Here is a 249,188-nt window from a genome sequence, read left to right as displayed (position 1 = left end):
CTGTACAACAGGGTTCGCCCTCCAGTTGCTGCTAAACTCCATTATCCTTGACCGCTGGCCATGATGGCTGGGACTGATGGGAGGTGGAGCCCAGCAACAAGTGGCGGGTCACAGGTTCTCTATCCCGCCTTTACACTTTTCTGTGTTTGATTATATAAAGCAAGAACTATCCCACATCTCAGCAATTTTAGCAGGAAAAACATAGGGGAAGAGCAAGACAAAATTATTTCTTTTTTTCAGAGCATTCTAACATACCAACTGTGAGCTCGGTGATTTCCAACTAAGAAGTTATAACAGAAAAAAGCAAACACAGACCAACCACTCTGTATCAATGGTAATTTTATATTAAGTAAAGAGCAGAAAGCTGAACACAATGGAAGGCACATACTAGTATATTAAAGAGTTCTGTGCTAGTTCTCTCTCTCTCTCGGGTGGCAGGACCAAATATCAGTGTGCTGACAATGCAAGACTTCATTCTTCTACTTTTTCATCAAATGCAGGCTTAAGTACTTTAGTGAAGTCCCTTCCAGGTCAAATGTACCAAGATAATTAACTCACCTGTCCTCTGTCTTTTCTAGCTATTCTTAAGTGGCATTATGATGTCAAAAGATTTGCCTTGTAGAAAGTTATTACTGAAGCAGCCTTCCATTTGATTTCATAAGAACTGGGATCTCAAACACCCTTTGCAAACAGCCATGGTGCTCTTACTACTTGATGTCCTCCTCTCTGTATCCCTCTTTAGCCATTACCTGCATGAAAGGTGAAAGTGAGTAGAGAGGGGGCATGCGTTTTACTCTCTCCCTAACTCTTGCCCGCTAGCATTGGTTACTCTTAAGTTTAGCTGCAATTGTTTCCGAGGCTTCTCTACTCATGAAAGCTCCACCCTGTGATTTAGACTCTTGGAAGATCACAGTTCTTAAGTTGCAAGGGGAGCTTCTACAAGTAAAAAAAAAAACCATAAGAATGGACCTGCAGCCCCTTTGTATCACTCCCCTGAACTGAAGAGGGCTTATGAGTTTGGTAAAGACCAGAAAATGAACATTAAATAATAAAGTGCATACCCAAACCAACTTTAATCTCATTTCCTTAAATACAAGTCAGTTGAAGTCATACTACTAAGCTTACTGCTCTTTCTAAATGTCTAGTGTATTTCCAAAAGCCTCGAAATGCCGCACTTAATTTTGTGTCTCTGCTAAGGCCCATGCTGTTTAACTACCATGTGCCTGAAAAGTATTGGGTTTCTCTAGAAAAGGAGTTTGTCCTACAATGAAACGTGTTTGAAGCCTCATTGGATGATGGAATCAACTAACTTATTAGTAGCCCTGTTTACTTTTTTACACCTCATTGGGAAACACCCCCCCCCACAACAAATGATGTAATAAGACATCAGAATTTTGCATGGTTTGTGGCAATACGCTACAGTAGAACAAGAGCAGATCAGCAGTTCCGCTTAACACACCAAAAATTATTTTTGCAGGTATGCTGGCATTTTGTGCAGCAAAACACAAAGTGAATGGCACACCTACCTCTTCAAATGTTTAAGGATACAGGTGTGTATGTGCTTGCTGTGTAAACACCAAGTACACTGTGCACTCATGTTTTCTGCAGAAAGTGTGCAGCTCTCATTGTCTGGGCTGGGCAGAAGTATGCAGGGAGACACAAGAACAGCCACAAGAGGATGTGGTTCTGCATTAATGTGTCAAAGTGGATGTAATGAATAACATTCATTGCTGGCATTCCATTAAGGTAAAAAGGTGTCTTTCTCCCTTCTCTTGGGGATAATGTTCATTAGTCAGAATCATGCAAGCTAAGTAAAGCTGTGAAAGTAAGTTGCATATAACTCTTTTTCCCCACTCACATTATGCAAGGGCTTTGCCCTCTGAGTGAAAATAGATGTGTTGTCGCCATAACCTTTAAATGTGCTCCATAATTCAAGTTCTTTTATACAAGTTAACACATACTGTGATCCAGAGAAGGTCAAGCACCTGAGAAAACTGTTTGCAATTACAAGTTGCATTTTCTGAAGATCTCCTTTAGTGGCTGGTATGATGGACTGAGCAACGGAAAAACAGCCCAAAATATAAATTAGCTAGCCTGGTTTCCCAACACAAATGTCCTCTACACTTCAGAAGTCCCTTGATTATTTCAATACATTATTTACATTTGTAAACATTGGAATATCTTCAAGTTATCTACTTAACCTACCTCACAGGGCTGTTGTGAGGATCAGTAATATTTGTACAATTCTTTAGGGGGGGAAGATTACATATGCAGCAAGTAGCATTATTAAGCATAAAGCAGAAACCCAGTAAATATATGAGAAACCTTAGATTGTTACATACAATGTAATGAGTAATTGAAACATAGTATTTGACAATTCTCTCAATCCCCTCTCTACTGGCTGTGAGGATTTTGTTTTGGAACCCTCTCTCTCTCATACCTGCATTTTAACTATTGAATGTACAATTACATTTTGGGTACTTTATACTCAAACATTCCTCCCACATTATTCCACCTGTTCACCATCCATTAATGAGAAAAGAAATATATTTGAAAAATTATCCAAGTGAAGAGAGAATTTTGGTGAAATTCCCATGAGCAGGGTGCGGCTTTTTGTGACTTACCTTACCTCTGAGGTGGCCAAGCGCAGGGGATGCCATCATGAGGTAACTGCTCCAATGGGACCTTTTCAGATCAGAAAGCGTAGGTAGCCACGGGAGGTCCAGAGTGCTGGAGAATTGTTTACTGGAAAAGAAAAATATATTACCCACAGCCTCCTCATAAATAAAAGATCAGTCAAAAACATGACAGTGACTGAAATTCTAAAGTGCTCTGAGAATGAGGCAGAAAAACAGAAGCCTCTTTCAACAGAGCAAGAAAAACTTTTGAGAACTGGAGGGCAGATTTTTCAGCATAGCACTACTTTGTCAAAACAGAAGCATCAAATTCTTTAAAACTAAATTGTAACCAGACCTTTTGAGATGACATGCATACTAGTATTAACAGGAGCAACAGCATTTTCCTGAAAACAAAAGGCAGCTCCTGAGGTAAAATGGACTTTCAAGAGTCTCAGCTTTCATTAGACTGACTAGTCCAAGTATTAGACTTTCATAACTGACAAGTCCAAGTATAAATGCAAGCAGCTCAATAAGAAACAATAGGAAGGGAAATAAGTCTAAAAATTGCTTTTTTCAGCTCATTTTGTATAAAAGCGTGTCTTCATGATTTCAAGTTTCTCAAGTACACAGAATGCAAATTGGCAACCAATGTATTAAAAAAATTGACACATAGATTACAAGCAAACAAAATAGGTAGGTTAGACTTACCTCATGGTGTATTTATTTCCAATTTATTTGCCTTTGCTGAAACTGACCCACTTTTTATTTCACTCAGACTGAAGTAGATTTGCGCTTGGTAACCATTTTGCCTTGTTTGGTATGAAACACAGAATCACAGAATTGTAGAGTTGGAAGGCACCACGAGGGGACCTCTAGTCCAACCCCTGCAATGCAGGAATCTTTGTTCATCGAACACACGACCCTGAGCTATCCCAGCGACTTCATGTTAAATTGGAATCTACTGTTACTTTTATTACTGACATAAAGTAACCAACACATAACCAGCTACATTGAATTCACCATGCTTTGTACAAAACCAGTCCTTGTAATTCTGACGAAACCTATGCCTTGGATTCAGAAACAGTGAACACAACAGAAGAGTATGGCCTGGATCGGACATGTTCCTGGTTTAATAAACAATGGTTTGTTGGATCTGGAATTTACTGCGTGCCTGCGTTCTCTTGCTTACTGTTGCCCAATCCACCTCCACTTGCATGCCCAGCTTAATACAATAATTCCTGTTTGTTCAAGCCACATTTTGCTGAACCAAGGTGTCTGAGTGCTCTGGTCTGAGTGCTCCCTACAAACCAGGATTGGACACAGTACTTTCCTAATCCAACAAAACATGGCACGAACCAGACCTAGGATTCCTTCAAGGAGGTATCACAATGCAATAATGCATGTTTGGTAGGCGTCTGTCCAGCACATTTAAGTCCTTTCTACATCTCATCTACATGAACAAACTCCTTTACGCAAAGACTTCACTGAATCAATTTAGTAGGACGCTTGTCATAAAACATTCAAACACAATTGAGGATTTTCCATATAATATTTATACTTTCAAAAGTACAATATTAATACAGGTCCATCAGTTAGAAATAACAGCAGTTTGTTAGCTCTACAGGGCTTCTTTAACGTAAAACCAGCTTACAAATGCTGAAAAGCAGCAGTGGTCCAATAGTCACCATTACATATGAATTTGTCATCTCTTCCAGAAAATTAAAAAAAAAAATGTTCCCAAATTCAATTTACTAGTATCATGAATATTAATAAAACATCCCCAAACATGCCACAATCACTATTCACAAATAAAGTTAAAGGAACATACAAAATATTTTTTTCACTTAATACTGTTAAATAACAATAATAAACTACAAGATTTCCTGAACAGAAATGGTAGGACCCCTGAATGTTTTACAGTGAACTTCAGGAAAAAAAATTAAGTTATCTATGACTATTTTCATGATATACCAGCCAAAGATTTACATAACCATTTCAAAATATACCAATAAAGATTTACAGCCTCTTGAAGATGCACTAAACAAATAGGTCCAAAAGGGGAACACAAATGCTTAAAAATACTGTTACTATCACCAGGAGGTATTTATGATACTCACTGAGATGCATAAGCTTAGTAGTAACATGTTGACTAAAAAAAACAGATAACATCTAAGATCTTTAAAACCCTCTAAATTCTCATGCTTTACAAAGTCTGCAATGCAGAGTGATGGACTTCTCTAGTATGGACTTGCATTCTTCCAGTGGATTTCCAGAAATATGTTGACACAGAACAGCCATGAAAGCATGGGGCAGGGGGCTGGGACGCCCGGCTCCCATCGTTTTGTTTTAGTCATTCAATAAACATCAAGAATAATACCAAGCTTCAATTGTAAGCCAATCCTCACTAATAGACATGGAACCTGATAGCATGTAACAAAAGGAACTGTTCCCCCACCCCACCCCCACTTCTTCGGATCAACGTCAGTACTAAGTGCTTTGAAAAAAGGTCTTTTGTAATAAGTTTTGTTACTTTACATCTAATATTAAATAAGAAGTTGAAGGGCCATGAATTTAAGAGCATTCAAAGACAAATTTACCTATTAACAGTCAAGAAAGCTTTGTTTACATTCCAGGAAACATTGCAGTTAAAAAAATGAAAAGATAAGATAAGATATAAAACTGCAGCAATAATTCATGGAGAAACAGATGCATTCACATATTATATAAAGCCACTGCAATTTCTGCAGGCGTTCAATGTTTGTTAACTATACAGACAGTAGTTATTTAGCAGCAATGATTCCGCAATAAATAATGCACTGTGTTTCTCAGTCCTGCACAAAAATTGCAGCTACTGTTACATTAACAGTTGTAACCTACTGGCTCTAATGGCAGAGGAGACCGTAAAATTGACTGTACAAAAATTTGTCACACTGTGACAACAAATATAAAAACATAACCAGCAGGTCTGAAATAAAAAGACTGCACTGTGAGGAGGACAGTGTAGACAAACAAGGTTTCAAGTCCACCAAGGGAAGGAACTGCCTTCAGGCTAGAGGTCCTCGCTAGGTGCAAGGCAGCCTTGGGATTGGAAACTGTGTGGCCGACTTCTAGAAGAGCATGCTTTTGCCTCTGTTCTTCCATGCCCTGAAACATAAAACATGGGTTGTATAAGGAATCTGAGCAAAGTTCATAGCTCCTACCAACCACTGCAGCACATGATGCCAGAATGCTGGTGGATCGCAACAGACGTGCAAAGAAGCGATGCAGTTTCTGTATGGCTTTATCCCCATAGCAACCCTATCACTTCTTTGTGAAATGAACCTGCGCAGGGCACCTCCAAGCTACATAGTTTAGTTCCTTGCTTAGTTCGTAAGCAAAAACTCTGTACTTTCCAAACTGCTAAAAAACACACCACGCGATGAGGAATCTAAATAAGTCCAAGTATTCATTTACAAGGTGTCGATTTTACAGTTTCCTAGCCCTCCAGCTACTGCAGACCTCAAAACAATAAAAACAATTCTTGACGCTTACGTACCCGTCTCTGGATAAGTGGAGTTTCGAAAGCCAGGATCTTTCTGAAGCTGAATCTCTTTCAGAGTGAATATTGACACACCTGAAACAATATAAAGAAGAGGTCTTTTTCTCCACTTAAAGAGCTTCTCTTCTAGAAACATACACTGTGCTCAGAAGCTGCAATAAACCACAATGACTGCCACACGGAGTGAGAAAGAAGCAAATACTGGGGGGGGATGAAAGAGTTTGGGGGGAGTGCTAGAACTACTAATGGTGCTCCTAACATTGAAGAGAAGAAAGGGAATCGAAAAATGAAAGAGAAAGGAATAATAGATATTTTCCCCATTGCTGCCTTCAAATGCGGCAGGACAAGAGCAGGGAGACCTAAGAGCCTAAGCTTTATTGATCCTGATAGATTGCATATGTGAGAGAAAGTTCTATCTAAAGTTTGGGTGAGGTGTAACAACTAAGCCAGACTCTACCAGACTCTACCAGACACAACGTTTTGACTCAGTGCTGCCTTAAGAGATGTTAGTGGTTTAATGAACAACCATCCAAGGAACATTCAGAAACAAGCTGTTACCTCACTCAAATGCCCAACTAACATCACGACAGAGTGGTCTGCTTACTTTCTGGCAGGGCATGTATCCTTGTTCCAAGACTTCTAAAATACGCATGCTTCATAGCTTCTTCTGCTGAAATCCTTTTCTTTGATTCATACTGTTAAAGCAAAAAGATTTTTTCCCCTATCAGATCATAGCTGAGTTTTTTGCGCACATACTTTGAGTAGGGATTTAAATGCAAACACTTTGAGTGGTACTCAGAAACAGACGAATAGCTAGTGCAGTTCTTTCAAGTGTGGTTGGGAAGCTGTGTCCTCTTTAGTTCATTCAATATTTCTGCTGCATTTTTTTACTAAATGAAGTAATCTTCAAGCTTAGCACCAATACAGCTCTAATACTACAATCCTAAACATGTTTCTGCAGAAGCAAGTCCAATGAACATAAATGAGATATTACCAAAGTGTGGATAACCACGGCTACACTATCTCTGTACTATGTCTAGGAAGGGATTTGGCTGGTACACCAGTGGCAAGTCAAAGATGCTTCACATCAGAGAAGCCACCTAAGCTTTAAAGAGGAAAGCCAAATTTGAATTTACCCAAAGCTAAACAAACAAACAGTCATGTAGAGGGAGTGCATCCCTGACTCCCAAGTCAGATGAAACTCCTACACACAGTACTTCCATCATGTTCATTGGTCCTTTTCCAGCCTATTACTGACTCCACACATCAGTTCAACACTGATCAGCTATAATGTGAAGGGAGGCCACTACCACTGCACAAAAGTGTTTCCAACAAGGGGCAAAGAACCCTTGTCAATTAAATAAAAAAAATTGATTTGATTGGCCAGTGTTTTGCCAATGTTTGAACTGATCACACATTCAATTTTGTACTCCTATCACCCACCAAGTAACCCACTGAACTCAATTTTCAGTGTTCATCTGAAAGCTCAGTACAGATGTCTAAAGAGTAAAAAATGAGAAGCAGCTTACTTGAAGAAATCTTACTATCAGTTCAATTCCTTCCGAGTCAAGTCTGGAAAAAAACCAAACAAAGTTTAGCATGTAATAGTTATGCATTCCTAAAACATTGCTTCAAGCAGAATCTAACAACTGAAGTGATGTGTACATGTTTTCAGTGGCGAGAGATCTCTGCAATTTCAATCACTCAAGAAGTGGCGCTAAATAAAAAAAAAAACAAAGATACACAAACAAGGACTATGGGACCCTAATTATGCAACTCTACTAACAATGCTCCTCTGTCAATATGCCCATCCAGTACATTGTTTTTAACTAACGCAGAATGAATGGGCATATGCTAAGTGTTGCTGCCATCAAGGTATGTTGAGCAGCAAAAAATTGAAAAATGCTTTATTATATATAAGGCTAATTTCAGCCTGTGCTTAGACTGCCTCCACACACTTGTGTAAGGCAAATATGATGAGAAAAACCAGGAAACATAAAGCACATTCCATTATATGCTTTGTCTTAAATTCAATAAAGCTTAAGTTCTAGAAACGAGTTCATTCCCACTTTATCAGTGTGTAAGGTCCGTGTGGTGGTTGCTTGCGAGTAATGAGGCAAAAGTCCAGCCTGTCTTTTAACAGGTTTATTGTGCATACTATGTACAGTGCAGAGCTACAATTCCATGTCTGCATCAGTCACTTTCAAAATCCGGGAGTGGCCCCTTCCGGTTGCAACCCCAACATAAGAATTTCGGCACCCCCAGTCTCCGCCTCCCCTCCTTGCGTGTCACCCCTCTGCACAGTTGGGCGGCGGAAATGGTGTGCCTCCCTCCTTGCCCGCCGGGCGAGGGGAGCGCAGGGTCTCTACAGGCATCCCCAGAGCCCCTATGCTCATGGTCCCTGGTCTCCTGCCCTTCCCCACTGGAGACGTCGCTGTTTCCTCCACTGGAGGAGGTGCTGCTAGTCAGGTGGGGCCGAGAGACCTTCCCGGGAGCCTCACGAGAGACCTTCCACCACCTCGCGCTGAACCGGGGACAGTTCCCTGACCACAGTGGATTCATCATAAGGAACAAAAAAGTATTTGTTATGATTTAAGAACATAGCAAAAGCCTGCTGGATCAGGCCAAAGTCCAGCATCCTGTTCTTACAGTGGCCAAACCAGATGCATGTGGGAAGCCCACGCAGGATATGAGGCCTTCTAGGTATTCAGAAGCACTACTGCCTCTAGCTGCGGAAACAGAGTGCAGCCATCATGGTTGTAATCGCCATTGATAGCTTCTCTTCCATGAATTGTCCAATCATCTTTTTTACAAGCCATCTAAGTTGGTGGCCACCACTGCCCTCCTGTTGGAGCAAGTTCCATGGCTTTAACTAGGTGCTGTGTTAAAAACGGAAACTTCCCACATTCGGCTTCAATGAATCTCGTGGAGTTCCAGCATTATGAAACAGGCTGGAAAACCTTTCTCTACCACTTCTCTCACTATGCATCATTTTAATAAACCTTTATCATGTCGCCTTCCTTACTCGCCGTTTCTACTAACACTAAAAGCCACTTTCCAAGGGGAGTCCCTCCACCCTCTGGATCATTTTAGTTGCCCTTTTTCTGAACCTTTTCCAACTCCAAGCTATCCTCTTAAGGCAAGGCAACCAAATCTGTCCCAATATTCAAATGTGGTACATCTGGATTATATAACGGCATAATTATATTGACAGTTTAATTTTCAGTCCTTTCCTAATGATCCTAGTATGGAATTTGCCATATTTCACAGCTGCTGAACACTTGGTCAACATCTTCGCTGAGTACATACTATGACCCCAAGTCTCGTTCCTGGTTGTCACTGCCAGTTCATTAGAAGGAAGATATTTACAAATTTACTGCCTACCTACTATGGCTAATCTAGGTGCCTGCAGTCCATTGGGGAAGAATTAGCTTTAGATTTTAAATTGATATTTTCATGCTATGTACCCGGACAGATTTGTTAACATGTTCCAGTGGTCTCCAAACACAACATAAAATAACTGTAGTACCTTGGAGCATGGTTGATTAAAGGCTGTGGCTTGTATTTGGGAAAGTTGTAGTTCCTAAATTCATCACTGGAAGTAATGCCTGGCCACGTTTCTTGTGATGGAGTTCCTAAGTTGAAAGAGAGAAACAAATTACACCCATACATGGACTAACAAAATGCATCCAATAAAAATAGCATCTATACCCAAGTCCCCCACCCCTGCAACAAAGAAGAGATGGTAAGCAAGCAACTAAATTTTGGTTAAATTCAATAAAATTATAGATTAATTTGCAAAAATTAAAATGCCACTCTTTATGGAACACTTTCAAAAATCCTCTTAGAAAGCATGATAAACCCATAACTGTAAGCTAAGCAAATCTATTTACCTAGAAGTCTGAAAATTAAGTGCAATTCGTCTTCAACCAGTTGACCGGGAAATAGAGGTCTTCCAGATGCCATTTCAAAAAATATGCATCCAACTCCCCTACAGACAGAAAAAAATAAAATGACAGTTCAAAAATACTGATGTTTCCATTATGGATTCCAGTCTAGTTGTACTTGAATGCAAACTTGGCTTTCTTGACCTACCCATATAGTGCTAGTCATGCCAGTAAGAGCAAAACAACAATAATATAAAATAAGGTACTGTGTTATCTTTCTACCAGAAGAACCAATGGCAAAAATTGCACGCATGGAATTTTCTCCACCTGATGGATCGCAATCAGTGTCACTACTGACATTTAGAGTTCCTAAATAGGGAAACCTTTGCAGAGTTGATTTCTTAAGTAATTTGCTACAACTAAACCCAGGATAAAATATATTCTTCTATTTCTTTGCCTCCCTCCCTCCACCTCTGCTGTAAACTAAAGAAGTGCTTTGAAATGTTTATGAACACTTTGCAATATTACTGAGTTTTGTATTCACATGTAGGAGGTATAATTTCACTGAAAGCAAACGTGGGTTAGTAATTGAGAAAGACATACCACATGTCAATTTGCGTTGAATATTCGGAAGATCCAAGGAGAACATCAGGCTGGCCTATACCATAATGTGACAACCTCATTGGAATAGGTCTTCGTAGGGACAGATTTTGCTCTAGCCAAACCTTCAATGAGAAAGTGTCACGTTAGCTTCCTGTAGCTCTTCTGAAGCCTCCTGGCATTTCATATTATATTGCACTGTATAGATATCATCTGTGCTTCTACAGACATTCGTGTGGTTCAGAAGATACTGCTGTACACACTAAGTAGAAGAATCAGAGCAAGGCTGGGGGGACACGTGGCCCTCCAGGGGCTATTAAAAGTCCAAATATCCATCAGCCCCAGTCAGCATGGCAACAGCCAGAGAGGATGGAATTTGTAGGTCAGCAGCATCTGAATGTGAGGTTAGCCAAATTTACACGACTTGCTGAAATACACTTGCTTGGAAGTGCTTTTCTGCTCTGTATCCAAGGACAGGGAACTAATCATAGCTCTTACGAGTGGCTTAATGCTTCCAAAGTGTGGTTTTTGAGGCTCCCAATAATTGTGCAGCCCCCTGTGCTACTGACCGACAGGATAGACGCTCTGGCAAACTTCGAAAACATAGGTGCTATGCAGCCCCCTAGTTTGTCTGACAAAGCAGGAAGAGCTGCTTAACCCAACTGAACTAAAGTTTAGGGGTGCTGGGGGGTTTCCCATCGGCATCTGGTTGGCCAACAGGATGCTGGACTAGATGGGCCAACAGCCTGATCCAGCAATACGTTCTTATGTTCTTAGAGTATGCACACTGTGGACATTCGAGCACATATGCACAATAATTGCATGTGATTATATGAGAGATTTCTAAAGAATGAACATCCCCCCCACCCTCAATGAAGCAAACCATTCACTCCATACCAAAGTCTGCTAGTTTTAATTCTCCTCTTTCATTAATTAGTAGATTTTGTGGTTTCAGATCTCGATGTAGCACTTTTCTCCTGTGACAGTATGCCAAACCACGTAGAATCTGGTATAAAAATAACTATTAAAGGAGAGAGAGAGAGAGAGAAAGGTTAATTCAAAATTAAACTTTCAAAACTGATAAGGAACCACTGCATGGTTGATTATCTGATTATAACTGCCAGTCTCCAAAAGCAACATGTACGCTGAAAACAAAGAGAAATTCTTCTATAACTGCACGCTGTTTTCAGGTACCAGCTACCTTAATTGTTATTAGCAGCTTATCCTTATCACTCAAGTGAATTCTTTTAAAATACCCCTCTCTCATTGCTGCCTCCAATTACCTTCCCTTACACTGCAGTCTTCTATTTCAAATGCAGTGAAAAGGGATTGCAGGTTAACCCAGAGACACGCTAAAGCAAATGAAAGGCAGCTCTGCATTTCAATGTATCTTTAATCACATTTGTCATACTTTCCCCATCAAGAGAACTTCGATTTAGATACCACACTAGCCCCCGTGCCTGTTTCCTTATGTTCCTTCCCCTGTCGCCTAAATTGCCTCTTGAATCAACCCTTTGATATCCTCCATATTTTCTTTTTTCTGTGTGTGTTTCTATGCCTGAGCAGGTGTCTGCTGCTGCTGCTGCTGCTGTTGCTGCCGCAGGTTCTTGGCTAAAGACAAAAGAGTCCTCCATAGAGCTATTTCTTCATACAAGAAATAAGCACACTCAGCTCATTATTATTCATCAGCTGACTGAGAAACCGCGCACCACAATACCTTGGCATATCGCCACACATTTCACTGCTGAATTCTGCCATGGAACAGTTTGGGAAATGGTTTTTGAATAACAGCAAACCAAATGAAAAGGTTGTGGTGCTTTTCTCGTGGCTTTGCAAACCTTCCCCCCCCCCTCTCAAAAATGGTTTGCACAACTGTTATTCTCTTTGGCTCTCTTTTAAGGGTTTCATTACCAAACCACATTGGGCTACCCTCCTTTGCATTAATTCTTCAATGCCGGGAATGAGGAGAGCAAGATGCCCAATCAGAAACTTACATTTGTTTGTCTCCATGAATATTCAGTATCATGTGTTTTCGTGTCCCCAATCTACCACCCACACTGTGGGTATTTTTTGCATCAAGAGACGAAGGTAAAAATCCTGCTCTGAGAAGATGACTGCTGCAGAACAGCAGCTATTAATCATTTGCAGAGCACTCTGAGTACATTCTATTTGTCACTGAATCTTGCCAGGGCAGCATACATGGATTTATTTATTTTTTTATCCTCCCATTCCTCCCCTATGAAAAAGGTAGATTAGGCAGAGGGAACTGCAGGTCTGAGCAGGGCCTTGAACCTGGCTTTCCTACATATGAACTCCATGTTTTAGTCACAGCACCACCTTCATAATAGCCTTGTGGGGTCATCAGTGGGCCCTTAACAATACCCGGAGATGCAAAAGATTGAATCTGGGACCTTCTGCAGACAGAGCAGATGCCCCACCACTATGCTACAGTCCTGCCCCAAACTGAAGAGATAGGGAAGGATGCAAACAGGTGGACATAGTAGCTCTTTAGCAGACAAAGATTCTGAAGATATACACCTACACTCCTCTTTAGCCAGGTCTTTGGTTGACAGACAATGCCCTTTTAAATTGGGTTGTTCTTGTTCTTGTTTTTATTATGTATTCTGTGTTTTACATTGTGGTTATATCCTGTGAGCCACCCTGAAACCTGCAGGTATAGGGTAGCATAAATAATAATAATAATAATAATAATAATAATAATAATAATAATAATGGATTCAGATTTTTTAAAAGTCCCGAATAAGCTGCAAATATATGGCCTGTAGGACTATTTCAGCTCATTGTTAACCTGCATGCGTTAAAAACAATGATTTTATTTCATCTGAAGTACAGTCATGAGTGTCGGATGGGTAGGTTGCCTCTTTCAAATGCTCCTATACAGTCGTACCTTGGAAGTCGAACGGAATCCATTCCGGAAATCCGTTTGACTCCCAAAATGTTCGGAAACCAAAACGTGGCTCCTGCAGCCAATTGAAAGCCATAGAAGCTGCGCTGGGCGTTTGGCTTCTGAAAATTGTTCAAAAACTGGAACACTCACTTCCGGGTTTTGATCGTTTTGGGAGCAGATTTGTTTGGGAGCCAAGGCGTTTGAGATCCAAGGTATGGCTGTATATGCCAAGGCAAGGCTTTAGGCTATCAATCCAAGCCCCTTACAAAATACAGTGGTGCCCCGCTAGACGAATGCCTCGCTAGATGAAAAACTCGCTAGACGAACGGCATTCGTCTAGCGGAAGCTGCCCCGCTAGACGAAAAAGTCTATGGGGCTGCTTCGCAAGACGAAAAATTTCCGTCTTTTTTTTTCGTTTAGCAGAGCGCGGCTGTCACTGCCGCTTCGCTAGACGAAAAACCCGCTAGACGAAAATTTTCGCAGGACGAATTATTTTCGTCTAGCGGGGCACCACTGTATTAGCGGCAGCCTCGGTTTTTAAAAGTTATTTGCTGCTCATTCCACCCTTGGATAAACGAGTGCATCCCCCAAGATTAAAAGGTTCAGTTTTTTCCTCCCTATGGAAATTATTCTGAGATCTAAACCAGATGGGTTAAAAAAATATGGGAGGATTGCTACACCAAATAAAATAAAAAGATCTATGAAAGGAAAGGTCCAGCAATGTTATTCTAATTTGGGCATAAAATCAATTGGAACACTTATAATTCATGTCATTTTGGCACGCTATAGGGTCATCCACATTTACTCCATCAGTCATCAAGTAAACAACCTCCTGCTTGAGAAACACGAAAAGTTTGGTCCACTGAAAGGCAAGCAAATGCATGCAAAACTATGTAACTTGAATACTTGCCAGTTAAGAGGTTGTCTTCAATAAAGCAAAGTGCTTCTATGCAAATTTCACAGTGGTTTACTAATTAAACCTGCTTTCTTAAAGGGAAATTACTCAAATAGGAACCCTCCCTCACACATACACTGAAAAAATATATAAATATTAAGGAATGCCAATTATGAAAAAGAGCAAAATGGTTGGAAAATAGTGACTATGACTTACCTTTACATTGTGCATACTCATGATGTTACCACAATCATCCATATACTGCTTTAAATCTTTGTCCTGTGAAAACAAAAAAAAAGTCGTTGAGTTATCTACAATAGGGATACAAAGTTATGTTTACTTATTGCTTCTCCTTAAAGTGTTTATTTCTTTAGAGCAGAGAGGGGGTGCCTATTCTGGTTAGTGGACCAGATCTTTATTTCCCTACTCCTGGTGGGCCAAATCTGACAGGTATGCAGCTTTCATCCATCACTATGACCTCGGGTGATGCTGTGCCTCAAAGCTTTGACTGCCGTTGCACATTGCCTGAAATCCAGAGAAGTGTGAGGCTCTTAGCAAAAGGCCTTTTTGGTTTTCAGAGTTTAGAATCTAAGCCATACAATCTAAAAGGCTCAGGGAAGATAGCTACAAGCCCGCCAATCTATATCAGGAATATTGTCAGATTAAAACCGGAACCATTACTTGGTAGATTACTCAACTGAAGCTTAGTATGACCAGTTGTGAATGAGAGGTAAATTATAGACAGTGAACAGACACACTTTTGAGGAATTTTGGTCTCCCCTAAAGCAAGAAAAGAAAGAGGAAAACGTTGAAGAAAGCTTTCACCTCTCACAATGCTGCCTTCTATTTATTACAAAATTCATTTAGCATTTTCATTATTTCAATAGTCAAAAACCAAAAGGATTTGGGACACACACACACACAAATACAATATTATGTACTGCATCAGCAAAGAGGCAGATGATTAATCAACTCTTTTTTATCATTTGGCAGCTCAGCTTTAAACTACTCCTAGAAAATGCTTATGTTCAGACTTTGGTGAATCTCTGAAGGTAAAACTTTTGAGGGAAGTTAGCTAAAATACCTCTCTGTGCATCCTTATAATCTGAACCAGACATAGGCAAACTCAGCCCTCCAGATGTTTTGGGACTACAACTCACATCATCCCTGACCATTGGTCCTGTTAGCTAGGTGTCAGGGAACTGCCCTCAGCAGGGCGGGAGTTGTCATTGATGTACCGACAGCCCTGACACCTCCTCAGCAGCGACACCTCGTCAAGCGGGAAAAGCGGGAAGGGCGGTACCTCCTCCAGCAGGGAGGAGCAAGCTGCAGGCAGCCCGATGAGGCAGGGTCTCGAGGATGTTACTGAGAGCCCCAGCACGCCTCGTGAGCTTCGCTCTGAGGGGAGTGTGCCACTTCCATCGACCCAGTTGCGCAGAGGGGTCAAAAGGAGACAGGGGAGAAGGCACCTCAGTATGCCTAAATTCCTATGTTGGGGTCACAGCCGGAAACCGGCACTCCCGGATTCTGCAAGTGACTGAGACGGTCGTGTTTTCTTGTTCTCTGCACTGTAAATAGTCTGCACCAATAAACTGTTTAACAGACAGTTGGGACTCATGCTTGGTCACTCGTGAGCAACCGCCAGCAGATCTGACACTAGGGATGATGGGAGTTGTAGTCCCAAAACATCTGGAGGGCCGAGTTTGCCTATGCCTGATCTGAACTGTATGGACAGATTAAAAGAATTGTGTGTGTTTGCAGCAGACACAAAAAGTTCATGATGGAGCATAGGGGACGGGGTAGAATAAAGTATGTATACCCAAAACTAGTTGAAAGCAAAACTGAGTTGCTCCAGAAAGACACTGATGAGCTAGCACAAACCAATACTTTACAGGACTGATCACTGCAGAAAAGCATGGATGAAAGTCATTAGGTCAAACTCAGAAAAGGCTGGGGGAAGTACTCCTGGTTGCTTGCTACTGAAATATGAACAATTTAAGCACAAAAATGGATCCTGAAACAATCTCAAAGCTGTGTCACTGAATCCTATTAATGATAGTCCCTTTTCCATCCTTTTCTGCCCCAGGTTGCAGACCCTATGAATTACCCTGTCTTGTCAGGCTTATCTTTCGTTGTAACCACAGACACTGAAGGAGCACAGAGACTGTGTTTTAGAAGGTCTCCACCTTGTCCTCATAGCAAATATATGATTAATGCCCAACTTCTCTAATATAGAACAACTGCATTTTCTAGCATGCCAATTAGGCACCCAAACGTGAGAGTGGATTGGCTGTATATTCTTTTTTAACAGTGCCAGCACAATGTAATAAGGTAAGTCATACTATAAATAGCTTAAGGTAGTGCTGAAACGGCACTGTTCCTTGCCCCCCCCCCATGGTGGGGAAGAAGGTAGTTGACACAACAGCTGGAATCCTGAAAACAAAGAGCACAAAACAAGTGGCTTTCAAAAAGGAAACATTTGTGCTATTTTAGGATGTAAACAGATCTCTCTGTTTCTGTAATAGAATATGGGGAAGATGTACATTTGCAGTACATACAAAACTTAGAAGGCAAATGCATTAAGTATAACACACTCAAATTATATAAAAAATTTAAAAAAATTTATCCAGTAGCACCTTAGAGACCAACTAAGTATCTGAAGAAGTGTGCATGCACACAAAAGCTTATACCAAGAACAAACTTATTTGCTCTCTAAGGTGCTACTGGACAATTATTTTATTTTTATATATATTTCAACTGCGTCAGACCAACATGGCTACCTACCTGTATCTACATGCAAATTAAAGAGTTTTGTAGCAAACAACACAACAACTTTACTACAATTCATACAGGAAATTGTGGTAATGGAATGAATGAATTAACGTCGCTGCCTCCCACGATTCACATATACTGAAACAGTATTATTATACTTCTCTAGGGTTAAACAAATTCAAACAAGAAATTTGAGTGGGAAAGAAAACAACTTACCAGGTACTCAAAGACCAGAGTTAATGATTTGTCTGTATGAACAATATCATGTAGTGTAACGATATTTGCATGTTTTAGATCTTTTAACAATGACACTGCAAAAGGAGAACAGAATTAATAGCCAGGACTGGTAAATAAATGGAAAAATTGAAGTGTACAGATATTAGCATGTCAAATGCATAGTGGACTAAAAATAGCTCTGTCTGGAAAGATATATAATTTTTTTACACACCATTATTTTAGTTCATGTGCTACAGATCCAGACAGACATACAATTATGTTCTCCAGGTGAAATCAAAGGACCCAAAGGCCCAGAGTTTCCTCTGAGTGAGTGGGTTAGGCACACTTTTATCTGTAGAGGCTTGAAAAGCAGGAGCTTAGCCCCAGGGAACTACCTTGTGATGATCAAAAGGGGGCATATGGAAGTCATGAGGGAGAGGAGAGGAGAGATAAAATATAGAATGAAAAATGCCACATATTTCAAGTGGGGTAAGGGGACATGGTTTAGATTTGCTGTCACACCAAGATAACAGACTGTTTTACTATGACAGGGTTATGCTCAAGAGGAGTTGTTTCTCATGTCTGACACTTGGGCATGCAAGCAAAAAGACAGCATGCTTCATCATTTATAACTGCTGGGAATGTCACAAGATGCATTTCTGGCAAAGAAATATATGGGCAGGGCGCAGAATTCTCTGTCACATGAATTCAATTTGATCTACTGGCTTGCGGTAAGTCTCCAGGGTTTCAGGCAGGGTTCTTTCCCAGCCATGCCTGGGGACAGCAGGTTTCGAACCTGGGATCTTCTGCATGCAAAGACGGTGTTCTGCCATTCCGCTACGGTTCAGGATTTGATGCATTTCTTCACAACACACAAGTCATACTACTGGAGTTCCAGTTGGTGGAACCATATAAAATGCGAGAAAAGAAAACAAAATCTGCTTACCTTCTCTAATGGCTGTGCACGGTGCCCCCTCTTCGTGTTCTAATCTGATTTCTTTCAAAGCTACCAAGTTTTCTGTCAGCTTACTTCTTCCCTTATATACAGTTGCATAGGTGCCCTGTATAGCAAGGAAAAGGACAAAATATATACACTCACAAAAATTGTTTGAGAGTTCTTCTCCAGCTATAGAAAAAAAGCAAGCCAAACTTTGAATTTTTACTTTAAAAATCACAGAATCATAGTCTTATAGATCTGGAAGTGACCATGGGGGTCATCAGTCCAACCCCCTGCAATGCAGGAATCTCAACTAAATCATAAACGACAGACAGCCATTCTGCTTAAAAACCTCCAAGGAAAGAGAGTCCACCACCTCTTGTGGAAGTCTGTTCCACTGTTGACCAGCTCTTCCTGGTGTTTAGTCAGGAGAAAACAAGCTTGCACTATCCTTCATGTGACAGTCCTTTAGATATTTGAAGATGGCTATTATATCTCCTCTCAGTCTCCTCTTTATCAAACTGAACATACCCAGCTCCCTCAACCATTCCTCATAAGGCTTGGTCTCCAGACCCTTGATCATATCTTGATTCCTCTCCTCTGCACACATTCCAGCTTGTAAATATCCTTCTTAAACTGTGGTGCCCAGAACTGGACATTTCTCCATCTTGTCCATGCAGAGGACCTACCATTTGCTTATTCCTCCTCTTGCTTTGAAGATAATCAAAGAAACCTTTTAAAAATCATTTTTAACCTCCCTTGCAAGCCTGAGTTCATTCTGAGCTTTGGCCCACCTGACCTCTCTGCAACATTTGACTACTCGTGTATACGGTTCCTTCATGATTTCTCCTTTCTTCCATTTATTATACATTCCCTTCTTATATCTCAGCTCATCTGTAAGCTCCTTATGCAGTTTCAAAGGGGTTAAGTTGACACTGTGGTCAACATCTGTGCCAAACAAGCACTTAAAGCATGGTTAGGGCAAGTAGAGATAGTTTTCACTCCGAATAACAGAGGTGGAAAAGAGCCAACCAAGGGCTAACCATGGGATTGGTCAAGCAACTGTGAGCGCAACAAGTGTACCAGATCTCCTTTACATGCTTATTTTTTATTTTTTTGGGGGGATGGATTGAACACATAGGGATGTAACTAATGCTAATGCAACTCAAGAGTAGACTGACTAAAATGAATGGACACAAGTAAATTAGGCACATTAATTTCAATGAGCTTACTCTGAGCAGGAATTTGTTTCATATAACCCAAAAATTTTGTTTCAACCAATTCTTGAAAAAAAATGCAAAGGATGAAAAAATAAAATAGTCCTCATCTATGAATCACTAGGGCCTAAAATAACAGTGTTAAGGTGTAATGGTGCAAATACAAGAGTGCAAATATCATTAGTGTAAGAAGTCTATATTTTGTAATATAATGTACCCTTAGGGCAACTCATGCGATGTATAACCAGGCGAAATCAGACCACATAACATCTCTATATGCTGAAGATGCCCTCACAAATCAGATGACTCAATTGAAACTGTCATGTCTGTCTCAAGCTTTCATGTGTTGTCAAATAGTCATCTCTATATAACCAATGCTGAACATGACAGCTGTTAGGCATAGTTATTACAAAGGAAAACAATCATGCATTTAACAAACAAGGCACAGTTGCTCGTTTTCTAGCCTGCCCTATTGCTTATCCTGAACAGTCAAGGATTTTAAAACATAAATGAAAGGCAGTGGATATAATGTTGGTTATAGACCTGCACAGACTCTGATGGTTTCAGCAAGTCACTATCTATCACTGTCACTCTTGTGAGGAAAAAACCCACAAGATTATAAAACACCTTGCACACTGAAAAAATGTTGATGTAAGTATTAATTTATTGATAACAAGTGCCACATCTCTTGGGGGGCTGTAGGGTGGAATAGGATACATACCTCACCAAGCTTTTCCAATTTTATGTAAGTTTCCATTTTTCCAAATCCGATTTCAGACTGTAATAAAAGAGGGGGGGGAGGCAAAAGGCAAATTCATTTAGAACTACTGTCATAAGTGAGATGCTCATGAAGAACTGTTTACCTACTGGAAAACAAAACTGGGGAAGTAACATTTCCAAGAAGGGTTGGGATAGTCTATACCAGGATAAAAACTAGGGCCTGGATCTGCACTTTCATTAGTGGACTTCCTGCCTGCACCTTCCCACAGCAGCCCACTTATCCTCTTGAAATCTGCTTCTGGAGGTTAGACGATTGCCTGGAACAGCAACAGATGTGGCAAATGGGGAACTGAAGCAGGAAGAAAGAATAAGCAAATATCAGAATTCCCCCTCCCTTGCCACCTTTGCAGAAGCACTGACTCGCTCACTGAATCTAAGCCCTGGCTTTGAATGTCCCAATAAAAACTAGTTTCCCCCCTCCGGGTGTACAAATTGGTCCCAGTTCAAAATATTAAAACACTACCACAGGTGCTCTGGGAAAAGAGAGTACCCGCAGCCCAGTAACAGAGCTTGTGCCAGGTCCTTTGGAACTGGATTTGCTAATTTACTGCAGAAGATATGAATGTATGGCTAGTTATGCAAGAACATGGATGGGGAAATGTACATCAGAAGATGTATCCCATTCAAATTAATATATAGACGCTACCCACACTTTGACCTAATGATTTTTTTTTTTAAAAAAAGAAAACCCAGCAAGAGATATGTGCATGCAAGTCTGCTTATCCTATCGGACCTACTTAGTTGGATTGGGATGAGAGGCTGTGGTTTTTCTTTATTATGCCAGCGGCAGGTTGCAAAATCTTTCATCATGTGGCGTGCCTCCCCACACCCTTTTCTTTTCCCATATAAGACTCCGAGGGCTACTTCTTACACACACTTGGTCCTTGAGAACGGATACCAAGGTACAAAATGCATACACACGGAGACAAATATTCATTTATTTCCCAAATGTTTAGACCGCCGTTCATCACACATAGCAATCACAGGAGGGTTTCCAACATCCATCTAAAAACGTGCACATATGGTTGATAATAAAAACATTTTTTTTGGGGGGGGTCAAACAGTAAAATATTAGAAGTGCAGATTAAAAACCTAAGACCTTGAACTACCACATTAAATTTCCTCTGAAGGCTTGGAAAGTGTAAGTTTTAATGGAATTCCAGAAGCGCAGTTGCCATCCACGCCTCCAGGGGGAGAGAATTATATCGGCATCGTACCACAACAGAGAAGCCCCTGCCTAGTATTACTGACTAGCTTGCTTCACGCCCTGGTAGGACAGGACATGAAATACATATGCGCAAACACACAGGCATACACACACACACTTTTTTAAATGGTCACTTTCCCGCTTAGAATACATGCAAGCAGTGGGCCAAGCCTTTTCCACTCACTTGATTTTAGAAAGACAAGAATCTTTATGTAGGTTGCATGTCTTTCACGATATATGTGAGAGCTATGAGTGTTTTGTACTTCACCCAAGAACAATACACTGCTAAAAAGCACCTCTTCAACTCATTATCTTCAGCAATCCTGAATACTGCTTCTCCTGTGCACTGAAGCTATACATAACAGAGAATGTTGTGTTGCCTCAAAGCTTTAATATTGCTGTCTCTGTTGGGGAATCTATTTATACATACCGTAAGTATAAACAAAGTAGAAATGGGAAGGAACTGTAGTATGCACACAGTACAGTCCTTAAGAAAAACAAAAAAACTACCAGCCTTTAGGGAAGGTTTTACAGAATTTTGTTTTTAAAAAGTGATAGTAAACATTTCTCATTATATGTGCTCCTATCACAAACCAGGCTATGATTCTAATCAACTTCCTAGGGAGCGAACCCCAGTGACAGACATCAAGATCACATTGTATGTGGGTTTCTGCAGTGCTCCATTTACTGCAGCAAAGAAAGAGTAGGATGGAAAAAACATCAACAGATGACCTTTCTGATAAAAAACAAGAGTGTAAATTACTTAGTATATGGAACTAAAAACCACCATCAGAGACTTATTGGGGGGGGGGGGAGAAATAAAACAATCACAAGGTCCTGTTTAAAATCAGGCAAAAAGGGAGCCAGATAAACATGACAACTGAATGCCCCCCACCAACCACACTTCAGTTGGCAAGGATGGTTGAATGGGAAGCTAAACACAGAAACACAAATAGCAACATCAGTTCCTAGGTCGCTGCAAAACAATTCTGAACTAATTAGCTAGAGCAGAATCTTGCAGTGGGATATGAACAATGCAAATGGTGGCAGCAAGGTGGCTGACACTCAGGGAGGGACTGGGCTGCAAAGTACCTGCAAATGAGCTTTATGCAATCCCAGATACAGCATGTCAGTGAAATGAAGTTGCAGTTGTCATGGATGCCCCCTGAATCATAGTAGCAGCTCCTGCCTCTGAGCCCTGACAAAAGGTCCTAAGGAGAAAGACACCAACCTTGGCCTATGGGTAGATGTGGAAATGTTCATGCATGCATACTGCAAGCCCATTGCTCATGTATTTGCTTTTTTACCCTTCATGTTCCCCCAAACAAGGACTACATTTGCAGCATCTGTTACCAGACTTTATTGGCAGGAGGAAGAATAAGCAGGAGAAAAAGCAAGTGTCACTGGGGGCGGGGTGAGGGGTAGCAGAACCAGCCGTGCCATGCAGTGAGGGAATGTGTTGCTGCTACCCTTTGCAAGAAATGCTGTGTCCCCACATCAAATGCCATCAGAATACTAATCAGCTGAGGTAAGGGCTGTCTAGCATAAAGCAAAAGTCAGCAATTATCTGCAAATGGCTGATGAAACCATGCTGACAGACATTCAAAGCTATTTTCCCTACATGACTGGTTACTAATTGTGGGGATTTAAAATTCTACTAAAGTTCGCAGATATCTTTTGCTATTTATTTAAATGGAGCCTACTTTCATTTTTCTCCTAATGACAAAAGCCTACTTTATAATCAACAGGGCTTATCTACTATACGTCTGTTAACAGAACTAATGGTACTCATTTAACTCTCCTACTTAGTTGGGCCCCCAAAATTGTTTTAAATATGTATAACATTTCCTCCTCACCAGCATTGCTTCATAATGTGCATTCACCTACAGTAAAGGGCTGTTTCAACTTCCATTTTAAAAAATAAATCTAAGGGTTTCAATATAAACGTTATCCATGCAAAAGAAAAAAGAAAAAAAGAAACTCCACATAGGTAGACCCCAATGAAAGTAAATAAAAGAAAAACTCTACACAGCCCATTAAATGACCCCAACATGGTCAAAATCTCCAATTTAAACAACACAAGCAACTGCTGCACGAACATTAAGTAGCTAAGATAAAAAAGAATTGAACTATTCAGTTCTGTCCTCCCCACCCCCCCACTACCACCTCAAGGATGTTCTGAGATGAAAGAAACCTCAAATTAACATTGAGGCTTAGAAGACTAGGAATTAAGATTGGGAACTACTACAGTCTTGAGATACCATCCCTGTAAGGTGCACCCTTGCAGTACAAGCAATAGCTCTCAGTACCTTTTTTACATTAAATATTGGAGATACAACTCAATGACTTGAATCTCACATCAGGCTAGCAGAAAAAGTATAGGCAGTGACCCTTTTCTGCAAGTATTCGTAGAAAAGTAACTGTAAGGAAGATATTAGTGCACTGAACCATCTTTTCTAACAGGCCTTGGCATCTTAATAAGCAACTAGCAAACCTTCTATGGGCAAAAAGCACTGTATACTTCGCAACATTCCTCTCTTCCTTCTAGACAAGATTTCTCCCTTATTGACAGCACCAGCATTGGCACCCATATAACTAACTGAGGCATCACTGTTTTCCTAATACTGGCATGTGCTTGCATAACATCTTACACTAATGGAAACTGAGGACTGGAACTCTTGTTCAAGGCCAAAAAAAGGGAGTGGAATTGTGTAATTCGATATATAGCTCATAGGACATATTTGCAGGTCATGCTAAACCACGGGTGTGCAAGAAGGGAGTCACTGGAAACCCTGGAACTGTGCACTCAGTTCTCTTCCTGCACAGTCAAGAAAAACACTTTGCTCAAATTGAACTACACTTTCCATGAATGCCAGGTTTCTGTCCTGACTTATAACAAACTCTAGTTAGCTTTTAACAAACCAGTTTCAGAAACCATGGTTAGAAGTTGCCTTGTTTTGAAACGGACCCTGTTTTGAAACCACAACCCCCCGGTCTAGACAACATGACAATCAGACATTCAGGGCAAAGAAGACTAAGGAATGGTGAAGTTCTTCCAGCCATGCAAGTGAAGGTGGGGGTGGGGGTGGGCGTAGGATATCTGATCATGAGGATCCTTCTACCTTCTTCCCCACTAGTGGATGTGACAAAAAGCCAATGGTTGAATTGGAATATATCTGACCACAGTAATAGATTACTAAAACACAGAAGGGTTAAAAACATTAGATATAGACTCTTGCTCTTAAATGACAGATGAATTAAAGGTGTGCCAATATGATACATTGCTGCAAACACAACATTGCACTTGTCAGTACATGCTAAGCTGATTAAATATTTACTCCACTAAGCTAGGACTTTAACGCAAATGTTTTCATAGGGAGACCATTTAATTGTTACTCTATGTTTTTAAAACAACAACACTTGATTCCCTCTGCTAACAGCAAGGTTTGTGCCATATCTGAAAGACTAAGTTGAACGCTGAGTTTCTTGAAAACAAAAACTGTTGCACATCTCAAAAGAAGAGCACAGCGGACTGAGGCAGAAGGAAGGAGGCAGCATGTGCACTGCCTGCAAACCCAAACACAGCTGCCAGATCTCAGCTTACAAGGAGCAACAAGTTCTTTTAAATGTGGAAGGGGGAGTGCGGGTGCAGAAAAGGCGTCTTGTAAGAGATGGTCCATTTTAAATGCGCACTGTGCTCATTAGAGGGCACAATTTTTCCTACTACAGCTTGAAAAACAGGTTCCTACAAAAAAGGATTGCTTGAGACGGAAGGGAAAATATTCAAGCTATCCATAAAGCACACTGAAATAGATTTATCTGAATGTGCCAAGACAGGTACAGAGCAGCCCTTCTAAAAAACACTTCTTTGCAGCTGGAAGGATCTTAAGAGAGCCCTAGCTTTTTCTTTGGACTTTAAAATTGCTGTAAACAAATTTATTCATTTTCTATTCTTTTTCCGTTTCACCTCCCCCCCCCCCAAAAAAAACCCCAAGGCAGTTCGCAATCCACACAATTAGGAAGTTACCATTTGTTAATCAGTAACTACTGTTAAATACACACTTCTAACATCAACACACACCCAACATCGGGTACAAACTTACTACTCTCCTACCTGCCACCGTATGCAACCTGCCCCTACCTCTACTGTTTAGGATAGTGTCCTCCCTCTGCTGCTGCCAAGAACAGCTAATCTACTCCCATGAAAGCCTTAGCTGTCTGTTCACTTTCCTCTCAGCCAAGGGGGAAAACACTATACCAGAGCAACCCTACTAAAAGGAAGCCCTTCCCCCCCAAATCCGCTCCTCTTGATTATCAATAATATTCCAAAGCCTTTGCCTGCAGTCGCTACAACTTTCTGATCTTCTTGGCTTTTTATGGCTCATTCATGTAATTAAATGTTTTAGTTTGATTACTGCAAGTTATATTTTCAAAGCCTTCATGAAGATCCATACACAATCTTCAAGAAGGCACCATGTCCTTATGTCTTGGATAACTTGTAATGTAAACAAGAGCTACCCTACCTCCGATTAGCAGAAGTAAGTATTTATACATAATATTTTCTCCAAGTTTAAAACAAAGCCAGCATGATTGCTATAAATAAACAAACACTATGAATAAAAACAATTAAGAAACAATGTTCTAGAAACACTTTTTAAAAAAGTATTCTTAAAGTTCTAATCAGCGATTAAGCTCACACTGAAACAATAAGCTTTGCATTTTATCAACTCTTTCAATGCTATGACATTAGTGCTTTCAGCAGAACTTCGTTTTAATACAGTATGGTATAGAAGGCAGACTGCAAGTGCTGTGGTCTTCCCTTGTTTGAGGCATGTTTTTATAAATCACAGAATGCTTATATAACTAGGGCATTTAATAATTTATGATTCCACAGGGACACATAATATGAGAAGTTTCAAGTGCGAGGTGCCGGGGAAGAACTCACAGTTGGGTACCATTGGCAGGAACCCACAGTGCAGACAAAGCTTTGGCATCATCATTCCAAATAAAAATAAGCATGAACAAAACAGCAGGGGAAAGGGATGATGATGATGTGGAGGACAATAATAACAGTGATATTTACAAAACAAATGCCACTACCACCATCAACCAACCCACTTTCTAGCCCAGCATTATGTTCTTTTTAAATAAAAGTCTAAATTCTAAATAACGCTAGTGATAATTATCTAGTAATTACATACTTCTCTGTACATATACCAAAGATATAAGTACATGAAGTGTACACAAAGATATAAATTATTCTGGCAGTTGTTAATGAGCTGACCATGTTTTTGGTGACTACTATGGCAGATGTGCAAGAGGTCACTTAAGTGGTCAGGTATCTGTATCCTAAGTATAGAGAGGAGCAGAAGAAACTACTGGAACTGAGTCCAAAGAAATCAAGCAATGTGAGAGACAGTAGCAGATGTGCCACACTGCTGTGCAGCAGACCACAAACATTGCTAGTCACAATCAAATGCCAAAACATATTTCAGGTGCTACCAGAGTATCTGTCAACTAGAAAAGGTAGCAGCAACTTACCAATGATGCTCTGCGAGATCGTCTGCTCATTGGTTGATCAAACGGTGGACTGTTTATCTGTAGCTTTTCAAGATATCCATCTGGTATCCTGATGTCTGCAGGTAGTGACAAACGCTTGTTCAGGTCCTGAAGAAGTTAACAGCCATTGTTAGAGGGGCACAGGTAATTAAACAAAAACAAAAATAAACACCAATCAAATATAGAGTTGATTCAAAGAACACTTCAATGTTCGATAACTGAAAATAATAATTGTGAAGGAAGCAGCATATATCTAATAGTTATGCCAAGGTTAGGTCAACTTGCTATTGGACAGTGTCTCCAATGGACACGATCTCCAAGAACCAGTAAATCTCAAAACAACTTGTTTCCAAAGAGAAGTGCAGTTGCACTACACATCTCAACTGCTTCAATGAAACAAATCTGTATTTGCATTACTGGACAATAGCATGTGCTTCAGAGTATGACCCCATACTCTGAAGTATTTTAATGTATTTTAATATTTGTTGGATAATACGCCTATCCTTCACTGCCTCTCGCAGTTTGGCCAAACTCGAAGCTACTAACATGAGTTTGGCCAAACTGCGAGAGGCAGTGAAGGATAGGCGTGCTCTGGTCCATGGGGTCACGAAGAGTCGAACACGACTGAACAACAACAATATTTGTTGGAAGCCGCCCAGAGTGGCGGGGTACAATTAATTATTATTATTATTATTATTATTATTATTATTATTATTATTATTATTTCATCAAGCCCAGCTAGACTTACACCCAAGTAACTACATATATGGTTGAAATCTATTGTGTTGTATTATATATATGTAAACACACACACCTAAAATATGGTAACTGTCAACAGGTGCTCAGGGATGAAGGCCGTCTCCATAATACTTAAGAAGAGTTATATTCAAACCTTCTCAGACACTCACAGTTTGATCACATACATTAGCAAGTATTCTTGAGTTTCTTTTCCTCTCAAATGGACCTCACAGACTGAATGATACTGGGCAGAGCCAAAGGTAATCTCTGGAGCCCAAGATTCCTAATTTTTTTATTATCTAAATAAAACAATTGTGACCACTTTTCTGGGTTGAGTCCACTCAGCACCACATTTTTCTGCAATGTAATTTACCAGTCTGGCATGCTCTAGGGTTCTCCCCTCACCCTGCCACTGAAGTTCTCATAAACTCAACTATTACTAAACCTGGAACAAGATAAAGGTCAAATCTGATGCTCTTGACTCCAAGTGGACTTGTACTAAAGTTCTGATTTATATTATCTGCCGTTTTAGGTACAGGAAGTATTTCAATTATATTCCTATATTCAGATTTATAACGTAAGACCACTGTGAACAGCAGGCAGGCGGTTAACCTTTAGATAGCTTCCAACAGCTAGGAAGGTTTATCAGTAATAAGGGTACACTTGCACACCAGTTTTTTCGCAACTTCTTCCAAACTGCAACAGTTTTAAAAATGGATTCTCAGCACTTGATAAGTTTCAAACTCTTGAAGCTTAAATTGGGTTTGGGCCTGACTGCTACTGAACGAGAGGGACTGTCTGAAAGATATAAGGCATAACTCTAACCCAGTTTTTTTCCACCTTTTTTGGGCAAAGGCACACTTGTTTCATGAAAAAAAACACGAGGCACACCACCATTAGAAAATGTTTAAAAAATTAACTCTGTGCCTATATTGACTATATAAATAAAGTAATTCTCTCTCTTTTCCCACGGCACACCAGGCAATATCTCGCGGCACACTAGTGTGCCGCGGAACAGTGGTTGAAAAACACTGCTCTAACCTGGCCTGAAGCTGACAAGTGAAGTTTATAGACATAATCCAATGTTTTCAAAATAGTTCATATTCTGGCTGTCAGACAGAATTCTTGAGAGCCAGGGAATAATAAAGTGTTGAGGAAGCAGCAAAGTAAGTTATAAGGAAAGAAGAGATGTGAAAGAATGGAAGCAGAAAGTAAAAGAGAGAGGACGACTGAAGGCAAAGAAGGGGACAAACTTCCCAGAAAGTGCAACCTAAGCTTTATAATATAGGCGCACTTCACTAGACAGAAAGCACAAAAGATAAATTATTAAACAATTGGCAAAGAGGCTAGAAGCCTAAAATAATTGCTTCAGGTTCCCAAATCTTTCTTATTACAGTAGCTGAGGAGCACATAATAAATCATGAGGACAGGCACTTAATTATTGACTCTAACTATAGTATTGTCCTTGCTACTGCACTGCTATCACAGAGAGCGAGAGAATAAATGGAAGCGATGCCCACATGCCATGGTCATCAGGATCCCGTAACATTACCAATGAGATGAGGGGTGGGGGAGATTGAGCTTCAAAGTTTGTAGATGTCAGCTTGATTGCCCAGACAATCCATTATAGGTCAAATGAAAGTGATTTGCTCTCTTGTGTAAGTATCAGACCCAATCAGCCATCTCACCAGTTTCAACTAGCATCAGGAAGACATCATGTCAGCAACAGCCACAAGCTGCTTGCTAATAAGTTACACTGCTGTTGCTCAGCAAAGAGGATTTAATATGGCTTGTTTGTTCCACGATGCTGTTTGCTCTGCAGTTTAATTTCCTGATAAGCTGACCCTAAAGGCCCCACAGCCTTACAAATAAAAATATACATAATATGCAAATATTTAATTGCGTCTTCAAACATGGCAAGAAACTATGAGTCCATGCAATACACATGGATCCACTTTTCTTACTGTTTTTGTATTATGTACTGTTATACTGCATGAGCTCTCCTCTTCTCTCAGTTTTTTCCCCAAGCTAACTTATCACATTGCATTTTTATAACATGACAGAACTGGAACACTTGCAGTGAACTGGATGCACAAATTAAAGTACTGTACCATAAGAACAGTAACTTCTACAGTCTTTGAAAGATAAGGATTGTAACTTCCACAACTTAGCCTTTTCTCAGGATACTTGCAGACACACAAAATCTTGTACTGTTGAAAGTAATGTTGGCTTACTTTGCTCAAGACTTTAGAGCAAGGTGTAAAATGGCAACTGTATGAGCAGAATAAACCTTCAGATCCCAAACAACTGTGGGTTTTAAGGACTGTAAACATTATTTGTTTGGGTGGAAAGGTAACGTCTAAGGTAAATAAAATAGCAAAAGATCAGGATGCCCAAATAAAGGCATGTAGGCCATGACACTAATCTATGTGTAGGCACCAGACAATTTTCAAACATGAATCATGGTGCACCATTTTGTTGCTTTACTGTATCATGCCATGTCAGGAACACACTCAGCTAATGACAATGAGTAATACTTCCCTCATGAAGGAAGTCAATTTTTCTGCAGCACAAAATGACTTATGAGTGGTTGACATCACAATGTTTATTGCACTTGCTTGTTTAATGTTCTGCTGAAATTTTAAAAAATGAAGGGTTCTACCTAAAATTTAAAAGAGAAGATTAAATCCTACAACCCCTTCAAAGAGTAATAATGATCATACCATTTAAATAGCATGGGGCTCTTCAAACTTCTCTGGTCTTGCAAATGCCAAAAGGAAACAGGGGCTTATGGACCTTTAATGGTTGTGTAGAAGAGGGGTTTTCTGCAACTGTGACTTGCCATGCACAGTGAAACTGCCTCTTCTGGGCAACTGTTAAAGGTACAGGAGCCTCTGGCCTCTTTCGCATCTGAGCACCTTATGTAAAAAGGCTGCATTGAACTTCCCATAAGTGTAAGGTAAAGGTAAAGGGACATCTGACCATTAGATCCAGTCGCGGACGACTCTGGGGTTGCAGCGCTCATCTTGCTTTATTGGCCGAGGGAGCCGGCATACAGCTTCCGGGTCATGCTTCTGGCGAACCAGAGCAGTGCACGGAAACACCGTTTACCTTCCCATAAGTGTGCATCTCTACTATTTTTTCATAGATGATGACAACTGATCTTCCCAAATTGCTTTCATTTACAATTGGGTTCAACTAAGGGGTCCTAAGAATCTTTCAAGCTTAACTTCACAGTAAAAAATTGACACAGTTGTTTTCTGTGTTACTGAACCCCTGGAACACACCACCCATTATTTCTTTGGCACGCAAGACATGTGCAGCCCACTGCTGCATGATAAAGCTCTGTGGTTTGGGACACTTATGTAACATAAACAGGAGAAGAGCACTTGAACAGAGTATATCCCATGCTCCAGCCAGCCAAGGAAGAAGGCAGGAGAGGGGAGAAGCTGACACTTAGCTCTGTTCCCTTCCTCTTTACAGCTTCCATGGATGTCACAGTAGGTTGGGCTGCTGCACTGCTAAATAGGTATGGGGGGAAAGGTCAAGGACCCCATGATGGTTAAGTCCAGTCAAGGGTGACTATGAGGTGAGGCATTCATCTTGCTTCAAGTCGAGGGAGCTGGCGTTTGTCCACAGCCAGCTTTCCGGGTCATGTGGCCAGCATGACTATACTGCTTCTGACAGAACAGGACACCACGACAGAAGCCAGAGAGCATGGAAACGCCGTTTACCTTCCTGCTGCAGCGGTAGCTATTTATCTACTTGCACTGGTGTGCTTTTGAATTGCTAGGTTGACAGAAGCTGGGACAGAGCAACGGGAGCTCACTCCGTCATGGGGCTTCAAACTGCTGACATTCTGATTGGCAAGCCTAAGAGGCTCAGTAGTTTAAACCACAGCGCCACCCGCTCCCTAAGCACTGCTAAATATCCACTGCTTGGCAGTAAAGTGCCTCAGGTTCTATGTGCTCAAGGATCCTTTCCCTCCTTTCAACTTCACTCCATTTCCAAGTGTCTTATGTTCACTACCTCATCCCCAGGCTCACCACACAATCTGAAAACTGCTGATCAAAGGAACACATTGCCTATCAAGTTAATCATGTCATTCACAGACATGGGAGCCATTTTAAACCACACAGCCTTCTCCAGCAATCTATTTTGCATAAATTAAATTTTCTAACACATCTGAAGCAGAACACATCTCAGAAAGGTCAGTAAGCATTAAGAGCTCAACTTCGGAAGGCTCCAAACACACTCATGGAGAAATCATTACCTCATAAATGGACAGAAAGCTAAACATCATCTTTATAAGATCTTCAAATTGTAAGAGAACTTAAAACTGTGAATGAAAACCTAACAGTTTAAAACATACATATTTTAAACTAAGTTGTAATTAGTTTAAAAGCAAAATTAAAAATGTGCTTAGTGGATATGTGAAAAAGATTACACAATTGAAAGATTATGTTCTATATAAGAGAAAAGAAGATCATAGTCTGACTGAAGACCCTTCTTAGACATTATGTTGCTCATGGAATGAAGGGGAGTATGGAGATTAGAACTAAAATTACTGGTTGTTGTTGTGGTGGTGGTTGTTGTTGTTAAATAAATAAATTTGTATACCGCCTTTCAACTATAAATCTCAGGGTGGTTCACAACGTAAAATTACAATATAAAAACTGACAAAATACATAATAAAAACAAAAACAAACCAATAATCCTCCCTCCCACAACACATTTAAAAGGGCAGAGAATGTAAATCAACCAAAGGCCTAGTTGAAGATGAGTTTTTTTGCCTGGTGCCTAAAGGTGTGTAATGAAGGTGCTAGCCAAAGCTCCCTGGGGAGAGTATTCCACAACAGGGGGCCACTACAGAAAAGGCCCGTTCTTGTGTTGCCCCCTTTGGACCTCTCATGGAGGAGGCACACAAAGAGGAATCTTAGAGACCCAGGGTCCGGGTAGGTTCACATGGAGAGAGGAAGTACTGCAGTCCTAAGCCATTTAAGACTTTATAGGTCAAAACCAGCACCTTGAATTAGATCCAGAAAGTGACTGGCAACCAGTGCAGTTGGGCCAGAATCAGTGTAATATGCTCCCAGTGAGCAATCTAGTTAGCATATAGTATATATACTACTGTCTGTGTAGGACAGACAAAACAGGTTTCTCCAACCTGCTGTCCTTCAGATGTTCTTGACTACAACCATGGCTGGGGGCTGATGGGAGTTGTAGTCCAAAAATCTGGAGAGCACCAGGTTGCAGAAAGCTGCTGTAATAACCACAGCAGAATCTTTTAACTGCTATACATGCTACTGGCATCACAATTTAAAGACATTCCAGTTCAATAAGAGGAGCCATCACTCAAGTGGTCTCATCTATTATACAATAAAATAATTTTGAAAAGTAGATATCGTCCAAACCTATCCTTGCAATCTCTAACTTGTTATCAACAGCCTCATTTTTCAGAGAACCCAGAAGTCTTGCCAGCACTGACATCATTGATTGTGCTTGCCAACAGACGTGTAATTAAATCATGTCATTCTAATTTCAATGGCATTAGAAACACATATTTTGAATTTGATGGGGGAGGGAAGAAATGGAAGAACCAACAGTCTGTGAGGAAAATGTTTCCAGAGTTTATCTGATGAACTTAGTTATGAGTATTATGTGCATCATTTTCAAACTTCTAAATGTAAAAGGCTTTCAGTTTGGATACTTAATTTGGAGGGAAATAACTAAAGCGAATGTCGAGGCTGCTTTTGCATTCTTAGTGCACAAACTCAAACAGGTGAAATGGGCAAGTCATCACACAAATCAATAGGAAAAATGTGTCCTGAATTGAATCTAAAAAGCAAAATTATAATTGTCAGGGGTTCTTTTGGGCAACAACTTTGTAAGGTTCTACAATGAAGAAGTTGACTTTAAAGTAGGTTTTGCCCTTGTATGTTAAGAATATCAACTAGTTACATCTCAGTTTTGCTGCAATTTTAATCCAGGTAGGATGGCTGGCATGCATACAAAGCCTTATTAATGAAGGAAATTAAGTATTCTTTCCTCCCTTTACCATCATACAAGATTCCATTTGTTAAACAGGAAGACTGAAAAGCTGAAGAAGTCTAGAACTCTCCCATTGTGTTTAGTTTCTGAAGAGTTATGCAGATTAGTAAGAGGCAAGGGAAGGGAATCTGTGGCCATCACTGTATGGTCAACAGTTAAATCATGTCCTGCTAATTACATGTTGTAGTCCAGCAACATCCTGAAGGCCACAAGTTCCTTGCTCAAGAGTCTGCATACCAGAAAATGAAAGGTGATGAGGGCAAAACAAACTCCTGAAGAAATGAGTTCCAAAATCTGGCCACAATAGGGTGTGGTGCTTTCCCCCCAGCAACATTTGGTGCTCTTCACAACACAAAATCTGGGAATATTTATTTAAAATGCCCTGGTACCAAAATCAGACACCCCTGTCTCCAAGCAGCAAGAGACTCCAGGGCTCACAGTGTTAACACTCCAACTGGGCAGTTCTCAAAGCCATAGCTTTGGAGCCACCCAGACGATGTGGAAAAAGACCTATGGTCTGACCAGTTTGACTCATAGCTTCTAACCTCACAGATATAGATTTGGAATGGGCCCACATATATCATCAATACCACCCCCTCAGACCTATATTATGTTTACATCTTTCATATGTTTTTATTTCACGATGCTTCTGGGCAATTTTGAGCATCTGGAATTTTCAACACCATGTCTCTTTGGGTCAAACTAAATGTGCTTGGGATTCTCCTCTTTCCCCCCACGCTCACTCCAGCAGCAGCAGATGTCTCATTTAGGATTGGAATTACAACACTGGAAGTTGAATTGAGAGGGAATGGTAAAGATGACATAGCTCTGGGCTTAGCCTCCCACTTGCTCTCAGTTTAATTACACTCACCAAGTCACTGGAGGTAAATACGTTTACCAATAGAAAAGTGGCCTTTTGTTGTGCAACAGGGACACTGTGGGTGCCTCCAGACAGATACCTTCAATATTGAACCAACTTCAGTATTTCCTTCCGGAGAGAAATTCCCTTCCATTCTTGGAGACAGCTGTAGCTAAGGAAATCTTTTCCTGCTCAGAGTAGCATTTAGAGTCATGTTGCGACCTCCTTTCCCTGCCAACTTCAGTTCCTCCAAGAGGGGCACCAAAAGGGGCTTAAACTTCCTAGACTTTGTCCAGAAACCCCAAGTAAATTATGAGGATTATGATTGTTTGAGGTGCCCTTTGTCAAGTCCAGGGAACTCAGAGGGACATTGGGATGGCCAGAATGGTTGGACAATTCCAGGATTTATGGTGTCAATGACCATGCTTCCATCTACTCATTTCATGCTTCTTGCAGTACTGCAAGCATAGAAGGAATATAAATACACGTGGGTGGTGCTGTGGGTTAAACCACAGAGCCTAGGGCTTGCTGATCAGAAGGTCGGTGGTTCGAATCCCTGCAACGGGGTGAGCTATCGTTGCTTGGTCCCTGCTCCTGCCAACCTAGCAGTTCGAAAGCATGACAAAGTGCAAGTAGATAAATAGGTACCACTCTGGCAGGAAGGTAAACGGCGTTTCCGCACGCTACTCTGGTTCTCCAGAAGCGGTTTAGTTATGCTGGCCACATGACCCGGAAGCTGTACGCCAGCTCCTTCGGCCAATAAAGCAAGATGAGCACCACAACCCCAGAGTCGTCCATGACTGGACTGGTCAGGGGTCCCTTTACCTTTTTAAATTCAAAGCAGAGGAAAACTTTTCCTTTCAGGAGGACTCTTCCTATGTTCTTATGATGGGGGCATGCTATCCATTTCCCACTGAATTAGGGGGCAAAGGAACAGGAGATCTATGAGTTGCCTCCTCATAGCAAGTTGGCACTGATAAGCCCTGGAAAAACTACCGTATATACCTGTGTATAAGCCGACTTTTTCAGCCCATTTTTTGGGCTGAAAAAGCCGCCCTCGGCTTATACTCGGGTGAAGCGGGCGGCTGCAGAGGGACAAGCGGCAAGAAAGGGATCCTTTCTTGCTGCTTGTCTCCCCTGCCCTGCCGATCCCGCATCTGTGACTGCTCTCTGATCCCTCGTCCTGCGGGGAGGGAAAAGTGGGGAGAAAGCGTTCCTGGCCGCTTTTCTCTCCCCATGCCTTGCGCAGAGCACACACAGCACCGAGGGATTGGAGAACCGCTGCGCTGAGACTCTCTGATCCTGTGCCTGCTCTGCGCAAGGCATTGGGGAGGGAAAAACAGGGAGAAAGTGCTCCTCAATGCTTTTTCCTTTCCAATGCCTTGCACAGAGCAGTCACTGCTCTGTGTGAGGATCGCCTCTTCCTCCTCCTCCCATCCCTTCTCCACGAAGAGGAACAGAGGTAGCGACGGTGGCAGCGGGAGCAGGAGGACGAGCATCGAGCAGGCGCGCGAGCCGGCTCAGTCCCAGAGAGCCTGTTGCTTTTGCCCCCATCCCATCCCAGCTCAGTCCGCCATAGAAACTGCCCACCCTGAAACTATCCACCCCTGAAACCTTCCCAGAATCTGCCCCCTTAATTCCTCCCTGAATATGCCCCCTCCCGAGCCCTCCCTGTAAAGAAACACTTTCTTTCCAAGCCCTCCCTCTTAACCCCTGCCCATCCCAGCTCTGCCCACTGTAGAAACTGCGCTGAGACTCTATGATCCTGTGCCTGCTCTGCGCAACGCATCGGGGAGGGGAAAGCGGGGAGAAAGTGCTCCTCGATGTTTTTTCCCTCTCTGATGCCTTGCACAGAGCAGTCACTGCTCTGTGCGAGGATCGCCTCTTCCTCCTCCTCCCGTCCCTTCTCCCCGAAGAGGAACAGAGGTAGCGACGGGGGCAGCGGGAGCAGGAGGAGGACGAGTATCGAGCAGGCGCGCGAGCCGGCTCAGTCCCAGAGAGCCTGTTGCTTTTGCCCCCATCCCATCCCAGCTCAGTCCGCCATAGAAACTGCCCACCCTGAAACTATCAACCCCTGAAACCTTCCCAGAATCTGCCCCCTTAATTCCTCCCTGAATATGCCCCCTCCCCCTGAGCCCTCCCTGTAAAGAAACACTTTCTTTCCAAGCCTTCCCTCTTAACCCCTTCCCCCATCCCAGCTCTGCCCACCCTAGAAACTACCCACCCTGAAATTTTCCCAGAATATGCCCCCTTGCCCCTGATGCCCTCCCTAAATATGCCCCACCCACCCCTGAAACCTTCCCAGAATCTGCCCCCTTCCCCCTTAATCCATTCCAGAATCTCCCCCCTTAATTCCTGCCTAAATATGCCCCCTCCCCGAGCCCTCCCTGTAAAGAGACCCTTTCTTTCCAAGCCTTCCCTCTTAACCCCTGCCCATCCCAGCTCTGCCCACCCTAGAAACTGCCCCCATCCCAGCTCTGCCCACCCTAGAAACTGCCCACTCTGAAACTTTCCCAGAATATGCCCCCTTGCCCCTGTTGCCCTTCCTAAATATGCCCCACGCACCCCTTAATCCATCCTAGAATCTGCCCCCTCCCCCCAAAACCTTCCCAAAATATTCCCCTTGCCCCCTGAAATGTACCCACAATATGCCCCCTTACCCCCTAAGCCCTCCCTGTAAGAGACCCTTTCTTTCCAAGCCTTTTATTGGTATTTATTTTTATTTTTGAAATTTACCAGTAGCTGCTGCATTTCCCACCCTCGGCTTATGCTTAAGTCAATAAGTTTTCCCAGTTTTTTGTGGTCAAATTAGGTGCCTCGGCTTATATTTGCGTCGGCTTATACTCACGTATATACGGCACATGAATTCAAACAAACTAAAACACTGGAAAAGGAGGGGAAACTTAAGAAGAACAGGAGAAAACTAAAAGTGAAGCTATTAAAAAAAAAGTAGACAGGCCTTAAAAATTAAGTTGACATGCAAAACAATCATTCTGCTTAAGAAGGCAGACTCGGGAACTAAACATGGCCATTCAAGTTGTTTGACCGTTCTTCTCTGGAAGGGTAAATTAAAGTACACTGGCCCTGCCTTCAGACTAGGAGAATTAATCACTGTATACTTTGACATATTCACATACCAACTCTCTAAAGGGTTAGATGATTTATTTACAATAAGTTCTCACAACACTATCAAAGATAATCTGGAAAAAGTGTGAAAAAAGTTAATTGCTACTTCAGTAACTACCAGCTAATTATATTGAACATCAATGAATTGACTATAAACTAACTGACAAGAAAGGAAGTAGTTAAAACCAGGCAAATAAATCCCAAGTCTCTTGTTAACATAATATAGTTTCCCATGGGGGGAGTATTACCTCCATGGAAATCCTTCTGTGTATCCGGTTTCTGAGGCAAACACCTGTAGGGGATTGGACTTCATCAGACGACGTTCCAGAAGCTTGATCGCTTTCACCATCTGATCCCATTTTTAGATTTTCATGTACAATATCTAAATCAAAGAAAACCGGCCATTACTTTACATTACTGTCTCTCAGTTAAGCAGGCACTCTGCCTTTATTGCCAACCAAAGGCACTGGAGGAAATTAATGTAGTGCCCATTTTATCAGCAAGATTGTGCCCACAACATGGTTGTTCTTTCTAAACATAAAACGGCACCATTTTGGTCCAACAAGGCTTATTGACTTGAGTTTCTATTTTTTTTAATTGAAACTTCTTCGATTTGCTTGTCTTTAAATATCAAGGCTACCAATATGCAGTTGAGATAGCAAGAAAAATGAGTTTAGAATGTGTATGGTCAAAACCTTCTGCAAAGTCATACAGCTTCTTATTAAGGATACATTTAAGAGGATACTTTATTTAAAAGCTGCTAAGAAAGAACATTTCAAGCAAGAGTAATATTCAATCATCAAACTACTTCAAGTAATGGCACTGTGTTCTTGAAATAGGTAACAGTGCAAATCAGCTCCTTGCATATGTGTCAGGGAACTGTCCCTGGCTCAGCGCAGGGTGGTGGAAGGGCTCTCAGGATGCTACAGAGAGCCCCGGCCCCACCTGACCAGCAGCACCTCCTCTTCCAGCGGAGGGAGCAGCGAGGTCTTCAGCGGGGAGGGGCAGGCAGCTTTGGGTCTTGAGAGCAGAGGCTCTGGGGATGTTGGAGAGACCCTGCACTCCCCTCACTCAGCAGGTGAGGAGGGAGACATGCCATTTCTGGCGCCCAAGTGCGCAGAGGGGTGAAACGCAAAGAGGGAAAGCGGAGATTTGGGATACTGAAACTCGTATGTTGGGGTCACAGCCAGAAGGGGCCACTCCCAGATTCTGTGAGTGACTGATACAGACATGAACTTGTAGCTCTGCACTGTAAATAGCATGCACAATAAACCTGTTAAAAGACGGTTTGGAGTCTTGTCTGGTTACTCGCGAGCAAACCACCCCCACGGAACTTACAATATGCTACAGTAAATGTCAAATTATGAATGTAACATTTACATGTAATTTTTAGCGTTTTTAAAACATAGTAGGAAATGAGAAAAACATACAAGAGCCACAATTAGTGATGACTAAATTACATCCAGATTTGTATTATTTACCTCAAATGACAACTTTATGAAGGAAAAATAGGAAAATGTCTAGTTGTTGTTGTTGTTTTTAAAGATGTTGGGTAACTGTTAAGAGGGCTTAACACTGCTTTTGCCAATATATTCCAGTGAAGGAAATGTGAACAGACTATTTTTCTTAGGGACACCAAATCTATTATTTTCAAAGTACACACGGAGTACTTTCTTGATGAAACATAAGACTGCAAGATAAAAGGCATATCTAGGCCATTCTGAAGAATTCAGTGGTGTGAATTATCTTGTCATGCTGCATAGTATTTAACAGATTCCTTTTCAAAAATGAAAGAGTGCATACTTCTCTGGATGAAAAATATCATAATAAGGAACAAGTCTACAACCAAACAAAGTGCCCTAGAAGAAATAATCCAGCAACACAATGGGCTGGTTCATATGTAAAATGAAACCATGGTTTACTGCAACACAGAGAAGCCTCAGTGAGTCTAAAAAAGGTGTTGGGCTTTGCGTGCTGCTCTCTCCCTTCTCCTCTCATACAGTCAAGAATTATGCCAAGAAAAATTACAGTTTCAAAGAAACTCAGCTTATGAGCTATGTGCAATCCTGGAATATTGGTTAAAACAAATGTTAACTGCTAACAAGACAACTTCAACCCATGGTTTAAAACGTAAGTTACAAAGTGTTTAAAGTCTAATAGTTTTCTCAAAACTTTAAATAATACTTGCTGCTGCTGTCATAGGAAAGCAGCTGCATAGTCACTCTTCAGGGCAACCTTACCCACAATGCCTCATTCTGGAAGGACCCCATGTTCCCTAGGAAACTTTGTTAAAGCTGGGCATTGCTGGTTGGAAGCCCTGAAGAGACTTGGTACACATACACTATAGGCTCTGCCTCAGGCAGCAGATGCAAAATTGAATCTCAAAATCAAGGTGGGAAGAGTCATTTTGTTGCTGCTATTCTTTAACATATTTGGATTCAGAAAAAATATTGCCTACTGCAATTATTGATCTACTGCAAATCACCCAGAACTTATGCCCACTCGAGATTTAAATATTGTTTGCTTTAAAACAGGATTCCTCTTTTGCACCTAATAGTAACTCAAGATTCTTTGAGATTGAAAGTAAAACTAGTCAGGTGTTCTGCACAGGAGAGCTGGGTGGAGTACACAAATCCAATTCCTTGCTCGGGTTTACTGAAGATTATCTAACCCTCTATGGAAATGCATACATATATTTGATTTTTGACAGAAGCTAATTTCCTTTAGTATGGGGTTACAGGCTGCTTTATGTTCCAGGCAAATCCTGTGCAATCAATGTGTGGGAGAGGAGAAAGACTACACCTGTTCCACCTGTGCATATAAACTGTTGTGTACGTACATAAGTGCAATCAACATAGGCCTAGTTATGCAAAAGCAACATTAGACTATGTGCAAGTGCATCCATTACATATCATATCCAACGCATGTTGACTCAGGTTTAGGTGACAAGGGTGATGCAATCACTTGCTGATACTATAGGCTTTGTGCCATTTTAAACATTTACTTTGTTATTTGATTCCCCACCCCCCGATAAATGCTTCTTTAGCACTATGCACCCATAACAGAAATGGATAGCTAATTAAATAAACCCTGATGCTACAATGCCTAGATTCTAGCACTATACACTAATAAATGCAATAGATTATTTAGAAATAATTATCCAATAATGATCTAATAAAGGAGGTTCTACAATTTCCCATTATGTATTCCAGTACTGTCAACTAAAGAAATATTTATTAGTATTGTAGGGGAAAGGAATCAAATCAAATCCAGGTACAGGGTTTATAAATAGGCCTTTGATACAATAAAACATGTTTGTATGTGTATTGTCACATACATGCTTTAAATAAATTATATGGAAAATGACTGATGAGGAAGGTGAAGGCTTTATTGAAAAATGCCATCTGCAGATTAAGTAGTTAGTTGCAGAATGGTTGATATCAGACAACAAAATGTTTGATCAATCCATTGTTATGAATACGAAAGATTCTTCTGTGAGTAATGACATCCATTTTGGCAATTACAATGCTTAAACTTCCAATTCAGTAGAAGCTAGGTATTAATGACTGCTGCAGTTGCTAAGCTGGAGTAGCTTCTGTTTGCAGAAATTATTTTTATAGCCCTAAATATTCTTGTATCCACTTGAAAATAAAACAAAAAAATGCACTTTGTATTAATTAAAAGTCATGCATGGTAGATGTTATTCCCATTATGCAAAAGAATAAATTTAATACAATCGACTGGGTGAAGTAGTGGCAGATGCAGGAAATTGACTATACCAACTGAAGTCCCCTTCTGCTTATCAGACAAAGCTGTACTCTGTTCATAGGAATGATTTCTATATCTTGAGCTTATTGACATAAAATTACACCTCTGGGAAACCTAATTCACATCTGCAGACACAAAGAACTGGCAAGCCTGCCAGTTAATTTCCGTATAAATGGGAGGGGGCGGGGGAACCTGCACTCATGAATATTTAAGCAATATTCCAAGGATTCAGTAACATAAAAGCATGTAATTGATTCAGACAACAAAATAATTGCAGGAGGAGAGATCACCATAAGACTTAGGAAGGAGACTGTAAAGAATGGATTGGTTATGAATCTTGTGCAAACGTTTTTCACAGCTGTCATCTCTAGCCAATGGGCTGAAGTCTGGCAATATCATCTTCCCACCATCACCAACTTAGAACAGTCAATCCAAATGTTTCATCATGGGGACTCATGATTTACACTCCACCTTTATTTTGATTGCTTCAACCACCAAACATTACTGCTATCTTAAGCTTCAGTTAAGAAGGAAGCCGACAAGAAGATGGCAACAACTGCCGTTTCCATTTAGAATGAATAAGTATACAGAAGGATGTATACTTTGAGATTTCTTGAAGCCTTTTTTTGTGAAGCACCATAACGCTGTGTACATGCTTTGTGACATACTCTGGTCTGGATTAACTGGGCCTTTCTGGAAGGGTGACAGTATTCCTTGAATCATGGGGTTCTTGAATCACAAGAGTGAACACCCAAATGGGGCTTTACAACACCATCCTATTCATGTCTACTCGTAAATAAGTCACATTGAGTTTAATAGGACTTACTCGCACATAAGTATGCATAGCACTGCAATCTTAGCGGCCTTTAAATACACGATTCTATGAACTGCTGGGCTCCTGTCAACTGCTGCCAATAAAGTGGCACTTGAGCTGCTCCACCGGCAATATGGGCAGAAGGCTGCCAATGGTATCCCCAACAGAGTCCAGCGGACAGCAATGAAATGGAGTGAAGGTTACATCAGCCTGGGATTTGCAGGATGCTGAATTGCTCTCATAGCTAGTAGGCATCAGGAGTGATTTGTTCCCAATTGCTGTGCCAGCCTCATGCAGGTGCAGGTGCAGGGATCAAGCCTGATCAGCCCAGCTCCACACCTCCTTTCTGTTGCCACCACTCTGAGCAGCCAGGCTGTGGATGTGGTGGTAGCTCCATGACTCCAGAACCTCGGCGGCGGCAGCCAACAATTTGGATTGTGGTCTGTGTGAGGGATACAGTCTACCTTCCTAAGGTGTTAGCCATTCACATGCAAATGTTTTATAAATTAATACTTACAGTTGTTGTTGTTTGGCACACAACTAACTAGGTGTCCGCCAGTTTTATTTCTATTACTATATTAGAAAAACGATTGCCTTACTGATGCTCTGGAGTGTAGAAGCCATAGAATAACATAATGAATTGATAATATAAGGACACATTACCTAATCTGCTCCCATTCCTTGGCATCGCCATGAAAGAGCCAAGGCTGCCACCGATAACACTGTGTGGTCTTCGTAGCGGAGGCTTTTTGAAGGATCCTGTGTACTGGTGAAGGAATGAGTGCATACTATGGGATGTTGGAGGTCTGCCATTCTTCACAATAGGCTCTGAAATTTGCCAACACCAACCAATTCATCCCACAAGCAGGAAATTCAGGAACATGTTGAGAGAGAGAGAGAGAGAGAGAGAGAGAGAGAGAGAGAGAGAGAGAGAGAGAAGAACAGAGTTACCACACAGTCTGCTTACAGCGGTATTTGAATCAGGTTCAAAATATTTGAAACTGGGAAGGTAGATCATCAACGGTGAAGCACACCACACAAAAGAAAACACACAAGAAAAAATGTTCACTTTCACTCCCTCCTATGTGCAGAAGCTGAGCCAGAGAAACTCCCTAAGCATAGCTGAGAGCCAGAATATTGTATAGCCTAGTAGGCATGCAGCAATCACTGAGCTGGTACAAGAGACAGGCATTCAATTCACCCCGGTATCATCAAGGTGTTGTACAGATTGACACCTCTGGCTCAGCAAAAAGGGTGAGAAAGCAGCTGCTGCAGAGGGTTTAAGAGAGCAGCAATAAGTAGGTGAACAGAAAAAAAAAATCAGATGTCCTTCCTTTCAGGGGTAGTGCAAAGTCATCATGGCACAGAGTCCACAGTGAAAAAGAAATCTGCATGTTTGCTGAATTTGCATAAATTTAAACAGGTTGCACCAGCTTTTCCTGACGAATAATGCTAAAATTCTGTTCCCAGGCAATTCACATTTTTAATGCAGGGTACGTGCAGCCCGGTGTATCATACCTCAGACCAGGGTTCCCCAAACTAAGGACCGGGGGCCGGATGCGGCCCTATCGCCTTCTAAATCCGGCCCGCGGACGGTCTGGGGAATCAGCGTGTTTTTACATGAGTAGAATGTGTCCTTTTATTTAAAATGCATCTCTGGGTTATTTGTGGGGCCTGCCTGGTGTTTTTACATGAGTAGAATGTGTGCTTTTATTTAAAATGCATCTCTGGGTTATTTTGTGGGGCATAGGAATTGGTCCATTTCCCCCCCCCCAAATATAGTCCGCCCCCCCCCCCAAGGTCTGAGGGACAGTGGACCGGCCCCCTGCTGAAAAAGTTTGCTGACCCCTGCCTCAGACAATGTGCCTGGGAAGCTGAGGGAATAACATTCTTTGAAAGTCCTGCCTAATGGACTCATCTGAAAAGGTTCCATCCTTAAGATGGCTCATATACATGCAGAAAGGGTAATATTCCGTTTTGTGAATTTAGAATACACCAACATAAGCGTAGCATAATAAATATATCATCAAGTACCTTTAAAAAAACAACCATAGAGAAAACATGAAGTGGTAAGAAAACTAAATGGCCTCAGATGTTACTGAATTACATAAATTTATTCAATTAATACATCAAAGAACCGACACAGTCTGTTAAAAAGCCTTAAGATATTCATGAAGTACCTTTGATTAAAACTAAACAAATCTGCAAGAAACAGATTGTTCAAAAGTAATCCCACACTGTCAAGTTCTCTTCTTCTATTAGACCAAAACAGTGAGAAGTCCAATCCTATGCGTGGAAAGTTTATGAGTTTTTGTGAATTTTGGATCCACAATGTAATTAAAATAAGTAGCCAAATTTCCTCAAAGAGGAAAAAAGCACTTTTTAAACTGCAAAGTGTTTATTTGCTAAAATGCAAGCATATCTTTGTGTCACTTTGTTGATTACATTTTTACTCTCATGTAGGAACACAAAAGTGTGATCTGTTTACTTTCAGCAATATATACACATACTTGTACTGTAATCACATGTTCTTTTCTACAAGGAGAAAACTGTAACAAATTATTCCTATGAACTGACCTGCTCTCTATTTTGAGTTAAACAGAGGGCAGCTCAATTCATTACAATTCTCTACAGCGGAACAATTATTGTTTAACCTTGTACCCAGGACCCTCACTCACATCCTAGGAATGTGATAATGGCAACTAGGAATGTGAAATGTTTTTTCAGACCGATTCATTTCTCTTTCCTGAGAGACAATCCAAGTACAGTGGTACCTCTGGTTAAGTACTTAATTCGTTCCGGAGGTCCGTTCTTAACCTGAAACTGTTCTTAACCTGAAGCACCACTTTAGCTAATGGCACCTCCCGCTGCACCGCCAGACCACAATTTCTGTTCTTATCCTGAAACAAAGTTCTTGACCTGAAGTGTTATTTCTGGGTTAGCAAAGTTCTTAACCTGAAGCGTATGTAACCTGAGGTACCACTGTAACTTTAAGCTATGTGACTGGATGAAACAGGTACCCCTGCCTCCTATATTACTCTTTTGAATAGCACTACTAAAGCAACAAACCAATGCTGCTAGCTTTCTTTACTGCCCTTGAAGGTATCATATACTTATTAGCACCTCTCTGCCTCCAGAAAGCAGGGCGTCCTGCAAGCTGGGAAGAAGAGTTCGCCAAGGCAAAGCCCAACACTGTCAAAAGCTAGGCCGCAGGAAACCTTCCAAGCTTAAAGGCACAACCTTCAAGCTGACAGAAAATGTCTGAGAGGACTGACTGAGTGGCGAGAGAGCCCAAAGGAGGGGGAGCAAGCTGGAAGAACAAAAGGAGCAGGGTCAAAGGGCAGGAGAGGGAGAGGGACCAAGGGAAAGAGAAAGGAGAAAGGCAACTTAGCATGGGAAGGGGATATGTGGGGCAGCAGGAACTGAGGGCAGCCAACCTCTCTGGCCTTTGTTCTCCGCTTATTACGATTCCTTCTAAGTCTCCACCACTCTCACGTACTTATGCACAGCGCAGACACTGGAGCAGTTCTGCTTGCCTAGCTATATTTTCAGAAGCTGTGGGTAACGCACAGTGAATCGAAAGTTAACACTGTTATTTCATGTTGTGTCTTCTACATAACAACCCTGTAAGACAGGGTGAAACGTGATAAAACACCTACGCTCAACCACTTCCAGACCGTAGTGAAAAGCTTCCGATAGCTAGATGGACGTTAACAGGGGTTTTTACAAAAAGGCACATCCTGTTGCTCGACCACAATCCATTTGTGCTCATTAAATAATCACGTTCATGGCTTTCCTTTGCTTCTCTGAAGCAAAGGTAACTAGCTCATTCAGTAGAATTTTGTCTCTCTCGAGACAGACAGCTGCCAACAACAGAGCGTGAGACTCTTAATCACAGGATCGTGGGTTCATGCCCCACGTTGGGCAAAAGATTCCTGCACTGCATACTAAAAGATCAATTTCTTACAAGTGTGCGATGAGCATTTTGTAGCACTTGTAACAGTGCCAGTTTTGCAGATTAAATAGGCATATATGGGCTAAGGCAATCCCACAAGCATACTGGTATATATTTAACTCCCTTGTTGATATTTGGTGAGCTGCTTCTTATGATGAAATCATTTTACAACTTTCCCACAGATCCCACAAAAACATCTCTAGATTATTAAGATTTACATATTCTGGAACCTAGCCATCAAGGGAATGGTCATTTCTTATTTCTGTGTGTCAAGAGCCTTTCCTTTGCAACTGTTCACCACAGCAGGATATTTTGGTCCTCTAAATGAGGGTGATGTCTACCCACAATTTGCAACTGTTCAGAAAACAGCTAGGATACTAAATCAATTCAAGATGACTTGCAGGAGCCTTAAACAGTGACAGATCTCAGAAGGTGAAATGGACAGGTATTAACACAGCTCTAAGTTTCTTTGTAGATGATGGAAACAGTATAAACAATGACTTCCAGAAAAACAGAAGTGCACTCTCTAAATACAGAACAAAGCAGTTGCTTAGGAACAGAATCAGGAAGCATTTCATATAGCAAGATGCTTGGGAGCCAAGGGACAAAGAAACTCTCTGGTGAGATGTTTAACTGTAGTCATATGGATTTATATCTAGCTGTGTACAATATGTGTGTTGGACTTTGGATCAACAACAAGCTTTATGTTGTGTGCTTTACCATGAAGAAGCCAACAGTGCAACATCTATAAGCAAAGGCTTCAAGCCAAACTGGAAATAGCAAAAACTGGTCCTTACTGGTGCCTTAGCACCAGTGCCCTGGGGAGGTCACTTAGGTGCTGTTAGCAGCGGTTTGACTGCACCCCTGGAGGCGCACTTAATTATCTCTTGAGATAGACAGATGCCAACAGTAAGTTATATCACTAGCATTTATGGAATGTGTCCTCTGCTCCCTTCACCACCTTTTCCCATATGGTCAGTGCAGCTTGAAGCTTCCAAAATGTGTAAATAAACAGTATACTTGAAAAGGCTTAAAAGGCAACATAGTCAATAGGACTGGTGATGTAGAATCTCATTTGCCAGGGTTAAATCTACTCCACTTCCTATCTGACTAAAAAACAACACCAAGAGTACACTGTCCTTCGCCCCTCTTGTTCATGATTTCCTTGCAGTACTTTGGGATGCTCCTCCCCCTTCCTACACACTCTTCCGCCCCACACATAATGTTCTCTTCCTTTCTGCTACTATTTGTTCCTTCTTCCCACAAAGCTTCACTTTCTCTATACATACAGTTACTTAAAAATGAGAGTTAGCAACAGGGTTCTGTTCTCGAAGGCCTGAGGTGACAGTTCTAGCCATGATTTCATGAATGCCTTTTGTACAGCAGCAATAAACATAAGAGTTCAATTTCCTTAGAGGCGGATACACAGCAAGACAAGCACACATGTGGGACAGGATTTGGCTGCGTAATGGCAAGTCAATATTATTCATTCTGAATTGTTGGAAGAGGAAACGCAGCGTGTGAGCAAGGAAGGATATTCTGCTCTGAACACACACACATGTATATTTAATGCTTAGGATATTATGTATATCATAATAATACAGTCTGAGAAGTTAAGCCATGCCTTAAGAAACAGTCCTTCGGATAGTGAACTGTATAATTTGACTCATTCTCAGATCTGAATAAGGCACGCCCACCTTTATGCAACTTCTCCTTTTCTATATAACGCATCACAAATAGCTTTCCCACATGCATAGGAACTGTGATCACTACTCAAATAAATAATTTGCATGAAATTAAGGGAACCATAAACACCGCTGAAGTTTTGTTGACATTCTTTGCTGCAACTTCTACTCATATAGAGGTAAACTATTTCTTACACAGTGGTACCTTGGGTTACAAACACCTCGGGTTACAAACTCTGCTAACCCGGAAGCAGTACCTCGGGTTACAAACTTTGCCCCAGGATGAGAACAGAAATCTCGCCACGGCGGCGTGGTGGCAATTGGAAGCCCCATTAGCAAAAGCGCACCACAGGTTAAGAATGGTTCCGGGTTAAGAACGGACCTCCGGAACGAATTAAGTTCGTAACCCGAGGTACCACTGTACTGAACAACAGCAGAAGAGGCTCCAACAAACCTTTAGCTGAATATTGGCTGTTCTCTTCTTTGCAAATAAATTCCTGTATCCAAATTTAGAGGAGGGAAAGGGCCATGTAGAATTCTGAATGGTCACAGAATAGGGTTTCAGCACCTCCCTCCCCATGAGTAGCTAAAGCAAGATAATTACAGTGCTACCTCTGGTTATGAACTTAATTCGTTCCAGAGGTCTGTTCTTAATCTGAGGTACAACTTTAGCTAATGGAGCCTCCCATTGCCACCGTCGCGCAATTTGTGTTCTCACCCTGAGGTAAAGTTCTTAACCGAGGTACTACTTCCGGGTTAGCAAAGTCTGTAACCCAAAGTGTTTGTAACCCGAGGTACCACTGTATATATTGCTCAGTCTATTAGATTGTCTTCATCATAGCTTCTTCTAAGCTATTGATCAACAGTTACTTGCCAGGATCCCAGGCAGATGTCACTCCAAGCCAGTTAACCAGTTGCACAAAGAACAGGATCTGGGACCTTGTGCATGCAAAGCACCACTGAGAGACAGTCTTCTGCCATATTATGCAAATTAAAGAAATAGAAATCAATTAAGGAAAAATGTATGGATTCCAGTGTGTGTGTGTGTGTGTGTGTGTGTGTGTGTGTGTGTGTGTGTAAAGAATTTGGATTACCTTGGCAGAGAAATTTGAAATACCAAAATCTTCCTAGCAGTAAGACACTAGAATCCCTTCTGATATTGTTGGACTACCAATTCCTGCTGCCCAATTCACATGAACATCAATGAGATGTTGTGCAACCAATCTCATCTGTTATACTGTGAAACACCACTATTGGACAAGCCATGCACACTGTTCAGTGCTTTTAAGAAGCCATGAGTTTGGGATCTCAGCTTATGCTTTCTAAACAACTCATCAGCTGTTATTTTACACAGCTGCAAAAATAAAGCAATATTATAAACACAATACTGAATACCATAATTTACAAGGCAGTAATTGTAGCTAGTTAAGTATGAAATGATACCGCATTTTTGTAGCTTAATGTGTTAATGATACAAGGCTAGACACAAAGGCATTTTTGAAGTATTCCCATCAAATCTGTAGTAACTTGAGCTTAATAAATATATTTAACTTGCAATTACTTCCCGAAAGTAAAGATACACACTTGTTATTCTAAACTAAAATGTTAAAACTAATTTAAATTCATCACTCTTGCTGCAAGTAACTTTTATCATTAAAAGAATACCAGTTTTCATAAATACTTGATAAAATTTAAGCAAAGCAGTTATTTTTACCGTTATCTTTACTGCTGTTTTCTTCAATAGTCATTTGTTCGGCCAGTTCAGAAAGTGACTCATCAATCGTCTGGCTCCCACGCAAAGTTAGGGAAAGTCTCCTCTTGAACTTTTTCATTCTATCTGTAATACGTCTGGCTCAAGGAAGCCTATTAAAATAAGAAAGTTGTTATTTTAAACACTTGTTTCAACCATATGAAAAAATGTGTTTAGTGCTGATTGCTTCTATCAATCTAAACTTTGTAAGGTCATTTTAACAAAAGAGCTAAGTTTTGAAATTGTGAATTTAACACTGCTTAATGTTTATCTCAGTTCTATTCTGGCTTATCTTGGCTTGTGGTGGGTAAGTTGTAACAAAGTAAAATACCCCATTAAAAGACACTACACATTTATTGTAACACACCCAGTCTCCGCTTTTTAAAACCAAGCAAAGTTTTACAGGCTTAGACTGACAAATCTCTAGGAAATGGTAGTTCCACAACTGTGTTGTGAGCAACTAGAATATTCTTCATCTATATGTTCCTACTGTCCAACTTCATATGTAGATGGTGTAATTTTTAAAAAGGTACATCTTATGGGTTATGATGAAATTTAAGGGAGGTCTAACCAATAGAAGCACTTCCTGGGAGATCTGACTGTGTGGAAGCTGGGTTTGGAAGAGAGTTTGTATACACAATTCTGTTGGGACTGGACTAATTGCAAGTGAATTAAAGTTCCTTCACATTAGAAGGAACCATAAGTGGTGAACTTTCAGCTCTCCAAATGTTGTTGAACTATAATTCTCATCACCCCTGATGGGATGGGATGGGACCATGCTTGCAATGGATGATGGGAACTGTAGTTCAGCAAGATCTGGAGAGACAAAGGTTCACCATTGCTGCATTAGATAAACTTCATGCAACAGCCTTCTGCAGCAAAAACAGAACACACCTTTCACAATTTTCCAGGGAGATCCCTCTCCTACACAAGCAGGCTGGATGGGGGATCAAAAGCACAACAAGGGCAATCCTTGATGGGTGTGGTCAGAACAGATTTCCACAAATGTGCTTTCCGGGTCGCTACAAACCAGACCAAATTATTTCCTGGTGACAGTCTGCCCAACCCCAACAAAACACAAGAACCTCCCCCACACTCCCAAGCTATACTATGCTCTCATTCTTTGATTAGTTGAAGGGACAGACTCTGACCAACTCCAGTCCTCTAGCATATACACAGGACTCAAGGGAGAGGACAGCAGAGATTTGTGACAATCCTGCTTGGTTGAATTCAAATGCTTTGAAATCCCAGTACAGGTTTACTGGGCATGAAATATTACTCCCATCTTTATGACAATCTCTCAAGGTGGTAGGAAAGCAAATAAAGCAATTAAAATAACATGGAAAGAGAAAGGGGGGATAATACAGCTTCTTACTGAGAGCAGGCTGGGCCAGCTTCTCCAAACTATTTGCTCACTTTTTGATTTACCTGTTCAAAACTGGACCATGTTTCAAACAGAAGTGCTAGAAATATGAAGGCAAAGCAGATCAGGAACTACAATAAAAGTTATTTTTTAATTTTTTATTTTATAAAATAGTAAAACAGGAAGATTCTTCTGTTTTGTCAAAGTTCTTGTGCTGAAGATGAGCCATCAATTATGGAAAATCTTTGGGACTAAAGTACAATGACGTGGAAACATCTTCCACATCAGAACCAATGGAATGTATGACTTATTCCTTACTTCCTATCAATGCGCAGGAAAGCATTCTAAAACAAAGGGTAAATTAAGTCCAGAGGGATGTTCTGTGTGAGTCTTACTGTGTTGGCGAACAGACTTCAGAAAAGTATCTGATTCATGCGTTGTGGCCAGTTTAAGTATTTTTAAGGATTAGTTTATGAATCCTGCCAACCTCAGACCCAAGTGTTGCATTAGAAGAAAGGCATGGTTGCTACTCCCTTGTTAGCTTCCCATGAAATGGGAAGGCAAAACATATTTACTTTACATACCTAGCACTTTCAACTAAGGGGGAAACCTATTCTATTTTTGAGTTGCAATTGTTTTTGATGTACAGAACATGGGCTGAGTACATATAGTTTTTAGTCCAAAGGACCCATGATGTTTAAGCAGATATAACCACATACAAATTATACTCCTTTCTGCAGAAGTCTGAATGGCAATATAAAAAGACTACTACAGACACCCCCCCAAAAAAAAACGCTGCTAATCTGGCAAAGATACATTTGTTCCACTGGTATGCCAACACAAACTAAAAGAATTAGAATTTGGCAAGAGAAATACTGTATACTGCTTAAGAATAGCTTTGGGAGGAATGGTGGGGATATAAATTTAATAAATAAACAAATGCAGCTCAGAACTGAACTAATGCAGCATTTAATGTCTGAGTTTTTTTCAGGCATATGCTGCTGAAGACTGGAAATTTAAGCAAAAAAAAATAAAAAATCAAATGTAATAATGAAGAACCAGTCCCTGCCAGTAACGTGAAAATGAATGCCCTTCATTATATTAAGACATGGATAGATGTATTTGTTTTCTAGTGGAAACTAATTCCATTTCTAGGCACAATACAATAGTAAATGGTACTGTTGCTGGCTAAAGTGTAAGGTTCACTGCCAAAAAACAAACACAAAACCCAACATAAAAGGTTGTGTGCAATGTAGCGACAAACTGAAGTCACACAGAGGTATACTTGTTCCACTGGTGAAATGTTCTGCACCAGCGGAATTCTGTGCACAAAAAAAGAGAAAAAGCATAAGCTGGTTGTTGCTGACTTTGTGCAACAGCTTGCAGAATCTGTTGGAAAACCAGTTCCTGCTAGCACAACTGCTGTATTCCTCTGTTGTGCAACATTAAAACTCACAATGAACACTGGATATAACCCACTAAATTCCACACTCTAATCTGACTTTGATAGTCTGCTTTTCTGTGAAGTTCTGATTGCATGCTACCAGTGCCTCAACCTGGTGTGGCAATGATTATTAAGCTATCCCCACAATGTAGATGCTCCTCTTTCCCACAATGACTTGGCCAACGTCTAGCTCCAGAAGCTGGAAGACAGCAAAAGAAAGCTCATATGAAAATCCTGCAGTGTTTTTGTACATCTCAACCTGAGCTACTTTCAATAGTCAGCCTTGGAGTCAACAGGCTGCAAAGGATGGGGTCATGCAATTTTTTACATGGAAGTGGTTGCCTTCTTCTGCAGGGCTTTCATTCTCCCTACTTGCAAAGCTGTCAAAAATTAACAAAGCAAGTCATTCTTAGCACAAATAGTTATGGTATCAAATACAAAGAGAGGCAGCTGTAATTTCAGACAAAGCTTCATTTACACGGCATCCACAGCTATTGGCAGCATGTGATAAACGTACTCAATTTTTTAGGGCATGCAGTGATACAATTATGAGGTTAGCTGATGGGCAATTATGCCATCTGCTTTACAGTGGTACCTCGTGTTACGTACTTAATCCGTTCCGGAGGTCCGTTTGTAACCAGAAACCGCTCATAACATGAGCTCCCGCTGCTGCCGCAACGCCGGAGCGCAACATCCCGGGGCAAAGGTCGCAACAAGGGGCATCTACTTCCGGGTTAGCGGAGCATGTAACCCGCAGCATTCGTAAGGTGGGTGGTACATAACATGAGGTACCACTGTATTTGTACTGCATTTGTACCTCTCTTTAGTGGACAGTTTTACAATAATCATCTCCACCACCACGACCATTTTCAGAGCAGTGCATAGCTGCCTCTGAACAGAAAAAGACAGCAGGGTAAACTAAAGAGTGATACAGAGTTCAACTCCATGGGCGTAGCCAGGCCTTTTGTTGGGGGGTGGCAGAACCTCAGTTTACTATGTATTTTTATTGATTTTTATTGATGGGGGGGGGACTGCCCATCCCTGCCTCCCCTGGCTACGCCCATGTTCAACTCTGCTGTCTTTCATTACAGGAGTGATCACACTTTTTGTGGGGAGGGGTAGCACATCTTGCTGGCATGGTGTTCAGCTTTCAAATTTAAAAAAGGAAGAGCCTTAGACAAACAAAAAACAAAAACAACCTCGTAATAATCAGGATGGCCCCTGCTGCCAGACACAGTTCTGTCTAGCTCAAAGCCTTTATATTTCTATACCAAAATAAGCCTGCTTCCACCTGCTTCTCACTCACCTGGCTGATCTCTGACTCTCTAAAGTAACATGGGCGCAACAATTTACACCAATCTAAAAATCAACAAGGATAAATGGGCAGTCCAATACATTTCTGGAGGCATGGATGATACAAAGATTTCTGATACATGTGACAAATCAGACCCCTAACACAACAGTCCTAGGAAGAACAACAAAATTATGGATATTAATGTCTGTCTGTGACAATAAACAGGAGAAGAACTTGTAATTAGTAAATGAAGGCCATGCCATCTGTATAAAGCAACAGAAATGACCAGAGGCAGCAACAGAACACTTGAAAACACATGACCAGTAAAAGCAGACACACACCTCTAATGATGTCACAGTTCCAACAGAGTGTGGAAGTTCTTTCCAGGTAACAAATGCCTTTTAGCAGATGACTAGTGTGCTGCCAGATCTGATGGGATTATGAGAAGAAACTATTGCAACATGGTTCCCACCCCTAAAATCACACACTTGGATTCAAAGGCACCCTTTTTCAAGTGGATGGCGCAAAATGGCCTCTCTGATTTCCTCCTACTCCTTGCATCCACTGCAACTTCCTGAGGCCACAGTATGCTGCTCTCAAGAACCCCTAGATATCAACAGCAGCTTTTTGGGTGGCAGTAGCCTCCTAGACAGAGCCCACCTGCATGTTTTTGTATATAAGCCCTAGTACTTGAAGAGATGTGCATATTCCCACTATAAAGAGGTGGAGAGAGAGAATGTATAAAATGTGAGCTTGATCATCATTTCACTTCTGCTAATACCAAACTTGATAGTCCAGTGAAACATGCTTATTGCCCTCCAAGAGGAAGAGAAAGTGGAGAGTGTATGTCCAGAAAGGGTATGGGGAGGTAAACATATTTGCGAAACATCTGACCTGACAGGACCTCCAACAATTTAAATGCATTCCAAGACCATAATTCTTACGCCACCACAACACCAGGATGCTATAAACTTTCAAGGACTTTGAGCTCTTTGAAGTTAAATGAATTCTGGGTGGGGGTTCTGGAATTAATTAGAAAAGTAATTATGCAATCCTAATTAATCATCCTTCCAGGGACTTTTTAAGCTTCTATAAAGGTGAAAAAATTTCTAAGAGTAAGTAGTACTGCTTAAAAATATTATAGCAGTTGAATTGATTCCAGGCTGTGCAACATGACGCACATGCTCCTTGAATCCAACCTCCCACTCAAAATCTCCTGTACACTGTTGAAAGGTAAAGGTAAAATCCTTGACTTCACAGCTTGAGCTCAAAGCTACTGAATCCTACTTACCTAGCTCTAAACCCCAACAGTCAGACCCATAGTGCAATGGCACTGTAGAACTGCTGAGGTTCAGGCTTAGCTGAGAACTGTTGTTTGAGCTCATTGCTGCAACTGCTGAGCTTTGTCAACTCACTAGCTTTAGCTGAAAGGTGGCCTTGGTGGCAGGGGAGGAAGGGAAGTGGAGAGAACAATGGCACTTCCAGCCTCCCAGCAGACTAGACTCCCTCCCCTCTCCTCTGTTGCTGGGTGATGCAGAATCCGAAAGGGGTCTAGAGTCACTTCCTCTCCCAGTCCATCTCCAATGGTGACTGTTCTTTGGAGGGGGGGCAGGCCTGCGTCCCCAGTGTGGCCAGTTTCACCAATCCCTACGTATGCCTCTGCCTACCATTCAGTGCCAGAAGCTGTGAGATCAGACACCAAGTGCCCTTAATTGCTCCATACTTTGGTTAAATTTGGTATTTGGTCTGCACAAAGGGCAGAACAAAGTGTGACAGATCTAATCAGCAAATCTGTTTGATCATCTATTCTCCCTATGAGACAAATTCTGTCTCTTAAAGGCAGATCCAGAAAATTCAAAGATAAGTTCTCCCTCAATATTCACGGGGAGTCCAAAACTTCTAGTAGCACATATATGCAAAAAGGGGCTTAGCTGCTGTTAAGAGTTACCACCCACTCCCTTTTAAATGAAAAGACTGAACTAACTTCAGGAAAAAGCAGAAACCAGAGAATACATGCTAAAATCTATTGAGAATGGGACTAGTTCATCTAGCTGTCCAACTATCACTACCTATTTACAGCTAGCAGAGGTTTTGTATGCAACTTGATTTCTGTTTATTAATAATAGGAAATTGGTCACTTTCAAACTATCTAAGACAGGCAAGTGTAATAAATAAGGTCGTTGCTCTTACTTTACAACACTTTCCCACTGCACACCTTCTATTAAACCTATGAAAATACTGTGAAATATTTGATTATTAACTCTTTTTGCATTAGGTTGGGATCTTAAGACCTGCCACTATTGGAGGCAGCATGTTTACTTATTGCTCTGAGTATATCATGCCTACTCTGCAAACTTTACATTGGCTAGACACCAAAGGCAGATTGAGTTTTAGGACAGCATAAGGCAGGGGTCAGCAAACTTTTTCAGCAGGGGGCTGGTCCACTGTCCCTCAGACCTTGTGGGGGGCCAGACTATATTTTGAAAAAAAATTATGAACCAATTCCTATGCCCCACAAATAACCCAGAGATGCATTTTTAATAAAAGCACACATTCTACTCATGTAAAAACACGCTGATTCCCAGACCGTCCGCGGGACGGATTTAGAAGGCAATTAGGCCGCATCCGGCCCCCAGGCCTTAGTTTGGGGACCCCTGGCATAAGGGCTCGTTTAAAGTTCTGGCTCCAAGACTTCACAGCTTGGTAAAAAGCTGCAATTTGAAATCTACTTGTATTCACGATAACTTAAATGTAAAGGCAATGAGTTGCAAAACTGATTTGTTGAAAGAGAGCCTACACATTACGGCACATTTTCCTCTGATATCTACTTACTGCTTCCCAGATTCAATGCAAGTCTGAAACAAATCCAACGGAGGCATTTCTTTAAAGATCCACATAAGTGCTTATTATTCTTTACCACTCAGTTTTCAATTAACTTGTTCAGCAGGGGAACCTTTTTATCCTGTTTTGCATTAGTTAACTCTTGCGTACAAATACTACATGACAGTGAACACTGACTTCCACATGTGAATTCTGACAATCCCAACTGGTTTGTGTGAATGTCCAAGTGAATCTATGAAATACTGACAGTGCCCCAACTGCTGTTTGGATATACACAGTTGGCAAATTACATTTAGATCACTGTCAACATTAGCCATCTGGAATTGTCAGGACTCATACTTGAAAACGTCACAGTTCACCAGATTTTGGACATTCACAGCAATGTACACACATATTACAGATTTCTAACGAATAAAAGACACATAGTGCTGCTGTTTCTTTTTAGCTACTTTGGGTTAGAGGACTATCAATAAGGTCTACCCTCTCTACCCCCGCAAAAATACATGTCCTTTGAACACGAACGTGGCAATCATTTCTGGCTTACAAACACTGGGCTTTCCAAATGCAGAAATGCTTTTAAAACCATAGCATTCATATACTGTACATAGATCTGAAAAGCAATCCTAACAGCAAGATTCAGATATACAGTAGTATATCTGCTGCAGCAAAAGCTGCTTATCTGCTCAGCTCATTCCTACCATACTGACTATAATCATTTCTATACTTTCCAGCAGCTACACTGTAGATAAATGTCTTCATTCATATGCAGGTGGCTAACATGAGACAAATGCAGTGAACTTGAACAGAATGAGGGCTTTCTATAGTTGTTAGTCACTGATGTAATCTGACTGTACCATTTACAGAATGTCTTCACTTACCACTTACATCATTCTGCTCAGTGTAAGGCTTTAAAAAATTCATTATCGATATCACAAAGTAAAATAAATATAGATGCATTATTCAAAGCAGCTCCCTTTTTAAAAGCCACCTCTTCTTTGAACTCCGTTAAAAATATAAGGCATCTCAATAGCAAATTCTGATTCTCAAACTTTTATTAGCATATGCACAAGATTCAAGTAGGGTTCAATACAAGAAAATACTCCAAACGTGCATCTAACACTTATCCACACTGGATAAATATTAAAAGGCTACTTTGCGACATCGCAATAGTATATTTTTAAACAACTGGGTTTTGTCCTATGGGACATGGATATTCTTGCAACTATGAAAAACAAATATTCACTATCAATGTTTACAACAGAGATTGCCAAAGTCACCTAAATTGCAAAGTTCAGTTATAAGAAGCAGCTAATGCAAAGGCATTGCCTAGCTACACAAATTGCACAAAAGGTGTAGATTATTAGGCCAAAAATGTTGACTGAAACAAGAGACTTGGATAGACATCTGTAAGAGTAACCTCATAATTCTGTCTACTAATACTCATCATATCAATTTTGTCAGTCCACCCGTTACTAATCAACCATGTTAGAAAGGGGAGGATTGACAAAATGTAAGCAATATGAAAATCAAGATGGTCACATGCTTATCAATCACACTGACTTCCTCTGAAATCACACTTAGAGGGGAAATGTTTGAAGTGTGTTAATCATTTGCAGCTGGATACTATAAGTTTCTCCATTAAATTAGAAGATGGAAGTCAAAACAGCCCTGTTTATTCAAGTCCAGTCTCTTCTTAATGCAAAAGGTGTCAAGCTGAATAATGCTGTGCACTTTGCCAGCTCAACTATATAAACACCTCAAGATTCAACACAACAAAACAAATTACTGATGGTTCAAATAGAAAACACGATCACCTAGGTTGACATTTGTTGGCATATGTGGAGTCACAGGGAACCCTACAAGAAACAAAGCTATTTGTTTATTTACTCAGGAGGAACCAGCACAAGGGAGGGGGGGAATCCACACATTCAAGTAATCCCAAATAACATGCAAGAGCTTTAAATATTTGTTTATTTTATTTCCTTTGTTCCTACAATGAAACTCATGTTGGTACATAAATGAGAGAAAAAGCATGATGAAGAATGACTCCAGAATGAGTGCAATGTAGTACTCAAAATTATTCTTTCCAATAAAGAATCGTGAAAATGCTTTCCTATCAAAACCACACACTATTGTGCTATGTATTCCCATTACAGGTACAGAGTCAAAATTTCTAGTTTTTTTTAGATACAAAGGACTTTCACATGTTTATCACAGCATGTGGTATATTTACTACCCTACAAAGGCACTTTGCAGTGTAAAATATTATGCAGCTCAGGCAAAGGTTTACATGTGCATCACAAGAAAGTACAGATATGAAAATTTCAACCATGCTAAAATTATGGCTCACATCTTCCTTCCTCCACCCCCTCCCCACGTTAGCACCCCTTATCTCAACTTCTCCCCTTAAGATGCACTGTTCCACCCAGGGTTTCTTAAACAGTTTCTATATCTATTATGAACGTATTGGCGAAAATTACGTCATAGTTCTTACAAAAGCTCACCAAGGGTCTAAATCAGTTTTGTTTTTTTATCTTCTTGCATGGCACACATGGATTTGCACAGAAAAGGCCGGCCAACTAAAGTAACTGGCCATGTACAGTTACTTACCTCACTTTCTTCTCTATTTCTTGAACTTCAGTTCAAGTTTGTATATTATACAAGTATCATTGTACTGGAAAACTATACAAAAACAATCAACAACAAAATGTAGCTAAAAATCAAAAGGTTGTTCTATTTTTATACTTCCAGCTTCTGACAGACTGGCTTATCTTAAGGTTTCAGTTCAGCAAGGGCAGAGGAAAATAAAATTTGAATTGTTAGAATGATATCCATCTAAGACATACTCAGAGGAGACTCAACAAAACCAATGGACTAAAGTCTCATTATACATTGAAAAGTTGCAAGCAGCAAAATCTTCTTCTATGCAGAAGTAATTCTACAAACAGAAATATCTACAAAATGTGTCACTATTCACCCTACTTATGAGAGCTTTTTTTAAAAAAAGCTAAATAATTATTTGAACAAACCTAATCCAAGTATTGTATGATCTTTTTTCAGACAAATGGAAAATACTCTATTTCCCTCCATTTACTGACAAACCAGTGTTTCCTTTTTCTAGATGGGGAGCACTTAAAAATTCTCTTAAGTTTGTTCCCTCCCCAGACCTTTTAATGTTTGCCCTGTTGTACTGATGATTTAGGGCAACCCAAAATCCCACCCTTTAAAAGGATGTTTTAACAATGCCAGAGTTTTTAATCCAAAACTTCTGTATATGCTCATCTGACTATCCATCAATTTAATATTTGTCAAACTCCTCCAGTTATTTGGCTCAATCACTATAAATATCGACATATTAGAAACTTGTTGCCTTATGTACCGTCCCGGGCACAGCCAGCCCCAATGAGGACAAGCAGTTGGAAGTTTCGTTCTTTATTGGCAAAACACTTGATTACATCCGCTCCTAAGGTGCAAGGGATATACTGATACACCTCGCGCTTGTTGATTGCCTAGCTAGGAACCTGCTTCTTCAGACTTGTGCTCCGACCCGGACAGTTGGAGCAACAGAGCGACCGTTCCCCTTCCAGTTCACTTAAATCTCTTGTCTGAGACACAAGCAACCGGCGACTTCTCCTATGCGGCGGCTGTAGCTGCTCCTGTCACTTTAAGCCCTTCCCTGTCCTTGGAGGGGATGGAGGAGTTTCTAATGGCCCAACTCTCTCTGATACTATTTATTTCCCCTCTGAGTGTTCTTGCAACTCTTTGCCCCCACTTCTTTCCTCCCGGCTCTGACTGCCCAGACTCTTCCTCTTCCTCCACCCTAGTTCCTGCCTCACAGGTGGCGCAGAACCCCACAAGTCACTGGCCCCTTCCTCTGGATCATTCTCCTGTCCCCCTGCCTCTTCTGCTCACCCCTTGGACTCCTGCCTGCCCTGACATGTACACGGTACTTGATCTCGACAAAATAGATCATTTCTTACAGATAACAAGGTGTATTTTTTAAGCAGCTCTTGCTGACTAATAAAAACCAGAGTGAGTACATGTGCTGTTCTCTGAATGCGCTGTTCTTCCTCACACTAGATTAGACTAAACACAAGATGGCACACTGGCAGAAATATGGTGGTCTTGGGCTAGAATTTGTAAGCACTGTCACCGTAAGCTAGGTATCAATCTGTATGTTTGCAGGGCCTGAGATAAAATTTTCTACCCTATGAAGGAAGTTTCCCTAAACGACATTTAGGGATGAAGCAAATTGCAGAAAAGACAGAAACTGGGTCTTATTTGGAAAGAAGTGGTAGCCAAGGGGAGGGGGGAAAGGACTGTATAAACAGGGTGGAAGAGACTAAAAGTCAAGGAATCTCAGCTAAAATAATGTTCCAGTACATTGGAAAGAGAAATCTTAATGTAAATCAGCCTTTGCCAATCTGGTGGTGAGCAATCATGATAGAAATTGAAGTCCAAAACACTTGGAGGGCACCAGGTTGGCAATGGCTGATGTAAATGAAAATGTTTCCGATTCAACAGCAAGCATCACCTAGAAATACTTGACTACAGCATGATTTTATATCATTAGTCCCTAACACCTAAAAACTATAGAGAATGAAAAGACCTCTTAACCATTATGATATGTAATTAAGACAATCTATTAAAACATATTATTATTATTATTGCAATCCCTATTATGAACAATCAGCATGATAATTTTGCTAGCCCAGTCATGTGGTGTGATGAAAATAAATAAACCAAGACACTTCAGAAACTGATTGGAAACCCAACTAGCACATGAAATAAACAGCTAATAGAACACAGTTTCCTTTTACTGCTAAAAGCTGAAGCACAGAATTAAGGTTACCCTAGTTTCTACAGAAGACTAGAATTGTTCAGATTTTCATTCCTTGCCTTAAAATCATCCTAACCTTATGCCATTGCTTTTAACTGAGGGTTATATTTATTTTCTTGTAAATGAATAGTATTTAAGTTCATGCATGCCTATTAAGCTCAAGACACACCACATCCCCTATTTGCAAGCATTCAAGTTTATAACAACACTGTTTTGAAACAGAAAAATCGCTTTGCTAAATAGTTCACAAATGTTATAGGAGCCTAATCGTATTTACATGCCACCCTTGTTCACTTTCTCACAAAAAGCCTGATACTTCGAAACAACATAAACAGAGGCTTCTTTATTCATCATGTAAAACATTATTTCAAAAGCAAGCAGACAAAGTGCAGCCCTGACTGCAGACGGCATTAATGAGGAGATACTGCTGACGATAGCAGCAAGTTCTTCAGGGGATTGGTTTCCCTCTCAAGTACTGCCAGAAGATTCTGTTAAATGAGCAGTGAAAATACTGAATAAAGTATTTATGATTTACACAACATAAATCATATGCTGATACTCCTGACATGAATTTGTAACAAGCCCAGTGTGCATTAAGCGAGCATGGGAAGCGTGCCATGGAAATCGTTTTACTTCTTGCATGTGCTTCAGCATATGCGAGGGGAAAGTTACACTTCTTTGTGATGCACTATTTTCAGTCAGTCATATAATCCAAACTGTAATTGTCTTCTAATGTAATTCTACCAAAATAAGCTTCTTCTGATTTCCACAAGACATCTTTTGGGTGAAGCTGTTTAATCTTTTCATTCTTTGCAACTGGTTACAGATTCCAAAAAGCTTAGTAAAATTTGTATAGTGTTCTCTGCCCCCCTCCCCCCCAAAACAAATAAAAAATAGAAACTGTCAGAACTACCAGGTATGTGCTCAGCAAAGCAAGTCAATGCACCAATTAACTAGTTAACTCATATTGAAGACCCTACATTTATGCAACTTAATGACTGTTACCTCCCAAAAATCTAGTGGAAGTAAATGACATCTGCACTAAATAAACAAGAAATGCAACCCACTCCATCCAGTTCTTTGCCCCCCGCCCCATGCTTCCTTGTATTTGCTAGCAACAGTAATACCATTAATGAGGGGTGATAGTCAATCATGGCAATTTGCTCAATAATGTTACAGCCTGCTTCATTAAATGTTTCATAATGTGGACTTTGAAATTTTAAATCCACCAATCTTAACTGCATTCTTAAACACCTAATCAGTTCTACAAAGAACAAAGCTCCTAAGAAACTTATGACCCTGGTCTTGCTTCTGAGGACATGAAGTGCACAAATGCTCTCATGCCACTGAAGAGCTGGGATTCAAATGACAGGAGCCCTTTCTTTAAAAATACAGGGGGGGGGGGAATTATAGAAATAAAATAAAGAATAACATGGGGGGTGGCGGGTAAACAGCAATCAGCTTCCTCCAGGTTTTTTAGAGATTCTCTGAGAAAAAGAGATTCTTCATTGGGTGAATTGCCTTGCTTATTTCGGTTCCTGTATCCCCTTTCCCCAAAGTTGTCTACTGAAAGAATGGCTTATGCCTGCAGTCAAGCGTAGGGCAAGAACTTCAGGCTTAATTAGCCCCTGGCTTATTAAACAATCTATGGCCTTTTAAACTTTGAAGGGCTTTTATTTTGTTTGTTACCATGTTATGATTTTTTGTGTTTTTATTCTGTAAACGGCCTTTTATCCTCGAATGAAGAGCGGTATAGAAATTTAATAAACAAACAAACTACTGTATAGAGGCATTGTGCCACAGATTTCCAAGGGAACTTAACAGGGTTATTATAACAGGGTAATTGATCAAAATTCTCTATAAAATGGTGACCAGTGAATAGAGGTCTTGGTATTTACCAGGGGTGGGGAACCTGTAGCCCCCAAATTTTGTTGGACCAAAACTCCCATCAGTCCAACCCAGCATGGCCAGTGGTCAAGAACGATGGGAATTACAATGCACACAGGTTTCCCACCTCTGCTCGACACCAGCTCTTCTAGAAGAATGATCACCCTTATACCTACTGTGAAAACACTATGGTTAGACTGCAGTAATGCACTCCTTGTAGGACTGCCCTTGAAAAGTGTTTGGAAACAACTGGTCCAAAATACAGTGGCCAAACTTCCAAAAGGAATTTGCTGCACAGAGCATGTAACTTCTATATTATATCAACTCCACTGGCGACCAACCAAAGGCCTAAATGGGTTTGGGTAAAAATATATGAAGCACCAGTTGATCTCATGTTTGCCTCTACCTGCAGTATGGTCAACATCTGATGCCCTGCTCCATATTACTTGCCTTTAAAATGAGTCAGGAATATACAACAGACTATGCGTTTTCAGTGTAGCACAGCAATTATGGAATTCTTGCCCAAGGCAGGCCTTCCTGGTTTGGTCACAGCCTTTCAGTAAGTATATACAACCTCCCTCTTTAAAAAAAATTGGGTACTGCTGATGCTATACTGTTTTTGTATGATGATGGTGCATTTCTGCATTTCTTGTTGTATCTATTTCAAAGGTGGCTTAGGAGTCTCTCAGGACCAAAATTATGTAAAATAAATTCTATAGGCTGAACCTTCCTAAAACAGCTATACAAAGTTTGCTAATTTATTTATAAATATTTCTATACTTCTATATCATATTTTTAAAATCAAACCGATTTACAGCAATAAAAACATAAAACCATACAATTGCAAAATGTGGTATTGGGAGGGATGCAAACAGCCATAGCAAAAGAGGTCATACAGAGAGCACAGTGGGACTTAAATTTAAGCATGTATAGGAGAGTAACACCTACTGAACTACATGGCTGAGTAGGGATTTGAACCCTGGTCTCCCAGGTCCTAGTACAGTACAGTGGTACCACTGGTTAAGTACTTAATTCGTTCCGGAGGTCCGTTCTTAACCTGAAGCACCACTTTAGCTAATGGGACCTCCCGCTGCCGCTGCGCCGCCAGAGCACGATTTCTGTTCTTATCCTGAAGCAAAGTTCTTAACCTGAAGCATTATTTCTGGGTTAGCGGAGTTCTTAACCTGAAGCGTATGTAACCTGAAGCATATGTAACCCGAGGTACCACTGTACTAGGTAAAGGTAAAGTAAAGGACGCCTGGACGGTTAAGTCCAGTCAAAGGCAACTATGGGGTGCAGCACTAATCTCGCTTCAGGCCTCTAGCCACTACACTGACTCTCACTGAGGAAACCATGTGTTTCTACGTGCAAAGTTTGAGATTTAAGAAGAGGGGTGAAAATCAGCCAATCTCCCTTTCTGATTTCACCCACAGGAGAGAAGTAATCCATTTAACTGTGTGAAATAGCTCATTCTGTTTGCTTTGGTGTTGTTTAGTCGTGTCTGACTCTTCATGACCCCATGGACCTCTCAGGCACCTGAGGCGGAGTGCCCAGGGGCGGGGCAAACCACCCATAGGAGCAGAGCGCTCAGCGACCATAGGGACAGAATGGGGCACTTGGGATCCCATGCCATCCCTGTGGGCACCGTGGCACGCCCCGTCCCTATAGGGACGAGATGCGGATCCCATAGGGACGAGATGCAGCATGTGTAGGGACATGGCGTGCGGCGCGTGGGGGCAGCAGGGGGGAGGCAGCGGGCGGACGCATGGCTCATGCAGTGACGAGTGCCGCCCGCCATTTTGTCAACCCTCATCAGGGTGGCACCTGGGGCACACCGCACCCGTCGCACGCCCCTGGCGCTTTGGGGCCAAAGTCTAGTCTACACCCTCACCTAAAAAAAAACCTCCCGTGGCTGATGATGCCAGGAAAATGGCTTGAGGCCCGTCAGCAAACACAAACCTCCAATTTCCTATTTAATGGTAGTTTATTTAATCATGTTGCATAGTCCTAATGGTGTTGACCTGTTGTTTTGTAATGGTTCACCTTCATTTAACTGAAAACTCAAATAGATATTCATTTTCCTAACTTCCTTAGGAAAGGGAACAGAGGTTGATGCCAACAGGATGCAGGGGAAAGCATTTTCAAAGAAAGACTACAGCACGTTTTCACATCAATGCAAATGGGATACTTGTGCTTAGACTAAGATACAACACCCTTACATGACCATGAACAGGAGCAGAATGGAGACAGAAGGTACGTTAAAATTATCAATGCATTCTTAGAGAGGGAGAAGCTGAGGAGTGCCAAGATGAGCATAATTCTCATCTTTGGTATTTATCTGGAAGACTAGGAAATTTGCACTGTAACAGAGCATCCAGATTCATATCTTGATCCCTGTTGAACTCTCGAATAAATTCCACATTCCTGCTGACTCACAGCAGGAGGTGACTCTCATTAACTTTACAAACACACACACAAACACACAGTAAAGAGAGATAGAAAGGAGTGCTTGCACAGTTTGCATGGATTAGACTTAGAACCTAACTGTGAGAATAGCCAATCAACGTGACACAACAATGAATAAGCAGTACTGTACAGTGGTACCTCGGGTTACAAACACCTCAGGTTACAAACACTTCAGGTTACAGACTCCGCTAACCTGGAAGTAGTACCTTGGGTTAAGAACTTTACCTCAGGATGAGAACAGAAATCGTGCAGCAGCGGCACAGTGGCAGCGGGAGGCCCCATTAGCTAAAGTGGTACCTCAGGTTAAGAACGGTTTCAGGTTAAGAACAGACCTCCAGAATAAATTAAGTTCATAACCAGAGGTACCACTGTAATGTTAACTATAGATGAGTGCAAAAAGGAACTCCACAAATTTTGTCATTTAGAAAAGGCAGACAATTTGGTATATCCAGGAAGTGTTAGACAAGGGACACCTAAAATCAATTCAGACAGTGCTTTATTCCGTTTTCCCTACCCTGTCTTGCTTGTTAATTTCCACATTTTCTGTGATCTTTCACTTGATATAAAAGCCACTTCTGGAAGTCCAGTGGAATCTAGCAAAAGTATTGCACCAACTTTCATGTTAACTTCTTCCAGGGGAAAAAAATCAATTTGCAATCCTGTTATTTTCTAAAGGGAGTTTTGCATTGTAATTTCATGTGGCAAAATTTGGGTCGGTGTTCCAGCATACAGTTCTTTCTGGCTGCTTAAAATTTAGTGGTATATAGATTTTAAAAAGGCACAGATCCATTAACACAACAAGCGCTACGGTGTAAAAAGAATGTTAGAAATTAGGACAGCAGTGCTAGCATTATAACCAGGAAAACTAACACAGTAATAGCCATGTCTGAATACAGCCTGAGGCTGCTGTAAGCTAACCAGGAAGTTACCACCACTGAATTCATTAGGCTATACCTCGAGTAGACATGGTTCAGACTGCACTGAAACTTCAAGGCCTCGGAATCTACCTCAGAAGGTAGCCACCATGTTGGTTCCATGCAAACTGCAGTTTACAGATCATGAGCCAGACTTAGAAAAATGCTCCTACCCTCTCTGGCACCAATCCCATTCCGTTCTCCTGTCAGAGGTGCATCTGCACCAACACTTTAGTTGGACAGAGTGTTATTCACTTAATGAATGAATTTTCTATATTTTATGATGTTTTAATAATTGTATTGTACACATCCATAGTACATATTTTTATATGTTTATAAAACATATAAAAGTGGGTGGTTTATATATGTTATAAATAAAAACAAACAAACACCAGATTTCATCTTAATAAAATGTTAGAAAATTACACCAACCCTTGGTTATTTGTATATTTATTTGGAGTATTCATAATTACAGATTATGGGAGTTATGGTTGTTGGGTTGTTGTTTTTTTGTTCTTGTTCTTATGTATTTTTTGTATTTTTGTGCTGTGAACTGCCTTGAGATCTTCGGATGAAGGGTGGTATACAAATTTAATAAAATAAGTAAATAAATACTCTGCATACATACTAAAGTTATCAGAATATGTTTATATTTAAAATACAATAAAAAAGATAAAGAAATACTGGCTAGGGCAAAGCTGTATATTTATCTCTCTCTCTCTCTTTCTCTCTCTCTCACTCTCACTCTCTCACTCTTAAGTTGAATCTCCTAGCTTGGAAATAGCTTTCATAGAAGCCAGATGTTACCAGTAAGTCCTTGCCGTTTAGGGCTTCCTCCATGGACTGCTGCTGACCTTACTCACAGCTTCTGGCTTTGGTGGCAGATGCAGGAGGCATTAGGGGAGGCAAAGGTGTTGGAAGTCTCCCTACAGTCCACTGGCATGGCTAGCACCAGTGCAGGTGTAGTAGTGCTGACCTCCTTGAAGGAAAGGCAGCATATAAATGTAATAAATGTGCTCACTTCAGCAACAAACGAACAAACTGCTACTGAGACTGGCAAGAGAAAGACGGGAGCAATTTGTGCCAGAGCGGGAAGGGTGTGTGCATTCCCAAAGCTGGCTCCCAGATTGCAAACCATGGTTTGGAAGGACTTTTTGTTAAGTTACCTCCAGGGCTCCTGTATTCATGGAATAAAACTGCAAAACCCTACACCAGCCTGGACTACAACTTCCTTTGGCTCCAGCCAATATAGTCAATGAACAGGAACAAGCTGTAGTCCAAACCATGTTGCAGACACCAGGTTGGGGAAGCCTGGCCTAGGCAGATTACCCAGACCCTGAGATCACCATCTGATACCCTTATTTGGGTATGTCCTCCGCTAGAGGTCAGGAGGGTGGCAACACGAGAATGGGTGTTTTCTGGAGTGGCTCCCCATTTGTGGAACGCTCTCCCCAAGGAGATTTGGCTGGTGCCTGTGGAGATCACCCAAACTTAGGATTGGCATTGGAGGAGTTAAAAGGAATAACCAGTAAGAACCTTTAGGGGGCGGAGTTATGTGGGCTATATAAACCCCTCCCGGGGAAGGAAGGGGGTCCTTTGATCATGTCTTTTGGTCAGGGTCTTGGTCTTTGTCTGGGGGCTTGTTGTGGGTATTGGGAGGGTGGCAAGGGAAGGAGTAGGAACAAGGGCGGGAGAAAGTGTTGGGCACTGTTGTTAACAAGAACACAACCAAGAAAGAACTATTTATTCAGAAACCACATGCTTATGTACTAAACTTCAAATAAAATAGTTTTGTTCCAATATTCTCCTTGACTGAACTGAGTGACGTAAATACCAGACAGACTGGTTGGTGGCAGCGGTTAATTAACAAAGTGGTGAGCGCAGGTATCAACGGACCATTAAACGTCTAGGGGACCTGTGCAGGTTGAGCGAACCACCACAGTGCCTTCATTAGACACCTTTAGGTGCCAGGCAAAAACGTTCCTCCTTAACCAGGCCTTTGGCTGATGGACATCCAATGCCCTTTTAAATGTATTGTGAAAGGGGGGATTATTGGGTTGTCTTTGTTCTTATTTTTATTATGTAGTTTGTGTTTTTTTTAATACTGTAATCTTATTTTACCACCCTGAGATCTATTGGTATAGGGAGGTGTAGATATTTTAACAACAACAACAACAACAACACCTGAAACTCTTTGGGAGGAATGGCAAGATGCAAATAAATGGATGAAAGTAGCAAGATGTACAACAACCTTAGGAAATTAGCTCGTAAAACAGAAGAACGAAACAGTTCTGAAAAGATGCTTCATCCTCAAAACAGCCTTTATCAAGCTCTATCCTTTCCCAGCCAGTCCCCTTTCACATGTTGTTTGTTTCAATTAACTGAGAGATTTTCTCTGTGTCAATAGGTTGTCCACTTCTAGTCTTGCTAAGCAAAGTGCATGTTGCTAAGAAATGAGGTGGCTTCCAATTTGGAAAATCCATTACACAGCAACATAGCAAAGGAAATAATTTGCAGCAAAACTCAGTGCTTTCTAAAGTGTTAAGCTAGCTATTATTATGTTACAATGGGCCTGATTAACCACTTTATCTCATAATACTTATTATATTAGAGAGTTGTGTGATTCATATCCAAACAAAGAGCATTACATAGGTTCTAAGCGCAAAGCAGAACATATTGTACTGGAAAAATAAATTTGTGGGGGAAACATACAGAAAAAATGTTTGAAAAGTGGATTCGTTCATAAAGGAAATTCAGGGTGTGTCTAGATTAAGAAAACCTGTGCTGCCAGTAAACAAAAATTTAAAGGAAATGACTGAAGCTCTGTAATTTGGTGACTAAAAAAACTGGGCTGGACAAAGCAAATGTAAGAATCACCTCAAAATCTTTCACCGACAAAATTGAAACATATAACCATCATCAAATCTTCTACCTAGAAACAGTTCTTCTGCTTTATAAACAACTACAAGTATGTAATCATAACTATCACAAAACATATTCAGCAGCTATATACAGTGGTACCTCAGTTTACGAACTTAATCCATTAACGGAGTCCAATCTTAAACCAAAACTGTTCTTAAACCGAGGCACACTTTCGCTAATGAGGCCTCCTGCCGGCTGTGCCCTTCCACCGTTTGGCTTCTGTTCTTAGACCGAGGTAAAGTTTGCAAACCGGGACACTACTTCCAGTTTTGCGGAGTTCATAAACCTAATCATTCGTAAACAGGATTGTTCTTAAACGAGGTACCACTGTATATTAAGAAGCAGAGTTATATATTCCAGTTAATTTAAATGAGAAGTGGAAAAGCAAAATTAAGTAATTCCTACAAATTAGCAATCTTAAGGGCAACGCAAACATGTTCTGGTCTAGAACGAACACTAATCATTAATCCGCCATCTCGTTAAAGGTTCAGAAACAATTTATAAACCATGTTGCTGTTGTTTTTAATCCTCCAATAAAATAGTAATTGCATGGATTTTAGGCCCAATTAAGTATAGCTAGGGACGCGGGTGACGCTGTGGGTTAAACCACAGAGGCTAGGAATTGCCGATCAGAAGGTTGACGATTCAAATCCCCGCGACAGGGTGACCTATCGTTGCTTGGTCCCCGCTCCTGCCCACCTAGCAGTTTGAAAGCACGTCAAAGTGCAAGTAGATAAATAGGTACCACTCTGGCGGGAAGGTAAATGGCGTTTCCGTGCACTGCTCTGGTTCACCAGAAGCGGCTTAGTCATGCTGGCCACATGACCTGTAAGCTGTACGCCGCCTCCCTCGGCCAGTAAAACGAGATGAGCGCTGCAACCCCAGAGTTGTCCACGACTGGACCTAATGGTCAGGGGTCCCTTTACCTTTACCATAATTCCCCATGTATAATATACATCTTATGGTTGTGCTGCTTTGATTCCTTTTTATGCTAGGAACTACAGAGCAGGGCTATATTGGTCCCCCAAGTTAGAAATAACAGCGTAGTTTTTCATTTCCCTTATCAGGTTCTAAATGGGTACTATCATATTCCTTACATTTTTACTCTCATATTTGTGTTGCTGTTGGGCAATGAAAAGCAATTAGAGCACAAATACTCCACTGCAAATGAATAATATACTTGGGATGTTGTGCAAACTGCACAATGCTTGAAAGTGTGTCATTCATTCATTCATTCATTCATTGCTTGCTTTGCTTGCATATCCCACCTCCTGGCCCTCCTCATTTAATTCCCACAATAAATATGTGAGATAGGTTAGGCTGAGAGGCGGTAACTGGCCCAGTGAGCTTCATGGCAAAGTGGGGATCCGAACCCTGGTCTCTCAGCTCTTAATCAGGCACTCTAACCACTATACCACACTGGCTCACTAAAGAATCACAAACACTACAATATAAAGTATAAATGGATCATACTGAAGAAAGAATTTCATATTATCTAATCTTTCTAATAAAGACTATAAAACAGTATATTACAGTACTGGACTACTGGACACTCTTCTTAATATTTTAAACATGTTAATTTTTTCTGCTTTGACTTTTAAATGTCTGCTGGGACCTTTTCTATTTTGCCAGATTATTGTATTTTTGTTGTAAACTGCTATGATTCTTTTCTTTTTACGAAATAGCATTTTATAAATATTTTTCTAAATATATAAATAATAAGGTTCTGAAAATACGTATTTAAAATATAAGTTTTCTTCTTTGAGGACAGGCTATAGAGCATGTGCTTTGCATGCACAGAGTCCCAGGGTCAATCCCTAGCATCTCCATGTAGGGAGAAGAATAAAACTACAATATTTTCATTATCCAGACATTGGTCATCCCACCTCCTAAGCTAGATGTATGCTATACTGGATTTATTGAGGCACATAACCTATCTGCAAGGGAAGATGACAAATGTACACAAGAATCCTTTAAGAGGCCAAAGGAAAGTAGAAGACAAAAGTTCACACCAAAAGAGAAAGCTAGGTGGGGGAAGCAGAGAAAATAGGGATCAATTATATGAAACGTTCTGGAGAAGGCAGCCTGCTTTGGAAATTGGAAGGGCCGCTAATGCTGTATCTATCAGCACATGGTACAGATCAGTCGAAATCAAAAGCAGACCCAGGTATTCCATAAAATGAAGTAGCATCTGATAAATATAAAGTATGCTCACATGCACTTTTCATTCTATTTAGCAATGTTTACCTGGCTTATTTCTGAGTCAACATATATAGGATTGCACTGTGAATTAATGACCAAAAATACAATCCACTGTATAATTTTAGAAGTTGAGGTATCTGCTCAGTGAATCCGCAAACTCTGTTAATATTCAAGGCTACCATATTTTGAGTGAAGGGGGGAAAGGCAAACTATTTTCTAAAAATAACACAGCAAATATTTCTTCTGGTTCTCAATGGTTCTTTTATTTTACCCCCTGAGGAATTTAAAATATGAAACGCTTAGGCACGAGCACTGCTTGCTATTTTTCATGGATGCTTCATACTGTATTTCAGTTATAAGCATGCAAAAACACACATGTAACACCAAAGAAATGGTTGTGCAGAAGATTATCATGCAATAACTGTCATGATGAAGTCAGAAATCCAGTACTAGCACACTCAGAAATCAATGGAAATATTTGTGAAAACAAGCAAGAAAGCAATTCAACCAAAGCCATTAACTTTAGCCATCATATTGAAAATGATGTCAGATACTCCAAAGATTCTAATCTGCTTGCTTCTAGAAGACACATATTAAGTCCCTGATCCTCTGTTGTCTGGATCTTTGCCATCAATTTCAATAAAAATGATATTCTCCCTAGCACCCCCTCATACATCATACCCTTTTTCTCATTTCAAGAGAAGAGACAAAGATAGCAATCCAAATGGATTACTAGGAAGTAGGTGTCGCGGGCCCTTCGCCCTGTACAGCCCACCCCCTGACGTTTTACGGTCTATGAGTGCTGCACCAACGACAAACAGTTCCCAGCAGCAGCCCTTCAGACTACTAGCTGGATCCTGCTTACTTCATTCACCACAGACGAGGATATTGTGAACTAAAAAGATGTTTATTGCGTACAAAGCTTGTGGTTGCTGATAAATAAAAGGTTGTTCAATAAGCTTAAAACAGTTGTCCTATACCGGCCTAATACCTCTAGATGTTACCGGCCTAATACCTCTAATAGTAAACTAAATATCAATAACAACGCGTTTCACAATCTCTTTATCCTCTCTGCTAACATCCACCTAAGACTCTAAACTCCCAGCTCTATCTCTTGACTCCCACTTCAACTCCCCGCACTTAACTAACTCACTGCCCACTGGGAGGGGTGTTTTATACCCAGGCTAAGCCCGCCCCTGAGGGTTCTAACTGTCAGAAAAAATTAACCCCTACCTGGCATTGGGCTAGTTCTCCACATACCTCCCTCCTTTTTAGGTTTGTATCAGAGGAGTTACTAGCCAAAGTATCCCTCTGATACAAACAACATTTTTAAACATTAACATAAACAATACATTTTATAACTCTTACCTATATTACCTATCTATAACATAAACAGTTACATCTTCAGTAAAAGTACATATGGTTGTGAACATTATATACATGCAATATTACATAGTACCAGTGACATGCAATATCGTTGTGGTGATGTCTTGTCTTCGGATCAGCCGTGGCTCCCTGGTTTTCGAGACAACGCATCAGCCACAATGTTCAGGGTTCCTTTTACTGATTTGATGGTGAAATCAAAGTCTTGCAAGATTAATGCCCACCTCATTAACTTGCTGTTGGTCTTCATGGATCGTAGCCAGATCAGCGGTGAGTGATCCGTACAAAGTTCAAATGTTCGTCCCCACAGATACGGCTTTAAACGTTGCAGAGCCCAGATGATGGCCAAACACTCTTTCTCGATCGTCGACAGATGTTTCTCCCGAGGCAACAACTTTTTGCTGAGGTAGACGACCGGATGTAGTTCGTCCTCAGCTCCCGGCTGGCATAACACAGCGCCAAGTCCATCATTAGACGCGTCAGTGTAGACCGTAAATGGCTTGCCAAAATCAGGTGTAGCTAGTATTGGTTGGGATATCAGTGCGTTCTTCAGCTTGTCAAAAGCAGTTTGACAGGCTGCTGTCCACGTGATGGGGTCTGTTATTTTTTTCCCTGTCAGACTAGACAAAGGAGCAGCTATTTCACTAAATTTGGGGATGAATTTACGATAATACCCCACCAGTCCCAAGAATGCCCTCACTTTCTTCTTGGTTGTGGGTTTCGGCCAGGTCGCGATGGCTTCTACTTTTGCAGATAAGGGTTTAATCTGCCCATCCCCAATCATATGACCCAAATATTTGATAGAACTGCCCCCAATGTGACATTTTGCCGCCTTGATGGTTAGGCCTGCCTCTTGGATTCTTTGTAGCACTATTTTTAAGTGCCCTTTATGCTCCTCCCAAGTTTTACTAAATATGGCGATATCGTCAAGATACGCAATTGTAAAGTCATATAACCCATTTAAAACTTTATCCATGAGGCGTTGGAAAGTGGCTGGTGCGTTTTTTAGACCGAACGCCATGACTGTAAATTCATATAAACCGATAGGACTTCTGAAAGCGGTCTTTTCCCTATCTTTTGGGTGCATTGGAATCTGATAGTATCCTTTTGTTAAGTCCAAACTAGATATGTATTTACAGCTTCCAATTTTCTCGATTAAATTGTCGAGCCTAGGCATAGGATAGGCATCTGATTTTGTCACATGGTTAAGACGGCGAAAATCCAGACAAAATCTTATAGTTCCATCGGGCTTATCTAATAAAAGAACAGGGGCTGCCCATGCACTGCTCGAAGGAACAATAATGCCTGCTTTTAACATCTCCTGAACTTCCTCGGTTACAGTCTTTATATAATGGCCTGTAATCCTGTACGGAGCCAATGCAATGGGTTTGGCATCGCCCGTATCAATCTGATGCATTACCCCTTTAGCAATACCTGGTTTATTGCTGAACGTGGGTGCATAGTGTGTCAAAATTTGTTTTACATCTTCTTGTTGGGACTGCGTTAGTTGGGGGTCCAACTTAATGTCAGTTATTGGACAGGGTTTCTTCTCCCTTTCCCAACAAGGTATTGGCATGTCTTGGGGATCTTCTTTAATAGCAAATAATGACCACCCTTCCGCTTTATAATAAGGCTTTATCATGTTCACATGCACGACCCGCCTGCCTTCACCGTATTGAATTATATAGTTTACATCATTCATTTTTGAAATGATTTTAAAAGGACCTTCCCAGGTCAGTTGTAACTTATTCCCTTTTACTGGTCTGATTAATAAAATATCCTGTCCTGGCTCAAAAGATCTCACACGTGCCTTTTTGTCATACCAAACTTTCTGTTTGTGCTGAGCAACCTTGCAATGTTCTCCTGCCAGTTCTAGTGATCGTTTGAGAGTGTTTTGCAATTTAAATAGATAATCAACTACATTCTCCGAATCTCCAACCGGCCGTCCTTCCCAATTAAATCTTAATAAATCTAGGGGACCCTTGACTTTTCTCCCAAACAATAATTCAAAGGGACTAAAACCCGTGCTTTCCTGGGGTATGGATCTATAAGCATATAATAAGGCTTGAATATTGTCATCCCAATTGTGAGGATGTTCCGTTACATATGCCCTCAGCATTCTTATCAGGCTTCCATTAAAACGTTCTGCCAAGCCGTTCGTCTGAGGGTGATAAGCGGTACTGGTGATATGTTTTATCCCACACCTCTCCCACAAACGCTGCATCAGTTTAGAGGTAAATGAGGCTCCAAGGTCTGTCACGATCTGTTCTGCAAACCCTAGCCGACACATATAACTTATTAGAGCTGAAGCCACTGTTTCAGTCTCTATGTTTCGTAATGGAATCGCTTCCGGATATCTAGTCGCAAAATCCACAATAGTCAATAAATAATGATGTCCCCTGCGACTGGCTTTTGGCAGTGGTCCAATAATATCTATTGCTAAGCGTTGGAAGGGTTGGGAAATTATAGGCAAGGGGCATAATTGTGCTTTCGTTTTATCTTGCCCATGTCCTTGTAATTGGCAAGTATGGCACGTTCGACAAAATAACTTTATTTGCTTGCCCATCCCAGGCCAAAAGAAATTTTGGGACACCCTTTGCTTGGTTCTGGTGATTCCCAAGTGACCTCCAAAGATACTGCCATGTGCATGTTGTATTATCTTGGTTCTGAATTCAGTAGGTACTATCAGTTGCCTGTGGATCTCATTACCCCCTCTATTAGGCTTTAAAAGAATCTCCCTGTATAGCAACCCATTGTTGACTATAAACCGCTCCGGGCTTTCAGGGGTTAATACTGTATTCACGGCTGTGGCTTGAAAATATTTCTGTAAATCTGTATCTAGTTTCTGCTTGGCTGCAAAACTAGCTGCTTGACTATTTGTAACTGGCATTATACTTGTATCTTGTGTCAGTTCAACAATTGTATCAGGCCTTTCCTCCTGAGGTAACTGTCGCAGTTTTTGTGCCCTAGTTATTACAAATGCACTCTGTACATGGTCAAGTAAATCCCACCCGATTAACATTGGAGCTGGGATTTCTGGTGAAACTGCTACTTGCCATTTTCCAGACCATTGTTTATATGTCAGATTAACTAATGCGACTGGCAAGATTTCTGGCTGTTTTGATATTCCTTTTAAACTGATTGTTTTGCCTTTAATAAAGTCTTCTGGCTTTAACAAATCAGGATGTACAATACTAATCTGAGACCCTGTGTCTTTTAAGCCTTTATATGGTTTACCATTCACCCAAATTTCTTCTCCTGTTTTGTGTAATAGCATGTCATCTTGTTGAATTATATAGCACCTCACAACTTGGGCCACTGGTAACTCATCAGCCTCTGACTGGGCCTCGGTTGTCGTGGCAACCATGTTGGCAGTTGGCTCTGTCTCCACAGTTTGGACACAATATGTCTGCTTCTGAGGGATAGTATTTGCACTCCTAGTTCTGATTTCAGTTCTACAGTCCAGTTGTCTATGGCCTTTTTTCCCACATTGCCAACAGATTAATTCAGGCCTTTTACCCTCACTATATTTATTTACTTTTCCCTCAGTCCCCCCCGTTGTCATAGGCGTGTTATGGGGAACATTTGCATTGGCGGGAAAAATTTTCTTGGCAGTTTCTGTGGTAAACTTTGTGGGCTGTTGCATTCTCTTAAACTTATTTGTTTCCCACTGTTTGTCCTTATATTTTGGGGCATCATAAGCGTGTTCTCGGATTTCATTTATTTCATCTGCCAGATTAGCAGCTTCCAGGATGGTTTTAGGGCGTCTTTCTTTAATTAAATACTTCAAATGACTATTAATCGTGTCATAAAATTGTTCCAATGCGATCACCTCTTTTATTTTTGCCACAGAATCAGCACCCTCCTGTTCTAGCCACTTGTTTAAATAATTTGTTGTTTTAGCTCCTAATTGAGCGAATGTTTCCTCACGCACCTTTTTTATTGTTCTAAACTTTTGTCTCAGTTGTTCTGCAGTAATTCCGAATCTAACATAAACCAACTGTTTAAATGCTTCAAAATCTTTAGATTGATCAGATGGCATTTGAGAATAAATCTCTGTTAATGTTCCACTAATACGCGCTCTCAGTATTTGCATTTTCTCCTCATCTTTTACTTCAAAATCTTCGCAAGCCCTCTCAAAAGAAATGATAAACGCTTCAGGATCGTCTTTATCTTTGAAGTCAGGGAATCTTTTTAAATCCACCCTGCTAGGATTTTGTGTGGAACTATTGTTGTTGTTTCTATTATCTACAGCTGATAATTCAAGTCTTTTCATTTCTAATAAATATTCTCTTTCCTCCCGTTCTCTTTCTCTCTCAATAGCTAAGGTCATTTCTTTCTCTTTCAGTTCTCTCTCTATATTTAAGGTCATTTCTTTCTCTTTTAGTTCTCTCTCTTTTGCCTCAGCTTGGAACTTTAATTCTCTCTCTTTCAGTGCCATTGCCTCCCTTTCTCTCTCTCTCTCAATATTTAATTCTCTCTCTTTTGCTTCAGCTTGTAATTTTAATTCTCTCTCTTTTGCTTCAGCTTGTAATTTTAATTCTCTCTCTTTTGCTTCAGCTTGTAATTTTTTCTCTCTTTCCTCAGCTTGCAATCTCATTTCTAATTCCTTCAGTTTATATTCTTGTTCTAGCTTCCATTTCTCAAATTCCTCTGAGGCTTTAAAACTCGTCCCCTCAGCAGGATTTTTGTTAACTGTTTCAGTACTGGTTTCTTCCATCTGGGAAACCCCATTTTCTTCTTCAGAGCTTTCTACTTGTGAGTCCCTAAGAGCTGTTTTAGTCTTTCTAGGTGGCATTTTCTAGTTATTTGGTGGTATTATTTCTGTACTTAAATCAAGGATGTTTCAGTTAAACTATTTCTTCAGGCTTAGTTTCCACAGCTTAGGTCCAAAGTCACACCTAAAGTTGCCTCAGTGCACTTTGTCCAGCGTACTTTTCCGACCTCTCACTATAAACCTTTCTGCCTGAAATAGTTTCAAACGCAAAGTATCTTTGTAACTCTCTCACAATCTCACAGTCTAAGGCGCTATCACACCACACCCTAGGGCCAGGTAATTCCTCTCTGAATTCCCCTTCTCCCTTTCCAGGTGTATGCGATCCCCTTCCTGACTAGATTGTAGAGTCTCACAGAAGTTTGCTTAAATCCTCTTTAAGCCTCACACTTCACACAATGCGTAACCCTTAAATCCTTCTTGTACCTTGGCACTTCTTGCCAACACTTTAGATCTTGGATCTCAACGTGACCACCACTTTATGACAATCTTTCGTATCCCGACGCTGCCACCACTTTAATGTCGCGGGCCCTTCGCCCTGTACAGCCCACCCCCTGACGTTTTACGGTCTATGAGTGCTGCACCAACGACAAACAGTTCCCAGCAGCAGCCCTTCAGACTACTAGCTGGATCCTGCTTACTTCATTCACCACAGACGAGGATATTGTGAACTAAAAAGATGTTTATTGCGTACAAAGCTTGTGGTTGCTGATAAATAAAAGGTTGTTCAATAAGCTTAAAACAGTTGTCCTATACCGGCCTAATACCTCTAGATGTTACCGGCCTAATACCTCTAATAGTAAACTAAATATCAATAACAACGCGTTTCACAATCTCTTTATCCTCTCTGCTAACATCCACCTAAGACTCTAAACTCCCAGCTCTATCTCTTGACTCCCACTTCAACTCCCCGCACTTAACTAACTCACTGCCCACTGGGAGGGGTGTTTTATACCCAGGCTAAGCCCGCCCCTGAGGGTTCTAACTGTCAGAAAAAATTAACCCCTACCTGGCATTGGGCTAGTTCTCCACAGTAGGCCTCACTGAATAAACATGCTTTGGGTTGTGCTGGAAGATCAGTGAACAATCCACACCCTCATTCCACCTTTTTACTTATATTTATCCTAAACAAGTGCAGAACTTGAACTAGTAGTAGAGTTGTGACAGTTATTCAGTTTTCACATTTGGGGTCAAGCACTGTGCTTGCCTTGCTAGACAGCTTGGAATCTTCAGCCTTTCTTACCGTAATCATTAATCTACTTTTGCAGAAGAAGAGAGAGATTCTTTGGTCATCTAGCCCAAAATCTTTTGCAAGTTTCATACTGCAGCTAAACTGAAATACAGTATGGCAGGGGGCCAGCATGCCGCAGTGAATAGAAGGTGCAGCTTTGACACACAGAAGTCAAGTTCAGATTTCTGTTCAGCCAAGAAGTTCAGGTATTAAGCTTGTTGCACTCAAGTAATTCTGTTATTTAAATGAACTTGGGATTGCCTATAGGGGTGTATACTCAATAGGGTGTTGCAGCTGCCAAGCCAATTGTAGCTTCCTAATTAGCATACCCTTATGTTATACATACTTACCACACCTTTTCAGGTATACCCCTTAAAAAAAAATATTGTTGTGAACAAGTTTATTTTTATCCATATCACTGGGTTGTATCTGTTGCCTTAATAAAATAGGAAGGAAATTCCCATTATCTTCCCATTTTATCATAATATCACCAGTGCAACAGAAATTAAACTTCGAACAGCCCCCTTTAAGACGGCAAACATACCAAGGAACAAAATCAACTCAAAGCTAAGGGTTACAACCCATTTAAAAAGCACTAAACTTTCCATTTTAAGGAACAGCAGATCAATCCATTATACATTCATTACAACAGTGGAATGCAATCTATGCATAATTCCAGATATACACATTCAAATATGTACAAGCGTATGTTCACATTCGCATACACATACTCACACTTTCATTTTAGTTTGAGCGCGCTACACAAATAAGGAGAAAGAATTCTGAATAGAAATATCTGGCTCTAGTTTCTCTCTTACTTTCTCCTTAAGGTCTTTAGAACGCTGGCATACAGCTGGTATAAACAAGACGCCAACTGAGTTTTAAAGAACTTGAACATTCTCTGCTGCTACCCAAACTGTTGCAATAAAAAGAATAAGCAGGCGTTCAAGGCCAGCCAAAGAGCAGAAAGAAGCTAATCCGTTTCTAAAAACCCTACACTGAGATGTTTTCTACATAATCTCAAATGGTGATTCATACCAAGTAGGCTCCACTGTTCTTGTAGAACAGGCTATTTTACTCACACAGAATATGTGACATTACAGATCCTGGAGAGGAAGGGGGGCTTGTTGACTAGAGAGGTCACCGAGGTTCAGGGTCAGTAAGTGTTTCGTATATCCTGTCATTTAAAAAGCGCTCCGGGACAGAAGTGGGAGGAGACAGTGAGAAAGGGGGTAAAGGCGAGGAACCCGTGGAATGTTAAGAGAATGACAGACTGTGCCACTGCTGCAGGAGATCATATATAGAGCAATGGTCAGGAAATAAACACCACGACCATCCTGAGAGTTGGATCTCAGGAAATGCACAGTATCAGGGCATCCATCCCATTTTGTTCACGGGGCCTAAGCTAATGGGGCAAACTATAAAAAAAAACCCAGACCTTTTCCCTCCTCCTTTTCCAGCGGCCTCCCCGCCGCCCGCACCGCCCCCCCCCAAACCCTCACAAAGAAGAGAGCAATGCTTAATCCTTCCGTGTCGTGATAACCCCCTCCTGCCTTTATCTGCACAGCTTTTCACAGCTGACACGGACACCAGAAAGCTGCGCACCAGCAAAAGCTACCCAGACCCCTCCGTGGGAGTCCTTGACAGATAAGATGCGCAGCCCGGAAATGCGGGAGAACCCGGGATCGGGTGTGTATGTGTGAGAGAGAGAGAGAGAGAATCCGAACCCTGAAATCCCACTGGGGGGGATCCGAGTGCACGGGAGGGGAGTCAGGGCGACCCCAAAACATCGCCACCACGTCCCATCCCTCCCACGCAGTCGCAGTCCGGACTTTATCCCTCTCTCCCTGTCCATCCTGGAGGGGGTGGAGGGAAAGAGGCAGAAAGTCACAGATTCCAAGTCCCCCTTCCGCATCTATACGTAGGTGTTTTGGATCTGATGAGAGACAGTCGAGGGATCTTGAAAAAACAGGAGCTTGCTCTTCCCCAACAGGCGGGCTTCCCTCCCCCCCCCCCGCCGAGATTTGTCGACCCCATCGCCCCAAACCCCCACGGCGCCTCCCCACCCCCACCCCCCTGATCTCCCCGCCAGGCCCTTGACCCGTGCGCACCGGAGACAATGAGGAGCGCCCCCGACTCACCAGCAGCAGCAGCAGCGGGTCTCTGCCGCTCCGGGACTTGGGGGTGGCTCTCGCCCTGTCCTAGGCTCCCTCCTTGTGGGCACGCTGCAGCCGCCTCCTTCTCGGTAGCCGAACCCCCCGCCCACCAGTGCCAACGCCGCCGCCGCTGCCGCCGCCCAGGAGCCGCTTCCTGTTCACTGCGCTGCCTGGTGCCGCGGGAGGGCCTCCGCGGGCGCCTTCCCTTCCCGGCGCAGGAGAGTCACGGCATCCCGCCAGCCAACATGGCTGCTCCCCGGGGGTTCGCTCTTCACGGCCGCCGCTGCCGCGCTACTTCCTTTGCTGCGCCGCGGTGCGAGTCCGGATGCTGCTGGGCCGACTCCGCTTTCCAAATGGGGAGCGAGCGCGACGGAGGCAGCAGCAGAAGAGAGCTCTCCCGAGCACGAGCAGCCGCACAGACCGGAGCCAGCGCGACAGCTAGCGGCCGGAGAGGGAGCTGCAAGCGCGGCCTCCCTTAGTGCTCCGCGTCGCCAAGCCTGCCCGACTCCAAGGCGCGCGTGGAGCAGCGGCGGGAGGAGCGGCGAGGGTGCGCCGCTCTCCTCTCGTCTTTCTCCTCGGGGCTGTTAACGCGAACGCGGAGGGAAGGCGCTTCCTCGCTGCCCTCCCCTCTTCGTTGCTAGGGCTGAGGCATTCAGGTTGCGTACCTGCAGCTGTGTTTTTTTTATTCTTAAACCTTATGTGCCAACGGTGCATATTTACCATCAGGCTACTTCTTACCTGTCGGGGGGGGGGGCGGGCGGATAGCTGTTTATCCTTCCTTCTTTCCTATTTTGCTTGCTGAGAAGAATCTGGGGGCTTGTTCTAAATTTTTATTTTTGTATTATGAATATTAAGTGCTCACTGCCCTGATACAAATGTTTTTCTGGATTGGTTTTCTAGTTCAGGAATCGGATGCAGTAGAAATGGGTACTGGTATGTTTTTAATACACACACAAATTCAGAATCTCTCAGCTAAAATTCCTGCATGGCCTGGGTTTTGTAGCAACACAGCTTTGGTGGAAGAACATAGATCCAAGGCTCAGGTTTTCCGCAGTGTAGGATCACTGTCAAAGATCCTGTGCTTTGGGGCATCATCATTGCACAAACACTGGGATCCAAGGCATAGCTAGGCATTGTTTTTACGTAAAGGCACTCAACTGCACTGTCATTCACATCCTTCATGGAATGCACCATGAAAATCAAGTCGCTGGATGGTCGTGATTTCTACAGGAAGTTCCTCCAAAACATCCCATGAGAGTACCAACAACAGCTGCATCACACTGGTGGTGTCACAGTGTGAAAATGGAGCAAGGTAGCTCCACCAGCACCACAATACTATAAAAACTATTAGAATGCTACTCAGATTTTACTTATTTCATATACTTTTATACTGATTTTCTGTGAAACACCATGGCAGTGTACAATAAATTAAAAACAGTAAAAATATTAAAATAAAAACACAGTGCAAAAACATAACAAACAAGATCTTTAAAATGCCAAATTTAAAAAGCTGTGTCTTGACTCCTTTTCCAAAAAGCAAAAAGAGTGGAGACCAATTGTAGCTCAGGAGGAAGCATACTCCACAATTTGAGAACAACATGGGAAAAAGCCCTCTCATGCACACCTATGCTTCTCTGGGTGGGTGGGTATCCTCAAAAGGGCCTCCTGCAGATCTTAATAACTGGATAGGAAAATAATGGATAGGCCACCCCTTAGATAACCGAGTCCTAATCTGTTTAGGACTATAGAGGTTATAAACAATACATTGAATTAAACCTGGAAAACAATTGGCAACCAGTACAGTTTCTTTCGAAAGGACATGGGTACCGCTCTGGTGGGAAGGTAAACGGCGTTTCCGTGCACTGCTCTGGTTCGCCAGAAGTGGCTTTGTCATGCTGGCCACATGACCCGGAAGCTGTACACGGGCTCCCTCGGCCAGTAACGCGAGATAAGCGCCGCAACCCCAGAGTCGGACACAACTGGACCTAATGGTCAGGGTTCCCTTTACCTTTACCTTAGTTTCTTTCAATATCAGAGTACTGTGATCAAATGCCAAGCACCAGTTAGGCAGTGCCTAGTTGTTGCTTCTGGCACCAGTTGAAGTTTCCAGATGTTCTTCAAGGGTAACTTCACATAGAGCATGTTACAATAGTTTAAATGTAAAGTGACCAAGGCATGGATAACTGTTGCCAAATCAGACTGACTCAGGAAAAGTAGCAGCTGTTGCACTAAACATAATTGTGCAAATGCACTCGTTGCCACCACTCAGCTGAGAATTCGGGGACAGCATAGGGTCAAGCAGCACAAATAAACTATGAACCTGCTCTTAAAGGGATAGTGCAGTCTCTTCCAGAACAGGTTGCATTCCAATCTCTGAATATGATTTTCTGGTTACCAACAGCACCTCTGTCTTAAATTTAATAACTGTAATCCAGCCCATTATCAAACCAAGGCAGTGTTCATGGGCGTAGCCAGGATTTTTGTTGGGGGGCAGGACTTTTGTTAGGGGGCAGAGCCAATGTGATTGGTCAGCTGGTTAAGTATTTCTACTGTTTTACTTAATCTGGGTGCAGCTGGGGCCCCTGGCTACGCCAATAGTAGCATTCAATGGTATTGATTGCTTCCTTGGTATTTGATGACAAGAAGCAATAGAAATGAGCATTGTCCGCATGTTGGTAGCATTTTCACATTTTTTGAAGACACAAAACATTGTGTGTGTGGGGGGGGTTGTTACCTGATGGATTGGATTTCTCCAGCTTTTACAACAGGTGAGCGATCTGAGGCACTAGGATAACATTGGCACATAGAGGGATTCCATTTGTATCCAGTTGCCAATTCAGAAGAAAAAATAGAAGCATAGCATCTGTAGCAAGGCTAACCACAGAAGATCACTTGCCTGTGGAGCTGCAACAACATACACTCCTTTGTGAAAACGTCCCAGTAGCATAACTAATTGCACAGACACATATTTATTTGGATGGAACTGCAATTCATGCAGGATTTCTCTGACCTCTAGGAGTTTGTCAATATCTTGAAGGATTAGGACATCAAATAATTGGGGGGGTGGGGGTGGAGAGAGAGACTATCCTGCACTTGTATTGCTTTGCACTTTGACCTGCCTTTCTGGAGCATTTATATTTCTGCTGTCATCTAGCCTCTTTCTCTGTGTTTATTTTGGAGGTTTGAATGAGAAGCATAGTCTCAAACTTCTCAACACATTATTTACTACCATTTCACAAACCTATCTCCCCATCCTCACTTTGTATTCTCAGCAACACTATGGTAATGTCAGGGAGTTCAGATAAACATCTGAAATTAGGAAGTCTCTAATTTGCCAGTTTGTTTCAGTTGTGTGTACAGTATGTATTTTCACATGCATTTCTTCTAGGATATGCATTATTGTGTGCAATTTTTCCTAATATAATGCTTTTAGAACATTTTAATGCTTCAAACAGTACTTCAAACAAATAGTTAATTACTAAAATCATAGATCTATTACAGTAATTTTCAAAACAGAAATTAACTTTTTAATAGCAAAACACTTGGGCTTCCATCTTCTTCTTCTGAAATTAGGCCCTTTCCCTTCATATAGGCAGTTATATACACGTTTTTTGGTTGGAGTATATGGCATCACAAAGTTCATAGAAGTGCTGCTTTTGAAGGAGAGCTGCATTTTTGTTCAGCAAATATTGATTAGGTGGGTTCACATTAACATACAAACCAAATAAAATTATCCTTACTATCTGAAATGCAATTCCTAAAATACCTACATCCCGGTCATTGGCACAAGTTGAACTGAATTGGGAACTTGGAACATTGCCTTGTCTGCAAGACAAATATTGTTTTTTGTTGCTTGTGTGCTCTTTCCTTTTATTTTATTGGCTAAAGTTCAGTGCTCCTAACACAGTGCCTTTCATTAGAATGTATTCTGAAGCATTTACAAGGGATAGTAAATGCCTGCAAGGCAGTGTGTCTCAGACTTTGAAGGGAAAGGATGAGGAACAGTTTTGTGTGTCTCATTGGTGCTCTAGACTTACATAGAGTCTAAGCTCATGTTCTGTTGTAGGTCAGTTTGGAAGTGGGTGGCTTCCAATAAATCTACACTTTCTGCTTAACAGTATTAAACTAGTAATATCCATATGTCAGACTCACACCATTTGTTAATGTCTGGAGTTGGCAATAACATTTAGACACTTTCCCGTCTCTTTCCCAATAGCTTTGTGATTTTATTTCTGCTTTAACTTAGCTAACAAATAGACTTTGACATTCACCAAAAATTGTTAAATGCATTGCCATAAACGCATTGCTGAAATGAAAACATAGTCATTAGATGCATGAGCAAAATAAAATAAACTGTTTTATAACATATTTAGGGTGCTTTCCTGGATATCGCCTTTTACATTTCTTTCTACTGCTTCTACGTATCTGCAGTGTTGAATTATTTTCTCCTGTAGTTACTGTATAGAATTCAATACCAAATTAACGTCATCCATTTCCCTTTGGTTTGCAACTGATGCTCTTGTCTGCTGGGAGGAAAATGTCATGGTTGCCTTGTGCCTCCCCTCCCCCCGGTTTCCAGGACAGAAACTTCCACTCAGACCACTTTACCAGGGTACCCTGAGATATTGCACCTGCTCAAGGGTGGAGGTGATACACCAACTCACCCCGCCCTCAGAAACTAGACTAAGGATTCAGCCCAATGTAGCCCACTTAAATATACCAGCAGTTGATCAGAGTGAAGACTTCCTCACTCTGGTCTGCCACTGGAAGCTCCATGGCCTCTATTGGCCAATACAAATTTAAAATACTGGCTGGATAGGGTTGCCATATTTCAAAAAGTGAAAATCTTGACACAAAAGTTGTTGAGCTTTTATTTTGGCAGCCAAAAAATAGACTTCCAACATGGGTTGCCATATGTCCAGATTTCTGCCTCGACACTGTTTTCGTCTGCCACATTCCGGACATATGGCAGCTCTAACCAAGGCCAAAACCAACAACCAGCTGCAAGGAGGAGGGGGCCACTGCACCAGGCCGCAACTTTCACCCACCCCTGATGCTGGATAAGCAACCCATCAGCCACCTCAGCACAATCTCCCTCACAGGATTGTCACGGTGGAGACCATATATATACACAACACTGAAATCCTTTGAGGAAGTGTGGGATGAAAATGTAATGAAAAAGTAAGTAAACAATGTTAACGTGTTGCTGTGAAACAGGCTGCCAAAGCCTGCCAGAGCATTCATTGCCGAGGAGGCAGGTTTAGTCGTTGTCTGAGGACTATTCCTGCCTCCGGGTCTGGTCCTGACCGGACGGATACTGGATTCAGCAAGGGATACCCACATGACCTGAAGATGCTGCTGTGCAATGCCAGGTCAATGTTGAATAAAACCACTGCCATCCACGACTTGATTGTGGATGGTGGACTTGACCTGGCATGTGTAACAGAGACTTGGTTGGATGAAGCGGATGGGCCTGTCCTTGCCGCTGCTTGTCCACCAGGTTTCTCCACTTAATGGATCCAAATGGTTTCCAGAGAGTGGTAGGGGATACTTTATCCCATGTTGATGGCCTTTCAGCCGATTCCCTGGTGGCCCGCTGGAATGTGGAGCTAACCAGGGCTATTGACTGTTTGGCTCCGAAGCGCCCTCTCCGGTTGCATGGAGCCCGGACAGCCCCGTGGTTTTCCCCGGAGCTGAGGGCGATGAAACAATCGTTGAGACGGCTAGAGCGCCGGTGGCAGAAAACCCATTCTGAATCCGACCGAACACAGGTTAGAGCTCAACGTCGAGCCTACCAAGTGGCGATAGCGACGGCGAAGAAGACTTTCTTCACCGCCTCTATTGCATCTGCGGAAAATAGCAGCAGGAGACTCTTTCAGGTGGTTCGGAATCTATCGGAGCCACCTTCGTCATCGGGGCCTGGTAGGGACCCCAAGATCTCCTGCAATGCGTTTGCAAAGTTTTTTGCAGATAAAATCGCTCAGATTCGGAAAGAGATAGACTCCACCGTGGGAGCAGGGCCAGGGCGGGAGAGTGCCAGAGTCCTGTCTAGTCCAGTTGCGTGGGATCAGTTTCAGTCTGTTACCTCCGAGGATGTGGACAGGCTGCTTGGACGAGTGAAACCAACCACCTGTCTCCTTGATCCTTGCCCATCCTGGCTTATAAAAGCTAGCCGGGAGGGGCTGGGCGATGGGCTGCGCGGGGTGGTGAATGCTTCCCTCTGTGAGGGAGCCTTCCCAGCCCCGCTGAAAGAGGCGGTCATTAAACCGCTTCTTAAAAAAACATCTTTAGACCCGGCCAATATGGCCAACTATCGCCCAGTCTCAAATCTACCATTCTTGGGCAAGGTGATTGAGAGGGTGGTTGCTGAACAACTCCAGGCACGCCTGGAAGAAGCGGACCATTTGGATCCCTTCCAATCGGGATTCAGGCCTCACCATGGGACTGAAACCGCCTTGGTCGCGCTGGTCGATGATCTCCGGCGGGCTAGGGACAAAGGTGAGAGCTGTTTCCTAGTTCTGCTGGATCTCTCAGCGGCCTTTGACACCATCGACCATAACATCCTTCTAGACCGGCTAGAGGGGTTGGGAGCTGGAGGCACTGTTATACAGTGGTTCCGCTCCTTCCTCCTGGGCCGTGTTCAGAAAGTGGTGGTGGGGGATGAGTGTTCAGACCCCTGGGCTCTCACTTGTGGGGTGCCTCAGGGTTCTGTCCTCTCCCCCATGCTTTTTAATATCTATATGAAGCCGCTGGGAGAGATAATCAGGGGGTTTGGGCTGGGTGTTCATCAGTATGCGGATGATACCCAGCTCTACCTCTCTTTCAAATCAGAACCAGTGAAGGCCGTGAAGGTCCTGTGTGAGTGCCTGGAGGCGGTTGGAGGATGGATGGCGGCTAACAGATTGAGGTTGAATCCTGACAAGACAGAAGTACTGTTCTTGGGGGACAGGAGGAGGGCAGGTGTGGAGGATTCCCTGGTCCTGAATGGGGTAACTGTGCCCCTGAAGGACCAGGTGCGCAGCCTGGGAGTCATTTTGGACTCACAGCTGTCCATGGAAGCGCAGGTTAATTCTGTATCCAGGGCAGCTGTCTACCAGCTCCACCTGGTACGCAGGCTGAGACCCTACCTGCCCGCGGACTGTCTCACCAAAGTGGTGCATGCTCTGGTTATCTCCCGCTTGGACTACTGCAATGCGCTCTATGTGGGGCTGCCTTTGAAGGTGACCCGGAAACTGCAATTAATCCAAAATGCGGCAGCTAGACTGGTGACTGGGAGTGGCCGCCGAGACCACATAACACCGGTCCTGAGAGATCTGCATTGGCTCCCAGTACGTTTCCGAGCACAATTCAAAGTGTTGGTGCTGACCTTTAAAGCCCTAAACGGCCTCGGTCCTGTATACCTGAAGGAGCGTCTCCACCCCCATCATTCAGCCCGGACACTGAGATCCAGCGCCGAGGGCCTTCTGTCTGTTCCCTCACTGCGAGAAGCAAAACTACAGGGAACCAGGCAGAGGGCCTTCTCGGTAGTGGCGCCCGCCCTGTGGAACGCCCTCCCATCACAGGTCAGGGAAATAAACAACTACCTGACATTCAGAAAAAACCTGAAGGCAGCCCTTTTTAGGGAAGTTTTTAATGTTTGATATTGTTGTATTTGGTTTCTGTTGGAAGCCGCCCAGAGTGGCTGGGGAAATCCAGCCAGATGGGCGGGGTACAAATAATAAATATTATATTATTATTATTATTCATTGCCAAGGAGAGACCTGGCAGAGCTGAGGTTGCCCAGGGAGTGCAAAACCTATGTCACTGGGTGGCTGTATCCAGTGGTGGAGCTTCATTCTCTGGCACTGGGGGCGGGGAGCAGGTGAGGGCGGGACTGGCATGCGTCCCGGGAACGGGGCACACTGTCCAAAGGGGCGGGGCACGAATACTGGGGGCGTGGTGCGCCACCCGTGGGGGTGCGGCACATGTTCTGGGGCAGGGGGCACAACCTGCAGAGGCGGAGCACCCAGTGCGGGCAGGGTGGCATCCGTGATGGAACCCCACCGGGATCGCGCCAATGGGGACAGTGCGCTTCCATCGCCCCCACCTTCCTCCGCCCTTGGCTGTATCCTGTTCCGACTTGCCGCAAAGTCCCTATGACAGTGGACCAGGTGACAAGTTGAGGCAGGATGTAGCCATGGAGAGATGCTTGTGTGTGAGTGGGGTTCTGATCCTGGAGGAGAGGGCAGGAAGGAAAGGGGAGAGGGAGGAAGAGAGAAATGGAGAGAGGTGGAAGGGGTGAAAGTGGAATGGGGAAGAGAAGGAGCCTAGAGACTGATGGCTAAGGAGCTGAGGTGCTTGACTCTGTGTGTGTGTGTGTGTGTGTGTGTGTGTGTGCGTGTTTACCATACCTTTAAAGCACATTACCCACCACTACCACCAAGAATCCTGGAAACTGTACAGTAATTTGTTACGGGTGATGGAAATTGTAGCTTTGTGGTGGGTAAACTATAGTGTCCAGAGTTCTTTGCACAGGGGTGAGGGTGTGCTTTAAATATATGGTGCATATGCAGTGACCGGAATAGGACAAGGTTGGAGCCCTGGGGTCTAGTGGAGGCAACAGCAAAAGGAGAGTAAGATATAGGACGTTAGACTGTCAGGAGTTACTGTAGCAGCCTTGCAACAAATACTTACTGCCAGAAAGCACTGAAGCCTACTTGTGCTGCTTCTTCATGCTTATTTATGATGAAGAGCTAGCCTCCATCCCTGAGGGTCCTACAGTCCCGTGTTTATTTATGGTTTTGAACATGCATCTCTGCTGTTCACTTCCTGTGATTCAGAACAGTTTTAAAATTACATTGTTGTCTCAATCATAACCACAAGCGTACATTTATAAACCATTTAGGTGGTTTATAAATGCTTTAAAATAAATAAATAATTTTCATTATGGCTTCTATTAATATGCTTTTGGGTCTTCTGAAGAATTTTCAGTTTCCGTATTATACAGACAGAGAATTTGGAACAATATATGGGAAAACACTGAATGCATTATACCAAGTCGAGAAATTAAAGGAAAAAAGTAATAAATACGGACAGGAACCAAAAAAATTGAAGTCTTTATTAACCTATGTCCCAGGACAAACAAACAAACAAACAAACAAACAAACAAACAAACAAGGCCTTGGCACATGATGCCACCACATAGGATTTTTTTTTTGTATAAAAATTTATTAGATTTTCCAATTAAGAAACCAATTAAAACCAATACATTATAATACATGGTTAAACACTCCAGGCTCCCCCCTCTCCACATAGGAATTTTGAATATTTTTCAGCCTTGGCATTGATTTACATTTCAGCTAGTTCTTCTTTCCTCAAATGGTAGTTGTTCAATATGCCTGCTACTATTGCAGGCAAATTCTCTATAGAAACAGCTGTATCTTAGTAACATGCCAAGAATAGACTGAAGGAGGTGTGTGATGGAATGCATCAGTACATACAATAATTTTAAACCCAAGTTTAAATAGCAGATATGAAATACTAGTTGTAGCTTCCATTGATAATATAAATGTAGGCTGCAAATGGTCAGAGACATCCTTCCTGCCTTTCAATTATATCTTATGTATATGGCCCAGCAGCTTTTGTCAACCTGGTGTTCTCCAGCTGTTTAGAATGACAACTCACACCAACTTTTATTTAGATGTGCAGCATAAAACTTTATACCCAAAAACCACTTCAACTTGTCTATTATTTTTCTTCTGCGCTCAGAACAAAAATGTAGTACTTTGTCTGACGGAAGCTCTTTGCTTTTAATAGCTTTGTGATAATGATAGGGAGTAATTCAGTGGGTGCAGATTGACCGATCACTATACCTCTAGAGTTGGAAAAGTTACACCTGTAGAATTTTGTACTTGTCATAGCTGTTAAAGATGCAGAGCCTTTGTCTGAAAATATTGTGCCAGCTCTATTTTGGTTTAACTCAATTAAATTATTTACAGTGGTACCTCGGGTTACATACGCTTCAGGTTACATACACTTCAGGTTACAAACTCCACTAACGCAGAAATAATGCTTCAGGTTAAGAACTTTGCTTCAGGATAAGAACAGAAATCGTGCTCTGGCAGCGCAGTGGCAGCAGGAGGCCTCATTAGCTAAAGTGGTGCTTCAGGTTAAGAACAGTTTCAGGTTAAGAACGGACCTCTGGAATGAATTAAGTACTTAACCAGAGGTACCACTGTATTACACATGCATATTCATGGACGCTGATTATTTTGCAAATCATAAACCAATGTAACTTGGGGGGGGGGGGAACCCACCAAATATTATCTGGCCCAAAAGCAGAACCACACACTCATTTTGTTGTGGCTATCTCCCTTTCAAACACAACATTAATTTTTTAATTAGTGTAAACAACAAGGACTATCATCTCATGACAATTTGGGACAGCATTATTTGGATCTGAATTGCATCTTTACTGTCTTGCATTCATTTCATTCTTCCCTACTTCTGGTTGCATAACTGTACTGTTGGATTATGCAGTAGAAAGGTGAAAAAATGAGGAGGAATATAGGGGGAAAGTCAGTGGAAGCAAGGGGAAGGAGTAGCGACACAGAGTAGTATACAGTGCTGTGCATCAGTGGGAGCAGAAGTCCAAGTAATGGGTACCTGTATTAAGGGAACCATTTCCTATAATATTTTATTTTTGATTTTTCCAATAACAACATTTTTACTCATATATACATATCTTATCCAAATTTACATTGATTGATTTTCAAGGCTTCAGAATCAGAAACTAATGGAGGTGGGAGCTGTTTTCCTCTCTACTACACATCCAGTCCCCTTAAATGTTCATTTGTAGCTAGTACTGTACAATATGTGCCCTTCTGTCTGTTTTTGAAGCTGTTGCCAGCATGTGAAAACACACAGAGTGCCTGGTCCTTCCAATGCTGGTTGCTTATTAAAAGAGCAATGATAGGTTGAACTAATTAGTATACAAACAAAAAAAAGTTTGGTGTACTTTCTATAATGTTCTTAATTTATATCTCTTTTTATGCTCTCTCTCTCTCTTGCTACTATATCAATGTCAGCTTTTTTATGCAATCATTAACTGACTTCTCAATCCTTGCTGACAACCAGGACTATATTCCCAGACACTGACATGCAAGATGGCACCTAGGCATGGACTGTTTGAATTTGCCCCTTTATTCCCACTGCAGAATTGGCTGGATGGTTGCTCTTAGTTTTGGTCCAACAACATCCAGTAAGCCTATGCAGAAGTCTCTAAATGTTAGCTTTAAATAATGCAGGAAAAGAGCATTCAGGAAATGGGCCCCAATGTTAATATTATTTATTGTGGCATACAAAATCCTAGCTGAGTAAAAGATTTAGTTTATTATTAATAGGATAGGTAGGGAAAAAAACTAACCCAGCTATTGTGGTCAAGGGATCTTGATGTAGGAAAGCATCCAGGATGAGTATATATTTAGGAATCCATGATGAGTTTAGAGAATCAGAGTGGGCATGTAAATCTACCAAAACTGCAGAGGGGAAAAAAGCTGTGTTCCAACACTGGGCCTATTGTAGGCATGGATTGACTGTGCCAAGCTGGCTCGGAGCTGGCTATAAGACAGAACTTTCTCCTCTGCCTTTTTCTTTTTTCTTAAACCTTATCAGCCAGGCTACAGCTTCTTCTTTATACAAGGTTTGTCCTGTCCATATGCCCTCAGCTCCAGAGACTGATGAGCCAATTAGAGAAGCTGGTTAGTCCTTGCCTGGCTGTATATAACCCTTTGCTCCCCCAGGGAAAGGTTCCTTTTCTCACAAGCAACCTTTTGGGAACACGGAGAGATTCAGAATTGATATACTGGAGCAGTATAAAGCACTTAGCAACAGAAAGTGTGTGGGATGCGGTGACAGCAGTATGTATGTTGCAACCTAGTGACATTAAGAAAACTGCGTGGAAAATAAAAGATTTAATTTGCTTTTATTGAGTCTGTCCCCTCCCTTCATTTCTCCCCGTTTTTGTCCTTGGAGCTGTGTGATGATATGTTGGACAGCAAAAGACCACTTAGAGTTGACATTTAAAAATCATGTAGGCTACATACACGTCATACGTTTATTTCAGTCCGAACTCACCGGAACGTAACTCCGGCATTTCTCAGGTGGGCACCATTGACATTATAAGAGAACAAGGGAGGCGTTCGTGGTGAATTCCGGCACCTCTTTTTCTAGAAAAATAGCACTGCATTTCCCCTGCCAAGGAATCCTGGGAACTGTAGCTTAGCCCTAACAGAGCTGCAATTTCCAGCACTCTTAACCAACTACAGGTCTCATCATTATTTGCTGGGAGGAATGTACTTCAATGTGCTTTAAAACTATGGTGTGTATACAGCCCTAGGATATGCTGGAAAAGGATATGCTGGCACTTACCTTGTCGAGACTCATAATTCAGAATCGGGACTTTATTTAAGATAGTAGCCTCGGAATCATGTTTAAGTGCTAACACTCAGCTCAGAAACATACAAAGTATCACTTCAGAACAGAATTCATTTGAGTTTGAGCAAGTGTAGAGTACCTTTCCCTCACTGATTAGCAACTACAACCAGCATCTGAGAATAGGGGAAATGCTTTATAAGTCAGAGGGGATAGTTTTTAGGGCAGAGGCAGGGACGGTGTGACCTTCCAGATGTTGTTGGACTCCAACTCCCATCAGCCCCACCCCTCATCGGCAATGGCCAGGTATGATGGGAGTTATAGTTCAGCAACATATGGAGGGCCACAGGTTTCCCACTCCTGGATTTGACAGGCTTTAGAAATTTTTTTTGACGATGAGCAGCAATTTCTGCTCTGTTGGGAGATGATAAACTAGTTCCTGGTATGATGCTTCTGCTTGGTCTTCTGGAAAAGGATCCAGAATGTTCTTCTAAGATCCATATGAGTTAATATGAGAGCCAGTGTGGTGTAGTGGTTAAGAGCAGTAGTCTCGTAATCTGGGGAACCGGGTTCGCGTCCCTGCTCCTCCACATGCAGCTGCTGGGTGACCTTGGGCCAGTCACACTTCTCTGAAATCTCTCAGCCTCACTCACCTCACAAAGTGTTTGTTGTGGGGGAGGAAGGGAAAGGAGAATGTTAGCCGCTTTGAGACTCCTTCGGGTAGTGATAAAGCGGGATATCAAATCCGAACTCTTCTTCTTCTTCTAAAGTGGTACCTCAGGTTAAGAACAGTTTCAGGTTAAGAACGGACCTCCAGAACGAATTAAGTTCTTAACCCAAGGTACCACTGTATATGAAAGGGATGTTAAAGAGCAAGGATGAGCTTCCATCTGTGTCATCATATGTAAGTGGCAGGGAGGGAAAGCAGGCCTTTCTGAAGCTTGCTTTCAGCTCTGTCATATTAGAGGGGCTGATTGAAGAGCAGTGCAGCTCAGCCCACTCCTCCATCCCTAATCTTTCTCTGCAGCCTTATATGTCGTGTTCCACAAGCAATTGGCTGCCTGCTGCTGCCAAAGAGGCTTGTGAGCATTCCTGTGGGAAGCTGCCTGCATATTCATCTACCTTTGTTAGGAGCTGCTGCGTGCCTTCCTACTTATGCCTTTTATAGAATCATATGGTTTCAATATGCATGCTGAGCTACATCCACCAGCTCATAAACGAATAAGTCAAGGATTGATTACGCCAAATACACCTTTAGAGCACAAGGACACCCTACCGGCTCTGCTGATAGCAAAAGACGGTAAAAAGATGATTATCTCCGATAAATCCTTTGCATTATTTAAAAGCTACAGGGTGCATCCTAGGGACGGAACTTTCCATTGACCCCTGGGCAGCTTTTCTATTCTGTTGCAAGAGCATAGGAAGTTTACATCGAAACAGTCCACTCCTCTACCTAACTCCCGACTGTCTACACAAAGTCTGGCAGTGACTCTCAAGGATGTCAGATCTTCAGGATCTCCCAGCCCTACCTAGTGATGCCAGGGATTGAACCTGGTACTTTTTGCAGGCAAAGCAGATGCTCTGCCACTGAGCTATAGTCCTTTCCCCAAAGAACCATGCAATACAACTTACAGAAAGCCGGAACAACTTCACCCTTGCATAGAACCACAAACATTTGATGTGGAGGAAGGTGGATCTACCTAGTGATCCACAATACATGGATGTTGGAATGTGTTCAGCTTTGCAGTTCACAAGTTGTACTTGTGGAAGATTGGCAGCCAAACCTAACCAATGCATATTATTGCTAGTTAGCATGAGAAGGGGCTAGCACCACAGAGCTATATTTATGATAGGCCACAGAAATACAATTGTCCTTTTCTTGTCTGCTTAATAAGGAATCAGGCAACAACCTGGGGTGTAAGCTTAAAAATATAATTTACTTATAATCTTCCATTGGTTCACAGCAACAGGAGCAGGAAAACATATGCAGGCAAAATAATCAGACCACAGAAATACAATTGGTAGAGAGGGCTCTGTGTGATGTCATTTCCCCTGCTCTCATGGAGAGGAAGGAGCATATAGCCAGTGTGGTGTAGTGGTTAAGAGTGGTAGACTCGTAATCTGGTGAACCGGGTTCACGTCTCCGCTCCTCCACATGCAGCTGCTGGGTGACCTTGGGCCAGTCACACTTCTCTGAAGTCTCTCAGCCTCACTCACCTCACAGAGTGTTTGTTGTGGGGAAGGAAGGGAAAATACAATGTTAGCCGCTTTGAGACTCCTTCGGGTAGTGATAAAGCGGGATATCAAATCCAAACTCCTCTTCTTCTTCTTCCTGTTCCTCTTGCTCTGCCTTTGACCAGAGTTGGAAGCAGATGTGCCTTGTGTTTGCTCCAGCTCAGACAGATGCCAGAAGCTGTAAATATAATTATTTTGCCTGCATAGGTTTTCCTGCTCCTGTTGCTGTGAACCAATGGAAGATTATAAGTAAATTATATTTTTAAGCTTACATCCCAGGTTGTTGCCTGATTCCTTATTAAGCAGACAAGAAAAGGACAGGCATCTTATTCCATAGCTGGACTTGCTCAACACAAGGATTTACAGCTTAATTCCTATGCTTTTAATTTTGCAGCTGGGTTTTTGAAACTCTGTTCAACCCACACATGTGTGTGCCTGGAGGGATAAATAGCAATTAACATATCCTCTCCTACCCATTAAAACCCATCCCACAGTACTAGCCTACCTCACATGTTCATACCTTCTTTCTTCTGTGTCCACTTACTGAGCTGCTTGCAAAGCCACGCATGATGGGCTTGTTTGTAGTACACATTTACTCCCCAGCGAACTTCTCCTGTGGCTGAGAAGTATGAGAGCTCTATCAGAAAAGCGACAATAACTTAAGAATGGGAAAAACAATGGGAAAATAATGACTCAGGAGAGCAATTAATGACAAACATTTTATTTCTGTTTTGATTATCTTCAGCTGGAGTTATCATCAACAATTGAGCAATTAATCAATTAACTGAACACATTAACCAATAAATTAGATTTAAAATTAGCTGTGGCTTCTGAAGGCATTACGACTAAGGCTGTGTTCACACTCCTGTTTACTGTGCACTCTGCATTTCCAGTTCTTAAGCCATGCTCACACAGCTTTATCCAAAATACATATGCATCCTGAACTTGTTTCTCAAACCATCTTCACACTGATTTGGAGTCCTTAAGCTGTTCCTAAATTTATCTCAAGCCAGGTGTGGAAACCTTTGCAAAGGGTAAGGACTCCCCTCCCCTGTCAACACCCCCCGTGTGTACACAAACATAAATGAATCTGATGCTAATGAAGCTGTGCTCCTTGAGTATCTTTGCACCAACCACAATCTTTTCTGGACACAGATGTGCTGGGTACAATCATCCATGCTCTGATAACCTTCAGGATGGACTACTGTAATGCCCTTAAAGATCATTCAGAAGTTGCAGTTAGCAGAATGTGGAGGTCAGGGAGCAGCGATCCAATCACATATAACTGCTACTCTCAAAGAGATGCACTGGTTACCAGTTATCTTCTGGGTCTAATTCAAGGTGGTAAACCCACCTTTTTTTGCTGGGCCTTCTGTGGCTAATGAACTAAGTCATGTCAATTGTATTTTAATTATACTTGTGTAATTTATAAGAACAATTTTAATATGTTGGTTTATTGTGTATTATGCTTTTAAATTACCTTACTTTTTTGCAAACTGATTTGACCATTTTGGGGGAAGGGTGATTAATTAAGAAATTAATTATATATACAAATGTCATAGGGAAAAAGACTACAGAAACTATTTTAATCAGAAATATTTTAATTAAAATACAGTACATGCTAATTTCTTGAAACAATTCAAACTGTGTTTTTAGTACAAGTTCCTTCACAGTCAATGCTTTTTGAAAGAAATAACTGGAAAATATTATACTGGCAGCTTTGGCTGACAAGACACATTCTAAGCAGAGGCTCGAGGCCTAATTTCTTCCTTGAATATGCAATTGTTTCTCTGAACTGAATGGATGTCATTTAGTGTATACATCAAGTGAGTAGGTGCATGAACGCTGTGTGAAGTGCATTACAATGACTATTGCACAGATTTGCTCAGTCACTTTTCATAAGCTGCTGTGAAAGATAAATGAAGTTGAAAACTATGCCATAATACATTCTGAAGCTTTGGATTTGTTGTGGTTCCTGTCCCAAAGATATGTTCCTAGCCATCAGGTTCCTGTGCATCAAATTCATTCTCTGGGTTCTTAGGACATGCTTAATGAGATTGATGGTAGGTTAAACTTAATGGATAGGGAACTTGTGCCCCTGCAGGTATTGTTGGACTCCAAGAACCAGGGAGAGCCACAGTGTTGTGGTGATGATGGTGTTGGACTGTGGCCCTTTGGCCATGCAGCTTACTGGGTAACTTATCTCTCAACCTAACTGTACAGGGTTGTTATGAATATAAAATAGAGGGGGAAGGAACATATTTGCCAGCTTCTTGGATATAAATGTACTAAGGAAGGAACTCTCATCAGACTCAGATCAAGGGCAATGGGAACTGAAGTATAATACATCTGAAGGACACCATGCACTACATTTTGAAGCAACAGCGCATGACTGTTGATCAAATCTGTACAACCTACTTCTGCGGTGTTCTATGGTTCTGCTGGAATTTGAACCAATCACATCCACCAAGGAATAATGGATCTGAGCATTAGGTTCCCCTTACTATGCTTAATGATCTGATCATTAATTTTATAAATTTCTGGACTCTTTCTACCAGGGTTACCCAATATGGTATGTAATGAAATAATGTGGGGAGGACATTCAGCAAGGTAAATGAACTGGGGGAAAGCCTTTGTTAATATTTAAAATATTGCCAGTTCAAATCAAAGTACAGTATACAATCACAGACCTGTTAAAAACGAAATAAAACACAGAAATCATACGAATTCTAACATGTATTAAAATTCAGTATAAGACACATATGTTTCAAGTAGGATTCTTATTCATTATTCCTGACTTTGGCTACAATGTATAATAGTAGCAAGTAAGATTGGGGCTGAGTCAGTCCATGCATCTCCACTTTGGGGATCTGGGAATAAGTGATAACTCAGTGTATAACACTGGGTCACTTCGTTGCACAACACATTGCCAAAATCCCATGGTGTGAGCCCTGATTCTATGAGTAACCAGTGAGTGTCCCTTGTGGTTACTGTGGGTTGGCACAATGACATTTTATTTATTGGTTTTCTTATTACACATTTCCATGCTGCTTATTGGTTTTCTTATTACACATTTCCAGAAGCGTTTGCATATGGTTCACAAGCAATATTCCACCCAGAGATTTACGAGTCTAGATTTGCTTTGATTCCGCAGTAGAAAAACACAATGCCTCCGGGGTTTCCCCCACCTATTTCTGCTCCAGTTATGCAGACTGGTCAGGAACATTTTGAGCAGTGAATCTCGCAATTCTACAGCTTTTATTGATCAACAAAGCCAAAGAGAGAGTTTATATATTTATATACCACCCTTCATCTGAAGATGTCAGGGCAGTTCACAAGCTAAAGTACAGGATAGAAGCACAAAATAAATTATTTATTACATTTGCTTCTTATATCACTGTTCTCACTCTCTACTCTCTCTCTGTATCACCGTAATACCAATCTTGGGCAGTTTGTATTGCATTAGATTGTTATAAGATGTACATTTTTTTGTTTCTTCTGCTTGTAAACCGCCTTGAGTATCATAAGATAGAAAGGCGGTATACAAATAAAAAATTATATTATTATTATTAAGTGTCAAAAGGATCCCAGCCCAAACAGGGCCACTAAGGAACGCGAGAGAGGTTATTATCGCACTTTGGGAATTCCGAGGCTTGCAGAAGTGCAAAGTCTTTTTAAAAAGAAAAGCCGGGGCAACTGTACCCCCTCCAAAAAAACACACAAAAAAACAAAACAACTAAACAAAACACAACCCAGTGAGAACTATGCATGTTCAGCATGCTACTGAATGTTTAGCATCTGTCGTAAAGGGGGGGAGGGCGCACGAAAATGGTAGGAGGGGTAGCATGGAGCCTGGCTGGCCCTGTGAACGGAGGTGCTGCTGTTAGGAGTCGAAGGCATACTGAAACATTTTATTGCATGCATATCATATGATATCCCAATGTCCGCATTTGTCTATAAAGGCAACCTATGAAACCGAGCATCATGTCGAGGGCTAAGCGCTCCTTCCGACAGCACAGCACCGTTGATTTTTACACAGAGCGTTTTCCCGCCATGTACGAACCAGGCGACAAAAAACAAAACAAAAGCAAGGTCCCAAAGAACCGGGCCACCCACGCTTCCCTCCCACCACAGACAAGTGCGGCAATGAGGAGGAGGAGGGAGGAGGAAGAAGAAGAGGAGGAGAAGCGAAGGAGCTGGCGGGGAGACAAAAGGAGCGCGAGCCCCTCCTCGCGCAACTCCCGCGCCTCCCCCAGCTCCTCCTCCTCTCCCCCTTCCGCCTGCGCTTGTTGCCCCGTTTCCTAGCAACCGCCCGCGTGCCGCCTCCAGGGGCTGAAAGCGGAGGCCGGGCAGCACGGACGGCCTGCCATGGAGGCCCCCAGGCCCCGAGCCCGCTCCCCGCCTCTGCCTCCCCCGAAGCCCGCCATTTTCTACGGGCCCGTGGAGCCGGGGAACCCGGTGGTGGACAGCTTCGAGAAGGACCTGAGCATTAGCCTGGGCTACTTTCGGCGGCAGCGGGAAGCGAAGGACTCGGGGGCCTCGGGCTCCAGGCAGCAGGAGTTGCACAGGCTGGGGTAAAGCGGAGGCCGGGGACTGGGCTGGCGGGGAAGGGCGCGCCTCTCTTCCCGCTCTCTCTCTCTCTCTCTCTCTCTCTCTCTCTCTCTCTCCTGCGCCCTTCATTCTCCTCCGTGCTTCCTTTTTTGCTCTAAAATATCTCACGATCTGCTTGCACATAACAGTATATAAGTTCTCAGAAGTTGCAGGGGATAGCCTGGACTCTTCTGAGACGTTACGCACTCTGTCCCTCATTGGGCAAATGCCCTCGTGACCGCCATGAAGGTGGCACTGTACTATCCAGGTGCCTCATTTGTTGCTGACACCTGTAGCTTAATTAATTATAACAACAACAACAATTTATTATGTATACCCCGCCCATCTGGCTGGGTTTCCCCAACCACTCTGGGCAGGTCTCAACAGAATATTAAAAACATGATAAAACATTAAACATTAAAAACTTCCCTAAACAGGGCTGTCATCAGATGTCTTCTAAAAGTCAGATAGTTGTTTATTTCCTTGACATCTGATGGGAGGGCGTTCCGCAGGGTGGGCGCCACTACTGATAAGGCCCTCTGCCTTGGTTACCTGTTCACCTCTTTATAAAGACTCTAGATCCAAAGTTGGAGCCATTATCCAACTGCATATCGTTCTTCCCCTTTAGCATTGCACTATCCTTGCACTAAAAAGGACTAGGTGCAGCCATGCCATTTTCTGACACTTACTAGAAAAAATAAGTGCTAGGGAAAAGCAGAAATACAGTCATACCTCGAGTTGCGTACGCTCCGTGTTGCGTACGTTCAACTTACGGACCTCCGTGACCTGGAAGTCCTCCCTGGAGTGTGCGCGATGCGCGGGTGCGCAGAAGCGCAAAAATGTGCGAACTTCCGGGTTTTTTTTTGGGGGGGCAGTGTTCCTGTTAAGCACGCCCGTGTTACGTAGCGCAGTCCGGAACGGATCGCGTGCGTAACATTGGGCACCACTGCAATGCTTTTCTCCCGCTGCAGTTCTTTGATCCTTAGTTGTGCAAGCAAGGTAATAAGCTTTCACCCACCATATGAACCTTGAGGTGCAAAGTGGGAGCACAGGCACAATTGCCAGATTTTTATTTTTATTTAATGCAAGGAGGATAATAGGAAGGAGAAAGCTATTAAGAACATAAGAAGGTCTCTGTTGGATCAGGCAAATGCCTATCTAGTCCAGCATTCTGTTCTCACAGTGGACAACAGACACCTATGGGAAGCCTGCAAGCAGGAAATAAGCTCCAAAGTGCTTTCCTACTTATGATCCCTAGAAACTGGTTTTCACAGGCATACCCAGCTCTACCTCTCTTTTAAATTGGAACCAATGAAGGTGGTGAAGGTCCTGTGTGAGTGTCTGGAGGTGGTTGGAGGATGGATGGCGGCTAACACATTGGGGCTGAGACAGAAGTACTGTTTCTGGGGGACAGAGGGCAGGCGGGTGTGGACTCCCTGGTTCTGAATGGGGTAACTGTGCCCCTGAAGGACCAGGTGCACAGCCTGGGAGTCATTTTGGACTCACAGCTGTCCATGGAGGCGCAGGTCAATTCTGTTTCCAGGGCAGCTGTCTACCAGCTCCGTCTGGTACGCAGTCTGAGACCCTATCTGCCCATGGACTCTTGCCAGAGTGGTGCATGCTCTGGTTATCTCCCACTTGGACTACTGCAATGTGCTCTACGTGGGGCTACCTTTGAAGGTGACTGGAAACTACAACTAATCCAGAATGCTGCAGCTAGACTGCTTTACATTTAACACTGATCCTGAGAGATCTGCATTGGCTCCCAGTACATTTTCGAGCACAATTCAAACTGTTGGTGCTGACCTTTAAAGCCCTAAATGGCCTCGGCCCAGTATAGCTGAAGGAGCGTCTCCACCCCCATTGTTCTGCCCAGACACAGGTCCAGCTCCAAGGGCTTTCTGATGGTTCCCTCACTGTGAGTAGTGAAGTTACAGGGAACCAGGCAGAGGGCCTTCTCAGTACAGTAGTGGCGTCCGCCCTGTGGAACGCCCTCCCATCAGATGTCAAAGAAATAAACAACTATCAGACTTTTAGAAGACATCTGAAGGCAGCCCTGTTTAGGGAAGCTTTTAATATTTGATGAATCATTGTATTTTAATGTTCTGCTGGAAGCCACCCAGAGTGGCTGGGGAAACCCAGCCAGATGGGTGGGGTATAAATAATAAATTATTATATTATTATACTGTCTCAGATATAGGAGGTAATATAATCATGACTGAATAAAGTTTATTGTGAGGACTAAGCATTTACACATATATCTACATAATAATGTTAAAATTTATTACATGTAGCCATAACAATGGCTTCGTCAGATAAAAAGGTACAATATAGACAGATTATGGAGACGAAAAAGGGACCTTATCCTTGTCAACCAAAAATCTTTCCCTGGCTTTCATGTAAACCGCTGCCACATGAGAAATCTGAGGATTGGCATCAGCTAATAAATTTTTTACACAATCTTCAGTGTTACTTATTGAGTTGGGTATAGGTTGCAGAACCCCACCTCTAAAGCTTGAATAAAGAGGACAATAAAAGAATTAATGTGCTAGGTCCTCTTTAGTTCTCATGGAGCAAGGGCACAGGCGGTGTTCTAATGGGGTTCTGGCAAATCTGCCAGCCAGGTATGCTGTAGGTATTGTTTGGAACCGAGCCATAGTAAAAGCTCTCCGAAGAGTGGGGCCAGTGATATCCGTCAGGTAGCTGGCACAGACTTTGACTGCTTTTAATTGAGGGAACCAATAAGAAAACCCAGAATTTTTTTATCTTCATGATGTCTAAGGAGGCATCCCTGTCAAAAATCCATTCTTGAATATCAGGGCTCCAAAATTTAAGAGTATTAAACTCGGGAAGGGTATATCTAGATAAAATATCTAAGAGGTTTTGGCACCAAGCGGAATTATGTTGGAAAAATGCATAGGATTGTAGAGTATCCTGGGCATTTGCAAGATTGATAAATGAGCGCAGAAATCTTAAATGGGCCCTAGCAGACAAAGAGGGTAGACCTACTTCCACTCTTAGGAAAGCTGCTGGGTTCCTTGAGGGAGGCCAAGAATTCTTTTAAGAAAAGAGTTCTGTAGGATTTCGAGCCGATCTAGCAGCTTCATGACTTGTAACTTTTGATTGCCTCATCTTTGAATTTGTCTGATTACCTTTTTAAAGTTGTCTCAGTTGCTGGCCATCACTATATCTTTTGGTAGCAAATTCCATACTGTAACTATGCGCTTTGTGAAAAAGTATGTCCTTTCATGTGTCCTGAATCTTTCAACATTCAGTTTCATTAAATGACTGCTGGCTCTAGTATTTTGGTGGGAGAAAAACTTCTATCCACCTTGTATAGATCAAGTCTAATTTAAACATCTCTTTCATATTCTCTGAATTAAAAAGCCCTAATTTTGTAACTCTCCTCATAGCCCCTGGATCATTTTGGTTGCCCTTTCAATTCTGGGAGTTTAAGGGAATATTTAAAGAGACTATCAAACACAATGGCCCAGTTGCACAATATGGTAAACCATAGATTGAACCTGCTTTGCTCCCTCCATTCAATGTGGAATATAGACACAACCCCAATCCTTGACTTAGCATTATGTCTGAACCAGAGATCATGGTTTATTTTGCTTCAAACAAACCATAGCAGGGGCTTGTGCTTGGCTTGGTGACAATAGTTTGGCTGCGTCATCCCTGTTTCAGGTATAATGTTAAGACAGGGACTGTGATTCCTGGAAGACCTGCTCCCTGCCTTGTGTGCCTTTTCTGACCTGACCTGGAAGGGCAGGGCCCTGACTGACACCAGCTACAAAAACTGAGGCTGCTGACTGTTGGGTTGGGTTAAAACTCATGGGCTGGGGTGTTGTTTGGGGTTTCTTTGGTGTGTGTGTAGGGGGGTTGTTGCTGTTGCTGTTGGTTTTTTTGTATATTTTAGAGCTTGTGATTTATTTATATGGAAATTGTTCAGTTTTGTTGCGTATTGTTTGATGTTTTATTATTTATGACTACCTTTGTTAAGTTGTAGTTATGCATTTTTTCATGTTGTAAGTCGCCTTGAGCAATGGTTTGAACTGTGGAAAGGCAGCATACAAATAACATTATGTATGTACAGGCGAAACTCGAAAAATTAGAATATTGTGGAAAGGTTCATTTCTTTCAGTAATTCAACTTAAAAGGTGAAATTAATATATGAGATAGACTTATGACATGCAAAGCGAGATATGTCAAGCCTTTATTTGTTATAATTGTGATGATTATGGCGTACAGCTGGTGAGAACCCCAACTTAACAATTTCAACTTTGGGGTTTTCATCAGCTGTACGCCATAATCATCACAATTATAACAAACAAAGGCTTGACATATCTCACTTTACATCTCATGAGTCTATCTCATATATTAAACTCCAGTAGCTAATGAAAACAATTGCTTACATAAATGGACTTTTCCACGATATTCAAATTTTTTGAGTTTCACCTGAAATGTATGGTAAGTTTCTCCCTGGCTTGTCAGGTTTTGAGAATGCTGCCAGTGTGTTTCCTGCCTTTATTAAAAAAAACCAAACAAGAATATTGCCATATTTCAGTCCATAACTTTCCGTGATTATTTTTGTTTAGAGCAACTACTTTGTTTAATATTTGGAACAACTACAAGCCTCGATTCCCAGATTGGTATTACAATGAAAAACTTGTGAAAGTTGGTGATGAGCTTGTGGAAATGAAAGTAAGTAATGCCCTATGTGAATTATTTACAGCAATTTCTCTTCTATATCTGCATTTGTATTCTGCCATCTGAGATGCATTTGGTAAAGTGCAATCTGCCCATGATAGCTCATGTCTTTTTAGCAAACTAGATGTGATGCTAAATTTGTCATGTGCAGTTAAAAGAATCTTTTTAAAACATTAAACAGTGGGCATATGTGTATTACCTGGATCAGACCATGGTATTCAGGGAGTCCTGAGAAAAATTTGTAGCCCTCCTCCTGATGTGCCATGGTCTTAATCTAATAGGAACTTTCTGTGCCTACTGTTTAATGTTTATAAAAGCTTGATGCAATTGCAAGTGATGAATTTAGCATCAAGTGTCATTTGTTTTTAAGGTACCACAAGGCTTCTTGTTGCTGAAAGCCATTTGAATACATAATACCAACCCAAGATAGCTGACTGTGCAATCCTATATAAACTAAAAAAAAAAAAAAAGCCCGATTAAGTTGAATGATTCTTCATCTCAGGTAAATTTCAGTCTATTTGTGGCCATTACTGTACATCAAAAGCAGACTGTTAACCCCATAACCAGGCCTTTGTTTGATTTGATTGACATCCTATGCCCTTTTAAAATGTGGGTTTTTTGGGGGGGAGGGGTTATTGGGTAGTTTTTATTTTGATTATTTATTTTGTAGTTTTATATTTTGATTTTGTTCTGTGAACTGCCCTGAGACCTCCAGGTATAGGGTGGTATATAAATTCAAAAATACATACTGTATATTCTGGTGTATAAGACTACTTTTTAATCCAGGAAAATCTTCTCAAAAGTCGGGGGTCGTCTTATACTCCGGGTGGAGAATCTGCGGTCGAGTATATCTCAAACTCTATATTTTAACTGGAAAAGTTGGGGGTCGTCTTATACTCCCAGCTCATGACAAGTTTTAGTGAGAGGCCTTCAATAGTGTTCCCTGTCACTCTTTACTTTCACCTGCATGGGTGGGCAATCTGTTAAAGGTATATGAAACTGGAAAAGGAAATACTGTATGCTAATATTTAACTGAAGGTATAAACACTGCTGTAGAGTCAGAAGAGTAGACTCTCACCTCCCCCCCCCAAAAAAAAAACTGTTGGAAGGATTGTGTGTGTCTGATCACATTACTTGAATTAACCTCACTTGCAGTTAGTCTTATTCCACATGTTGAGGGAGATTTATCAAGAATCTCATGCTGTACAAACTGATGATGGTGATGATTCAATAGCTGGCATTTTTACTTTTGACTTGGCAACAAAACATTAGCTTAGTATATAATTACAATATACTATCGTGTCAATTAACTTCTGTTTTTTGACAGATTAATAAGATTTATACAATGAAATCTATGATCTCTTTTTGCTTCTTAAAGAATGCCATGCCTTTTCCCTAGCTTGTGTGTCTTATTTAATTCAAGCACCTAAATGACACCTGCAGTCTCAGTTGTATAGTTCTTGCTTCCTTTTTTTGAAACAATGCTCTGTGTAGGTTTCCATTTGCTCAGGAAGTGGTTGCATTGTAGAGGTAGATGCAGAGATCTTGGTCTCTAGCTTATAACACATTTTCTTCTGAAATGCAAATAAAATTAAGAATCATTAACATGACTGCTATTCATTTCTTTCTACCAAAGCCTTAAAAACACAGTTACCTTGAAATGTTCAGATATTGAATATTTCTAATTCTCTTTTTTATATATATGCCATGCTTTGATATAAAGGAAATGTTGTTTTCTTGATCGTTATAGCCATACATATTGGATAGAACACAGTCGTTAAGCAGTTGAATAAAGGCAGTTGTTACGCTGGAGGGATTTAACTTTTGCTTAAATTTTACTGAACTAAACTACCTGAAAGTGCTGAACTTTGGTTGTATTGCTATTGTTTTTGTGGGTTGTTTCAATATTGGAAACAAAATAGGGAAACAATAAATGACAACAATATACTTTCATGATATGTTGACCAACAGGACTGATTAGACTTTCTCTCCATCCCTACCATGCTGTCGTCTTATACAGTACTCACTTACCTGGGAGTATGTCCTGTTGAATTTGATGCAACTTACTTCTGAGTAGACATATATAGGAATACATTGTAAATGTATTATAAGAAGCATGGACAACTTGTGACCCTTCAGATGTTATTGGAGTGCAATTACCATCATCCCTGAACATTGTCTGCGTGGGGTTGATAGGAGCTGGGTTCCAAAATCTTAATGGTTTGGCACTTAAAATTTTACAGAAATTAAAAGAATGCAATTTCTGTGTGTAATCAGTTGTGTTTTTTGGGTTTCCAGGAATATAAGCTGGCACTCACACAGTGCTATGGGCGATATCTTCAGGAAATCTGTAGTGTAAATCTAAACAAAATTGGATCAGATGTGCATCAATTTAAGTCTGATTTTTTCCCAAAGGGACTTAGAGATCCAACTGCTGCGCGTACAGTAAGTATATACAATGAAGATTTAAAATAAATGTGATACTATATAATATTTTAATAATTTGGCATTAACAAGGTTTCAATAAATATTCAGTAAGCACCACCCATTCTTCCTCCAGCAGCATGCTGTCTTAAGGCCACTTCTCATATGACAACTAATATCGTGTTTAAAGAGACATTCATACTTTACTGGTTCTTTTTGCTCATTCATAGGAGAATCTTATATAGACTTGCATGTGCGAAAAAGAAATTTCATACATTCTGACTGTGTGCTGTGGGCAAAGTGTACTGAATTGAGACAAATCTTACATTTGCAACTATGTTAATGAAATTAGCAAGCATATACATTGTAGGATTGGCATAACCATCTTTTTAAAAACATCTGACTATTCATATTTTTAGTCCTCTGGGCATTTTATGATTTCATCTAATAAATATGTTAAAAGAGTTTGCCAGTGTTTTTGAAAAACATTTGGGATCTAAGCTCTCCTAGGATATTATTTATTCTTCCTGTTGTAAAAGCAGATACTAAGGGTTTCACTTTGAAGCTTGATAACTGGAAACCAGCTGTTTGCTATAGAATAATGTGATCCTTGAACCCAAGTTTTTTCCTGTCCTAAAATGTAGGTCTAAAGTGCACCAAACATGTTCTCTGATTTCAGGTGGAAGATATTTTGTACTCTCTTGGTAACTAAATATCCTAGTTTAGGAAATTACAACACTGTTTGCCTTTATGGAAAATTGAAGCCCAATCCAGATTGTTTCTGCGTATCACTTCTTTTTATTAGATGAAAGGAACATTTTTAGTATCCTAAAAGTGTCTTAGCATTTTCAGTTTTTAGACTTTTAAAACGGTAGGAAACCTCTGGCCCATGGACCTGATCTAGCTTGCTGAGCCTCCCTATGTGACCCGCAAGGCTACTTGCTCTACCCCTGACATCATAAAGGCAGGGCATTACAGGCACTGACAATTTGCAGTGCCCAAAAAGTCCTGTTGCACCTGATAGCCAGCAAGTTGTCAATCAGCTGATGTCATAATAATGTTGCTCCATTCACCTTTCCAAGTGGGGGGCTGTGAGGGGGATAAAGATCTGGCCTTCCGGGCCAAAAAGGTCCACTAAACCTGTTTCACAACATCTTTTCTGAACACTCTCTAACAACAATGTTTTGTCATTGAGTGAAGGTGATTATTGCTGTTGCAGTTATTATTTAGTGTTATTAAACAACTTTGAAACACATGGTTCTTCTTCGTACAGAATGTGGGTGGCCAACACTCAGTTAAAGTATATTTTAAAAATTGCTACTATGCTTATTGAATATTTTACTGCTCTGTGCTATATAATCTGTTGATTATAACCAACTTTGGAAAGCAGATTGTCAAGATGTTTTAGACTATTATTATTTTCCAGGACTGAGCTCTGCTTTGACCGTAAATAAGTGTCATCTATGGGATTAGCACTTATGGATAGACTCCAGAAGGGACATGCAACTAATTAGAAACAGCAATTTTACCACTTGACAACAGTATTTTAGAACTAGCTATTTGACCAAATACCTTTACTGAGCTGTTTCCAAATGATGCCCACTGCAGTTTTGGATGACTGCTGCAGCAAGGCCCCGTATGCAGGGCAGACTTTATATTTGTGGTCAACCTCAGGTGGAAGACACTACTCATTATCTGTTGGCCTGCTCTTTATATAGACACCCAAGAGATCACTTTCTGAAACGTTTGTTCACAGAAGCAGGCGGTACACTCCAGCTGAAATGGTCTAGTTTCTTTTAAGTGACATTAATAGCTTCATAACACAGAGTGGCCCTATATGCATTGGCTGCAACAAACAAACAGACAAACAAAAACATGAAAAAGTAGTTCAATAACATTGCTATAAAATGTAATGATTTGGAGGTTTAATTTGAAATCAAGCTGAATTTGAGTTTGTTGGTGTCTCTGGTAACCTCTCTCATATATCATGGATATTGACTCACATCATGGATAAATATAATGTGTATTGTTTTACTGGTCTGTTGCTGTGGGTTTGTCATGGCCTTTGGCTAGAAGAATAACTTTATATTGACAGAAATATATATCTTTATCTTATTTGAATCATTTATAGGCTGCCTTTTATTCAAACAATGTTAATGAAATATATAAACAATATAAGAATAAATAAAACATGATACACACAAATCCTCAAACAGTTCCAAGTACAAAAATTAGTATGCATGGCTGCCAAAGGCCTGAGTGAATAAGTAAGTTTTTAACAGGTACTGAAAATGGATCACTGTTGGCGTCTGCTGCATTTCAGAGGCACTAGCTTCAGGCAAGAAGTGGGAATCCCTCACACCAAATGAGTAGCAAATGCATGAAAACAAACAAGCAAGAACCTTATCAGAACAATTGCTGTGCTGGAAGTGGAATGTTGGTTTGACTGTGGAAAAACACTGTCCTAGAGACTGAAGTTCTGAAGATGTTTCATTGAGCCCTTGTTTAAATTTAAGTACTGTGCCATAAAGCCATTGCTTAAATTAAGTGCTATGGTAGAAAGTAGTTAATTAGCTAAAAGGCAGCAATTGGATGAAAAAAGCACAAAGGAAACAAGCTAGTGAAGAAGGGGCCAATGAAGCATGTGGTAGACAGTGGTGGGAATTTCCTACAAGACCTAGGAGTGAATGTGCTGAGTGGCCCAGTTGTGAAAGAGCTGGGGAAATAGTGTCCTCTGGCTGAGTGGCTGAAGGGTGAGTTATGGGGTGGGGTGCTAAATTCATATTTTGATTTGAAAAATTATGCCATTTCAATCTCTGATTATTCATTTTAGTTCCATGTTTTGCAAGTGAGGATTATCTGCATTTACAAATTAGTGTGTGATAATGATGAGGACCTCCTGAATCAGGACTCTGTGAAGACATGTTTCAGACTCTTGTCCATATTGCAACTGATCATGCAGATGACTTTGCCACATGAACGTTTGTGTTGGCTTGTCTACAATGGTACGTCACAAATTTTACTTTCTAAATGCTGTTGGAGAGCTGTCAAGATTAAAAGAGTGTTTTAATTTGAGAGCTCCCTCCCTAATTTAAGATTCATGGGGAATTTCACTTTTGCCATTTCTGTTTACATTTTGGGTTGAATTTTCGCTGTGAAGCAAATTATTTATTATGCGGGCAGTTGAGTGCTGATAGCTTTAATGTGGATGGATAAGTACTGAGAAAGCACTATAGTTTTTTTAAATAAAAAATTATAAGCATGTGTGAAGATTAAACTGTAAAATATATTAGAGGGGGTTGTTTTCATATAAGGGAATTCAGTTCCCGAAGTGTAGGAAATAAATAAATGTTTGAGATTATTAGAGTCATGAAATGGTTGACATGGTTTCATAAGACTCTTCAGTAAGTTTCAAAGAAGTTAGAAACCATTTAATATGAAAATTTTTATGCTAGATAAGCTTTGCCAATATAACCTATAGGTGTTATTTTGTATGTCCATTTACTGTATTCACTCTGCAGGTTTTATACAAACACACACACACACACACACACACACACACACACAGAGCTTACAATTTATATTGAATAAGTTGTATTCAATAAAGACTATAAGCCAAGTTGAGTTGAGAGTAAGGATAGTCCACAAGCTTCAGCATAATATATATAAGCATGCACACACGTGCACATATTGCTGTATATGTTTTTAAAATAATTTACTTGTCCTTGCAGGTACAATCCATATGTATACCATATGTAGGCATTTAATGACCATAGGTCAATCTTCTAAGGTATGGCAAGATAAATTTGGAAGTATTTTTCTCTTTTCCTGTGTCTGTCAAGATACACTAATTTTTCAGATTGTTACTGTTCTGCATGTTTTTGGTAACATTTTAGATTGTGTTTGCCTTGTGATGATTATATATATATGTGTGTGTGTGTGTTTATGCGTTTTAAAGGATTTTCTTAGCTTGAATGAATGAATGAATGAATAAATAAATAAAGTGTAGAAAACTAGCAACCTTAAATCTGATATTGTTCGTTCAGTGGTTTTGGCTTTTGATATTTCGCTAGACATTGTTCATAGAATTTCAGCATTGTTATATATATATATATATATATATATATATATATACACACACACACACACACACACACACACACACACACACACACATATGTGAAATCTGAAGTATGAAAATTACATACTGCTTGATTATAAGGAAGATTTTTCAGTTGTCCTTAAACTGAACTGTAGTGCCACCCAGTGGCTATTTTTTATAATAAGATCATCATGTGACTTTCAAAGTTTTGTTCATCTCAGTTATACACTCCAGAAAAAAATAAGCAAGAAAGGTAGATGTGTGTGTGGTGGGGGGAGTCAGTTTTGCACATAAGTCTGCAAAAGTTATTGCTATTTTTACTAGCTCACCTACTCATAATGTTAATCAGTCATGACAGTTGAACTGAAATAGGGGAAAGAAGTAGTTACCTTTCAAAATTTGTCAACCCCTGCAATATTTTACACTAATCAGTGTTAATATCATTGAGCGATATTCAGGGTTAGTCATATTCAGAACACACCCACTGAAATAAATTGGCTTAAATTACGTTGACTTCAGTGGAGCAACTTTGAATATAACTAACACTGGATGTCACCCATTAATGGCTTAATTTATAATCAGTTTCTCTTTCAATAGGTTCTTGAATATTTATTATGGGCCTGTGTATGTATGGAATCATCAGTTCCCCTTTTAGCTGTACACTATTTGCCATGGAGAGCGACACTGTATGCTGCTGTTTGCCAGTGTTATTATGACTGCTATTCTGGCATAAATGGAGAGGTAGTGATTATCCTTCATATTTTAAATATAATTAAAAATATATTGGATTTGTGTAAAAACAAGCTGCTCTTGGGAGACCAGATGTCAAAGAGAAAAACAACTACCAGACTTTTAGAAGACATCTGAAATCAACCCTGTTTAGGGAAGCTTTTAATGTTTAATAGATTATTGTATTTTAACATTCTGTTGGAAGCTGCCCAGAGGTGGCTGGGGTATAAATAATGAATTATTATTATTATTATTATTATTATTATTATTATTATTATTTTATTTTAAAGTGTGCATAAGGGGCGCTGCCTTTTTGTGTTCCTTGTCTGAACAGAAATACAAATTTAGTCAAAACAGTCCATAAGTATATGATGTTGGGATCATATACTTGATTTGATAGGAGCACAACCTAGTAATTTCCCAAATGACTTATGCTTGGATAAAATAGACAGGTTACCTCTGTAATTTTTAGTTTAGTTTACTTTCCCCCTTTTCTCAACTTTTTGCACTGAAGATATTGTGAGATTTGATTTCAATAAGTGACCAACATACTGGTCCTCTGTATAATTATGACTGCCATACAGGAACATTTTATGTCTGCAGCATAAAACATATTTCTATTGTAGACCAGCTGATACCTTTGACCCTGCAATCCAAGTGCTTCTTCTCTAATCCGTCTATCTGATTTAGCTCTAGCCTACTCCATTCAGTCTTTCTGCCTGTTCTGTCTCCAACATTCTCTCTCCATATTGTGTTTTGCTCTGCCTACTTACTACCGTAGTAATCTGAATCCAGAATTTTGGGCAGCTAAACCTAGAATGGTTATCTGGATCCCAAGCACTGCCGTTGTTGGTTGTTCCTGATCCACATGAAGCTTCCCAGATTTCTTCGCTATCTTATTTGGAATGTGACTCTAGGATGGGGATTGGAATTCTGAATGCTAGCAGTCAGTGGAGTTCTAGCTCAAGCTAGGGGGGACAGTATTGCCATTTCTTCCTATTTCCTACATCTGCCTTTATTAACAGGAAAATAATATTCACTCCAGTTTACATATATATATATATATTATTGTGCTTCAGATATTTGCACGTCGTGGTTTGGTTAAAATAGATGAACTAAAGCAAATGGAAAATATGAGCTCATCAGCAGTAAGCCCAGAAACAAAGAGAAAATTCAAAGAAGCAACTGTGAAGGTATTCATATTTTATAGGGATTTATAGTATTTAAGAAAGTGGAGCATGTAACATAATAATTTATGCTTTTTTTCTTTCCTCTTTGGGGTCAGATGGCAGCAATGATCTTCAAAAGATCAGCATTTGAACCCAGAAGACGACCAAAGGGGCTTTTTCGTCCAAGAGTGAAAAATAATATGAAAGATATACAACATGTATGTATTAGCCATTTCACCCTGTCCTGATCTGGACCCCATGAGGATAACTTAGCCAGGCAGGTGGCAGCTATGGTCAGATTTGAGTTGCAGTACCTTGGATAGCTCCAGGGAGCCAATTTGTACAAATAAGATTCAGAATTCAACTGAGGCCTTTTATATCGCTTGATTGGACCAACCTTCCTGGGCCACCTTCTTCTTGAAGAACAGAGATCCTTAATGTAAATGCAGTGAACTCCCCCCCCCCTTTGCGGGCTTAATTAAACTCACTAGGCTTCTCCGTTTGGCTCACTAGGCATTCACCTGCCTTGCACCTGCTGATCAGCAATGCCCACACAGCCTTTGCAAGACACTTTGAAACCCTTACTATCAGCTGTAGGTGCTTCAAAGGGCAACACGGCCCTCTGCAAGCACCAACAACCGGCTGATTGTCAGTGTATAAAGAGACCTGTGTACATTTGAAGCCCCAACAATCAACTGTTCACTAAACCCTGTCATCTATTCTGCTGACACCACCTCTTCATTGTCATCCCACTACCAGTCTACTGGCTTGGTGCCTTCTTCCCCTGGTGGTTCCCTGTCAGGTGCTCCTCTGCATCCAGCCAGTCTATGACATATGGACACACTTCCCTAAAAAGAAAGAAAGAAATTCTGCTTCATAAAGATTTACTTTTTATAATTTAAATATGACACAAACAAACAAACAAACAAACAAAGCTTTCCTTAATTCCAGCTAAGTCTTAAACTTCACACTGGTTTTTTACATATCCGTGCACAGTCTAAGTTAAAGCTCTCCAGCATGGTTTTATATGGAGCTGTTTACTTAACGACAGCTATTTTAAATATGTGATCCTTGATTATTTTTGTTTCATTTAGCTTCCTTGGCCTCGAACAATCTCAGAACGGCTGATGATGGAGATGTTTGATTGCAATGCATCTATCTTTTTTGGCATCTTGGAAGCTTTGTTTGATAGAAATAGGCGGACACTGATCCCTGGCCCTCCTATTCCTGATGAAATGGAAATTCGTGATGTCATTTCAGAGTTGTTTTTTGCAGGCGTGGATATTCTTGATGGTAAGTGGATAAAATTAACTATAGAGAATAGGCTAATTATAACAAGGAAAACCAAATGTAATTCTTTTACAGTGGTACCTCGGGTTACATACGCTTCAGGTTACATACGCTTCAGGTTACAGGCTCCGCTAACCCAGAAATAATGCTTCAGGTTAAGAACTTTGCTTCAGGATAAGAATAGAAATTGGGCTCTGGCGGCACAGTGGCAGTGGAAGGTCCCATTAGCTAAAGTGGTGTTTCAGGTTAAGAACAGTTTTAGGTTAAGAATGGACCTCCGGAACGAATTAAGTACGTAACCAGAGGTACCACTGTATTACTTTTCAAAAACTGGAAGTAATTATTAAAGTTCTAATTATATCTAAGTATCATTGTCAACATGTGGAAATTCTACTCATTATATCAGAAAGTAAAATGTTTGTTTCTTAAAAATTCAAACTGCTTTAAACTAGTATCGGAGTGGAAGAAAAATAAGACACAGTAATAGTTTTTTCAAAGCTGTGGGAGTATGAACACAAGAAACTGAGCCATATGCGAGGCAGTGGAGTAATCACATGTATATATGTAGGGCTACCAAAATCCACAGTAAGCAAGAACGTGAACCAAGAGATGGATATTTGGATTAGAACTTTACTAAAATCAATCTAATTTTAATTAATCTCCTATTGGAGACTTCAACACGCAAACTTTTCTTTTTCTTGCTTTTTTCGGACTTCAGCTTTCAGCATGATGTTAAACTATGACTGTTTCTCTTGATGTACTTTCTGAGATCCAATAACCCCCAACAGCTGTGATGATGGTGGTGGTTGGTGGGGAGAGATCTAACCTGAAAGCAGGTGGGAAAGAAATAGTATGTTAGATGAAGAAAAGCTAGTGAATTCAGTAGAGCCGGGATAGCCAGTGTGGTGCCCTCTGGATGTTCTTGGACAATTCTTATCAGTGTTAGCCAGTATGGACAGTGGCCAAGGATGATGGGAGTTTTAGTTCAACATCTGGAGGGTACTTCTTTGGCTATCCCTGTAGTAGAGACCACTCTTATATAACTACTGAACCATGTTCAAGGAGGTAATAAGCAATTTGAGCATGCCCTCTTATTACCAAAAGATATTGAGATGTTATGGGATGTTGCTCTTTTAAGAAATTGGATGAGATAGATAGATAGATGTTTATTCGGCATTTGTGCCCATCATACAATACAAAACAGAACAAACAAACGTGAATCAAATAAAACAACAGCACCGTACAAGCCGCAAATAAGATAGCACAACTCATAATGACCAATATTAACATTTCCGTAAAAACATATCTCAGAGAAATTTTAAAGTTAAAATTTAGGCATCAGACTAAAATCAGTGTCTAATTTCGTTTTGGAAAACATATTTATAATTATCAATAATCGGCTAACATCCCATTTCGTCTCTTATACGAAATGACGGCTGTTAGGAATCTAGCAACCTGTAGAGTTATGTAAGGGTTCACATCTTGTAGAACCCAAGCAAGACGTAGGTCAACTGGCTTATCAGCAATGGACTGAATTATCGGATTTAATATACTGGCACGGATTGAACTGTACATAGGGCAATTGAACATTACATGCATTAGCCAGTATGGACAGTGGCCAAGGATGATGGGAGTTTTAGTTCAACATCTGGAGGGTACTTCTTTGGCTATCCCTGTAGTAGAGACCACTCTTATATAACTACTGAACTAGGAGGTAATAAGCAATTTGAGTATGCCCTCTTATTACCAAAAGATATCGAGATGTTATGGGATGTTGCTCTTTTAAGAAAATGTAATAAATACAGTAAATGTATTTCAAAATTACATGATAATTAAAACACCGTGTAGAAATAGTACATGAGGGCTAACAAGATAGTTTTATTGCAGGTGGTGGCGTAGCTGCCCGAAGCAGCATAATCCCTATTTCTATGGTTATAACTGGAACATCAACACTTATGGAACAGATCTTAGCGGGTAAATTAATTGTTTTTATTCTTGTAACACTGACAGAGTAATACTAATGGGCCAGGGAGGCACCAAGTGGCAGATCTTAGACCACATCTAAAGCCCTGGCAGTTCCTGCTGGCCAGGGCTGCAGAAGGTCATTTTTTCGCTGTGTCAGAACCAGGGGCTTTGTGGGGTTCGGGATCCTGTAGACTGCACTCTGAAACACCATCTTTCAGGACTTTCTGTGGCTGCTGCTGGTAACCTCATACTTGTCATGGCAGATCTTGCAACCTCTACTGTGGTGGAGACCCAACACCAGTGGTGCTCCTATTTGCTGGCAAAGGACAGCGGAGAGGGACTTGCGCACCATAGTAACCTAGCCAAACTCAGATATGAATATCCGGGAATTTGGATTGTGTCTTTGATGGGTTGGGGATAGGATGTGTTAAAATGATATTATTTGCCAATGGTAATCTTGACTATTGTAGTATTTTCTACAACAGGCTTTTTTGTTTACCTGCATCCACACCCCTTTGAGGTGGAAAGCCAGTTAACATTACCACTCTGCGGGACACTTAGAGAGGAATACAACATAGTGCTATGGCAATTGTTCTGTCAGTGCAATTTTTTTAGCTCGTCTGATGGAATGATCTCCTCCTTCCCCCTATATTGTTCTGGGGGTTCTCCCACCCCCTCCTGTCAACCCAATTTTGGAGGACAGGGGAGAAACCCCATTGTACTAGTGGGAGCCCTTGCACTGACTTCTACTGGCAGGACTGATTAGTTGAATCCTACCCTTAAATTTCTTACCACATTAGATCATGCGTCCAGTGAGCAGATCAGCATAAGCATTGTCAGCCATCTGGAGTTTGTGCCTGTGACAAGTGCTGCTAGTGTCATGTGATGCACATTATGGGAATAGTCTACTGCATGCTAGAAAAATTCTTAAAATGACAACCAAAAGGCTTGTGGTAACAAAGTGAGCTGAGTGGATCTCATATCAAGGGAAAATTTGCTTCCCTCATGGGCACAGTGGGTTCAAGCTGTTCAGCCACACTCCCTTAGTACTAGGGACACTTTGAAGGCCCCTCAAGTAGCCAGGTTCCCAATCATGTAAGGCTTCAGAGCGCAAAAGCCCAAATCACAAATTTGTGCTAAATGGGCAAAATCTGAGAGGAGCCCATGTGGGGGTGGGTGGAGAAATGGGGGCAGGGCTTCTACAGTTTGAACCCTTGCATTTTCAGTGTGTGTTTTGTGTTGCTTTGTGCTTAAAAAATAGAGAGACAAATGTCTTTTATGTAAGTAATTTGACCCTTAAAGGGCTAGGGAGATTTAAATGAAAACTTTTCTTCACAGCTACCTCTTTGAGTAGAAGTTTGAATCAGACATATCAAGGTCTTCATAGAAAGCTATTGGTTTACTTGCATAAGTAGTTAAATCAGTAAATAAATAAATTTAGTGTTCTCCTTTCTGTTTGTGAGTACTGTGGGAGTCTTACACCTTTTGTGTTACTGTTATAGGGAAGACTGGTATTTCTGCATATGCTGCCTTGAGATTTCTTAAGATGGCTTTCAGCTATGAGGAATGGGATAGCTTTGATCACACTGCTGTAGTGTTTTTTTCCTTTCTTCAGGTAAATTCAGTTTCTCAATGTTAAAAGTAGTTTGTTGTGCTTAGAAACCATAGGCCAAGCAAGATCTCTCATTTCTCTGTATATTTATAGAGTCAAAATGCCCCCAAATGGAAGAAAGCAGAATCAGAACTCAAAATACTTCTAGTAATGCAGCCTCTAATATCTGCAAGAAAACCAAGACATGGCTTGTGTGTGCAAGGAGATGTTATCAGAGAATCAAGTACTTTTCGTAGTCCAGGAAGAAAATCCATCACATTTCAAGGTGTGTCACAGTTAGTAGCTGCTCACTTAATGATTACACCAAGAAGTTGTAATACAGGATAAGGAGAAAGTGAAAGTCATCCTATATATTTTTCTAAATATTGGTAATAAAACATGATTCACTGTACCTCCCAAAATGTGACTAACATTATTAACTGTTAAATATTTGTACTGGTGTACCATTGACTATAATGGGAAGAGAAAGAACTTTAAAACTTAGAGAAATTTGACATTGTCAAATGCTTTCTCGGCGCCTAAAAACATTAAAGCTGCTTGTTTTTCGTTTCTTCTAAATATTCTATTACATCATTTATGTTTCTAATATTATCTTTCATTTAGAATCATAGAGTTGGAAGAGACCACAAGGGCCATCCAATCCAACCCCCTGCCAAGCAGGAAACACCATCAAAGCATTCCTGACAGATGGCTGTCAAGCCTCTGTTTAAGACCTCCAACCACTGTCAAACAGCTCTTACTGCCAGGAAGTTCTTCCTAATGTTTAGGTGGAATCTTCTTTCTAGTAGTTTGAATCCATTGCTCCGTGTCCGCTTCTCTGGAGCAGCAGAAAACAACCTTTCTCTCTCCTTCTTCCTGACAAAAATCTGGCTTGTTCTTGATGGATTTCCTCTTTTAATACAGTTTTCAACCCATTAGCTAATATGTCTGCAAACAGTTTATAATCGTTATTCAACAACAAAATAGGTTGATAGTTCTTAGCCAGCTCTGGATCTCTATCTTCCTTATGAATCAAAGTTATGTATGCACTCTTCCAGGATTCTGGTAGCTCTCCAGTATTCAAAGTTATATTCATAATATCTTTTTAAAGGTTGTATGAGGTAATCTTGTAATTTTTTAATATATATTTTTGAAAGGTCCAGATTTTGCCTTTAAAATTGCTTGTTTTAATTCCATCATTTTGACAGGTCTGTTCAGAAATGACATTTCATCTTTTGGTATCTTAGGTAGTCCTCTGTCTTCTAAACATTTACTCATTTCTTCTAAATTACCTTGTTTGGCTTGATATAGTTCTGTATAAAAACTCACAAATTGATCTCTTATTTCGGATTTTCCACAACTCTACCTCCTACATTTATTCTATTAATGCAGGTTTTTTCTTGTTTCTTCTTTATTTGCCAAGCTAATAGTTTCTCTGGCTTGTTAGCCTGTTCAAATTGTTTCTGTTTTAAATATTTAATTTTCCATTCTATTTCCTGGTTTATTATCATTGAATATTGCGTGTGCAACATCTTGATATCCTGTTTCACTATCTCTTTTTGAGGGAATTTTATTAATTCTTTCTCTTTTTACTTCTTGTAAAATTTCTTGTTTTTTCTGCTCTCTTATCTTTCTTTGGTATGCACTTTGCTGTATAAAAAGCCCCCGCATTACTGCTTTACTTGCATCCCATATCACCTTTAAATCTGTTTTGGTCCTTGCATCTTAAGCAGTTTATTTATTGGTACTACAAATTTGGAGATATTTGTTACTTCCTTTTCCATACAAATGAAAAAACCCGACCAAGATTTTGAGATATCTTTTCAGAGTAGGTAGATGTTTGGGATCTTGGATGAAATATCTTACTCTTTTCCTGTTGATTTTCTTTTTTATACTGCACTTCTCATTATTAAATGACAAAAGCAAATATCTCACTTAAACTTTAAAATTTCCAGATAATTGGCCATGTTCAGAGAGATATTCTGTATATGGGAAATTGCTTCATTTGTATTTCATGTAATTTCCTGCATTTGCTTCAACCGAGAATTCGGATTTAAATATATTTTTACAGAATTGACAGCTTTTAATTTTCTTTTCAAAATAAATTGCAATGGTAGATGGAAGAGTACAAGGAGGAAAGACTAACGATGAAATTTTTACATTGGCAAGAACTCTTTATTCCTGCATCAGTACATCTGAAAAGGTATAGTAACACCGAGGTTAAGAATGAACTACATGAAATTGGTGTGTTAAATTAATTTCTTGTGCAAAATATTTTTTATTTTTTTTATAAAAGACAATGGATGTCAGATTTAAAAAGCTACAACATTATTTTTAGTTTCATAACAACTAAGCAGAAATATAACACAGGAAAAGGCTGTAGTAGAACATTTGCTTTGCAAGCAGTTCAATCCTTGGCATCTCCAGGTAGAGCTGGGAATGTCCCAAGCTTCAAACCCTGGAGAACCTCTGGAAGCCAGCAGATGATGCTGAACTGGATGTACTGATGATGTCACTTGGTATAAGACAGTTTCCTGTGGAACACTTCAAGGAAACTTTCTAAAACAGCAGCAACAACATTATGTTGCAAACAGAAGCACAGGGTCGTTCTGAAATGGGAGCTTGTTAGAAAATAATGGCAGCTACCATATAAAATATAAAAGAATTCCAGTGTGTTCACAATACTGAGCATCTACACGTTTGTGTGCTTGCACATATCTGTAGCATACCAACGAATGCATGTTGGTCCATTCCTTTGCTCTTCAGCTCTTGCTGTCTGCCTCTTTGGTACCACCTACTTTTCCTTCCTTCTTTCTGTTGGGGAATAATGTCCCCTATGGGTGGTTACCTAAAATGTAAAGACATTGCAATCATTGCTTTCCAGGTCAGATGATGAGGTGGTGGCAGGAGCAGAAAGTTCTCAATTTTCTCCCCTTTTAAGCAGTTGGCTATGCGGTGCTTTGTTCACCAAACAGGAGAAGTCTGAGGAGGTGGCAGTGCCCATTTGGCTTGCTGGGAGGGAAGAGAAGGATGAGATACTAGTGTTCAATCCTGCAAATGCATTATTGGATTTTAGAATTATTTTGTGACTTCACACCCTCAAAAACCAGGTAGTTGAAATCTTTGAAAAATACTTTTTCCTCAGGTTCTCCTGCCAGACAGAGAAATGGTGACAGATGCAACCATGTTTTTGTGGCAAAAGTGTAAAATTGCAATTCAGAGGATCCAAAATAGTGGAAGCTATTTCTTAAAGTCTCTTCTTAAATACCAGACAGCCAAGGTAAACCTTTATCATAACTCATATTGATTAAGGTTAATTATGTATCACACATCCAGCTATCTGTGATGCTCACACAAATGCTCCTGTGATGTTGGTAATGACACGTGCTTATGTTCAGTATAAATAGCTATAATCTTTACATGCAGGACAATTTCTATCAGAGAAATGAAAGGTCAGTTTGACTGGCACAGAAACTTGAAAACTAAGAGACGAAAAGGTATAAGATGTGGAGGAGCTTCAACTTAGAGTTTTTGAAGCAACAGGTGGCTTGACAAGCAAAGGTTTGCTAGCAGCTTGGGAAGCAGGGACCCAGGAGAGTGTGACTGTTCCATGCCATTACTGATAGCTGAGTCCATCCCTCCAGGCTGAGGAAAAGTCAGTGGTACTATGGCAGTCTCCTCTAGCTTGACAGTGATACTGCCCTCCATAGGCAGGTGGCTTTAAAGTACATAGATGAGGTCCAGGGCATTGGATCTATGTCTGAAGGGGAAATCAAGGACTCTGCACCTCACAGATGGGACAATTCATTCTAGGAAATGCAGCCTGCCATATCCATGTCACACAGTTGCTCACCACATTTCATTCACATTTTTTAAATAACTTTAAATAAAAAAGTAAAATGGTTTAATATTTTTTCCTCCTTAGTGGGTCCACATACTTTTTGTAATTAATGAAGTGATTCACGCCATTAATCTTGGAGACACTAATACTGTGGCAATGGCGGAAGTTGCATTACGGCTAACATCAGTGATGGAGACTATTGCAGACTTCACAATCAAATGTGGAACCACATCAGGTATAGTCTTTATGAAAACATTGGTTGGTTGTAGCTAGGAACATTCTGTTACTGATGGCCTCAGCAGCGTGGGGATCTGACCTGAGGGAAAAGTTAGATCCAGGCAAGCAGGACAAGGCATAGCAAAGCAGGGCAAGGAGATGCAAGGATTTCAGGGTTCACTGGCACTCCAGACAGCTCCCTACAGAGCTTAGTTTAGAATCTTGAAAGTTGTTTCAGCACTGAAGTTTTTTCAGTCCTCAAGGCTGCATTCTGTTATGGGCAAGCTCCTGGAGGTCACTTACCAGTAGTGGGTGTGGCCAGAGACAAAAGCAGCCAGGGCAACAAATGTTCCATTGTACAGTAGCTTACATTTGAGCCATGCAGAAGCTAGAAGTTCCTATACGTCACAGTCTTTCCATCCTCCTTCCCAACAAGCAAGAGGTAGTATTACAATTAAGGATACATTACAGCCAAGTAAAAGCACTTGTGGTGGACACGGAGCTGGGCTTTGTGGGAGTAGGGTGGCATACTGGCATAGGAAAAACAGATGTAGCCTAAGGCCAGATATATCTGCACTCCGTCTATGAACTTGAGTCTCCCCTGCCCCCAGTTTAGACAATGCACCATTGCCACATAATGTAGTGAGGATTGAGTAACATGTGCAGCAGTCATTCTTTGAAGCCTGAATGCTACCTTTTATTATTTTAGTTTACTTTATTTATATCCTACTTTTAAAACTAATTATCAAAGGGGTTTATAGGAAATAAAACGTGTCAATACTAAAACTACTAAAATATACGTAGAGCACAAAAACACACTTGCGTTAAACCAACAACAGAAGCAATTGTGAAATTGCATCCTGGAACAAAAAGGGTTTTGGTAACCATCTGATGGGAAAGGAAGGAGCTTGTTAGATTTCCTGAAGGAGAACATTCCTTAACACTCATCTGCTAAAGAGACAAAAGAACAGGCTTTCTATGCTAACTTCAGGGATCTTAAGATATTCTGGCCCTCATAGGAGTTCAGATATGTTTTGATCATGCACTACATTTGAAGAACTGTTCCTTTCCTCAAATAAGAGATTTTACCCAAACTGTATAAAATACTTAATGACCTCTAAGCTATTCACAACAATATTAAAAATAGATGGAAAAATGTTTTTCAAGTGAGTATAAGTGAATTTCAGTAAAAAAACTTGTTTATCTAGGCTCTAGAGGGACTGAATTATGCAGGTGATGTTTTTGTTTAAGAAAATGCGGGCAAATTAATGTAGTAATGTTATTTTATACCAGCAGCGATAAAAATGATGTATGGAACTGTTCATGTGAGATGTTGGTCGTGTGGGGCGACTATAGTAGGAGTTAAAACACATATGGGGAACTTGTAAATGTGTAGTACTTTTTTGTAAGAACATAATAAAATGAATTGAATAACAATTGTGATAGCATTGCCTGTAGATAATTAAGTTTTATCGTACAACAAATTTTAAGATAAAAGCTATAGAAAGCAAGTGTCTTAAGTGATCTGTAATGTTATTAGCCTCCCAGATTTTGGTTGTAACACACTGAAATTTTTAAAAAAATTATTTGAAGGATACAAATGGGTAAGAAAGATTTAAGAAGTGGTAGGCATGTTGAAACATAAACATGTATAGGACCGATCAAATTGGAACAATTTTTTAAAAAGTATTTGCTATTCTTTCTTAACTTTGAACTTGCCAGGAGCAAATAACTTTTATAACTATGTTTCTAACAGTGCAGTTCTCGACATGCCTACTCAAAAGTACCCTAGCACAGGCTTCCTCCACCTCGGCCCTCCAGATGTTTTGAGACTACAATTCCCATCTTCCCTGACCACTGGCCCTGCTGGCTAGGGATCATGGGAGTTGTAGGCCAAAAACATCTGGAGGGCCAAGGTTGAGGAAGCCTGCCCTAGCATAAAGTTTTGCCAGAATAACTCTGTTGGTGCTGCACAGTATAAAGTCCTCCGGCATATTTCAAGATGAGCTAGTGCTGGGGACTTGGTTGGGATTCTTAAGCAGATGACTGCACTGTTCATTCTTTAAAATTTTAATTTGAATGAGTTGGTCTGCCAACAGGCCTGGTGCCTGAAGCCAGCTCCCCGTAATAATAATAATAATAATAATAATAATAATAATAATAATAATAATAATACCCCGCCCATCTGGCCGGGTCTCTCCAGCCACTCTGGGCAGCCTCCAACAAATACCAAAATACAATACAAAGTCACAGTTTAAAAACTTCCCTAAACAGGGCTGCCTTTAGGTATTTTCTGAATGTCAGGTAGTTGTTTATTCCCGTGACTTCTGATGGGAGGGTGTTCCACAGGGCGGGCGCCACTACCGAGAAGGCCCTCTGCCTGGTTCCCTCTAGTTTTGCTTCTCGCAGTGAGGGAACCGACAGAAGGCCCTCGGCGCTGGATCTCAGTGTCCGGGCTGAATGATGGGGGTGGAGACGCTCCTTCAGGTATACAGGACCGAGGCCGTTTAGGGCTTTAAAGGTCAACACCAACACTTTGAATTGTGCTCGGAAATGTACTGGGAGCCAATGCAGATCCAGTTGCACCAGTCCAGTTGCACCAGGAAGTGATCTGACCATGGCACTTTTTCCTTGGGGATCCTGCCATCTTCCATTGCCTTCTGAGACAGACGGATGCCAATGAGAATATTTTAGTGGGAAAACTATTGTTTCGAAATACAATATTTTCTGATTTTTCAGTTAAATACCTGATAAATGAAACCACAGAATCATTTAGAAAGCGCTTCTCTAGGACTGTAGTCTATTTAGCATTAGCCTCTGTGAAAAGTGCTGTACAGTACATTAAATTGACATTTAAATTGTATGACAGTTATTTATGTGCAGCTCCTAAGTTCTGGACAAAATATATTTAGCTACTTTGTCAATGCATGATAAATATTTGCCATTGTAGAAACAAGGTAACAAACTAGAGGAGTTCACTGCTGGAGTCTTTAGTTAATATATCTAGTACAGTGTCCTATTCTAACTTGATTTCTCCGCCTCTTTAGTGCCAATAGAAAAAAATGATGCTGCGTTGGTTTTGGAATACTGTTTAGAAGATATGCCTTCATTAATACAGGTATAGCCTCCATTTCTACTAGACTAAGATATGCCACTGTTTAATATTCATAATTTTGAATAGAGGTAACAGGTAAGGAAAACCGATAGGAAAGTGCTTTAAAGAATAAAAAGCTCAGGTTTTCTCCAAGCTAATCTCAGGTGAGTGTGGGGGAGGGCATGAGTTTCCCCATCTTTACAAACTCACAGTTCCTTAATTTCATAGTAACAGCACATCACATACTTGCTGTGTATATAGACCCACATTTAACCAGAACCAAATAATGAGGATAAAATAAGCCAAAACTAGAAATAATGGTTAGCAAGTTGGGAATTGTTTGCATGATTGCTAAGGCAGGAATAACCTTGTGCATGCAATTTGAATAATTTTAGCAACTATCTACTAGCTTTTAGCTGGTGAGCAAATTGTTCATATGGACCCAAAGAGATTTCATTTTGCTTCTCTCCTTTTTATTTCTAGTTCTTAAATTTGTCTTAGAACCAACATCAATAGCTTTCCAATTTTCATTTTTATCAATCTAATGTGTGGACTCCTTTTAGAAATCTCCATCAGAACAGTTGCATTTGGCTTATGAGTACCTGGACAGAGCAATTAATGCAATGAATCGAGCTCGCCTAATTACTCTTTTACCTGATGGTACATCGGTGTTAGATAACTGCTGCAAAAAGGTATGAGCTTCAAGTAAGAAACTGATGTGAACCACAACTCTCAAATTTGCTTGGCCTATTGAGAGCACCCCTTTCCCACTCTTTCTTTCCAGCTTCTCATCCCATTTTCTTTCTGTCACCCCTAAACTGCTTAAGCATCTGATCTATATATATCACATTTTTTTCTTATCCACCAGTTCTCTTAACAATTTCCAGTGGAGCTTTTTTATTCTACTGAAATTATTTCATCCATTACTTTTTTTACTTGTCCGTCTGCAATGCCATGTTACTAATATCTTCCTCTATGTGCCATTCTGGGGAAAATAATGGGAGCTTGGCTGCTAAGAGGAAAGGTTTGCTGCTACTGTTGCCCATGGCAGTGGCAAAATTGACAACACAAACATATATAACACCTCTCTCACGCAGCACACACATGCTTCTGTCTCCCAAGTGCACATCTCTCTCTCTCTCTCTCTCTCTCTCTCTCTCTCTCTCTCTTACACGCACACACATCCATAGGGATTTGTCTGGGTAGGGTTTTCTCCAAAATAACTTTCTAAATAAATGGGTGGGGATTTTTAAATAACTGATCCCCACCTCCATTGTTTCACCTATTCAAATGTCTCTTCAGGAGTTGTGTCAGAGTTGTATACAACCTAGCTTAATTGGGGTAGAATTGAGTTTCTCACTATGACTATCATTCCATCCATGTAAACCTTTCCACTTGCCAGGCAGAACAACCTTCCTCGTCCTCTCCTTGTGTGTACTGTTACAGTCAAACCTCGGTTCCTGAACACCTCTGTTACCGTACGTTTTGGCTCCTGAACGCCAAAAACCCAGAAGTAAATGCTCCAGCTTTTGAACGTTTTTGGACCCGAATGTCCGACGTGGCTTCCACTTGAGTGCAAGAAGCTATTGCAACCAATTGGAAGCCACACTTCGGTTGTCGAATGTTTCGGAAGTTGAAAGTTCTTCCGGAACAGATTACGTTTGGCATCCGAGGTTTGACTGTATATGGGTTCTGACCCTCCAAAGCAGATTTGGGGAAAGGAGAGTAGAGAAGTCCTGTTGAACTAGGGAGAGCCATTGCATTGCAACTTTTGCACACTATGGGAAAAATTAGAAGGCTTTCACATGTATTAACTGCATATGTCTATTAAATGGGTTTGTGCTTTCCTCAAGTAGAGCAAGTGTATATACATAATTTAAAGACATTTCAGACACCCACCACTCAAAATTCCTGAAACAAGCATTTTTTTTGGGGGAAAGGAAAAATAGTTATAGTGGAGATAATAAGTAATTCTTTGATTATTTTCTTGAGCTGCATTGTAGCATGGGAATGTAAAGAATGAACGATACGTAAGATGATGAAAGTTAAGATGAATGAAGTGGTAATGAAATTTATTAGAACAGATCATTAGGGTATTTTTCTCAAATGTCTTTTTTTAAAGCATCTTGTTAATAAAAGGAATAATTGTGTGTGTCTCTGTGTGTAATGTTTATTTCCATGCTCTGTCCCATCTGTTCTTTCTGTATTTGTGATTATTATTGTCCTTTGTGAAGGTTGTTTAATGGAACCCCCAAAAGCATTTTTTAAGAATCATCACCAGTAACACTGAAAAATACCCCCTAAAATGTTTAAAACTGAATTTTGTTTAATTCCTTTCTATCAGAATTGGAACAAATGGTCAGCATGTGACACCAATGAAAAATCCGTTATAGGAAACAATTTTATTATGGATTTACACATTGAACTTATTCAGGCTCAGCATCGAGTAGCTGTTAAACTTCTTGACTTGCCACAAGGTAAGATTAAATAAAACTGACTGATGCCATGTTTTAGTAAAAGATTTTCACGGAGGAAGACCAGTACAGCTTTATGATAATATGATGTAAAATATTGCCCATTTTTTTTGTTTTTTTAATGCTCAGTGATTTCCTGGCTATTTTGATAGATGCGGATGACTGTTGTCCAACATAGTACCTATACTGTATGTAAAATACATATTCAATGTGCAGTGCTTATTGCTAAAAATAAAAGAATTTTCTACCCAGCTAGGTTATCTATTATGTAGCTGGGAACTGGAGATTGATCTGCTGGTTTCCCAAGCCTGTACTGCATGGCTCATTTAGACCATGGCATGACTCAAAAGTGAAAGCTGAGGCTGGTTTTCTCTGGCACAAGGGTTGGAGAAGGTGTTGGTGCCATATGGTGGGACATGATCACCCTTGAAAGGAGATGAAGGCTGCCCAGTAGCGGGGAAAAGGAGCAATTCATGAAGCTGGAGCAATTCACCAATCAACAGATCCATCCTCTTGGGTTGGAAATGTCTGTCAAAAACACTTGGAAGATTAGCTACCACCAAGATAGAATACAGAAGGACCATTAGAAACCTACTGCAGTAGTACTGCCCTTTAAAAAGCTAGGAGGGGCACCAGGGTCACAGGGAAATAAACTGTTCCACTTTGCTTGTTTCTACACCTTACCTTCATCTTCTTGAGTTTTTCTGAGGGACAGTGGATGAAGCTGGGCTATTGAACCAGATTATTTAAATTTGGTTTTGTTTGTTTTTTAAAAAAGCAAAACTACCCTCTCTCTCAGAATTACAATACCATTTCATGAACCCTTGATTTAAATGTTTTAGTGTTAAGTATAAGTGAGAGAAAAATCATTTGAGGATCATTGGGAAGCATCCTAAGCATTCACTTTCAATACAAGGAAGGCATTCATTTTGCATTCTGTCTATCTTGTTCTTCCACGAGTAGCTTTTGAGTTTCGAGTTCTGTTATGCCGCAAGCATCTGGCACCATCATTCTAAACCAGGAATAATCCAAATATTGGGCCTAAATAAACCTTTTCCGTTCATCTCAGATTTGAAATTATTGCTGTGGGTACACAGGTGTTTCCAAAAACAAACTTGCAAACTGTGGGTAATATACATGCATCTTGAAACATCTATATGCAATTGCAGTGGGGTCCACCTGTCCACGCAGGACTCCTGGTGCTTGCACGCAGGTGCAGAAAGTTGATATCCACACCATGTGTTGCAATGCTACACCTGCATCTTTTGAGTAGCAGCTGTATCTGCAGCAACTGTGTGTACCTAGCAGTGTGTGAATCCACCTAGGCTTCATAAAAGGAATGCATTTTTGCATACTTAAGTGTACACTCTACTGTAGTTTTATACAATTTGAAGAGTCGAATGAAAAGTAATCCTAATGCCATGGTGGGATGATAAATACAGGACTCGTATAGAATCTAATGTATTATGTTGTTTTAAGTAAATGACATTTAATATAAACTAATGCTTACTTCTTTGTAGGCATTCAGATTGGTGGTAAAGATATTAAATCAAAGGCCACTGCAAAGAATTTACACCAGTTCAAACATTTAACAGGTAATGTACATTAATATGTACTTGTCAAATTAGATTATGGAAACACTGTACTTTGCCTGATTTACTATTTTACTTTAAACAATTGCTTCATAGAACAAGATGTAACAAATAAAATAAAGAAGAATAAATTGTCGAGAGCTCTCTACTTGATGCAGAAGGCTACACTGATGCCAGGAGGAACAGCCAGTTCTTCCCCAAAACAGCTGCTTGAGGTAATATAAATTACCTTGCAATTAACGGAAGTCCTATTATTATGCATCCTTATATTAGTTTGCTGTTGGCATAATTGTATGTTGAAGAATCTGAGGAAATCGTTGGCAATAAGAATGTTAAAAATTAACAATAGCAGCAAGCCTGGCAGGTCTTTTTCTTTTTTTAAATGTGAGTTTTTAAGAAATCACTTCTCTTCTCAAAATCATATATCTAAGTACAGTTACAGATAGGTAGCCATGTTGGTCTGCCATAGTCAAAACAAAATAAAAAATAAAAAAATTCCTTCCAGTAGCACCTTAGAGACCAACTAAGTTTGTTTTTGGTATGAGCTTTCGTGTGCATGCATGTGTGTATCTGAAGAAGTGTGCATGCACACGAAAGCTCATACCAAGAAAAAACTTATATATCTAAGTGTAATTCTATTTCTATTAAGCATTAACAATGATTCAGATACAGTGGTACTTCAGGTTACAGACGCTTCAGGTTACAGACTCCGCTAACTCAGAAATAACGCTTCAGGATAAGAACAGAACAGAAATTGTGCTCTGGCAGCGCAGCAGCAGCGGGAGGCCCCATTAGCTAAAGTGGTGCTTCAGGTTAAGAACAGTTTCAGGTTAAGAATGGACCTCCAGAACGAATTAAGTTCTTAACCCGAGGTACCACTGTAGTGGGAAATGAAAGATAAAGGCTGGGGGTCGGGAACCTCTTTCAGCCTGGAGGCTGTATTCCCATTAGGGAAACCTTCCAGGGACATGGGTAGAAGAATGTACAGTAGGCTATATTCTAACCACGCAAAAATAAGAGGTTTCACCTTACCAACCCACCAACTCACCCTCCATCAGGCAATCAGTAAGCATTATCACAGGTCAAGGGCACATTCCTACCAGGCATTTCTTCTCTGGAACCCACTTTTGGGTTTATAAACAACAAGACAAATAACAGTTGGAGGTCTATTACATCATGCTGTCTTCAGTTCCAGATAATAAATTTATTTACATATACATGTATAGAAATATTACTTTAGTGAAGGGCGTGGTTAGGTTTTTCATGTACTATACCTGGAACCTATGGGAATCTTAACATTCCTGCTGGAATGGTTGTTCTCTATTGGGCAACCCCCAAGTGGGAACTGTTCCTCCTGTTACTTCAGGCATGAAAGTGTCGTCGCTCCAACAGACCCTCACCATGGAGTGATAGTTCTCACCCCAACTCTGGTAGCTCATTATTATTTCTTTAAATAGAGAACTAAATCAGGGGTTGTAGCTAACAGAAAACTGTCCAATGAATTTGTGATAGATCACTTAGATTTCCTAGGTCCAAGTATAAGGGTTTGTTTAGGCCACTGCTCTTCATTTCAGTTCTGTCTCAGCCCTGATCTTGATGCATTTTCCATTTATGTCTACTTTCTCTTCCCAAAGCTATAGGCACAAACTCAGTAGTACAAATTCATCACAAGGGCGGGAAATGATGATAAAAGAGGAGGGGGCAGGATAAAGTCTGGAAAGAAGGGCAATGGCAGAGACCTCTGTAATGAAATTTCAGTAAACAAGGAACAAACTTTAATAACAAACCAGAAACAGTGATAGATCACCGAATGGGGTACAGAATGTGTCTGCTCCTTGCATAAATGGTGTGAAAAAATGCTTGTCCAGGCACACACTACACACAGTGTTCCTGATTGTTCTTATTCTCTGCCCTATGAATCTGCTGTTCTTTATATTTATTCTTTCTGCTTGCATCTGAAATATATGTAAGCCAAATAACACTTCTGAGCCTTTTTAAATCTTAGGAAGCACTTACTCTAATACAGAAAGCAGAAGCTGAACAAAATGCATTACGTGCTTCTTACCTGCAACCTGCAAGTAGCGTGAAAAACAAAGTTCCACCTCCTCCTATATTGCTGTCCAGATCACATAATTCCATGGCTTTTAAACCAGCACCATTTGCTTCAGATGTTAAGGTAATACCTCTTAGCACACTCACACCCACATATATACACTAAATAACATTTGGCCAGTTTGTTGTGCCATTAATATGGCCAAGGGTTGAATGCATCCAACTCTATGTGCAACTGCTCATGCAACGGGACTTCACCTTCTCCTCCTCATTGCAGTTCCCCATCTGCCATCAAAATCTACCCTGAATGGTTGCTTCAGAGTGATTTGGGGACTGGAGGAGGGAGAAGAACATGAAGTCCCGTTGTGCAAGTACAAGTCTGCTCATGCCGTGTTGGACTCTGACTCATGGATGGTATCCAACACAGTAGTTCTAGTACTACAAGGATTTCATTTGCACAACAGAACTTCTTCCCCCTGTTTTTCACCACGTGCCCTCCTGCTCTGGAGGGTTTTGGGAAACTCCATAACAGATTTAGGAGGAGTGCAGGGAGAGGAAAGTGGGGGCAAAGGTGGAGTTCCATTGCTAGCAGATGTACTTGGACACTGCCTTATGAGTCAATGGGATACACATACTGTTTTCACAGAATTATATTTTGCTTGATTATAAGGAATGCGAGTACCTTTTCCCACTTCTTTTTAAATATAATTTCATGTTCAGTTTTCAGTGTGAGCAAATCTTAAATGTAAAATATTTTATGCACATATTTAAGTATCAACAGAAAGAGAAATAGGTGTTCTGTCTATATATATCCTGCTAAGGCGCAGTTGTTTGTGCACAATGCTTTATGCCAGGGGTCAGCAACTTTTTTCAGCCATGGGCCAGTCCCCTTGTTGGTGGCCGGATTATATTTTGGGGAAAAAATGAACGAATTCCTATGCCCCACAAATAACCCAGAGATGCATTTTAAATAAAAGCACACATTCTACTCATGTAAAAAACACCAGGCAGGCCCCACAAATAACCCAGAGATGCATTTTATATAAAAGGGCACATTCTACTCATGTAAAAACACTGATTCCTGGACCGTCCGTGGGCTGGATAGAGATGGCGATTGGGCCGCATCTGGCCCATGGGCCTTAGGTTGCCTACCCCTGCTTTATGCAAATGCAGAGCATTCATCTCTAGGTGGCACAATATATTAATGCATATCCTTTTTGATAAAGTTTTTTTTAAAGGTTTTTGAAATCGTAGATAAATAGTAAACTAGACAATTCATCACTCTAGAACAACATTTTAGAAAATAAATTCATGATTATATTGTTTGACATTCTACGTTCCATTAAAATACATAAAATATCTAGACAGAAAGTCAATACTGCTCAGTACGTGAACTATAACGTGAAATGAATATTTCATTGAAATTGCTATATTTTGTTTTACAAGTAGCACTATGTTGTTGTATGCCTCACATATTTTAGTTCTATGAGCGTCTATGACTTCAATATTTAAAGAAGCCAATATTTAAGGGTATATTGTGTCAGCACCTGTATGTTGCAGAATTTGTTTCCTAAGGAGGTAACAATATACAGTAATCCACTGCTTTTTAGAAGGGATTTTCACTGGTGGGGAATGAACTCAGAAGGGCACTTTTAACCAGGCAAAAGGGGACTTTAAAGCATTCATAAAATACAAATTATGTAATAAAATACAGTGGCTATATTATTGTTTAAACATTAAATGTAATTTAGGGTGCTTCCAGAAAGGGGCTTAATATTGTTCAAATCTGACAAATGGTGGTTTGCAGCAAGTTTATTTTTTAAAATCTTATTGCAATAATCTAAGAAAGAGCAAATGCAGAGTGGTGGTGGGAAATCAGATCGGTGTTTAGATGTCAGTGATGTCGTGTGAAAACTCAAAATTTGGGTGCATGAGGAACACTTATCCTACAATAAACACCTGTCAGAGGGAACCCCTAAGAAATTTAACATGTACATTTAACAACCAACTTAATTTAAAGTAATTATTCACAGGTAACTGCAGGGGGAAGGAGGAAATGGGAAATTTTCCTTTTGTGAACTTTGCAAAATTAAGTAGCACCATAATTAGAATCCCATAGTGATTTGGAAAGTATTTCCCCAGCAACTTATTGTTTAACTGCCTGGTATTATAGGGCAATCCTAAACATTTTTACTTTAATGTTCTGCTGACGTACATATTACAACTCACATTTTCTTTTTAAAGATTGCATGGTACTGTATTTTTGGACGTATAGCAGAAGGATGTAACCCAAAAGTCCGGTTAAATAATTACAGCCTTAAGAACACAGCAGAAGTGGTAAGGTCTTCTATAATCGTAGTCCTCTGTGAGTTTGTCTGCCTGACTACTGAACTGCATTGCTGGTATAGGCAAGAGTGGTAATGCTGAACGTAGTGGAAGAAGAACATAATAGACTTTATGTGGAAGATGGAACTTGAGCCCACTTTAATTCCCATTCTACTTAGGATTTGCGTAAGGAAATAGCCCAACGTTCCCCAGCTTTCAGTAAGCTTTTGAGTATTTTGTAGCATCAGCAGCTAGTATTCTAATCTACTGAGAAATGAAAATGGAATTCGGCATATTTCATGAGGTGTGGCAAGCACCAGTAATTATGTCGGTTGAGTAATACAAACTGACTACAACTTCATAAAGGTAAAGGTAAAGGGACCCCTGACCATCAGGTCCAGTCGTGTCCGACTCTGGGGTTGCGGCGCTCATCTCGCTCTATAGGCCGAGGGAGCCGGCGTTTGTCCTCAGACAGCTTCCGGGTCATGTGGCCAACATGACTAAGCCGCTTCTGGCGAACCAGGGCAGCGCACGGAAACGCCGTTTACCTTCCCGCTGGAGCGGTCCCTATTTATCTACTTGCATTTTGACGTGCTTTCGAACTGCTAGGTGGGCAGGAGCTGGGACCGAGCAACGGGAGCTCACCCCGTGGCAGGGATTCGAACCGCCGACTTTCTGATCAGCTAGCCCTAGACTCTGTGGTTTAACCCACAGCGCCACCTGGGTCCCTTCATAGATGAGGACTAATTCATTCTTCTTCTTCTTTTAAACAAACCTTTTATTATTAAAACTTGAAAAGGCCAAGAATGAATAAATTTTAATATGATACACCAAACATACTTGGGGGCGGGGACAACGACAGAAACAGTCACTAGAATGGCTTTGTGGTAACCAAGGTAAGTTCAAGGCAGAGAGGGAGGCATAAGGCGGTAAATGAAGAGGAGGAATTTCCGTTTCTTAAGTAAGAAAGGTTGAAGGAAGCAAGGTTTAGACAAAGGTCATATGTCATAGATATTGCCAAATAAGTCACACTTCTCTGGGATAAGTCACACTTCACTTTCAGAGGAGGGCTCTTTTGTGGCAGAACATTACTCCTGGCAGAGATGGCACCTCCAATTTAGGATTCTTCTGTTAGGTACCAGCATATTTACAGGTTAAACACAATGATAGATCTACAGACAGGTATTTCCATCAATGTTAAACTGACAGGGCTCAGTGAGGAACTTGCAAATAGCACTGATGCAAGTAGTGATTAGTGATGGATTTTTAGGTCTCCCTAAAATGTGCTAGGCCATAGTGTTCCTGATTTGAATGGGTTTGTGTTGTATTAAGTATTAATGGCAGGAAATTGGTAACATGTAGGTGTTACAATGTGATGGTTGCTGGTGTGGTTCATAATCTGAATGCTGAGTGCTTTATAGGCACTGGAAATCCTAAGGAACATTTTCCTTCTCTCTAATAGAATTTTAATGGTTCACCTACCGATCAGAAGAACAGGCATATATAACAGGCATCTTCTTTTCATGCTTTGAACTTTGTTCTCTAAAGTTTAAAGCATGATATGCCTGACAGGTGAACTTTTTCTGATTTCTGTTGTAGTATAAAAGACCTGAGAATAGCAATGTGTTCTGAACCCCTGGCCTACCTGGTCCAAAGTCCAAAGGTCAGGAAACGCAGTCCAGCGTCAATCCAAGTAGCCAAGTCTGAAGTCCAGCGATCAGAATGCAGTCCAGAGTCAAACCTGAAGCACAGCCCCATAGAGGCCCAGGAGCATCCAAGCCAAGGTCCACCAACATGGGCAGTTGAACAGACACTTCACCTCCATTTTGCTTCCCTTTTCCTGCATGCTGATTGCAGCATCTGGCCTTGATGAGGCATATTCTGCCTTCTCCAGCTGAGGAATCACACACTTCCAGAGCTAGTGATCCCCACTTGGCCAGCTAGGGAGCTTGGCTGTTTGCCCTTGCCTGCCTCAGTCTCCTAGAGCGCCCCTCCCACCACCCCCTATGCATCAGAGCCCACTGTCTTCATGGAGTCAGGGGCCTCTCTGGCTCTGGTGATGGGTTCTGCTGCTCTGGTTAATGTGCATTGACCACCCTCCCCCTCGCCATCCTCCATCACCCCATGATGAGTACTTCCTTTCCCATCCCTTGCTTGCCTTGTGTGTCCTAGACCTGGCTACACCCCTCCCCATGATCCTCTTCCTCCTCCCCATCATCCTACCAGTTCATGACACAGTGAGGAAGTTGGCAAATATCCCATAGAAAAGCAAATTAAGGGGAGCTGTCACTTAGAAATCATCCAGGTTTTAGTGGCATTTTTAGTCTTGGTAATAGCAAAGCTTTTGGTTACAATGTGTAAATCACACACATCTTTTTACGGGAATTTATGACAAGCTTCTAAATCCCACCCCCCATAACTTCTATGGTACCAAAGTTGCTGCTTTCATTGTTTATACTGGTGTCCATTACCATAGTGCTATTTCTTTTTTGACCCCAATGAAGTTATTCTTTATTTTAAGGTACCATATGATGAAACTTGCATCTTGGAAGTAGAAGACTTAGAGCCCAACCAGAGTTATATATTTGCAGTTGCAGCATATGACTCGGATGGAAATCTTATAAGTGGTAGCATTGGAGAAACAACTAAGCCAATTCTTGCATACCCTCCTCTTTCTGCTGCTGCTGTCCGAGCATACCTGATTCAGGTAGAATATATCATTAATGAACCAATCCATATTTGGTTGTGGGTTTTTTTAACCATCCTTTTCCTTTTCCTTTAGAATATTGCTATCATCTCATCTCTCTCCTTGCTATTTTGGGAATAAAATCAGTAACTATTGATACATAATAGCACACAAAACAAAATTCTTCCCTTGGGCATTAAAAGAAAACTAAGAAATCCTGCAGACACAATCTCCCCATTCTCCTGTGTTCTCAATAATTTCCTACTCAATAATAGTTATAGCTTTGGACGTGTGTAAGTTAAGTTTCTTAAAGCTTATATTGGGGTCTGTTGAGGTTTGCTTTTTTTTTGTCCACACAAGTTGTTCTGGAATAAGTGCTCTTGTGTACAAAAAAAGGAAATTGGGGGACGTTTATTGAGAATGCCCCTGTGAAAACGACATTCGCTGCCAGTCATTGGCTAAGATCACACATTAGATTTGCAGTACTTAGCTGAGATAAGGCAAGATGACTTGAGTAAACAAGAAATAGGCCGCCCAAACTAGAGATGGGTTTTGTGCTTGCTCCCAAAATGAATTGCTGTCTTTGAACTTTAATAGTGATTGCTCATAAACACTCATGTGGTTCTCTGAACATTCAGCAGTGCTAGAAGTATGCAGTTCTGCCCTTGTACAACTGCTGCCCTGGCCCTTTCCTTTCTTCTAAGGACAAAAAGGGCTTTATTTAGAGAAGAGGAGCAGATGAAGGAAGGCTCCAGAGATTTTGGGAGAAGTCTGTCTGATCTCCAATGTAAAAGTTGTGGGGGAATAAGTTTAGGGAAATCTGGTTTTACACTTCTAACTGGAATATCAGAGTTACAGGTAGGAAGCCGTGTTGGTCTGCCATAGTCAAAACAAAATAAAATAAAAAATTCCTTCCAGTAGCACTAAGTTTGTTGGTCTCTAAGGTGCTACTGGAAGGAATTTTTTATTTTATTTTGTTTGGAAAATCAGAGTTCTTTACTGGCATGCAGTTGTCCAAATTCCACAGATAATGAAAACTCTAGGTTTAAGATTCTATGCCCACTTGTATATATGTGTATGTGTAAAAATAAAATTTTGCTTCATAGTTCTTGGATTCCTTTAGAGTCATCCTTGGATTCCTTTGGAGTTCCAGGCTGCACCTGTATTGGAGGGCACTATTATTTTCTTAAAGCAGTTGTGGGGAATGACCATCCCATGCATTAATTTGGCCTGCTAGGCATGCTCATTTTACCCTTGAGACTTTTGGCCAAGTCATGCGTACATACTTTACACTGGGCACCATAAGTGACATCATGTTTGGGGCAAGTAAAGAAGAGGCTTTGTGTCCATGCTGACCATTTGCAAAGCGTTGTGCACAGCAGTTTGCAAGTCTCAATGATTAGCTGGTCATCAGGTCTTGCAAAGTTCAGTTTGTCTGCAAAAATGCATCACCAGACATCTTTGTGACATCAGGTGACTGACAGGCAGGCAGCCTTGCCCACTCATCAAACTTGGCCCATGTGGGTGGGGGAGGTAAGGATCTGGGAACTGGCCAGCTCCAGGGCTGTCACCCCCTTAAAATTATTATATTACATTTTCTCAGCAGAGATTTTTCATTGTGGAGGAAGAAAAAGGATGTTTAAATGAATTTTTGTGTGTGGACCAAACTTTATGCAGAAACCACTATGCATATATTATGTGCATTTTGCTCAGATAAAGTTGTTAAATCATTTTCAGACTGAGTGAGCATTTACTCTAAGATTTCATGCAAACTTTTTGCTTGCCTTTATTTTTTGTTGTTTTTTGGGGGGGAGGTGAGTCTTGTGTGAGCAAACTGGATGAAACCTGCTGCAGGGAAAAACTGCTGAATGTTCCAGTTGCATAAAGAATCCTCAGCCATATGTTTGAGGTTTTAGACCAAGGGTTGGCAAGGCTTACCGGCCATGGGCCAGATCACTCCCGCGGAGATCGTCCATGGGCTGGGATGGTGCAGCGTGACGCCAGAAATTGCTTCTGCGCATGCCCAGACACCGAAAATCATACCTGCACAGAAGCGATTTTTGGCGTCTGGGCATGTGCAGAAGCAATTTCTGGTATCTGCGTGTGTGCAGGTGTAATTTCTGGCACCATTCGGCAAGTCCCCGTGTTGCACCGGTTTAGCGCAGCGTGTGGGGACTCGCCAAGTAGGCGGCTTGGTTCAGGGGCGGCTCATGGGCTGGTAAAACAGTCTTCATGGGCCGCATCCGGCCCATGGGCTGCACGTTGCCGACCCCTGTTTTAGACCATATACCAGTATTTCTGTTCATGAAATGATGTAGTCATCAAAACTTCAGGTCTCCTGAACACAAAGATCTTAAAGGATCCACCTGCCAAGCTTCTACATCCCTTGTAACACATCTTATTCTGATCCTCCTCCTTTTCATTTTCTACATTCAATTGTACAATCCACCCCGATCCCACCCCTGATTCCTACGGACTACAAACCCAACTCGAGTTCTTTGACTCACAACTCTCTGGGATTTGTGGCCTCACTTACTTTGCCACAAGCCCAGTCCTTCCTTTCAGCAGCATCCATACAGCGATGTACTCACTAAGGGATGCAAAATGGTGTGTGCTCTCCCTGTTGCTGTTTTATGCTACCTTGGAAGTCCACCTTCTGTTCTGAAGAACGTTGCTTTCATTTACGTGTAGCCCGAAAATTAATGATAGTTTTTACTAATAAATTTAACAGCTTTAGTACTCCTTAATGTTACTTCAAATATTCTTAGAAGAGGTATATGAAAAAATGTTATAGTGTATAAATATGTTATTGAGCTTTGGTTTTTAGTTTATATCAATACAAAAAAATGCAACTTTGACAACGAAGAAGCAAACTAAAACAAAAATGAGAGGAGAAGACAGGGGGAAGTGTGTGTTACTGCTTATAGGCTTTGCTCATTTTATTATTTCCCCTTAGTCTGCTTTTCAGGTTGAAAACTATGCATTATCTAAGAAGGCATTTCTACCGCTCTGGGACTATTTTATCTTCGAACCTTTTACTCCTGATGTCACAGTTGTTTCTGTAAGCAGCTCACTGGCTGTACCTCAGAACAGGTAATCAGCAAAACTTGTTTTAATGGGCCTATATATATTTTTAAACTAGAGAAGCTGTCTATAAGCTGTTTATCCATCTTCCTGATTCTTGCTGCTAGAAGGTGATGGGATGTGCTTGATACACCCCGCCCCCACTGCTGCCTTCACTTGTTTAAGGCTGCCTACCCCAAACGCATCCCAGGAGTTCACACTCTTCACCCCATGTACCCCCTATGGTTCCCCTGCTGGAGTCAGCCTACTGAACAGTGGTGACCCACTACCTATGGCTCCCCTTTTACCTGCCTTGACCCAGCTAGCTACCTAGCACCCAGTGGGAGCTGGGACCAGGTACATCCACCCAAGGTGGTGATAGGATGTGTGAGGGAGCAGGGCTGGAGAATACTTGGGTGCTAACAAATGGTTTACTAGAACTAGTGGAGCCTTTTAGTGTAAAGTATCACAGCTAGTTTATCTGTTATTTATCTTCATTGCTATGCCATATTAATTCACACATTTTATGTGCTTTGCTTTTTATGTATTTTGTAGATTAATTCCTGAAGCTCTGAATCGGGCATCTCCAAACCTTCTATACTTGTTCATCAGGAGCATTTTTATCATCAATGACATCACAGTGGTTGAAGGAAATCTCTTCTGTGATTCTGTTTGTTTCAACGATCTAAGATACAGTAGACAAGTATGTGTGGTGTCACATTCATGCTGTGTCCTTGAGACTGACTTCGTTCTTTTTATGTTTCAAGTTTTAACACTCGCATCCCTATGCAAATTTAGGGTTGAGCTGAATTTTCACACGTGTCTGCTTTCACATTAATGCCTTTTAAAATAATAGGACTTTCGTTGTAGCAAAAGCTGTTTCTTTACATGTCTCAGTCAATTACTTGCCTCCGCTCTTCTGTCCAGCCCTTGTATTCTAGTCCTGGCATTCCTTGTGTTCCAACTCTGCTCCTGATTTGTGATGTTCTACCAAATCATTTCTTAAGTCTGCTCTTGTTATTTGACCTGTAAGAAATTGATATTTTGGTAATGGTTTGCCCTGCTAGCTCATGGCCATTATATGGGGCAGAGCAGTAGGGAATGGATGGAAAGGTGTGAAATGCAAGGCTTCTTGGCGAATTACCCATAAGAAATCTACTGAACTGTGTTCTTCTCACAACACCTTACAGTTAAGAGACCAGTGTACTAGCAACAAAAGCATTATTGTGGTTTCTAGAGTTATATTATCTACCATTGCTTTAAATAATAGCAGCAGGGCCAGAAGCTAAACTAGTAGCACTGTATTTCCACCAAATAGATGGTAGACATGTTATTAAAACTTTCCATATGACAGTTTGGGTGCACCACTGCTTTCATTTGCAGATATGATAAAAATTGTCTCTAAACAATTACCACATGACAAAAAAATACCCTTTTCTGGATTTTATGAAGAATACCACATTCATAGTTAGGCTCATCAGAAATATCTGAAAATTAGAGATTCTGTACCATTTGCTGTACTTGTGATATTTGAAAAAAAAAAGTCTTTTTATTTTGCCTGTGATCTGAGAGGTAAATGTATAAATGAAAATATTTTTTCTTCCAGGTTGCTAGAATAGCTGAATGTGGGCGAATGCTAGTGGCTCTTGAACTCAGCAACTGGTTAAATGATGTAAATTATGCACTACAGTCGGTTGTTCATTGTTATGGTCTTTTAGCTCCCCTGATCTATCACAAGATTCCTTCAAAACCAGTCATTCAGGTAAAAGGACTTTATAAATATTAGGCTGCATAATGTTCATCTTAACTTGCCCACATTAGTTTTGTTCAGGCATTGATTAAAAACCTATTTGTTCCCACAGGCCTTCAGAACACATTTAAAACTGATGGTATTTATTACCATTTTGCCACTGATAGTGATGTTATCCATGCTTTAAAAACTGGCTTTACTGCCGCTTTGGATTCATTGTGATTGTTAGCTGCTCTGGGAACTCTCTGAAGAGTAAGGACAGGATACAAGAAAAATAATTAAATAATAATAATAATAATAATAATAATAATAATAATAATAATAATAATTTAGTGGTAAATAGCAATTAATAGACATAATAATTCTTGGGAAGCTGGTTGGTAGCTAGCAATGTTAATGCTTCCACATTAACAATTATTAGAAGCCAAGATAGTTAAGAATCAAGAAAGATAAGCAAAGATCACTCCTAACAGGGATTTTTGTCTTAAAATTGAACAAGAGATGAAAATTAAGCTAAGGTGGAGGAACCAGGGCCAATGTGAGCCCTCAACCAAATAAGGCACTGGCTCAGGGGCTTAGAGGAGCCATCACTGGCCTGGGTGGACCATGCTGTCATTCACTGCCCTCCTTAGCAGCCCCTAGATGCTTTTAGGCAGTGGGTGGCAGCGTGGCTTTTGGATGGAAGCTAAGATCAGTTCCCAACTGTGGTGGCCAGCCACTATTTTAACTTACCCAAAATGCAATGTCCTTTCCCATAATTGTATGAAATGTATTGATTCCACAGATCTTTGGGTCAGGGCATTACATCTTGGGTGACTTAACATGGCAAGTGATCACCGTGGATGGGAGCTGAACTTAACTTTCCTTTAAAAGTGCCACCACTCATCCTCTGCCGAAGTGTCTAGGAGCCCAGTGGAGGCTGGTGAGTGGTGTTACTGTAAAAGCAATGGTGGCAACAGAGAGAGCATGCTGCAGCCTTTGCAATATATTCACAGGGCTTTGACAGGCCCTGGGTGTGTATTTGTTGTGGAGGTGGCAACCCATCATCTCACCATGCCAGGTTCTGTCCCACCTGAGTCCAGTGCTGACCCTCGTGGGAATTCATGATGATGCACACCTTTGTGGGAACATTATAAGAGGCATCAAAACTGGCACAGGGCCAACTCAGCATCCCTGGGGGGTTCATTTTGACTCATCAGTCATGCAGCATTCTACTACTGTGTTGTTAAATGGCCATCCCTGTATTTTCAGATTATCGTTAAGTATCTTACTGTTCTTCAAGAGATGCCATTGTCTACTTTGCAAAAAAGATCAACAGCATGCTATGAAAGCCTCCAGCACATGATAGCTTGCTCTTGTTATTTCACAGTAAAGGTATTTATTGCTTCTAGAATTTATTATTTGGTTTATTAACGAAACCATGGCTAACACAAACGTTTGCTAGTGTTATTTGTGAACCAGGCCAATGTCGGTACTTGACAACTCTCTCTAGATTCTTAGATGCTTCTGCAAGATTTGGATATCTCCTTAAACTTAATAAGAATGCACTAGAGAAGGATTAATTCTGTTAGAATGAACAAGGCATTATTAATAGCACCAGAATCATTCACTGTCCTTGATCAACAAGTTGTCAACAAGGCCCTTAATCAACATGATGGCCTGAATTTACTGTAAACAATTTTGGGGTTTCTTGCACACACAAAAATTGTGATTCAATTTTTGGAAGGCATCAGTGAGGGTTTGGTGCCACCATGTGGCCCAAGGCAGGAAAAGCAACATTTAGAGAAGTAGAATTCCCAACATACAATTTGCTTTCCTACCTCAGATGAAAGGCTCAATCACCATTACAGCTCCATCTCCTCAGGCATTAAAACATTTTTTTCCTACCTATTTTCTCAATCTTATTCATTTCTAGTTTAAGACCTCTTTGTCTCCCTCAGTTTTGTATGGTCAGAAGTTTCGTTTTCTTTTCACCCCATATTTTCTCTCTCTCAGACTCCCGTCTTTTCCCTGGCTTCCTTGTTCCAACTGCCATTTTGTCTCCACTTTCTCTTCATCTAAAAAAACCGTATGTATGTATGTATGTATGTATGTATGTATGTATGTATGTATGTTTATTTAGATTTATATACCACTTTCACATAATAAAATACAGGATAAAAACATGAAAATAAGTAAAACAAAACAGCAAAACAATAACCCCTCTTCCCACAGACTCGTTTAAAAGGCTGTAGAATATTAATCAACCAAAGGCCTGGTTGAAGAGGAACATTTTTGCCTGCTACCTAAAATATACATAATGAAGGCGCCAGGCGAACCTCCCTAGGGAGAGCATTCCACAAACAGGGAGCCACTACAGAGAAGGCCCGTTCTCGGGTTTCCACCTTCCAGACCTCATGTGGATGAGGCACACAAAGAAGTACACACACACACACACACACCAGATGCTGATGATAAAATAGGCTATAACCTACAAAAAATTGTGTTGTAATATATTTCATGAGCTTGGATTCAGAGGAGTGTGAGGTTGCTTTTATTCATGCAAGGGGACTTTTATCGTTCCTTACCTATACCCCTTGAACTATGCCCCCTATGAAATGGTAGTTCCCTAATGACACCTTCCCTGCCCCCCTCCCTATGTAAAGTGCATACAGAAGCACTTTGCACCCACCCACAAGCTTCTTTGGATCTCAGCGTTAGTTTTTAAGATGCCATAGTATTCTGTTTTTGCAGGATTCTGTTGTTTAACTTGTGGCTATCACATGGAAATAAATATATATGCATATTCAATAGGTGCTGCGCTCATGGAAAGAATATGAATTAGCAATAGTTGTTGTTAACTATGGGAAAAGGTTGCTGGATTGTTCACAGGGAACATCTCAGTCGGCTGTAACTGCAGAAACAGGGGATGAAATAATAGAAGAAGAGGTAAGTGCCCATTCTTTTCATTTCCTTGTTTTGGATATTAGTACACAATCAATAGTTTCATTGGGAAGGGATTAACTGGGTTATTTTGTTCGAAGAGATTAATTGGTGGGTTGGAACCCACCAATACGAACACAGCCCAGTAGCTATGTATTATGACATGCCGTGTGTCTGACCGTCACATTTCTGCAGTTGAGGCAAACAGCAAAACCAGCAAGTTTTATCAAAGGCTTACCATTGGTAGAGGTTGTTCAGCTTGATTGGTCACAAACTCTATAGGTCCAAATTAACAAAACTCAGTGATTTGAAGACTAGCTATACCTTAAATTAGAATTTGGCAACCTTTTGGGGCTTTTGTGTTTTTTACATGGTGGTACCAGGATGGTGCCGCAGTGCAGCTCAACCTGGCTGCTGCCTTCCACTGTCTGGACAAACAGGAGCAACACCATTGTCAGGAGGTCGGTAGTGCAGCAGTGCTCCACTAAACCAGCCACTCTTGTATGGATGAACCACAGGCTCGTGTTTGGAAATTGGATGCAAATGAAATGTCATCTCTTTTCAAAAAAAGAGAGAGAAATATTAGCTATTTGTTTATTTTACAATTAATCCTGTCTTTACAGTTGTGATGGTGCTTCAGCTTAGTCAAGTGCAATATAAAGGGAAAATAATAATTTATTAACTGATTGTTATAGGCTCCTTCCAGAAGGATGAAGGCCCAAATAGCTTTGGCCGAAAAAGTAAATGAGAACTTAGAAGCTCTGGAAACCAACATGCTCAAACTGACAAAACCAGGTAGATTTTTAAATGCATATAATTTTTTAATCTTATGCAATCTCTACTAAGCTTATTGTATTACATGTCTTAAATATTGACTCTGGGTTTTTTTGTTTCCTTTTTTGAATATGAAAGAGAGATAATGTAAAATCAACATTAATCTAATTTCTGTATTAATCTACTGTTGGTATGACCTTTAAATATAAATCTGTCACTCAGCAGACATAATTGTTTTTTTATAATCCTTTATTCTGTTTTTATCAGAATACATTTTCAGCTGCATTATCGTAACTGATTTCTTCAAAAACATACTGGTTGTCATGACATTTGAAAAGCCTCTCAAAACTCAAAGTTGCTGCAAAACAGCTTAGGTATTTCCTATATGATTGTATTTCAGCAGAAAAGGTGCTCAGCAGAAGTGATATATGTACTTTTTTGCATTTTTATTTTCATGTTGCCACTGGCAATCTTTTAATGAAGAGATGATTCATAAATACAATAGACAGAAACTATATAAAAATACACAGCATGACATTTGCAGTTTGTGTACTCCTGATAACGCAGTTTCCCTACAATCAAAGTGCTAAGTTGAAAAAAGTTGTTAGGAATCTGCTGTCCTATCATAGTTTGGCTCATGGCTCCCAGGGAAGGCTGTTGTGGAGCAGTGGAAACACGTCCAAAAGAGCAGAGTCAACTCAGATAAAGCAGAGTCACATCTGATACAGCAGAGTCAAGATAAGCTATGTAGGCTTGCAACACAGTATGCAGAAACACAGAGGGAAAGTCTGTCAGGGCTGCTTGCTGTGGCAGCTGCTGGTAAGAACTTATCCAGTAAGAGCTGCCTCTCTCTAGCTTGTTGAAGTTTTCTGAGAGCTGGCTTCTTTTAATTAAGTGCCTCTGGGGATCTATTTGTGTTTCTAATAGGGCTATTGCCAAATTTATATTTGCTGACTCGTGTTGCATTGGGGCAGTGAGGAATGCATGGCGGAGGTGGCCTGTGATTCGAAGTCAGGTTAAGCCTTATCCTCTGGCTCGGGGGGGATAATGGAATGGGGGATAATGGTTCCCCGAGGGATGTATCCTTTCCCTCTGAATTTTCTTCTGAGCCGGAGGTGGGATTGAGACTAGAGAACATGGCATCTGCTCCATTCTAGCTGACCCACAAGGTTGTGGTAATTTGGAGAATGGCTTCTGGATCCTTCACAACCCCTGTTTTGGAATAGTATATTTTTAGCTGAGGGCTTTAGTTTTGAAAGGCCATAACAACCAGAAGCTATCTGTGTTTATTATGGAGTTGGTCATACAGTTAAAGGTGCATAGAATTGCAGCATTAGTGATCTGTACAGGTAGGTGTCATGTCCCAGTTTATTGGGGTAGTACCAGCCCAGAACTAGAAAGAGGAAGACCCTGGTGTTGATCTTGGTAGTAACTTTGGATGTTTAAGAAGCAGTGGATGCAGACAGCACTTCACCCCTTGAGCAGTAGTTTGGAGCTCTCAGTGCAATGTCACTTTATACCCTTCAAGAAGCTCCTGCAGCCAATCGGAAGCTGTGGAAGCCCCATTGGACATTCGGGTTCCAAAAGAACATTCATAAACCAGAACAATCACTTCCGGGTTTGCGGTATTTGGGAGCCAAAATGTCCAAGTTCCAGGGCATTCAGGATCCAAGGTAGTAGTTGCAGCTCTGTCAAGCAACAGCCAAGGAAATGTTGTTTCCCTTTCCCCGGATCAGAAAGTTATTTGCACTTACTTTATGGCTGAAGCACTCTCGGGGAGACTCACAGCTGCCAGACAATCCCCAGTGTTCTTCCCCATACTTTCTGCTGTGGGGAATGTCACACAGCTGCTGGCATTTCCATCTTTGTAGTACTCATCATGCTTCCCAGAGGCTGATTGCATCTTTGCCATGGTGAGTGAAAATGTGAAAACTTGTGGATGTGGCACACTCCCTAGATCCCTAGTACCCATTGTGGTGCCCTTAAAAAAGGTGTTGGATCTCCCATCAGCATTGACCTTGGTGGCTTAGGCTGATGTAGTTCAGAAGCATCTAGAGGTCACCCAGGTTGGATACTACTGCTACAGGGCAATGTAAGAGATGCCCGAGTATTACTCAGGCCTTTGGCTAATTAAATAGTCTATGACCTTTTAAGCTCTCTCTCTCTCTCTCTCTCTCTTTCTCTCTCTTTCTCTCTCTTTCTCTCTCTTTCTCTCTCTGTGTGTGGTATTGTTTTTGTTTGTTACTATGTTATGTATTTCTGTGTTTTTATATTGTAAAACACCCTGTGATCCTTAGATGAAGGGTGGTAATAGAAATTAAATAAATAACAATGTGCATAATTTAGCTCCAAATCTAGTATGTTAAGTTTGTTGGATTTCAGTGGGGTTTCTGCCACTGAAAACAGTGGCTCTGAAAGTGCTTAACATTGCTAGATTGTGCTCAGTGTATATAACATTTCTGTATTTTTAATGCCATTGTTGGATTGTTTCCATCTAGGATTGGATCTGACAGGAGAGGAAGATGTTTTGCTCTTGTATCCTGTTGTTTCAAATTGGCAAACAAAGAATGCTTATAAGGAAGGTAACCATTTTAAAAGCACACTGTTTTGTTTTTCATTTAGTATTTTAACTGGTATCTTGAAAAAATATCAACAAAGTCATCCATTTTGTGCAAGGAGAACTTCTCCCTCTCCACTCCCTTCCCTGCCTGCTCTGGGGAAAACCCCAGAACAGAGAAAGGGCTGTCCTCAGATACTTACTTTAGGGTGGCTGACTGTGGAATTCATGTCAATCTATTTTGCTGACTTACCTTCACGTATCAAAACAATTATCTTCCATTTTGTTAGTTCTGATCCAATGAACTAACCTGGGGGGGGGGGGAGGATTTACACAGGAGCCCAGGCCCTTGCAGACTGCTCCTGAGCTCCCACTTTAGTGAGGCATGGATAGCACTTCTGAGCTCAGTAACTGCCATCCCAACAATATGGCACCCTTGCTCCAATACTCATGTTCTTGGCACACAACTTGTAATTTGAAGCAAATTCCTCCCCCTCCCCCCGGTGCCTTCTCTCCTGCTCCAGGAGCTTAGAGAGGCAGTCATGGTTTATCTCAATCAGTACTGCACCCCAGTGCTGTGTACTACCCAGGTTAGAGGGCTAAACGCAAGAGCCATCAAATTCCTTGGCCTAGTCTCATCCCAAGGAACCACTACCACTCTGAAGAAGCAAGGACTGTACTTGGTAGCAAAGCTATGGAATATCACAATCTGAGGGCTTTATTTAGCCATTCCCCAGAGGACCCTCCCATCCACCCATCAGTGCAGCCAGTGGTTGATCTTGCCATGTGGGGCTATGAGTCTTGACAGCATAGTGACAATATAAGAGACAAGATTATCAACCTAAGAAAGGCATTCAGTCTTGGAAAAGATCAATTGAGTTTGTCCTCAACTAAACTCATTGCTCTTCTATCATTCTGTCCAACTCCTCTTATCATTTTGAGAGGGAGTGTCATAAACTAGGGGTTAGAAGGGTTAATCCTATTTTTGTACAACTTTCTAATGAGAATGTTTGTGGAATCCTCCAATAAAAGCTGAATCAATGCTAAATGGAAGATATTAACTATGATTATTTTATAAATACACAGTGATGAAATTCAAGAAGAGTCCTCGCTTCCTTGAATATTTTGTTAAGCTTGTGTACAAAGCAATAACTGAAGACAGATTTTCACGAATACTAGAATGGACTGATGATATACTAGACTACCTTAAAAAGTAGGTGTACAAATTTAAGAGCAAATAACTGAAATTATTTCATCACTGAACATTTCACTGAAAATATCCGGCAGGTCATATGGGCTTTGTTATTGGTATCTGTACGTCGAGAAAGAATGGAGTGCGCCTCCGAGGGTGGAGTCAAACTGCTGATCTCCGCAGAATGTAAGCCTGGGCAGTGTGGATGGAGGTCCTGGGCTGCCCAGATGACAAGACCCCCCTCTTGACCCTGATGATTTGATCCAAAGGAAAGCAGAACAAAAAGTTTGGCACTAGCTTGGCAGCAGGAATTGCCAGAAGAAGGTGTACAAGGCGCCATCCAACTGTCTTAGGGACTCCCCTACAGATTTGGGTAGGGTTTACTCCTTAGCCCTATCCTCTTCCAAAGGTATCCCGCAAGGCAGCAGAAACTTAGGGTCAGAGTTTTCCTTCTCCTAGATGGGCTACCTTCTCAGATTGAAGAGCTCCAACAAAACGCTCTTGCATATAATAATTATGAAATTACTCACTGCTTTTCCTTCAATATAAGAGTGTTGTTTGGGATCAACATAACCTTCAGAGCTCCCAAACTCTCCACCATTCACTCAAGGATTCTGGCAAGTCCTTCATAACTCCAGGAAAAAGCTCAGGACCCTTTTCCTCATAGGGCACCCACACTTACCAATTGTTATAGCTTGATAGCTTGTCTGTTCCTTTCTAGTTACAGAAGCTCATCACAATTCTGTCCTCTGTTTATGGAGTTAACACCATTCTACTTAACTTGTCCTCAGTATCCTCTTCAAGGTTGGCTCACAAGTCTGGTATGCTACAGTGTCCTCTGGTCTTTTACCTTGAATGTCAGTCATGTGTTGAGCCTCCCTCTCTCTTCTCCAGCGGAACCCCTCCATTGAGGACAGAGCATGTGCATATTTCTGGTGGTGTCTCCTCACAGTAACTTTAATTTCCTTTTTTACAGGCGGAACAGATTCTTGCTAGGTATCAAGCGAGTTACTAAAAAAGGAAAAAAAGGTCGTGCATCAGTAAGTTGTATAATATTAACTCACTTAGACATAGCTGATGTGATTAAAATGCATTAATAATAGCTTATGTCTAGAGGAAAACAGAGATGTTTATATATGCAAATATAGTGTTCATATATTTTGGACATGCCCTGAAACACAGATATATGATTCTAAAATATTGTTATGTTCTTTAAAATCTCAATATTGCTGATCAGGAGCTGATATTAAGTTAGTGTAAACTATAGCACTGTAGTAGAAACTCCAAGGATTCTAATTAACAGCTGAGTGGTATAAGAGAATAGGGATAATGGCCTTCATGCCATAATTGACTTAATTTATAGGTAGTTACTTGGGAAAGTAAGTTAATAAATTGTGTGGAAAATGAATGTTTCTTCTTTACATAATAGAACATAACTGGCAATATAACAAAATAAAAAAAATTCCTTCCAGTAGCACCTGGAACTAAGTTTGTTCTTGGTATGAGCTTTCGTGTGCATGCACACTTCTTCAGATACGAAAGCTCATACCAAGAACAAACTTAGTTAGTCTCTAAGTTGCTACCGGAAGGAATTTTTTTATTTTTTATTTTGTTTTGACTATGGCAGACCAACACGGCTACTTACCTGTAACTGGCGATATGACGTCTATCCATCCATTTTTTTGTTTCTTAATAAAGTATGTAAACCAAAGCTCTAACTTGCCAAAGGTTTTTCAGCATTGATGATATATTAGTGAGAACAATCTCTTAAACCTGTACTTTTAAAATGAGCCTTCCAAATAATCAAATTGTATTGAATTTGTCTTAAATAATAATCATGTTATAACAAGATAGTAATAGTTCAATGAATATGCTGCAAGGCTTTTTCTACATTCAGAATCTTAATATGTTGACAGCCCTATTTAAACTTGCATGGAACATCAGAAAGGTAGCTTCTTTCCAGGTATGGCAACAACATAATAGTACTGAAATAAACTGAAACAAACCACAAATACAGTCCTTTCCCCCAATTGTACTGGGTATTGAGCTTACTGTAATGTCAAATGAACCCGTCTTCTCCCACTGGAGAACTATTTTTGGCTGGCTACCAAGAGAAGACGAGGTTTGTTTGCTTTCACGAAAGGGTGCTGCTGCGTATCCAGTTCCATTTTGGAAATAAAGGGCACCACTCACCTTTCAAAAGCTATTACGGTATGTTGTTGTTTATTGTAGTTATTATTAATAATAATATTCTGTCTTTTCCCCAGACTGAGACGTAAGACAGCTTACTCTGCTATATTTTGTGGCTTAATTCTAGCATACGTTAGATACAAATTCTAGCAGACATTAGATAAATATGTTATAGGTTCATGCCTACAATGCACTGAAATGATAACTCTTACTGTTTTCATTCAGATGTCAGGGTCGCCAACATCCAAGAAAAAAACAAAAGCCAAGATCTCCAAGGAAAAAAAACCACCTAAGTATCCTACTAAACACCATGGTTTGGGCAAATCATCTGACTGGCAAAGGTAATTCAGCTGTTTTATGTGCTCTAAATAAGATTTAACTGGATTTCAGTTATGCTGTTATTTCTGGATATGGCCTATCACATTAAAGAGATTAGAAAAGGACATTGATTGGAAAACATTTTTCCTTAATATTAACTAGGCTTGAATTGGACTGGCTCAAATTAAGTTGAGCTATTTCCCCTCCAAATCAGGAAGGAACTAGAATTTATGCAAGAAATTGTAAATGAATCCTGTTGCACCCCAACTGGGGACTCAGTCACTAACACCCCCATCCACCCTATCATTGTTTGTTTGTTTAATAAATTTCTAATTTGTTACTTCAACTTCAGTGTAGACCAGTGTAGCTATTGAATTCCCCTCCAAATTTCAATAAAGCAAGGCCTTGTTCACATGTAACGCCAAGCCAAACCATGGCTTAGCAAGAACAAGCAAATGTGGGGGCTTCTTCCCCAGTCATTTTGCTGCTGCACTGTGCTTTAGTATGTTGTCTGAATCCAGGCTTGTGATTTAGCTCCCCGGACAAACCACGATCTATAAATCATAGAACAAGGCTTGGTTACATCTTGTGGTTTGCCTGGAGAGAGCTAAAACAAGAGTCTAGGTTTGGATGACACATTAAATCAAATCATGGCTTAGCTCAGTGCAGTAGCAGAGAACAACCAGAGAAGAAGAAGGTGGCTGTGATCACTCTCAAAGTCCATGTTTGCTGTTTTGTGCTAAGTTTTGGTTTGGCTTAACATTACATGCAAACGAGGACAAGATGTGGCTGTTTTTACAGTTTCAGAATTCCCCCCCCCCCTACAGCCATTCTGTTGGAATTATTATGAATTGTTTATTTTGGGCAACACAGGTTTTCCCCCCTTGTAATATAAATCACTCTTACTATGGTTTTTATTTAGGCGAGAAAAAGAAGAATCACGAAGATTAGCTATACAAGTGCTGACACACAAGCTGAATTTGCGTTCTAATGTCTTCTTGAAACGAAGGAGATGGCGGCGGGTATATGTTGAAGAGTTATCGTGGCGATCTCAGCTGAATATTTACCTGGCAATTGCCCACTTCAGTTTGTTTAAAAAACGGATAGAAGAGTTATATGCTATTGATGTTGATGCTTTAAAAAATCTGAACAGGTAAAAATTGATAAATGTGATGATTTATAATGGCATAATCTTACAATGCCCTAGCAGCCTCTTTTACCTCCTTCAGAAATGTCCTGCTGTATTCTGTATTTTCCATAAACAACTATTATACTTCAGTGGAAGATGTGTACAGTTCAGAAGACTGATCTTGCAACACTTGTTCTTGTGGTTTCTTAGCAAACCACTGCTGATGGGAAGCTGCTTTTCACTTGCATGTTACCACAACTTACAGAAGGAAAAAAAGTTACTGACCTATTAGTGGAATTATTCCCTACTGATTACTTTCTGGTAATGCATCTCTCCTACTTTCTCTCTTCTTAGAATTATTATGAACTTAAAATGATCTGAAAGGAGCAAAAGAAATGTGCTTCAAGCCATCAGAATTCTTTTTCAAACATACTTACTAGGCAGTGCTTTCTTCTTCATGTGCCAAGTTCTAGTGCTTGATATGACTTTCACAACTCTTCATCCATTGATATGAATGGCCAGACAGGGTTACTCTGAAATAATTCTGCTGAAGATTTGCTCTTGAGTCTTAGTTTTTATGTGTTTGCCTGCCCCACTTCCAAGGAGCTGAGGATAATGGAAGCGATTGTTTCCCCATTTTATCAACTGGAATAGAAACTGAGCTTTCAGCTTTGATTTCTTAACTTTTGCATGTTGGTTCCAACCTGCAGCTATATTTATAGTTTAAACTCTTATTATTATTATTTTAGTTATTCAATTCCTGTCCTGCCTTTCCACCGATTTGGTGTCCCCATGGTGAATAAGTAAATAAGAGTAAAATCAATAAAATCTTTCTAAGAGATCTCTAATTGTAGTAGTAGTAGTAGTAGTAGTAGTAGTAGTAGTACCGGTAGTACGGTAGTAGTAGTGGTAGTAGTAGTAGTTATTATTATTATTATTATATTTATACCCCATCTTTATCCCTGATGGGATTCAAGATTGTTTACAGATAGGAAAACCAATAATTAAAAAACAATTAAAATTGATAGAATTAAAGCTCAATGCATATATAAAGTCTATTAAAACCATACAAACAATTACAATAAATACAGCACAGCTGTCAGTTCCCAAAAGCCTGTTGGAACAAGAAAGTCTGGTAGAAGGACAACAAAGAGGGAGCCAGTCTAGCTTCTCTAGGAAGGGCGTTGCAGAGTCTAAGAGCAGATACCAAGAAGGCCCATGGCCCATGGAGCACGGCTTCACCAGAAAATCCACACTGGGTGGTAAAGGTCACATGAAAGCAGGAAATAACTGAAGCATTCAGCATAGTGCTTTAAATATAAAAAGAAGACTTCGAAAGTATTTGCAGAATAATAAAGTTGCAATATTGTTAGTTTTTATGTATTTGATATCTCTTGTTTGCTCTTTTAAAATAATGAAAGGTTTTGTTTTGCAGTTATGATGAACTAGACCCAGACGCATTCTCATTAATCAATTCAGGCACTATAGTGGTGGCAGCAACAACAGAGGAGCAATTGAAGACGTTTCAACCTCCGTTTTTTAAGAGAACAATATCAGGAAAAATCCGTAAAAAAAATGGTAATTAAATAAAAAATACGCAATAACAAGATAATTGTAATCTTACATATTAAAATGCATCAACTTTCTCTCCTGTTCTAGTCCAAACAATATAACAGTAACTATTTGGTTTCATAATGGATTTGTTTTGCATTTGAATTTCTTATAGAGTGCATTTAAAATACCATTCTCCCTTGAGTGTCGTCCAGCAAATGGGTAGCTACTGTCATCTATCACCCAGGGGCAGGAAATGCAGTGTTGAGGGAGGTGGTTGTCTCGCTGTAGGCAGACACTCCCCCCACCTATTTCCTGCCGCCCTTCTAGGCAGTTCTATTTCTCCTCCCTCATTGTTAGTCCCACTTTTTGAACTATTTTGTGCTTCCCTGTTCTTTCCTGTTTGTTGTTATCCTTAGTGAGTTTCTGAGTGATTTTGAACATGTTTGGGTCTTTTTTTCTGTCAGCTTTTGGTTTTCTTCCTTCTCTTCTTCTTGTTGGCAGGTTTGGGTTTCTGTGTGTCAAGTGTTGTTAGTTTCCCATATTCCCATCTGATAGACTATCTTCCAGGAAAAAGGGGCTGTTGGCTTTATGTGTAAGAAATTTATCCTAACATCAGAGCCCATCCTCTTTTATGTTGATAAATTGGCTGTCTGATTTTTATTTATTTTATTGCAATGTTCTTTTTTCTTGCAGTGTTATTTGTTTTTAGCTTTTCAAATTGTCAAAATTGTTCAGTTCCTTTCATGTGTCAAAGAAGTAGTTCTTGTGTATTTTTGCCTATTTGCAGTATTTTGCAGTTTCTTCTTATATTCTTATTTTTATTTGTCTGTCACCATGCTCTTGTTGGAGCAATCTTTGAGACTCTTGTAATGAAATGGACTGTGGTTTCTGCATGCTTCCCAAACTCTGCATTTTTTTCCTGTGGGTGATAGATGGCAGTAGCTACCCATTTGATGACATATTCTCCAGGAGAAACTTATTTCGGGTTATGCCAACAGCCGCTATTATTGGGGTTATCTGTTGATTCTCTTGATTGCAAGTATTGAGCCTGTGGCAAAACTAATGCATTATTAGTATGTAATGTTACTGAAGTGAACTCAGATGTGTGCTGATGGTGGGCAGGCTTAGTTTGATTGCATGGTGAAATATCTTCTGCATTGTTGTGCACCCAAGTCCTGGCTTTTCAAAATTCACAGAAATTTTATCTTGCTGCTGACCAATTGGCATAGTTAGTTTTGCATGAGCTCCACATGTATTCCTTCCCCTGTATCTGTTTTGTCTGTCTTAGCCAGTACTTTATATTGTGCACCCCTGACTTCCTCCTCTAAGTCTGCATCCACTCTGTTCTGATGCCCTGTAGTTTGAGGTGCATCACATACCGCTTTTAGTTCTATACCTGTTCTTGGGACTCTTGCTCCAGATATGCCTGGTGTTTCTAACGTCTGCTTTCTTGACTTCAGTGCTATTGCTTCTTCTTCTAGGATTTAAGTTTTGATTGCCTGCCTTGCAATTCTTACTGAAGTTCTATACAGCCCATCTGTCTCAAGTTTCTATCTTAATTCTGCCTGCCTGTCTCATTCTGCCTGTCTGTCCCAGACATGGTCTAGAGATACCGATGGACCATGGGATAGTCCTTTTATGACATAGGTATTTAATCAGAGTGGAAATGGACCCAGTAGGTCACACTCAATTCCTAATCTAAAGCAATCCTAAAAAATGATGCATACAAAGAAGGGTTTGTACAGCCTCTTTAAGGAGCTTGTTCCTTTGCTGTTTTGGTTTAGATTTTTCTGAATTACAGGTCTTAAGACGTGTCATTTAAATCACATTGTCTATCCTTAGGGGACTGCTGAGCATTTTTTCCTCTTCTTTCTGACATTCTTATAAATATTTGAAAATGGTCTGCATGCTTACCATTTTCCCCAGCCCAAACATGCCCATTTCCTCCTGTTAGTTGCTTCCTGAACTGCAGTGCTCCAAGCTTGAACACAGTACCACCAGAGGAAATCTTAAGTGTGTTTAATAGAACAAAATTGAAAAGCACGTCTTCACATTGTTTAGTCTGTTATTCATGTAATCCTTATATCTTTCTTATTCCGTTGCATGTTCATATGTGGTTATTCTTTTTGTATTTCTAGTTCACACTGTTGAGAACAACTCCTCCGTATTTTGTCCAGTTTAGGAGTAATGAGAAGACAGAGGCAAACAAAATTAAAGGGTGTCTCTCCATATTATTTTGCTAACTTTTGATTTGGTGATTCAGTGCATTTTGTTATCAAATTGGGTTGGTGGTGGAAAATGGAACCTAATGGATTGCAAGCATCAATGTATCTGCTATTTGGAGTCTGATTGATTTGGAGGCTTAGAAAGAGTCAGAATATTCCTTGTTGCTAACTTGACAAAATGGCAGATGAATTCTTCAGATCAGCCATAAATTCAGAACAAAAAACACTGCAATTGATTCCAGAGAATTGATCTAGCATTGATCTGTTTGTTTATTGCTTGTGTCTATGTGCTTATGAGCATATGTTTAAAATAATTCAACCTCTTCAAAATCTTTCTCTGAAAGGAATAGGGTTTAGATCTGAACACAATTATTCATCCTGACAATTGATGGCTTTTAAACAAGCCTATCAATACCACCTTTAGTTTCAGTGAGCTTTCTCAGTTTCACTGTTTGCTGCTCTATAGCTGTGTCCTGCCTTTCTTTTATGAGGGTTTCCAGGGCTGTCTGGTGTAATGGCAAAAGGAAAACACAATTCCAGTGTCTCCTTGTTGCATTTCATAGGCTCGAGTAGCCATTCCACATCTGTTGATGTCCACTGCAGCAGATGCAGCCCTGTCTTCCTCTTGCATCACTTGTCAGGTGCAAACTAGGGAATCAGAAGCCCAGTCATTCAGTGCAAGAACAGTGAACTCTGCCATTCAGCCACCAGAGCAGCTGTGAAATATGGTAGGACCTGTCACTGTTTTTTCAGATGGACTTCTAGTTTGGCCTTTTGATAAGCTAGGGGTACTTACACAATTCTGGAATCTCGAAAATACCACTCCTGAATATTCTGCAGCCAACAACTCATAGCAAGTCAAGACTTCCTTGCTCTTCTTTGCTCAGACACACTTGATTCCACCTCCCCTGTCTTCGATTCTGGTCCTTCCATGCCTGCTTCTGACCCCACTTTACAAAGTGCTTCTTCAGATGCTGTTTCCAGCTCAAGCCTACTTGACCACAGTAATTGTCTCACCCCTGAAACTGATGCCACAACGGATCCCACTGATCTTTCCCAGCTCTCATCTTCTGCCTCAGATTCAGGTGGGTTACTACATATTGGCCAAATGTCTAACAGATGTCGAGCAGTTCCGTGATCTGAGGCATAAGGATTTCCCAACAAATACTTTACTAACCTATCACTTTTGCAGAAGTTCCATCTAAGGGCTCACAATATTGTCAGGTGCTCCATTTCTGTGTCAGGTTCTAAGCTTAAGTCTCAGGCACCAGATGAGAATTAGATCAGGTGATTGCCAAGCCTTTGGATAGATGAGGATTCAAAAATAGAAGTTGTCAGTGCATAAAGGAGCATATATAAAGCATTGTGGAACAGGAGAAGCTGAAGAGCATACAAGGATGTCAGGACATGTTATAAAAAATATAGTAAAAAAAGCCATCAACTTGCTTTCCTTGGCGATATGGTCGACAAGACTAAATAAAGAGCATCAATGGACCAGAATGCTATATAGGAGAAAGGGAAAAATGGCAGTTTCTCCATAGTCATCTAGAGGGTTCTGCTAACTGTTCTGATACATCTTCAGTTCCTTTCTCTTACCAGGTGGCCTAATCAGAGGAACTGACACCTGGCCCTCAGTGCTGTCATTCTGAGCCCCACAACATTTAACACTCAGCTTGGAGGGGGGGCGGATATGATCTCAGAAAGATACAGAGTATGTCATGATCATGGGGGTGCCCACCAGAGAAGGCTTGAGGCAGACCTTTTGCAGTTGAGGCCAGATGTCCAAGCTGAGGGCTGATGTCGCTTTCTGCAGCTGCTAGCTCCTTTGGGGTAATGGGGTTTCTAGTTGTGGGGATCTTTCCTCCCAAGGAATCTCTGGTTTAGCCATCTGTGTCTGGCAGCAGAGATGTCTTCTCAGATGAAGGGATGTGGTCTCTGCTGCCTGCAGGCTCACACAGCATGGACCAGGAAGTGAATCTATCTCTTCTCAGCCTTTCAGTTGCCAGAGGTCTCAGCCCCCAATGACTCCTGATCCAAGGCCATGATAGAGTCTACTGATTCCAAACTTGTGTGATTCGTTGAATTATAGATGTGCTGATTAAAATGTTTGTGATGTTTATTTATATACATTCCAGAAGGTTCTCGAGCTTGTTTATTTCTTGTATATTTACAATAAAACTGCAACTGTTCCTTTAGTATTAACCAGTCAGTATAACTATGGACTAGAAAGATTACTTCTCACAGTATGTAAATAGAGGGAGGTCTGTAGCTCAGTGGAAGAGCATCTGCTTTAGATGCAGAAGGTCTCAGGTTCAGTATTTGGTATCTCCAGGTAGGGCTGGGAGAGATTCCTACCCAAAGTGTTGGAGAGCTGCTGCCAGTCACTAAACAGCACTGACCTTGATGAACCAATGGCTTTGGAAGCCAGTTTCCATCATGCCCCAGGTTGCTCTCAACAGTAGGTACAGTTCTTATGTAGGCCTCCTCTTTTGGGGTGACTGGTCTCCACAGACTTGGGTCCAGAGCTCCTATGTCTTCCTGTGGAAGAAGGAGGCTCCATGTTTCTCCATTGTTTTATTAAGGTTGAGGCCCTGTAGCTGTTCTCCTTCCGTCCCATCAGCCATACAGATAAGAGGACCCCATCGTGCTTCTTTTAACACAGGTGGGAAGCCTCCAGGCAATGTCTAAACATGGTCTTCTCAGGGGTAGGGGTTGGGGCCTACTTAAGGGTTAAGGTGCTGGCAAAAGACCGTGGAGTCCCTGCAGCCCATCTTATTAACATATCTGGAAACTATTATTACTCATTCTGATGTCTTTGAAAATGTGTCCTCAATTTAATTCAAATGTTGTTTGTTTTTAGATCCATTATATTTTTCTGATCACAACATTAAGCCAGATGAAAAAGACACCCCACGACTACCTCAGGGATATGTTACCGTAAAAGAACGTGAAAAAGCACAATTTTACTCATCTATGCTGGAGCATTTTGTTAAAATCTTTCTACATTTTAGAAGAGCGGCGGTAATGTCTTCTTGAATTAATGTGTTTATGTTATTGTATTAAAATGTCTCTACCCGTTTCAATAGGTGATACAAACATTTGTTTCTTGTACTTCTATTAACTTCCTCTTCAATTCCAGATCTCAGTAGGGTAATCTAGCAGAAAGGGCTCAGATCATCTAGGTCTTCCTAACCCTTTAAAGCAAGAGTCTGAGAAAGCTTGGCAGCAGCCCATCTGTCATTCACTCACTTTTGTCACCTTTTTGCTTCTTAACCCACTCCTTTTGTCAGGTAGGACAAGAATCCTCCAAGAGATGACTTAGAAGGCTTTTTAGCTCTAATTTATATTTTACCTCTTTTCTTTTCCTAATAATCAATTGAGGAAAGTGTTTGTTACGTGACACATAAACCTTTGCACACATTTTCTTTTCCAGTGAGGGAGTCCCACTATAACTTCAAAAACCATTTGATCCTTCCTCAAATACTTCGGTGAAAACAGCCATGAATACCCAAACCTCCTTTTCATATTCCAGCAGGGGAAACACAATTTTGACATGCAAAGAACATTTTTCTGTGATGTGCAAACAATAACAGTGGTCCTAGGTGGCAGTGCTGTCCAGAACTATGGCTAGTGGCCACCATATTTAATCAGGCTGGGGAGCCTTGTAGCATTGGACATATCCCACATATCTCTGAAAGAAGTCAGAAAGACAGCAAGAAGCCCTTTAGCAAACACAGAGAACACTCCCAAGCATTTTCACGCTAGAGGAAGTGGAAGGCCAATAATGAGTTTCTGGGTAGCCTGTTGCTAGATGCCAGCTTTCAGACCAGCGTGAGCTTTTTCCTAGCTGGAAGTATTATCCGGTGCATACTTTCTAAAATAGGAATCAGAAGAATTCATTTTCTTGGCTTCTCTTATTGTATTGTATTTACTAAAACCCTTTAAAAGGCAACACCAGAATTATTTTGCAGTAGGTAGAACTTTGTTGCCTTTTGCTTTAAGTAAATGAATACATTCATAAATAATAGGGTAAATGCAATCTTATATTGGATTGTGCTGTGTTTTCTGAATGGCCCCCTCAGGGAGTACAGTACACAGTGCTATAAAGCCCAAACCTCTACTCAGAAGGGACTTGTCCAGCTTCCTAAGCACATGCTGTTCTACTGAGCACAGCCTAATACCATGTAGGCTCAGAACCTCATTTCTGTAATGATTATGTTGCACAAAGTGAAGCCGCATTCATAATGAATGTCACCACTTCACATGCATTAGATCAGCAGCATGGAAATATGTTAGAAATTATAGCTAGGGAATGTACAAGTGGAAAAACATCAGTACAATATGAATAGATTTTATGAATATATCTTGAAATGGCTAACAAAGATTATCAGAAAGCTGTAGTTTTAATCACTGTCTGGCTGCTTGGCTATAAAAGGGTAACATGCACACCTTTGCTCTCTCTATTTATTGCCTTTTATTTTCTGTCATTTCTTTCCAGCAATAGCCAACTTCCCTCCTCTCAGTTATTTTCCTGTGTATGAATTTGATATTTTTGTGTTCTAAGCTGCCTGAGAGTTCAGTAGAGTAGTCTGCATGCTATAGAGGGCAGTTTGTATCCTTTTTTCTTTATTGAAAAGTAAGAATGAAGAAGTAGTTACCGTATTTTTCCATCTATAAGACACCCCAATGTATAAGACCCCCTCCCCATTTTTGGGAACTCAGTTTTAAGAAAATGAGGGGAGATGACCCAAAGTTGTTGAGTCTCTCCCCCCACGCAGCTGCAGGCAGGAAACACTCCCTAGATCATTTCCCACGCGCAGTGGCATGGGGGAAGTGGTGCTCCCGCCAGCCATCTGGTTGCAGGAGCGCCACCTCCCCCAATGCCACCACATGTGGGAAACGCCCAAGGGAGCGCCCGCTGGTGCAGTGGCATCAGGGCAAGTTGCGTTCCCGCCAACGAGCTGGCTGGCAGTGCGCAGCTTCTCCCCCTCCTTGCAGCTATGGCCAGGAAACACCCCCCTTGTCACTCCCCGCTTGCTGGGGGAAGCCATGCTCCCACCAGCCCAGCGGCACACCGCTTCTCCCCCTGCCCCCATGCCACTATCCGTGTATTGGATGACCCCAGTTTTTTGACATGATTTTTGAGTCAAAAAACCTCGTCCAATGCACAAATAAATGCGGTAATATGATAATGAATGGTAGTGTTATGTAGAGATAGGGCAAAATATTTGTGTTTCAGTAGTAATTGTAGGTAATATAGCAATATAGCTGTTGTGGGAAATACAGAGCCACAGTACAATCTCTAGCTTGAAAGTAAGTTTCACTCCATTCATTCAGTGGGATTGTGCAACTGAAGCTTTTTGTAACTGAAAACAATGGTTTGTGTTTTAATGCTGACACCACTGAGAAATTTCCATACTCCACTCATCAGACTTGTATCTGACACTTTACCATCCAGGTTTTAGCCTACCGTGGTGGCCACTGGACGTTGCTTCAGAATGTGTGCAGAGACCTTTGGACCTATACTCAGGAAGTGCAGTCAATTATTAGACATTCACAATCTTTTCATGCACCATTTCCTATTACCAAGGAGTTGTTCCATGACACCATTTGGCGGCCATATTACATGGCATCAGATATGTTGCTTGATATGGTGGTTGATCTGCAGGCTACTGATTCTGTTAAGGTAAATATATTTTATTGTGGTTGTCTGCATATAGTATTAAGCTTTGTTTCTGATTTACAAGCAGCAAAAATAAATAAATGTATTTTTACTAAAAGAATTTCTTTTGTGTTCTTGTGCTTATTTAAACCTTTCAACTACTATCCAGTGTACAATTTATATTACAACAATACTTCTAAAAACACAAACATTAAACAGGGCTAGCTAATCTTTTTTTTTGGGGGGGGGCACATTGATGGATAGCCACCCCTTTGAGGTTTGCATCCCAGTGGTTGATGTGGTTGGTATATATGTGTGCATATACATATTGCACATACATACATAAAGACCACTCACTCATACTTGCCACATTTGCACATTCACCATGTACATGCAGTATACATGTACATTGCACAAACTCACCAGACATGAAATCACTACTCATAATATACTCATGCATAAAGACACCTACACACACACACACACACACAGAGAGAGAGAGAGAGAGAGAGAGAGAGAGAGAGAGAGAGAGCATTTTCAGCACACTCATTCCAGTGCTGGGGTGGGTGTGGCTGAAAATGCTGCAGAGGTCATTCTTTTTATTCTAGAGGTAGAAATGCTGCCTTTTAAAGAGCAGGCTAAGGACTTCATTTCCAATCTTAGCACTGTGGCGCTTAGCGCCAGGATTGCAGATAAAATATATTTCTGCCACTTCTTTATCTCTAAAGAGCAGACAGATCACTCTCTAAAGAGCAAGGAAAATGCTTTATCTTCCAATCAGTTTGGAAGATAGAGCTAAAGGGGTTGATGGGTCACTTCCTGTGGCTTGGACTGTGGGTTAGACTTGCTTGCTTTAATCAAATGTTCAAACTGGTCATCACATGTTCCAAATTATTATTATTATTATTATTATTATTATTATTATTATTATTATTATTTATTTGTATACCACCCTTCATGCGCAGATGCCAGGGCAATTCACAAAACAAAAATACAAAATAAAAACAAGAACAAACACATAATTCAAATCACACATTGGTATTTTTCAACTTCTGTTTTCTAAAATGATATAAAATGTATTGAGTGTTGTATTACGATGAATTGGAAACAATGTAGTTTGGGATATTAAAAAGAATGATAGGTCTTACCTGAATTGTAAATTTATTAGGTGGGAGAGGAATAGCCCAATCCAAATCCAAAGACTTCATCATCCACCATAATAAATGGTGCATGTACTTGTGTAAGTGTAAAACCTGAAATATCATCTCACCCCTTATATAACAAATTGATTGCTGCTCTCTGCAGGTGAGGACCTTCTGCATACATCTTATCAGGAGGTCAGTGCTGCACAATGTAGAAATCAGGCCATTAGTGTTGTGTCAACTACCCTTCAGAATTTTCTTGAATATCAGCTTGGTGGTATGAGTGTTGTCTTTTTGGCATCTATTGAAGACTTCCTCCTTAAACAAGACTGTTGAGTTGAGGTCTTTCCCAGTCTATAGCTGCATTGGAATTGTTATTAAGATTCAGTTCAGTTTTAGCAAACAGCCATTACACGCATAAAAATAACAACAACAATGCTGCTACTAATAGTGGTTTACATTTCTACTCCCCAACCTTTTTAGAGGATAAATCATTTCCCATACTCCCTTTAAATTTTGTTACACGAATTTGTAGAGCCTTGGTAAGAAGACTGGATGTTCTAAAGGATATATACTTCTGTACATCAGATGACAGAATACAAGATTTTTAAAATATTTTATCTCTTGTATTTTGCTGCCCAGAGTGCCTTTTGGAGGAGGGGTGGCTATAAACAAAACAAAGAAACAAACAAATGGTGCAACTGTGCAGCACAGGGGAATCGAGCACAGGAGTATTCAGTGTTGTGCCCTCCAGATGTTTGGCTACAAGCCCCATCCCTGACCACTGGCCACACTGGCTGGGGCTGATGGGAGTTGCAGCCCAAGAACATCTGGAGGATACTACGGCATTGAGCACCTCTGATGTTCCATATCCAGAAAGGTTAGTTGAATAGATTTTTGAGGAAAAGAAAAACCTGGTTCATTTGCAGAACATTTATGAAGCACAAAAGAACCCAGCACATGAAGTGTGTGGCCTGAATATCTGAAACTGGGACTTGATAAAAGCTATTTGGAATCCTTGCTTTACTACTCTCTGTTTTGAATTTATAGATTGTTGAAGCTGAAGGAGATTTCTGTGTTCCAAGCTGTGTAGGCGGCATAGCTCAAGATGAAGGCGGTTCTAACTTTTCGTTTGAATATCCATTTGATGATATCTGTGTTGTTGATTTGCAAGGAGTACGTAATTTGGTTCTGCGAACTATTGAACTTCTATTTTTTTTGAAGAAGTGGGAATCACTAGTATACATAGCCATGCAGTTCAACACAATTACACAGTAAGTAACATAGGTGCTATTTTGGAAGGGGAAAATGTTGTGGTTTTTTTAAAGAAATAAAATGTTAGCAGTTTTTAATTTTGAAATCTATCTGATTTTTCTAGTGAGAGATATACAGAGCAATTGATTCCACTGTTGGTATATGCTCAGAGACAACTGCAGGAAAGAGCACAAATCCGTGACTCTACTAGCTCATGCCCTAAATTCAAATATCTTGTTACTGATACTGGAAGCAAGGTGAAATGTTTTTAGATGTGCTTACTTTGAGTCCTACATGTGAATAACTTGGAGGCAGACAACATTTCCACATGTCCCTTCCTTCTAAAGTTCTGGGAGGGAGTGGGGGGGTCTGCAACAATTTAAAATACAACATTAAAAAAACAAAAAAACGCAGTCACCAAAAATACGATGGGTCCCGAATACATCTCAGGTGTCAAAGACCAGGGCAAAGATATGTGACTTTATGGTGGAAGATAGGTAGGAAACAAATTTCTATACTGCCCTTAATCTGAGGATCACAGGGAAGTTAACAGCAAAAAACAAAAACTACCCCTCCCCAACACACACAGTTTAAAAGGTCATAGACTATTTATTTAGCCAAAGTCCTGGGTAATATTTTTACATTGCTCTGTAGCAATGGTATCCAACCTGGTGACCTCTAGATGCTTTTGGACAACAATTCCCATCAGCCTAAGCCATCATGGTCAATGTTGATGGGAGAGATAACACCATTTCAAGGGCACCACAATGCACAGACCCTCATTTTGAAGAGTATCAGTTAAAGATGGTGAACATTAGTTTTGATTGTTTGCACATCTAAATTATTTCTCGGCAAGGAAATTTCAGCATTTTCAGAAATCAAGTTTTAGGTAACCAAACGTTGACATAAAAATCTGAGTTTAGTCACATTATTTCGAAAACATTGCCAGTAGATGTTACATTGTGGAAAACATTTTTCTCTTAGGTGCGCTGTAGAGACTTTGTTGCGATAAAGCTGCATGCTGCTGCCAAATGTAATGAAACAACTGATGAGGATGGATTTGATAGTAAAGGTCAGAGCACATACTGATATATAAGTCCTTTTTATCTTCAGAAGGTTTTCTGTTCATGTCCTTTTGGAGTACTATGGCAATATTTTTATGCTATGTCTAAATAGCCATGCCTCAGTCAGAGGCAATCAGCCATTTTTGTGAGAAAGAGGATATTTACCATCTTCTGTTCTGTTTTCCTGTGATACTGGATCTTGATTTTTTGATGGAGCTGCAGGGACCTTTCATTGAAGAGGCAGATGAGTCTACTTCCATTCTGTCTTCTCCCTTCTGAATTAGAATTTGTGTACTTTTGCTGCAGCTCTTGCTGATCCAGTTTAAAAGGAGCCCTTCACCTCACCCTAGTTAACTTCTTGAATGATATGATTTTATTTTGCTGATGAGGAAAACAACTGGTGTAGAGGTACAAGTTACTATTAATATGGCAGAGCTAGGATTGGTCTTGTTAGATGCCAAGGGACCTAAACTGCGGATTCAGGCAAGAAGCTCCTGGCTCCTCCCTTGCTAAACCTCTGGGACAGCTGGCTGTACTGTAGTGCCACCCATTTAACAGCCAGAAAGGATACTGTTCCTTACTCATTCTGATCTGAGGAGCAAAAAGGGGACTTGGTGGTGTTCTGTAAAGCTGTTCCACTTCTGAGTGGGATGGTGTTGCGGTCAGATCACGTGGCCTCCACACACAGCGGGGGCTGGCGAAGCCCCGCGTCATGGCCCCCAGCCAGCCAATCCAGTCAGCAGGGGTGTCTGGCTTACCCCTTTTAAACCGCAGCGTGGCAAGGGGATCTCCCTCTTGTTCCAGCTTGAGTGGTGGTTAGGCATTGGTAAAACCTTGTTTGGGAGAGTGGAGGTGTGGCCATCACCTGCCCCTCCATACTAAAGGGTATTCTGTTAAAGGAATCCGGTGGTCGTGGTTCCTGTCTGACGCCCTCTAGGGGGAGCTTCCAGTTGATGTGCATCAAGAAGCTCCCCCTACTGGTGGTTAACCCTTGTGAGACTTCCTGCAGGCGGGCAGGAGTCAGATATAGTCGGTTCAGTTCCAATGCCTAAGCCAATGCCACTCACATTATGTAACCAATAAAGTTGTGGCCTAAATTTTGCCCATTAACCTAAAATATGCTGCCCACATGTTATTATTCAACATAAAGGAGAGGCCTTGGGGTCTTGACACGCAAATGTTGGTCCAGACTTAGTTCCTCAATCTGTTTAACTCATCCCATTGAATAGCCACACAGTGCCCATTCACATTATTACTAAGCTAAACTATGGCAGTCACTTTGCTCCTCTCCTGGTTCTTCTGCTGCCATGCTCAGGGCCGGCGCATCCATTAAGGTGAACTAGGCAATTGCCTAGGGCGCCAAAATGTAGGGGGCACTGCCCAGGCTTGGGGGACGGGGAAGGGATAGCAGCAGCTTCTCCGCTGTAGCGGAGAGGTGCTGCTTGCCCCCCTATACCACCCCCGGCTCCCGCTAAAGCAGGCTTTGGCGGGGGGCAGGATGGGCGAGCAGCAGCTTCTCCGCTACAGCGGAGAAACTGCTGCTTGCCTCTCCACCACCCCCACCTCCCGCTAAAGCAGGCTTTGGCGGGGGGGGGGGCGCCAGAAGGTGGGCTCGCCTAGGGTGCAAGAAGCCCTAGCACCGGTCCTGGCCATGCTACCCATGACTAAGCCATGGCTCGGCTTGGTATTATGTCCAAACCCAGGCTTGTTGTTTTTCCTCACTCCAGAAAAACCATCAGCTGGAACCAAGGTTTGTTCTAGGGTTAATTGCTTGAAATTTGTCTGAGAAAGACATATCATTAAATTGGGTTTAGCCATTAAGCTAAGACAAACCACGGCTGATCCCCGTATGTGTAGCATCAGCAGGACTGAGTGAGAAGTGCTGCAGCTATGATCATTTACTTCAGAATCCACACATTTTCTCATTCACACCAAGCCATGGTTGGGCATAGCGCTATATGCAAACTGTGTCACAAACTCCTTGTCCTTATTTTATACTTGATCTAGAATCTGGTCTTTTAGCCTTCAGTCATGTCAGCATGACACCTGTGGTCTTTGGCATGCCTGCACTTGAATCAGACTCTTCAGCTGTGGCCTGTCTTGGAGTTTGGCCAAGGCCTGACACACCTCTCTTCTGATTTGAGGAAATAAGTTGTACCCTTTCACCAGTGTTAAAGCAAATTGTGCTTGTTGTCTGTTTCAGACCCATGTTTTCAAATGTGAAACAAAAACATTGAAGCATTTAAAACCTTTGCTGTATAAGAAAGGAAAGATCCATATTTAATTTTTAATATATTTATTGCTTCAATTAAGATGCGGATCAAGGAAGAGCACTGGTTTCTGTTCCTTTGGATGTGTCAGATGCACTGCAGTGTTTCAGTGAAAGCCTGGAAAAAGCAAAATACCACAGTAGATCTATTAAATATAGCAGGAAATTGCTTGCATTATTTCTTGCTCACACACAAGGTGAGTAATTGCTATAACATCTGTTGGTTAACAACAAGATTGTGTGTACATTTGATTTACTTTAAGAAGTCAAATATTGGAAAGCTTAGTGTGAAACAGAAGATAATTATTAATGCAGGTGCTTTTTATATGCATACAAGAAGTTATGAATTTGGTGATATAACTACTACATGGTTATCTAGTTGAGGACCAATATTTCTTACATCTGCACCAGCCTTAAATGTGAATATCTTTGGCAAATTAATTTTAATTCTACGTTTGTAGAATTTATAAAGATTCAGTATTTGCAGCCATTCTTTGTGTGGGCTAGAAAGTGTAAATAAGCACCCCCCTGGAATTACAGAGCATTACCTTTGAAATTAATCTTTTTTCTACAATTAATTGCCACCAGAATCAAAATCTTTTGGATAGAGTATATTCAGTATATTGATCACTTTCTAATCTAGAGTGTGGAAGATTAGACACAACAATGAAGGCATCTTTACATGGAAAAGTGGAATTTATGCTGGGGGCTGACTTCACATATGAGCCAGAACCACCTGATCTTTCTAATGAAACTTTTACTAGCATTAGTTTGGTTCAAGGCAGCTCCATTCCCCGGTCAAAAACTGTCAGTAGTCATCTCTTCATATGAGCAAACTCTTGGTAAGATTATAATTTGTTTAGCCCCCCCCTTACAGATATATATACAGATATATGTAAAGATATATACTTACAAGTATGTGTCCACAAATTTTGGTGGCATATAGTCTATCTCATGATGTGCCCATATGTTTTGTTTTCTACTGAGATCCTAAGTTAGCTCCCCATCCCCTGATTTATTGTTAAATGGTTTCGGGATTTTTATGGGGATTCATAAGTGAAATACATGAATAATATTATTTAGGATAATAATTTATTTCTGAATTCCTATAAGTTGATTTACATAAATATATTAAGTGTATATTAATATATATATATTTAATTCTCCTTCAACCAATGAAAAACAGAGGCTCTTCAAAAAATAATCAGCAAGACCTCATGGTGCAGGCTTTCAGTGAACTCGGAAATATTCACTTTTATACAGGAAACAAAAGGTATCTATAGTGCAACAGATATAAAATGAAAACTGTCCTTAAATTTTCAGTTTTAATGCATAATTAGCTAAAGCATAGCTAAAGACTTCTAACTGAAGTCTAGGGGCTTGTTTTGATTGAGAGAAGGTTGTATATTTAAGTGTGTGCAGTGTTACTGACATATGCTTGCTTGTGTTTGCATCATATCCCTGGTAAGAGTGGTGAAGGGCTTTACAGCCCTTCTTTCCACCTTCTGATAGGAAGCACTTGGAGCAGGTACTTCAGTCCCAACCTGCAGCTGCACATGTTGCTTGAGTCAAGTGGGTATTTCAGAGGAAAATAAGAAAAACATTTACATAACAGTCAGCTAGTGATCGGTTTTTATTTTTATGTGGTTTATAATTGTTATAAACAGCTTTGGTATTTTTAAATGGAATTGTAATAAACAGGGTTGTTTCCCCCCCCAATAACTAAATAAACTGTGATTGTATGAACTGAAAAAACAACAACACAAAAGTTAGCTTTTAAGGAAAGCGCCCCTACTTTAATTTAATATGCATTTGGTTTTAGTTTTAACATTTTCCCATTTCCAGTGGAAGGTCAGCAGAGTGGCCAGAAGGCAGGCAGCAACCTTTGGGGAGGCAGGATTCCCAGCATGCATCCAGTTCTGCTCCTGCCTTTGGTTGAAGTGCAGCCAGTCATTATCGCTCTTGCTCATCTTTCAGTTACTTCTCTCTGAATTTCTTCTAAACCTTTCCTCGTCTGTTGTAGGGAATTAGTAATAGTCCTCCTTCCCCATGGGCACATTCCCCTCTGGTTCCCTTCACTCCATAGCTGTTTTTTCCTTCTCTCACCCTCTGCCAGGCAGCTACTTGGGCAGCACCGAGTACCTTCACCAGGCACTACTGCCAGGATGCTATGAATTCAGCATTTGGCAGGTCCTCCTGCCACAACCTCTAGCATCCGTACTCCCACCCTAGGAAGATTAGCATCCCACTCTGCTGATCTTTCACTGGAATTTTTTTTTTTTTTTTGGGGGGGGGAATACAGTTGCACTGCTTGAAGTGTAGTTTTTCATTCCTAATGAAAGGTCAGCAGACCCTGCCCCAGTTGGGTTGGCTGCAGGATTCTTGTTATTAGCACAAGTCACATTGACATTGGGAGGTAGTATGTTTTCTTTCTGCCCTTACACTCCTGGCTGTCAAGCTTGGTGAGTCCTAGAGCTGAATGCCTGTTGAAAGTCCTGACTCCCAAAAAGTTGCTGCCTGCCTTTGGATCACTAGGTGGAGCCATCAACCCACGCTGCTGACCTTTCACTAGGCAATGGAAAACTACACATCAGGTAGCTGCAACTGTACTTTTAAAAGTGCAAGTGGTATGCATGCATGTCAATGGGGTGTGAGGCTTCTGTATGCAGTTGAGTGTTGGATTTGGCCTGGGAAAATGTCTCTGTGTGTGCAGTTTAAGTAGATAAATATTTGCTGCAACCTGAGAGGTGTGGAGGGCATCTATCTTACAATATTACTGTATACAACATTGCAGGCCTCCTATAAAGCATCCTTGCTCAGTACAGTCCCCTTCCTTGCAACAGGGTTTGACAATGGCCTACACTGCAAGATTGTTCTATACTACTTCCAGAGTCCAAGTGTTGGGATTAATCAATGGACAATACCTTTAGCCCATTCTGAGCCTGACCTGAAGTATTCGGTGTAAGCAACACTGCAGGGCAATCGGATCTCTTCCAGCTATAGCCCCTTCCAACCAACATTATGGGCATGATGCATTTGCTTTGGAATTCTGTGTAGGTTTCCTTAGTTCCTACCTGGGAAGCAACTGCTTTTCAGTATCCCTGTGTAGATTGTCCCACTGTTCTGAAAAAAGAGAGGGAAATCATGTAGTCACCTGCCAATTTTACTATTTATGGGAGGCAATGACACCTCTGATTGATGTGGGGCATTTTATGCCTGGGTTTCCTGGCCATGTCACTTAAAAACACAGACATCATGGAGTTGGCAGGGACCTTGAGGGCCATCTAGTCCAATCTGCATTGCACAATCTCAACACGTGGTACCCATCCAATTTGAAACCAGACCAGACCCTGCTTAGCTTTGCAAACATACTGGCAGTTTTATTGCTGCACCACTTGGAGGATAGTGTGTGTGTGTGTGTGTGTGTGTGTGGTGTGTCCCTCCTTAAATTTATTTTTTTTAAAGTTGCAAACCAAGGTATAGGAAGAGTGATTGGAAAAAATATGCCTCTTGTGTTTAATTTTCCAGTTTTTGCAGTTCACACTGCATTTCATTAACCTGTTACATCTGCGCTTGAGGGTGTGATGCCAAATAAAATATTTTCATTATCTTGCAATTTAATAAATGTCAGTGAAACACTGGATATTTTTAAATGTTTTTCAGAGCTGCTTTCAAATGCTGGTGTCAAGGCCTTGATGGAGTCCTGAAAATAGTTGATGCACTTAATCATTGGCACAAGTTAGATGGCTTGTCAGAGAATGCCACTGGCAACTTGGCAAATAGCTCTCAAGGTTACTGTGAGAAATTTGTTTCTCGGGGTGGAATTTGGGGTTGCTTACAAGGAGCAATCTTAGCAGCTAAAATAGCTCAGTGAGTATATAATGCAACCTTCTCATCCACTGATCCTAGAATAATTCATGCATATATCATAAAGGATAGAATACTTCTTATTGTTAATGAAGTTCTTTTTAAAAAAGAGCCAGTCAGAAATACTGATAAATAAATTATTCAAACATGCTGTCAAAGTTTGTATTCATACTGCATCTCTATCCAAGTTACCTTGTACAGTCAATCTTCATTTTGCGCAGGGATTCCGTTCCAGGCCCCCCCCCCCCACGCGTCGGTGGAGCCTGCATAAGCCCGCTTTGCCCAGCTACGCCCCACCCCACCCCTTTTCATGATGTCTTTATGACATTGGGGGGCTGCTTCCAGGTTTGACGCTGTGCTTGAGTGCATGATCGCGAATCATTTGGATGTGCCTAAAGCAGGAGTTGCCTGTAATTTCATGTCGGTTTTTTTTATTATCATTTGGATTTAATATGTATTTCCAGAAAAATATAAAATATTTAATATAAAATAACAAGTTGAAACATATAGCCACACAAATTATACTCCTGCGTGCCCCCCTGAAAGTAAGGGTGGGATAAAAAAATACCAGAACATTTACCTAAAGGGCAGGCAGGGAGGGAGGGAGGGAAGAGGTATATGCTCTGCACACACTCCAGGAGACCATCAACAGGCGTGCTGGATTGGCTCTGGCAATATGCTCAAACAACTCTGACCTCCCCGCCACCTCACCCCCTTTCCCTCTCCCTCCAAGTAAGTTGTGGTGACTCCACTGCCAGGAAGCCCCCTTTCTCAGTGATCCCTCTTTACCCCAGTTCTTCCACCCTTAACATGAACCTGAGGGGTAACTACAAGTCTATTATGAGTCAAATGTTCCCCTCAAATATATGTACGATACATTCAGAGATCTTACTTAGCATACACAAAGTATATAAGTAGAAAAATGTACTTGCTGATCATTATATCATTGTCTGATATAATACGTAAACATGAAGGGTTTTGTTTTCAGGTAGAAATAAGTTCAAAATTTTGGTTACATTAAAGCAGCCACAGTGTTCTCCCCCCCCCCCTTTTGCTTCTGCACATAGGTACATATTGTTGAATGATGTGAAATTAAGAACCAAAGCTTGCATTTTATCCGCCATTCTCTTCAAGGTAATCATATGTTTTAATTTGTATCTTGTCTAGTAACTGATAAAAGTTGTTTTTGAGATTTTCACTCAATAAGTAGATAACTGTTCTGGCAGTAATGCCTTCAATAGTGTGTGAAAGCCTCTCACTAGCTTGGTTTGCAGAACAAACTCTTTAGTGGGTTAATCCAACAAAAATAGGGTTCTGAAACACCTGGAAGTGAAGGAAGGAAAGCTGCTGGTAATCTAGGAAGCAAGGAAGAGCCTGAAGTCTAGAAAGCTCACAGGCAGATTTCTGACTTGCTTGGATGATCAGCAACTTAAAATACAGTAAACCAAGTCAAGTCTACTGAGTTATGAAGGAGAGCAGCTGAGCTAGTAATTCCATCTGTGGGGATTGAAGGATGCTCCAAAAGGGCTTTGGCACGATAAAACTGACTGCTGCTTCTGTCTGCCTTTGTTTCTAAGAAGAAAGGAAATTTGGGAGGCCTGCTCCCACCCACAAAATATACAAACTATCCCTTTTGCAGAAGCTAGAGGCCATATATTGTGTCTGCTATTGTTCTGCTTCAGTACGATGAGGAGTGGTCTTGAGCTGTCTTACCACCAAATATGCTATGAAAAGGCATGACAGAAGTAGGAATCCCAGCCAGTTTGATTCAAGGTGGTTGTTGTAGCCAAGCAAGGACCACCAAGTAGGCCTCAGTCCACTTTCAGGGGGCTTTCAGCACTGTAGCTAGCCCAGTGTCTTCTGACTCACCTACCCTACCCTGCTGTAGCCTTTGGATTGGGCTGACACCACACCAGTACTTCCTTGAATGTGTTGTTGTTTGCATAGGCATGTTGGGGAGCAGGAGTTGGCTGTAGCATGTAATGTTGGAGGGAGAGGAAAGAAAGGAAAGTGTCTCTGGTTTGGCAAATTCTGCTTAAAAAGGGAAGGATGAGTCACGATAACCCCAGAGCCAACATATGCACTCAGCTTAGGAAAGATGAATGATAGAACTGACTGCTACAGGAAATCACTGCAGGGAATAAGATAGCAATTTGTAATTTCCTCTTTCAGTTGGAAATTATTTCGGCCATTGCCAATTGATTATGTCTAACTCTTCCACTGCATTTTGTGAGTGGCTCCACACCTATGCCAGTGGACCACAGTAACCCTGAGCCCTTTCAAGTGACTCCTGGATGCAGAACATCTGAGAACTCTTATTCTAGCCAACTGGCCACTTAAGACTTATGTCTGGTTTCAGATCGAGATAGTAAGAGTAATTTAAAACTTTAATTAATAAGCAAAGAGAGATTCCTGTGTGTGCCATGCCGTATTTGTGCAATGTAATGATCCTACTTATTCTAGACTCAATAAAACAAATGTTTACTCTATATTAACATCTGAATTTGTTTTTAATATGAAGGCACTACACATTAATTAATGTGGTTTTAATGAGTATAAACGTTTTTTACAGCTTTGGAAGATTTTAATAACTGTATAATTTTCAGTCCCTCTTTAGAGTTTCACTACCACATCCCAAAGCAGATTGTGACTTGCACAATATGAAACAGATATATTAATTCCTGGCATTGATCTATTCACGATTACTACAGAGCTGATGTCGCAACTGTTGTTGCAAGCCTGACTTACGTTATATATGAATTGCATTGTAACAAGCAGAATCTAATAGTAAGTTCTCATAAAGTTATATAAGACATTGTAATTCTTTTAAATGTTGAAGTTTCACTTTTATACTACTCAAGGAGCATGAAGCCAGTGTATAAGGTTATGGCAGCTTGGTTAGTTGAATACCTAATCCTATTAATGTTTACTTGGAAGTACAGTATGATTGCATCTCATATGAGGGTTCTGTTCTAGAGGCAGCACACTTATGCAAAATCACACATAGACAAATGCTACTGACTGGCACGGGGTGCGGGTAGGGGACCCCCAGTATGTACTTTCTGCTGGCTCCACTGCCCCCATTTCATTAATGATATTTTTGAATTTTTAAATAGGATTTAACATTGCTATTTATGTTTTTGGACTGTACATAATTTTGTATGCAAGAGAAGGTAAAAAAAGGGACAAACAGATTTATAATTAATAAACTACGAATCTGCTAAGCTCAATGTATGTATTGAAAGCTCTTACAAAAGCCTTTGGCTATATACAATTAAGTTTTATGAACTATGAAAAAATATTAATAGAATTCTCTGGTGTCTTTGCAGATTTTGCCACTATTCACATTGTATCAATACTTGGTTTCTGAAATTTGTCGCAATGCAGCTAAAAGTATCGAAGGAAGAATTCTCAAGGTAATGTACAATATAACATTTAAGCAACACATTCATTTTTCAATGATTGCTCAATGTGAATTGGTTACTAAATTATTATCTACTGCTGAATTTATTTCATTGGATAATAATAATTTATAACTAATTGGAGGAAATGAGCTGTTTTTTGGTGAAATGAAACAACTTTTTATCCTCAAATATGAAGGTTCCAAGGATGCTCAAAATGTTATTTTAAACGTTTGCAGTCTGCTTCTGTGTTTTTATGGGAAATTAGATTCTCTCAAGCTTGTGGTGCTTGAGGTTTATAGGTTTATGACCTACCTTATTTTAAGCTGTTTAAATTGTTTTAATACTGTGTTTTAATTGTTGTAACCTGCCCTAAAGATATTTGTCATTGTCTTGTTGGGCTGTGTGTGTGATGAAGGGGAACCAAACCGGGGAGAAGGTGTCTTCTTCTGTTTGTCCCCGTGTCAGTTTCAGGTTACTGGTTAGTTTTTCTAGTAGGGCTGTTTCCCATACTACCGGTACTTGGTATCATTGATCTATGCTTACTCCTGACAGGTCTTTCCAGTGTCTGGTTATGATGTTTCTGGCATGGCCTTTTCTTTTTTATGCTACCTAAGTGGTCTGACTTCTTCCCATATGTCTCCAATAACATTGGAATCCCAAGATCACATGGAAGGGACAGCTTGATGCAGTTAAGGAGCTAGCATCATCTCCTTCTGAGAGCTGGGGATGTGCAAGTGTGACAAGGAACTGCATCACCAATAAAAAAAATTAAGGTCCAAACCCTGCAATTCACAAAATGAATTGCACTACTGGCTCTGTATACCCACTGGAAGCTATAGCATTTCCTTCACAAAAGCTGATTTGGTTGTGTATGAATCTTTGTTTGTAGAGCTGTCACTGTTGTGGACATTTAGTGTAATACTAACCTTTTCTTTTAAAAAGATCAAAGTACTTACAGATTTAGGATTTTACTCTGATGCCTTCTATGAACTGTGCATTCTCAACCGTGGAGAGAAAGTCCCCTGGAAGCTACCTCCAATCTATAAGCTTGTTCCAAGACTCCCGGTAAATTTAAAAAAACTTGATTTCATACCCTAATATGTCAGGAAATACATTCTCCCTTACACTTAAGGTTCACTGAGTTCTTTGCAGGGTCTTTTAGAAAGGACATGCTAGGATTCCCTTTCCAGGGGAGAGCTTGGTCTCGCTTGCTTTGACTCTTCCAGCTTTTAAAATAGTTTCACACCCTGGATGAAAGGGTTATTTAACCTTAACCACAGGGATCTGCCATAGCAACAATCAGTTGGAGAGCTAGCACAAAAGAAATCGCTAAGCATAGTTGTGAATAGGTGTGTGTCATCTGAACTTTTTCTATGGTTTATTACTGTAGATCATGTCATGAGTAAAGGTTGGCATAACTTAATATGAAAAGAGATCCCCATTTCTTGACCCTGATACTAGCCTTATCTCAAACATGTCCTGGAAGGCATGGAGGAGACATCCTGAACTCCTAATACTTCCTTGTAAAGATCAGCACATGTTGCCACACAGACAAATAGTAAGACAAATCAGTTTAGTCATTGATCACTAGGATTATAGTCCTTTAACTTCTAATTAAGCAGAATAAACAAAATGGAAAATAGGAAACCACAGGAAGAGACAATAGAACAATAAATTTATTGGAATTACAGGAATTGCTCATCTCAAAAACAAACAAAAAACAAAAAACTCCCTTCTCCATTAGAATGCATTGGCTAGAATTAGTACAGAACCCCTAGATTTTAGTGGTTAGTTAGCTCTCCAATTTGCATTGTGGGATGCTGGAGCCAATGGGATGGGCAGTGTCCTCGTCATGTGCCACTAGGCAGGAGAAAACACTTTTGGGAAGTAGGTTCAATTCCATCAGTTTTTTCCTCCTGCCTGATGCAGCAGTCTGCTCTTCCCAGCTCTCCCCTTTTCATCAGATGTCTAGCTTGTACTTTCTTTAATTCTACTTTTCCTTTTCCTTTGTGGTGTTTTTTGTGTTCCCTTTGATTCTTCTGTTGCCTTCATATATATAATATAGGTCTCTGCAAGTTTTGATTCATCACAACCACTCCTGACAAATACAAATCTACAGGTAAGAAGTTGGTTGTATATCTAATTCATATACCAGACTGAGACTAAACTTGAATAGATGCACATTCAGTTTTTTCATTTGTTACTTCAGCAGATAATATGGAATGGAAAGTATGTTCTAGCAGAAGGTGTAGTGATTGCCACCAACTTGGATGGTGTATTTATTTATTCAATTTCTGTGCCACTCTTTGTCCCAGTTGGGACGAAGCACCATTACAAAACACTTCAAAACATCATGAAGACAATAAATCTAAAGCACAACCGTTATATATATTGAAGTATAACACTCAAAAATATTGGGTCCCTAGGGGATGAATAAGTCTAACTGAAGTCTAAAGGCCAGCAATAAAGGGGGACTAGACAAATTCATGGAGCGCAAGGTAGTATAGCTTCTAGTCGTGATGGCTATATTGCCTCCAGTATCAATTGGCATACTTCTAAATAACAGTTACTGGAGGTCATGGTTGGGAGAGTGGTGCTGTGCTTATGTCCTGCTTGTGGGCAGTGGCAGAGCTTCATGCTCCTGCACCGGGGGGGGGGGGGCGGAGAGCAGGTGGGGGCAGGGCTGTTTTAGAAAAAATGAAGCATGTGTGTATATTTTTATGAAATTTCCATTTTATTTCAAAGGCATTAGAAGATGTATTTAACAGGCCTGTACATTCAGCCTGGGCTGAAGAATGTGAACCAAGAATCATGGATAACTTAATGTTAGTCAAAATGCATCTTGTTATTTGCCTCTCTGCAACATTAAACTGTGTTCCTGAAAAAGTGACAAAAACAGTGTATTGTATGGACAGTGAAATCTTAAGAAAGGCAGGCAGAAACACCGATGCTTTCCAGAAAGGTACTGGCAAACAATAAAGGCCCCCCCCCCCCCCCGAATTTTATTTTAACTCATTTAAGGTTTATAAAGCTTATAATGTTTGTGTAATGATTTTATTACCTTGCTTAGTATAATATTTCTTCTTCTTACTAGAAAATATTTGTTTAGAAAGTGCATGTACTGCTAAAGTCTATAAAAGGACCTAAATGTGCTTAACTTAGGCTGGTCATAATTTTTACAATTTTAAAGTGTTTATAATTAAAGTTTCAACTTTATTTGAATTCTTCTACATGTTATTTCCTGTAATGCTGGCAGAATGTACGGGCTTTGAGATCATACCTATAGGAATTACTGTAAGAAAAAGCACCTCTAAGAGTGGTCTACTGCCTTGCCGCCCAACACAACCCAGAACAAAGAGGAAAAGCACTTTCCCTCCAGTGCTTCTGTCTTCTGCATCAGAATCCATCAGAAGTGTTCAGCTCCACTTAAAATGACCTGGGCCAGCTTATCAAGTGTTGTGATTTCTGATTCTTCCATGAAGAAGAGTCAACTGTGTGACTCTGATCACCCTAAAAACGAATAACCTTTTAGAGGACATCTACTGTCTCTGCTAGGAAGAACAATGACTAAATTCACAAAAAATATAGGCTTGGCTCCATTTATCTCAGGGTCATAAATCTCCAGAGGTTATATTAACAAGTTCTTTGCAATACCAAAGGGAGTAGTCGCCCACCTTCCAGGGAATTGGACAAAGCATATTTTAAACGCTTCAGAACAAGTATCAGACACTCAACAGTGTGATATCCATTCAATGGTATTTCTGCTTCACAAATAATGTGGGGTGTGGGTGGGGAACTCATTTTAGATTTGAAAGGCCTAAAATAATCCATCAGATTTCAATCCTCTTCTCCCTATTTTTTTGAAAGTCTCCAACAGTCAACCAGTAAATTACATGACACTAATAATAGCCCATACATTCTAGAGTTGCACAGGAGATAATGCAAAAAGAACAACTCGCAGGTGAGCACCTGGCTGCTTTCTGTGCTACTTTGTTGCCTCAAATTTGAAAGTGTATTTTAGTTTTTGCAAAGGTTTTGTGCCTGGACCTGAAAAGCGAGATAGAAGTTTTATGATTTTGGAACTTGAAAAAAACAAAGATATCTTAAATATGGCTGTGCTAAAGGTAATAGTGTTGTTTTAACTGTGAACATATGGTATATCCATAATTGCACTGCTCAGGAGCAAATTTACACATGCTTTGGCCAATGCTCTAGTTTTCTCAGTTGGTGGGCATGGCATAGGATTTCTGTGCATGTTACGTGGACTGGTATTGGGTGGTGCTTCTCTTGGGAGGGGTGCTGGGTGTTGGGACTGGCTGCTCCTGCAGCTTTGGAGCTGCCTGGTTAGTCAGATGTCTGCCAGTCACGTCCTGGTACCCCTAATAAATGTGGGCTAGTTCTGAGGTAAGGGTATATGTTATAGCTTTAGGCAGAGAGGTTTTGGCCCTGTGCAAGAAATAATCTCCGTTGCATTTCTGGCTTTTCAAGCCATGCCTTCAAAGAAAGAATTGGGAACACACCCTTAAGAGTGCTCCTGATTTTTTTGCAGCCAAATGTTGGCACTTTTAGAATTGGGTTTCCTTTTTCTGTCACTCTGTAGTGTGACAGGAAAAGGTGCCAAATTAAAAAAAAACAAACTAAAAAATGAGTTTGGGCTGCAGAGAAAGAATAAAGAACATACTTAGCAACACCACTCATCCTCTGGTCGAATTCAGTTCCTCACCTCTGCTATGGCCCCTCAGCTGGCAGATCTTCAGCATACTCTGAATTAATGTAGATCAAGGGTGAAATATATTTTTATTTCATTCCACTTCTTCAAGACAAAGTCCCATATAAAACCACAACCAAAACTGGCTGCCAGGCAATGGACTGGGAGCTGGTGACTAGAACTTAATATCTGATGATAGATCTCAAGCATTTTTGTGATATGTATAACCTACTAAAGATAAAATACAAAGTAAGAAATAATTATGTACTCCCTGTCTGTCAGCATTGGCTACTGTGGCCTACAAATGTGTGCAAAATATAGGACAATTGTGTTTAAAGAATCAAATGTATAACTAGTCAATTCAACTGTTAATAGTATTCAAGCATTTTAATGAATGTCTAGGATTCAAATATAGGGTGTTACGGTATATCCTAAATGTTGTATCAGATGCATTCCAAGATTGTGGATTTCAATGTAGAGTAGGCAGTAAGCTAAGATTTCTCATGAACTTCTTACTAGTTTTTTGTGAACTGTTCAGTAATGATGATTTATTATTTTAGGGGATTTTATTGTCAGAAGCTGAAGAAAGGATTAGTTCAGTTCTCGAAAACATACAAAATAAATATGGCACATTGCTTTATGAGTGTTCAGCTGCAGAATTGGAGACTGTCATTGAAGCTAAACTTCAGCTTGCAGCTATTGCTCAGCAAAGACTTCAAACAGCATTCAGGTAAAAGAAATATCCAGTTTTCAGCAGCACATTTGTTATTCCCACTTTATTTTTTAAAAAATTCTAGTGGAAAAACAGTGTCATTATGTTAACTTTTTTTTTTTTTTTTAAAGCTGACTTTATCCAAAATGGGACTGTGGTCTGGAAATGCTAGCTTTCAAGAAAAGTTGAGACCATTGGCACACACACATGCTCTGCTGGTTATAATCTCTGCTGATGAGTGGGCAGTTTGGTATCCATGTGGCTTGCTAATGGCTGGGTGGAGAAGGGGTGGATTCAGGAGGTAACAAGCATTAATGACCTAGGTGTTGGTACTGTCGTGGTCCAGGAGCCAGGAGAATACATTCCAGTCATGACAAAAAATTACACTATATGACTATGCCCTAGAACAGCTGGTTATGGAACTGACCTGAGGGGCAATGATCCTGCACTTAATCTACAGTAGCACTCAGGATCTGGTGATGATGAACCAATTGTTGATGTACTGATTGTGAACAGTGACCAAAATGCTATCAAATTCAACTTTTTAAATTTATTTTATTAAATTTCTCTCAGTCTTCCTCCTAAAGAACCCAGGGTGGCAAACAACAAAGCAGAAAAATGTTAGCTATTTCTGTTAAAAACTCATGTGGTTTATACTATTTTTTCCCATGAATAAAAAATAAATTTGATGGCAGCTGATGTGGGTACCAGAACTATTGCTTTAAAATAGGAAATACTTAAACTTCTTAAATGTTTAATGATATGTTTGCTTATCACAGTGCTGCTTTGGCCTTTTCTGCAATAAAACTTCTTCAAGATGCAACAATTTTCAAGAAATCACTTGATTCAATAAAAAAACCAGAGAGAAAAATAGAGGTATGTGTCAGAATATCTTGACAAGTTTATAATGTCAAGTTACACAGAGCTAAAAAAATAAAAGTGCCTTAAAGTTATACCCAACTTTGGAAAGCATATGTCATCCTTTTAGATTAATACAGGTATATTGTGTATTGTAACCCATTTAACTAGAAGCAGAACAAATGTTTTCATAAATAACCCAATATATGTACTAGATTACTTTACATTTTTCTGTACGTTAATGATAAATTATTCTACAACAGAAGAATTGAGCAATGCACCCAGTTAGCTTATTTTTCCCATGTCTTTAGATAAATGGTGAAATAATTTATGTTGAAGATTCCAATCTGCTTCACAATGTAACAGCACGAAAACATATGAATATACATATATGGCTGAGATGTCGTTTGGCATTAGTGACTGCAATGACAGCACAGGCACGAGGCATTGAAACTATGAAAGGTAGTATTTGACCTTAATACTCCTATTAATTTGTTGGGGTGTTGGATGTATGCTCTGTGGAAGCTCAGCCAAGTGGTTCAGCTAACCACAGAAAAGTGAATCTCTTCACAAATTCTTCACTCGAATCTACAGTTCCAGCAGATAGCCTTCAACAATTTCTGCAATCTCCTACCGCAACCCACTTAGCATGCTGTAACCTGAGCCCTTTTATACACAGTTACCGTACTTGCCAAATCTGCCCAGTAACATAGATAAGAGAGTCACAGGATGCCTGCAGCTGCATGCTGAGGAATGAATCGTCTGCTGACTCATGGAGAATTAACTGCATTCCTTAACATAATTCACCAAGATGTTTTGTCCTACTTGCCCTAACACTTTTACTGTGACAGGTGGGTAGCCGTGTTGGTCTGCCATAGTCGAAACAAAATAGGAAACAAAATAGGAAATTCTTTCCAGTAGCACCTTAGAGACCAACTGAGTTTGTTCTTGGTATGAGCTTTCGTGTGCATGCACACGAAAGCTCATACCAAGAACAAACTCAGTTGGTCTCTAAGGTGCTACTGGAAAGAATTTCCTATTTTGTTTCGACTTTTACTGTGATTATTACATCATTCAAAAAGGTTCTTCGTACTTAGGTAGCACTCAACTCCAGTTGCATCTTACAAGCACTGTATATAAAGCTGCATTACTAAAAACAGATGTGGCCTTCCTTTTAGTACTGTACATTCATGGTTAGGAAATCAGGCAGCACTACATCTTCACTAAATCACTATAGTGAAGGCAATGCAATGCTCACAGGATATTGATTATATTTGTCAATATCTTTGATTAAAAAAACAATAGATGCTAATATGCATGCTTGAAATGTTATATTATTAACGTATTAATATTCCATTATCATTTGTCAATATTACGATAATGGAAAATTGTATGTACTGCTGTTTGGGAAAATAATGTGTGTACTGATGGATGTATTTCTACTTATTTGAGAAAATGAATTGAAGGAGTGCTCATGTCTGATTGGTGAAGTACAAATGGAAGCGGAGGAATTCAATGATGTTGAGACACTTGCCGAAATTACAATGCAAGCTGTTATGCTTGGCCTGCAAGAAGGAAAACCAGTGGCTGACATTAAGTGTTGTTTACAGGTTTGGACTCAAAAACTGAATTGTGAACTCTTTCTTAGTAAAATTGGTGTGAAAAACATTAATTCTGATACAATTCATGGATTTATTTTAGCTAAGTGTCTTGATATAAAGTGTGGTGTCCAACTAATTGTTATTCAGAATAGACCCATTGAAAGTAATAAACATGACTAAGTTAGATCCATAGAGTTTTTTATTTTATTTTTTTGCATTTTTCCATTCCACATTTGTTTCTTTTGCTGTGTCATCTAGTTTTCTTACCACCTCTTTTAAACATCTAGTACAACATATAATAGAATAGTAGGTATCTGTTACAACCATAGAACATCTCTAGTCACATCCTATCATATGAATGCTTCCCAGCCTATCTTTCCTTGACATCCTAGATTTTCATTTCATTTTGCTGCATCTCCTTGGTTTGTGTTTCCTCCCCTTTTTGAGAAACATTTGAGAAACATTCCTCTAGACTGTAACTGCACATGAATGTATTTGTTATGTTTTTATAGAATATAATCAGGTTACTTGAAGAAAAGACTCTGATTTCTCCACCAGCTTCTTTAACACTAGTGCAGAGTATGCTTCTGCTGACTGACATAATGAAAACACAAGCAGGGGAGGATTCAGATAATCAGACATCTAAAACTGATCAAATGGATGTATTAACTATGGCACACACAATTGTTGTCCAACAGGTGAGTGCATTCTGATGATTTAATGCTAGTTTAAATCTGTCTTAGAGTTTACTGTCTTATTATGTTGTGAAGGTATACACAACATGCTGAAGTTCTAGGGGTAAAAAGAACAACTCCGGGTGTGTTTAGTGCCACACTATGTGTGATATTAAATGTGAGATGGGTGTTGGTTATTCAGTGGGATCAGAGTATGTGTGAGAGGGAATTTAACTCTTTCTTCCCTTGCTATAGTTCTGAGGAAAATCCCAATGAAGGATTTCCTCTTTCCCAATGGAAATATTTGATTCATTAGGATGACAGCAGGTGAGAAATGAATTAAATTTCTACACCATGCATGCACATTAGATACAAGATGCATTTAGTGTCAGGTGTAGCTTGGCTCTTAAAATGTGATCATGTAGGAAGCAATGTCAAATGCCATGGGGCAAAGAATGGAGTCAGTTTTGACTAAGCTTCCTGGGATTTAATAGGCTCAGTTTAGATGAGAGAATGCTGCTATTGGTATGAATCCAACATTTGTGGATCCCAGCTGTTCCCTTCAGAAAGCAGGCTTGCAGTCATTGCTCATCAGCTGATAGGCAGTGAATTCAAGCCTGTTGGATTGGCTATATCACTGAGCTTCCTGTGGGAAAGCAGGCTTGAAGTCACTATCAACTGATGGGTGGTGACAAGCTTGCTGATCAGCAACACTTCAAAGCACCAGCCAGGACTCTTTGCAAGCCCTGTGAGGTCCCAACAATCTTCATTTCACATCATTGTCCAGTTTGTTGCATAGGATTCTCCACCCTGACTTAAATCCATATTCCTTTACTAGCTTGCAATGAACTGCCATAGACTGGCTGGATGCAGAAGAGTCAGGGGCGTAGCAAGGTAAATTGGTACCTGGGGGCAATTTTTTTTTTGTCACCGTCCCCCAGGCATGGGAAGGTCAGGTGGTACCCGGTGCGGAAAATTTCTTGTCAACCCGCCCATTGATTCCCCCCCCCCCGCAAAAATGGTTTTACATTATTTCATATTTTCTTACAAAGGAATAATAACAAGTAATTTAAAAAACCTTTTATTTATATCCCACCCTCCCCGGCCAAAGTCGGGCTCAGGGTAGCTAACATCAGATACATAACATTGGTATAAAATCAAACAATAATTAAATTACCTCCTAAAAACATCTCAAAATCAAATTAAAGTCTAATTAGATGGCTTTCCACAGGGTTAGGGTTGGGAACAGTAAGTGTTCTCTGAACTGAAATTTCAGCCTTCATGACGTAACAGCCAAGTGAACAGCTATTTTGGTGGAGGAGGGTCAAGATATTAACCGATATGCATGAAATTTCATATATAGCTATATAATCCCTAGTATAGTAAGATAAGACCTTCGGAGCAGGCATTTTCAAAAAAAATATTCATTTTTTTTCAATTCCCCCCCCAATTCCCCCCCCCCAAAATTGTTCCTTGATAATTTGTCACCCCCTCCACTATGGAACACGGGGCGGACCACTCCCCTTGCTACGCCCCTGAGAAGAGTAGTGGGGGGCATCAGCTGTGGAACTCCCATGGAAGAAGACTCAGAGCCAGGGGACTAGTGATGGGATGGCAATGAGTAGGCAGAGGGGGAAGAAGGGGCAGACTGGGAGGAGGAGGTGTCGGAAGCTGAAGAGGTAACAGGGTTTAGTGAGCAGGAAGAGTCTGTGGCAGAGAGCAGTCCAGAATCAGAGGCAGAAGTGGGGGCTGGAGAGGAGGTGGGCCAGGAGGCAGAGATGAGGCAGGCTGCTGAAGAGGCCAGGGGGTCTCCCTCTCCTGGGGGAGACCAGCCCCCCTACCACCTGATCTCTCAGAACCAGAAGAAGTAAGAAGAGGGTGCAGCAAAGAAAGGCAAGACGAAGTCTCAGATTGCTTGGGAAGAACCTGGTGGAGGAGGAGACTTAGGGAACTGTGGGAAGGTGGAGACCTTCAGTCCTCATAACTGCCTCCTTGGGGCAAGATCTACTGGGGAGAGTTGCTGTGCTCACTAGGCCTGGCCTCCTGAGCTGACTTTTTCTTTGAATAAAGAGTTAACTTCTCTGATGCTATGTGAGTTACTGCCGACCTGCTCCTGACACCGATTCCTGACATGAATGGAGCATTTGCTCCAGCAGCACAATCCTTAATAACTCTGAAATCTCTTGAATCCAAAAGATCTAATAACAGTGATAGTTGCAGGGATCTGTTTGTATAAGAGTAATGGGAGTAGCAAATTTTCATTACTAAATCACACTTTTCAACAGTTATATATTTTGGGACAATTACTTGAAAAACCTACAGCTGATCCTACAATGACAACTCTACTAGAGCCTTTGAAAAATATATACCTGCCACATATCAGATTACTGGCAAAAGTCAAACTGAGAATTGGTAAGGAAATTTAAGTGTCTTACAAAACATTTTATTGTTTATAAAGCACATCTGATACCCAAGTACTACAATATATTTCAGTTATGTTAATTACAACTTTAAATACATAAATATTTTTGCTGGAATCTGTAATGGAAAGATACTAAAAATATAAATTGTAAAGCAACAGTTTAAACTATAGTTATTGTTGGCTATATTCAAATAATTAGACTAGGTTAGGAATATATACAGTTCTGTGTTTGTTGGCTGTCACAGTTTAGGACAGGCTTCCTCAACCTCAGTCCTCCAGATGTTTTTGGTCTACAACTCCCATGATCCCTAGCTAGTAGGACCAGTGGTCAGGGATGGTGGGAATTGTAGTCTCAAAACATCTGGAAGGCCAAGGTTGAGGAAGCCTGATCTAGGATGTCTAGGATTATTGCTCTTCAAATGAGAAATTGTAGTAGGGTTATTGGTTTGTTTCCATCTAAATATTGCACTTATTATAACTTGCCTTTTTAGCTGCCTTGCATATGCTCACATATAAAACTATAAATATATCTGCAGTCAATTTAGTGCTAATCATGTGAGATATCTCAAAATATTGAGATATATAGTGACATTCACAGCATGTTTAATTTGGGTTGTCAGCTACCAGGACATATTTTTTTGTCTATTTTTTTAACAAAGAAAAGGAAATGTATTTTATTTTTCACAATATTTTATTTTTTGTTCTTCATTGGTAACACTTTCTTGCAAGCATTTCTTGATTTCTGTTTCTTGATTTCTAGCACATACATTGACTCTAGAATTATCTTGCATGTCTAAACCACAATCTGAGTTCCAGTGGGTAAAAGCCCTCCGGCATACAGAAATAGCACTGGACCTATGTGCTGCTTCAGTGAGACGAGAGCTTGATCTGGAAGCAGAACTTCTTTTTCGGAAAGGTACCTGGCAGCTCATATCCCCACAGTATTCCCATTCCTGTGTTGTGCGCATTGTACCTAGGGGCCTCAGAGAGCATTATATTGTTCTTTTTAAAAACACCCCCCCCCCATACCTTCATATGCCATCTGGTTGCAAAACATTGCTATTGAGCATTTTCTGCATTAGCTTGTCAGAATAATTTGTGTGTGTTTTTTTCTAATTAGGGAAGATAGAACGACAAATTGATTGTATGGGTGTTAATAAATCAACAATAGCTGTTGAGAGTTTGCTGGATGCCATAAAGTTAAGTCTTGGTAGTTACCAAAATTTTGGGTAAGCAACTGTTCAAATTCTTTACCTGTGTGTTTCGAATTGGTGTCTTTATTGTCCTTTCCGTAAAATAAAGGCTAACAGATATCCCACCACCCTCCCCATTCTTACTTAGAAGCCAGGCCTCTTATTTATTTTATAAAATTTACATATCACTTGATTGTAGGAAAAAACCCTCAAAGTGGTTTCAACAGTACTTACTCCCAAGTAAGGATGCCTAGGACGAATGCTTTTTCCCCCTACAGTGCGACTTGTAAATGTGTTCTGATTCACCAGCTCTGATGCACACCTGGAGCCCTTATGTGCATTGCTGAGCTGTGGTCTCAGAGAAGCATGTGTTTTTTTAAAGTTGTTGGTTAATGATCTGAATGTCTGGATATCCCACCAAACACACAGACAATTTCCCAACATAGCAAGGGTACATCTTTAAGTGCTTGGCATGCTATGTGTAAATCTAAGGAAGGTTTATGCATGAACTAAATGGAATGTAAGGTACAATCCTATACATGTTTCTTGGACGTAAGGGTGTGTACACACAGCAGCTTAAAGTGGATTTCACGCATCACAGGTGTGCATTTATTTTTTGTCATCCATGTGCCACTGTCCTCATCCAAGTGGCAGTCCTCACTTGCCCTCCTTTTATTTGGATTTTCCTAATCCACTGATAATGCAGTAAAGAGGGGGGGAAATCCAACATAAGATTGCATTTACTGTAGTGTGGGTACATTGAAGTGCATTGTGTGGGTGTTTCCCCTGCATTGTGGTGACATGCAAAATGCCATGCCCCGGCTTCCATTTGCTTGTTGCCAGAGCACAACCTAGCAGCCACTTTGTTTCTATAATGGTTTGTGTAAAGTTATGTTACAAGCTTTGTGAGCTTGTTTGTTTGCTTTGCAGATTGATAAGAAAAGCATACATGGAGGTAGCATTGCTGTATTTTATTTAATTACAAACAAGGAGGAATCTCCAACTTCTGGTTCACTGAAGGGAAGAACATTTAAACCAAGGGTATGTACCATTTGTCTTAGATTAAAGGCATGTGCATACAGTAGCTTTAGTTCACAAAAAATGCCTGAACATGGCCACTGACAGCGCTCTAACCATATCCAAGTAAATCCTATTGAATTTAATGAGGCTTGTTCCCAGGTCAGTGGGGATAGATCAAGCTTTTGCATTAATTTGTCATACGTTTATTCCCAATGAACTATGACAGCTATGTTGACTCCTGCAATCTTTTGGTTTTCTTGTTTAGTTTAGCAATCAGATCTATTGAATCACTACTGTATATCCAAACACCAATGAAGTACTTGTGTGGTTATACCAGCCCTTTATTATAACAACTGTTTCCTTATTATGTGTAAAATTGTGGTAAAAACAGTCTCAAAACAATGAAAGACTGTTTAAATTCCTGAACACTGAAGGACCTCTCCAGTCTTGGGTCCCCCCAGTAATATACCATAAATTAAGCAACTAAGTCAAATGTTTCAGCTTTGATTCTCTGTAGCTAGTGTTGTAGTTTTCTCATATTATATATGGGAACAACCACCTTTGCTTTTTGTCTTCATTCATTTTAGCATTCTTGTTGTCATGTTTTTCTGAACAAAGAAACTGATACCGTCTTCTTTGAGCATATATCACTCCTATCTCCCCTTATTTCTCACTGTCATCACAAAATAAATAACCGGATCATAAAGTACTGTAATACTTCTATTCTGCAGGTGCACATATTTAGACTTGGCATGCCATTTACTCTACCTGCTTGTCTTTTTTTAATGCACAAATTTTAAGGGGCCAGGTGTATTAGAGGAAATCCCAGGAGGTGTAGCTTTTCATGCAAATAGAGAAATCCCTCTTCTTCACAATTATTAATGATGCAGGAGTTCTGTCCTCTTTTGCATGTGGCTGCTGTACCAAGTTTATACCTCCAAAACAAGCCATCAAAATACCTATTTCATTCAAGATAGACTGCAGTGTAAGATCTTATATCCACTTACCTGGAAGTAATTCCCATTGCACTCATTGGGGTTTACTTTGGAGTCAACATGCATAGGACAGCACCATAAAGAAATAAGAACTATTTTTTCTTCATGACCTTCCAGAATTTTTTTACAGTATATTGTGTTGTTTAAAAATGCTTTTCCATAATATATTGATTCCCTCCCCCCAAAACTAAATTGGAACTTGTGTTAAATTTAGGCTGTCAGCAGACACCGTGTTAGTTCGGAGGAAATTACAGCCCTGGAAATGTACAGGGTGCAGGCCTGGATTGCAATACGAGCTGCTGCACAGGTTTGGGGCTTATGTTTGTAATCTTAATTATATTTCTTTAATAATTATTAATTTGACCTCCGGCAGAGAAAAAAACCAAACATTCTATAGTTTACATTATAGGAAGGAAGAACGATAGGGTGATGATGGCAACACCTAACAATTTTCAGTGTAATACTCTGTTCTTTCAATATTAGTCAATATCTTTTGTATTTTTGGAACATGGCAAAAACTTGAGCAAGAGCAACAATTAATTTCAGTAATATGACCATTAATGCTGATTTCAAAGTGTAATTATGAATGAGGGGACTTCAATTTTAAGTATCTCATGGCTCCTTGGAAGGGAGGATAAATGTGACTGAGTTCAGTTTAAAGGTGGATCTCCTTAATTCTCAGCAATTCCTCAAAATTTGCACTTTTCTGAATTTTGAAATGCAGTTCTCCAGCCAAGCAATGAGTAGAAAAATGCACATACTAAGGTAAAGTGCATATAAAAATCAATTTATTCATGAAAATAACAGGGAACCCAGAAGCAGATATTTCCCATACCTAGAATGCCATAAGACTCTGGCAGTAATGGAAATAGTTGTTAGCAGATTAATACACTGTATGGGCCTATATTGAGAGATTTTATTTGCGTGCAAATGTACCTAGGAGGTTAAAGGCACTAAAGAAGGAACAAAATCACCCTACAGTTGCATTGTTTTTGGTTAGGTGCCTTATATGTATGCACGCCTGTCTGTCATGTAGTTAGGCACCTGTGCAATGTAGGAAGATATGTCTGATTCAAAATTGCTTGTATAATAATTAAATTATCAGTGACAGTGATATAGCATAAGTCAAAATAACATATAACATTTCTACAGATATATATATATATATATATATGTATGTATGTATGTATGTATGTATTTACTTTTACTGCTAATTTTCTGATTTACAGTTTTAAAGCTAGTACATATTACAATGAGTTAAATCTGATCAAATACATCTTGATTCTAGGTCAGTGAAGCTATTCTGACTTCACAGCAATTAATTGGAAAGAAGCCTGTTAAATTGTATCAAATGAGACAGAGAGCACAACAAAACATGCCGGAATTTGCTCTGCTGGACCTCAGTTCTTCCTACAAGGACTTTTTGACTGGTATTTGTCTGTTAGCCTTGTGTTATTCTACAGAATGTATGTTACTGAGTGACTGAAAAAAGCCATACGAAGATGGCAAATTTGGCAGGCGTATTTTTAAAATAGCTACTTTAATATACGGTATACCACAAGCACAGCACCTGCACAAAAAGGGACCACCATACTCCGTAAGACATTAAGTATGAGTTATCATACAAAAGTGAGGTACAGATGCCAAAATAAATAGCAGAACTGTTTTTTTCTCTCCCTCTAGATGAGCACACAGGCATCACACCAGGCTGCTGCAAAATGTCTCTCCAACCTGCCCCCTCTGTTTAATCGGGGACCAAGCAAAGGAGGCAGGCTGGACAGTAATGTGGGAGACAATGTCCCAGAATGGGCAGATGTGTTTCCTATGTGCATGCCATGTGGCAACATGGTACTGTTAAGCCAAGCGATAGTTACTGAGTCAATCAGCTCACCACCCATATCTCAGGTTGTGAGGTATAGAGTACTACAGTATATGGCAGTGAAGTGTCAAGGTGTGTAATGTGTAAATCAGTGCCTAGCTACCAACTACTGTTGAGTGCTTTTGTGCCTCTTTTGGCACAGCATCCTGTGCCCTAATCTGTGATTGATCCGATATGGTTGGTGAAGAAGAGAGGCTGAGCTCTGGCTGCGGTCCCACTTAAATGCAGTGGGAATGTCCTTGCCAACTGAGCCGGTTGGTCAGTTGGGCAGGGCACCGCACCCAGAGTCCGGCCAATAGTGCCAGGGGATGGCAGCATCCCCTGTGCACGTGCAGGGGCCGTGATCACTGCAACCCCTCTCCTCCTAAGGGCGGAAGGGGCTTTCATACATTAGTGCCTTTTAGTTCTATTTCTGGTTTCAGCTGGAGTTAGGAGAAGGAATAAAACAATCCCAGTATAGGGGTTGAAATGAACACACAGCTGAGTAGAGTTTGACACAGAGAGAGCATGAGCAAACAAATATCTGTTCCAAGACATGTGCAGACTGGATTAAAGTAATCAGCTGGAACATAGATTACCAAATCACTTATTATAAGGGAAAGCAAAAAGTTATCAGGGTCATTAGCCAATGGAAGAAAATTAATTAGGGGTTTCATTATGTTTTGATGCATTCCTACAGGTAACTGGACCATACAAATCCCTCATTGGTTAGGAGTGCTATTACATTGCACACTGTAGTAATTATAGATTATCAAACTTCAGAAAAGATCTTAAGTACAATGGGTATATAATATAAATAAAACAAAGCAAATGATAAATTTTCTAATTTTCAACTGGTTTAAAATATGGGATTGTTATAAAAGGCTAATACCAAATATTTCACCACTTAAAATTGGTATTAGACTTCGAAATAGATATTGATCATGGTGTTAAAATTTGAAGGGAAACCAGATTCTCCCCCTACATATATCTTTGTATTGAAGTATTTAGAGGATTTTTGTTCCATGCACACTGATTGCACTTTTATTAATTAAGTAATAATCAACACTAAACCCACAATAGCTAGAAATGTCTTGATGGGGCTCCATTGTCTTACAGTTGGTTTCAGTTTATTTTATGCTAAACTGTGCACAATGTGGAACTTAAAAAACAACTAATTGATGTCAGTTTTTGTATATTATTGAGAGCTAGAATTGTGTGACATGTATTTTGCTTTCCAGAAGGATAGGATGTTTGCTTCAAAGTTCCCGTGATGACTTTGCCACATGAAGATAGAGCAGAAAGTGATGAGCTGAAAGTGCTCCTCCTGAAGACTTCAGTGCAAATTGAAGATACCCTGGGTCCATGTAATTCGCTACAATACTTACTTAACCAGACACTTGAACTTGAGCCCCATGCTTGGTAGGAAGTATTTCTTTTTAGGAAGGCTATTGTCTTAGATAGTGTGCTGTGCACAGACAACTGTTTTTTTCTGGAATTATTTCTGTATTGCTTTTATCATAGTATTTTAAAAAAAATATTTATATTTTATTGAAAATTTTCAGTGGAACAATAAAGTGAAAGAAAAAGGCACTTATAATACAATGCAATATGTAGCTATATAAGTAATGCTATTATTCCAATGTGTATACAATTGCTTTTCTGTCACCCTACATCCGTCTCTTGAATATTATACAGTGTAATGGTTGGAGGGGCATCTCGGTCTACCCCTGATGTAGACACTACTGAAGTAGGTGGACCAATGGTCTCAATCAGGGTAAGGCAGCTTCTTATGTTCCTATAAGAAAAAGTATGCCTGGTCCCACCCCAAACGTGAGTATTCTTAAAATGCCTGGAGTGTGGAACAGTTCCCTTATTAAAGGTCCCAGAAAGCCTGGTGCCTAGCCTGCCAGTAACCATATTAATTTCGTAACCAATCTATATGACAAACTTTTTCACTGGAGTTCGTTAGTACGAACTAGTGATATCTGAAATGTCCTGGTTCAGAAAACAATGAATAGTAGTGGCAGTGGTGGTTGCTGCATATAGCAGTATGGATGTTTGAGACATACAGAAATGAACATGGCTTGCTTGTTTGACATCATTTGGTCCACAGCTTAAGAAAGAAAATGATGCAGAGTGGAGAAATTATTATTGCAGAGAGATAAAAATGATACCATGAATATAAGATCATGATTCGTGTTGTTTAGAGTTTATAATGTGTGTGTATTATGAATTGGAGTAGAAATAGTCATGAATTATCTTCTCGTCCCAGCTGTTCCAAAAGCAGGTGCAGGCTTATTTGCTAAAGAAGATGTGCTGTTCACTTCAGTGTTTGACACAACAGTTACCCTGCGCTTAGCAGAATTGCATTCATTCTTAAAAATCTATCTGCTTATATATTCTGGCTGCTGCCTTCAAGAACCTCCGAAACAGCTATATGGTTTTGAAAAACCTTGCTATAGTATGACTGTGCTTGGAAAGGTAATTTGTTAATAGTACTTAAAATATATTTTAAGCATTTACTTTCTGTATTTATGGCCCCTTCCCATGAAATATTAAAGGCGTCTTACAATCAAAATAATGCAGAATAATAAAAACCATGAGTGATTACCAACATTGGTGATACTCAGAACAGGCCCATTCATTTACCTGCCATGAGGAAAGCTCTTCAGAAATCAGACGTATTGTGGAATTTTTGCTTGGCTTCTTCTGACTAAACAAATGTGTATCGTCTTTCAAATAAGTTTTATATTGGGGGGACAACTTGAACAAAGATAAACTTATGCTTAATTATTATAATTTTAGTCACTCTCAGGAGCACTGTTACCAAAAAGACAAACATCATGGAAATTACCTGCCAACCTTGCTTGTAGCTCTGAGATGGACATTCATTCAGACAACAAGGCAACCAGTACTCCCATCAGGGAACTCTGTGTGCAGTGGTACCTTCCATCTTTGGAAAGGTCATTGAAAGAAGGGGAAACTATGGTAAGATTACAAAATTGTGATCTCTTTGAACATAAAGCATGAACTCCTTACGTGGAGTCAAGTAAGGCTGTGGGTTGTGCCTGATGCTGCATTCCTTTCTAATTAAATCAAACACTGATTGATTTAGAATAAAAATACAAAAAAGCTAAACCAATTTAAGTAAATGTGGATTCTTTCGTTATCTCATCCCCTTGGTTAAGGATTGGTCTTCTGCTGAATTAGTTATATAGTATACCCAACACAGGAAAATACTTCTAGCAGACTGTTAAGCAAATCAAACTGTTCACACTCTCACAAGGATCCAAGGCCTATGTAGAAAGGTGTGTCTTAAGCAACCTACAGAACTAAAGTAGAGAAGATGTTAGATGCAGGGGGCTTCATAAGTTAGATAATGTTTCTACATTCTGTTATTCAGCCAGAAGTATAGCAAAGCAATCTGCAGGGTGGAAAATTAGGTACCAATTCTACAAATACATTTTCTTTAGTTTTTAGCTTACAAACATATAGTTTGTCCATCTATGGACTAATCTAAATGTCATTTCTACAAGGATAATAAACATATCGAGGTGTTATTTCTACACCTATTTGTATTATATATTTTTCCTTCCTTTGTGTAGGTTTTGTTTATCTATGCTTATAATACAAAAGCAGTCAAATTACCAACATCAAGTCTTTCAATTCAGCCAATGTGTATTGTGGTTATTTGTGGATCCCACTGAACAGGTAACTTAATTTATTAATTTTGCTGCATGTTATATTGTATGTGAAAGAACATGTTTTTGTGCATGCTCTGGGTAGTTTGTGTTAAAATATTGCCTTCCTCTTATTCTCCTCCAAAACCTTCCCCTTCTCCTTTTATTCTCCTGCTTCTGAGTGAGCAGTGAGCAAAAGGTCCAGTCCATGCCTTCTGGATTGTTTGTCATCAGCTCTCTTCCCCCCCCCCCATTTATGTCAACCAGTGCCATACAAAAACACTGCTGTGCTTCTGCATAAATGGAAGCAAAGAAAATCATCTTAGTAAAGAAATTATTTTTATTACCCAAGGAAGTATATTTTACTTTGTACCTATACAGTATTGATAGTGCAGTTGTATTGTGTTAACAACATTCTTTTTTCTTTTAGTGTTATTGCTGTACGTGAAAAGCTGTCTGATCTGAGCTACAAATTGAAATGTTAATGCAAACCGTGAAGACTTCTCAGTTAGAAAGTGAAACAGAGAGACATTCAAGTTCAGTGAAAACTGTGGCAAAGGTGCCACTTGATGAAAAAACCAGGGTATATAAAAATTGATAATTCAGGAAGCACTCCTACAACAATTAATGGGTGTGGCAGTTATTTGGATTTGTGATGCTGTGAAGTTATGAAGAGTAACTGCACATGGCAATTGCAATAACTTCCATTCACTACAAGGCAGAATTGTAGGGACGCGGGTGGCGCTGTGAGTTAAACCACAGAGCCTAGGGCTTGCCAATCAGATGTTTGGCGGTTCGTATCCCCATTACAGAGTGAGCTCCCATTGCTCGGTCCCTGCTCCTGCCAACCTAGCAGTTCGAAAGCACGTCAAGTGCAAGTAGATAAATGGGTACCGCTCTGTAGGAAGGTAAACGGCATTTCCGTGCGCTGCTCTGGTTTCGCCAGAAGCGGCTTAGTCATGCTGGCCACATGACCCGAAAGCTGTACAACCGGCTCCCTCGCGAGATGATCACCACAGTCCCAGAGGTCTCCGCGACTGGACCTAATGGTCAGGGGTCCCTTTACCTTACCATACATTTAACCATCGTCCATTTGCTTCTTCCTTTTCTGTAGGGAATTGCTAAAACATATAATACAGGCAATATGCTACATTTCCAAAGTCCCCCATACTTGGGAGTAACCCTGATGTGAGCACTATGTTTTAAGAGACCATTAGTCTTTCTGACAAAGGCAGCTAAACTAATGATTGTTAGAAAGCAACATAGTTGCTGAAAACTACTTCAGAAGAGGTTGTTCCTAAGATGCTTGCCCTATTCAGGGTAAAATTACATGTAACATTAAAGGCATGCCTGCCTCACATGCTTTGGATTACCCATATTTTTTCTTTATAAAAAGCACCTGTCTGCTCCCTGATCTGGATAAGAACTGTGATGTGGTGAGGGGACATTCTGACTGTCTTCCAGAGGGCATTCCACATCCTTTGGGATGGTGCCTCCTACTGGAGCTTCTACTCATTTTCTTATCCGATGGATCCTTATTTCATTAGAAGCTTTTGTGATATACTTTGGACACATCCACACCAAATATTTAAGCACATAGCTTCCCCCAGCGAATCCTGGGAACTGTAGTTAAGGATGCTGGGAATTGTAGCTCTGTGGGTGCTTTGAAAAGCCAAGCATACAGTTCCTACCAGATCACTCCTATCTGCGTGCTTGTTGAAATGGTAAAAGAACGCTTAAAAGGTTCGTGAGGCAGAACTTACCTTTGCAGAATGCTAATCCTCTAGACATTATTGGGATAGCACCTCTCACTGGAACTCATAGGCAGAGCCAAACAATCTGCCATTGTCAGATCAGTTCCTGGTGCAACAGACTTCTCCAGGACCCTTTCCCTCCGCAGGAGCTTATGGGAAATGGTTTTTAATTTTTTGTCAGCCATAATTCTTAGACTTTTTGTTAGCAAGACCATATTCAGTTTTGTTTAAAAAATTAGAGAGACAAGTCTAGAAATTTCCTTGTGATCTGTTTGCGATAACATCAGTGGAGTGAAGTGTTGCCAGTACAGTTGCTGTGTGATGAATGCCAAGAAAAAAGTAGACATTTATTTTCAAAGTAGGAGACATTTATCATGTGACACTTTTTCTTCAATATCTATTTTAATAAATGATTAATGATGCATGTGGTGGCATTTTACCTGATGGATATTGTGACAGCACAGACAACAAGTCACTGCTTTCATTATTGAAAAGCTGTTTTTTGAGTGGCTTGGATAACAATATTTCAACCAATCATATAGTGTAGTAGGTCTAAATGGCAGATAGCACTGCTTTTAAAGGACCATTTTGATTCTTTATGGAGTGTCACACATATTTTCACCCATAACTAAATAATCCTAGTATCTGAATAGGATGCACTAAGAATTTGGCTGGTGATTTGACACTGAAGCAGTGTAACCATAGGGCTCTTCAGACTGTCTTCCTGTCACTATATCCATGCAAATATTTGGGACTGAGTTGCCAGTTTATATGTACAATCCTTTAAATATAAGTTGATGATTCCACAGCAGCATTAGATTTCACAGTCTAACTTGCATTTTGGCCATAATTTGGATCTGGCCAGTGACCCATGTAGTCCAACATCCTGGTCTTACAATACCTATTGTACGCCCATGGAAATCCTGCAAGCAGGGCCTGAGCACAACAGCACTATTGGCCTTTGCCTAATAAAACCATCTGGCCTTTTAAACTGTTTCTGTGGGTTTATTGTTTGGGAGAGCATGAATTCATAGCAGTGGAGCATGAGGTTTGCAGTTTGCCTTCCAATTCAGTTTGGGAGGCAGAGAATAATCACAGACCTTTGCTCTTCAGCTGAAAGTGATTTCACTCAGCATGGTGAGGAGCACCATTTATAGCAAAATATGGGCCCTGCCAGGCATCTCCTGGTTTGCTTTTGTTATTCTGTTTGAAAAGAGGAAAGTTTGCTTCCCTATCTAGGTTTTGCTGCTGTTCCTGTTGAATACTTTAAAAGTCCTTGAGGTTTTTTCCCAACTATTCAACAGGACACCAGATAAACCTAGTGTTTTCAACATTAGCCATGCATGATGGTGACTGTGTTTGTACATAATTATATAAAAAATAAGAATCTACCAGATATAATAGATTAAATGCATACAATATAATATTTATATTCTCCCACTTTGCTACAATTAGGAAATGGTCAAACAGTGTTTCTCTGAAATAAGAGCCTTGTTGTCTGTTGACCCGCATGAGCCACCACCACTCACAGAGGTATGTTGTTCAGATTTAAAAAACAAAACAAACATTTTTTCAAATGCAAACATCTTCCACATAATTTTTTCCACTGGTATCAGTTTTTATGAATACATATGTCACATTCAATTCAATTTGCTGCTGCCTTTGTTGAGTGCAGCCAGATCACCATTGGCTCCTATTCTTTGCTCTCTCCTCAGGTCTTTATGTAGTTACATTGCCTTGTCCCTTCTTGCCTTGTTGTTTTTTTTCCTCGTTACTTGCTCCCTCTGCTCTGCTGGTCCATGAGCCCTTTCTCATTTCTTTCTCTCTTCATCTCTTCCTGCTAAAATTCAGAGCCTTCCCTAGGTGGGAAGTAGATAGCCGGGAAAGACTTGGTGGCAAGCTTTTATTACTTTCGTTTTCCGCACGGGGTGGAGATTGCAGGGAAGCCCCTTTCTCTATTGCTAAGGCAATGCTGCCTCAGATTGCTTCACTTTTTCTTCCTCTTCAACAGCTACCATCCTTGGCCATTTTTAGTCCCTCCGGCTCACCTGAGAGTCAGTGTATTGCATCACACTTTGCATGCACATGGCACAATGCTCTCAATGGTGGATTTCATGCCTCCTTCAGCCTTTGTGCCTTTTCACCCCACTGGCCACAAAGCCTCATCTAAATGGCACCATTTGGACTCCACAATGGAGGAGAGCCTCCAGTAAAAACCACAAGTTCCTGCAACAGCACGAGTTATCCAAGGAGACTAGAAGGGCTCGATATATGAGAGAAAATACTGCCCTCAGACCCCAATCAGGATAGGGGCCCCATTGGACATGTATGGTCGGAGCATAGAGCAGGCACAAGTCCTTAATGGCTTCTCATCATGCCTCAGGTCACACTATTAGTCCCTCTCAGTGCTTTTTTTTTTCTTGAAAAAAAAAATGCACTGGTTCCTCTCATTCCTCAGAATGATTAAATTCAGTGTGACTTGCTCTAGCTGTAGTTTATATAGGATTTTCAGCTTAATTCTATTAAGATTTTGTGGTTTATTCCGTGTTTGTGCTTTCCTCTTTTGCAGATCCCATTTGACATCACTTTACCCATCAATAAGAATTTAAGGAAATTATTTGAGCCAGCTAATGGGTGTGTGATAATTGCAGGAAATGTTTTCAACTGGATAGTGTCTCTGCTCGCTTGAGTAAACATTGCGGAGTACTTTGTCATTCATTCAACCTATGAAGAGTTGACCGTTTAAGAGTAATATGCTGTCATACTGAAACCAATTGTAAATTCCCTATTGCATGAGACAAAGAATTGTCCTCTATTCTTCGCTGGAATTGATAAAATATTTGAGGCAGTTGTAATAAACATACATTGCTGTTCTTTTTGACTTCTAAGTACAGTAGTAGTATTCTATGTTCAATTTAATTTCCTATGTAAACTTTTTGGTTTAAAATATTTAAATTTACACCTCCACAACTGATTTCTGTTTCATTTTTGGTTGTTCTTCAAATAGAAAATTAGATTTTTTTGCTTCTGTATTTTTCCAGACTTTATATCCTCTCCATAGTTGGAGCAGTTAGTATTCCTTCTCTTAAAGCTACATAGTAAGTTAAATGTAGGCTTTATATTTTGTGTTAACTGCTTAGAAGTAAGTAATATTATTGAAACCAGAAATGATTTCTTACATGAGCTTCTGGGATTTGAAGACATTTTTTCAGTGAATGCTACCTTTCAGTAGAGGTTGTTGCTTTTCATTGCAGGCTTCCATGATGAACAGCAAGTTGATTGTTATTCATGAATGTTCAGGCGCTACTGATATAATGCAAGCTTTTTATTGTGCTATGCCTGAGCTGTACTCTGGCTATTGGGGTTTTTGGTCCAGGTGTATCTATCAACTCCCCCCCCTTGTAATTCAGTAGTACATCCAACTATCAGTTCAAGTCTAAACTAACCAACATGGTAGTCCTAAATGCTTTACTTGCTTTCAAATCCCAGTGGTTCCACCATACCTGTAGGTATTGCTAAGAGTAAGATGTTTAAAAATACTGAATACAAAGATATTAAAAATTATTTTAAAATCATGCTTGTATTTTAGCTTGTCACTTTCACTTTTGATGGTATTTATTTTGCAAGTTAGAAATGTATAAATGGTCTCCACAGTCCTTTCTTTTGTGTGCTGTAGATGGGCATTACAGATCTTGGCATGCTTGAAGTGGGCAAGGCGAAAACACACACCCTCCCATTCAAATACACTCACAGCTCTCTCTCTAAACACACACACACACACTTTCCCCCTTCTTACCTTGTCTTCCTGTGCGCAGGGAGGTAACAAAGTTAACTGGTGATGTAGGAAGAAATCTGTTCCTTCATGGACAGCTCGCTGCAGAATGAGACATGTGAGGGGGTATGACCTAGTGGGGAGCATGGCTTAAGGAGAGTGCCCAGAGCTGGGTTAAGTTTAGTACGCCAGATAAAGTCCATGGGCTGGAGTTTCCCATGCTTACTGTAGTTACTGCAGCAGTGGCTGCATAGGGAAGAAAGTGACATATCCAGCCTATAGACACTCAGCACAGCTTTTGGGGAGGGTGGTAAGAATGTATAAGGACTCCCCCAATCCTGTCTCCTTTTCTCATAATACATACTAGAACCTTCATCCAGTGAAGCTGACAATTGGAAGATTCAGAATAGATTAATAGATAGTGAACTATCAACCCAAATACCTAAGACAAGTAACAAGGGGCTTAGTTCTCTCTCTAGTTAAAAGATGAATGAAATTCCCTTTTTCTGGTGCTCTCCAAAAATACCTCCAGCAAAAGGGAAGAAAAACATTGCATATTTGGTTCAAAGATAAAAAGCACAGCAGAATAAAGACCCACTCCCCTTTTTGAGAAGGATTTTTCAAGAGATGTTTATGTATCATAAGCAAAAAGGCACAAGCAAGTTTTTAAAGCACTTTGAAGTTCTGCTTGAGGCATAGTAGGCATCTTAATTAAAATGAATAACACAGTTTGAAAACCAGATTAAAGGATATATTAGTAATTAAATTAAAATCTGTTTTAGAATCACTGGCTTTGCACAACAATCAGCACGGTGTATATCATGGCAATTAAAATAAACATTTAATATGACACTTGCCACATTTTAAAATAGCTTTTAAGATATTTCTAATAAAGAATTTTCAACACCTCTTAACACAGCTGAAAAATAGTAAGGATGAGACTTTGATACTGCTGTAACCATAGCAACTGAAGCAAACACCATAGCAAACATCTTGAGATTAAGAATTTGTTTCAAGTTCTAGAAGGATACACTGAAAAAAGTACTACTATAAGGAAGTTGGCGAAAAGCAAGTTCTTAGGCAACAATTCAAAATAAACTATGAGTTTGAAACGAAATAATTTTCAAAATATATTTTCATGTTTTATTAATTATCTACAATTCATGATTTGTTAAATTACATGTCTGATGAACTTTTCAAATTGAATTTGAGAAATATCTTATAAATTAGGGCTGCAGAAAATAATTGACAAGCTCAGTTGGAAATCACAAAGTGAGTCAATTCATGTCTAGATGCAGATGCACAAATTACCTGCCAGAGAAGTGGCCAACAGGCCTCCTGTATACCTTTCCCCCAATTCCTCTGCCACCAAGATTTTTTTTTTCCTTTTCAGCTTATGAGGAATTCCATCATCACAGCTAAATTCATATGCCACCCACCCACCTCATAGCACACTTATATACATTGATCTAGCGAAGGGAGAAATACAAGCTGCAGAGGAATTCCTAAGCTAGCCTATGCAAAATGGCATGGCCAAGCTGGGGTCCAGTGGGTCAGTGCATCTGGCTGTTAACCAGTAGGTTGGTGTTTTGAGCCCACCCATGGAACAGCTGTGGGCAGGACTGATGCATTGCAGGGGACGACTCAATAACCTTGGGGTCCCTTCCAACTCTACAATTCTATGATTAAGAAACAATACAGGACCACTGAAGACCATTGGCAATGAAACAGACTGTCCTTCCCCACCCCACCCCAACTTGTGAACAGAGACTGGGGATTTGGAAGGTTGCCAGGATACTTGGATGAGAGGTGACAGGAAAATAAGTGCTTTAGCAAGGTGTGCTGGGAAGAAAGCGTGAGAAGAGAGATCCATCCCTCCTTCGGCAGGCACAGTAAAATTCCTAGTTCCAGATGGCTTAGGACAAGTATCAGCAACAACATCCGTTCACACATTACAAACATAAGGTTAATCCGCCACAGTTTAAGAGGCTCCAGAAGGCCTCCGGGACACTGCTGCGTGATGCTGCTATGAGTGCTTGGGAAGACCGCTCCCCTCCTCTCGGCCAACTCCATCGGGCCTACACTCACCACCACATCTTAAGAGGAGCTGAGAAGGGCAGCCTCGGCTCTTGCTCTGTAAGGTACTAGTGTTTTGTATATTTTTACATTGCTATGTAGCCAAAGCAAATTCCAAGTATGTTGGAAAATGTACTTGCCAATAAATTATTCCTATTGCTAAATTATTCCTATTCCTATCTGTTTTCAGCAGATGTAGTTTTGAATTCTGCAGCAAATTCTTACACCTAAATAGAATAAAAAACCCTGCTCTCTATCCCACCTAGTCCAGCATTCTGTCTCCAGACCACTGATGCCTGTGAGAAGTTCAGAAGCAGGACCTGAATGCAACAGCCCTCTCCTCACCGCGATTCCTAGCAACTGGTATTCAGAAGTGTAACTGGCTAGTAGCTACAAATAGCCCAATCCTTCATGAATTTTTCTTATCTTTTAATGTGATCCAACTTGGCGTCCATCACTATGGAGGCCTGCTCAATCATTTTTGTTGCACATATATAAATCACATTAAATTCAGTTAACTCTCATTATCATGATTTTCTTGGGAGAAAAGCAATGACAAACCTAGACAGCATCTTAAAAAGCAAAGACATCACCCTGCCGACAAAGGTCCGTATAGTTAAAGCTATGGTTTTCCCAGTAGTAATGTACGGAAGTGAGAGCTGGCCATCAAGAAGGCTGATCGCTGAAGAATTGATGCTTTTGAATTATGGTGCTGGAGGAGACTCTTGAGAGTCCATGGACTGCAAGAAGATCAAACCTATCCATTCTCAAGGAAATCAGCCCTGAGTGCTCACTGGAAGGACAGATCCTGAAGTTGAGGCTCCAGTACTTTGGCCACCTCATGAGAAGAGAAGACTCCCTGGAAAAGACCCTGATGTTGGGAAAGATGGAGGGCACAAGGAGAAGGGGACGACAGAGGATGAGATGGTTGGACAGTGTTCTCGAAGCTACTAACATGAGTTTGGCCAAACTGCGGGAGGCAGTGAAGGATAGGCATGCCTGGCGTGCTCTGGTCCATGGGGTCACGAAGAGTCGGACTCGACTGAACGACTGAACACAACAATCATGATGGATCTTTTCACCAACATGAAACGGTTATAAAATGTTAATATCATATGGCATGAACTTTTGGTATTCTCCTGTTAGCACGTCAGAAGAGCACATTCGAGCAGTCCAGCTGCTTTCCACGAAGTATCCAGGGAGCAAACCCAGGCCAAGCCACCCTGCTGGTCACACAACGCCCCTTTTCAAACATCGGGAGGAAACGACAGACAACAAACACACTCCGCGTGACCTCACCAACTTCGTTGGCCGACTGTTCGGTTTGAATGGAAGCCCCGCCCACTCTTCCTCTCTCCTCCCCTCTCCTTCAACCAGGGAACGCGAACGCGCCTCCTTCTCTCTTTTGTCCCCCATCGCTGCCGTAAACGAAATTCGCTTACCGGCGGGGGAGGGGAGGGAGTGAGCCCAGTCCCCGCGGTGGATGTTGGGACGGGCCGCTAAGTTGTAAGGAGCGCGCAAGCTCCGCTTCTAGCGGCCCCGTTTTGCCTCACGAGATAAAGAAACCAAAAGCGGCGGCTGCTTCGAAAGTTTGGGGCTTTTCTGCCCAGCGACCGGGGAAATGAGTCGCATGGGGTAGAAAGAAGACTTAACGCGGGGCGTCCCGGGCAAGCGGAAAGGTGAGGAAGGAGAGGGCGGGGGGGGGGTCCTGTTATTGTGGTGTTTGGGGGCGGGGCGGTCCCTGGCAGGTTGCCTGACAGCTGGCGAGTTTTCCCTCTGGTCTTTTGCGGGCGATTTGGCACCTGTTGGGACACAGAGGCCCCTGATTGGCCGGGATTGGGAGCTTGTTTTGCACTGAGGGATGTAAGGGCCCCTTGTCCTTTGAACTGGTTGCCCCACATGGAACAGCTTTAACTGCCCCCAGTGAGAGGTGGGAGCCACCGGGTGGGGGTGTCTCGGCCCTCCCCCTCTTCTCCTTTGCCCCAGCTTGCAGTCCTTGTCACTAACCAGAAGCGGCTTTTGAACTGCACAGTATCTCTTACAAAGCCGGTGTATATGTACCCGCAGGTCTCAGGGCGGTTCACAGGATGAAATCAGACTACTGTATAAAACCCACAAAGTACATAATCAAAATAGTTTAAACAACAACCCCATAACCTCCCCAACACATTTTAAAAGGGCATAGGATAGCAATCAAATTGTTTCTTAGCATAAGAAAAGCCCTGGTGGATCAGGCCCAAGGCCTGTCTACTTCAGCATCTTGCTGTCACTGTGGAGGTACAGATGCTTATGGGAAGCCTGAAAGCGGCTTGAGTGCAACTGCAACACTCCCCTCCTGCTTATGGCAAATGAAAAAACTAGGTTACTTGACACTGAATGTTTGACCCTGAGAGAGCACTAGCTAGGCAGGCATGTTGGAAGCAGTTTGAAGCAGGTACATTGCAGCTTCTCCTCCATCAGCAGCCTAAGTGTTTGCTCTATCCATTTTTTTTGCCACACAAAAATCACATTTGTTAATGGAGGGGCATTTGTAGTCTCTTAATAAGTGTTACACCCACACGCCAATTTCACTTTATCTGTTAACTGGTGGTAAGTAGCAATTCTATGGCATCTTCAGAATGCTCCTACCCCTATGTATGAACTCTAGGCTGTTGGTCTTCAACTGGTGCCTTAGGACCCAATATCGCCTGATGAAAGGTGGATGTCAACAGCAGTTTAATGCTTTTCAGCTGAAGTTCTTATGCTTACTCTATATACTGGTTTAAGTAAATGTTGGGTTGTTTTACTATGTATTGATGCAATAAAAACAAGTTATTTGTAAGCTTCTTTGAATCTGTTTAAATCAATACAAGCAGTAGAAATTCTATAATAAGGTGCATGGGGACCAGATAGATTGTAGATTTTCTTTCTGAACTTGTCTGCTGCCTATACAATTTAGTGGGACAGGCATCAGAATTCAAATGTGATTTGCCAACATTTTTTTTTTTTTGGCAGGCTTGTCCTGAATATTACTGTTGGAAATTGGCAATTCCTGTTTTTACTGAAACACAGATTCAACAGTCTGGAAATTAGATTGATACAGGAAAGAGCCACATAAGATACCCTTCAGTATATATCCTACATTAGCTGTGCTACATTGGGCTGTGGCTTGTGACAGGTCTGTTTCTATAGTGCAGGCACTGTCCAAAGTACATTTTTGGGGCCAATCTGGCCTGCTGGTTGGTCTAATCCGGCCCCCATGGCGGTTTATTTCCTGGGATAAATCCTGAAAAAGTCAACAACTTCAACTTTGAAAAAGTGTCAACAACTTCGGTTGGTCCTTTGGTTGGCGCTCATGGCCCTTCACTTCATCAAATGTGGCCCTCTTTGGAAAAAAGTTTGGACCACCACTGCAAATAGTGGTACCCACCTATGGAACTCTTCTATCATAAATGTGGCAGGGCACCTAAATTTTTGAATAGATTTCACTGCCAGATGAAGACATACCTCTTCATCAAGGCTTTTGGGTGCACTTGTTTTTGGTAACTGCTGCTGCTGCCCATTTGGTATGGGTTTTTAGTTCTTGGTTTTTAATTTTTAATTTTGTGTTTTGTGGTTTTTTTTAAAATGTAAACCATCCAAGGTCATTGGTGGTAAAGAGGATTGTAGAAACTAAATAAATAAGGCAGCTAGAACTAGCATTGACCTTGGCTGTAGCTTTATGGATGGTAATATTTAAGAGTTTGCTCTTCTCTTCCCTCCTCTCTCCCATTCCTTTTTCCTCATGTGTTGTGTCTTTTTAGATTGTTTGCCTGAGGGCAGGGCCTCCTGCCTTAGAACCTGATTTTGTAAGCTGCTCTGAGAGTCTGTTTGCCTAAAACGGGTCCCCACTAAGGCCCGGGGGCCGGATGTGGCCCATTGCCTTCTAAATGCAGCCCAAGGACGGTCCGGAATCAGTGTGTTTTTACATGAGTAGAATGTGTGCTTTTATTTAAAATGCATCTCGGATTATTTGTGGGGCATAGGAATTCGTTCATATTTTTTTTTCAAAATATAGTCCGGCCCCTCACAAGGTATGAGGGACTGTGGACTGGCCCATGGCTGAAAAAGTTTGCTGACCCCTGGCCTAAAAGGTGGGTATAAATGCTGTAAATAATATAAATACTTGAGTAAATAAATCCTGGAATGTTCCTAATTCAGAATGAATTCAGAATGCATCTCAACACATGATTTTAATTGCTTTTTGACTTTATATTGTGACTTACATGGAACTTCAAATAGGTGTTTATTTTCATAATTGATCTTATCATTTCCGAACAGTTAGCTGTGCACATAAGGCTGCCCAACAGAAAATGTCTGGGCTTCAAATGTTTTTCCATAACTTACTGTATTAACCTGCCTAGCTTTACACTTCTGCCAATTATAACAAAGAATATTTTATCATTCATAATAATTTTTAATAGGTATGACCAATGTCACCTGCATTTTCTTCTTTCTGCTTACAGGTGCAGCCATGCAGGAAAGCATCCGATTTGCTTCATCGGGAGATGATGATGTTAAAATATGGGACGCTTCATCCATAACTGTAGTGGAACAGTTCAGTCCCCATACTTCATCACACCCAGTTAGCTCTGTATGCTGGGGCAGCAACAGTATCCTTTGCCACTTCATGGGGCACAACATCTAGAGCTATAGCACTCATTGTTTAGTGACAATTTTAGTTTTGGCTCTGGGGCCAGCGAGCTGTGTTTAATACAAACAAACAAGCCACAGATACATTTGCAGTGCTGATGAGATTAATTGATATCATTAAGGACCTATAGTAGAAGCATCTACATGGATTTTGGGTGTCCACATTTGTAAACTATCATTCATTAAATAACATCTGTGCTGTAACAACTGAAAGAATATGAATATAAGTCAGCTCTATTCTTTAAAATCCCAAATAATCCATGGCCTCTGGAGAGAGTGAACAAGCATATGTGAGAACAAATGTGCTTAAGAGCAAAAGCTGAATTTATCAGAGTATGGATATGGATTGTATTTCAAAGATGCATGTTCCATTTGAATATACTTGGTTTACTTCTTACAGACTGCCTTGCAATTTGGTTCAATAGCAGCTTAGTTTAAACTATATTCCTCCTTGTGATTTCACTTCTTGGATACAGGTGGCTATAATACCTCCCCTTGTGTGCCTATTCATGCCTCTCCTCCAGGACACAGGGGAGGAACGGTTATATATGTGCACATATTCTTGTTCTCAACCCCCTAGAAGACAAACAGCCAAGAGGAGCAGCTGCCATTAGTGCTGCATTGTTCTCTCTACTGTTCGAGGGAAAGACTTGTAGCTTAGTGGTAGAACATGTGCTTTGTGTACAGAAGGTCCCCAGTTCAATCCCGACTTCTCTAGTAAGGAGGAGTATGCGTGTCCTTACACAGTCTTTGTTCTTCAGGCAGTATGCATATTGTTTCTTCTTTCCAGGAGGGATATAAGATGAGGAAATAAGCAGTGCCAGGGCTAGATATGGCCATGCTCTGTAATATGAGGGCCCTCCCGCAACCCCAGAGTCGTCTGCAACTGCACTTAACTGTCAGGGGTTCTTTACCTTTTTCTGTGCAAGTGAAGCTGCATATGTCCAGAGGCTTCCCTGTTCCATTTTTGCAAATGCAGTACCTTATTGTGGATTATAGCAATCCAAGTATAGATGAGCATGTATGGTGCTTCATTTATGGGCCAGAAGCTCTGGTATGTCATTGTGCCCATAATGCTGTCCCACTGTTGCATGATCACAATGTGTATATGAGCCACTAGTATAACAAATATACAGTATACAAGTCACCAGTCCAAGCCACAGAATTTCCATATTGCATCATTGCTTGAAACACTCTGGTGCTGGATTACCTTTATTATTTTTTGTATTTTTATCCACTCCCCACCACCCCAGGAGCTCAAGGTGGTGTACATTGTCCTCAACTTCCTTGTTTAATCCCCACAACAACCCTGTGAGGTGGGTTAGGATGAGAGGCAGTGACTGGCCCAAGGTCACCCAGTGAGCTTCATGGCTGAGTGGGGATTTGAACCGGAGGTCTCCAGGTCATAGTCCAACACTCTGTAACCACTGCACCACACTGGCTGTCGTGTCTTAACCCTAAGAATTCTTTTTATTTTCTTTTTCCAATAAAAGAGTGAGGAATCATTTCCCTCCTGGGCAGAGCCCCAGAGGAACTGGGACTGAGGTCTGGCATAGCCAGTTTACTTAGTGCAGTATCATTTCATTGATGAGGCATTTGGCAGGAGACTGCAAAAAAAGTACTGTTTTCTGGGTGGGCTTATTGGACTGGTTATTTATGGTTTGGTTTGCTTTTTAGAAAATATTTGTTTACGCCTACAGTGTCGTTTATATTTTATTTGGCCTCTTTTATCCTCCAAACTGTTAGATTTCTTTAGATCGTGAGCCCTTTGGGAACAGAGCTGTTAACATTTAGAAAATGCTATAAGCCATTCTGAACCCATTTACCAGATGAGGATATACTGTACTGTACCTCCAAAAGAAACAAAGGCTTAGATCAGCTAAAAGTTACCCCAATTGATAAGAAATCAAGTGATTTCACTTGCATGTGTGAACCAGCCCTTAGTAATGGAGGTGTTCAGCTATTCGTACAAAATGCCTGATTCCAGTAGTTCATTGTAGCTAAATGTCCCCTGCTTCCTAGGTAGGCACAGTGAGTTTTCATACCAGCCACTCCAGACATCTCCAAACTAAGGCCCGCGGGCCAGATGCAGCCCGTGCAAGCCAATTGTGCGGCCCCCACCGCCCGCTCTTACTGGTGCGGCGCGGTGCGGTTGCCCATCTCCGGGTCGGCATGGCAACAGAAATAGATTTTGTGCATGCGCAAAACATTTCCGGTGCACTTTCGGGTCTGTGGAGGCCCGTGCGCGCACACACAAGCTATTTCCGGTGCCGCGTCAACCCGGAAGTGCACCGGAAAAAGCGAGTGCGCGCTCTCCCCCGCCCTCTGGCCCGCCATGCGATCAGTGCCATAGGAACTGGCCCGAGGCCGGGTAATTTTGGGGACCCCTGAGCTACTCCATTCTTTTCTGTATCATAGGCATCTTTCTAACCATGCACATTTGATTGGGTGCATCTTAGAAGATGCTTGCTTGGATGTTTGATGAAGCCTTACCTGCCATGTCTATCATTAGAATGACGTCAGGGGATAGTGCAGATGAGGCTATATACAGGCAAGCACAAGAATGGTTTGCTTGGATAGTGCTTAGCTTTCTTATTCATTCACAACATGTTTCTGTTTGTAAGAAGGTAGGTTTTGGATGTTACAGTAAATTTAGCAGTGTAATTTCTACTGAAAAAGAATTAGTAAAAAATACCCTCTTGATTGTAATTTGGTGTAACTTATGTCAATACTGTATTTTAAAACTGTTGTAACTTAACCTGGGACCATATAGTGAAAGGCATGTAAGAAAACCAATAATGATAACTGAAGTGTTAATTTTCTAGGTCTTGAATTTTCCATGAGTTGACAACTGTCATACAAAGGAAAATCTCCGAGAATAAATAGTATCATTGAGAAGGGACACTAGTACATACCATTTTTGATAAGTCTGTGTTCTGTGTCAGGGAGTCTTGTGTTTTTCCAGTGCTGTCACCCAATAACTTAGATCTTCTTGCTTCTCCCTCTGCCCTGCAGTGTGTAGGTGCCATTCAGCACAGCAGAAGCTGCTTTGAATTCATCTGTTCCTCTAATTGCTGAAGGCTTTAGGTACTTCGGGATGTCTGAGCCATTAAGTAGATCTTGTTGGCTGTCCGTGATCAACGGTACAGCAGCTTGTCATCCTGTGTTGAGTTAGACAAGCTTCAGCGCATGGAAAGCAATGTACTAATGTACTATGGTGCTAAGTAAGGAAATCTCCTTAGACGTTTCTGCTTTGCTTAAAAGTGACAGCTAAATATTAGAAATGAAAGTTACCTTGTACGCACCCAAAGTAGCGGGCTGCAGAAGTTCCTAGGCATATAGAAGGTTTTTGTTCTTTCCTAAAGGCCGTACCTTTCATTGAGAAGCCACCTGACACATTGTTTGCGACAACTGTTTAAAATAAAGGATCGGTAATGCCTGAAAATCTTAAGCAGTTTAACTGTTTATAATGTAATTTGTGTCGCTGCAGCATGGGGCAGGTGTAAGTAAAGGAACCCATATCACTTGTTTGTGGGCAAGGGAGTATTCTAAAGCACACCTGTATAGCTCAAGCAAATGATGGCTTGTAATAAACAGGGAAGCAAAAAACAACAACATCATAGCCCTGTACAGATTTCAGCTGGCAAGTTTTATATGGAGGAATTCCATTCTGACTTCAACAGTGGCAGTCAGCGTGATACTGAAACTTATGGGTATTTATCTGCTTTGGTTTTATTGCACTTGTATAGTGTTTGTTTGAAGTGGATGGACGTAAGTGAAGGGGGAGGTGTTAGAAATAAACATTCTCTACATCAACAGGCTGCTGTTCAGGTTCTGGCTTAATGTCTTGATATAATTTTGTGGAATGTGTACTCAATTGAGTGCTGATATCTTGGGCTGAAGGTCTGGAGATATGAGATGTCCAATCTGTGGTTAGCAATTCCACTGCTTAGCATTAACACAGCTAACTTTAGAATGCATTGGATCACTACTTTTTGCAAACACATTTTTTTAATCACAAAAATACTAGCAGCAAATACTGCTTTGAAATGGGGATAGAATTTGTGGGCAAGTAGAACAAACTGGACATGGAATAAGTTGCACTTCTCTGTTGGAGGAGTATTTTTTAAATCATAAGATTGTTTTAAATGGATGCAATGTGGAGTTCATATCTTGAAAGGACAAATCCTCTCAAAACTGGAATGTTTTCCCATTTCTGCTTTCTATTCTTCATTAAACAAAACTGCATAGTATATAAAAACTTAACAAAGACACTTGAATCAACATTTTTCTGTTTTGAATTGTTTAAGGGGCTTGGATTAATACTTTTCCCTTTGCAGCTACTGTATAAACTTTGTGCTATGTTCCATGACACCTGTTTCAGATAATTTTCTGGTCACTGCTTCTGCTGCTGGTGATAAAATAGTGATTTCAAATGGTAAAGGTAAACCAGTTCCACTCTTTGAGCTAGCTGAAGGGGTAAGTAAAATAGACTTGTTTCTTTGGAGCCATAGAGTGTGACCTTTTGCATGTTTACTTGGAAGCAAGTCCCATTGTGTTCAGCACGTAAGTGCACCTTTACCTTGGAGTAAACCCCATTGATCACAATGGGATTGACAGAACAGACACAGATAGAACTTGCAGTTACTTCATCTATTCCCTGTTTCAAAATAACAGATTTTTTTAAAAAATGTAGTTATACATAAGTATATATCTGGAGCACAGGGTGATCCTAAAAAAATACTTCAAAAGTTCCCATTGTCTTAATGGAGAATGCTTCCATTTGAAAAATAAGCCATATTGCCTACTGCCTCTAGCTTTAATTGACACTTGTGGGAACCAAGGAGTTGTACATGACACAGTCCTCGGCCAGAGCATTTGTGCATGTAATTTGTATATAGTATTGTAATGAGCTACTCAAATTTAAAATTGAGTAAAGTTGACATTCCTCTGTGTATGTTTCAATTTGGAATGCTAACCCCACAAGTACGGTGTTAAAACAAATGGGGATAAATGGATGGTCAACTCTGTTGTTTACTGAGTTCACTGTGCCTTGCATTTTGTTCCATCTGACTTCCTGATTTCCAAAGTTTAACTGACTTTGGTACATGTCTTTTTACTCTCCTTGTAGGCTGCTGAGTGCATATGTTCATTGACCAAATTGCAGTGCAATTTTATGAGTGCACATTGCTAACCTACAAGAGGGTTACATGTTGTTGGAACAAAATCTGGAAATTAATCAGAAGGGAAGAATGGTATTTCAGTTATTCACTGGGGCTGGGCTGGAAACTGGGAAGAAATTGGAAGTGAGAGAATTTTATTTGGCATTCTAAAAAGAATATAGCTTGCTAACAACTTTGAGTGAGGACCACAGAGGCTGGCTTTATTTGGATGCAACTGTAAAGCAGGGGTGGCTAATCTGTGACTCTCCCAATTCTCAGCAGCCTCAGCCATCATTGCCAATGGTGAGAGATGATGGGAGTTGTAATCCAGAGGACCACAAGACAGCACCCCTTCTGCTCTAAACCATGCTTTAGCACAGGCATAGGCAAACTCGGCCCTCCAGGTGTTTTGGGACTACAACGCCCATCATCCCTAGATAACAGGACCAGTTGTCAAGGATGGTGGGAACTGTAGTCCCAAAACTTCTGGAGGGCCGATTTTGCCTATGCCTGCTTTAGCATTACATGGAGGAGCTGCAGTGAACATTAGCTCTTGAGTTCCCCCTTGGCTCTTTTCCAGGATGACGAAGAGGAGGATTTTTGTGTTTCATATTAATTTCCTTTTAACTTGTCTGCTGAACCTAAAGAAATTGCGGCTAATCTCACTTATGCTTAGTTGAAGAAAACCAGCCTCGTAGCTTAGCCACAGTTTGTCTGCCTTTGGACATCATGGATAGTTGCAGTCAATCTAAAATGGAAGTGAAAGATACTAAATTCCACACAGCTGTACCAGAGAGGGAGTACAAGAGGCTCATTGTACCTGTTTCTCATAAAGTTAAATCACTGTTTAGTGTTGTGTCTGAATAAGGTGATATGGTCTGCATAAAATGTATTTGTATTGATTGGCTTTTGTTAGCTGTATTGCAGCCACTTTAATGAATCCCAGACATGCATTAATGAACATGGCTGCGAGTCTTGAGAGACATCTTTTGATACATTGCTGAACATAAATTTCTGTTCTCAGTCCATTATTAACAACAGAACATTCCTGCCCTCTGGTTTGTGGTGACCTAGGGCCTTAGACTGATAAAATGCTCTCTCTAAGCTTTAAATAAGCAATCAACACTCTCACCAGTGTTCGTTATGTTAGATCGTTATGTTAGTTGTGATCTTTTTTGTCACATGTACAATGATCTCAGTTTTATACAAAAGTTTTTAAAAGGTGCCTATATGCAAACATGGGCTTTCAATCCAAGGAGCTTTGTATCAATGTGAAAAACTTGGAAAAGAGATGGAAATGTGCAGAGGAAGGAGTGAGTGAGTGAGTGAGTGAGTGATACCCCAACAGTGTTAAGTTCAGTATTGGCTAGTTGATATATACTACCTCAGGCAAGCAACCTGTGGCTTCTTTGCTTGGCCACACCAAATTCCCCACTCCCTCCTACCCCAAAGTAGCATACACTCTTAAATGAGCAAGCAGACAAGTAACTTCATATTAATTCTCATGATGCTTAAGTCTGTGTTCCAACATCTTGCCAATACTTGTTCATCCTTGGGGATAAAGAAAATCATTGAAGGAATATTGTAGAATTTGTTTTTTATGTATGTTATCTTTTGGAGCATGCTGTTTTCAAATTCCATGCAAGCTAAACATGGTGAATTCCTCTTTTCCACTTTCCCCTGATATCATTTTCTCTAACCAGTAATTGATGAAGATTATTTGCCCTTTTAACTCTTGATTAATATTCACATGATCAACAGTCATGGGGAGAGTTGAGCCACCCCCAGCCAGTTACTCTGCCACATATGCAGGGTTCTGAATTGCACAGGGCACCTTTGCATGTAGTGCAGGCTCACAGCTTCAGGCATTTCCCTCCAGCATATAGAGGTCAGCAGGGCTAGGTGATGGGAAGGAGTCACAGTAGAGTCTAGAAGGCATGGCCCTGCTGTACCCTTCAGCAGTATTAATCACATAAGGGGCAACAAGAAATAGGGCTATAGAGTACTCTATATTTCATTGACTTGCACAACAAAACTTCATTGAGGCACTCAGTCCTGAACATAATATGAATCCCACAGAGGGAAGAGTGGGCCTGTGCTCCCTGGCCTCGCTACCTCTATTTCATCCCCATCACAGAATTTCTGAATTGGAGAGCCTGCCTGACATTCATAGCCTCATCACATGCTTTAGCGACCTGCCAAATTAAACAGCCAGATAAGAATATTGCTTTTAATGGACCTTGAATGTCAACGCAAGTTAAATACAGAGTGCCCATTTCTTGAATGGGAGGCAGAGGCTTCTGCTGGAGGAAATGGGAAGTGGTTTTTCTAGATTCCCATTGTCATGCCCGCTTCCACATTCTTCCAGAGAGTCTCCCAACATTCTGGACTGATTTTTTGGAGACTGAAGGGGAAAAGACGAATTGGTGAAATTCGCTTCCTCAATACTGTATCTTTCTCTGGGTTTGGTTAAGGATTCCATGAGTAGAACTATGCGCATTTAACAACAACAAGAACAACATCAACAACAACAACATACCCTACTTTACTACAAGGACCCCCAAATGATACTATGTTGATTTCCCCCCTTTTATTCCCCCCCCCCACCAGGCAAAGCAAACCTGTATAAGTTTGAGTTCTAATTCAATGTATATTGCAAGTGGAGGTGCGGATAGCACTGTTAACATATGGGATTTAAAGTTCAGAAAACTTCACCGAGCTCTTAAGGTAAGACAAAACACTTCCTGTTTTATCTATTTGTCTATTAAATATGACTCTGAAAAAATACCCCCCTCAAAACAAACCATATAGCTTTGGGTTCTGATCTTTAAAGCCCAAATTTCAACTCAAATTTTTAATTCCTATCACTATAGGTGTCTGTGCTAGCAGCAGGCTTTGTGTTGCTATGTATTAGGAATATTTTCAAGCTGTCATTTTATTACATTGTATCTCTGAGTGATTATATAAGTCTTCAGAAACCATGTTATGTGAAGTTGGCGGTGAGTGTCGGGGCTCAGCACTCCTCCACTCCCTCCACTTCTCTTGCCCCTCGTGTTGTGTGCTGCCTTCAGTGCGAAGCTCCTTGCTTGTATTAAGCCAGTCTTCTGTTGTGTTTGAAATGGGGAACTCTGGCTTCATACCGGTTAACAAACCTGAATGTGATTTTCTACAGTTTTCTGTTTTTTTAATCAGTTAATCCTTTTAATCTGTTGATAATCCCTGTATACCTATGCCACCATAAATATGGAATTTACTTTCAATGCTAATTTTAGGATTTCCAGCTTTATAGTTGCCAAATGGCAATAAAGCTCCTCTTAAATAACTAGCTTTTATCTGAAAACATAATGCTTTGACATTTATGTGTATGCAAATACAGGATTATCTGGAAGACTGACAGTTCTTAGGTAAATAGCTGAACAAAAATTGTATGTGTTGGAGAAACAGTTGATGTAACTGTGCTATATTGGAATAATATTTTGTGTATACTGAATCCGGGAAACTTTTGAATACATGAACTCTGTATATGAATGAATGTCTTCTATGGATACATTATTATTAAAAACACTACTTCCATCACTGTAGAATAGGGGTAAGCAGATGGTAGATTAGATCTCTGGGTGATTTTTGTCTTGATCAAATGGGAGATGGTGATCCTTCAGATGACAGTGACCTTAAACTGTTTAGCTATTGCAAGTTTGAATATTCTACCATGTGAAGGAGTTGCATGTTAGGAGGAACATTAGATTAGGCTAGGCTTTGCCTGATGTGCTGGCTTTTCATTGCCAGAGTTGTCAGTCTGTTGGATTTCTTAACCTGACCTACAGCAGAGGGTCCCATGGCAGGTGGCAACAATATAGAAATGCTAGATTAAAATCAATTGAAACAATTCATTTCTTGATGTGGGGGATTCATTTGTGGGATTAGCCCATTTTATCATTGTTCAAAGTTGTGCCTTTCCCCCTTAAACGTGCAGGTCAGGGTCTTAGTCCTGCTGGGTCTTTTAAGTTTTGATACCAACATTTGGAGATTGAGCCAGTTACAAATCTAAATATGAACTTTTTAACTGATAGGCTTCTGGAATAGAATATAACCAAACACATGGAAGTTAGCTGGGTCCATTGTCAGCTGCTGCTTTGTGAAGCCCTAAAAGTGTGAGAGAGACAAAGCTGGATGCCGTGTGGCTTGAATACTTGTATTACTTTAAACCTGACAGAACAAGAGAGGTTAAAAGGATAACTACCTTTTAAAAAAAACAAGAAAACCAATTGCAATTGGCTGATGTTTGCATTTTCTTATCTTCTTTAGGATCACAGAGAGGAAATAACTTCTGTAACATTTAATTGGAATGATTGCTATATCGCTTCGGGGTCTATGAGCGGTGAAATTATCTTGCATAGTCTTACTACGAATTTATCCAGCACTCCATTTGGCTTTGGCAGCAGTCAGGTAAAGTGTCTGTGGAATGTGGTTCCAATGGTGCAGTTGCACTGTGTCATACAAGTGATGGTTTGGTCTAACCATTTGCAATTAGATTTATAACCAATTCTCTCCCCATCAGATAATTGTTCTGCACCCTCAATAACTTCCATACTTGGGCTGCAATCCTATGCACACTTACCTGGTAATAAGTCACGTTGAATACAGTGAAACTCCCCCCCTCCCCCCCAAGTAACAATGCATAGCATTTGGCTGTTGGCATTTCAGGAAGCCCATGCTAAACTTGTGTATTGAACTTGAGCCCCCCCACCCCCCACCTTCCACTTCTGCTGTATACTGTACAAGCAGTTCCTCTATCCCTGACGTAGAACCTTTGTCCATGCTACACAGTGGATTTTTGTGGAACTGGGTCTTTTCATGTGGCACAACCTCTTGATCAGCTTTGCTGCACATCTGATTGAACTTATGTGTCATGGCAAAATGGGTTATCAGGGTCGGGATAGACTTGCAAGTCCTTGCAAGGAAATGGGGCTTTAAGGGTGAAACCTTTACTCCTAGTCTTGATTATATATATATATATATATATATATATATATATATATATATATATATATATAAATGTACTTACCTGTTCTTTCCCATTGGTTCAGAACAGCTTATTGCAGTGTTAATATCTGAGATTTTAAAACTCAAGTAACTATTAATGTGAACATGGGCCTGGTTGCATTTTTCCTTCCTATCTCCTTGAATAGTTTTATTGCTGGCACAGCTTGGTCATAGCCACATTTCAGTGCTGATGTTGAAAAGCTATAAAAAAATTTTTTTTAATGAATGTGCTTGGGTTTTCTTATTAGAATTTCTAGCAGGTTGGACAAGTTAAGTGTCACACATACTGAGGGTTGCAAATGGTAGTATTGTATTCATTGGAAGCAAAAGCCCAGTTTTCAAAAGCTCTGTTTTTGATTCATTGTTATCATCCATCAGTTATATTGATGCAAACTTCTTAATAGTCAGTTTGCTCTTTTTTAAAAAGCTACCTCGTTGCAGAGCTAATAAAGTTGTCATAGCTGTGCTTTATGTGTGGCTTATTTGGGAAACTCTCTCTGACAGTTATTGATGGACAACGTGCTGTGGGTTAAAGACCAAAAAGCAATGAAAGCAGTGTGGTGGTGGTGGAGGAGGATCTGAGCTGCAGTGATAAGATGCTGAAAACCTTACAGCTGAGTTGCATTGAGTGTTATTTCCTGCTATTTACTTTGCCATTTGTAGCTTTTCACTACATGCTGCTGAGGAAAGATTGGGTTGCTCTTTAAACCTTGAGGAATATTAATGTAAAATATAGGGAGCAATGTAATTTACAGTGAAGTCGGATAGGTTTACGGTAGAATAGCAAAACAGGGTTTAAATATTGCCTATTACATAAACCATATAGCACTAACAAAACAATGCAATCCTTTATTTGTATGGGATAATGTTAGAAGCATTAAAATATCTCATTTCTTTCTGACTACCACCTATTTATACATTTATACATTTCTTTTCCTGAGTTATTTTACTTAACTGTCATGCAGGACAGTTTCGAGAGAGGCAAATGGAACCAGTGGGTTTGAGAAGCTAGAAAAGCCTTGGAAGAGACATAAAGTGGGCGGCTTAATTTTTTCCCTGCAACCTGGGTGCTTTCCCCCTGCCCCTAATTCAATAGGGAGGGCCTGTTCTAAATATTGTTTAAACAGACTTTCTCCTTTTCTCACATCTATTTTGGAAGTTTAAATACCTGATTGTCAGGGAACTATCCCCGGCGCAGCGCAAGGTGGTGGAAGGGTTCTCGGGATGCTATAGAGAGCCCCGGTCTCACCTGACCAGCAGCACCTCCTCTGGCAGCCGAGGGAGCAGCAAGGCTTCGAGCGGGGAGGGGCAGGCTTTTCAGGGTATGGAGGGAGAAGGCTCTGAGGATGCTGAAGAGCCCTCACACTCCTCTCGCTCAAGGGGCGAGGAAAGAGACACGCATCTTCCTGCGCCCCAAAGGCGTCGTGGGGAGAAACGATAGGATGGGAGGCAGGGTTTCCGTATACCGAAGCTCTTTTGTTGGGGTCAGAACCGGAAGGCGCCATTCCCGGATTCTGACGATGCTTGATACAGACGTGAACTTATTAGCTCTGCACTGTACATAGTTTGCACAATAAAACTCTTAAAGGAAACTCAGAGTTTTGCCTGCTTACTCATGAGCAACCAACAGAGGACCTTACACCTGATAGTCATCACCTGGCTTGGTTGGTACATGTTTCTTTGTTAGTCTTTCATGGGGATGGAGAGAAGCTGCAGCAGATTCCTCAAAGATGCATATTTTCCTAGCTACAAAGACCATGTCAAAGAGGTTTGTGGGAGAGGAGTGAGGAAAGGCAAATAAAAGTTTTCTTATTATTGTCTATGCCTGTGCCTTTTGCGTGTTGCATTGTTTTAAAATGTATGTTCAGAGCATGCTAAAAGCCTAATACATGAAGGAACCCATAAGGATTGTTTTTGAAAGTAGATTGTCATGGATTTGAAATTAGGACAGTTATTTAAAGTCTTAACAGTAACAAAGAATGCACTCAACTTAAAGCCCATTATTCCATCAATTTCAGGTCTAAAGTATCTTGTTGAATCACAGCTCCACTCTTGAAAACTCTTAATGGTTGAGACTTAAAAAGCTTGGCACTTTGTCAGGATTCAAGTTTCTATTGTTACTCCAAAAATGCCGAGCTTGGAAAAGTTGTTAAATTTTAATTGCATGTCACTCGAGTGAGGCCTGGATGGCAGACTTGCTGACTAAACATCTGAAATGGCTGTTCTTGTAATAAAGATGTATCAGTGCTGATGCTCACTTAAAGGGTTTCTAGGTGTTACTTTTTCTGTTTCTCACTACTAGATACCATGTCAAATTCAATCTCTTTTGTGGTGGGGAGTTGCACTGCATGAGCACTTCATAGAGTTGAATCGAAATTGGGGGCTGATTTTTTTCAAGAATACTTTTGTGCTCACCCCATTTTTTATTATTTTTATGACTGCTCCTGCTGCAAAGACAGTCACTCGCTGTTTTGTCATAATGTGCTGAAACTGCCACTGTGCCACAAAACGAGCAGCAGGGGTGTGCTGTTTTCCCCCTCCAATTCCCTGCTCCCCCAATAGATTAGGCTTTATTGCCAGATTTCACCTACGGTAACTGGGTGTTAAGGATGGCAAAGACCTAAAAGTTGTGTTAAGTAAGTGATGATATTGCTGCATTTGAAGGTAAGGCTAGTACTGTACTAAGATTCCAGTGGTGCAACCTCTTGCCAACTAATTAGCAGAGGTTTTTTTTAATGTACACAAGTACTGTAGTTTAAATATATGCATTGGCAAAGCATGCCATCACTTTTAACATATGCAAATGTGTTTTCTTTCTTTTTCAGCCCATTCGGCACTTGAAATATTCTTCCTTTAAGAAAGCATTATTGGGTAGTGTTTCCGACAGTGGGGCTGTAACTCTGTGGGATGTCAACAGTCAAGCCCCATATCATAACTTCGAAAGTGCTCATAAAGCTCCAGCCTATGAAATCTGTTTTTCTCCCATCAGTGAGCTGCTATTTGTAACTGTAGGTCTGGATAAAAGAATCATTCTCTATGACACCACCAGTAAAAAGTATGTATACCTTTGTCAGAATATTATCTATTGACAGAATTCTGTGTGCTTTTCAGTGGTTTAAAAAGGAATTTACGGCGTACTATTATATATTTTGTGAAGCACTGCTGATCAACAAACAACTAAAAATACAGCCAGTCTACTGAGGCTTGATTTGGTCTCCTTTTAATTAACCGAGGCAACTGGAACATTCAGCATTTCTTTACAAAAATGGTTAGGTGTGGAACTTTTAATGTGCCACAAGGTTTGGTTTTGTGAAAATAATATTTTGAGTGTGCTTCTTAATGGTGTAAAACAATTTATGTGTGGTTGTCTTAGTTACTGAATTGCTGGTAGGAATATTAAAACTGATGGAGTCCTTCTGCTTGACTTGAAAGCTTTCTTATTTGGTACACACACGTTTCGTGAGAGGTGTCTAAAAATGAGACATTTTGACATTTTAATGGTTGTAGTTTGCTAAAGTTTCTCTATTGCATCTGCAGAGCCAATATATGAGCCATAGGGCAAGCCAGCAAAACAAAGGAAGTTCTCTTGATCCACAGGGAAAATGCCAAAACCCACTGTCGAGCAATAGCTTTAGTAGGACCAACCAAAGTTTGCAAAATAAGGAGCAAGCTCTCAAGATCTCCAGAATTCTTCATTGGGCTGGATGTACTTATTGCGGCTATTCCTTCTGCCTTCCTTGGCCTGCCAAAGTCGGGCATCCAAAGCAGAGGAAGCCCTGGGTCCTCCAAAGAACAAGAGGACACTTGAAAGGGGGACAGTCCCACAGAGAGCTGTTTGGCACTGGCAGTTTCCATCCTACCTACACACTTGAATTCTTGTCATGTTTGAGGAGAGGGGATATCCATTAGCAACTGGGAGTGTGTGTATCTGCTTGAAGAATGTAGCTTTATGTATTGTATTAACTTAAACATAACATTGGGAAATAAGCAGAACTAAAATTACAGTGTGATATAACAGATGGTGTTGGCTTTGGGTTTAAGTCTTAGCTTGGCAGTGAAGCCCACTGAGTAATATTGGGCCAGACACTACCTTTTAGTCTAACCTGGCCAATAGCTAAGTGAAGAGTTAATGAAAAATATTATTTTGGAAACTCTATATAAAATTGTGGCTGTCCTTTCTTTTTTTCCCCCTTCTCGGGTGTTCAACATGTTTCTTCATCACAAAAAGGCAGCTGAAGACTTTAGTAGCAGAATCTCCTCTAACTGCAGTAGAATTCATGCCTGAAGGAACTTCCTTGGTGGTTGGATCTTCTCGTGGAAAGATATACCATTATGACCTAAGAAAACTTTCTGCACCTGTGAAATCAGTCAGTGCTCACAAAACCTCTGTGAAGTGCATAACACTACAGTGCTCTAACAACTTTTCAAAGGTAAATGTCTTGTGCATTTAGTGTTTAAGTGTAGGTTAAAATGGAAATAAAATGTGCCTAATTATGATCAATATATGCCAAAGCACACATGATGGCATGTTTGTGCTAAGCCCTGTATCACTTTTCTATTGTAATTGTAGTTAGAATGTATACAACTGACCCTTTTTCAACGCTTGATGGCTCTGTGTAGTTAACACACATCTATTTGAGTACTGTATTCCCGCCCACCCCCCCACTCCCAATATTATAAATGGTGTCTGCTATTTTTGGGATTAGAGTCCTATCAGAAGCAGCATTAGAAGAAAGTTGTAACTTAATATTTGACTGTCCTTTTTTCCTTCAGAGTAGAGCACTTCTGACTAACTTATTTCTGTTTCAGTCTAGCCTTAAGCCATCCTTAACTAAGCAGGCCTGCAAAAGATCTGATATCAAAACAACAAGCAATACTGGAGGGATTCAGAATGCTGGCATGATCAAAAACGTTACTCCTAACATGCCTGCCACGTTCCTGTCCCCATCCTTGCCAACAGCTGAAGTTAAAGGAGCTGATGCCATTCAGGATAAATCTGGTAAAAAGATGCCAACACTTGTGAGAACCATGAAGGAGGGAAATACGAAAATACCAATTGTTGCCATTTTAAGAATTGCTAAATTGGTCCTTTATTTTATTTTTTTACTTACAGTATTTATTGGGTGGTATACATTAACCCCCCCACCAAATTCTTAAACTAAAAAAATGCAATATAGAGAAAAGTAAAACCAAGTTATAATAATATCAGAATAAATCCAGCAACAGAGAAAACAGGAGCACCCAAAGTCTAAAGCTGAACTCCCCAGCATGGTATATGTGGGTGCATTCAGCTACCCTGTTTGGTGCCTGCAAATGCCTCCTGCTCCTCCAAATGTTTATTTTTTTTGGGGGGAGGGTTGTTTGGATCATGGCACCTGCTCTTTAGGTCTGTTTTGCTTGTTTTGGGGTTGGAGTGGGGAGATTTTAAACACTGCCAGTTTTTCTTCTGTGAAAAGGGCATTTTGAAGTATCCACAATAGTGTTCTAGATCTCTAAAAAGTGCCCCCAGGCCCAAAACGTTGCGGATCAAAGTACTGAGAAAATAAGGTCTTCACCTGGTGTCAAAAAGAAGCTCAACACTGTGACCTGAGGTCCAGCGCCGAGGGCCTTCTGGCGGTTCCTTCACTGCAAGAAGCGAAGTTACAGGGAACCAGGCAGAGGGCCTTGTCGGTAGTGGCACCCACCCTGTGGATTGCCATCCCATCAGATGTCAAGGAAATAAACAACTATCTGACTTTTAGAAGACATCTGAAGGCAGCCCAGTTTACGGAAGTTTTTAATGTTTGAAGTTTTATTCTGTGTTTAATGTTCTGTTGGTAGCTGCCCAGAGTGGCTGGGGAAACCCAGCCAGATGGGCGGGGTATTATTATTATTATTATTATTATTATTATTATTATTATTATTATCTATGTGGAGGATATTCCACAACTGGGGCGCCAGTCATACTATTACTCTCCTTTATTTAAGACACTTATAGTAGCCACCCATTTCCTCTCATTTGGTGGGGTGCATTCAGAGAAGGGTCTCTTAGAGTGGAGAAGATCATCTAAGCAACCTGGCCCCATTCCCATACCCAGGTATTGGTTCAGCACACCCACTGCCTCACCTGGATTGGTTGAAAAGGAGAGAGAAAACTGCATGTTGTGCACCTGTTGGTGATGCCTCACTTCTCATCTCTGGATTATCTATTTGAGTAATTTACTGTAGATGTTAAATACAATGGGCATAAAAATATCCCTGTGGAGCCCATAGCATAATTGCCAATGGATACAGCAATATTCTGCCTTCTCTAGCACCACTTTTTGGAATCAGCTATCCAGGTAACAGTAGAGCCACTGTGAGACAGTATCTCCAGCACTGAACCAGACAGCTTATTCAGAAGGACACCCTAGTTGATAACACTGAAAGCCACTGAGGGGGCCAAGAGGACCAGGGTTATACTCTTCCTATCCTTCTCTTGGCAGAGTTCATCCCAAAAAGCACCCAGAATACAGACTTTGAAAGCTCAAGCCATGTGTTCATTCATTGTTGCTAGCGATTGACTAAATTTTTTTTCCAGACCACTGCACAAGTGACTCAAATAAAGATGAAGAACGTGATTCTAGATCTTAACTATTTTATAAAAACACTAAAAAATATCTGTGTTGTGATCCTTTTCGGTACATATAAAACATTCAATTAAGCATGATGCTTTCTCACTAAGCTCAAGCTGACAGCTTAATCTGTCTTGATGAATGGAGTTCATACCTGTTCACCTCCTTGTGGAAATGTGAGTGGGAGTTCTGTCAAGCACTTTGGGTGCCAAATTGAAGTAAAGCTATCTTTATTGCTAGGTAATGCTAGCATTAAAGCTTAAGGCGGAATCCTCTTATCGCAGTTTTGGAGGATAGGGTGCTGCTGAGTAATTTTATTGTCCACACAGTTAATGTGATAAGACAACAGGTTTTGTTGTACCTTAGTGTGCTTGCTGGACCTGTTGTCAGAAGCTTATTGATAATGGCAGTAGCTTTTACTTCCTTCCAAATCCGTGGCATCTTCCCTCAGAATCAAATTCTATTGGTTCCTATGAGACTTGTTTCCAGTTTATTTATTGGCAGCCGCCTACCTTTTTAAAGGTTCTTTTAGGGTGCTTTAATACCCTGGCTGAACTATATTGAACTTGTTCTTCCTGTAGGACTCTTCTATGCATAAACATTTATGTTGCTTATGGAACTAGAAAGTGCTGGTGTCTAATAGATTTTGTGAAGAAAGCTTAATTTGTCATTTAAAACGGCTCTCTTATTCAGAAAAATGGATATGTTCCTCTTCTAGGATTCCCACGCAGCTGCAGTTTGGATGTAATTCCTTCCAAAGAAATTGATCATGGGAATACTTCTAATCCATCTGATGATTTGGGGAGAAATAGTTTAGGTGACTTGTTCTCTCCACTTCGAGATGGTAAGTTGACATTGGAAAAAGATTGTATAGATACATGTGCTGGAAAGGACTCCATCCTATTACATCCTGCAGTTAAGACCCTTAATGCTTGCAGTCATGCCCATCCTATAGAGCATATGCTATTAAAATAAAATATTATAGCCAAATTAATAAGGTGCCTCTTTACGTAGTGGTCAGTGATAATCCCAAAACCATGCCTTCTGTATTAAAAACTGAAGCAGTAATTTTTTACTGTTTGAACAAAAGATCAGGTAGAGCTGTTACTCAGATTCTACCTGTATAGGATTTCCCCCCCTTTTTACAGTCAGTATTTATTGCTTTGTCCTATAGATGTTGCAGTTTGTAAAACAAGTGAAGATGTTCCCGGAAAGAGTGATGGTAAGCACTTATTGTAGTACATTTCTAGTATCTCTGAGGGCCCAGCCTGACACTAAATTGGTTTAATGCTACAGGAAATCAGAATAAGTTGCAGTAAATGAAGGTAAGTAAAAACAAACTGGGGCATGGGGTGTAATATTTGCTCCACTGTGCATGCTAAACCTGTGTTCAGGAAACATTCTTAGTTCAAACAGTACAAATATATAATCCTTTAAAATATAAAGTGGTATGGAGATGAAATGAATAAAAAAATAAAAAAATGCACAAGTATGTGACTTTGTTTTTCATTCTAGGTATGGATTTTCAACCTTACCTTTCCAGTTTGGATTTTCTCTCCCAGTTCAGCACTGCATTGCCTGTAAGAAAAAATCCAGTAGGATCTGGCCCACAAGTAGTGCATTCTAGTCCACTTAATATATTTATTGGCTCTCCTATCAGAGAGGATGATGAGAATCCAGATGTTGATGCTAAGAAAACCAATCATGGAAGACAAGAGTCCAGAGAACATTTCAAACAGGTAATGCTGTAATTCTAATTGCCTGTGACTTGAGCTGTCCTCCTTGCATTTATGTTTGCTGTTTCTGCTTTTTGCTGCATAGAAACATGCACATGTTGGATAGTCGTGCCTTCTAGGCATGGGCTGTTTGCTTCCTAACCATAGTCATGAGATTAGGAGCACCGTAATGCATGCAAATCCCCCCACCCCCTTTCAGTTTTGGGGTGTTAGGAGAGGGATAGTGCTTCTGGCAGGGGACACGTCATGCTTCTTCTGGGGTAGTTTGTCCACCTTTGGTCTCCACTCTGCACTCAGCTCTCACCTGTAACTCCTAGAAGCTGCAGCTTGGGGTGGATTGAGATAATAAGCTTTCTCCCATCTTTAAACAGCTTTTGTTGTTGCTAGATAGTGCTGATTTTGATTGTCCCAAAGGGCCTAGCACTTGACTGAGTGTACTACTTATCAGGCAAGAAATGTTTATATTTGTGGGGCTGTGTTGGCTTTCACATTTATTTTCCCCCTTCTGTACAAAGTTGAGTTCCTCCAGCTCTGAGTTTACAAATATGAATACCTCCCCGTTGGCCAACATAATCAGGAGTCCTGATCCCCGAGAGAGGCTTCTTAAGAACCTTCAAGCACAACTGACCTATGAATCACCAGTGAACGGTCCTACCTCAGCAAGTAGGTCTAAATCTCACCCTTCTGTTATGGAACATAATCAACTGGCTAATGACTTGGCATCCTAGGTGAATGTAAATGGAGTGCAACAGTCTCTAAATATTTTTTAATATATAAAATTTATGTTGTACTACTGAGTAAAAATGTGGCATAATCTAATGTTTCTGTCTTTGAGCGCATGGTGTACTCTGGCAATTAGTTTGCGTAATTTTATGGGAATGGTCTTCAATCACTCTAGCACTTCAATCACATTGAAGTCATGCACCTGTTTTTAAATTCTTAAATCTCAGCACTTATGAACAGTCAAGAACTTAAGTTTTCATTTCATAAATACAGGTGGTGATTAGAAATAATGTGACTTGTGTCGTGCAGTGGTATGCCCATCTTGTCTGTTTATATAGTAGTTGTCTGTATCTTTTTGGGTCCCCTTTTCTTGCCCCAGTTAAAATGAAATGCTCATACTTTATTTTGCATAGCTTCAAAGATAACTTCTTCAGTTACTGCTGGAGTTGCCAATTCGCTATCGGAAAAAATTGTAGACACTCTTGGAAGCAGCAGATTGAATGCACCTTTATCATCCGTTCAAATTCATTTCATTCAGAATATGATACAAGAAACTATGGATAACTTCAGGTAAGTTGAGTTGTATCGACACTTTGACTACAGTTATCAGTTTATAAAGCCTGAGCAAAATAATAACTTTAGCAGAGCCCAGCAACTAGATGTTGCAGTGTATCTCTGGAGTGTGTGGGTTACTTGTGGCTGAGGGTGTGTGTGTGAAGAAACAGAAGATACATCAAAGGCACTAATCTCAGCTCTAGCTTAGGTCTGTCTTAAGGTACATTTTCTTTGTTTATGAATATTTAAAAGTGTGTCCAGTTCCCATGCAAGTCAATAGACCAGTCAAGTACTAGATTTGGCCAGGGATGAGGTTTGAGAGGATAAGGTGACCTTTGCTGCAACCTGAGAGGTATGGGAGAATTTTGGCAGACTCTGAACCAGTCTCTCCCTTCCCCTGACCTGCAGTATTACCTCTGGGCTGCATTGCAGGCCCGCCTCAAATATGCTGTTTTGACAACAATCCTGTGGTGAATATGAATGCTCCAAATTACTGGCTTTGTTCTTCATAGTCTGCTGGGTGGCATGGGCCTCTGCAACCCCGACTTAAAAAAGAAAAGGTCAGCAGGGTGCTATAAAATTGGCTGGCATTTCAGCATCACATCAGAAATCGATCAAATTAATCTGTCTACCAAATATACACTTCAGCATTCTTTCTGCCCCAGGAAAGCTAATTGTCTTTGAATGGTTTTAAGAAAGCAGTGGTGTTAGCTCTGGATTTGTGTCTTAAGTGCTTCTCTTGTCATTGTGACGTTCTGTGACATCAATATATCTTTTCTTAGCCTTGTTACTTGTTTATGAGCAAAAAACACACATTTCAGTGTGTTATTGTAGTGCAACTCAATCAGGACATAATCAAACTTCTGTCAGAATTAATTCAAGAAGTTGGTAAGTTAATTCACAAAGCCCCTGGAGTGTGCTGCTCTTGCACATTTTAAACAGCCAGACAATGGCTTAGATTCTCTTCAACTCGAGTAAATACAGTCTGCCACAGAGCAACAGTTTTCAGGTGCATCTGTAGGCACATATCATGAAGCTTTTATTGTAAATGAAAAATGTTTGCTGGAATCTGTTCCAATGTGCATCTGGTGCAATTACATTTTCCCAATTTATAATAAAAGAAATTTCTCTGTTAGGAACAGTTGAGCTGGTTTATGGCAAAAAACTATCAGTGTGTTTCATTTCCTGGAATCTGAAATAGTACATTTTTAGTATTGGTTGATTAATACTACTTGGGTTGTCATCAGATTTCTCCTTTTCTGTTCTTATTGCTAGCCTTGTTTAGCTTTTGCTTATAGCAGAGCATTCTGCTTGCACCTGGTGTTGTGAAACTGGCCATTGCCTCTTGGCTAGAAGGAGTGACTTGTAAAAAAAAAAGCAGAGGGAGGAGGGGGTTCTAGTACTTTATCCTTCACTTCCAAAGTGTGTCTCTATTCCATTTACTATAGTCTATAGCAAACAGAAAGGGATGCAGGTGGCGCTGTGGTCTAAACCACTGAGCCTCTTGGGCTCGCCGATCAGAAGGTCAGCGGTTCGAATCCCTACGATGCTCGGTCCCAGCTCCTGCCAACCTAGCAGTTAGAAAGCACGCCAGAAAGTGCAAGTAGATAAATAGGTACTGCTCCGGCAGGAATGTAAACGGCGTTTCCGTGTGCTGCTCTGGTTCGCCAGAAGCGGCTTAGTCATGCTGACCACATGACCCGGAAAAACTGCGGACAAAGGCCGGCTCCCTCGGCCTGTAAAGCGAGATGAGCCCTGCAACTCCAGAGTCATCTGCGACTGAACTTAACTGTCAGGGATCCTTTATCTTTACCTTTTTATAGCAAACAGAGTCTATAGCATTACTGAGTGGTAATCCAAACCCCTGATCTGTTATGCTGGAAGGCATTTAAGTTGATGGTGCCCCCCTGCCCAGCCATGGAGGTTCCGTGTGCTCACATGTAAATTGTGGGTGGATGGAAGTTACTAGTGGCAGCTGGTGCATATCTCTGAAATGGGGTGTTCAGAGGTAGGATGGGGTGGAGCTGAGCTACTCAAGAATCTACTGGATATCAAGCCAGTCGAGCTACTGGCAAGCTGTGGCACTGAGTCCAATATGGGCCTCTCCGCTGCACCAGACCATAGCTGGTGCATCAAAAATAATAAAATATCAGAGATTTCAATTGTGCCCTTAACTTTAGATGACTAGATGACCCTTGGGGTCACTTTGAACTCTATAATTCTGTGATCCTATGACTCATTAAGAACCCAGTACTGGAAATTAATTGCTGCGAAGGAGCTATGCTTTTCCAAATGTCATCTTAGTTCTTGTGGGATCTGATAAAGATATGCATTATCATTGAATTTAGAGTGGGGTAGGATAAGATGTTTAATTTTGTCCTGAAAATCACCTTTAATTTAAGAATCAAAGAGAAATGGGTAAACTTGCAAACAGGAATTGAAGGTGCATGGTATTTGTTCCTTCAGGGAAGCCTGTCATCGTGACATTGTGAATTTGCAAGTGGAGATGATCAAACAATTTCATGTGCAGCTGGTATGTATAAAATATATACAGAAATTTCAGCTGAAAACCCTACTGTATTGCTTGTTCATATTAAGATCCTAGAAAGAGCAATGAGATTATTGAGAACCTCAGTTTGCTAGGTTTGGAGTACTATAATTTTTGCTAAGTGACACTGCAAACTAACTTGCAATCTGTTGTTTCTTAAAAGCTGGGCACAGAATAGATAAGATAAGATAATCTTTATTGTCATTGTTCCCTTGCGGGAACAACGAAATTACTCAGTTGCTCTGTCCACTCAGGTAAGGCATTCCACATAAATTTAAAATAACTACAAAACACTAATTAAAACAGTACAATACAGTACAGTACAATATAACAAGTAAAATAAAATGACTTCAAAGTCCAGACTTTCCATGTAAGGCCGAAATTGCTCTAGAGAAGAAACTGTTCTTGAGACGGCTCGTTCTCGCCTTCATTGTTCTGTATCTCCGTCCTGATGGCAGGAGCTCAAAGAAACGGTGACCAGGATGCGATGGATCTCTTGATATGTCTAGTGCTTTTCTGTGGCACCTGGTGATACAGATTTGTTCTAAGGTGGAGAGTGAGCAGTACTGTCTGATGAGTGTAATATCACATACTTGGGGTGGAAGGGAAACTAGATTGCTTTGCTGAGAAAGTAGTGCTTGAGACAGTCTTCCTACATTCTTGGTGATTAACTTCAAATTTTCAAAGGCAGTGGATGGATGGATATCTTTCTGTGGAAAAATTACAGTGGCCCAGTTTGCATGTCACAGTAACTCATAGTCTCAAAAACGATTGTTTACCATGTACACTGCTCAGTTGCACCCCACACAAACCAGAGAATGTTCCTTCTTGTAGTTTGGAGAGAGAGAACCCATGAGCACTTGTTCACATGTAATCCTAAACCAGCCACTCTGTGTGGTTTTGCAAAAGGGGTGGGGTGGGGGAGGAACAAGGTGGGTGCAGTTGAATAGCATATATGAGCATATTGCTCAATCACAGTAAACCAGTTTATTTCAGCCTGTGGCTTGCTATGACATGTGAACTGGGGCCAATATCTTCTGACCACCTTGATTCCAACGTTAGTATTCTATATAAAAATGCATAGTTGGGTTTGAAAATCTTTTTCTCTAGTAATGCAATGTTCTGTTCTTCTCCCCTCTAGAATGAAATGCATGCCTTACTTGAAAGATATTCTGTAAACGACGGCTTAGTAGCTGAAATTGAGAGATTACGTGAGGAAAATAAAAGATTGCAAGCCCACTTCTAAAAAGTCCCATGTTCACGCAAGGAAAATGAGTTCAATTTTTATTTATTGTGCTATGGCACAATGATGTCATATGTCTGATACTTAAGTAGTATGTATAAACTCAGTGTTTTTTTCCAGCACTAAAGAACCTTATTTTAAAATAGAAAAGGCAATAGTTAACTGATTAATACAAAAATATGCACTAATAATGTTTATATCAAAGGTTTTTTTTAATGGAAAACTTGAAATACATTGGTTATAAAGAGAGGCTTAACAAGAGTATTAATCAATTTTAGCTATAAACAAAGTGCCTTTTTATAAAGGGAAACTAAATAGGAAATGTATTTTGTATAAGAATTGCTTTGTTCTGATAAATTTATTATGCATTTCAGTTAATTTTTTTTTTGCAATGAAGACTTCTATGACAATGTCTTGGTTTTGTTTCCTTTGGCTAGAAAAAACATTAATGTTTGGCATGCAGTTTTTATTGTATATGCTCTTTTGCTACTGACTTTTTCCTATAAATGTTACTTTGTAGGTATAGGATGCAATCTTAGATTTTTGTTACAACTGAGTTGCATATTTACATAATTTAATGGCACACTGATAATTTGTTCCGACTGAATAAACAATTTGTGAAGTTGCATAAACATGCTTGACTAATAACAGTCCTCTGTTTCTGACTTTCAGCTTGGTCCTCAAGCTCTCTTTTTAGCACAGGTCCAGCGCCGTCTTAAGAGTCATAGAAACATCTGTCATTTTACCCAGTCTGCAATTGTGATTGGAAAAGATATACTGTATTTACCATTGTATGACTAGTCAAGAGCAGAAAATCAAACTCATATTCTTATTTGACTCTTGTCTTAAATGTAATGGCTGATTACAGGTTTAAACTCTCTTGGCATACTTTTATCTGGCTTCATATTACCATTTTTGCATTGTAAATTGAGTGCTTACTTTGTGGTTCACATGCAGCCTGTTCAGACAGTAGGCAAACTTAATTTTTAAAATGAAAAGTTGTTGCCCTGTGCCCTGCCTACATTTTGAACAGTCTATGCAACTAAGACTGCAGTCATGTCAGCCTACATCGAAGTAAGTCCCAATGAACTTAATGAGACTGACTTCTAGGTAGACATGTCTATAGAATTGCACTGTACGATTATCATGAACATCTCTCTCAAGTTGACTACAAAACTTGTCTTCAGAGAATTGTCATTAAGGAACAGCCTTAAGCATTTCAACATAGTTTTTGCCTTGGGAAGGGCTTTAGATTGAGTGGAGGGAATGACTGATCCTTGCAGCCTGGCTTTCTCATCATTGCTGTTCTTTGACGCCATAATTTCTTAGAAGCCAAAATCTATATTAACAATATTAATACTGTAGTCAAAACAAAATAAAAAATAAAAAAATCCTTCTAGTAGCACCTTAGAGACCAACTAAGTTTGTTCTTGGTATGAGCTTTCGTGTGCATGCACACTTCTTCAGAATATTAATAGTGTAATTGTTATGCACATAGTTGCCTTGGGAGGATTTGCCCTTAAAGTTAAACAAGTTTACTTGGAAATTTGATGTTCACTAGGACTTACTTCATCCCATTTTTTAGGATTTCTGGAAGTACGTTGAGGATCATAGTTTCTGCTCTGCTCTTTTTATTTATAAATACTATTTGAAGCTTGACAACATCCAATAACTTCTGCTGACCATCATGGTCACTCAATGGTTTGTGAAAGAGGAAGGTGCACTAAATGAAGCTAGTGGTGTGTTTCTTGTATGTGTACAGCTAACTGACACAAGATCTCTCTGCCCACTTTTGGGAGATTCCCCTCTCCCTTAACAGCCCAATATGGCACAGCCCTATTGTTCAGGAAGCCTCCCAGTCCCTAAAAAAACATTTTTCAGGGGTGCAGAGAAGAGCAAAAGAGAAAAGGGGTTGTGCAAGCTGCTTTCCACTTGTGCGACTGCAAGCTTACTTTTTAAGGTGCCATGCTTTTGTTTACACGGTAGCAGACTTGACCCTAAGTACTTCTCTGGAATTTTGGGAAAAAGAAACTTTTTGACCTCAGTGTTGGCTGTTCCTTATATTTAGAGGTAACCTTTGACTGTGCAGACTTCCCTTGTTTTCCTACTATGTCATGAAACTATGCAGCAATCCAGACCTCAGGGGAGTAATACAGGATTGATATTCCTGAAACTGAAATTGCAGATGACTATATGCAATCATACCTTTGGGAATTACTGTCGAAAGTAAAGCTTTTAAGTGCATGATTCAGCTGCAGTTTGTACAGAAAGAATGCATACTGTTTTGGCAGAGATACAAAACTTTGAGATAACATACGTCAAAATAGTACTTGTCTTCATTTGCCCTCATTTTAGTATGTAAAGCATTTTAAAGTTTGATGCAAGAGAATTTGTAAGATATAGTACTTTGCTTTTGCATGCTGCATAGTTCAAAATCAATGGGACATTAAAATGCTAATATGTAGACATAAAATCGAGAAATACCTTGATAGGGGGAGAAACATTGAATACTTTTAGTTTTAAAACTTTCACAGCAGCACATTAAATGCTTTTGTTTTGGTTTTATGTGTTAAACCTTTGACTTTAGGTGCAATAACATCGAGAATTTAAAATTAAAGCGTATATTTCTGTGTTCAATTATATGCCTCACCTTTGGCTTGTTATAATTTTCTTTTTCTCTATAATTGGGACAAGGAGGTGCTTTTTTGTTCTCATAAGCTCTTATGGAAAACTTGGGCTTCATCAGTGGATTTCTTCTTGCATCTCTCTTACAATGCTGATATGCTTCTAAATTAACCGCTCAGAAGGCAGACAGAAAGCTTGTTTGCTGCAGAATATGAGATCTACTCCATTCAAAAGTGAGTGAAAGTGTCAGGGGGCTGCCCTCGCCTCAAGGCAAGGAGTTGCCAGGGCTTTATCGGTATCGTGAGCCCCCGCCCCAACTGCTGAGCAATTCATCTTCTTCCAGTGAGGAAGGCAGTGATCCCTCTAGTGGGGAGGGAGAGATGGGAGCGGGAAGTAGGAGTCAGGGCTCTGACAGGGAAGGAGAGCCCGTGCACCAAGCAGAGGTTGGAGGGGAAGCCCCTCTTCCATCTCCCCAGGGGTCATTGCCAGACTCTGCCGAAGGATGAGCTGGACGTCTTTTTTATAGCTGCACTGTACATATTTGCACCTTAAAGAAACCTAGTTTTGGAAACCTCGGAGTCAGCCTGGTTACTCATGAGCAGCCACTGAAAACCTTACAGAAAGTTTATGTTTAGAAGTTATTCAGTTTTGAAACAGAATAGCAGCATTCAGAAATTAACATTTTTAGTGTGCTTTGCTGTGATGGCTAATCACACACATGGAAGATCTGGGCCCACATGAAAGCCAGCCTAAAACAAATGATTAAAATAAGTCGCGGTGAACAGGGCTGCCCATTGTTCATACTTGGGTATATTGACTTCTGTGTGTTTATGAGAAAAGATGAGTAGAAGACATAATGAGGGCTTAATTCACTTAGTCTGCAGTCCTTAGGTGTGTGTAAGGAAAAAGCTGGAGCCAGCAGGATGGAAGTGTAGGCAAAGGAACACACTTGCACTCCTCCCTTAACTTCATTCATTTCTTTAAAATTCATCCTGTTTCAGAAACATTTCTAATCCCCCCCTGCAAAAAAAAGGTTTAAGGATGTTCCTGAGGACTGTCCTTGGTTTGCATTGAAACCACATTGCAACATGACCCTTTTTTGGCTCTGCCAACAGAACTGGGTAGTGTCACTGCTGGGCAGTGACAACAGAGGAGGTGGCAGAGTGGCAGGCTCTGACACTGGATCTCCCTCTGAAATCAGAGCCTCTGGAGCCTGAGCTACCCTCACAAGGACCATAGGATTAAATCCATAACCAACTACACACTGTGCTGGCTTTTAAAATGTATCAGTTTATTTTTCAATGTATAACCTACTCTGTTCAGTTTGGGGGCCGATAATATAAAATACACTGGCTTCTGCCATCAAAATATAACAATTGACACTAGTCAGGATTTTTTTAATGATATGTTATAAGTACTCAAAAGTTGTCATATTAAACTTTCTCTTTAGAGGAAAATTAGTTTCTATTCCCATGTTTCCTTTTGGTATAGAAAAACCATCAAAAGACTTTTATCTTGTCAATTCCAGGAGGTGAGAGCTTGAGAGAAAGGGGGTGCATTCATGTAGTGACAACTCTTCTTAAACACATTAGGAGGAACAGGCTCCACAACACATACCATACATGAATTATGCTGTACTTTGGGCCTTTAAACAGAATCATTTTCAGGAAACTCAGACTACCTAGTTCCCTTCTTAATTCTATTTTATTCGAACAGAAGAAGATTGATAAAACAATGCATGAATCAAAAATAAAGGGGATGTTCATATCAAATGAATTTGTACCTGGAGATAGGAAAAAGAGGAAATCTGCATCTTGTATAATGACTTAAGTTGTCCTGAGTTCTGTAACCTTATGTTCCTTATTGACCAAAATCCCAAATCCCATGCAGTCCATTGACAAATTTTGAGCAAATTGTGGTTATGGTAGGGGTAGTTAGGATATGGGAATTGTCTCTGTGTCTCTGTAAAAAAATATTGCTGGAGATACAGACTGGTCCACTATTAGGATCGAAAAGAACCTGGGAGGAAGATCTGCATATTGTGATGGAGGAGGAGGACTGGAATAAACTGACTAAATAAGCCAGTGTAAATTGGTCTCTCTGAGTATGAGGGAAACTTCCCTTATTGCTATTTAGTGATGGTGCACAACACTGACGCAATTGTTTCCTTCATGTGAAAAGCTTTTAAAAAGCAGGGAGGGCGGAGGTTTGGGGTTGGCAGCCAGATTTCTCGATTCCTAGGCTAAAGTTTAATAGGGAATACAGATTCTAGGTTTCCAGTTTTAAACCCACTTTTAAAACTCTAACCTGTGCCTATTGTATTACTATTACCCTCTTATGGCACAATGGGTCAGTGCATGTGGCTGTTAACCGCGGTGGGCAGGATTCGTGCATTACAGGGGGTTGGACTAGATGACCCTCGGGGATCCCTTCCAACTCTACAATTATTTGTGGAAAGACTTACTACCCCCAGCTATACACATGCCACAAATACACTGAGCCTCCTTATAAGTGCATTATGTTTCAGTGTTTTTTAATGCTGGATTCTCCACTAGCTTCTATATCGACTCCCTGTTGCTTGCCTTGCCCTTTTATTTAGCTTCATTTCTTTCTTGGGGTGAACCCAAGGGATATCTATATCAAGCAAATCCATTGTTTCCATAGTAACATGCTTTCAGGAAGGGGGGGGGAAGCCATCTTTTTCTTTTAATTAACAAAATAGGCAGCAGAAACAAGGAATGGTGATGGATGCTGTATAAAATTAGAAAAAGCATTTGGCATCCACCAGGAATTCTTTCTGCTGCTCAGGAGTGATGCATATCCCTGAACTAACAGCAAAGTCTTCCCAGCTTCCATGCCTCCCTTTTGGGGCTTTCTGTTTATTTTAACAGGACCAAAACCATACAGTCTGTCTTTCTGAAGTACGTTTAGTTGCCATAGAAACAATGATGTAAGTGGCAGGGATATCTCTAACCTCCGCTTTGAAAGTGAAGCATGTAGTTGCTTAATATAGAATGGTTTGAAAGCCAGGCTCAAGCTCGGGGGGGGGGGATGGGGGGAGTAAGGGAATTTGATTATAATATCTGCTGTTACAAGAGCACCAAATGATATGCCCAGTGTTGCTGCTCCCCCCCTTCTCCACTGCCCTTTAGGACTTTTATTCTGTACAAAGTTGACAGGCGCTTATCTGGACGTGGTTGAAAGGTCACTTATTTCTAGTGGGGCACCTGTCTGTGAAAGCAACAAACCCCCAAAACACCTGCATTTTAATTCGCTGCTCCTGAAACGTTGTCGTCTCGTTTCAATAGTACTGCTTCTGTGGCAGAATAGCTAAAGGCCACCAAACTTCATGGTTATGAAAGAAATATATGGAAAGGAATGATGGTATTCTCTTCTCCTTTTTGCAGTACATGTTTGGCTTTAAATCTTCACACTGGCATAATACTGCATAACAGCCAAGTTATAGTTTCTGCTTAGCATGCCACCATCAGTAGCTGCAAAGGCTTCTGCTGGAGCAGCACTGCCAGTTGCAGTAAGCCATACTGGGGAAAAGAGAGAGTCTGAACCATTAGAAGCTTCCTATATTAATGGACGTTTTGATGGTTCCATGGCTCGGAAGAGGAGGAAACCTATTCCCATTAGTGGTTTACTAATGGGGAAGCGGGTGGTGCTGTGGGTTAAACCACAGAGTCTAGGGGCTTGCTGATCAGAAGGTCAGCAGTTCGAATCCCTGCGACAGAGTGAGCTCCCATTGCTCGGTCCCAGCTCCTGCTGCTGACCTAGCAGTTCGAAAGCATGTCAAAGTGCAAGTAGATAAATAGGTACCGCTCTGGCGGGAAGGTAAACAGCTTTTCCGTGCGCTGCTCTGGTTTCGCCAGAAGCAGCTTAGTCATGCTGGCCACATGACCCGGAAGCTGTACACCGGCTCCCTCGGCCAATAAAGCGAGATGAGCGCTGCAACCCCAGAGTCGTCCGCAACTGGACCTAACGGTCAGGGGTCTCTTTACCTTTTACCAATGTACACAGACATTGTTCAGATTTAAAACAGCAATGTGGATTTCAGAATACAGAAACCGGCTGGTTTGCAAATAGGGATGGGTGAATTTGTCAATTTTGGTTCCTCTCTGTTTCTCATGTCCCCCAGTCTTAAATTCAGTGCTCCACATTTCCTTATCAGTTTGTGATTTTAAAAGTAAAGTCCCCAATGTTGCATAATATGCACATTTTTGCAAAGCAACTCTCCCAAATACAACACGTGTTCATGAAATTCATATGTGAATTTCAAAGAAGGGCTATTTTTCAGTGTACACATTGTTTAGGAAAGTGTGGATTATGTAGGTTTGCCTTTAAGTGCATGCTTTAATTGAATTTCTCCCTCATCCCTGTTTACAACTGAATGGACACTTGAGGAGTGGAGATGGACTAGTGGCTAAGTCATAGGAACCGTGGAGAAGCAGCCAAGCAAAGACCCTATTATAGGAAATACTTGGCTTAGGGTGTGAGTCCAGAAAGAGTGGGAGGCAGCCTAATGATACGTGGGTTCTGCTTGACCCCCTTCATGCTTTCAAAGCATGCACCCCCACAGCAGGCATTTGACAACCCTAGGTACAGATCAACACATGAACTGAATGTAAGGAATCCCCCCCACCCCAATTTAAATGAAAGAGCTCAATGCACATCAATATGCACACACAGCTCTTTCTCATCCTTGCCAAATGTGTGGGGCTGTAAAGCCAGTGGGTATGGCAGGAAAAGGCTGATGGGCTCTTCCTCGCCTTCCTTTCAGCACATGAGGGGCATTAGTTTGAGCCCCTGATACAAATGCAAAATGGCCAGTCAGTTTAACGGATGTAGAGACGGAGCAGAGTGCCAAAAGACTCACAGAACAGAGATACTGGATAAGATGTCTCCATTTCAACTCATTACTCTGAAACAACAGATTTGCACAGAATCCAAATGCATGGTAACCCTCCCAAGCTACCGTATCACTTTGATCTCACATTGTGATGTATAAATAAAGCAAGTTAGGGCCCTGTGTGATGCATACTATCCTCCTATCTGCATTTTTCAATTCTGCCCGGGTGTCCTGGTGTGCTGAAACTCTTTGGTCTGAAAGGTTTATGGTAGGCTTATTAGCTGTTCTATTCTAAGAGAAAATTAAAATTTTAGATGATCATGTCAGTCACACATTGTAACTGGGAAAGAGTAGGATGTTTTAATTAACCTAAGTGCTTGCTCCTAATTGTGATGGCTAGATGCCTTTTTCCTTTCTATTTTTGACTGCTATGTCAGGGGAAGAGGAGGGAAAATTACTTTCCCCTTACGAACTAGTCAAGTGTTTGGGTGACTCCAAAATTTAGTATTCTAACTGGATAAATTTACCAGAGTTCTACTTTTGCAATTAAAATGTTAACAGTCAATTGTTGTTGTTGTTGTTCAGTTGTTCAGTCGTGTCCGACTCTTCGTGACCCCATGGACCAGAGCACGCCAGGCACTCTTGTTTTGCACTGCCTCCCACAGTTTGGTCAGACTCATGTTGGTAGCTTCGAGAACACTGTCCAACCATTTCGTCCTCTGTTGTCCTCTTCTTCTTGTGCCCTCAATCTTTCCCAGCATCAGGGTCTTTTCCCGGGAGTCTTCTCTTCTCATGAGGTGGCCAAAGTATTGGACCCTCAGCTTCAGGATCTGTCCTTCCAGTGAGCACTCAGGGCTGATTTCCTTAAGAATGGATAGGTTTGATCTTCTTGCAGTCCATGGGACTCTCAAGAGTCTCCTCCAGCACCATAATTCAAAAGCATCAATTCTTCGGCGATCAGCCTTTATGGTCCAGCTCTCACTTCCATACATCACTACTGGGTCAATTAGATAGCACCAAAGTGTGTATTGCTGTTAACTGCCATTAGGTGGTGCTATTTAACCCCACTTAAAGAACCTCTGCAGTTGACAAAGCACAAATTGTGTATCCTGAGGGCCACTCCAGAACTTGATGGCATTCAGTTTGGGCTTCAAGAAGGCAAGATTGGAATCAAGGAAGAACTACATACAGTTCCATATAAATGGGGTTGATTGCATATTAGTCTGGAAGTGAAACAAGATCACAAAAAACAGTGATTTCTGCATACTTGGGAAACTTGCTGTGTGGGGAGGTTTCATGAAAATGAGCATTCATCCTGCTTTGCTTATGCACACTGAAAATCTAACTTTCCACAATTAAAGTGGATCAAAGTGCTCTGTTGCCTTTGCACAACAAATCCACTTATAAAATCACCACTGTATTTTTTTGTGTGTGCTTAGGAGACTGACAGGGGAAATGTACTGAGATGTTTGGGACGAATGAGTGATTACCAGGAAGCCCTATCAACACCCTACAGCAAATTGGAATGAACGGTCAATAAACAGGTTGTCTGGAGGGGTGCTGTGGCAGTGACTGTTCTCACAACGATAACACGTAATACAGTGCTTTGTAATTAACTGTAATTTTGAATTACTGTACTTGTATTCAGCTTGCATAGTTATGAATGTTCAGCTGGCAGTCGTGCTAAGTATGGAAGGCAAGACACACACACTCACACACACACCTCAATCTCTCAATCTAGCCTGGTGCTCTGTACCTAGTACCCAGATGCGTATAGGTCAAAGCTACCGAGGTCACACATCATGCCAGGTGAGCTTTTTCATTCATGATCAAGTGGATATGTCGATGCATCTTCAGAGGATCAAATGGTTGTTGAATGAGTGCTAACAACTCTTTTCGAACTGAAAATTTCTTCCTCGCTCTTTCCTTCACCTCTGGAAATCATGTAAACAGCACCAGTGCCACTACTAATAGCAAGAACTCTCTGTGCCACAGAGAAACACTGAGAATCCCAAGGCAAAAGCTGTATGTGTTGCTGGATTCTTTGAACAGTTAAATGTGTAAATGAGCCACATGTGAGGCCATGAATATGTTTGCAAACTAGGCATATGGATGGGGCAGGAGAAGCCCATAGACAGCATAGATGCCTCTTGAGCACAAGAGAGGGAAGGCTCACATGGAATTAGTTCCCCCATTTTAGACAGTTCTTCACTAAGTGACAGGGTTCTGCATCTGAGACTTCTTCCACAGGCGGAACAGATGTCTATCACTACCTGTGGGAGTTATTAGGAAAGAATGAGCAAGACCAACTTGCTGTCACTACATCTGTCACAGGAGGATACAAGGCATAGGCTGGCAATAATTTCTGGTTGGTTCCCTGCCCTTGTCCTAAAGGCTGCTACAAAATGTAGAAATATTCTCATGGATGTGTGATGCCTAAGTGGAGTTGCCATCGCTTTTGGAATTGCCTGTGGTTGCAATGTACTCCGGAGCAATGACGACGAATTGTCTTGGACTTATAACCACAGACCCTTAAGAGATTTTTACAGCACAGTCTTATGGATCTACTCAAAAGTAAACTCCACTGTAGTCAGTGAGGCTTACACTTTGGTGTAGGATTTCAGCCTTGCAGATGTGTACTGAAATATCTTCAACCTATAGAGTACTAGAACATTAGCTCTTGAAGATGTTGCCTTTATATATAGATGTTTATTGAATGGAAACTCTTTATGCTTTGCCACTCATCGTATCTTTGAATAACTTTATCCTGATACAGTATACAATTTTTATAAAGGCCATACCTTGAGTGTTGTTTTTTAAAATTAATATTCTAGTATGATGTCTAGTTCTTTCCAAAATTGGAATAGCTCTTATTTTTGTGAAATTTTGTTGCTCACAATATGCTTCCAGAAGAGGGCAGAGCTAGCCTGTGTTTTAAGTTTCAACTTACTTCAGTTAATAAGAGGCATTAATGAGCACTTCTTGGTCATGGGAAGGAATTATTGATATGTGTTTGTGAGCACCGTTGCTGCACGTGTGAGAAATTTTACATTTTCTGCTATTCCCAGTTCCTTCTACTTTGTTCTCATTTATTTTCTGGCATTTCTATCATGCATTCCTTCTGTCATGGGACCCAGGATGGTCAGCCATCTAGGCTGTGACCAGACCCAGATCTGATTACGTTGAGCAAGATGGCGGCCTCATGTGCCTTTGGACTATATTTTTGGTTGCCAGTTTTGCACGGCTATAGCTTGAGGCCCAAGGTGGAAAAATGTATATTTTAAAATAATTATTTTTAAACAGCTTTCTAAATATCTCTAGATACATATATTCATCCCAATTTTTACATAGTGGTGATAAAAGTGCCTGTGGGGACCAGAAAAACTCTAAAACACAGATAGCTATTTGGATTTTAATGGTTCTTTCATGGCCATTCCATTCAACATTCACGTGATTCTCTACCATCCTGCCTGTAGCTCTTCAATAATGAAATTAGACTTTCTTATGAACAATATATATTTTAAACCGTAAGGATTTAAGCAGTATTTTTTTTGGGGGGGAGGGGAGGCAAATATTGTAAACCCTCCTCAATATAGTGGGTTGCATTCAATTTTGTGTTTAGTAGCGCTTTACAGGCGTGGAATGACTTATGCTTGGTCAATAAGACTTCCCCCTTCCCACTTTGTGCCCCTTAAAATTGTTCAGGAGTAGATTTGGGGATGGCAGACAGCTTGTGTTGAGGGAGGAGAGCAGGAGAAGTCCCACTGTGCAAGTGGAAGTTGTTCTGTTCACACATTTATTTAGTTGGGTACCATCCAGTGTTCATGCACTCTAAATCCTAACTGTACCTGAACTGCATCTTAAGGAAAAGAAAAGCCAGACTGTATGCTTTGCTTGCCCCAACTTTGCTTTTTTGTACTTTGTTTTAAAAGCACATAACACCGATCCTTTCCTGAAGTAACTTCTAAGAACAGTAAAATCAAATAAAAACAAGACCACCAAAAGAATTCAACACTCATTGAAAGCTCTACTGGAAAATAAATAAATAACAACCTTAAAGTCTTTCCAGGTCAGTATCAAAAGGCAATCTTTCCTAATCCCTCCAGTAGCAAGGACCAAAACAGCCTGGCCCTGTTATTTTGCTGCTCCTGGATCTGTGATATGGACAGAATGGGCAGACACCTGACTTCAAATGGTGAGTGGCCTGCTTCGGAAATGGTGCCCCTTAAGGTAGGAGAGTCCAAGACCACAAAAGGCTTTAGATCAAAAGAAGCTAACCTGAGAGCCTCCAGGTGTTGCTGTACTACAACTCCCATAATCCTCAATGATTGGCCATACTTACTGAGGGTAAAGGGAATGTGAGTCCAGCAGGAGAGACCAGGATTTGCCCATTGCTGCCTTAGAGGTTACAATCGGCACCTTGAATTGGCCCTGGAAGCATACTGGCAATTAGGTTAATATGCACATTCTGACTAGCTAAGGCTTCCAAGTTGTCATCAAGGACATCACAATAATTCTGGGAGTAATGGAAGTATAGGTCAGCACACCAGGACTTATCTAAAAGAAGAAGAAAGCCCCTTGATCCATCACAAATGAAAAAATCCATGTGGCAAGGGTGAAGATAGGAGGGCAATAGGTCTAAGCTCTGTATACTCTGGGTTTGTGTCAAGGATTATGGCATAACGCCTTTTAGAAAACCCCAGTGAAACAAAAGTCTTTTAAGTTCCAGTTTCTATCTGCGGCTCTTTGTGGTAATGCTTTATGTGCTGGAGGCTGCGGACCAGGCCTTCAGAACTAGCATCCTGATTATGTTTCCTTGTGCAATATTAGAAAATTAAGCAATTCTTCCTTGACCCCCCCCCCTCAACAAAAGATGTATCATGCAGGTTGTGTGACTCATGCGTCAACCATCACTCAGCTCTCATACAACATCACTTGCATGCTGCTGGGTGCATTTATGTTCAGTGTTCAATCCCATTCCCCAAGCGAAAAACAATACCACAGTTTCAGCTGGGCCAATGATGGATGTAGATTTTTCACACATCAGTCTTAATATCTTAGCCTACCACAGTAGAAAGAATGATAATAATTTTGAAACTGATTTCCTTATCTTCATAAACCTGCTTTCTGACCAAAACAAAAATACTTATTCCTCCTTTTCTAATATCTGTAGGCAACATATTGCACTGGGATTGCTGGAGCTCTTTATTGGATCTGGGGGAACAAAAGTGAATGTTCTGCCTGAACTGGCCCTCCCCATGAATAACTGCTGCTATATCTGCCTTAATGGAAGCTAACCGATCATAAACCCAAATCATTTAAATGAATGAGCTGTAAGAGAAGATACAAGTCTGCAGATGATAAATAAATCTACAAGTTTTGGTGGGCAAACACGAAGTGATCCCTTGAGTTTAAAAGTATACAGCAGATTTTAATTAAAGGTGCTACAATTTACAGTTTGTTTTTTAAATCTATCCTCAGGAAAATGTTTAATGGGTACACTGTAATGTAAACTCTGAGTGGGAAGAAAGTGAAAAGTTGCTTCTTGGGTACATCATTATATTTCACTCTCCTGATGTTGATGTTATATAAAACAATATTACATGGCCTATTATTTCAGATAAATTACTGATTAGAATTTCTTTTCTATCTCAATCTTATATTGTTAAATCCAGTCTCCCTTCCTCCCCCCCCCCTTCTCTGTCCCTATTTCTAGCTATGGCTGATTCTCCAGCAACAGCTTCTTTTGGACAAATATGACCTGGTCATGGCACTTCATGTACTGGTAACTTCTAGACTGGATTTTTGAAAAGAGCTCTCCATGAGGGCTTCCCTTGAAGATGACTTGGAAACTCCAACGGGTCCAAAATGCATTAGCCAGTTGCCTTATAACTCAGATAACCCTTGTTCTAAACCAGCTGAATTGCCTAATGGTTAATTTCCCGGCCCAATTAAATGTTGTAGCATGGCCTAGGACCTGCTGGTGAAGAGCAGGTAATAAATTTGTTACAACTAATACTACCATTAACATAAAATAATATTGTGTGTGTGTGTGTGTGTGTGTGTGTGTGTGTGTGAAGATAGGGTTAGAGATTTGCTGGTGGGAGTGATTTTTCTGCTTTGCAAATGTGTGCCTAGGACTGTGGTCCTTATATTATGTGGAAGTATCTTCTGATTTTTAAAGAGCAGGACCCAGGCCCTCAGCAGCAGCAGCAGGTGGCAACTGGAGACTGTGGCACTTCTCTGGACCTGGCTCAGAGGCAGATTTAGGGGAGCACAAGCCTTTTGGGTGTCACAACTATGGTGTAGAATAGAAGGCTAGAGGCAGGGGGAGCACCAAATTTTGGTGTCACAAAGGGTGCCACTGGAATTAGAGACCCCCCCCCCAAGGTCTGCCGCTATCTGGCTATGCTACAGCCATTCCAGTTCTTCTAAGAGTCTCCCATATTGTGCTACCACCTGCTCTCTGGATCAGCAAACTAAAGAAAAAACCATTCCCACACTTTTGGAGCTGTCTGTAGTTCTGAGGCACACAGTAGAGTAGTAGTGTCTCATATTTTGTACTTCCTCTTTGTGTCACATGTACCCCACAAAGGCTGACCATTGTTGCTCTAGCTTGTGAGTTTGAAAATACTGTATCATACCTAAACAAAAACAAAAACCCAAGGTATGGGATGTAACACATGGATTCGAACTAATCTGAAATCCTATCTTATTTTCCTCATTCAGTTACGTGTGGCAGGAGGAATATTGTGTGAAGAGGGGCCAGATTGAGGGAGGGAGGTGATAAGGGAGCAGAATTAAATATGGGGCTTTTATGTGTGAAAAATGAAAAGAAAATTTTTAAATGAGCAAATACGCAAACAGATAAATGGAGTGATCACAAATGGCTGTGAAGTGCTGCTCAGTGGGGATGCACGCTGAAACACTGTACCATAGAATGTAAATATGATCACACATATTTTAGATTTAAGTGTCTGGTTCAAGTTAATCCACTTTACCCTTTTAAATCTTTTGTCAGTGGTTTCGCTGTTCAGTGTCGTTAAGGGTGTCGAGAGTGAAATAATCCACTTTAGCGATCTTCAGTATATGCTGTTTGAAGGGGAGGTCACTGGCTGATGCAACAGCTTGTGACCCTGCTCCTTTTTCTTCTTTACTTTTGATCTTTATGCCTCTGGCCATGGGATGAGAGAAATAGCTGACAATCAGCCTTGCTTTCACCCCATTTGCATTTTGGGAGGCAGAGTTCAGTAACTGGTAGCAGTGGCTTGATAATCCTACTGCATAGTTCACGGTCAAAGATCAGGCAGGAAACACTCGTGGTCTCTAAAAATAGGCATCCCAGAAATTTTTGGATCATCTAAAATGAGTGTGTGCTAGATAGTTTTGAAGGGTTTCATTATCCTTATTTATTAACAGCATTTTAATGCCACTCATTAACAAGTACAGTTTTACCTTGGGTTAAGAACTTAATTCGTTCTGGAGGTCCGTTCTTAACCTGAAACTGTTCTTAACCTGAGTACCACTTTAGCTAATGGGGTCTCCCACTGCCGCTGTGCCAATGCCACACTATTTCTGTTCTGATCTTGAAGCAAAGTTCTTAACCTGAGGTACTATTTCTGGGTTAGCGGAGTCTGTAACCTGAAGCATCTGTAACCTGAAGCGTCTGTAACCCGAGGTACCACTGTATTTCTCTGTTTATATTTATTTATTTATTTTAAAAAATAAACAAACCCAGTTCTGTTCTATAATTAAATGGGAGTGAAGTGTTTAGTAACAAATCCAGTTCCTTTGATTTCTCTATTTCAAATGGAAGAACTGGAGGTGAGCCTGCAGAATAAGTCCAAGCGAGACCTCACCCAGTAATTTCCAGGTGTGTTATGAAATGGACCAATTGCTTGGCTGCTGCACTTCCTAGATCAGCCTTCCCCAACATGGCGGCCTCTGGATGTTGTTGGCCTCCAGCGTCCATCAGCTCCAAGCAGGAGAGTCAGTGGTCAAAGATGGTGGGAGTTTCAGTTCAAAACAATTGGAGGACACCTCATTTGCGAAGGGTCGCCCTAGCTCAATATCGTCACTGGCCGTTAATGGTCAACATCTCTCAGGAGTGTGCCGTAAGAGCAGCACATCTCAAAGATATGCAGTTAATCAAGAAGCAAGAAGCTTATATATTTGGTTGTTTCAAAACAATTATTTAATAATAATAGAAAATTGTTGTATAGACTTAATATTTCATGTGTTCTTGCCCTTTCTACAATGACCTCAGGGTCCAACTAGATGTGACATTAAATGTGTCTTTGCATTTAACATGCAGGTTTTAAACAATGCAAAATGCTTTGGGAAGGGGGAGCGGACTGATAATTAATGGGATCAGAGCAAGCATTAAGGGGGAAGTTAACTCTCTCTTCCCCTTTTTCTTGCACAATATCCCTTCTCTGAAGGTAGTTGCATTGAAAGAAAATCCCTTGCTTGCAGCAGGTTCAGAAGAGGGTTTTTCCTCAGTTACCACAACATAGGAGGAAAAGCTTAAATGTTATCTTTGTGGCTTTTCTGATTCTAGTAATTATCTGTCCCCCCTCTGATACAATTTGCATTTTAAAAATCCTTTGCACATTGTATACAAAGACACATTACTGTCTAGTTTGATCCTCAGGGTAACTTAAAGGTACGGTGTGAGTGGGGTGTGTATTTGTGTGTGTGTGTGTCTGAGAGAGAGAGAAAGAGGGAGATATCCTAGTACAGTACTATTTTAAACATTCCTCACATTTTAAGAATGTCAATACACACTGGTTGACTTGATTTTTAAAACTGAGCTCTGCTTTTGTGCTAGTACAATTCAATCACATTCGATATAATTTTGTTGAGCAGAACATACAGGGAGATGTTTCCCCCACTAATGTTTTCCCTCAACCTTTCCCCCTCAATAAAATGAAAATACATTTTAGGGGCCTCATCTGGATTGGAGTATGAGGACTGAAGCTTTGCCAAGGAAAATTTGGCCCCTCAAATTCCTTGTTTTCATAGTTTGTCCAAAACAACAGAAAAGCGTCATTTTTACAATTTAATGCATCAGTTACCCCTGAAGAGTATGCCAGCTGGCTGTGAAGAACAGGCTATGCAACTGTTGTCTACTTCAGCATAGATCTGTAGGTGGTGACAGTTCTTGCACAGGGTTTAACACACAAATGTTTTGGGGTTTTTTTAAGCAGTGCTCTTAATATTGATTGAAATATTTATTTTGCCTTTGTGCACAAACTGTGGTTATATGAAAAAGACAATGCCAGGATTTGGGAGGTGAAATGTTTATTTGATGGCAATAACCATTTACCATGCATATTTCACTCACATTTTTTATTTTCTTTTTAGCAATTATGATCAATAATCAACAAAACTTTAATCTGAAAACCCCTATTCACTTTGTATCACACAAGTAAATGTAAATTAACATAAAGTTATGTTATTTATTTGTTTCTAAATTACTACTAAGGATCTTCCATTCCCCCTATGAGAGCCCCCTGGGTGCTTCATCAGCAATTACATGCCTGGCCCCAGGTTCTAGTGCTTTCTCAGGCCCCTGTCTTTTCTTCTTGTGAGGAAACCAACCCTCCTCTTTGGTCACAGGTGGGTGCTGCAGGGGCCTCTGAGAAATGGTGGTCCTGAGACTCCACAGCTCTGTGGTGTATTTTTTTTTTTTTTTACAGTACTTCTCAGTCCCAGAGTTAGGCCAAGTGAATAAGGAAGTGGCTTCAGTGATTCCCCTGGACTAGTGTAACGTTATCAATGTCTGGTCTTTAAATCCCACCTTACCTCAAAAAATAATAATAATCAAGTTACTAACAAAAACCAAGATCAATAAATATACAATAAATTCACCATAAACATAGTTAAGGCTGCATTTCTACACCTGGGAGTAAGTCCCATTGAGCTTAATGGAACCTGTTTCCAAGTAGGCCTATAGTGCACTAGAATGTACCATCAAAGAGACAAACCTACAACCTCACTGGTTTTCTAGTTCACAATTTCTTGTGGCTGAATTTTGTAAAAACAATTGAAATTTGACCTCATGTGAACGCCCAGTCTTTGGGAAATGCCAAAAATTGTTTCTGTGCTCCCTTAGGATTTTTGTCTGGACTGCTGCTGCCAGGCTATTGTGGGGGGAAAGAATTTAGGACAGTTGTCCAAATTATTATTAAGTCTTCAAATTTCCCTTTCCTATATGGTCCCCAGATGCGGACTTCTCTGTGCTTTGCCGTATGTTGTAGTGACGTAATTCAAGCTGTTGTAAGAGCAAGGCCATCGTAACTATGATGAGGTAAAAGAGAAAAGAGAAAGCCAGAATTGGAAGTGTGGTGGAAAAGGATAAGAATAGTGGCTGCAAACTTATGCCCCTCTCCAATTAAGGGGGACGGGACGGTAAATTACCATAGGCCTACTCAATTACTCAGTGAGTTAGAGTTGTGTCTACACTTGCTGCTGAATGTGACCAATGTCAGGGATGGTTTCGTACTTGTGGTTTATCTTCCTGCTTCTTTTAGCACTAGAAGGCATTTTTAGGAGGGTGAGGAGAAGCAGTGATGGGTCTACCGCTCCCCGCTTTCCTAGCTCTGGAGGTCATTTTGATTTCCTAGCTCTGGATGCATTTTGATTTACAGTGTTGGAGGTGGCAGCAAATGGGC

The 249,188-nt window shown here is 40.7% G+C and overlaps 3 protein-coding genes across 5 annotated transcripts; 2 read left to right on the top strand and 1 right to left on the bottom strand.

Moving 5' to 3' along the window:
* Positions 1-4,148: 4,148 nt before the first annotated feature.
* On the bottom strand, positions 4,149-81,682 carry CDK17 (cyclin dependent kinase 17). The gene is given in 18 exon segments (XM_033161442.1): positions 4,149-5,762; positions 6,154-6,231; positions 6,761-6,851; positions 7,686-7,728; positions 9,686-9,791; positions 10,050-10,147; positions 10,647-10,696; positions 10,698-10,768; positions 11,541-11,664; positions 14,663-14,725; positions 17,435-17,529; positions 18,381-18,495; positions 20,310-20,366; positions 27,117-27,242; positions 38,157-38,290; positions 43,154-43,318; positions 49,845-49,993; positions 81,583-81,682. Coding segments are annotated over 17 exon segments (1,629 nt in total). The 5' UTR covers positions 49,963-49,993; positions 81,583-81,682; the 3' UTR covers positions 4,149-5,667.
* Positions 81,683-100,594: 18,912 nt separating this feature from the next.
* Positions 100,595-199,764, top strand: CFAP54 (cilia and flagella associated protein 54). Its single transcript, XM_033161388.1, is given in 77 exon segments — positions 100,595-100,817; positions 105,435-105,540; positions 107,845-107,991; positions 110,804-110,975; positions 111,702-111,760; positions 112,670-112,813; positions 113,881-113,994; positions 114,087-114,188; positions 115,065-115,263; positions 117,148-117,234; positions 118,728-118,840; positions 118,931-119,102; positions 120,934-121,019; positions 121,962-122,096; positions 122,742-122,892; positions 125,921-125,991; positions 126,531-126,659; positions 128,312-128,444; positions 129,962-130,036; positions 130,130-130,248; positions 132,039-132,209; positions 134,330-134,422; positions 136,932-137,117; positions 140,053-140,189; positions 140,715-140,862; positions 141,766-141,921; positions 143,161-143,283; positions 144,703-144,837; positions 145,527-145,626; positions 148,104-148,187; positions 149,249-149,375; positions 150,331-150,394; positions 151,770-151,885; positions 152,785-153,015; positions 154,427-154,569; positions 157,658-157,855; positions 159,631-159,791; positions 162,229-162,456; positions 164,625-164,848; positions 164,953-165,085; positions 165,813-165,900; positions 168,206-168,358; positions 168,805-168,962; positions 168,964-169,003; positions 169,350-169,434; positions 171,825-172,031; positions 173,096-173,162; positions 174,635-174,677; positions 174,680-174,724; positions 174,727-174,815; positions 175,358-175,444; positions 176,375-176,497; positions 177,498-177,551; positions 178,178-178,394; positions 179,465-179,556; positions 180,701-180,870; positions 181,632-181,728; positions 182,022-182,172; positions 183,163-183,320; positions 183,824-184,009; positions 186,271-186,397; positions 187,168-187,323; positions 187,528-187,636; positions 188,531-188,571; positions 188,574-188,641; positions 189,830-189,922; positions 190,904-191,045; positions 192,715-192,790; positions 192,792-192,895; positions 193,749-193,957; positions 194,282-194,464; positions 195,082-195,118; positions 195,121-195,187; positions 195,587-195,621; positions 195,624-195,739; positions 198,366-198,443; positions 199,480-199,764. Coding segments are annotated over 77 exon segments (9,549 nt in total). The 5' UTR covers positions 100,595-100,611; the 3' UTR covers positions 199,600-199,764.
* Positions 199,765-204,228: 4,464 nt separating this feature from the next.
* On the top strand, positions 204,229-231,666 carry NEDD1 (NEDD1 gamma-tubulin ring complex targeting factor). Of its 3 annotated transcripts, none has more exons than XM_033163563.1 (15): positions 204,229-204,437; positions 207,243-207,389; positions 211,814-211,908; positions 215,202-215,318; positions 216,897-217,037; positions 220,460-220,689; positions 221,863-222,064; positions 222,444-222,633; positions 224,946-225,071; positions 225,402-225,449; positions 225,743-225,966; positions 226,479-226,626; positions 227,100-227,256; positions 229,708-229,774; positions 230,931-231,666. In XM_033163563.1, the coding sequence occupies exons 2-15, from the start codon at positions 207,251-207,253 to the stop codon at positions 231,033-231,035; spliced, it is 1,989 nt and encodes a 662-aa protein (XP_033019454.1). In that variant the 5' UTR covers positions 204,229-204,437; positions 207,243-207,250; the 3' UTR covers positions 231,036-231,666. The 3 variants fall into 3 exon arrangements, with proteins under 3 accessions (XP_033019454.1, XP_033019453.1, XP_033019455.1); XM_033163562.1 differs by lacking the exon at positions 204,229-204,437 and adding an exon at positions 206,568-206,616 and having other exon boundaries at positions 207,241-207,389; XM_033163564.1 differs by lacking the exon at positions 204,229-204,437 and adding an exon at positions 206,865-206,870.
* Positions 231,667-249,188: the final 17,522 nt, after the last annotated feature.

The sequence above is a fragment of the Lacerta agilis genome, chromosome 10 (assembly GCF_009819535.1).
Source record: "Lacerta agilis isolate rLacAgi1 chromosome 10, rLacAgi1.pri, whole genome shotgun sequence".
Classification (NCBI taxonomy): Eukaryota; Metazoa; Chordata; class Lepidosauria; order Squamata; family Lacertidae; genus Lacerta; species Lacerta agilis.
The sequence above is the reverse complement of the archived record's forward strand: the minus strand, read 5'-3'. Positions and strand labels throughout refer to the sequence as shown.

Coding starts and splice junctions, on each gene's coding strand:
- NEDD1 (XM_033163563.1), top strand. CDS start 207,251: ATGCAGGAAAGCATCCGATTTGCTTCATCGGGAGATGATGATGTTAAA. Junction 222,634..224,945: donor TGCCATTCAGGATAAATCTG/GTAAAAAGATGC, acceptor TTCCTCTTCTAG/GATTCCCACGCAGCTGCAGT. Junction 229,775..230,930: donor AACAATTTCATGTGCAGCTG/GTATGTATAAAA, acceptor TCTCCCCTCTAG/AATGAAATGCATGCCTTACT.